The sequence below is a fragment of the Aythya marila genome (genome assembly GCF_965140915.1).
Source record: "Aythya marila genome assembly, chromosome: 5".
In the NCBI taxonomy this organism is placed as follows: Eukaryota; Metazoa; Chordata; class Aves; order Anseriformes; family Anatidae; genus Aythya; species Aythya marila.
The window spans coordinates 35,481,369-35,687,228 of NC_139046.1; the positions used below are offsets into that span (position 1 = coordinate 35,481,369).

A 205,860-nucleotide genomic window follows, 5' to 3' on the forward strand; every position below is an offset into this window, starting at 1 on the left:
GGCACTTCTGGAAATCCCACCTGGGCACAATCAGCCTCTGTGAAACCTGGCCTCAAGCTCGTGCTCCTCTGAAGGGCAGGAGCTCGACACGGCCCCGAAAGGAGCAGCAACTTCCCCCAGCCCCTGGAGGTTGGGTGCACCTGGGGTTAACCCTCAGAGGCTGCTGACAACCAAAGCGGTGAGGTGTTATTTCTCTGGTGTGTGTCCGTCACTTGGCTTCACCTTTCTCCTTCTCACCCATGACAGATCAATGGCAGATGTTTTCATCCAGCCCAAGGTAGCCGAGTGAACAGCAAAATGTCCTTTGTCCCAGCAAGAAAAACATTTAAAAGGTGGCATCAAATGGACATTAGACCAATTGATATAATCCAGAAAAACACCAAGCATGTGCACGCATTGCTCCATCTTTTTCCACGTCTCTGTAGTCCCCCCGAAAGGACTCAAGCTTGAAAAAAACATACCCTTAAAAAAAAGGGAGCTGCAAAGAATGTTAGAAACAACCACGTGTGTATTCATGTTATCCCACTGTTCTGATCCAGTGCAACGGGTCAGGGAGGAAACAAGCACTGAGATGTCCCCAGACTGTCACAGTTGCTGTGCTTGTCGCAGTGTTGGCAGGGCAGAGCCCTGGGATGAGGACACCACTCTGAGCAGGGCTTTCACAAAACCAGGCGAGCCGTCCAGGCCCTGTGCACAGTGCAGCACATCAGGCGCAGCTGGTGCTGCTGCCAGGAGAGGAGCAGCAGAACAAATGACCTCAGCTGGAGGAGAAGCACAGGAGCAGGTGGGAAGAAGCAAAAGGAAGAGCTGGTGAGAAGTTCAGAGCAGCAGCAGGATGGGTCCCTGGTTTCCTACCCCTCCACCATGAAACCTCGTTTTATTCACTAGCTGGTGACACTTGCTGCTGTCACAGCATGGGGTTAGGAAACCACATCCAGTCCTGGTCCTTCACCACACGCCAGTTTTGGTCTCTGACTTCTCTGTGTGCCAGAAGCTGCCGGGGCTCCTTCGGCTGCCGAGAGCATCTTCTGCCCGGCAGCTGCGCATCCCTCCCACAGGCGCAGCACGAAGCAGTGTCAGGGGCTCCATCCGGGCTTTTGCAGAGCTCTGAAGCAAATATTTCTATTTCTACCTCTTTTCTCCTCCAGCTTCACCCTTCAAACAGCACAGCAAGGATCTCCTCACAACTGAGAGGCGAGGGGACCTTCACAAACCTCCTCATCTTGCTCCTGCCCGTTAGCAACCACTGCTTTAAAGGAGGCAGTGGAGGGACAGCGTCGTCTCTCCCCCGTGGAAGCCAATTTTGGATGCCCCGGGAGCTGGCAAGCAGCACCCGCCCCGGCCCCTGCTGCCTTGCAGCAAAGCGAGCTGCTCGCACGCAGGGCTGACGCCACACAGGGCGTCTGCTAGGAGACAGCACAGCACTGCCAGGAGGGTTGGTTAACCACCTACCCGAAAAGAAGGCACCAGGAGATGAGACAAGGATTACGTAAAGGTTTTTGTAAAACAGACAAACCAACCCCACGTTGTGCCTGGTTCATGGGGAATATTTGCTGGTCCCTTTCCCACAAAGGGAAAGGCTGGGGGAAGAAAGGCTTTCTCACAATACCTATTCATCAGGCCTGGAACACCTCACAGCGCTCTGCAGCAACACCAGGCTGCACTACAGCAACCGCACTTGCAGAGGAGCGAAACCTGGATGTGCAGCACCTCATCCCCACAGCGCATCTCCCCCAAGCCTGAGGCTCCCCTGCCTCCTTCCCCCCAGCCCCATCTCCTCCTGCTCCCCTCAGCTCCCCTTCCTGCAGCCCCTCGCCCCCCGACCTGTTGCCCACAGCCTCGTCCATCCTGCAGGGGTGAGGTGAAGCCAGCCCCAGGCAGGCAGCAGCTCCCCCAGCTGCAGGGACGCTGCCTGCAAGCCACATCTTGCCCGTGTCTGGGCCGAGCTACTGGCATGCATGGGGAAGCGTGGGAACCTCCAGCGTGAATTAATTACGGTTGTGGGCAGGGCAGCTCCTTGACCTGCAGGAAACTTTCTGCTTCAGCCCAATTACCAGCATCCAATTACACGTGGTAAGGCGGCAGCTTGGTTTTCTTTCCAAGGCTCAACCCCTGTTTTTCAGTCAGGTGCTTGTATTGGCTCTTGCTGCTTCCCAGCTCTCTTGGTCAGGAGTCTCACTGCTAGGAAGAGATGGATTTTCCTTCCTCATGAGCCTTTTAAGGATCCATTCAGTGAACTGGGAAGACGCTCTGCTGCAGAGCTCGCTCATTTTTTTTGTACTTTTTGTGTAGAACGTCGATCCACTGGGCCAAAAAAGGTCTGTTCAAAACACATTCAAGATCAGTTCCTGGGTCAAAGCAGATCTGTAAAACAAAACAAATGGAATATCTGACACCCCCCCACACCCTGCAAAGCCTAGCACCTAATATTGAATGCTTACAGGTTTGTTTCCAGGATGCTGAAAGCTGTGTGCATCCTTGGGCAGATGTGCCAGGCAAGTTTGGTTTGACCCAAACAGGCTTTAATTTCCATGTGTGTTCTAGAATCCTGAAAGAACTACATGTATAAATGATTAAAAGAAATGCTGCCCACCCTGCACCTCCTCCTTCCTGGGTCAGCCTGGTGAAGCTCAGAGAGTTACTGCTACAGGTGACAAGAACTTGGCCATATAGGAAAAGGCATACTGCAGATGGGGGAAAGAAAAGAGATTTGTGCAGTAATCTATGTAAAAAGTCAATGGATAAAGCGTGTGTGTACATGCTAAGTAAAGGCCTTCAGAGGGATAAAAAGTAGAAATCAGAATGAAACTTTTCTATCCCCTAGCACTTAGGTAAGTGGTACAAGAAGAAAGCGTGAAGAAAAGGATGTTCTGGAAAGTTTCAAACAACAAACCCAACAAAATCAGAAGAAAATGGTTTAGAAGAGCCTTTAAAATGAGTTTTATTGTCAGAATTTTACAAGTAGCCTTCAGAGGCATCATACAAGAAGAACTCTGTTGCAAAACTCTAATAAATAGTCTGCCCCAAGTCCCAAAATATTTTTTGAAATAAAATAAAAACCAAACTTAAAAATAAAAGAGAATAAAAGCAAGACTTCAGGATGCTCAGAGATGTTAGCAATATTTCCCATTTACAAATAATATCAGGCATTATATAAATCTCCTTCATACAAGTCATTAAAAAACCCAAAACATTCTAAACCTTTACAAAAGCACTTCAGAAATAGTTCCAAAGAGATCCATTTCCATGACAAAACATTAGAGAAGAACTCCATGGGGATTAGCATCACAAATGAAGTTTGAGGTTGAAGTGTAGTGTGTACTTGTGTGGAGCAAGATTAAAGAGCATGAAAAAGGGATTTGAAAAGAGCGGGGAAGTTTTTGTGACAAGCCTATGCCTGATGATTTTACTCTGTTTATCTGAGAATGCGGTGAAGGGCCGGGAAGGACGGTGCTCCTGGGGCTAACCCCAAGCACACCGCACCTCACGCGAGGCAGTACTCAGTCAGGTAGTGACTGCAGACTGCAGTGCCTACCCTGAAAAGGTATTTTCTGGAGAGGTAATACGTTGCGGCAAGTTAGCTGTTCCTTCAGAGAACATGGAATTAACTTTCCTGACACGAGGCAGTTTGGGAAACCTCATGCTAGATAGCTTCACTGGGAATTGGGGATTTCAGAGCTCCAGTCCTAGCCCAGTACTTTGAAAAAAATACACTTCTTAATTTCACCTCTACATATTCCTCTGCCTGTGGTTATGAAGGATTTTGAGAGACCTCCCATTTAAGAGAACACGCTTAAAAATGTTCTCCAACATTTCTCCAATCTGTTGCGATTTGAGAAGTCCGGAGGAACGGAACGGAACAGGAGGGTGGGTGCACTGAAATGGCTTATGGGGATTTTCATGGAAACCGTTCAGAGGGGGGAAAAAAAAACAACAACTTAATCTCTTTACAACTTCAGCCTAAGTCTTATGCTCATATGCAAGTGACAGCTTCCCCTGGAAGGGAAGGGGACTACACTGAAGCAGCACAGCGACAGTACTGGGTCTCTCTCAGCCTGCCTGATGCGGTACGAAGTGCAGCATGCCTTGTTTTGCCCTTCGTCAAGTTACTTGCAGCCCTCGCTTCCACAGGAAACAAAGGCTACCAGAAATGCTAATGCAATAGATGTGTGATAATGTGCCTCGCCCATGGCTCAAGTCTCTAGCCTCTCTCCAAATGCTGTGACGCTGGTTGTACTGTACCATACACTATGGGGACACGTTCTCTGGAACGTATGGGAAGGTAGCACTAGCAATCAAGCGCAAATTGCTAAGGAGACACCTAAAACATTGCATTACATCCCTGTGTCTGTGGCATACTTCAGAAAACAATGTAAGAAAAGCAGTAAAATAACCATTTCTTTCTAATTTTCTAGATGTCATAATATTTGCCAAAGCTGCAAGGAAAAGCAGATTACCTGAAACAGAGAGAAAGGAGTTAATGGAAACAGAGGCAGACGGAGCAGCAAGCCTGATCCAGCCTCCAAATTATTTTGTACATAACAGATAAAGAAACAATGTGCAAAAAATAGACATTCACATTTTAGCAGTTAAACTTTTATTTTACCTTTTTAAAATTATTTACTTTGTTTTTCTACAAAAGGCAGACATTGATTGTTGATCTGCAATTATTCTGAGTGCGCGCAGAGATGCAAAAAAGGGTTATTGGAGGATGAAGGACAGGGAAGTGCTCTGACTATACTTTCACATGTCATGATTAAGGTGGCATTAAAGCTTAAGTCCCAGGAATAATATTCATAACAGATAGTTTCCTTCCCCGTACGCTGTTTTCAGTTCATATCAATTGTGTTGAAAACCCACTCGGTGAACTTCTTCAGCTTCTCAGTTGCATTCTGGGATTCCTCCTGTAACCTCAGGTTGTCTTCCCGCAAATGCTGCACTTCAGCCTGAAGACTGGCTTTGTCCTCTTTTTCCTTGGGTACAAGGAAAAGTACAAATCTTAGTGGCAATTCTTGATCATGCTTCCTACTTACATCAAGTGGCAAGAACCTCTGAGCGAGCACAAGCCTCACACTTCATAAGGATTTTATGTGCACTAACACACGGTTTTCTATCTAAGCTACATCTGTGACAATTCATTGCTTACTTTTTGCTTGAACTATCAGCGTTTCTCTATATTAAATTCTAATAGACAAGGCTGGCTCCTCAAGCAGTGAAATAAAATTGGTCATGTGCTGTTCTGTATGAGCCAAACGTGCAACTACTGATGGTTAATTAAACAAGGGATAGGAAACATTTCCGCAAATACTACCCTAGCTAACAGACTTTTCATCTGACCACAGTGTATCTTCCTTGGACCAAGCAGACAGTAACAATACTGGAATTTTTCACCGTAAAACTGTATGGTTAGGTGAAACTCTCCCTTTTCAGCATCAGCAGGATATATTTATGTGGACTGACTCCAGGCTTCTCACACAGTCACCTGAATTAGGAGTGCAGGTACTCAGAGTCAACTTCCTGATTTAAGCAGAGGAGTCCCATGCCTACATTTCTGGCACTGCACCCTAGCTTTGAATAACTGGAAGCACATCCTGAGAAAAATGGTAAAGAAATGTCTTTTTCACACAAAAGGATGAGACCGTCACAGGACTCGGGCATGGGAAAGCAGAACTACGCAGTAATTAGAATCACCTATCAGCACTAAACATACGCATTGCAGATTTTCTGTAGCTCAAACGTTTACCTTCCTCAAATCCTCTTGCAGCATCTTCAGCAAACCTTCCAGCTGGTCGACTTTAGAGGCGAGAGTTGGAGGAGATTCTTTACTGTTAAAAGTAGGAAACAAGAACAGGCATTGACAGATTTTACTGTATTCACACGGGGTATCCGACACACCAAATGGCTTTGTGTAAGCATGCACTCAGGAACACTAGGAATTCTCAAAACAAACAAAAAGTGCGTGGAACACATGCAGTGCATTACAAGAACAGATTTAACCCATAATAAACTGCTGTCATCCTGTCACATGGTTTCTCTCTCCTTCTGCTCACTATATGTGCCTTGAATTACCATAGCCTTGGACAACTTCGTAAATGTCTCAGACAAGAAGGAACCTGCACCAAGGTTCAGCTGTGGTTATGATCCTTTTGTTTTACTTTCCATAATCATGAAAACTTTGTTCTGTGAAGGCTAGAGACAGCTTCCAAATATGACTATTTCTACGTTTTTCCCGGATTTGTAACTGAGGAAACCTGTACATGTGAGGTATTTACTTACCCTGTATAAGGCTTTATCTGTGCAGAAAGCTGGTCCTCAGCCTGATCACTACTGGAGGCAGCACTCACAGGCCTGTGGTTTTCATCGGCAGCAGCAAAGAATGAAGCTCGCTGAACTGAAAAGACACGTGCAGAGAAAAACAATGGCAGCAGTGCAATAGTGCAGCACAATGCAACAGCTACACTGCGAGATCTCAAGGCAATCCAAGAAGCCTGTGTCAAGATTAGGTGTAATATACCAATACCCATTGGACAGAAGCAGTCTGGCATGGCTAGTCTTTGTACCAGCTTCTCCACTCTGCAGGATTCAACAAGCATGCACTAGCACTGGCAGAGTTCTGCATGCTCAGGCAGATCGTGCATCACCCTCAGGCTAACAATTACTCCTGGGAGGGAGATGCTACAGAGTGCAGAGCACAGATACCCCAGGGGCACTCCATCCATGGCCACTTCCAATACAGGCAAGAAGCTAAACTGGAACAGCCAGCACTGCACAGAACTTCCTGGGTACAACTGCATGACGCTACCCAGCAACTCAACGCCTACAGGTAGCTCCCTGCACTAGTTCCTTCTGTAAAGGGATCCTCTCATCTTGAAAAAAGAAAAGCTCAGAGTGCAAAACTTACTTGTGGAAAATAAACAGACCAGTGCCATTTTTCAGAAATTTTTTCTTTATGCCTTCTTATGAAGTATTGTCAGATTGAAATATGAAATCTCTTTCCTGCCTTCTTTCTACACTTCTTTTGTCTTATAACTGCTCATTTACAATATTTTAGCACACCTATAAATCACTATCACGTGTGGTGTTGACTAAACTGCCAAGTGTCCCTACCTCTGGCGTTTCCTAGCACAAACAGCAACGTAAACACTTCTTAACTTAATTTATTAACACCTCTCTCCCTCAGCAGCTGCTGGTCTCTCACTGGAAATAGAAAAGTATTTTCTTTTTCTGCTTGGCAATTTTTTTATTCTGTGCTTTCAACAAGGTTAATATTAACACGCCTTAGTATTTGATGGGATTATTCCTGCTCCTCTCTTTTTTCCTTTGAAAATACTGAAGGTTGGCATACCTCAGGAATCCAAGCAGCTTTGTTTCAGCTGGCTGCAGATACCACTACCTACAACTCCTGAGGCTTGTGCTGAAGACACCATGCAGAAGAGAGGCGTCCAGGATCACGGATCAGAATTTAGCCTGGTTAGTACTTGTCAGTCCCTGCTGGCACCTAGCAGAGACTACAGGCTGGGATTATATTGACAACAGATAGCTGCTCCAGGTCTGTTCTGTCAAAGCTGAATGTATTTTTGCAGTGGTGAGATCAAGTTGCCAGCCAACACATTACCCCAGCTTTTCTTGATCTGAGCTGTCAGTTTGTTACCTTCACCACACCGAATTCGTTCATGCTGCTAATTGGAAATGCAAGTGAGTCTGGGGCCTAGAGAAGTGAGGGATTCAGGTTGATGAGGACAGTGAAAGCTAAGGGGGGGAAAAAAAGAAGGGATCTTTTGAACAGAAACTGCTGACCACAGTGAAATGCATTAAGAGCTGGGTTTCAGCCCTGCGTGGTGGCGAACAACTCCTGTGGCAACAGAGCAGAGCACAAATGTATGTCACGAGTGCTGCCTTCCGCACGCATTGTCTGAATGATGTGTATGAGTAGCACCAGAGAAAAGCCAAGAAGCAAGTTACTTCACAGCCTTCTCTAACCATGCAGAATGATGTTCAAAACCTTCAAGATCAGTGAAAACACCTTCAACAAAGGTGGGTCAGCATTCATGCTGAGATTAGCAAAAGACATTTCTGTTTAAAGCACTTGGAAGAATTTTCCAGCAGATTATAACAACGGTAAGATAAACTCCCTTTGGGCCGAGGAGTATTTCATTTCAAATTCAAACGCACGTAGGCAGCTTACAGTTCTCTTCAGTTTACTAAGTGTCAGGGAGATGGAAAGTGCTGTAGGATAAAATGACACTTATGTCCATGTATTCAGAGGACACAGAGGGGAGAATGGCAACGGACTGTATGCCAACAAGGCACATTTCCCAAATTACCTTGGCAGTGCACTTCAGCTGCACTATAGAAGCTCCATGCTCAGGCAATAAGCAGCCAATCATTAATGTGTTCGTGTACTTTTTCCCTATTTGACTCGACTTTGCACTTTTGTGCCAGATGTTTTTCCACCCTAGCTGTTATGTCTGCAGCTGCTTTACGTGAAATGAAAAATAGTCAGTTTCACAGATATTTGGCCAAACTGTAGCACAGAGGGAATACAGCATGAAGAAACGGCATCCATTACACGCAAAGCTCTGGGCTGTTAAGTCTTGAGTTGCTCTTTTAATAGAGTTTAAGCTTCAGACTAAGTAGAAACAATAAAAACAACAAAAGCAAGAGCCTAATTACAAAAATAGTCCTTCATAAAGCATGCAGAAGGATCGGCCTTCTAAGTATTATATTCTGAAAATTTACCTTCAAAGGCTTTGGCAGCATCTACCAGGTTTGACCAGTCCAGATCAGAGGCAGAATCAGGCAATGGCATAAGACCAGGGTCTGGCATGGGCTGCCGTCTTTGCTCCTGGATATCTGTGAGGGAGCTGTCTGAGGCAGAAAACTCTCCTAGAGTAAGGCAGAACAAAAGAGAAGTTACAAAGAAAAAAAAAAGTTCCTTTCCTAATACTGAAGTATCCCTCCTTTTAGTTTTTTGGGGATAGCATTTCTGGAACCAGACACCACAGCAGAACGTTTGACCAAATGCAGCTGACCAGTTCCAGCACGTTACATACCAGTTTTCTGAGACAGTGCCTCTCACCAGGACATACAATTCCTTCTTAATCTGCATAAATCTTTGCAGCTACCTCTTCAAAAGCCAACCTCTGCCTCCTCCCCAGTACTGGGGTGGGGGCAGCACTCTTCTACTCAGTGATGCCTGCCTTTGCACAAGCTGAAGGTACTTTGAGGGCTCTGCAGCTTGCTGGGGCTTCTACACTCCCTGGTATTTATCTGTTAAAAATAAAAGATTTTTTCCCCCCTCTCTTTACAATCTTGTAAACCAATGGAAGCAGATTAGGCCAACCAAGATAAACCAGAAGAAGAAAACCCTAAGAATGATTTGAACGCATTGCACGTATCTCAGCAGGTCAGTGACACAATCTTTACTGAAAAATACCCGTGCCCACCCATAGTTGATATACGGCCTGCTATGGAAAACACATTGGCATGCAAAGGATATATAGAAATGAAGTTCTTGTAATTTTTGTGCGATTTGTCGCCTAGCAAAATAAAGCATTTAAATTATTGTCACTAATGAGGGAAAGAGCAAAATGTGAACCAGCAGTTACCTATTTTATTTCAGTTTACTGGCTGGCCAATCGACAAACACGGGATACGCGGTCAGTCAGCACACCTGTAGGCTCAGAAGCAGCAACAACCTGCTTCCTTGCGCCCTCTGCTTGGTAAGGCATAAGGTTGAGAAAAAATTGTAGGTGGTGGTAGGAGAACTAGGGGTGTAAGGGTGAGAAGATTGACTGGGCACATGGGAGGCAGCTTCAGAAAGGAAGGGTGTACTGAAGAACCCATTTGGACCAAGGCAAAGGAAATTTGGGCACTGCGAACAGGAAAAGAGCACAGCGGGAAGGACACAGATCCACTGGAGGACAAACACCACTAACTGCATTGCTTATTTTCACTCTCTTTAAAATATATATATCTTCTAATAACTATATAACTTAAAGAACAATAATAACTTCATAAAAAAAGTGAAAAAAGTGGTATTACTGCCTGGAAAACAATGACCAGAAGAGCAACATTTCATTTGCTTCATTGCTCATAGATGTTGGATATTGAGTGTGTGTGTGTGCGCGCGTTCACTTTTTCATAAACTTAAGGTTAGCTCAGTAGTAATACTGAGGATTCTTGCATTAACTTCCCAAAAGAGGAGAAGTTCTTACCGTGAAAATATTTACCGTTTTTGAAAAGATACGCAGAATCAGGAGAAAAAGAACTAACCATTTGATAAATGACTTGATTTAAAAGGGTAAGGTGGATTGCTAATTAAGACAGATAAGTAAATAGAAGTATTTTTAGTTCACTGTTCTCCCCTCTTTAAACCAACTGGAGGTGCTCTGGAGTGACAGATCTTTGTTATTAAGATCTTGGAATTAAAAGAACTCTGAATAGCAGGAAGCCAACAAATACTAGAGGTATTAAATATCCAGTTCTGCTAAATCCTTCTCCCAGCAAAGGCGAGCAGGATGGGGGAAGGGAAGACAATTCACATGTCACTCAAGCGGCTGGTCCTTTTATCACGCAGACCTACATTTCACAGAAAATGGAAAGTCTTCTTTTGTTGACAAACGTATAAAGCTTATGTGCTAGAAGGAGTAATCGGTTTTGTGTGGAAGAGAACATGACAGTGAAAGAAGGTTTGGGTTTTTCTTTTTGGAAAATACAGGCACCCGAATGAAAAGTGCTGCCTTCCCTTACTACTCCCATGGCATCATTCATCTTCTGACCTCAAACCCTCAGAAGCCAAACCCATCAGTCAGTTATACATGTAACCAAGTCTGCAAAGTTATTTTAGTCCATATAAAAAGAACTGAAGAGAGCTTCGTTTCCTAACTCTTATGCAAGAAACATGTTATATGGAAACAACAGCTCATTATGATCAAACCATGCTCAGCCAAGCTCATTTAAATCAAACCAAGCTCATTTAAATCAAACCATGTCAGGTTCAACACTGAAAACTGATGCCTAGTGATCACAGACAGATTAAAAGAATTTAAAATAGCTTTCTACAGCAGCCTTCACTGTAAAATGCATCCTATGTATCTCAGTACAGACAGTGCACAGTACCCACTCTAACGAGTTGAACCTATTGGTAGTGTTGCATTTTCCTCTTGAAACATTAAAACATGAATGAAGCAGAACATATATGTACTTCTTCAGAATACGCTGCAGAATCCCACGCTGAGATCTAGCTCTTTTTGGAAAACACACTTCGTGCACATATAGTTATGAGATACAGAGGGAGCCTGCAAATGTCCCTTTCTCACCAACTCAGAAATTCACATACAGTAACAAAACCTATCAGATAATCTTGCTGACACTTTTCAGTAGACTAATGGAGGAAACTGAGTGCATTCCTGACAACAGTTTACCAAGTAACTCTCCTTGTTGAGCTGCTGATGTGTGACCAAAATTAAGTAACTCAAGTCCTGTAAAAGGAATAGGCGAGTGAGTGAATTGAAAACTAGCTGGAGTAATAAAAACTATTTCTAGCATAGCCAGTCATATAAAAGTGAATAATTGCTGATGGACATGCCATTATTATACCATACACCATTATAACCAGGCATACATTATTTGCCCATTGGTCCAACTGGTCCTGATGACTCCTGGAGAAAATGATGCAAGCTTACAGCTGATGAGGCAAATTTCTGTGCTCCTTCTGCACGGTGCAGTTGCATGACCAGTCATGCAATCTCATACTCACTGAAGCAAGGAAAAATTCCATTCTATTTTATGTTTTCTGGTAGTCAACTCCCCTCATTTTGGGGAAATCCAGATGGAAGTACTAATTTGCTGTAACAAATCGTTTTCCCTTAACATAATCATGATGGATTCCTTTGAAAGCAGCAAACACGGAAACACCCTTACCATGTAGCGATTTCATTCCCAAAGTATACGATGGTCTCCGTAGTGGCAGTGACTTTGGGAGAGAAGGGTACGTGCTGGTGAACAGGACATCGTTTGGCATGGCTTGGTCCAAGAGTGAGGCCCGCGAGGCGAAGAAGTGGTCCCTTTGGCCACTGTAAATACTCTCATCTGACAAAGTCCTTTGCAAGGCACGCCTTGTGGTAGGAGTGCTGGGAAAGGGAGACTGACAGGACAGAGTGTGTGACTATACATTCATAAAAGAAAAGAAATAAAGAAGAAATTAAAAAATCAATACAAACTTTTGAAATGTATGATGGTTTATTTAAACTTTTTTTTTCTTTTTAAATAAGAAAGCAAGTGTTAACATAGTATTTTTTTTCCCCAGAGTGGATGAGGAAAGGAAACTAAAGGAACATGCTTTGAAAGGAATTATAACCAGATAACACATCAGATCTCTTCCAGTCAGTCTTACACTCTGTTTTTAAATATTCTTCAAACTTTTACTAAGGTATAAATGTTAGCCATCCCTCACGGATTATAGAGCTTACACACAGCAGCGATGATGTTTACAAAAAACAAACTGAATGCTGCATAAAACAGAGCTCTCCTCGTGCCAGGGGAGGCTGCATTCCTGCACGCAGAGCACCAACAAATGCCAACTAATTAATAGTCCCATATTTCTGAGCAACTAGGAATACCCACCACTTCAGTTCTTCAGAATGATTTGTATGAAAATTAAATTAGTTGTCTCATGAGTGTGAGAACTTGTGTCTTACCCCCAGCGCAATCTAAGCTCTGCACACAAGGAAGCAATGCTGTGGTTAGTCTGGAGCTACTACTTCTCTGGCCAGTGCCAGTGAGCTGCTTTCAAACACCACATACCATTCCCACCAGCAGAGACACCAATTTTGTACTCTACCAGCCACAAATTTTCTTAAAACCTGTGGCAACACAACCATCCCAGACACAACAGTTTTTAGGGTTTGGTTGAAATTTGGTCCAAGGATTTCATGGAGAAACAGTAAACAGAGGAAGACCTCATCACCCTCATTTGCTCCATAAGCAAGTTTAAACAAGAAAGGAAATAAATTGATTTCTGGAAACTGTGATTAAGCATTACAGAGTGTTGCTCATTTGCATAGAAAAAACAGTTCTCTCATCTCAGGAAAAAAAGGAAAAGAAAAAACTGTTTAAACAGACAGTACTCTGTTCCTGTGATCAAAAACCCACACTCCAAGGTGGGAGAAGGATATGGAAGAATGACAATTGATACTGCACAGTGAAAGACAATCTGCCAGATTCTTTTTTTTTTTTTTTTCCCCCCAAATACAACAAATCCTAATATTGCAAGTTTGCTGCAGGTTTTGCTTTTCTAGATTATCGATCAGAAATAATTAAGATTACTTTCAAAATCTGCTGTCATGAAAAGACAAGGAAGGAAAGAGAAGCAATGTCCCATGTTAACTTTGTTACGTCACCTTCTCCCTTTTGCTCTGCCTCCCTCAGAACAGGATTCACGCCCATCACACTAGAAACCTTGCACATATACTTAACACTACAAAAGAAGACAACTTCTGGCACACAGTTGTCGTTATGTTATGCTGAGGATCAAGCTGTTTCTTTTTCTTCTGAAGGGTAAAAGCTTAATCAGCAGGTTCATGTTACGATCAGCTAAAAACTCACAGCATTTGCCCTGAAGCAGCAAAGAAAGAGCCAATATGTCAAACAGTCTTTCCTTGAGGGTCCCATGGTTCACCTTGTGCTAAAGAATTCAAAATCTACCAGAGAATTAGGAGCTGGAACCACCAATTAATGCCAGACTAGTAAGACTAAAAGATTGCACAGATATAAACATGTGATGGAGTCGGAAAACAGAGGCAATATGGTTAGGAGTTGTCTTCTGATAGTGCAGCAGAGGGAAGAGGAAAGGTAAGGTCTGAGAAGGTAAAGATCATTACAAGTGGGTAAGGAGATGAGGAAGACTAGGAAGATATTTGTATATGTTCAAATATATTTATTATATATAAGTGTATGTATATATATTTATATATAAAAATATCAAAGCCTAGAACAAATTCTACTAGAAAACAAAGCCTTTGGCAGCCATCAGAAAGGAGGGTGGAGGTTTTTTGGTCTTTGTGCAGTGAACTGATGAGAGGCATTATTTTTATTTTTTTTTTAAACTGTCAATTTTTATGTAGTCAGAGCAATAACTTTTTTCTAAGATGAAATATAAATCATGCAGTGGGCACAAATGACAGTTACTTTTCAAATGTAGACGATTTAATTTATTGGTGTGATGGTGTTGGTGACTTGCTGAAATTTATCAAAAGCATTGCCTGAGTTAATGTACTTGTTACAGGCATCAGAAAATTAAGATTAGGGTAAGACTGGATTCACTTACCCCAACACAGAAAAATAACAAGCTTTGGAACATACACACTTCTCATGATCTTCAGGTGACCTCTTTAAACAGAACAGAATTTCTTGGAGTGAGATTAATCTCCTTGCTCAAAAATAACCAACAGGAGATGTTCTCATTTGCCCACATCTCACTCGCCTTGTAGAACTACCACAAACCTAAGAAAAAGTTATCTTACCAGTGGCAAGATTTTCTTTATCCAGCCTCAAAGGTAACATCTGAAATAATCTGTGCATGGAACCTAGCTCTTACAAGTTTTAATAAGCCACTTTGGGCTTTTGCAAGCAAAGAAAGAAGTTGCTCTCTCTTCTGCATAGTTGCTGTGGAAACCATCTGGGCTTTAGGTGGTGAGCCTGAGCTGTTAGGCACTGACTGTATATGGAGACTGCAGAAATCAAGGCACTGTTCAAAATGACAGACTTCTAAAATTAATATGGATGCTTTATAGTTATTATACACACATTACAAAACACCTCAGGAAATGTTTTTAACTACTTATTCTGTATAAATGTTTGCTTCAGTTTAGGGAGCATTCTTGGTCCTTGTAACAGGATTAGAGAGGCATGAAAGCGTGATTACTGTGATACTGTCAGCAAGTCACACTCTAGTTCTGCAGTCAGAGAAGAACAATTCAAACGCGTAAGACAACATTACTGGATTTCTCACAAGCCACTGGTCCTAAACATGCTTTGCAATTAGGCATACTAGCCTCTGTACATTTGCACACACAGTTGTAATACTACTGCAGTGACCGGAATAACAAAACTGTTCCCAAATGTTTTCCTCTAGTAGATAAGTCTGTGACAAACAGATGACTTTCTGCCGATGATGAGCATTCAGAGAATGCCTTACATTTCATTTTCCTGTTACAGGTGAGAATGGAAGAGATCCTGTCTGAGAAACTCTGAGCCCAACAATGCAAAGTACTGAGTAAGCTCTGTAAGAATGAACACTTCATCTTCGGCTACTCTGGAAGCACGCAGCATTTTCTACACAGAAATCTTAGAGCTTCGCAGCCTTCATCAGTTTCCAAACTATGACACCCTTTTGCTGTATTAGTGATACGCCTGGGCAGCAATGAACTCGATCATCAAATACTTATGAAATGTAACTTTACACATTTCTGGTTTGTGTCAACAGAAGCATGTCTCGGATCAGAAGAGGACCTGTGCATTGCTCTTAAGGCATCTCAGATTTTATTCATCTGTGACAAGAAATAGACAGATGACAGACTCTCTAACATACCTTAAAGTTCTTCTGGGATTCAGGTGTTGGACTATCAAGATCTATCAATTTCTTCAGGTCTTCTTCAACGGTGGACTTGGATGCTCGTTTTGGTGATGCTCGGAGGTCTCTTGCTGATGCACGCAGCCGAGGGTGGGCCATTTCATTGCCATCACTCTGGTGACGTCTTAAATGAAATGGAACAGACACATTCAGGTCTCAAAGCCCTGGGGCAGGAGGCATGAATGAAACAAAAATTATAGCATCCTCAAAATTTTAAAAGACAAAAAATAGGTAGGGGGCACGAAAAAGGAGAGGAGTTTCACTAATACAGCAGAGCCTCATCTTAATGAATACCTGTTGAAGCAATCAATTAGCAATACACGCTAAGGTTGTCATCCATTTTCTCAGTAAGGGACTGAATCCATTAAAATAATACATATTCTGCACTAAATTAAAAATAATGTCTTAAGTGAGCCAAAAGCAACAAAACACCAAATTCCTTTAATCTGTCAACTGGCTTTTTTTTTTTACTGCAGATTTTACAAAGTTTCCCCATCTCATTTTGACAGTCAGTGATTGGCATCACCTTGGAATTCTGTGTTGACCCAATAAAAGCCAAGAGGAGATGAACAAATTGTTCTGGAAGGGGCATTCCAAACCACCTGCTTTCGAAGCCATGCTAGACTGAAGAGTATTTTCACTGGAAAATTGTTTCTTTATTTCTACTCCAAAAGAGATGGCTTTGTATTGTAACACAGATGCCTTGCCTTGCCTTCAGTCACTTAGACTGGATACTGGCAGCAACCTAGGCTAGGTACAAGGAGTGCCACAGAGCTCATACACAGCACGCACCGTACTACTACATGGGTGAGAGGCTTAAGAAAGAGCTCAGCCTCTATATTAAGAAGATTTTTAATATTTGCTGAAATAACATTGACCTTTAAGAGGTCCCAAGGAAAGATAAGCTTTAATAGGACTGAAATCCGTACAGCACTCTAGAAATGGTAATTATTATTTTTGTAAGTATGTTAACAGGGAATGAGATTAGCCAACTATTAAATATTTAAACCCAGCTGCAGAACTCTAAATTAGAGATTAAGTTGTACTGCAGAATACGCATTCTATTAAACAGTCTTGTGCTTTTCTGTACAGAGAAATGTCACAGATGTCAATGCTTCTTTACAATTAAAGCTAATAACCAAAAAAGAAAACCAAAAAAACATTCTTACTTTCTTGTATCCATAAACCCCACTGAGTTTATTGTCCCTTCTGGCTTTTTCCATCCGATCAGATACTTGCTAGTAGCACCCTGGCGAGGGTAGAAAGTCCTAGGACCAGATGAGGAGGAAGAGGAGGAGGAGAAAGAAGGTGCGAGCTGGGGAGAAGTAGCAGGATGAAGCTCTTCTTTAGGTGAGCTTCTGGCACTGGTGAAAACAACCGGGCTGGCAGAGTGTCGTGAACTCATGGTACTGGGAGAGAAACAAAGACAAATTTGCTTCTAATGAGCGTTTATGCATCTTGTTCAATTATTTTTACAGCAAAACTTCGGAGCACATGATGTTACTCTTACTGGAGCAGACAGAGTAGCAAAACCAGCTCAGTCATTTTAAGGCCCTTCTATGAATGTTTTATTAGAAACATTTCACACAGTCATGAAAAATTTTGTAAGCAAGTTCTACGGATGCAATATACCACCCTCCCCTCATCCTCCTTTACAAATGGGAAACATAGTGCTCATGGTGATTAGCAGCTTAAAAGTAATACATGAGGTTGTAACTAATTAGCAAAAAGAACCCAAGTCCAACTTCTTGCTGGAAAGTGGAACAAAATGTATTGTGAAGGAAGTTGAGCAACAAGGAACATCTCTTTGAGACTCCACAACAAACCACAGAAGAAACCCACACATCTTTCAAAAGAGAGTTTCCTGGATTTCGCCTGAAAAGAAGTTACCATTTGCTGCTAAAAAAGACACTTACAGAAATGGTTAAGTTCAAGCACGTCCCTAACATAATGCCACAGTTTGTTTAGCCAGAGGAAAATATCGGATCAACTAACTGCAACTTATTGCTGGAAGAAGTGGGGGGAGGCTTCAGATAAGAGCTACTCTTTAGCTATGATGATATTAAAATTTCATGCAACTTGCATAATGTCAGGAGAGCTAGTGCTCAAGACAATATTTACTTTAGCAACCTTAAAAGGTCAGGCATTTCTAGCTACGGTTAGAGCAAAGCTTTGTGTACAGCCTTAGCATGGAAATAGCATTATGTATATAGAGACCAATTTTCCATCAGCTCTCTCCACAACTTAGCCACATTTTCTTCCCAGTATCCAATACTACAAGGAAGGAATATGAAACAGATGGACCTGTGGGAAAGAACAGTTTCTGACTGAGAAATAAAAATTAGCTGGAAGGCTGAACAGTCACTGAACAATCTTTTCATTCTTAGCTTCACAGGAAATTCTTTACCACTTTTTATATCTTGATGAAATAAGGCATTTTTGATGTCCATTTTCAATGTCTCTCAACAAAATGGATAAAGTATTTGAGGCTAAATTTATGTTGCCACCTGGAAAAATAATCTCACCTACATTTAGCCTTACAGAAGGCAGGCATCTAATCTGTGCCACTTGTCTGGCTCCTGCAGTAGCCAATGCGGAGAGAAATACCCTTGGAAATGATTCTCCTCATCTTAAATTAGGTGTCAGACAGGGAGAATTATGCTTTCAAGTTTCTCCTCTCTCTCTACTGACAACAGATGGCTTCTAAAGAGTCACCTTCAACTACATGTTCCACTTCCAAACGGCTGGAGTGAAGTCCCAACAGCTAAGTGCTGTGGATGCAAGGAGTCGGGGCGGATGGCAGTCTTCCCACCTCAAACAGCGCCAGCTGCTGCCGGCCATGCTTCCCCTGAACGTACGTGGGGATGGTGGGGCAGTCCCCCGGGTTAGGGATCTAACATGCATCTCCCCATGTGTACACAAATCAGGCAACAATAATACAGACTTGGCGTTACAGATCCCCCCTATCTGTACATTTGTAAAGCCTGTACAAAAGATGGGAGATCGGAAAAATATAGGAAGATATTTCTGTCCATGAAGCCCGTGTATTTGGTACTGCACATCACAGCCTTTATTTATAATAGATGCAAGTAAACATAATTTATAGCTAGAAAGCAGAGAAAAATAAGATCTAGAGGTAGAGGCAATACATTTCTCTTCATTCCTCCTTCTCTGTTCTTTTAAATACTGAAAACTCCTACACATGCTGAGCAAGCCAGCCCATCTGCAAGGCATCACCCCTGCAAAATTAAAATACCAAGATCTGTGGAAGATATACATCTTTAAAGAAAACATATGAGGCTTTTGTTTTATTGTGGGTTTTGTTTTTGAATGTTTATCCCCTTCTAAATACAATCAAGAATTGGAGAAGACTTTTGTTTCAGCGTAGAAAACAGAAGCTCTGAACACACTTCAGAATTGTTTAATCCCACCAGGTAGCTCTCAAGGAAGTGCTGCATGTAAGAAAAATACCCTTAAAATTAATTACAACTCCTAGCTAGGTTGCTAGTGTTGACCTTTAATATTTACTATGCACAGAGGACAAAAAATGATGTTCAATATGTTCTACGTTAAATGTGTATCTAAAATGTACATAATGTATAACTTAGTAATTATATTTTATTATATATCATACAGTATATAAATATTGTATACTGTAAGTGCTACTATTTTAACATTTATTATTTTATATATATATATATATATATACACATAAAATATATATAATACATGCTAAGAGCAACCTGGCAGATGAATGAGAAAATTAGCATACAGTTTTTAATATACTTTTCTTTTAAGTGTATTGAATGTTTTGAGCTGTGGTTTTACAATATATTATTTTTGGGAGACTATTCTGCTTCAGGAACTACACACAGAACTGTGGAAAGGCCCGGAGTTTTGAGGTTTTTCATCCTACATGTAAACACAGGAAAGTCAATAGCATACTGATGGAAAACTGTAACAGACACCTGGACCAGCCTGATTATATCTGGAAGGAATTCAGTCCTCTGTCTCAGGACTGAGAGAGAACCTTTTGCCACTGGTGGTACCCTACTTCCCAACTGGAATATTGTGACAGGAAGGGTTAAATTAAGGAAAAATTCTGATACTACGTAACAGTCTGCAAGAAGTCCTGATGAGTCATTCATGAAAGTAAACTGTTAGACATAATCTACAACAGTTAAATATTAAAAATATTCTAAGTAATTAAAATAGATTAGAAGTATTCATACTTTTTCTAAACCACACAGGTTAGGTGGAAATGAAAGTCTGATTTATTTATTTTTTTCCTAGGGAATTCATGCCATCAGCGCATATGGCTTCATTTAATGACATTCAGCTATAATGATTCTGTATAATTACTGGCCTACATAATGCAATTCTCCAGGGATGCTATGAGAAATATGCACAATCATCAGGAAGGACTTTGGAATGGGGGTGGAGAAGAAAAGTAAAAACACAGCCAGAAGCTCTGCTGTAAAAGTTAATCACTATAATTTACATTTTGCCACCAATTCTCAGGTACAAGTTCTTTTATGCACAATCAAATGATCTGAACACTAATTGTTGCTCCTGTCTTCTACAGACACAAACACTCTAATTTGTGGCTATTTTCTTTTCTTTTGTCACTGAGTTCTTTTCAGGGCCAAATTCCTTTTCTTCTTGCTCAGAAACCCGACTCCAAAGATGTTGCAGGCATTCTGGCATCCACAAGGAAAAGGTAAAAAAGGAAGAAGCAGCAAAGGATAACAATTTAGAAACTTAAAGAAACGCAACAATTAAGCTGTTCATTTCTCACAAGAAATTGCTTGTTCAGAACCATCCTTTACTCTCCCCTCCTTCAAGCAGGCAGCTGTGGTTACGTTCTGGAAGTGCCAGGCTAACAAGCCCCTGCCTCCAGTCCCTATCTACTCCTTCCCATGCCCCTCGTGCCCCTCCTATTGGGTCAGCCTCACTATTTGGGAAGCCGTGTAGTCAATGGGACAAGCGGACAGATCAACTGGAGGAAAAAAAATATATATATTTATTTATTTATTATTATTTTTTTAAGCTTTGTTACATTTTGACTTCACCTCCTAGAACAAGGTGTTGTGCCTGCATAGGAAGAGTTATGGGAGCGTTGGGAGCAAACAGCTGGACTGAGGGTCTCCTCAGCTCAGCATTGCTGTTCAGTGTGTAACCATCAACCCAGGACACCATGAGAAACAAAATGACAGCTTTTTGCCCACACCATGCCTTTGCTATATTGCAAGGCATCAAACACATTTTCTAGTCTTCAAAAATGTAAAATAAGGAGGGAGTACAAATAAGTCTGCCTTCTTCTCCGCCAGAATAAAGTATGTGGGTGCAAGGATTGTAGCGTTTCTCAAGTATCTTGTCCCATGTGTTCTACAAATTGCTACTATCCCTCTCCTTTGCAAAGAGCTGCATCTAAATCTGACTTTTAAATGAAACAACATAAAACCTTGGGAACTTTTATCTGGAAATTTCAACAGCCTGAAAAAAATATGTAGAAAAGCATTTCAGTATCATTAGAGAAACATCAATTAGATTAAAACAAATCAACCAGAGAACAATCACATTCTGAGACAGTGTTCATATAATAAACAATGAGACAAAATCTTAGTCCAAGTTTGCAATCAAGTTGCAAAGTATATCCAAGAAAGATAAAAGGTAAGAGCTGTCAGGGTGAAGATACATTTCTATTATATTTTCTTGGCTTTTTTTACTGAACTAACCTTGTATGATGCTCAGAGGAGAGGAAACCAGAGCGTAGGTGTACAAAGATGAGGTATGTATTAGACACAGCTTTACAATAAAGCTTCAAAGTTATAGACATTTTCCATTTTTTTTTGAATTGCTTCTGAAAAAACACTTCCAAATGGAAATCCTCCTTACAACTTTGCTGTTATCAGCATTTTGTATAAAAATCTCACATGCAACGCTGCTAAAAGTTATGTTCACAGAAATACCACAGGGCACTTGGCAAATTCTAATGAACATCAAGCAGAAATGCATGTCTTCAAATAAAAGGTATAACACTGTAGATAAGCACCACTTAGATTTCTACCTCCAAAAAAGGGGTAAATGCTAAGGCTGCCTAAATTCTAAGTAAATCCCTCTACAGCGTTTTATACAGATTTCTTCAAGCCCTTCATACATATACAGCTACTGGAAACACCGGTCTCAAAGACTTTGATGGAATTTATACCAACTGAATATGAGCTTTAGTGCCAAAAATGGTCAACCATAAAGAGGCAGAAAATCATACTGGGACCACCATTAATAGATTATTTAGTCAGAATTACCATGACAAATTACATGGAGACAGTTTATTGCACTACAGTCTCTATGACAACCTCTGTTAGCAGCTACGATACGAGGAACTGTTAAAGTGTCTGATAAACATCTACCCTTGCCTAAATGTAGTTTTGCTCAAAATGAATAGCAAAAAATGCTTCAGGATTCCGGCCTACTGGTATTTTAGCTGTACACTGAAAAAGAGGTGCCTTAAGAAGAAAAATGCAACAGTCAGGCTCCACAAGACCAACAAATTTTGATGATCACATAGCTTCCTGAAAAAGAGCTGATTTTTCTTTTTGTTAGTATGACTGAGTATTTTTCTAAAAGCACATTGAATACGTCTTCAAAAATGAGTTAAGAAAAGGTTCTAAAATATTTTATGCCTCTAGCAGCTCCACTGAACTTGTGAAGTGGGTATCTTCCATCTGAGGTGTTCAAGCACTTTACGCACGTACTTGATATCTCCAGTTTTACAAATTGCAAAACTGAGGGAAAGAAGGAACGTGACTGTAATGTGTCATACCTACGGCTTGCAGCAGAATGAGATTAAAAGCTATATGCCAGCACTCCCAAGCAACTTGCTCTCAGTCCTGATCATAATGACTAAAAGAAGACTTTTAAACAAAAAGACTTGTGGGGAAAAAAAAGTAAAAGACATCTGAAACATGTACTTGCAAGACTAAAAAGGAAACCCATATTAAACTGTGCATTACTAAAGGGAGTGACTTCCTTTCTAATTTGTATATAAAATATTTAAGATATTCATCTACGTTAATGTACATAAATTTGCAAGATATTCCTTACAGACACATCAGGCATGTGTCTGTCTTGTTTAACAGCAACAGTATAGAACATGTTGTCAAATGCATTCCGTAGTGTTGGATGCACCAGCAAATGCAAAGATTAAAGTTGGTCTGGATTTACAAGTGTTCTGCATAGTAAGATCTCTCAAAACACTGATCAATAGCCCGGTCACCGGTCAAACAGAAGCCTCAGCTTAACATCCACTTCTCGCTTTTGATAAGCTAGAGAGTGAGAATGGGAAAATGAGCGTGGAAGGTGTCAATCTCATAAGAGGTGAAAGTTACCTTGTATGCGAGACGGCATCACTAAGACTATAAGCACTGTTCTCCCTTGTTAGAGGATTGGAGGCTGGTTGACTCTTGCTGTGAAGATCCAGACTCAGCGAAGACTCGGCCTTTCGGTCTATGTGGCTCTCTTTTTCTAATGTCCTGTCTGCAATGGAGACCACTTCACTGGAGCTGTGCCACAGTGGCGTCACTTTCTCCTTTGTTAGCCCTGTCCGGGGAGATGTCGCTGCTCCCAGAGAGGCAGTGCTGCCATGGCTAGGTCCGTAGGAAGTGGTATCTATGCCACTATCAGCTGAAGTCCCTTGAAGGTAGTTGTAGCTGTTCAGCTCTGATTCAGTGCGCTCTCCACTGTCATACCATTTCTCATCACTGTGAGCACTGGAGGCATTGCTGGAGAGAGTATTGCTGCTGGAATGGCTGGAGTAGTGGCTGTCAGACTACAGAAGAAACAACAACCCAAAAAAAAAAAAAATCACACTTGCAGATTTATTTCAAAATTATAGCAACAGAAAAGGAGGAATAAAGGGTTATGGAAGTCCCCACTGCACAGCAGGAACTCTTCTACCTTCAAGTATTGGACAGGTATGTTTGGGAACCTAACTTGACAAATTTCATTCCAACACAATGGGCGTGCTCTGCTCTTGGTGCATATAAGCAGCTTTCACAAGGATGTGGAAGCCATGCCTTAACAATGCAGGGAAAACCTGAGATTTTGTCCCAAAATACTTTAAATTGTTTCCTTTCAGATACAATTTACTCAGCCTGGACAAATGACACTGGCTGAGCCATGTAGACTTTGACCTGTTTCATAGCTACTGTAATTAAAATATTCCAATTTTAAGAGTCCAGTGTTTCAGAAAATAATACATAACCAATCCACAGAAAGTGCATGTTAATTTCAACAATGCAATTGCCTATCAAAAGGCTAACCTAGGAAAAATAACAGCTGCTCCTCCTAACCCTTGGTATTTTTCCTCCTCAACAGTACTGTCCTTTGCAAATGGTCACTGAAATGCCATTTAACTATTCTGAAATTGTTTTTCCAAATGGCAGAATTGCAAGAAAAGAAGCTTTCATGCAATGCTTTGAAATTATCCCATCAGGGCATGACAGAGGCTGGTTGGTTTCTGGGTTCTGCCCTTGGTTACAGCCAGCTGTTGGGAAGAAGCAGAATGCCTTCAGCTCTGCAGTGAGCATCCATTACAGAAAGAATTTCTTGCCATACACTCATCACTACTTAGTAGCTCATCTTTGAAGTATCTGTATTCCTCTCAATTTCTTAATTTTAGTTTCCATCTAAAGACTGCATCTAAATTCTGATCATCTACATAACTGGAACTGAAAAAATGCGTTTTCATTATGCAACAGACTTGTTTGGCAGGAAGATGGCCTAGGAATAGGAGAAGGGCCAGAAAGGACAGTTAGAAACACCTTCCCTCTTTGCCTACCCAGAGTTTTACCAAACAGACATAGGCAGATCAAATGTCAAAGATTAGATACTGTTTCTGCTCTCACTGGAGAAGAGGGGAAATAGAGAATGGATTGATACTCAGAGCAAGAAATCTCAGCATCCACATTTCTTATTATACTAAAATAAGAACTGACAAAAAAAAAAGCAGGAGGAATATTAAGTTGATATGGACTCCTAGTTATCTCCAGTTTAATTTACTGCTTTTCATTAGGAACAGTATCACTGTCCCTCATCCATTTGTCTACGTAAGAAAGATTTACAACAACCAAGACTAAAGGAGAAGAACGTAGGCATTAGTAATTCCACTGTTGCATTGTGCACACAAGCTAATGAGGCGCATATGACATCATTATATGGTCTAATGCATCACATGGAAAACAGGCCAATCTAAATATGAAAACTAGTTTGTGCTCCTAAGAATATGAGGACAGGTGTTTTGTTTGTTTTAAAATAATGAAGGCGTGTCGTTCTGAATTAATAACCTAAAACAAACACTGCAAACCGTACTCAAGGAAGAATGCTGGTAAGCAAGAGCAAATAACAGGAACCAACAGAAGACTTTCTCACACCTAAATAAATGCAACTGACTCTTTTAGCATAATCATGCAACACAAGTCTACGTATTAGCTGATTGTACAGGTAAAAAGTGGTCCAGCACAATGGACAACAGTTTAAAGTTTTCTTCTTCTTTTGATGTAGTAACAAATGATTTTCAAGACATTTCAAATTTATGAACGTTACTGCAAGTTAATCTCTCTGTATATAAATCAAGAAGAGACAGTCTCCAAAACAGAGCACGTACCTAACTGTGTAGAGACAGAAAGGCAGAATTTACCATTTAGAAATTAAAACAAAAAAAAAAATAAGAAAGACACTTAAGCTGTATTCCAGTGGACCTTTCAAAAGTAGTCTACTAACAGTGTGCAAGATAGGTTATGGAAAGGAATTAATAGCTAGAGTAGATGAGGAAAGTGGGTAAAATAACAAAACAAAAGCAAGATCACTTGTCTGTTTCAAAGAAGCAGCCTTCATAGTCTTGCCGTGCACAATGTATTAGTCAACTTCAACTCTCACATGTAAGCACTAGAAATAGCTTTGTAAACTCCCACAAATCCTCTCCTTATCACAAGATAACAGACCAGAAAGTGCTTATCATCTGTCAGTAAAACTTTATTAACTAACAAATATTTTAGCAGGCCTTCCATTGCTTCTCTAAGGTTCGGGAAGTAATAGATCTGCTCTACTGCCTGCTCCATAGTTTAATAGGGAACAGGGCTTGACTACTTTTTCCCTTTTCTGTCTGCGTCTTTAACTGACACTTTAAACATAATTTTCAACAACACTTTTGGTATCAAGAGCTTTTGAAGCAAGAGCAATATATTAAATAATTCCTTTTTTAGGATAACTTACATGACCCTGCTTATTTGGAGACAAGTGAACCACAGGATCCTGTCTCATCAGTCTTCCACTGGGGCTTTCTCTGAAGGATGGCAGTACTTTTGATACTGCTGGGAGATGGCATGTTGGTTCTGCAATACAGCATACAATGATGTACTGAAGAGAGCATGCAGCACAACAAACTAAGAAAATGTGCAACTCATTTTATACTGCAACTTTTCCCACTGCTACCAGTAGCCAAAAACTTTGAATATCTAACAAGAAAATCATTCCAAATGAAAAAAAAAAAATACACTGAAACAAAACACAGGTGAGTAAGTGAGGGCTCATTCCTGCCTGGCGTAAATCAGAAAGACTTCACGAAAAATTTGCAGCCACCATCCTGGCTTTAACAGGATAACCTGAGCAGTGCCATGCCCCCATTGTCCAATAGCACTGCATCAGAACATTAACACAGAGGAATATACATTTTTACAAGGTATTGACATTGTATGTCTAGATGTATATTACCTGTGGACAAAAGATTTAAAAACCTCTGAAAATCTGCGTTTCCTTATATTGTATTCTACGCAAGGCAGGACAATAACAAAAGTCTACAGTGATGGCTTAAATCCACGTTTTTTTCCAGTACCACTACTACACGTATTTCCTGTCAAAGTTAAGGTGAGCTAAGTAAGTGTTTTCTAATTGCAGAAATAACAATCTGTTGAAATCACAACATTCCTGTAGAAACTAATGACTGTGAATGAGGAAACTGCATAGATTACAAAAGAAAGGAATGCTTTTTAAATTAAACCAGGTAAAAGTGGACTGATTTAATTACTCATCTTACATGGGCAGTTAAGAAGTGCTCTTTGCCAATTTTGCCAAAAAAAGCTTTTCTGTAGTTTAGAGTGGGCAGGAAGGTGTGAGTGTGAATTCACTGCACCTAATGCCTTATTTACCTTGATAAAGATTATCCCAAGTGGAAATGTGCTTATTTGGCACAGAGCCCCACTTTCACCTAGATTCACCAGACTGGCAATAAAGTCTCCAGTCAGAGATGCAGCTTCCAACTGGCACTCTATGAATGCAGGACAATACACAAGAGATAAAATACAGGGATTATATATAAGTACACATTTTTCAGCCTCTGCCAAATGCTGGAGCCACATTATCTACCACACATTTTTTCCTGTACTTTTTGGCTTGATTTATTTATTTTGCTAATACGGTGACTCCTGACATTTTAGAACAGAACTCACTGGCAGCTCTGCTTAGTGCCAGCATCAACACAGAACCATTGGTCTGCAAAAGTAATGCTGAGGAAAGGATCGGTTTTACATGTGTCGTTACCATCACAACAGTATCAAAACATATGTGATTAAAAATCATTCTGTCAAAATGAGAACTGCAGATCAGTATAATCACAGCTCTTGAGCAAGAAGAAGTATGGGGGGGAGTTGTGAGGGAGGGACTGACAGATGGTTTCAATAATAAGGCACAGCTCACTGAGGTTGTGAAGGTATGTGAACAAAGTACGTCTCCAGAACCTGACGACCACATTTCCCTCACAAAACTCCTGCTAAATTCACTGAACTTTATTCTGTTTTCAACACTAGTCAATTTATAAAGAACAAGTAAAGAGCTGCGATGCGGCAAAATGATCTGCATATATGCAAGGATGGAAAAAGTATGGAATTGTTTAATCTATGTTAACAAAGTAAGAAACATCAATCTATCAATTTTGACCACGCTCATCACGTTGGATCAACGTTGTTTGTAGGTAGTACAACCCTTCCATTGGTGTCAATCTCAGCGGTATCCACGCAAATCAAGCCATAGCTGTAGGGAAAAGGTCTATGTGCAGAAACTCCAAATGAAGGCTTAACAATGCAAATCCTCAGTACCCAGCTGTTTTATGTAGTTAATATGTTCCCTTGGCTGACAGCTTAATTGCCAAGTGCAATGAAAATGTATACACTGGTGGAAGGCGATTACCAAGCTATAGATTTACTCCACTATTTAAACTTTAATAGCATTTTTTACCCATTTTGTACATGGTATTTTTATAGCTTCAATGATCAAACAATCAATTTGCATTTATATAGCACCATTTGAAAGGGAGCATCACAAGTCCTTTACACAAACTAAGCAAAAATTAAACTAAGTTAAGTCACTTGGGAGAGCAGGTGAGGTCAAACAAGTTCTCAACAGCAAGGCAAATTAGTAAGTGTGTCCACCCAATTGCTTCTAAAAGGACAGTATTTCAGGGTAACAGTATTAAAGTAGATTTAGTCCCATAGTCAAATGGGAAACTGGAATGAGTCCTTTCTCAGGTGATATTCATAGGTCTCAAGGACACAGACTGCCGAAGCTAATATATGTTCAAGATCTAATTATTCATCCTGATGAACAAGGTTAACTTTCAAAGACACTGAAAATACAGCGCTTAAGAGAGTTCTCCCTCTGCACAGAGACAGGTATTGCCAAAGTCACCTTGTGGTTAGCACCACTTGCTCATTGTAAAGAATTAATTACCTACCCATCTGGTCAGCGATACTATCCTCACTCCTTTGCCAGCTGGGTGTGGATTTGCCGCTACCACCCGTATCTGATTGCGTGTTCTGCCTGTCAATGGAAGCAGGGGATCTACGGCTAATTCCAAACCTGTTGTAACACCCCAAAAAACAAAGCAGATAGTGATTTTAAATATGAATGAAGGGGAAAGAGCACTTTTAAGAAGCCAGTGTAAAGCAATAGGGCAGAGTAATGCGTAGTATGACTGATTTTCCATTTCACTTTTGTGGCACCTCTCAGGACACATTTAGGACCTTTAATGCATAAGATGTACAATACACATTAATTTATTAATCATTTTTGAACAAGAAAATATGTTACAGTACATACAATTCAAAAACAGACCCAAACCATCCAGGAATAACATTACGGGCTTTCATTTACACAGACATTTACAAGGAAAGGTGACCAGACAGTTAAATAGTTACAGAAGCACAATGAGTAGAACACAAAAGTTTGGATAGAAGTCACATAGGAGAATGAGGTGTATTTATTGGGAGCAGATTTTAAGGACGAGTCCTTTTAGATGGGAAAGTGCTACCTTGGATCTAGTCTAAGTGAGTATCTGGAGGTTCGTTTTGGAATCCCACAGATCTCAGTGTGTCACACTTTAGTGACGCACACATACATGCAAACAACACAGATTTAATTGGGGCAATATTACACTGCCAAATATTTTAATTACGATTTTATGAAGTTGACTACTGTTTCAGGACCCCAAAAACCTGAGAGGTATGAGTTCTGTGAACTATCTAGTTTCAATCATAAAATAACTTGAGTTGATTAGTGAGAACTAAATACAGTAGTAGGAAAGCTGAGAGGAATTATAACTACTGCTGTAGAAGAAAGCACATGGAACAAAAGAAAACTGGGTTCAATGGACTTTGTAAATCCTGTCAGATTAGTCAGATGGATTTTGGAAAACTCAATAAAAGTAAAAGTAAACTTAAGCAGAACAATCTAATTTCAAAGGAGAGACCAAAATATACATGCATTATATGCCAACGTCTGTAAGAATTACAACTATAGTTCTGTGTTACACATAAATCACATGAAGGTACAGATGGGTTCAGAATTACTAGACCTATCATTAAGAATTCTTTAAGAATAATGCTTTTATGTTTGTTTTTTTAATCAGACATACCCTGAAGGAAAAAGAAATCCAAAACTTCTCAAAAGAATTCCAACCACCTGATATATTCTCTCTCTATGTATATATATCAAAGAGTTTCTCCAGCTCTCAGTGCCTAATATAACAAGAGAAAATAAAATACCCCAAATGATGCTTTCTACTCACACTACTTGCTACAAGACTGCCCATGACCTATAATGCGAAACTTAGATCTGCCAAACCATCAAAACTAGCTTAATATGGTGACCCTATTTGAATGTTATTTTACTTACTAACTCAAGTGAACCCACCAAAGACAGTATGACTCAGAACAACAAAATCACACTCCCACCTTTAAAAACAAGTCTCCAGAATCTGTGTACACCTCCAGCACAGCTCTAGAATGTCAAAATATGAACTTGGGCCTTCCAAACATGACCCTACTTCATTTTTTCATCTCTCCCTGGCATTACAAACATATGATCTGATGAATAAAAAGGTGAAGAACATCTGGATACACCTGCCCTATGAATGCAAACACCTTAAATTGAAATTGCATTATGTGGGTAAGGCTTTTCCTTTTCCATCCACGGACTGCAACTAGAAGTTCACTTAAATGCCTAAATTAAACATGATAAATTTAATACTGATTGAATACATGCACAAAATAACAACACACAGTATTGACATTCTTTAAACACTGTTCTAATTTCCAAACTTTCTAGATTTGAGAAGTATTTTGGGAAGAATATATTTTCATGATAAAATAATTAGAAATTGGTATGCAGATGAAAAAAAACAGAAATCCAAGAAGTCTTAGTTTGATTAAGTTGGGTTGCATCCATATTTTACCTTCTATACATTTATACTGTCCTCTTAACCTAAAGCCCATACGTTTATATCTATGAAAACAGTTAATTTTTTCTCACATTCTATGGTGTGCCTTTTTTTTAATTAGAGATGAACAAAAATATCATATTGCTAATCTTATTTTATTAAAACCGCTGCTTTACTAATTGAAAAGGCAAGAAATATCTTTTTTTTTTTTGTTTATCATGAAGTGGGCTATTTAAAAATGGGAATAGTAAGTGCAGGTGGTGCTATATTCCATGCTGCTTAAATTTATGGCCCATCAGGGTATGCAGGGAGGAATCCAAAAACTAAGTACAAGTCAAACTGGATTAAAAGAACAGGCAAAGAATTAAAAGAACAGGAATATTACTTAAAAATATATTTTCAAATATACAATCTTAAGAAGAAACTAATTATTTCAGTATTTTCTTCACATCTTACTATCATTTATTCCATATACATACCTTCAAGTAATCTTGGGATGAGTACATGAAATACACATACATACATCAAAACCAATTTGGATACTCTTGAAAGCAATGAAGTGTGGCCTATACCCAAAGTCAGGTTATGGACCAATAATCTAGAAGAGGCAGTAGTTACTGCTTTTACCGATACCTGGTAAAGGTTGGACTCACATCCATGCTTCCAGTCATTAAGTTTCACAAACCGTTCAGACTGGTCATACCATGCAGCAGGAAAGAAACGTACACGTAAGTGATGCAGTTGAGATTCCCTGCACTGGGAGGTCTCAGGGACTGGCATACCCAGAGCACGCCGGAGCCCCACTGCAGTACGATTACCTTCAGGCCACAGCACCTCTTCGGACAGGCACCTACACCACTCTCAGCAATTGAATGTTACTATCTCTCCCCTACTTTAACAACATACAAGTTAATCTCTGCCACCTCTACACGGTGTTCCAGACACCTCTACAAAGCTGCCCAGAATCTCGCCTCTCAGATGAATCTCAACAGAAGATGCCAAAGGAACCGTAATGAACACTGCTTTGCTTACTGAGGCAATGGAATGTTTCTCACTTAATGACATTTTTTGCACTTCCTCTTTAGCCTGATAGATAATGTTTGGGATGTCCTGGGTAAATTATAAGCCACGTGTGAAAGGACAGTATGAGATACAAAGTGCTTCTCCTTTAAGAATAGAATTTAACAGTCACATCACTGGAGTTTGATAAGGATTTATGTTTTGTTTGTTTGTTTTAGGTATCTCATAAGTAAAAGCAAAGTTCATGTATTAATTACTTCCTTCATTATTCCATTAAAATATTGTTCGTTGGACTGATTAAATTTCAGAAGCAAACAGAAGTGTATAAAAGGTTTCTAGGACACATCTTTGCTGAACTTGCCAAATTCTCAAACAACGCAGCAGTGAACATATGTGTATAACCCACCTGAAAGATGGAAAAGGACTGGGGAAGGGTGGTGGTGTGCTATGAGGCCAATTCAAAACAAAAACCCCATGTGTGAAAACTCCTTCCTACTCAAGCAGTTATGGTTGCAATGGTCTATGGACATATGGCAGCATCACTTTTTTTTTTTTTTTTTTAGAGCAAATGACGTAGTTGGAAAAGAGCAGACAAATATTGGGAGCACAAGCTGTTCTTCAGAATTCTAGACAACACAAGAGCTGCTGGCATGAATGAGACAAAAGTATACAGTGTATAAAGAAGTTAAAGTCTTCTCTCCAGCTGCAGAGCTCTGGACATGCTTCCATTTAGTTTCTGTACAATGAAGTTTAATGGATTTAGAGCAAGTCTCCTAGCATCAGTCGGACTTTACTACAAACTCAAATAACGGCCTGGACAGTGATAGTCTCACAAATCAAGGCTTTCATGAAGGTGTGCAACAGAAAAGAGATGGCTTCCTCTGAAAACCTCAAACTGAGCTACAAGGAGAATACAGGGAGACAAATCTTCAGTCACCTGGAGCAAGAAGCTGCACTTGTTTAAACACATGCTCAAGACAGCATTCTTTGTACCTAAACAGGCAAAAGACTGTGGCCTGTGCTTAAAAAAGTGGCTTGCGCTAAGCAGTTCTTGACAATGATATTTATTCTTACTAATGATGTATTTTTTCCTATAATAGAGAGAAAGATATTCTACTTTATATGAGACCCAAAATAGAATGAATTACACACAATGACAAGCAACATATTCAAGACTTCACAGGAAAGCTTTGCAGTATGAACAGTTCTGCTTTCCTCTACAGGAAGTAATTTGGAATGTGGTAGATAGCTCTCTTACTGCCAATTATTTTTTTTCCCTTCTTAGAGACACTTGATTTATTGCTTCATTCAGTGTTCTCTGAAAATGATACAAATTTAATTTCTTCCTCTGCAAGCTGCCCCTTACGTTGACATTGGATCATTTCAGAGTTTGAAGATTTCTGGAAAGCTGGATTACAGAGCCTTAAAACAGAGTGATTATGAATACATAGAAAAAAAATGCTAATTGTGGATTATTTAGCACCTTTGTGCCCACATATTTCAAGTCTTAGCTGCAGTCACCACACTTTGCTTCTACCATTAGTATAGACTGCAAAGGCCTAAACCTATTAGTTTTAGAATCTAAACCTGTGAAATGAAACAATTTGCAACATTAAACTAATACTGTTAATTTAGAATTAATTTACTGCTCATTTATTTTTTAATACATAAGGGTTCCTTTATGAGCTCTCAGCCTCAGCTCTGTTGTAGACTGGGATCAGAGAGATAAGTTAGGGTGCAAATGGAAGAAGTAGAAGCAAAGGATTTAAAAATCTGACTTCCAAAAAGCATGACAGTGATACTTGAAAACAAACATGTTTTAATGCGCGTAAAGAACAGTTGGCAGGAGGCTATGTAAACACTCCTGTGTTTAACATACATTACAACAAATGGAACAGAGAACAAAAAACTGCCTAAAAAGAATATGAAAAAACTCTAGTGCCTACCCTTCTGGCATAGATTTTTGTCTGTATGTGCCCCCACCAGAGCCAGTTTCACTTGAGGTTGATAAGTTGCTTGGAGAATTGCGGCACTGCTGCGACCTTGCTAAGGCAATGGATGAAACCGTGACGTAGACATCAGAACCAGGAGACAACCTGTGTAGAGCAAGGGAACCAGTCAAATCAGCAATTCCGAACTGCAGTGACACAGTGCAAAGCATGACGGACTACCCAGCGCAAAATGTCACATCAGCAAAGAACATGTCATCATTGAGACAGTAGTAATAGTGCCAGTCAAAAGATTAGACATGTTCCCCCTATTAATCCATTCCCTGTGGAGTAAATGAAGAAAGGCAGGTGGGGATGGGGGAGGAAATCCCAGCACAAACTAGGAAAGCATCAGAGTTTCTAAAGTCCCGATTTGTTTTTCGGGATTGAATGTAAGGAATAATGAAGCATGAAATTCCATGCCCAAATACCAAACAGAGCCATCTGTTTCTACCTCTCAAAACAAACTCTTGCCTGGAATTTGAAGTTGTCCATGCAAACTCTTCCAAGGCTGTTAAGCTTATCCCTAAGCCACCAAACTTGCCCACATTAAAGCATAAGGTCTAAAAATGTAACATTACTCATAAATATCCTGAAATCCAACCAAAAACTTAATATTCTCATATAAAACATATGGGAATGCTGAAAATACAGACCTGAATCACATGAAGCCTTCTCCTGTTGGAATAACCGTACGGCAAATAAACAGGCTAGAATTTCGACACATGCATCTGAGCAGAATGCTTACACTGTTCAACTTGTATATCCTGTTCTACAGTTGAAGTTTTTTCTAGATCCTTTTCTGCTTTGAGCATTTTGTTTTTGAAACCCCAACCGAATTCAGTGCTGCTAGTTATTGTTCAACTCAGTAGTGACTGAAGCCATTTAGTACTTCTGCAGTGATCTAAGACTTCGAATTACACCATCCAAGAATAAATTATATTGTGAAAGTAAATCTTTACAGTATTTTTCTGAGTTAAAATGCATAATTACACACTAAAAAATACTGACTTTAAAAAAAACAGATAGTTGTCTCAGCACAAAAATTTAGTCCAGAGATTTATCTTAACCTAGACACTTAACCTTTATCTGCAAACAAGCAGATTTTAATCTGCTCTCACCATAGTAACTGTAAGGAAGTTCAAAAACTCTTCTGAAAATACAAAAAAGCACAGCACTGACTAATACACGTAAATAAATAAATATAGACAGGTAGATTAAAAAAAAAAAGTGCATTTGGTCTCCTCAGTACTTCACCAAAAAAAGCAGTAAACTAAAGCTTAAAAGGGTAAAAAAAAAAAAAAAAAAAAAAAAAAAAGGCAGCAGGGCTGAACCAAACATGCTGATCATCTGGAATTTCATAAAGTACACATCATTAGTAGCAACTCTTTTTCCCCAGACAAGAAAGGAATGATCCAACTACTCCTGGCCATCGAAGTATCACAGCAAACTCAGTAATCCCTTTCTAGTCTACTGAACTGAATTTATCTTCTCACATTTATCAAGCAACAACTATGAAATATTTAATTGCAAAGCAAACAGTTCAAAATTTGGAAACTTGGGGATCAGTGAGCCAAGCAGTTCATTTTCCCATTGGCACTCTTATAAAGGAAAGAACAGTTTGGCCAACAGAAATGTGTGTTTTCAATAGCATTCACACATCTAATATAATCATATACATTTAAGTTATGCTGGCAGAGCAACACACTTCGAAAATGAGCTTTTTTCACAAATTTTCATTTACTATTAATGGCATGGAAACCCTTTACTTCAATAATTTCTGTAAAACGATTTCCTGTTGGAAAATGCTTACATATTCACTTTGGATTCAGCTATGCCTTTTCTCTGTTTCCTGTGCCTTACCAAAAAGTGACAGCACTATACAGAAGGAACATCAAATTTTCAGAACTGTGTCATGGAGTTATAGCTCATTTACCAAGATAAAAAGCCCCGAGGGCAAAAAAAAAAACAATCGTTAGAAATGTGGCCTTAACAGCAGCAAGGAACAAGGAGTCAGGCAGGACACCCTATTATTTAAAGCAGCAACACACTTTACTGGTACAGTTCACAATAGAACATAAATAGGGAAAGACATTTCATTTTATGTGAAACATACAACTAAGACGAAAGAACTTGAAATTAGTTTGAATTGACTTTTCAATCTGATTTGAAATCTATTGATGAAAGGAACTTTCCAAGACAAAAGGAGTATTCAAAAGGAGTATTGTTAGCAGTATGTCCCTGTAGTTAAGTTATTCTGTGCTTGTCTTTTATTTATAATTTTTAAAAATAAACTAAAACAGGCTATTATCTATTTCAAAAGACAGCTTTGAGAAGAAATTCCAAAATGGTTAAGCGCATGAGTTCCATAATTGAACTTAAAAATAGGCCAAGCGTCCATTGCATTAAAGAGATACAATTACATTGCAGTCAATTGAATTGGGATTATACTACGCATGATTTAGCTCTAACAGATCTAGTTCATCCTGAAAGGACTGGTCGAGTCTTGCCAAGTATGGGAAGAAAATCATCTTTTGTGAAGACAGTGAGTGGGATGGGCGTATGTTTATTTGCTTAGTATGACAAAGACATCAAAAGCATCCATCTTGCTCTTAATAATTCATTTCTATGTCATTTGCTGTAACTTTCCCCAGATCTTCAGCTTGCATATGCACATAATATATACATCACAGGAAAAAATGTCAGTCTAGCATGCTTTGAGCCTATGGCCTACGACAGTCTTTAATTAGACAATCATACTCTGGTCCTTTCTGCACAGCTGTGACACGCAGGAAGTGCAGCTGACAGAAGAAAAGGGATGGCCTTAGAATCAAGGTATTTCCTTGCTGTCTTAGCAAACTGAAATCTCATCTTGCACTTGCTGCAGTATTCCACTACGATCATTGGTGTATTTGTTAAAGATGATTTTTCATTCATTGTCACTAATTGCAAGCTTCTCAAAGGCCTGACTTGATGCCGAGGCCTGATTTACTTCTGTGCTGAAAACTTACCAAAGCAGCTGAAGCTTTAATTTGAAGCTGTAATTAGAATATATAAAATATTAACAATGCTGGGCACACTTCCAAATGTGAGATGCCCAAAATAAGACATAGCAATTGATTAGAACATAATTTCTCTACCTTTGTTCTTAATCTGAAGAGGTCTAAAGACATCTCTTTTCACACAAGAGTCTTGAAAATTAAGTTTAATTAATACCCATGAAGCATTCAGAAACTATAGTAATGGGTGCCACTGTAAAGCTTAGAGGGGAATTAATAATTGCATCTTTACAGTGGGATTTGAACACCATCCAGTAAATAAGGGATGGAGTAATGAAGAGGAAAATAAAATATTAAATAGCTGTTCTTTAATGAGCTGCATCCACCGTGTGAACTGAACGAGGCAGATGTCCCTCTGTTGAAAGAAATTCTCATAGTTTAACCCAAGGAAGTATCAAAAAATACATTTACACAAGGATCCTGAATAAAATCACACAGCAAATCAAAGTCTGGAAGCCAACTATATGAAACAAAATAGTGAGAGGGAAAAATAAATAAGTCAAGCTCCAAAATTACATCTTCTCCAGTAACATTAACTCTGGCATGCTTCACTTATATGTATGGTTTATCACTGTCTTCTTCCCCTACTGTCTTCCTCTGGTATTTATTCTGGGCTATAGATTACATAGCGTCCCATGTGAACTAATTAACGTGAAGGGAATTTATTGCATTTGTATTTTAGATCCTTTAGTCTTAATACTGCAGTAGCATTAGAGATTTATATTAAGATGTATAAAGTTTTTGATTGTTTTTCCTGCTACTACAAACATGCACATCAATCATGAATACATTAAAGGAGCCAAGATAAAATACCATGAGGAATAGGGAGATTTTAAGTATAAGCTCGTGAATTGGATGCATGAAGACAATTCAATACAGGCAGATTTAAGTACTCTGCAGGTCAGGCATTTGTCTGCTTTCAGTCAGGGACTGTCAAGCAAGCAACTCTCTCACAACAACAGTTCTTTAGGGAAGCTAAGAGGTTTTTATGTATATCATACAAAAATGAAATCCGCTAGTTCTCAGGACTGATAACTCAACTTTCATTTAACATAATTAACAAGCTAAAGCAAAAATAAGAAGTGCAAAAACCTAAATTTGTTTCACTCGTTACCTCTTTTTAGAGACTATAGGTATATAAAATGATCTTCAGCCAAATATCACTTTCAGGTAATTCCAAAAAAGGTGCACTTCAGTCATGAAAGGCCTGATATATTGGAACTACTGTAACATCTCTATTTTACTCTGAGAAATTCTACTTGCTTGAGCTATGGCTGATGACAGGATTCCCCTCTTGCAATTCTGTGCTTTCTCCAAAATCCATCTGAGACTCAAAGCTCGAAGAGTCACACAGATCAATTCATCATGTGCTTCCCAGCTGCCATGTCCCTTAGGACAGCTCACAAATTCTGCCCCTGTCTGCTGTTCTGTGGAGGGTTATCTGTCACCACCGTCACTGCACTGTGCTCAGTGAACAGAGAGTGTGCAGCCAACAGCAAGAGGGAACAAGGAGCGATAAATGTCACCTTCAGCCTCAAACAGCTAAATATTAACATCGGCCAAACATCAGCATGTGTTAACTAGGGCTCAGCGCTGGAGAAACACAACCGATAGCTGGCCACAGCTAACACCACGGCTGAACATGAAAATGGAGGTATAGCTATAATTTAATTCTGAAATTGCTGACTGATGCTCATTCTCATAGGTAAATTTCCAGCCCCACTGACAATTAGCAGCCCCTTCATTTGGAAAGTGCAGCCCTGATGGTAGTAAGGAAATACAGGCTATCTGCACAGCCTTGCTAATGAGCCATAATTAGGACCTGTAACACTTCTGTGACTCTCTCATGGGTTCTCTTGACAGATGGCTGACAAAAGTAAGTCAAAACCAGAAGAATGATCAGGTGTTTTATATGAAAATAAAATTACTGCTTGTAAGGCTGATGACAGTTTGAGCTTCAACTCTCAATAGTAAGGCACCAGTGGCCTGGCTAAGAAGGAAAATGAGCCAGCCCTGGTCTTTGAGCTGCAGATGGGAACACAAGAAGGGGGGTAGGAGAAGGATGCAGAGCGGCTTTCATGTCACAGGTCAGAGCAGAGCCCATGGAGCAGTGCTAATGAAGGGGCTGACAGGGACCCCCAAGTTCTGATGGTTCACAGACCCTGGGCTAAGATAACGTATCAGTTTGAACAACCAAATGTTTTGAAAGCATAATGTAGAAGAGAGCTAGAAAGTTCACAGTGATGCAACGTGAACTGCTACCTTAAAAGCTGAAACAACAACAAAAAAAATGCAGAAATGAACTAGACTAATATCGCTAACAAGAGTATTTCAGTGATCCAAGGAAAACTTGTCTACTTTGAGATGAACAAGTAATCTGAAGTCCCACTTGCTGCTCCAGTGTTATCTGCCACTGCATTCTCACAGTCCCACTCAGGCCACGAAGGGTCTTTGCTCATGACTGAGCTAGAGACCCTCTGGGTATGCTGTTTCCTCCTCTCCTACCCCCATCATCAGGGAAGACTGAAAACAGATCACACTAAAAAAAATCTCCACTAGCAAAATTTTCATCGGTGTTCTTTTCAGTGACAGTTGTTTCTTTCTACAGCTCTTTAAAAATGCTCTATTGAACGTAAATACTGCAAAGAGGGATGGTGAAATAGCCTTTTTATATACAATGGGGCCACATTTATAACTGCATTAATTAAAGGGTTGTTACTGGATCAGATAACATGGACCACCAGCATAGATTCTGGTACCCATTTTACCAGACTACTCTTGGTCATCAGTTTACCCAACCAAAGAGGAACTAAACAAGGAACAAATCACAGGGAGCAAAGCAACACGCAGCACCATCACTGCTGCCCACACCAGAAACATGCAAGCATATGCCAGCATCTGGTGATATGTGATCTTTGCTCTTTGAAAAGTAGAAAAATAAGCAGTGAGAATAAATAAATCAAACGAGACAGCTGTTAACAGGGCTATGAAAATCTCATCTTGGTTCATTTTCGAGATTTTACACAGTAAGAAGGGAAGTATCTGAGCTTCCTAAAATGCAAAGCTTGCTTTTGTCATGCAGAGAAAAGAAAAACAAGAGTCTTGCAGTGAGCTTATTGTTTTTGTGTGTTTTTTTTTTCATCCAATATTCCTTCAAAATGACATAAATGTATTTTTCTTCACTTTAACTGGAAATACGTTAACCTCATGCAGCTGCTGTTATATTTAAACTTGATCCAGCCAAGACTAACATGTTTAGAAGAGCAGACAGATATGAGAAAAGACTTTTCTCAGGCATCCAAAAAAAGACCCCACCAAACTAAAAAGCTACTTTGGTAATATACATTTCAGGATGAAAAAATCCAATAGAACCTTTTCTGCATAAAAAATAATGTCTGTAGGAAAAAAAACCCTGCTACACGCTCTGAAAATGAAGGAAATGGAAAGTTAAAGTTTCACATTTTGAAAACAAATACCGAGTATATGGAAATGTAATTTTCCCTTTGCAAAACTCCGTAACTCCCCACAAGAAGCAATTGGATAAACGTTGGATGCTTTAGGTGTGCTGTATTGCCCACATGGATTTTTGTGCACAAGAAAACCACTGTTAGTAATACCACATCTCTCAGTGCAGTCAAGATCTCATCGTCCTCAGCACAAGGAATGGAATCAACCACTCAAGATTATAGACAAAATTCTTTGGTTAGTACCACAAACAGACAGAGGCTTATGAAAAGAAGAGCAACTCAACGCATCCAATGTCCTGCCACTCCCTGAAACTTTGCCCAGGTATTTCTGTGCCTTCCATAATTACAGGGTGAGGTTCTACAGCACAGGATGGAGGAAAACAGACAAACAAACAAACAAAACACAACACAAAAACAATAACAAAAAAAAAGACCTACTCCTATTCCATCAAACTCGTCATCTACCTGTCTCCAACTATAACCAGCCATCCAATTTTTATCTTCCACTAAATATATAATTACAGACAGAACTAAGTCCAGCATCTCACAGGCTTTTGCATCCTTCCTCACTCACAACCATATCAGTTAAAGAAAAAAGATAAATTGTATATATACATACATATGTATTACCAATGCTTTCAAGGTTGCCAATTTTCCGTTAATGCAAGCCTTACGCATGTATCTGTAGAGCTTACACAGAGCTACAAGGAGATGGAGGGGATGGGACACACCGTCTAACCAGTTTAAGTGCATAAGGATGCCAGCATCTAATGAAAAATAAAATATGAATTTGAAGTCCTACCAACTAGCATCATTTGTTAAGGTGGCTTACACAGAAGCTTCAGTTTTATCTTGGTAATTCTCTGGTCTTGGTTGTACTCTCTTTTGATATATTTTTTATCCCCAGTTCATAACGATCTGAAAAATGTTTTAGCTTCATTCATTAGAACTTCTTTCTCAATTTTCTACACTATGCACCTTATTTCCACTGCTTTATATTTTTCACCAATGTAAAACATTCATGGAATCTGTATGCAACTTTTAAAAATTATTTTTCTTAAGGAATTGTCCAAAACAAGACCTAGAAGGTATGAGTTTATTTCCCTCAAAACATTTTTGTAAATACACAGACAAGCAGAACAATGACAGCTCACTTGAGAATTATAAACCTTTTTCATGAAAGAACAAAAACACCGTGAAAGGTGTTCCTGATACCTTTCTTGATAATAATTGTTTTCTTATTTAAAAAGAAACAGAAAAAAACCCCACATGCTAGATAAATGTGAACTTAAGTATCCAGCCTAAGAAGTCCAAAAGCTTCCCAATCAGATAAATCTGCTTTCTGTGCTGGTCAGAATTCCCTTGCTGAACAATCTTGTTAAATGCTATTCCTGCCTCAAGAGCTTTAGGTTATTTCAACAAGCCTGTAAAACCATATATTTTCATTTACTATGTCAAAATGTAGAGATTCGGGAACATTTAGATCTAAAACTCTGCAACTCATTTAAAAACTAAGTAACAATACAGGAATTTTAGATACTGTCCAACACAGCGAAACATATCCTATCAATCTAATACTACTCATTTTGTGGTTAGTCATGTCAAGCAGAAGCATTTGCTTTTGGCTTGTTTCATTCATATTCATATTGCATTTTGACTAATCAAAAGTGAGATAAAAAGCCGTCTTTAGACACCTAGATAAATTGTGCTTTGTGCTTTTTTCCAGATAAGATGCTGAGCAGCAATAAAAAGCAATTTGTGAAGATACGTACCTCCGGCTCTCCAGTGGGCGCCCATCACTAGAGATGCTTCGGGGGATGTTGGCTGCTCGTTCTGGGGGTGGCATTTTCCCTTCTCCTTTCCCCGAGCCAATCCTAGATGTTACTGGACTTTGAATTTGGGATGGTACCTGAGCCACATGAGGTCCCTGTCCTTTGTTTGCATTTCGCTGCCATTTGTTATTATTTCTGAAGGGAAATTTGAATTCATATGACATTCCTTCATTCACTTTGTATTCCATCACTGGCATACGGTAGTTTTCTGAAGAACTCCTGGAAAGGAATAAAAAAAAACAAAAAATAATCACTATAAAAAGAAAACAAGTACATTCTGTCCACAAATGCAGGAACAGGGCAGCATAAAAACTGGACTAAGGACATGAGCTAACCCAGTTCATTTAAGATGCAAGGAAAACTTCTGCATAGATTTTAATATGGTAGATTGATTTAGAAGGTAAATATGACCTTCAGCTCTGGTTAGGATAATTTTGACAAATATATATGCCTCTATTTGCATTGAATATTTCTTGTGGTTACTTTGTTTACCTACACACATCATTTTCCCATGGGGAAGAAAAGAATGTCAAAACTCTGTAAACAATCAGTGCAAAATTCTCTATTTTTTTTGTAGCTCTTCCTGTAAGGTATTATGACTTTGATGTGGACAACTCTCAGAATCTCCTTCCAGTTAAAATATTAAACAAAGTGGTAACCTGTTTCCTGTGTATGCTGATACTAGCAAGTTCTGCAGTCTAATAGGAATAGATGGAGTGCAACAATTGGTGCTGAGGTCTTGCTGTTCACAAGATACACATTTTAGAGTTTCATTTTGGTCTAACTCTAGCCTTAACCTGTAAATTAACTTAGCAGTTGGAAGACATGAGGAGTGCTTCTGAAGCACGTGTAGCAGCTTTGCCTGAGAAGAAGCCAGTCTGTGTGATGTGAAACACTGCAAGGGAAATGGGGATGACCAAGAAATTAGTTTTCGAAGTCCACCCGCTATCCAACTAAAACGCTGGCACCTTCCCCTCCTCCCCCCCTCCATATTTTAAGTATCTGCCGTTGTTTTCCTACTGATTATATATTTCAGCTGTTTGAGTTTCTCTTTATTTGTAGGCATAGTTATAGCTGGAGAAGCAAAAATACAAAATTCCCTCTAGTTGTTGTGTCCTTAACTTCAAGGTCAGCAACCAGTCCTCTAAATGAGTTCAGCGGCAATGTTTTAATGACTATGTTTTAGCAGAGACATAAGCTTAACAAGGCTTGCCTATGTGCAGGGCATTAGCTTGTGAATCAGGGTATTTGGATATATTTTTCTATCTGCTACTGACCTTGTGTACGTGACTGCTGGCACGTCACCCCACCTAACGGCACATGAGCTCCTCCTCCAACTTTATTTCAATCAATTTATTAGGATAGAAACTGCTTCTCATGTGAATGTATTATACCAAGCAGAATAGATCTTCATTTCAGTTACAGTTTGTACAATTTACTGGAGTAGAAATGCTAAATGACCTCCAGAGGACACAATGAAAGGACTCAAGTTTTGGAAAACTGATTGCCAGAGGAGATACTGCTTTGTGCTATGATTTAAGTCAAATCTTCAGCAATATTTGTAGGATAGCCTCAAATTCAAGACACCATTTCTAAACCTTAATGATTTTGGATAAAGCAAACAGGATAAACAGTTGCTTTACAAAATTTTGTAACTGGGTAATAACCTACTATGAATGTATTTGCCCTCTATAAGACAACAAAACCCACTGCTGCTGAGAACTGTATTTCTACAAGTGCAGTAATTTCTCTTCCTGCTGTGAGTACGGATACACTAACAGTAAGCTTGCTTTTGGCTCTACTTAATTTAGTTCAAAAATAATAGGATCTTTGCTTTCCACACAGATTTTTCTGCTCTAATCCTTTTGCTATGATTGCAGCCGAACGTTCCATTTGCTTGGGCTGCTAAATACTGTACAAAAGCTTTCCAAATACCTCATGGGTGACCTTATGCCACTGCTCATTTTAATCCCTGACGTATTCAATTTTCCATTGACAACTAGCGGACAAATAAAACGCCTTTCCTCTCTGCTACCCATTACAACAAGAGTTATTAAGACTCACAGTAAAAACAAATATGGATTCTCTAGGTTTTATGCAAGTACATAATGCTATGAGGCTGAACAATGCAGACATCTGCAGAGTTCAGAAGGGAAGAGTAAGAATTACAGAAAGCTTTGGGTGGTATGAGTTCAGGAAAAATGCAGATACTCTGTGTCCAATTTAGAAAAAGAATATATGTATTGATGTTTATTTCTGATCAAGCTACATTTAAAACCTGTATGAGCAATAAAACAGTAGACACAAGCCTCCTCAAGCTTAACAAGGATTGGAAGCAAGAGACAGGCAGCAAGATCTACTACTAAGTAAAGAAGGATTACAATTTGCAGCATTTTCTCTGGACAGATCCATAGATTTGATAGACCTTAGTAACTTACAGCCTTATTTATTTGTGAAAGAAGAAAAGTACATGTATACATCCATTCTTGTCTTTCAAATACTACATGCATAGACACTACAAACTATCAACAAGTAGGAAAGCAGAAAGAAAGGTACAATTATTTTGAACACAACAGAAACAGAGAATTCCCAATTAAAAGTTGTTCGATTTCCATGTGTAGTTTAAAGGATGCAGACTGTTCTTTAGACATCTTATTAAACTGCAGTATTCAATGAACATTTAGTGGGGCCCAGAACGTGAGTACTGACAGTTTTCCCTGCACCTTCTCTTATATATTAAAACTGCACCATAGTTTCTGGAGCTAATGCTTATTTGGCGGCATCCCTCCCCTCCCTCAAATAATTTCTGACCAAAAGAAACTATTACACCATACCTGCGTGGTGTGCAGTCCTCATATGGAGGGACGATGACGACCTTCACTGTTACAGATGTTCTCAGAAGATCAATCATTTGCTCGTGGCTCAGAGTGGCTACAGCCACCTTACAGATTTCCACCAGCCGGCTCCCCTGTCGCAGTCCTGCCTGCCACGCGTAGCCATAGGGCTCGACGTCTGCCACAATGCCTTCGTAGTTCACATGGAAACCAAGCTGGCCCAGTCCATTCCTACGCAGAGTCATCTCCACTGTTTCACAGCCCTTAGTCACAAGCTGTGAATTGAAACAAAGAGAAAATGTAGCGATCACTCACATGTTTTCAGTGTTCATACAGGTCTAAGGACTACATTTTTGTACAATCAACTCCCAAGACAGTGATGGGACACAACCGGGGAAAATACATCACAGTCCTTGGTATTCAACCAACTGAAACAATCTTGTCACTCAAACTGTATTTTCAGTAGAGTCTTGTCACCCAAGTTTTGCCTTGAAGTTTTTACTGAAACCACATGAATTTTAGAAGAAGCATGGCAGCACACAACAAACACATGGAGTTACACAAATATCTCTATTTTACTTTTTACACTTTAGTAACCAGACAACCAAGCTACATGTTTCTAGCTGTTTCAGTAAACTGCAAGATAACTTAAAATCAGAATAGTAACGCAGAGGCATGCAGCTGCTATATGCAGTAAACTGTAGTCCATGCCACCTCTTCTATCTAATATGAACATGAAAACAGTAAAGAACAATTTAATAGGGCATGTTTTTTCCTTTTTCCTGGTCATTATACACCTACAGCGGTAAAATTAAATAAAAGACAGAGAAAGAAAACAAATTCTTTCATGATTTAATTTGATAAAAAATGAGAACACAGATGTTTTATATACAGATACCATTACTGACTACATTTTCATTTCATCATATGCATTAGGAGAATACATGAAGATTCTAATAGGGATTGGGACTGCACCCTGCTGGTGACATAGTAAGACATCTCAAAGATATTGCAGTTTCATTTGAAAGAAGATACAAGAAATCTATAAAACAAAGAAATGAAGGGAAAACAAGCAAAAGAAAAAGGTAACACGTCAGTATCTATTGTGCAGGAGTAATTTATATATGTGAAAGCCCTGGTTTTTTTTGTTTTAAATACTGAGGCTTTTGACACAACCTGCTACGGCTGGCTGATATCTGATTAAATGTCAGGACAATATTGGATTTTGAGAAGTAAAGGCAGAAAAGTCCTAACAGATTTATTGATTGGCAACCAGAACAGCTTCAGGCATCCCAAACATCGAAGGAATTGAAGCCTTACATGGTGGTAGGGTCAGAAGAGCAAGCGAAGAAGAGGAACCAAACAAGAGAATAAATTCTAACCTCCAGCCTTTTGACGATCTCTTTGATGTCATCAATGTTGCTGATGAAGCTCTCCAAAGAAACACATTCACCTCTCTCATAGAATATTTTGATATTTGTGTCCGTTGAAGTCCATCCTATTACATCCCGACAGGAGCAATTAAACACCACGCTTTTTGTGTCCTGTTCAATGAGGACTACAAACTCATTAGAGATGCCTAGGAGACAGTCTATTTCCATACCCTTGCTGTAATCTTTTGCATGGACACTCCAAACAATAGCACCAGAACTATAGATTTCTGCTCCTGGATAAGGCTTGGACTTCTCTTTCTTTTTTGAAGCGAGCGAGATGAAGGGGAACTTGCCAGAAGGGTCGATAGGTGTATTGGTGACATTCTTCTCTGCCAAGTCTTTCAAGTATTCCTGACGGGTCCTGGTGGCCATCGCACGAAACTTTTCTGATTTATGAGCAGCATTCTCTGCATTAATGACTTTGGCTAGTAAGAAGTCCCTGAACACATTTGATTTAGGAAACGTGACACCTTTTGGAATAGGTGGTCCAAAGGATGGTACATCTCTGGATCTTGTCACAGCAACACTAAAAGAAACACAGGAATAAGGAAGAAGCAGAGTGTTTCAGCGTATGCAAATTCAGCATTTTTTGAATAAATAAAACGCATTCCCTTTTTTCCTTGACCCCTCAATGTTTTTCTCCTTTTCCCAGCAATATGCCTATATTTACATTTTAACCTTGTCAATGCAGAGACCATGTCCCTCACTGTATGAATAGAGGACCAATTATTTCTTCCTCTAAGAACTTTCTGAGTCATTCTCAGTACCACAGCTTAAAGAGAACTTGAAATGTAAAAACCTGCTTTTGTCATAACATAATCAGTCAGGTACTGTACTTCTGATTTTTGTTTCTTTTTGTTATAACCAGCATATTTCTGACACACTCTATTATTCTAGCTTATAATTTAGGCACCTAAATTACTGACAGACTCATCTGAAAGGCTTATTCATTCAGCAGTCTCTCCTAAGTAGAGATCACCAACTGCGCTGCAAGAGCTTTGTAAAAAGAAGTACGCCAACCATTCACACCTGATTTACCACATCTAGAACTCAACATAAAGCCGTAATAACTAATTTTGGCCAAAATATCATGGTAATGGAGTTTAATACAGAAAAAACCATGAAAGTACACTAAAAGCGTATGTGGTTGTTAACTTGGAAGGCTGGCTAGTATTAGCTTTACACCTTATTCTAATCTGAGTCTTTCAACATAATTAAGAAAATTCCCCCAAATCAACAACTGAGATTGCAGAAACACTAGCAAAGCGTTTGAGGGGAGGGGAATGGATGGGGATCATCTAAATCTTGGTTTTGATTTTAATTTATTGGGTTTTAATTTTTGTTTTTTCTGGCAACAGATACTCAAAGATGCCATAGACCACTAAATTTCCTTCAAACGTATGCCTATATATATATATATATACACACACACACATATATATATATATACACACACACACATATATATATATATAGTTGCAACATGGAGTGCCCATGATGCGACTATCTGGCTCTTGATGATCTTCAAGAGATACAAGCCTAACCATTAAACACAATTAATTGAATTTAATGGAAAACTAACAGTGACATTTTCTTTGATTAGGTTTTCAATATCATGAACCACAGGGATAAGACTTTAATCTTTAACATATGCTAGAGAAGTTTTAAAATGTGAATGATGTTGACGGAGAAGCCAGACTTTTGAAATATTGTTTATCTTAGCTTGGAAGGAGAATCACTGGCCAAGACAGTGCTTAATTTTATTCCTTTTATGTAGTTTTTAATATGAATTCCACTACAATTTTATGCTATATGGCTTCCTGTTTTGTCTAGAACTATGAATCTATGAAACTTTTCCAAATAATCCGCTGAAAAGAGGTCAAACTTGCTTTGAAAAGTTTCCTAGAAAAGCTTTTCATAATGGAATTCTATAAATTTAAATCAAGTGTTCACACTGAGGGGGGGGGAGTGGAGAAAAGGAGAAAGGATTTTAGTCCTAAAAGACAGTACACAAAACATTCAATGCAGTGGCAGACTCCAGCATCAATCTGGTCTGCACACAAGCCTGAAGACCAATGTGCATAAATAAAATTGCAGGATTGGCACTTAGCACCTAGCCAATTTTTAAATGAACACAGACACACTTAGAGCTTTTTTTTCCAGCTCCCACCCCTTAAAATTTATATCTGTAGCGTCACTGCATCACTAAAGCTGAAGTTTTCACATAATTTTCTTCACTATATATTATTATTCACTAATAGTAATTGATCAGGTTCTAGCCCTTACAGTTGTGAATACTTGAAAAACAAAAACAAGAGATTCAAAAGCCTGAAGGCTCGAAGTATAACCCATGAGATATTTAGATTTATTACAGTATAAAGAGTATAAAACTTTAGCATGCTTTTATAATGAAAAAAATAAAATGAGTCATACTATCTAAAGCAGTAACTGAAAACAGATCTGTAAATACACAAGTTCAGATTGAAAATATATTTGTAGTGGAGGGATTTCCTACTTTCCCTTTCCTTCAAGATCATTTTGTTTTGTTTTTCTCCTGAAACGTCTGAAAGTTTAAGAACAGCCTACGTCCACATAAACAAAACAGCATTTTGTCTTCAGAAGTACAACACAAAATGACAGTTTTGAGGGAACTTAAAACTCTAGTACCCCAACTTCCATGGGTCACCATTTGTGGATTTTTAGTAGAAAGGGTCAGGAAACAACATGAAGATTAAAAAACATCTATCTAGTTACGTACAGTCAACAAACTGCCTTAAAATGAGTATCAACATAAACATGCCTAACTCCAGGAAAGTTAAATATATGTACAAAGTACAGCACTGATTCCAGTACTGCTGCATGAGGGTATTACCAAAAACTGTTGGGAACAAAAAACCTTCAAACCCTACTGTATCTATTTGAGATGGTACGTTCATGTTTTTCAAAGACACTAGTCAACTGCTTTAGCTCTTCCTTTACATAAAAGCTTGCCTGAATTTAACACTTAGCTTTGGAATTAATCCGTGTTTACTGAAATACAGATGTTCACCTATCTCATTTCAAGGTAACTGGTCTAAACCCATTACTGTGACGCATCAAATATAATAATAATAATAATAATAATAATAATAATAATAATAATAATAATAATAATAGTTTTCTGAGATTAATTAGTATTTTAAAATAAAAATTTTACTTTTTACCTTTGCTACTGGATGTAGCAAAGGTAAAAAGTTCCAATTATGTTAAAAGAGCATTATTTCTATGCTTAGTTTAGTTAAAAAAATTTACACCAGGTAGGAGTCTTATCTTGCAATACTTCATTGTATGTTGCTATTAATTAGCATTTTCTAGTTTAATCTTAAGAACTTGAAGGTTACAATAAGACTTTTTGCTGCATAATGCTCTGGAATAGTTTATTTTATTTTTGGACAGAAGTAAAGTAAGTAATAGGTATTTCAGACAAAATGTTACCAATAAACTAGCTTCTTATCGAAGGGTTAGTCATACTTTTTCCCCACTGTCTTCATTTCAAAAAAGGCACAAACTCAGATGTCTAAGTTACCTGAACAAAAAGTGAATTCATAAAAATAAAAAAGGAAAATCTCAAATGCTGTTAATGAAGAGAATCAAAACGAGAACAGACATTTCAAATAATTCCTGAATGCTTGACTAGAGACGAAGCAAGAGCACACAAGAGTTTTCTCATTTAGATACTCATGTGTCTATCTACCTTTTAAGAAACAATGATATAAATTCCCATATCCCCAAATCTCTTCAACCTCAATCTTTCATCATGTTTCTCTACTGAAAATTTTTAAAAAAAAAAAAAAAGGAACTACACCTCCATTTACACTCAATTCCATGTTTTCAGTGAAACTAGTGACAGCTACCTGTAACACACACTGTCAGTACAGGGACTGTGTACTCTCACAATGACAAAGACGTGCTGGAAGTGGGATCGGATGTTCTTTGGGCTGAATGGCTGTGCTCCAGGTTCCTGGAAAACTATTGTCACAATATCGTTTCCAATGTGTCGTTTTCTCAGAAGCTTAAAAAAAAAACAACAAACACAGGTTAAATAAGTCTTCTCACATTTTTTCAATTATTTCTCATTATTTTCAATTACTATTGTTCAATTTTATATTTCAAGCTGAAAACCAAAACAGATAAGGATTTACATGCTAAGTAACAGAATGTTAGTTATTTATCTAACAAACTTCAGGCATGGGCATTTATTTCCATACCAATTTCATTTCTACATCTAATACACGTATACAGGAAGAGGAAAGTTTAATATAAATAAAAACAAGAAAAACAATAAACACCTGCGAGTATGTAATCAGTCATCAGTGACAGACAGAAGCTGGAAAACATTCCCTGCTTCACACAATTCCACAAGCCAGAAGTTAGGTTCTAAATCAAGTTGAAAAAAGTTGTCATTGTCCTTAAAACAGCCTATAAAAATTTTCTGATAGGCTTCTTTCAGTAAGTGCAAGACTACAGTAAAGATAAATAAAATAGTATAATATTTAGTATACAAAAGGAAGCTAAAAAGAATAATGTGTAAAAGAATAAAACTAACAATTTCTAGATTAAAATGGAAAAACACCTTACGCAACAACATGGCCTAATATTTAAAAAGGAAAATATAATTAACTTCATTCAAATGTATCAGAAGGAGAATTTATATAAGTACAATGTAATTATTTAACTTGTAAATTGGTCAGGACACTTGGATTAACATCTGTTCTTATAAAAGGTATCATGGGATCCTTATTGGCCTTTGTTTTTTTTTTCTCTGAAAGGAAAACGTCTCTATTTCTCTCCATTAATTTGAAACTGTAATATTACTTAACTGCAGTAGTCCAAGTAAAGCACAGAAGAAATGTCATTTTTTATTGTTTTTAAGCAGTCACCTGTTTAGTTTGTCTCTCTCTTTTTACAAGTGCTTCAGAGTAACAAAGCATGTCAGCCTATATAGCTTTTCATATGCTAAAAATAAAATAAAAAATTAAAGGATTTTGTCTCGTCTTCTTTCAAATGGCTATGCAGTGTGCTGTACCACCCACTCATCACCTCTGATTCCACACACATTACAGTTTGCTGAATGCAATACTTGAAGTATAATTGACATTGTTGCAGAAGTTAGAAAACTACTTTGTGTACACTATGGCCCTTTGGACTTAAGGTATGACCTCATATATGAAATACGAATGTGCTACCGATGTAATTAAAGTTTTAGTAAATAATCCAAAGAGAAATAGAAAATGGTCCTCTGTAGTAAAATATAGCTATGGTGTACCTACAATGACCTGATTTGCTCATCTTTTGACACAGAGATGGCCAGTTTTACTTTTGATCTTTAAGTGCTTCATTTGCTGGTAACAAATAAAAGTTAACATAATTATTCATTAGTTCAACTACTTTTCAGACAGAGGAAAAATTAATTGTTAGACATGGTCCACCTTACCTGTTGTTTGTTGTTTGGAGTGTATGGCAACATAGTAGATACATGGAACATGATTTCATAGTCCTTGTAGGTTGTATACAGAGAGTGAGTACCCGTTGAATCAGCTTCAATTAAAGAAAAAAAAAAAAAAGCATTATTAAAAGGAGTTAAAAAATCAAGTTTCATTACTATCAACAAAATCATCAGGCAAGATGAGAACTCCTATTCATCCTCAATCCTAGCTTACATGAAGGCAAATAAAAACTCACCCAGAGTTTATTCACCTGCCAAAGCAAAATGACACACAGATGAATTTGCTAGGAATAGCAAGAATATCAGAATATCCTGAAAAAAGCCCATTTAAGCATGAAAAATGACCAACATATGGAGAAGAAGCACAAACTGTATTTATAAAATGTAGGTGGGTATTAACCTCCACAAACACACGATTTACATGTGTATAAAAGTGCTAAGATACAGAGTAATGTAATATAATAAAAAAGCATTCCTCAAAGTAAATGTATTAATTTACATATGATGCAGTTAAATAGAAATTTCCTAGTTTGTGTTAAAACAATGGGGCAATCTGGCTTCATTTGGTAGGCTAGTCTGGATCTGCGCAGTTAGGAAGTCACTCGCCCATTAGTTCATCTCTACTTTTACACCCTTTGCTGCGTTTCTAAAAATGGTATGTGTGGGGGGGGATTTTTTGGGGAGGCATAAGGATAGAAACCCAACTCTGACAGTATCTCAGAGACAGCAGAGTTCAGAAAAGTCACCCAGAAATGGCGAAGTGCTTTTGTAGAGCAGTAAGCCAACAGAACAAACCAACAGCCAACTTTCAACTCAGTTCAAAAATACAGTGCATTGCAATACTTGGAGAGATTCTTCGGAAATTGTGTGACATAAGCTTATTGATATGCTGGAAAAAACATGTGAGTAGCAAGATGTCACGGTTTTCAGACACCATCCAGCATCTCAGGCTAATCAGAATGAAACTGAACTGCACAGAATGCAAAAAGGACTTGAAAAGGAAGGCAGACAGATACTGGGAACGCATACCATGATCTCATGCGTAACTGGAAACTGATGGACATATAATGCACAATATGGGAAAGAACAGAGAAGGTTCTTTTAAACATAAATACCAGGACTCTGAATTAACTGTAATAACTCAAAAAAATAGCCTTCACTAAAAGCAGTGCTTAATGGAAAGCAGTAGTCAAAAATGGGGTGTTTGCATGCTTACAGATGATGGTGGAAAAAGCTGACAATTACACTATAATGCTGGTATATTAATCAAAGGTACTCTCACCTGGTTTGGGCTCTGGCCACCCTATTTTAAAAGTTATAGAAGAAATAGAAGGGATCCAGAAACAGGCCACAAAAATAATTATACGTGGATGGAGAGACTTCCATGTGGAGAGAAAATGATAAAAACTGGGATTATGAAGTTTAGGAAGAAAAAAAAAGAAGGGGATAATTAAAGTTTACGAAGTGTTGGTTGAAGACAACACTTGGTTACAGACAAATTGGGAACTTTCATTTTTACTTTTTCTATCTTAAAAAAATAAAATAAAATAAACACACCCTGAAAAGCGTTCCATTGATTTAACAAATAATACGTTTAAAGCCAAAACAGTAAACACACTCTATTAAACATAATTGCTATCTACAATGCAAAAAGCCAGTTTTCAAATAAAATTTTAAAAATAACTAATTTACATATAGAAAAAAAGCATCCTGGTTATCTGAAGTTATATAAACATGCCACTACTTTACATAATGTCAGCTATTTATAACAAAAAAAAAAGTTAAGCTGTTAAACACTACACCTTGGAATATTTTACTGGCAGATCATGTTACTAAGGAAATGATAGCTCTGAGGTTTGTGAAGTATTTAGAATACAGTAAAGTGCACTGATTGTTTACCTAGATTTTGAGTATTAAGCTTTAACAAAAATTTCTATTTTCCTGTTAAATTTGGAAAAATAAAGGAAGCATTTGTATCAGTTAAAAACTGCAACATCATCCATAAAATTAAATGCAAAAATTTCTACGTTAGAGCTGCAGAGAGATTTTGCGTTTCTAAATCATCTATATTTAGTAAAAGGTGAAGAGAAAAAAAGCTTTCCTAGAATCTTATCAAAAAACTCAGAAAATGTTTCAAAGGCTGTCTTTTCCAACACTCAACATTGCAACTACAAAAAAAAACTAGCTATCTGCTGAATATTTTCTTTTTAATGCTAATTACAACAGCATGACAGCTGAAGTGGAATCATTTCTTCTTGCACTCAGTTCGCAGCAGCTTGCATCATCTGCCTGATCATTACGGCGCATGCTGAAGGAGACAGATGCACTTGAAAGTCACCCAAACATCAGCGTAACTCCTTACTGCCCCCCCCCAACCCATATGCAAATTTGTACAGTTGTACATAAACTTTGATAAATAACACACGTAAAAATATTAAGGGGGGAGCATATCAGGACACAACACCGAATAAAGCAGTTCTGACTCATTATTGAAAATGCTACACTAGAACAATACCCATGCGTGTAAGCCAAACTATCAACTTTCATGAATGGAGCCCTGCAGAGGGCTCTTTCTTCATTGTCCTTCCTCCCTCGAGATGCACAGAAATCCCACAACAGCATTGGTTCTGCAAATTCAATAAGAAGGCTACGCTCATAGTGATATATTCAATTACTCCAATTATTAAGCAGAACCTTACTGAAGCCACTTGATTTGGCCAGCATGCTCCTAAGCAGCTTTTTAAAACTGTGTGCTAGGAAACTGTATAAAAATCAATAAGAGTAGAAAATCCATCTCAGTGTTTAGAAGGAAAATGTTTGTGAAGGATTGTAGGGAAACAAAAAAAAATTATACCAACTGGGCAGAAGAAAGAACAGCCATTACTACAAATTGCAGCAGTGCTCACAATTAAGCAGCACAAGAACAAAAGCTTCAGAGCTTTATGTTCCTCCAATTCACATTTGCTGTTTAAAAGCCCTGGCTTATTTCCTAGTTTCTCCTGATTATTGGCCCATCTTCAGCCAGCACCTGTCAAACCTGCCTCCCTTTCCATTACATACAAGGACTACACCGAGCATTCATTCATGTCTGACTGCTGTAAGAGCCAAGTCACTTTCAGACACCTTTTCTGAGTAGTCCTTTATTTTGTAACATACAAACATTTGTGTAATACAAACACACAGAAATTCAGATGCCCTCTTCCCTCCACCCTCCATGTCAGTTTTTTAAGCACTCCCAGGAACTTCTGATCTTTCTTCGTCATTAGCCTCCCAGTGAATGTCTCTGACCCAATAATAAATCTATGCTTTCTTACACATGGTTAAAAATATGTAAAATAGCACAAGTTAAGAAGTGCAAGGTAATTATTTAATTTGAAACACTGTAGTTTACTAACAGCCTCTAAACTGAACATCAGTTTGTAGTCCATACATTCCTTAAATTCTTAATCTGTTTAATATATTCTATCCTGTTTTAATACTGTGATGTCTTAACCGAGAAGTCATACAATATGAACACCTAATCCAGAAACTTAGCATTTGTAGCTAAACTGCTCATCTCATCAAACGGATTTTAAACTAATATAAGTTGTAAGAGAGTTTATGACCTCCATTTCCTGCACCAACCACTCTGTGGCTCTGCTGAACACACAGGTCAGGTTACCAGGCCCTGCATTACCCGATTTCATTTACTAATTTAAAGTATTGAGAAATATTACTGAGTGAGGGGGAAGGGAAATAAAGCATGTATGACAAGTGAAAAAACAAAGTCAAATGACTGAAGTTATAATTCCAAAGATTGCTGTGGTATTTATTACTTTAAAGTGATGCCCAAAAACTTCCTAGCAACCGTGGGAGAGCTGACTTTTTCAAGCTCTATTTCCTATCCAAAGTCTGCAGGCTGCCAGGAGATAGACTGCTTCCCCTCTGGTAATGCTCAAAACACACAAACAAAACTTTAAAAGTAGCAGTTCTTTTCCACTGTTGCACTGGCAAAGCTCCAAAGCTAAAGCCCTTGACGGATCCAGTATACTTAAATAGGCTTTCCGTTAATAGGATGCATGAGATTCCTTCTTTTAAAAATTAGCTCAGTTACGGATACTTACCAATTAGGCCCCTAATTCTAAAAATTTCTAAGAACAACTGTTCTGAAATTGCCTTTTGCTATAGTGAAATTACCAAATTTGCATAAAATACAGAAGTCTTGTATTTCCACAGTAGATATACAAGTCAGCTTCTCTCCACACTGAGAAAGTCTTCCATCCCGTCTCACATCATGCATCTGCTTTTTCCTATTTTGTGAAGTATTGCCAAAGGTACAGAAACTAGCAAAGTAGCCTTCATTGCTCTGACCTTTCTTGCACGCTAATGAACAGACATCTGTTTTTAAGAGCATCTCTGCAACCAGCTGTGCCGGCACAGCACAATTTTCATTCAGGAAAACTTCCTGAATAATGAGAACAGAAGAACTATTTCACAATGGCGGTCTCTAGCAACACAAGAGCACAGAGCTGGAAAAGGGAGAAGGTGTGGGCCTCTATATATCATAGCATTTAAAATAAAACCCTATAAACCGAAGTCACAGCAAAACCACAGCCTCTTCCTGAACAGGCTTTGTGTCTCAGGGCCAGGGCAGAAAAGACAGGTTACATACTCAGAGTAACTATTAAATACGTCCTGCCTGTATGCAGTCTGCTGTTTACATATTCCCCATGTGTAGATTCAGCTCTTAGGGCCATCTCTGGACATTAGCATTTTGCCTACCACAACCTTTCAGGATTAAGAAGCAGAGGCAAAAGAATCAGCCCTCAGTCTTTTCCCCAGAAGAGAATGCAGATGTTTGGTGAGGCAGCAGGAGAAAAGGTCTGCAGTAACATGGGTTGCCCACACCTCAACACACAGCTGCTCTTGAGCAGGAGGAAACTCACAGCTCCTCAGCCACCTGCGAGTCCTAGGAGCTGCGTACAGCGCCTGCCAAGGCTCGAGCAGCCTCACGATGAGCAGCAGGATGCATGGCGTCAGGACTGCAGGGCAGCAAAGCCCTGACCTACGTTAGAGAGAACCAACAGCTCCCAAAACAGCTACTTCTACTTTTACTGTCAACTTCAGCTCCTCATCAAGGAATTGAACTCCCAGTGGAGCAACACCCCAGCATTAACCTGATTTTAATATTTAATATTTTAATAAAAAGATTTAATAAGAATATTTAATATTTTTATATTTAATATTTTAATATTTAATATTTTCATATAGGTGTCCTTACACTGTTTGGAATGTCTCACAAGGCTTTTTGTACTGTTCTCAAGGAGACAGGTTTCTGAGACTGTCACTGAAATACTCCAGCCAAAGAAAGCTTTGCTTTTGTTCCACTATTGGGCAGCTATTCTAAATCTTGTGCTTCCTTCCTCCCTACGCTGCTGCTTCTTAATGCTATGTCAAATTAAATATTCATTCAATTATGGAAACCTCAAAATCACTTTACTAAATATGTAGTAGAGGCTGGACACCTTCAGCCAAGCAGATGTTTCTTAATAATCTATGTCTGCGTAAAAAATGCATTAACGGTTCCTGGATGTAGCTATGCAAAGAGCTTAGTGTTGCGCCCACAAAACACCTATCTTTTCTTCCACCACTTCCAATCCGTGCTTTGAATGTTGGCACAAAGGAAAACCCAGCTCCATTAAGATGAATTACAAAAATCTGTTTCCATTGTTCGCATTTGCTGGTATTGAAACATGTTTGTTAAGAACTCATGCTTGCTATGTAGTCCTCATGTTTCCTCAGTGATCCTGCGGACAACTTAACCCTAAAGATTTCAGAAAACTGAGGAGTTCATGCAGTTCCAGCTGCTGAGTTCCTGCACATGAGAACTTGCAAATCTTGCCTGAAATAAAACTTATGAAACACTTCATGAAAGCAGCAGTTCCCACTTACTTATCATCCCCCTTCCTTTCTGATCACAGCAAATTGTTTGTGTTTTTAGAACAGGTAGTCCATTGGGTGCATAACCTGCTCAGAAGTGGGAAAAAAACTTAAGCTCTCAGCATGGAGTAGGAACGTTTTACCACAAGAGAATACGTCTTAAAACTAGGAGAGATTCTCTTAACTCAAAGTGTGTATATATATGTCCACCCAACAGGTTGTATATTGTAGTACATAAAATCAGAACTTGACAAGGTTCCTTCCCCAAGTCAGAAGCAACAAGAAGGAACTAAAATATTACTGGGATATTCCACTGTTTGGGAGAGAATTTCAAGTACCTAGGGCAGTTGCAGCTTTAATGGGTATATCTCATCAGATGAGTGAACCCTGAATCATACAGCATTTACATGTACTAGAAAACAATTTGTGGACTGTCACCAAAGAAGCTGGGAACAGTCCACAGTCTTTTTGTTTTCTTTTCATATGTCTTACACTAACTAAACTAAAAGAAAGAGGAAATAATATTTTACTGCACCTACTGAAAGTAAGAAGGAGGTCACAATGTAAAACCAGAAGTGATGAAATAATAAATAATACTTTGGGTTTTCTATACACATTTGATTTTTGACTTGGCTTATTTTTTATAACTGGCAAACTAACACTTTTGGAACAAAAAAGGAAAACCCAACCCTAGAATATACTGTATTACATATCCAGTATAGGCAAGAAACTGTCTGACTCTCATCTGGAATAGCATATGTAATCGTAGCCACTAAGAGAATGAATTCAAACTGGGACAAGTGCAGAGGAAGGTTACCAGGTAATACTGCACATGTGGGGGGAAGTAGGGAAATCCACACCTCCCAAATCAATAAAAGTAACTTGGCTAATTAAGGTTAACATCAGAAAAGCAAAGAGGAGAACTGCAATGTGTAAATGCACTCAAGAGAGTAGAAGTAACAAAGGGTATCATGAGCATTGCAACAAAAAGAGGTGGCTTAATGGCAAATGTGTGAAGCACATGTATTAATCTAGGTTTAAAACCATAGGAAATTTTCTAACTCTCAGAGTAGTAATGCTTTGGCTGATCAAGAACAACATGAGGAGATGGCAACATGATCCCTGCAAGAACCACGCACACAAGGTAGAATGTTGGAGCACTAAAGCAGAGCAAGTTACTGAATTTGTCATAGGAGAACCATGCCAAAAGCAATTTTTGCTGCACTGAAGTTGATGAATGTTTTTTGCTGTCATGTCTCAACTCCTTATTTAAATTCCTATGCTGCAAGTAAGCAAAATAGCAAGAGATCTCCACAGAAGTTGGTTAGTTCCAATACCCATAGAAAGACAGGTCAAAGTTGTCCTTGGAGTATTTTTAAATAGATTTACAAATTCAATAAACTAGCACTAGCTGATAAACAGGTATTTCACAAACTCGATTCCAAAACACGAGCATTTCTTTCACAGTTACTGTCACCTCAAATCATCTTTCCAGTGCGTTTCTATCGCAATGTTTTATGATTAAAACTGTCAAATACAGTTTTATTTCCATAAATCAGAAGAAGTATCACAGAGGGAAGAATACATTTGATAGCAGGAAAAACTGCTTAGAGGAGAAAGTACATGCAACAGACATTGCATAAAAACAACAGATCAACTCATCAAGGTGCAATTACAAAGACGGGTTCTCAAAACTTTTTTTTTTTTTTTTTGACTCAGTCTATTAGCACATTATTCAAAAATTAATTGCATACCAACTGTTTTGATTACTCTTTACAAAATACTGATAATGGGTTTCAGATGCTGATAACAGCTCCACAGTCTACTGGTTTCATGTTGCAGCTTTAGTGACAATTTCATATGAAATTAGTATAAAAATCCAATAATTATCAGAGTTGAAAAACCACATGGATATGGGTCAAATTAAGTGTTTGCTCTGCTTTCGCTTCCAATATTGAGCAACTGTCTTCCCATAGCGAAGAGGCTATTTTTAGCAATTATGTGCAAAAATTCAATTTGCAACCATATTATGTATTTTGTTCACTTAAGAGAAAAATACAAAATCTCTTACTCTTTGTATCCAGCTGAGCACGATACTTTTCAAATCCCTTGAGCCGAACTCGTTCACCCAATAGCTGAAGAAACTCTTCAAAGGCTGGTCCTGCTGATTCATTGTTATACATCTCCTCTTCTGTGCTTTGCCCAGTTTTGCAGTACATGATACCCACCTTAAGTTGGTAACTTAACTGCAAAGGGAAAAATACAAAAATCTTGTATGTATGCCAAGTGATATAGCAGCTTTCTTACTGAATTCACTTGAGAATTTTTTATTAAACCCTTAATTCACAAAGAAAAAAATACCCAACCATCAGTCTAATTTGAAATGTTACTCTAGTTCCAAAAATTCTCATTGTTTTCCACCATGATTGCCTTGACAATGGCATATTTAATCTGAAGATAGAATTGGTTTCCAAAGTGAAATAAACATTGATGTTCTTTACTTTCTGGAAGAAGAGATTACAGCTTGCATACGGTGAATGTCTTAAATTGAGCTACATTGCAAGTGTTGGCTGAAAAACATCAGGAACTTGACTTAGGCTGATACTGCCATTACTATACTAAACCTTCCACATGGAAAAGCAGGGCATGGCACTCATTCATTTCTATAACTGGTGATAACATTAACGGTCCTTCATTTTGAAGAGAAGAAAAAAATTATTCACATATTAGTGTGCTTAGCTATTAACCATGTTAAAATGGTTCAGTGACATTAGTTGGCCTTCTCTGATTTAAAAAAAATGCAGTAACAAAACGGCTAAATAATAAGGCAGAATCTAACCATGCGAAAGTAAGTAATTTCTTAATCCAACTACAATTGTGAGTCTTCAAAACATACTGTTTCCACTGAAACACACACAAAAAGGGCCACATCTGCATATTTTATGTCTAGACTACAGAAACAGAAGACATAAAAGGGAAAAAAGCAGCACCAACAGCTGTTTACTGACATCTCTGTAAACATTTTCACACACACAAACTCTGACCAGCATAGTGCTAAGGAGTGTTCTGGAGATTGTGCCTAATTTGTCTAGTGCATACCTACTGCACGGTAAATAATCTTTCCTCCTACTTGTCAATTTTTGCAAAGGGTCCATTTAAAAAAAATATCAAGCAGATCAATCCGAATGAAATCCAGAAAAGTCTATGAAAACTAGCAGAGATTTACAAGTCTGGATTACAGGTTACTGTGAAGTCTAGACAGATTTTCCATAAACAGGCACTGAAAACAAAGTCATCTGAATATACCAAGACTTCTCTCAAAAGTAATCTAACAGGTCACAAAACAAGGTCTTGGAACCTTCTGGGATGATGTGGATAGATACAATTCAAGTAAAATTCATTAATTTTAACTAATTATATTTACAGTGGGTTATTTTAAAAGCCCTCAGAATTTGTTCTATTATAAGAAAGAAATAAAACTTCAGAATTTTGAAAAATGCAATTTTATTATTGAATTCTTCTTTTACTACTCAAGATGCATCGTGACAGAGAAAGTATTAGCAGCAGGAAAATAGGGAGGGAGAAAAGACAGGTAAAGACCAATCTGGTTTAGTTATTCCTGCTGAAGTAATTAAGCAAATGTAATGAGTCACAGTTCTAGGATGTTTCTTTTTCCCCCTCTGAAACATTTTTTTTTTTTTTTTTTTTAATTTTCTGACACAAGAACTACCTAACTTTTATCTCCCAAATATGTCCAAATTTCTTATGTAAAAATATGAGTACAGCATGTCAATCCCTTTTGTATGAAAGAAACATTTATAGGTCAATTTCCAAAACTGCAACTGCACTTTGCATATTATCAGTGGGAAATCTTGATGTGGACTACTCAGGCAATACTCAGTCCTCAAATGTGCTCTCTGTCTACTCTGAAGGAAATACGATGGGTCAAAGTGTTTCATGGCTTAGCTGCTCTGCTAATTGCAACAGGTTCTACTAATTTTACTTGAACAAGTTAGGACAAAGAAAACAGTTCTCACCAAGCACACATATTAAGTTTCAATTTTGAGGGAAGGAAAGATTTTTCCAGAGCATAAACATAAATAGGATCCTCAACTCCCAGGAGCAATGAAACAACTGCCCTTTATACCTTTGAAAATGTCAACCTGAGGAACTAAGTAAGGACCACACAAAGAGTATGATACCTTTTTCGATTTGCTGAACTTCCAAAAAAAAAAAAAAGTTTCATAAGACAACAACCTGCTATTTCCAAATCAACAAACAAACAAACAAACAACAACAACAAAAAAAAACAAACAGATCCAGTGGGAGAAAGAAACAGTTCCCATTACATCTCGACGTTCTGCTAAATCTAGCATCCTTAAAGTGTATAACTCAAAGTTAGAATGAAAGAAGGGGTTGAAGGATGATTTATGCTGTGGTAAAACTTTCGAAGTAGCAGCTTCATTTTAATAATCTAGAAGCATTTACTTATTTATATATGAGGGAGAAGTGCACTTCCAGTATTTGTCTAGTACCCTGTGAAAGACAGTGGAAAGCACATCTTGCATTTAAGCAGTCAGCAATTTTTTTTATTATAAATACAGAATTATATTAAAAACCAACTGACATTTCACAGTGTTTTTGTGAATAAGGAATCACCATAAACTTCTACTGGAGTAAAGCTGCCTTGATGTCCAAATTTTTAAGTCATATTTGGACGTAAACCTAAAGTTATCATGGACTCTGCATTCAAGATGAAGATGGTAATTAGCCAAGAAGCTGCCACTAAGAAACAGAATGATTGGATTGCTTTTTACCGTGGAACCATTCAAATGAACACATTTTAATCAAGTCAATAGAAAGAACAGCTAGGTGAGAACAATGTGGGCTGTATGTACAGAACAGCAGATGTTACATTGACTTTAATGATCTAAGGGGAAGTAAGGAACATGCAACTTGACATACAACACCAGTAAAACAATGGGCAAGAAGAGCCACCTGTCTTTGCAGCATATTCCCATTCTGATACTGGACATTGTATGCAGCTCAGATATCTACGTTCTTGAGAAATTGAAAGATTAGAAGAGACAGAGCTCAGACAAAAATAATATGAAATTCAGAGAAAATATGTTGCAGTGAGAGACTTGAAAAGTGCAATCTGTTTAGTTTATCATAAACAAGATCAACAGATGATTTAATGACTGCATACAAAAAACACATGAAAATGACTTTTAAGATGTAGCCGAGAAAGATATCAAGTCTGGAAGCTGAAAGCAAATAAATTGAAATAAGTGCAAATTCATAAATATGAAAGCTACCAACTGCTTTAAAACCACATTTGAATATTAAAACAAAAAGGCAGCCTACCTTAATCAAAACTGATGAATATGTTTTATTAGAAGATACAAATTTGTCTCAATGGAGGAGTTATTGGGTGAAATTTAACAGCTAAGTCAGGCTAAGGTCACTACACAGTCTTAACTCTTAAATTTACAAAACTTCCTAGTTGCTATATCAAACAGGCACCTGTTTAAGCTGTAGTGAAAGTGTGACACACACAGCAAGAAGTAGTGATAAACACTCTGTGTACCTAATTAGTGGAACAGCTGTTACCCAAATTTGTGTGTTAGCTTGGAATTGATAAAAAATGCAGCTTCTAATTAGTACAGAGTGTGCTTATCTTTTTCTGTTAGAAGTGTCAAACTGTTTCATTACCACAAAAACAGAAAAATACTTTGATGTAGAAAGTGCATTTTTAACTATCAATTGCCCTTAATGATTTTCAAAAGTTTAAATAGTAATAAAAAACATACTATATCATACTCCAGATTGCTAATGACAGATAAGACTTGAAGTAAGGATAATTTCATCTTTAATTTTTAAAAAAAAATACATGACTGATTTCTGAACCAAATTATACTAAATTACTTTTCTAATTAGATATCTAATAGAAATAATTTCAGAGTTTATGTATTTACATAGAAGTTTCTGAGAGATTTTTCCCCCCTTGGGAAGACTTTCTAATCAACGTTTTTTAGATTTGAGGTTCTTGAAGGGCATATTTGTAAGGTCCTGACCTTTGAATATTTTAGATCTGACACTTTTTAGAACAGCCATACTCTCCCCCTTGTGGTGCAGATAATGATTAAATCTTTTTCTATTTTATGATGGCCATGTTTCAACATCAGACTGACAGCAAGAAAAAATAGTAACATAGATTTTAATTCTGTGCAGAAAAGGCTGATCATAAGCAACAAAGAAGACCAGAAGAAAAGACACCAACAATCTCAGTACTCAAAACAGAGCTGTTAAATGTCACTGTCAAAGTTTTTAATCATAAAATTCACTTAGCTAAATGAAAGTCCATGAGTAAAGTCTAAGCTATATAGCTAATAAACCTTAATTCCATTTTGAAAGAGAACAGGAGACTACCACCTAATTGAAAATCATCTGCATGAAGAGGATGAGAGTATTTTGACGTTACTTGTTTAAGACAGAAAAAAAAAACTATAGGCAGAACCCTGGTAATGGTTGTGCCAAATAACACATTAGTATTTTACAACAAAACATTAAGTAACTTTGGAGATTTCAATTGGCATTATAATAATATGAAAACCAGAACAAAACAACTCCCTATCCAACAGGCTTTGAAAAACAATCACTGAATCTCTTTTAGAGTAAATTAAAATGGACAATTGCCATAACACTAAACTAAAACTTTAGACTACTTATGGCTGTGAGCTTGATTTCATACAAAGCAAATATACTGCAAAACTTGGGGGAAAGACACAATTTTCTCCCTATAGACGTCAAGCTTTAATTTAAATGGGGGCATTTTAATAGACTGACTGAAGTCAATTAAAATTAAAAAGGATTTTTGCAGTTCAGTGAGTAACCTGACAGTTTAAAACAATTTGTCTCATTCTACAGCTTTGTACTTACCCCTTGTTCATCCAGCTTCATAAGCTGTTCTGTGACTTTAGGAGTGTTGAAGGCCAGCCTTAGGCAATGGATATTCAGCTCAGGAACCACATACTCGAGTACTTCTTTAAGGGGAAGTCCTCTGGCTGTGCAATGCTTTGCAGTTGAAGGGATAGCATCTTCCAGCACAGAGCCTCTTAATGTCATAAGCTAAGCATAGAGAACAAAAATAGCTTATATGTTGAATTATGCATAGAGACAAGATTGATTAGCAACAGTGCTGGAGCAAAATGTACTTTTCTCCAATTCTCAATGGAGTCTAAAGACACCAAGTAATTCATGTTGTGTGAAATGGACACTAACATGCAAAGTGTCACTCATCCTGAGAGCTGAAAGTAATCAGAATTTTTCCAATGATTCAAAATTCTTTACAGATTTATGTTTCATAGAAAACTAATACTTGGGAAAATTAGGAGTACTATTTCTTGTGGAGCATTTCGAAGTCTAACCACTTCCACATATGAAATTGGAGGAAGTAATTTTCTCCTTCTTTGCTTGCTTCTAGCTAATATAGCTCCTGTAAATTTCTCTAGCTTTAACCAAAACGATCTTCACAGTTGCCTTTTGTATTACTGGTTCTGGAATTACTCATTGATATACTCACTTGTATTCTCCGTAATGTAAACACATGGTATACCTTTGTTAGGAGATTGCTGGATTGCATATACAGAGGAAACAAATCTATCCATGTTGAAAAGCCAAAGAACTCCAACCCCCACTGCCCCCCACTCAATTTAGCCTGCTCCCTACCTGTTTCTCTTACTATCAGTCACAAACTGCTTACCTCACTGGTTCTGAATATGATCCGGTAGTTGTACTGTGGCCCATTTTCTTTTATTTCCTCTGGTTTTTCTCTTCTTATGCTCACAGCTACTGGACCGAGGTTCTCATCTGCTCCAAAATAGTTCCAGTGTTCTTGCATATTAAAAAACAAACAAAACAGATAAAACTCCATCTTACTTCTCACATTTCAACTGTATTTTCATGCTTAGTTGTTATACTGGAAATAAACTGCCAATTGCATTAGAATCAATGACTTCAGTCATACTAAGATTTCATTCTCATTGTTCAGTTCTCTGAAGAGCTCCGTGTATTCAAGAAAGTTGAAATTCAACATTGTACTTCCACAAGCAGGACTAAAATAGGATACACCTCTCACACTGGCTTTTAAAGTAAAATCCATTTCATTCACATTCCTTAAAATATAAAAACCAGGAAGCCAAACGCACAGAAGAGAAAAATTCACCACCCCCTGTTAAAAATGTGAACAGCAGGCAATTGTACCAAACAAAGGATGTTAATTATTTATTTTTGTATCAGAACAGTCTCACAAGTTACTCAATGCTAAAAGGTGGAAAAACTGGGGGGACTGTGTAGAGGGGAAGATATAGGCCTGGAGAAACTGCTTGCTAACCAAGTAGTGTATTATTTGAGGTACATTATTGCATTTGCTTAACCACAGGAATAAAGCCAAATTTTATGTCAAAACATGTTAGAAATGTACATTTGCAAAAATTAAAGTTCAACAATTTAAGACATTTGTGTTAAAGGCTCTACTATTGAGCTTTCTGAGCATTATAAGCTATCTTGTCTGATGACAGAGGTACACCACCATGAATTCAGCAACATAACAAAGTTGCACATATCTCAAGTGACAACTGAATTTAAACATACAATACCTGCAAATTTAACAGTGCTAAAAAACTGAAGTAAAGCCATCTTACAAGAAAAAAGTCCTATATCATCCCTTTCCATATGCTACAGGTTTGCATATATGAATGAATTTATACATGCACAAAAATGGAAAGTTAGAGCTATCTGAAATTTCAGCACTTGAAAGAAGAAATGTGAAATTCAGTGGAATGATAACAAGAATGGAAATATAACTGTACCACCTGTACCATCACAGACAGATTCCGTGCTATTCATAAAACAACCAAAATGAATTAGTACTTTAACAGCATTCTGATATGAGGTATTCTGCAGGGATAAAGTGCAAAATATTTGAATGTCACTATCAAGAAATGCATCTGCAAAAATACTAAAAATAGCTATCAAAATACACCCTTCCCAAGTGAATGGCTGTCATTTTTGCAATGCATAATCACTTGCAGCGTTCAAAATTTGAGAGCCTCACTTTTCTGTTTTTTTTTTTTTTTTTTTTTCTTTTTTTTTTCTTTTTTTAAACAAAACAAACTTGCTGATTCCTGGTTTACTTTCCTCCAACATATTCCATGCTTTTCAAGTAGGTGCTTTCTCCTTGCAAAACTACATATGCCCTAAAACTTGTCTTTACACAGATGTTCACCCCTAAGCCCCTAGGGCCCCTGTACTACTCCCCAGTACCTGACATTTTATTACCCTGCCTTTAGTCAGTGTTTTCCATTTAAAGGTTTCAGTGCCTGTGTGACACAGAACAAAGAGACACGCTGCAGGATTGTAATTTCTACTGAATTCCTCTTTAACTCCTCAAAAGTCAATACTCTGCACAGAGGTAATTAACATTCAAAAATTATTGATTTTTGTTTTGTTTTGTTTTTTATATCTTGTACAATATCCTGTAAATATTGGCAGAAGCTTTGGGTGACTGAATTAGTGGTAAATGAAGAAATCATGAATAAATTAAAGGATCTACATAAGCCTAAGGAAATCTTTACAGTTCTCCAACAGTAGATGCCACATAGATCTGATGTTTAAAAATCCAAAACATCTTATTAGCACCTTCGTTTTTCTTCTTCTTCTATCAAGTATAGTACACCCTGTTTTTCTCCAAGATATTTAAAACTCAATGTATAGTTTATGGCAGAGAGAACAAATGCATAAGAAGTGCAATCACTAACGATCTATCTAAGATCAAGTTCCTATCTAGCAGCATACCATATGCAGCTTCCAAAACTTGAGCCACCTTGGCTGTCTCCACCCTAAACTGCTTGCTTGGTGAATTAAAAACATTGTACTGTATACATGTACCTTTACTTACAAAACAGAAAATGTTATGGAAACAAAGGTAAGTTGGTAATACCTACTAGAACGAGTCCAAAAATGACACTGGAGTTTTCTGCACCAACAACTGCATACTTTTTTTTTTCCTAACTAGCCTAGCCTGCATTTCAAGCTCCAACCATTTTCTTTCCTCTAACAAGAAAGCTAGCAGCAAGATTTATGTGCACAAAACTTAATTTACAAACTAAAGATAACAAATTTGGAGTTTTATTGTTAAAAAATAGGACTGTTTCTCAATCTAATTCAAGAATTTTATGCCAAACATGCATAGCACAGAAGACAGGTTTTTCTTCCACCCCAAACAAACTTCACACTGAAAGCAATACTTCAAGCCCAAAAATATGTCATTTAAACTACTGTTGAAAAATTAATTAAAAGATGCTCAGGAGGCAGCTAGCAATAGGCATAAGTTATTCTATAAACTCTAAGTCAAAATGAAATATTTCATTGTTTGCACCTTGCCATTGAAACAGATTATACATACTTTAAGAAGTTAAATATTTATTATGTAATTCAAAAGATGCTTCCAGTCAAAGGCCCTATGTGAAAATGAACATTTTCTGGCAGATATTTTTAAGTTAGTTGCAGAGGAAATCTAAGTAAATACACTTGATTTTGAGGGAAAAGATTGCTCCTCCAGAGCTACACACTGTATTTTCCAACCACAATACAGAGGAGTTGATGGAAACAAGTTTGTTCATCCCTATGGTTTTATTATTGATAAAAGAAGTCTTTAATTTCAAGTTATAGATATAATAAAAAAGCATGCTTCCCCTCCTGTAGGAATATTTTAAGTACGGGAAGTTTATATGGGGTAATAGGCAACAGGCTGAACTGGTAACTACCTGGAAGGTGAGCCCCAAAACTGCTAGATACAAGTGGTATGAGCACCAGCTGAAGACACCCATTAGCTGAAAATTGCTGGGGTCTGGGAAAGTACATCTGGGAGGTATCACTTGCCTTTGCCTTAATCCTATCACTCCTCCTTCAACATCTGTTACCAGCCTTTGCCAGAACACAAGACTAGATGAAGTTTTGTGTTGAGCTAGGACGACTCTACTTTCTCTCCACTGGGTATACGGGCAGTCTGGATAACTAGCTTAGATATAACGTAGAGGAGCTGAAGCCAACCTGGAGGACTACCATTACAAAGTTGTTATCCCCATTATCTGTACCAGATTTCTAACCTCCACTAAGCTGCTACCACCAGTATTAGACCACACTTCATGGTCTGGACACCATACCACATCATTATTTTAGTAATAACTTTTCCACTGCTCTGTAAAGGGTCAGACTTTTTTCCTTTTAGTATTTCCTTTACATAAAGTGTTTAGCCTTCAGCATTCAAAGAAGTTATATAAAATTCATCCATAAATGCCACATGCAAATATTTTATACTACCTAGATTAAGATACCTTAAATAGTTTGGACCATGTTAGCAATACTCCTGCTCACAACACCTCCCAACCCCTGCTCCCTCCTCTGCACACTGTAAAATACAAGATGCATCTAACATCCATGTAACAATACTGTAAAGAATAACCTATTATGCCCATGTAATTAAAGACTCCAGTCAAGTCACCATGAACATCTCACTAAATTACCTGGGAGAAACTGAAATGGACCATACCCATAAAAGCACTTTCATGACCTACTTTTCATGAAATCACGCTGACTGGCATCATTAATGTTTTCAACTGGTTTGTTGATGTGGTCTCAAATGACAGGCTTTATTATTTTAAGTTGGAATGAAAACAAGTTAAAAGAAAATTCTCTGAATCATCACTTCTATTTTTAAACAAACTCTAGGATTACTTCAAGACTTCTCCAGCTCTGTGTAAGCTTCCAGTTTGAGATCTTTACGTTATCACAGCTGAATCAGATTTTTTTGCTTCATACATTTCTATCAAATTACCCAGACCTATTGACCTGACTAGCAGATGCTACCAAAACCATCTTTTTTCATGTCAGCAATATTCATAATAAAGATACGACCTTTCTTCAAATAAAGAAGTTTCTGCATCATTACATCCTTCATGTTATAGAAAACTGTCAGTTAAACTGACTTCCTCGATATTTTTCCTTATACGCTGCTTGAATTTTTATCACAAACCTGTCTCTGAGATGATTTTAAGGTTTGTTTGGGGAAAGATCATATAGTGGGTGATCAACAAAATGTTTTTGGTATTTTTAGAACTGTGGGGATTTGGTCTATCTAATAAGGCTTCTGAAGGATGCCTTTTTCAGAAGCTATCTTAACGAAATCTCTGGTAAGAAAAATTCCCCTGGCTCATGCTCTATGGAACAAACATAAGCACAGTGAATTTAAAATTCATTTAAAAGACAGTTTTATGGCTTGACAAAAATCACAGTTCCTCCTCTTCCCCCGGTCCCACCCCATACACACACTGACAGTATCGTATCTGGTTACCCCTCACAAATAGCCTTAGGATTAGATTATGTTGAGTTTATCTAATTAATCTTAATTACTACTAGAAAGAAATGGAGATATAATGGTGACTGCCATGGTACTAGCATTAGGGTGTGGTTTCCCCCTGGGATAAGCCCAACTAACACACTGCTGCTGCCTAAAGGCTGTAACCCCACTCGCACCTCCCTCCTGTTACACTGCTTGCTCTCACTGCTTACCTGGTGCTGACTTCTGATTGCAAAGAAAGCTGATTTGACTCACTAGAACTGGAGAAAAATAATCAAGCAATACATAAACAACTTTATGGCAAGACTTCTGCTTGGTTAGTAAACTGATCTTCCTTACTGGGTTGGCAGAAAAGGAGAGAACTGGTACAAGGGGGAGGAAATTAAGCCTTCTTTCTCCCTCTCAGTGCTGAAAGGCTGTTAAGTCAGGTCAGCTGGAACATGCAAAGGCACCTTTAGTTGCTGACTCCAGAACTCACCAGGGTGACAAGGAATCAAGTTGTTCCGGGTGGGGGCAGGTGGGATGGTAATCACAGGCAAATCTCTCTAATCTCAGGCTCTCCCCTCCAAACATAACTCATCCTATGTTGTGCATCTGGCTTATAACTAATCAGCATTTTTCCTAAATGTTTTCTCTCCAAAGAACATGAACCAGCACCAAAAAAATATTCAGCAAAGGCTCTAAACACTAAAACACTGCAGTAGGAAGAGACTACGGGACGTGACAAGAGCTACTCAGCCAAAGGACGATGCTGGAAAGAAGAGACAGGAGATGATCATACTCTGAGGCAAGGGAAAAAGGGGAGATGAGATTATTAGCTGTAATCCACAGTTAATGAGCTGAAGTTTCTCTGGGCTGACCATCTACTTATTTTAACTAGGCATCCCTGTTGCTTTAATCTGCAGGAAACAAGCTCTGCTGAGCTGCTTTCACTAAGCAGATGAAACCCAATCCTGGACACTGGTACCTGAGGGACAGGCATTTGTCACATCACTCACTGAACCAGCTCTGTCCATCAGAAGACACAATTAACGAGGCAACAAAGCAGAACTTTTTTTAATTATTATTATTTTTTTTTTTTTCAAATTCATGGGAATTTGCTCTGCAATTGTTTTTGATCTTTTTCAGGAGCAAAACAAACAGATGGCGAGATCTGCAACTCACAGTGCCAGAACCATTTGGCGAGGGGTGTATCTAGATCATGTTTGGGTTTTGCTCATTTCTATAGAGCAAAAACTTTCCTGCATATGTCCAAAGGAAATGATATTCCCTGGTGTCAATAGAATGATGTGACCAGAGAATTGTATTCTGTATTTTCAGGTACATAAATTCAATTAGACACAGCATGTACAGATTAAAGGAGCAAATTGATAAAACACACCATATTTAAGCACTGATGATTAAAAAATATCCTTTATGCAAGTATTACTCTTAAACATCAGCTGAACTTTATATGTTGGTTAACACAACGTTGTCGTTAACATCAGTTTAAACCTCATCATTAACACAACACAAGGAGAGCCATAATTTACTTACCTTTCTGATAGAAGAATTTTCGATAATAATATGCACCAAGGTCTACGTGTTCAACAATGTATCTTTTCACTCTGTCTAGATGTAAAATCAGATTCTCCTTGGGAACTTCTAGAACTGCTACTCCAGCATTCGTGCAATGAGAACTCAGAGTTGACTCAAACGAGGCACTTTCACATCCACTGAAGGAACCTGAATTAGATTTGGAAAGGCTGATCTTCCTCTCCCCTTCCCCACCAATCTCATTACGAAAATAAGGACAGCTCATCACAAGTTCATTGCTTTTATCATCCCCCTGGTCCATATTGAGACTTCCTTTTGAGTTCAGGTCTTCAGTGCTGCCCATTGGAGAATTGAAACTCGCAGAATGGGACAAGGGTCCAGAGACAAGCGATGCTACAGCAGCAGCAGATGCTCCTGTTGTTGTGTTCCTTCTTTTAATAACATTATGCCTGTTGATTGCTGCTTCATTTAAATCAAATAAAATACTCTGTACATCATAATGAGCAAAGCACTTCGGACAAGTCCAAGGCTTGACACTATCTTCTGACCTGTTATCTTCAAGATCTGAAGACTTCCCAAGCTCCCCTTCACCTTTGGCATTACGCAGCTTACGAAAAATGGATGAATCTCCTGTCTCTGATTTTGAGCGTCTCTTGAGTGGTTTCTCTCTTTCCTTAAAGAGTCTCAGGTTCTCCCTTTGAGTAATAGGGCCATCTATCACATCTAGAGAGAAACCCGAACCCTTGCTTCCACTGGCAATCAGAAGTTCACTGAGCTTAGTTGTGCCTGGGCTTCTCTGATCAGACTTTTCATCTTTATAGCCCTTTAGTAAGTCAAAAAAACTTTCCCCTGAAGTTCCCTGCTTATCTATTGAAGACGTGCTGCCATACTCCCTGTGCAGAGATGGTCCAGATTTAAAAGTGGGTGAAATACATTCATCAAAACTATCTACATCAAGCTCACTTATGGTAATGTCGCTGTTGCTGCGCTGCCTTATTCTGCGAAGAGCTTTCCTTGGGGAACTGGGATAGCCATCAGGTGTAAGAAACCTGGAGTCTAGATTCTCAGATTGTCTGGTCTTGCTTTTAAGTGTGTTCTGGATGCTCTTTAACATGACAGAATCGCTAGCATTCAGGTTAACAGAGCTTCCCTGACTCCCAGGACTGCTTTTAGAAGACATGCTGTCAAGACAACTTGCTGTTTCAATATCTTGACTAGATCTGCTCGTTTCCTTGATGTTCTCCTTCCTTGGGGGCCAATCGGCAATCCTTGCCCTGACCCCCATTTTAGGGACTCCAGGAGTAGAGGTAATATGATGGGAACTTTCATTGCGAGGAGGTCCAACTGGAGCCATGACTGCAGATCCTAGGCTGCCGTTCTGCGACCTAAAGCGCCTCATGTAGAAGTCATCCGAGTGGACTTTTGAGGTGCCATCTGTTCCAACTGACACTCCAGTGGCAACAGCCCTTTCGGTCTGGGACCGCTTCAAGCTGGTCATGATCTTTTAGTATGTTCAACTTTAGTAAGTTCCAAAAGAAAATACAGTCATTTCTGCTTTTTAAACGCACAGTTCTCTTTTGGAGAATAGTCTCCAAAATATAAAATGGTTGCATGAGATCTTAACCATGGACATTTAAGGACACAGTTGAATGCAGAGTGTCTAGAAAATGCAGATATTCAGTAGGTTTTGGAAAGCAGTGACTTCCTTTAACGTCTGCATCTTAAGAAATAGCCATGCTCCAAATACATTCGAATTGTTTCAACATCACTTGTGCTCCAAAACGTCAGAGTGGTAATCCAATCGTTTATGCTTCTTTTAAGCCTAGAACAGAGCAAGAGGGAGATAAAAGAATTAATTTATATGTAACTTTTTTCATAACTGAAGATATGAGAGTAATTATTAAACAGAATTAAGACTTATAACAGACATGGTGGTAAAAAGTTATCTAGATACTGCTGGTTTGTCTTCAGAAGCAAACAAAAAACCACCACTCTTGCATTTGGATTCCATGACTAAATACAGACTTTTCCTTATGAACTGATTAGCAGTATTTTAGTTGGGTTAGGAGAGAGTTGTACAAAGCCAAGTAGAGAGCTCATTTCCTCAGCTGAAGAACACGTACAGCATCCATTTCCTGTAGAATCTATAGGTGAGCCAGATGAGGAATCCAGAATCCTTTGAGTTTATACACAAAATTACCATTTGCAAGTCATACATCCTTGGCTGCAATTAGCTAGTAACAAAGCCTATTCATTTTTTTTGTTAATGTAAATAACTATGATATGCTAACAAAAAAAAAGGAAGGAAGCTAATTACCAAGAAGATGACAATAGAAAGAATGGCTGTCAACATTTATTCTGCATTTTGCACAGCCTTATTTGCAGATTATCTGGATAGTCCAGAAAGCATGTATTCTCTGCCCAGATTTCACAATGTATATAATGACTAAAGCTAAATAGAAACACATACTTTCAAATAACTTGATATGAAAAGCTTCTTTTATTTCCCCAGCTAACAAAATAGTGTTTGCCACAGATCCCATATAATCAATCCAGCTTCACAAGGCCATTGAAGTTAAATGCTTTCCCATACCTCATCAGTACGAAAGTGATTACAAAGCATTATACTATCCTTTGAGGAGCTAAAAATAGAAAATAAAAAATCCACAAATATGCCCTTGCCAGTAGAAGACAAAAGCGTGATATTGTCAAGATAAAATCTTGCATCGCTGCACATCCTTTAACACAAGGAAGTTAATAATTTTCAAAGGCTAAACCAATTTCACAAAATGTGGCCTTTCAATATTTGCCAAACATGTAGAGATGCTGCTGAACCAGCAGTGTGCTGACAGTACAGTATTGTCTACAAATCAAGGCTTGCTGATGTTTCTACGGAAACTAGTGTTTTCTGCAGTCTCTTCTCAAAACTACTGTACTGTGCTCCACAGCAATGAAAACTACCAAGCCAGGGCACTTTCTGCCTCCAAAGGCAGCATGTTTTAACTTCACTCGCCTATAAACTGCACTGCTTTGAAATAGCAGCTGCTATTTATATAAAGCTGAACACATAAGAAATACTTAAAATGCAGGCTGACTGCATCACATATAAGAACAAGTGATCTATGGTATTATTGGATTTGTACAGCCATTTACATAAATGCAGTTACTCTCCTTGTAATTCTGCTACAATGACTGCTGAAACAATAGTTCTTTCTTCTACCCAAATAATTTGAATAACTTTAGAAAGGCTGTCTATCCATGTAGCCATTGCAACACTACTGAATTTTAAACTACAGCAATCTTAAACTCCCTACAAATTTCAAACACTATTCAGCCTAAGAAGTAATCAAGCTGATGAAACTTCATGCACAAATCAGATCAAGGACGAAAAAGTGCAAACACTGCACACCTGCACATAACCCAGTGCTCTGCCTATGCCAGATCAAATTATGTTTATACAATAAGCTCTACAATAAGGGAACACTGCATAGTCCTTCCTAAAGGGCCATATAGACTTGCCTATATAGGGAGAATGGAAGGAAACGTGAATGAAAACATAGGGCAGGAAGAAGACAGGCTACAAGAAAGAGTGAAGGAAGAACCAAACTGAGGGCAGAACAGGCAGAACAGAAAAGGCAAAAACTGTCAGCCACCACACGCTCCTCTCCACTGCCTGTGATGAAGTAAGATTTCTGTCCCCCACCATTCCTCTTCAATTATTGGTATCTGTGAAAGCAAGGTATACATCACCCCTCCAATCCTGGTCCTCGCTGAAACTGATAACCTACCACCAGTACAAGTTTCTCATTAACTCAAGGGCAGAAGTTCACACAGTAGCTCTAAAAATTTCTGAGGTTAGTGTTAACCAAAGCAACACCAAAAACGCTACTAGCTTTGGTGTTTCTCCCCTAACCTGATTTTTATTTCTTTAAAAACTTCAGGGACAACTACTCTAAATAATTTTATATATATATATATATATATATATATATATATATATATATATATATATATATATATATATATATATATATATGTATATGTATATATGTATATATGTATGTATATATATATGTATATATGTATATATATATATGTATGTATATATATATATATATATATATACATACACACACACACACACACGCGTGCGCGTTCAGTGAAACTTATTCTTGACCTTTTGCATATACGGTGCAGTCACTAATTACATGACCACAAGCTGCCTTCTCTGGGACCAGCGGCTTCATTTCATAGAATCACAGAATGGTTTGGGTTGGAAGGGACCTTAAAGATCAACTAATTCCAACCCCCCTGCCATGGGCAGGGACACCTCCCACCAGACCAGGTTGCTCCAAATCCCATCCAACCTGGCCTTGATTAGCCCCAACCAAAACAAAATGAGACAATTGTATTTAACGTCAGTGACTCTTAAAATGTATGTTTTAGATACACTGCACAACAGATTAAATGGAAATGAAGAAAAATGGCAATCTGTACTTTGCCACTTTCTCACATTCACTACTAGCAAAACAGAACAGCATCAAAGATTGCATCAATCACACTTGACTTAAATGACCACTAGTTACCAGTAGCTAGATGATATTATGCACTAGAAAACTTGCAGAAAGTTAAATAGTAGAACTGCTAACAAAATACATCGTCTATTAAAATTAGTTACAGCTGCAAGAGAGGCAGTATGACACCTACTTCTACAAACTACAGCAGTAATTGTGGAAAGTAGTAATTCCTATTCTTACTATGTAACATGAAAAAATACTAATTCAAGGTAGAGCTATGAATATCTACTCACACAGGCTATGGTAAGGGCAAGCTAACATAACCATGAAAATACACATGCCTCTCCAATTCATCTGAACTCAGTGAGGGAGCCAACAAAATACTCAGATGAGCAGCTACATATTAAAAGACAAATGAAAACCATATGCAAAAAAATACATAATGCAGTACAGTAAAACGCATTACTGATTATATAAATTAAGAAAAACACTTATGAGAACAAGCTTGGAAAGCCAATAATCTGCTTATCAGATTGCATTTAATAAAGCAGGCCAAGGATCTGTTCAAAATGGATCTCAAATCCTTAGGACAAAATATAGCCAGCACTTCTTAGGAAAAAGAGGATTTTACATCTATTTTCAACTCCCAACGAGCTGCAAAGAAACACATTTTCATTCTTTCCTTTTCTGTTTACACCTCTTTTGTTATTTTGCTCCCTCCTCCAAAACTGAAGTTCTGGCTGTATATACAACAGCAGCCCGTTCTGATCAACTTAGAGTTTGGAGATGAATCCCAGAAGATTTTTTCAATCCTACATCATTTTTAAAAGGCAGGTGATCAAGAGATCATGGTTTGCTTTTCTTCATGACTGCAATTAGTCACCAGGAAAATTAAGATGACGTATCAGGCAAGATTTCATCCAAAGGCCTCTGAATTACAAAGAAACAGATAAAAGCACTTCATTAAAAAGAAACTGAACTTAGCTTGGGATAGTAAAACCACAAACATACACAAATACAGCACTAGTCAGTATCTTGGATTCAGGCAACAAAATACAATAATCCAAAACATACTTGCCAAGATGAATAGAAAAATGGAGATCAAGCCTGATGCATCAATTCAGAGACCTTCTACCACAGTATTTCCTAGATTTAGTTGATGTGGGACCAAGGTCTTTTTCCTTACAAAGCAAGTAGTGATTTTACCCACAACCAAGCCTTACTTGAAGCAATCTCATAGTTACTCTGGTACCTGCTGGGACTTCAGATTGTTGGATCACAGATGCTAATGACTGTAACACTCTGATGCTGACAGTGATTGATTTGCGGGTACCCAATTATTTATGATTCATAATGTTCCAGAGGAAAGACTTCATATTTCACCATCAGCCCTCATTAAGAAGTGTCATTTTATAATTAAAAATTTGGAAATGAGGGCATCAGTTTTCAGACCCTAGAAAAGTCTCGCTTTTGCCAAGGCTCCAATCTCTCTCAACGTACACACACACACCCATCAAAATAGTAAAATGTAATAGATGATGGTAAATGCAGCACTTTCAGGGTTATTCTAAAATACTGAAAACTGTAGGATGAGGAGCTCAGAATAGCATTTTGCAGCAAGCAGCTTTGGAAAATGTAAATGAAATCATCTCTATTCCACAGGGTTTACTGAAATTTAGCCAGCTGAGGAAACTCAGTGCAACGCAGATGAGTTACTGGCAGTAACCCTTGTTAACTTCTACTGGGAAAAGCACTGGCATTGCCATAAAAGATTAAAAGAAGCAGCTCCTTTGAAATCAGAAAAAATAACTGAGAGCAGTGAGAAGTATTTTATATACAAAAGCTTTATCTATTTGTGTCACAAATTCTTAGCTGAATTATAACACAGATCAAATCCTAGGAGGAAAATATTCATTTATCAGCCAATTAAGCTATTATATGTACAAAATAACATCTAATTTCATAAAATGAATTTCTCAGAGGAGAAAAATTCAATTTAATCTTTAAAAACATTTGGCTTTATGTGGTTGGCTATAATTAACCTGGTCCTTTTCTTCCCAGAATTACCTTCATCATTATAACTAAAGCAAAGTTAAAAGGTTCATCTTTCAGAGGCTGTTTTTACTAACTGAAAGGCTATTTGAAGAAAAGTGTTTGCTATTTCATTAACTTACCAGTTTTATTTCTGTTACACTAGGAGAAGCTGTTGGTTTTGTGTTAACTGAATTTGTGACAATTGTCAGATTTGCGCAGAATGGTAGATCTTTCCAGCTTTTCATTCCCCTCCAAAACAAGGTAGCCTCTCCCCAGCCCTGCATTTATGTTATCTACAAAATTTGCCAGTGATCTACATGCAAACAAATCTATATTTCTGCCCTTTTCTCTGAACATGCCATTGTTCCGTGACCCTAGGAAGAACACCTCTATTCTCATGAGACTGAGTGCCATCTGTTGCCGTATACAGAAGGATCACCTGCACTGATACGCCGAGCTTCAGCAGTGCTTCATCCTTAACCCCATTCTCTGCTGAAGTAGCTCACGCTAAAATACATGAACTTCCACAAGGTTACATTGATTTTTAAGACATCACAGTAATTCATCTGAAATTACTGAACATGCACTATTGCCAGTTTCTGCAGCCTTGCAGGATGCCTTCTGCAGGCAAATGCAAGCATGCTCTCCATGCTGTGAAACAGCTGGAGGACACGCTGTGCCAGGGCTGAGCTAAAAATGCTGTGGCACTCAGCAGTGTTTGCTAGCTCAGATTTCAGGCCACATGAACCGTGGTCACAAACCACTGGTCAGCCCAGAGCACACAGAGCCAGCTTGCCTCTCTGCAGGAGAGGAAGCTGCTCTCAATAATCACGCTCACTTTCAGTCAGTGGTAAAGTGCTCATGACATAACAGGATGGTAAATGAGATATAACAAAAGCTATCAAATTGAGACAAGCATAGGAATGCAGGAGATAGTAAACCCCTACCTGCACACTTCAGCCCATTTTGCTCAGTCTCCCACTCATTCTTCCATGATTCTCAATGTAAACACCAGAATATCTCAAGCCAGAATTGTGTCCTCTGTTTTCATTTTGTAACCATTTATCAAGAAGATATCACAAAACTCAAGAGTAGAAATAACCCCTACTTAGGCACACCCTTCAAAACATCCTTTTCATTGAGACAGAGAGAAAGCGCACACGGCATGCGGTCATTCCTCTTGCAACACTCGTGTTCCATTTCAGTACCAGCGTCATGCACGTAGTTAAAGTAAAAGCAGAATCTCTTTACTAGACGGTAATTTATGAGAGATGAAAAAATAGATGCTGACAACTCTTACTGTATTCTATTCCTGGAATGAGATAGTTAACAGCAACAGTTTATTTTTGACACCATTGCTTGCTCTCTAGGAAACAACTCTAAACCAGAGCCAAAACACGATAGCAAAATATTCTAGCTCCCACGTACCAACTTCTTAAGAAGGAGAATTTTTAGCAATGATAAAGGAGGGTTCCACTGACACCCCCACACCTCCCCCACACTTTCTGTTTTAAATAGATGTTTCTCTTCTAGCTTCTTGATGTTGGATATATTGCATCCTTTGGTAGTGGTTCCAAAGAAAAGAAAAAGCAAAGAAGAAAACCCACTCTGGTGTGTGGACTCTTGTAACAAGTTCCTTGTCTGTGAAGTACCCAGGTTAATGACTAACTTGTGACACTACAAGACTGTGACCTATGAATAGTCACAGACCAAAACCGGCAAAAATAGAACAAGAACCAAACCCCAAAAGGAAAGGGGCTGATACTTGCATCAGTGCTGCATTTCGTAAGGCCGGTTCGCTGTGATAGTTACACATTACGGTAAGCGCTGCGGATGCGCTTCCCTGAGGTTTGCGTCCTTGCTCATACAGACACACTACAGAAGCAGCAATGACTTCCCTCCTCCTCCAGCCCGGCCACAAGTTTGTTTCCGGCATAACTTCATTACCAAAATAAAGCTGCAGCTTAGCCTGTGGTCTCTGAGCTGCACCACTGGCTGCATTCCTGCGGGGCAAACTTGGCTTGCTAGTGCTGGAAGCCAGCCGTCTCCCAAGACATCAACCCCGAGACATCCCACAGGCATCAGAGCTGAGCAAAAGACCTCAGCTGGGAATAAGGAGAAAGACGCTGTTAGCCTACTGCCTCAAAGCTTCCCAGCAGCCCTGAGAGCAACCCTTACAGCTGTATTTTTCTATGGCAGGTGCTAGACTGAGTCTATCATTAACTTAGTAATAGCATTTACAAAAACTATATATATATATATATACATATATATATATACACACATATCTATATATATGTGTGTGTATAAAATTTAACTAGTGTTTACACTTTTTTTTTTTTTTCCTTTCACCACTCCTCCTTTATCACTGCAGTTGCTTCTCCCCAGACTCACAGTTTGGCAACAGAACCTCGGGGAACTGTTCTGCTGTCTTCATGAGAAGTTGTCAAGCTCCCAAATCTCCATGGACTGCTGTTTCTCTTTAGGTTGATTGATTTTAGTCATGTTTATAAGGAAGAAACAAAAGCAACTGTTCAGAAGTGAAAGTTAAATTTTACCTGAAATTAACAGACTTTATTTCTGACAACCTCCGTAATAAGCACCTTTAAAGCACCTTGAGAGCATTTCATATTCAGACACATTCCTGAACATCTTCCTGCAACCACTGCTCCTGATTTCGAGGTGCTGCTGCAGAACCCAGGAGCAGAGGAATTAGTCCTGAGCTCCCTGCTATCCCCCCACTAGTGCAGCGGGAGAAGGAAGCAGAGCAATTTGAAAACAGGAGTATAAAAGGCAGGACTGAGATGTGCTGGGATCGGGGCAAGAGAAGGTTATGGGAGTGAAATAAAATTGGATGGCATCTATTTAATATCACCATCTCATTTCCTGACTCATTCAGGGCGAAATTCAACACCACTGAAGGCTTTGGTTTGGGGGCAGAGGGAGAAGGGGGGGGTGGGGAGGGCTGTCTTCCATTCCCTTCTGGGGATCCCAAATGCAGTTATGTGGGCAGGGACCTCCAGAGGCTCTCTGATCTAATTCCCTGTGTGAAGGGAGGGCCAACCTCAACATTTGTCACACAGTGATGAACTACCATGTCTTTTGGACTTGTTTATTATAACATATGCATTCTTGTAGATTTTGTAGAATTTACAAGAAATCCCTGATGTTACGTCCATAATCAAAGAAAATTCCATTTATTGCACAATTTTAGTACCTAAAAAATCATTTTTACCCTGACTTATAAATTTAGTTGCAACATTTAAGTTTTATCAGTGAAATAAGTGTAGCAGAGTCATTTTGTGCTCTAAGCATGTTACAATGCAGGCACGTTACCCTTCTGGATCACGTGAGCCTAGCAAGCATGCTTCAGCTTCTGACCAAAATGTCAAAAAAAAAAAAAAAGCACTGTACATTTCTCACAAACCAAAACCTGAATCACTTTCTCCAGCTATGCTATAAGTTAAATCTATTGTCAAATATTCCACTGTTCACATACTAAATTCACAGTGGTGTTTGATGATTTTATTTATTTACGTTTCTAAAAAACAACTGGCTTTGAGACTGTAACAAAAGAGGAACTCCCAGGGGTTTACTTACTCCTGCAAACTCCTGGCTACACATCCAGGCTGCCACAGTGGCTGACAACCTATTGCCCTTGTACCCTGCAGCTTCCTCAAGACATGACAGGTTGGCTCCTGCACCTGGGCTGCCGTGTCCAAACACATTCATCAGCTTGGGGCTGGCAGCCTCTCAGCTCAAAATTAAAGACCCTTCAACACCAGAAATGAACCTGCTTGCTTCTTTCCGCCACCTGCCTCCACGCTTTTTTCAAGGCTCTGATTTAACTGACCTACCTTGAAGCCTTAAAAACTGCAACTGCAAGCATCAGAACCTCTTTATTTGAACAGCAGCATCAGAGCCTGCAAACATGGGAATTCAATGCTTCTCTGCTCCAGAAGTAGGTAGAACTCTTCTCAAAAAAGGCAGGTTGATGCTGGCTTTGGCATTTTTGCTTGACCTAGACAGAGCTAAAGCTAAACGATTCAGGTGCTGTTCTTGTGAACAAAGCCTTGATACAATACTGTTAGATAATAGGTAATTCCACATTTGGAGTAGTTCATAATATGCAACTTTGAAATAATTCCCAAACTTTAACTAGCATTTATATAGCTCATATGAAGGAAATGTCTCCAAATCCTTATACCCACATGTAATACTTATTTTTGTACGTTTCAACATTAGTTTGTAAACATGCATATTTTTGAGAGCACTTCTTGTAAGCCACTGGTTTAAAAATTTTCTTTTAAAGATAAGTTAGAAAAATGACATAATAATATCAAAATAACCTAAGATGGATATTACATGGAAATGTATTAGATGTTAATATTATTCAAATTTTGGTCAAGTAAAAACAGCTCAAAAATACCAATACCAAAAAATGACAGTCCAAGCTACAAGGTACTACAAGGGTTACAGAGTGGCACACAGACCTTTTTTACAGTGCACATGTTCCAACAGATACGGAAACATGTAATCCTCAATAATCCTCACAAGAAGAACAACAGCTTCTGTTTCAAGAGGTTGCCACATACGGCCAAGTGTGCAACACTGAGAAAGGAAGTCAATTAAAACCCTGTAGGAAGATACAGACTACAGAAACTTTATAATGTTTTGGAAAGGTTTTTTTCTTATTATTTTGGACAACTGGAACATTGCAAATGAGATGTACTCGGCTGAAGCCTCTACAGCCTCCCACTGTATATCCTTTTTGAAAAAAAGGAAACCTTGAAACTCAGTAGCATTCTTTTTTGACAATACGTCAACTTACTTAATGTACTTTTTTTAAAAAAAAGATGGATATTACCGTATTTTTGAACCCTCGCAATAATACTGGTATATCAGAGTAAGGAATTTGATTTTAAACTATAGAATATAAAACAAAAAACCTTTGATAATAAAGTAGGTTTGAAAAATAAGAGCAATCATCATATCCTTATTTAGATACTGAACCTGGAAGAAAAACAAACCATAGTAAGCAATAGATTTTATTTTAAAGCAAGAATAGTCTCCACCAGCTCTTCGCTTTCTCGTTTTCTATTCTTTCCATTCTTCTCTTAGACCTTCAGCTTCATACTTTGCCTGCAATCACTTACTGCGTTGACATGCAATCCTATTTACAAGCTATCCTCTCTTGTCCTTTCACTGGAACACTGCATCAGGCTGCCAAATTAGTTAGGTGTTAATTTGCAAAGGACTCTAAATCACCACCACTAGCAATATGTAACCCAGTAGTTTACTGCTGCTGCTGGATTACTGAGTGCTTTTGTTTTTGTGTTTTTTTTTTTGGTAAGATTTCCTTATTTGGGGTGGAGCCTGCTGGAGAAAGTGAACATTGCACACCATCTTCTTTCTGAAATCATGTTTTGTGCTTTTTGAAGATGAAATAATATCCTCCTACCGACAATTACATTGTTCATGCAGAAGGCAAGGCAAACAATTCAGAAAGTCACTGCTTCATCTTCATCTGTTGCTTACGGCACCTCTCAGTCCTCCAACACAACAGCTACTCCTAAAGCATCAAGCCTGTGATCTTTGTTCCATGAGTACATGTATTCATTCCCCACATTTGGTTCCATTCAGAGCTAACCATGGGGATCACCCCACAGACCGAAAAGGAAAATCATCTCAGGCTACAATTTGACACACATGCTGTACATATCTAAACTTATGAGGTACCATAAATCCTCCAGAGAAAAAAAAAAAAAAGCATTTAGGCTTCTTTTATATAACAGAAACAAGCATGACATCAGAGATCCCTGGGGATAATTCAGTTTCTATGTATTTTCTCAAAAAGAGCAAAGAGCTTTTTGTCCTTTGACAACCACATGTATTGCACATTTATTTTTACAAAATACCATCTTTTGGCTAGAGAGGAGTAAACAACTCAACCTCTACATAGGACTAACTCGATTTTCTTGTCAATTTTCTTGTGAAGGCTTACAGCATCCTTTAAAATTGTCATCAAAATAACATTTTAAACAAACATACACTAAACTGGGGGTTACGCACATCTATTGACAAAACATGGATGGGATCTGCAAACAACTGGAATGAATTTCTGAGTGCTAGGGAGCTGGTAATAAAGTTGAATGTGCTACATTTATTAATGGTATCAACCTAAAAACTGAATGGGATGTTTGAAACTTTTGATGTAAACTGCAAAAGACAGATGGATAAAGCAGTCAATAGCTCTAAAAAGCTAGCAGGGAGCAACCACAGCAGCCTTGCAGTTTGCTAAATGAATGCATATTCCAATTGCACTCTCTTTTCATATGTGGGAACATCCACAGCAACATGCGACAAGTGTAAGAGTGCTTATACGTATCGAATTATTATTCTACATCAAAAAATATTTCAAGTCCTAATAAGGGTGAAAAATGCGAAATTATTAAAAAAATGTTTCAAAATACACAGTTACTCAGCAGAAATCTGCATGCTGCATGACAGCAACATTTATGGCTTAGAAAATAATAAAGCCAGATAAAAATGTTTTGGTTGATTCATTTCTTGTTAGCACTGCGCTAGGAGTGGGCGTTCAGGTTGGATTTCAGAAGACTTAAATAGAGTAAGAACTCCTTACATAAGGAAAACTGAGAAAGAGTTTTCCATTAATTAGAAATACTCCACTGCATGGGTATCTCCACAGTGACCAAGAGGTAGATGCCAGCCTTCCTGTTCCCATAGGTACTTTATCCTGTCTGCAGCTTTTATTATATAGGTGCCTGTCAGAACAACTGAAAACAGCCAAGTAGGCAGCACTTGATTTTCTACAGTACCCACATGAATCATCTGCTGGAGGCACTCAGTTACCTCCCGTAACTACAAAGGGAAAATACTAGCTAGCTGGCCATACAGGAACTGCTAAAGGGCGAGTGTGAGAGTCTGTGCAGAAGCCACTGTGTAAAGCTACCTACAGCAAACTGCAATATCAGGGAGAAGCAGCATAAGCAATTCTGGTCACGAAGCCAGACAGCCAAGCTGGCAAAGCAGGCTACAAACTGAAAAGAGCAAGCAAGGTGGCACTGACACCTAAAAAACACACTTTGCAATTTAAATAAGAATCAGTCTATTACAAGTGCACATATGCCAACAGTACTGGCACTTCACCCAGACATCTTTAAATATAAAAGGCAAATTTGAAGTGGATGGTTGGCAGCTGCTAGTTATCTTGAGGCATAAGCAAGCTCGTGTCTGTTTGACCAGCCCACCTGTGCATGCAGATACACCTGGGGTTTCATACTAGGTTTCTTTTACAAACTGCCCTTCCAGCTCAAGACCAGTGCATTTTTTATTTAGGAGCTTTGTCTCTGTAGCCCCTGTAAAATGGGCTACAGTCTCTGGCAGAAACACGAAAAATCTCTACCACTTTCTAACTGAAACCCAAACATAGTCCAGCATGTCATCTTGAGTTTTCTTGCATTAAAACCTTTGCAAGTACCATGCAAAAGCCTTTTGGTGTTAAGTGATTTTTTCCAGCTATGGTCAGTAGAAGGAAGTACTTACATCTGCTGCTGGTTTACATGCATGCAAAACATTTTATAAAATGAAAACAGATTTGAAATCATTCAGATTCCAGTACTAAACCTTCAAAAGCAAATTACCTACTGAAAGTACATGTGTGGGTGTATTCCTGTTTCACTGCATCAACAGCCTTAATCAGCCTTGCGTACTATTTCTGATTATGGTTCATTATATAAAATCATGCTGATAACAGTTTAGTAGAAATGCTTCTTAAACCCTCCTGAAAAATGGAAACAGAAGTCTTGCACCCAATTTTACCCTCGAGGTGCACACATGGGAGGTGACTTCCACCAGCACATGTGACTTTGCAAAAGGCTCCACAGTCAATTTTAAGCCACAGGCATCGGCATGAACCATGCATCAGCACAAAGGCTGTGGCTCTTCCCTATGCTGACGGTGCTACGCTGCAGCTCACAGCTCCTTGCAGAGCCTCCATGGAAAGACAACTCTGAAGGCTAACACATCTCCTCCGCTCCCACCCGGCTGACATGATTCCCGCTGCACCAGCTGGAAATGTTCTTGATCTGAAGGCCTTGCTAGGATTCTCAGGACTTTGAAGCCAAGCCTGTGTTGTTCAATTCACAAGGCTCTGCTTTCTTAAAAATCCACACTTATGTCAGGTATTTATGTATTCTTGTATCACTTTGAAACTGAAATTTTATCAACACCACATATCATCTGTTCAGCAAATCAATATCTGAAAATTACTTGATAATGTCAGCAGTTGTGTCGCATCACAGGTAATTTCATAGGAGATTTTCTGATAGGAAAGCCATTGTACCATAATCTGCTTGATTTCACCCTTTAAAAGCGGTTTTACATCTCCTTGCATCAAGTACGCTTTGCATCGTGCATCACTGTTGAAATCAGCTCATCTGTCTGCAGGGGAACACGGCTGCGAACAGTTTCTCCTGGTGACAATCTTTAAGAAAAATGCATGTCTATCATAACAATTTTAGTAGCTGACTCAGTACATCATGTGATGTTAGCACTGTTAAGTGTCCATCAAAAAGCAAAATTTTCCCTTGGTTAAGACAGCAGCAGGGTAGAGCTTGTTTTGACAAGCATCCTTTGGCAAAACTTACCCCCAACACAGGGGGGTTTTTGAACACAGCCAAACGCAGGAGCGTCACACATAAATCTGCTTTGCAAGAGCAGAGACGAGGAGAGCACCGGCAGACTTCTGCAATTCTGTTTCTGCACACTTGTGAGAACTCTCTCCTGTTACTGCTATTTCATTAGTGAGCACAGAGCATCAAGCTACAGCCTTTGAATCTAATCAGAAACATGAAAATGCCTCTCATGGCATGAGACCAAATAAATTTATGAATTTCCACAGGCGTGGTGAAAAAAGGAAGATTTCCAACACAGAGAGCCCAAGCAGACAGGGAAATCGGAGCTCTTAAAACACAATTTATCCTGTCGGTGAAGGAAATCCTCTTCAATACCTGAAGAAGTTTAAGTCTCTGGGATTTTATACAAAGATACCAGTGCAACTACTTTGATTTATGTGCACGTATGTGTTCTGCTTTTTTGTCCTTGGGGAAAGAGGGATGGAAATCAGGGCCTGTCAGTTCCCTTTGGGTTGCAACACTCGCTCAACCTCCTCTAATCCTCAAGCCTACTATGAGCACAGCAATGAGATGATAGCAGATGTATCTATTTGCAGAAGGTCATGTGCAGCAAAAAAAAAAAAAAAAAAAAAAGCTGTAACATCTAAAAAAAAGCATTGCTAGCTCTTTTTTAAAAACATTTTGTCTTTCATCCTAACCATTCAGTCATCCTTTACCAAATTCAGTGAGGCAAAAAATTGATTTTTGAGTAGTGAGAGACAGCTCAAAATAAAAACAGCTTTAAAAGTGCCTGGCCAGCGTAGATTTCTAGGATCACAGAAGTCCTTCAAAACACAAATACATAAAATGAAATTATTTGTTTTCTTACAAGCAAAGCTATTACAGAAATTCTTGCTCACCTGTGCTTTAATACAGCCTTGCCAGAAGTGCAATGGAGGCTGAGCTTTAACTCTAGTTGCAAGTTACAAACACTTTACCTATGACGAATGACTAAAGAATCTCTCAGACTGAGCACATTGCTGATACTTGAGAAGTTTGTTACCTCAGAAGAGGAAGCAGAGTCAAATTTAGTATTTTTTCCTTGATATAAGAAAAAAATATAATTACTGGAAGGCAGAAATTCTGCTGTTGTTTTGCTCCTTTTTTGAGTCTTTAGGATTTATGTGTATAATTGTTCTGTTTTATATACATATGTTTATTGCTTGTAAACTGTTGCTGTAAAGAATACTTTGAGAATTCTTTCAGCCAGACGAGGTTTCTGATTAATGTTGCATCTTTAATAAAGATTAAAAACTGCTCAGGACAACTCACCCTACTGTATATGGTTCATAGGCCAACAACTGGAAGTCACCTTTTCTTACTGGCTAATAGGAATGAGTAGGAGTTTAAAAAGAATTTACAGTCCTAAAATAATTCAACTGCTAATAATTATTATTTTTTATTATTATATACTGTGAAGAACAGACTGATCAAGAAAGCAACTGAAAGTATTATAATTTCAAAATATAATAACACAATATAGAATTTCTCACAAGACGTTTTTACCGTCCACTATGTTCTCAACAAGCTTGATATTTTTATTCTAGTCAAAAATTGTTGCAAGTCTGTTATGTGACCACTGATGTAAACATCAGAAAAGTAAATACAATAATTCATTTTGTCAAAATTAGTAGACCAAAATAGGAGAGAAGTCCCACTCTGCAGAGCTACTACAATTCTTTAAAGGAATCATCCAGTATGAGATATCCATTTGATATTATTTCCTAAATCATCTAGTAAGTAACTTGCTAGAGACCATAAAAGAAGAAAGGATCATCAAAAGATGTAAGAAGTGACTGTGAATGCCTACATGAATAAATAAATACAGGATATATAAGAAAGGACTTTCACAGAGGAGAGGGGTTACCAACGCTGGGGAACATGCAGTTCAACACTCTTGTATACAGACTGATATCAAAGTCTGCTGATGATACCAGATTATTTGAGCTGGTAACAGAAGATTCAACAGGGAAGAAATTATACAACAGCTGGAACACAACGAGTTGCAGAGATGTCTCTTGATAATGCGTAAAGTGCATAAATCACTTTGTGCCATGTTAATTAAAACACATAGCAGAAAGAGACAACCTGTACCTATACACAGGGAATGGCAAGTTCTAATCAACTTAAGACTTAAGAAAAAAAACCTGCAATGCTGCAGAGAAATTGCTGAAAACCTCAGTTCAATGCTCCAGTGCACCCAAAAAGCAAGAACCTCCTCGGGGATCTTGCTAGGAAAGGGGCAGGATGGAAGGAAGCTATGTGCTATGAAGTCATGCTGTGTCTTTTTGAATTAACAGTTGTTACCCTGGAAACAGAAGATTTCTACAAAGCAATCAACAAGTATGCATAATTCAACAACGAATCTCATACCCATGACTTTTGGATGCCAAAATTTAGAGAAATGAAAAAGCAGCCAGATAAATTAATGCAAGAAAAACCTCACCAGGGTCTTCAAGTGCAAATAGTTCAAGGTGCAGTTGAAGCTCTTCACTCACAGACTTGTAGAAACTAGGAAAACCTACCATGAGACGTGTAAGGTGTATACATACGCTCACTCCCAGCTTTCTCTTCCATATGAAGAGTTACGAGTTGTCCAATTCAGAACTGCTGTTATGTTCTTATGATGTATTAAACTATCAAGTTTTATTAATATGAGAAATTACCTTAAAGGAACATGTTACTTATATCAGCATCTCAGATAAAAAGCAGTAATAACTAACTTTTCTAAAAGGCTTGATATTTGCAGTATCTGTAAGTTTTAAATAAAAACTTGGCAATTGCTGCTGTCTTATAATCTTCCTAATCAACATGCTACCCTCTTGAAGGGACTTAAGAGGAAAAAAAAAAAAAAAACACTCAAGAAAGAAAACAAGGTAGAGTATATTAGAAAAGGATGCCAACAGCAGGCTTGGGAAGCTACAGACTAATACAATTTCTGGAAATTAATTTACTTTCAGAACTAATCTGATTTCAAAATACTCATTTAAGACCTATTACTGAGATGTCACTATTGGCAAGGCTGTCTGTCAAATCACAAAAACACGGATTTTCATATTTTTGCAATTTGCAAACGTCTGCAATCAGACTAAGAGGAATACATCTAACGGTATTTCAAAAGCTCTTTTGAGGACCTTTCCTATCAGAGCAAGTGTCTAATAATAAGCTCTTTCCCTGAAAACCTTGTCTGTCTTTACCCTACTTAATTTAAAAAAAAAAGAGCATCTGACTTGGATCATCTCTGAATTGCCCGCTAAAGGAGACTCTGAATCTCTCCTCATTTATTATAAACAAAGCCAACAGAAACCACACTCACTAGGGCAACAGCAGCTATTACAAATGGCACCCTTTGCCTGCTGTTCCCCACATGACCACCTTTTGGCAAAGCCATGCAAAATAACGGTAAGATGCAAACCAAACTGAAGAGTGGAAAGGTACAAGATTACTTAGTCTGCGAGGATCTCAGTCATAAAAAAATGAAAAAAGAACAAAAAGGATTTACTTGAGGAAGACAAAAACATAACAGCTGTTTTACTTTAATTATTTAGCCACTCATTTCCCTCATCACAGCTGCAGGTGAAATTACTACAAAATTGCTTTTCTAAAACAAAGTTTGATTTCTAATTGAAAAAAATATGCTGCATAACAAACTGTACGATCAACGATAGCTATCTTAAATCAAAAAATCAGCATAAGCTAGATGTTACTATATCACAGTGCTGTTTAAATTAAAAAACACAGCGATGTCGACATATTATAAATAAACTGTATGAACAGTGCTATAATGAGAGACTGATACTGCCACTTTGCAAACCAGGCTGTTTTAGAATTGGCATAATCTCCCACTCTTCAAAGTCCTTGTGTTAACACACATGCCGCTATTTTACTTAACTTCAAGGAAAAACTTACACGTCACTAAAATTTTCCAGTTCACTAGATTTTATAGACTAAGCGTTAAAATTATTACTCCCATGAGAATTAGGTTTTACTGAGCTTGGTTACATCCAATTTTTTTTGTGAAAACTACTCATGCTTCTGGTAAAGACTTTAAAAAAAAAAAACAAACAAAAAAAAACAACACAGGACTGTAAGAATATTTCAAAAGAGGGAATCGCAGCAGCATACTCTATCTCAGCACAGGACTATTAAAGTGTACAGACAATTATTTACCATACTGGCACATAAATGAGTATCATACTGTATAAATACTGTAAAAAACAAACTCAGAAAAGCAAGTTAACTGCAGTTTCAGTTTGCTGCCTTTTTTTTTTTCTTTTTTTTTTTTCTTTTCCCTATACCATTTCAAAACCTACTGATCAATTCTAGGAGTGTCAATACATCCAGAAAGATTAGGTACCTGTACTGAAATCTGGCACGAAAAGTCCCTAAATAGAAAAGGCTGTGATTTTGGATTTTCTTCTCTTAACTGAGTTATATATCATCTCAGGAACTGGAAAGTATGTTAAAATATAAAAACATACCTTTATCGTAATTCCTGTGTAGGAATTCCTATGTAGATGGGCCAAAAAAAAATTACATTCACATTTGTGAAAAACAGAATCAGTGGGTGATAAAATACTTTTTGAGTTGTTAGTGATATGTAATGGTGTAACAATCTGGTGAGTAGCCTGAACAGATGCTGACTGATAATGAGAAGTGACAGCAGTAAAGTGCTGTATTTTTAGGTTATCGATCCTAACAAATATTATTTTAGATCAACAAACTAACTTCCAGCAGAGAGGCAGTATTAGCACATAATTCCTGCAGCTAATGATCAATAGTTAATAAGCAGAGGAGAAGATATGCGGAGCGAAGGCTTGGGGGCATACAGAGAAGTTCCAGATACTTTGAAATACTTGTGCATAATGAAACATGTTGGCATGACATAAGAGTGGAGGAGAAAAAAACATGTTAGAAAAAAAAAGTGTTTTCCTGCATGAACTAGAGGTGTAAATAATTTATCACCATCATCTACAACATTATTTAAAACAGAACATGTGTCAACAAACAGTATGCTACTACAATATTCTGCAGTTAAAATCAATTCGCATGGAGTGGAAACTTTTGAAAAAACTCCACTGCACTATTAAAAACTTTGAGAAATCATTTAAGACTCATTTCTCCCCAAACGCTCCCATACTTTCAAGTAAAAGGGTTATAACTTCAGAACTGGCCAACACTACATAAATGTGGAGATGGTTTTGAAAGCCTTAATTTGGGTAAGACTAAGTAAAGATGCAAAGAACCATATTTTTTATTATTTTTTTTTTTTTAAATTTCCTTCTGGTTGTAGTCATAACTGCATTATGACTTGGTGATCCTTTTCAGCAACCTTATTTATCACATACTGCCAATAACCCAATAACCAGGAACGTCTTTTCTGAGTACCAATCATCATTAAAGTGTCTAGGAATTAATGGGTTAAGAAGTCCAAAGCAAGCTTTATGCACATAAACACTTGGCTTAAAAAAAAAAAAAAAAAGTGGATTGATTTGCTTTCAACCCATACTAAGCCCATTTTTCTTCATGAAAAAAGCCGCACTGGTAAAATTCGAATGAATATAATTCATCCTCTAAATTGCTAAACCCTTAAGATATAAATGTGGAGATAGGATGAAGAGGACAAGCCTTTTATTGTTTAAGCTATTATTAAGAGCAGGATAACTTTTAAGTCAAGTAGTTACCTGAAATAATCACTCCTACACAAGCAAATTAAAGAGTAAATATTGCTGTGCCATAAAAGAAGAGTGTGAGGGGCTTTTTTTTTTTTTTTTTTTTTTAAACAAACCCAAAACATTCACAACTAAGGAGCTCGTGTTATCAACAGGCTACGTTTTTGGACAGAGAACACACTACTGTGGTATGCAGCACATTACGCATTGCTTCTCTGATGAAATCATTAGGCAAAATAAAAATAGACTTCTTAGCCATATGGATTTCTCTTTAAGATAGGTGTCCCTTCAGTATCTTTTTAGTTTATAAAGAGGAAGAAAGTAAGGCAACCATTAATGCAAAACTGAAAAAATCTAGTGTGAAACAATTTACAAGTTCATTGTTGATCTAAGAAACATACCGGTGCATTCAATATAATTACATACATTTATTTTCAATAGTCCTCCTATTACCTCAAAGCCACAGTGTATTTCCTTTTTCTCCAAAATCACTGGCCAAAGTTGATCTTTCAAATCCATCAATTATTTTATGGAGTGAGTCAGACTCCTTAGTAGAAAAAGCAAGATAACCAAGCCCGAGAAATACAATTAGCATATACAAGTGTGCATACAGCATTAATAAACCAAGAATACCTTGGGGATTTCTAGAGAAGTTGCAATGGGAACTTTAGCCAGTGGCTCTGATGATCTGCTCAGTGACTGCTATTCTTTCTTTTCAAGCTCCTCAAGAATGCACATAGGAATATGCTTTTTGCAATGGTCTGCAGAACTACTGATTCATTTATCAAGTCAAAAATCAAAATAGAAACATGACAACCACGTATTTGATGAAAAATGAAGTAATTAGTTTCAAACATAACCTCCTCTATTACTTCCAAAATAGGAGTTTTTCTTTTTTATTCTACTAAATACAACATTAGAATGCACTAGGAATTAAAACAGGAGACATCATCTTGTCCAGTAACCTCACAATAAACCATTTAAAGAATCTGAAGAATCAGTTATCTGTCTTATGATGCTAAATCGTGCTGTGTTGGTTTTTTTTTTTTTGACATGTGTCAGTAAACACACATTTCCTAATGATTACTCATGTTATTTGACTAACCTGACAAGATTCAAAAAAACAACCTGGAAGTTATTCCAGAAACAAAAATCCCAATGAAACGTAGATTTCCAACCACACTGTGTTATTAAAACTTAATCAAAATTATATAAAAATCCTATTACAGTAATAGGGGCATTACTGCTCCTACATATCAGGCTACCCTCATTTTTAGGTTCACTTTTTAGTACCTCTGTACTATGTTTTCATCAGCGTGTATCTGCTATACATGACAAGAGAGAAGAAAGTTCTTAAACTGTAGTGGTACTTTAAATATTCACAGCTTTGTGGATGAAGAATTTGTATTAAGAGGGGAAAAAAAAGATAATGGAACTGGAGAAGATCAAAATGAAAATTATTTTTCTCTGCCTTTTGAAGTAGCATATTATTTGCCACGGCTTGGTAACCAAGAAATAATTTGCTATAGAGTTTTAAGAGATTCAAGCACATATCCTATGCACTACTGAAATTGCACTCAGGGAACTCATGTAAAATTTAAAGTAATGGACAGAACTTGAGGATGTCATCCAATTAACATCCAAATTAACAATATACAAACAACTTTATCAACCACATTTATATCTAATACCCATACTTCTGACAGACAGAAAAAAGATGCACTAGCATTATTTAGCTATAATTTCAGACTTCTATGAACTGAATTCTGTTTCTATAATCTCTTATAAACTAAAAATTTACAGGATTGCATAATTTGCAAGGTCCCAGAGCTGGCTCTGGAGAACAACTATTTACCAAATGTTTATGGTGTCGTAGCAGCTGCTTTACAGTTAGAGAAGTTGAAACAGCTATGATCTGTAGGAGAGCATTAATCCTAATTACCTCTGATACCATTGCCAGAAAGAGCTGGATCATCACACCGTGGTCTCCAGTCAGATTTCTCAGCTTCGTATCCGATTAAGAGTTCCCCTGCTCAGTACTGAGCTTGGCTTGAGTTGTTGTCTTGTGCTGCTATAAGCTCTCTGAATATCCACGTGTGTGCATCAAGCTTCAAGTAGGCACAGAATACACGAATTGATAAAGTTACAGAAATCTCCTGTCAGATATAATTGGTCATGATTTTAACACCCACAGAAGTAACAGCAGTTTGGGTAAACTATGGGCTAGGCATAGATGTAGGCAAATTAAGGAGCCTGCATTCTGCTTCACATGTTCTTTTTCTCTCCTGATTTTTTTTTTTTAAATTGAATTCTAACAATGAGAGACCAGAGACAATCTAGGAGTTAGAAAAGCACAGGTTTGCTTTAACAGAGCTGTAGATTTCAACTTCCAAAATAGCTTCCAAAATAACAAAGTCCTCAAACACCACTGGCTTCAGAAGAATGAAGTGGGCTGAACAGAAAGATGGACAGAGGAAGCAGGCTTGTTGGTCAGAGGAGAACTTGGCAGGATGGAAATAAACTATCCCTACGGACCCAACTCACATCACCAACAGTTGCCAAGGCCAACAGGGCCTGATTTGTTTGTACAGCCCGAGCACCCTCCTCCCCAGTCAGATATCCATATACCCCCTCTGTAACACCAAACACCACAGCTATTGCCAGCTCTGTAGGTGCACACTGCTCAGTCAAGCAAGGGGCAGCAGCTTGTGTGATCACTCACAATACATAAGGCCTACATTTTACCTAGCTGTATCTTAGTGAGGTTTTTGGACTCGTCTCCCCTACTTAACAACCGGTTTTCACAACAAATATACTCTGTCTAGAAAACTTAATCCTTCTGTCAAAACTGACAAAGCTGAAGGAGGAGAGGTAAATGGAAAGGACTGACGGATGGACAAGTCTGGTCGCAAAAGCCTCAGTTCCTCAGGAAGCCCAGGCTAAACACAGTTTCCAGCAAAGTATTACCTCAGAAATGATCTGGAAGACTACGGAAAGGATTTGCATGGTACACATTCACACGTCGACAAAGAGCAAAATCCTAGAAAGGAATACTTGTTGAAAGACAACCCAACACCACCGAAAGAAAGCCTAGGAAATCTTCTCATGACAGGACAGCTTTTCACATGTCTTTAAAACGTGAGGCCACCAGTTGCTAACTGATAAGAGCAAAGGAGATCCCACCCAACACCTGCTGCAGCAATTCGGTTTAATAGCAGTCCTTTACCAGCTTTGACAATTACTCCCACACTCCCCTGTGAGAGACTAATGGTTTGCTAAAAATAAAACAGAGATTAGCGTCTACAGCGAGCTGCCTGCGAGATGCACTCTGACAGAAAGCGATATTCATCAACCTTGTGGCGTGCCGATGTCCAGGCTTTATTTCAAAGGTTTTCATCCAGAGATTTAGAAGGCCGGATGAAATGGTAGCACGTGGATTTATTTTTTGTTAATTTCATTATTTTCTACAGCCTTTACCCTTGCTTGTAGTAATAATACCCGTACTTATGTAGTGGGGAATAATTCAGTACCAACCAGTGTTGATACTGAAGTTTGGGGGTTTCAAAGGACAAGCAGTATTGAGGGGGATTTGTAATCCCCCTCAACTAAAAATAGAATTTTTACTGCTTATTTCAGTCTGCCAGCACTCTGTTCCATTACACTGGTAACAGAATAGACAGGAAGTTTCCTCAGCAGAAGAAATAATTCAAAACCACATGAAAATTAACGACTTTTAAAACACATCGTATGCATGCAATTAATGCTGAATGATAGTATTGAACTAGTATTGAAATGTGCATTCTAGAATTCGTTATTGTTTTGCTTTTCACACATCTCTATGTATGTTTCTAGCCAGTTAGTGTAAAGAAACATTAAAATACTGCAGAGGCCTACCTGCCTGCTAGAGGCTTCAGAGGAAACTCTCCTGGGCTTGAGCAGCAGCAGACAACCACGCACTGAAGCACACTGCAAACTCACCTCCAGCTCCCCTCAGAGAGCTCTTCCTCACTGCCATGCCCAGATGGAGCCTGCCCCTCACCAGGATGGCAGAGCACCCTGGCACTCAGCATTCAGGGGTAAGCAACAGAGTTCACAGGGCTGCAAGCCCCAGAGCTGCTGCCTTTGGCAGCTCAGGCTGACTTCTGCCCCACATGCACCTCCCACACCTGATGTGTGGGCTAAAGGAGATGTAAAGCATAGCATCCCACAGATCTTCTCCTACCAGCCTTGAGATGTAATGCTCCACATCAAGCAGACTGAAGGAGCTTTCCTCGTGATATGATATCCCTACTTGACTCAAAAATCAATGCCTGTGAAAAAAATCCATCCTTTTTCAAGCTGCATTTTATCTCTGCATTTGTCCCATAGCTATCAAACATTTTAACTATATCTCCAATATTAATATTAAATAGAAAGTTGTTCAAAAACGATCAAACCCAAGATAATTACTATTTAACATTAGTGCATCATGGAGAGAAGTTCTTTCACTATGGGCAAGCCTCAAGGTGAAGATATCACACAGTAGGGATCCTGTGTAGGTTTCAATCCCACAGAAGCTATTAGGTTATTTATTTATAACTGAGGATTTACACTTAGGCAAGAACAACCAAATAAACTGCATTAGTATCATGCTAATGCCTCTTTGCAGAGAACTGTTTATTGATCTCTTCAGCCTTGATTAACACATCATTGAGGGAACTACCATTCAAAATATATGCCACAGATTACACACAATTCTCATGTAAACTACAGTGCTCAAGTGGTAAAATAATCAAATTTTAAAGCTACGTTCTACATTTCATGATTTTCCTCTTCAAATCCTTTCCATTAAAAGGACAGAGGGGAACAGGGGGAAATGAACAAACCAGAACAGGAGAAACATAACTTAAATGATCTGCAAGGCTAATGTTCACATCCCTATAAAAAGATCCACTATAGAATAACCGTGTGATTGCTACTGGGACGAACTACATTGTAGCAGGGAGGAAGAAGTAATTTAAAACCAAACTAGCAAATGTCAGTCTAGGAAAAGGACTAGGAAAGTCCTTAACTGCAGAAAGAAAAACAGTAGGAGGTGGACACACCACCACAGAAGAATTTAGAAACATTGTCCAGGCAGTAGGGAGACTACCAGGAAAGTCAAAGCCCAACAAGACAAAAACTGCAAGAGATGTCAAGAGCAACAAGAGCTTCCTCTACCTGCATCAGCAGTAAGAGGCTGAACAAGCACAATGTAGGCCTGCTGCCGAAGAGGGTGAGCATGCACTGGCAGCAGACACAGATAATGCCAACATACTCCATGTTTTCTTTGCTTCAGTCTTCACCAAAGTCTCCCAAGCCTCTGTACATAATGAAAGGGATCAAGGAAGAAAATGAACAGCAGTGAGCAAGGATCAAGGGATTACTTCAGAGAACTTGACCTTGACCACGAGCCCTGAAGGGCTGCATCAAAGAGTACAGAGAGCTGGCCAGTGCCCTTGCAATGCTGCTATCTATCATTATTGAAGGGCTGCGGAGATGAGGGGAAGTCCTGGACAGCTAAAGAACAGCAAATGTTGCAGTCATCTTCAAAAACGCCAAAAGGTCAACCCAGGCAACTACAGGCCAGTCACCCTCCCCTTGTGCACTGGCAAAATCATCAGACTGGCACAGGTTTCTTAAACAAACACTGGTAGCACATGGTGGTGGTAACACATATGCCTGACCTGTAGAGTTTTAAGATTGCTCGTAGAAGCAGTGATGCATGCAAATTCTACATTTAAGGCATCTAAACACCATGATATGAAAACAATCACATTAGCAAGTGGAATAGCAAGTAAACTAAAATGCTGATAGAGCCAGTCTAATTTAAAGGAATTTAGAAGCAAGCTTCTATCTTTATCTTTATTGCTAGTACTTCCTCCATTGTTGGTTTCCCCCACCACCACCACCATTTTTCCCGGCGTTAAAAGCCAGTGATGAAAACTCAACAAGCAACTCACTAAACTGGAGATTCCAAATCTCAAACCACTGACTTATTTTTTCCTTATTTCCCTCCACCATCCAGATTTTAAGAGTATTCCTGATAGCTCTGCATAATGCTGTAAGTGTTCTTCTAACAGACCCTGATGTACAAAGACACTACACAATTCTCCAAGTGAAGGGAACAGATACTATGCTTTGTAGATTAAGATTCTGATAATCATATTTTCTCCTCCTAAACTGATTAGCAAGTCATTTATCGACATGGGTGGACCTCATTTCAGGCAAAAATTGAGCAAACTAGCATTTCAGTCCGCTTTATGTTACTGACCTGTAATAAAACATGACATGTTGAACAAAGCTTTATTTGCTTTAAAATCTGAGTAAAAGTCCCAGAAGCAAAAGAAAAAAAATACACATTACCCTTTAACCTCAAAGTTACCGTAAGTGAACTACAAAGAGAAAATGTTCATGTGGACTTCGATGAGGTAGATTCAGATATCAATCAAGCTTTCTAATAGGAAAAACGTGATGTTCCTAAAGGACTGGCATAGACAGTAACTTGGAGAGAAGGTGACACTGTGGTTGTTTAGACACAAACTGTTGGCAAATTACTAGAAAAAACTACGTGCACTCAGAGAAAGGGGGAGAGAAACAAAACCCAAACAAAACCAGAAAACCTAGCTGAAATTGTTGCAAATGCACTGGCAAATATGGCATAACTAAGTTTTCAGAGTGGGCTGGCAGCAATGAAAAACTTTATGTACAGCAGATTAATTTTAATTTTTGAAGCTGAAGATTACATGACTCAGCCTGTATTCATCATCTCTATGAAGACATCACTCTGCTGCTGAAATGTCAGCTCCTCAGCCTCAGCACCCCGCATAAATTGAAGTGCAATGTTTGCTTTCTTTCATACAGAAATAACTTAGCATTTTGGCTTGAATTCTAAATAGTTATGTCCTTTCTGGAGTTTGAAGTTAAGCCAATACAGCACTCTATCCACTACAAAGTCACACAAAGAAGAACAGATGCATTTCCTACCATCGTATTCTGCTCCACTCGACTAAGCAGAGGATTGTTTTAACTACTGTTAAATTTGGTAAACGTTTGTACTTCCCTCACTTTCACAAGCCAGTGCCAAAGACAAGAGTTCAGCACATAAACACTAGTGTTTGCTCATCAGCAACAATATGTTTACTGTTGTTCAAGAATTATTTACAGTTTGTGTCTAAACAACTACAGAGTCACCTTCTGAGTCTACGCCAGTCCTTTATGAACTTCAGATAACGTGCACTGGAAGCTAAAATACATTCCATCACTTTCCTTGGGTATGCATTTTAGACCAGTACTTCTCAGTGTTGAAAAGCACACTCAGGAAGCAAAGTATTCGAGCTGCAACATATCACAATTCTATGGTTACATAAATCCCAGTAACATCTCATCTGGCTTACAACTTTACTTTTTAGAAACAGACATGGTATGCCAATGGTTTTTGGCTTCAATACACGTTAGCATATTGATAATGCTGATTAGCACATTGATTATTGCTTCTTCATACTGTGAAGTTAACCAAGGTGCTACTCCTAAGTATTTCACCCTGTTTATTATCAATTCAATATTTTAGTCCCAGAATAAAAGCCATTAACAAAACGATCATATTGCTCCTACATGACTGAGGAGTTTTAGTCTATATATAGATAGATTTTCAAACATGAGCTGCAAAGAAACTAAAAAAAAAACCCTCAGCATGTGTTTAACAATTACCTTGTGTTGTTATGGTAACTAAATATCTCTGAAGAAGCAAGAACAAAAGGGGAAAAAGCAGTGCAAATCCTCACATAAGTTCTGTGGATAATAAACATTTTCCTCCACTGTACATTCAAGTGAACGTAGGGAAATATCGCTCTAAGCATCACAACCCCTCAGAGATAAAGATAAGCATTTTAAAATGCTGATGGAGATACCGAAGCATGAAGCTGCAGCAAAATTTGATTCCTCTGCAAGGACAACGGCTGCTCAAAACAACTGTACTATGACACCCATGAATTCCCAAATCTCACGGTCCTCTGAGAGACTCCCAAGGAATCTCCTCTTCCTCATGCAGCTTCTCTAGAGCCCAAAGCTGGAAAATGACAGAAGAGCTCAGCACAGCTACACTGGGGCATAACTATTCTTTATGCTACTCAGAAGGAAGAGGAAGACAAAGCCAGGAGCTCTCTTCCCACCCTGCATGGCCTGGCTTCCAAAAGTTTTGGGGAAGTTATCCTAATGGTCCAGGCAGAGAAACTAGTGAACAAAATACAAAGCCAAACAAAGCAGAAATTTGTTTTGCAAGAACTGAGGCTAAGAGTCCAGGAGATCTATTTGAATGCGTATTTATCAACAGTTATGGATGTGGACAGGAGCTTACAGAGTTAAATAACAACCACAGACACAAATATTTGTTTTAGCCAACCCAGAATCATTGCCAGACTTTGAAAGGGTTGAGGGGGTGTCCTTTTTGGACATTAGACACCTCAGGTTTTAAGGTTTGTATCTCTAAATTAAGTTTCAGAAAGTTTTTAATTACAGAATAATTAGTAAACATACCCATGTGGCTACGCATGAGGAAAGCTGCTCAGTTTCCTGCAGAGGGGAGATGAGGTTCACAGGGTGGTTTATCGAACAGTAGGAACACACACGGGGAAAAAAAACGGGGAGGTGGGGGGGGGGGTTCATTCATTGAAGTGACCGGATCATTTTTTACTAGAATTTTGCTGTCATACTTGAAGTTTGGTGAAATATTTAAGGTATTGCAATCAAGTACTTACAGCTTAATTAGAATAAGCAACATTAACTAGTCCTGTCAAAAATGCCGAATTAAAGTTTTGTACTGTCTAAGAAGTCCAGTAGTAACTGTTTAACCTGTATGCACTATACAAACCAGCCAAATAATTCAGCAGTATGGAAAAAAGTTTTTTAATATTCCCAGTAATTCTGTCATCCAACCTGCCCAGGATTTCAGGAAGGTTTTGACATATTTGGAACTTGCATTTTTCTTACTGCCACTCAATGAACTGATTACAGAGCCATCACTTGTAATACAACTTCAGACAGCTTCTTCTAAAGCACTTACTATAACATCATACACTGTAGGTTTTGTGTGCCATACAAAGTATATTTAAGAAGGAATTATAATAATTTAAAAAAGATAGCATCCCTAAACGTGACCCTTAAGATATTTTAGCAATTGGAACTCAGACAGAAAAATGATAATGTCAAATATAACCTTGAAACACAAGAGTAAGAGACAACTATTAATAGAAAGCTAATCTAAAATCTCACTTTACATAATACACAAAATTGCAGTAAAGTCAGAGTTCACTAACATCAACAATGTACTTCAGAGCTTCATCTAGGCTGATGATGGTAAGCACAAAAAAAATCTGCATTTTTAAAGCATTTTATATCTAGAAGAGTTTATTCTTCAGGACCTTGAAAGCATTTAATTGGTGATTTGACATTACCAAAGGGAAATTTCTCCTGACCGTTCGTGCTACTGCTACAGTTTGCCCTTTTCTTGTCTCTTCATAGAGATTACAGTGAAAATGTAAAATTTGCATCTTAACAACGGAACAACACCCGTCTCAAATCCTAATCAAAACTTGTGTGTTCTAGGGAACAGCCATTTTGTAAAACTCACTGAGATTACAAATACACTCCCACTTTGCATCCCTTTTGCCACAATTTATTTTGCATGGGGATACCTGAGGAAAAAAGACAACAACTCATAATAGCAGAGGTGCCAAGAGCGTAGTTTACCAATATGTTTACACATTTTCAACTGTGAGGTTAAACTTTTGTCCAAGATACTGTGTTAGTAGACCCAAAACCAAGCAGAGAACATCATATACTTTCCATCACCAGACCTCACAAAATTACAAACACTGCATCAGCTGTAAGGCCAGAGGTATTTTTTGACAATTGATAGATACCTTTTCATTGTCCGCAATTGTATCAAATTGTATTGAAAAAAACACAAATTAGGCAGAGTTCTGGGAAGCCTTACAGATCTGCTAAATAGGCCACTTCATTTTTTATTTATTTATTTTTGTGCCCAGCTGTATTTCAAAATGTGTATTAAGTATAAGATGGAGTTCAGCTTGACACCCACCTGTTTGGTGGTCCAAGCAATTATACGCATGAAATCACACTGAGTAAATTAAGCAAAGCCCACTGACTATTCAAGATTTAACTCAATCTATTAAATTGTTACTCGGTAATTTTAATATTCTCTCACATTACAGCTAACTCATCCAAGCTCCCTAAAGGCACCATCTTAGAAAACAATTATTTTCCAAAGAACTAAAGTGGTTCTCAAAGCTCTGAAGAGGAAAAGTCAATATACAGAAACACAATACCAAGCAATAAAGTGGTTTCTGCCCATCACTCAGACTATGCATGATCCCATCCTGATCACCCGCTCCCCATCAGTTCAGAACCGTATCACAATTACGACATTTCACTGCTGCCCCTACCCTTTGGGAAGTAATAGGATTTTTGATTTTAGCACTTTTCAAGCACAAGAACTTCACTCTGTCCATTTAATCTTTTTCTTTAGCAAAATGTTTATGGTGAAGACCACCTTCCAAAAGATTAGCGATATAACTTATTATAACTGTTATTATATAATATTATTACCTACTTCTTGATACAAACAACCATAAGCAAAATAGGATTAAGCCATTTGAACTGAACCACACCACATAGCTTTCCCCAAACAACTGGAGTGGGTTGAAAACTGGAACACTGGTAGTCTCAGTGAACCTTATTTTGTCCCATTAAGTAAGAAATAAACCAAGACATCTCTAAAAAAAGCAAAAACTCATGAAATGAGAAACAGAACACTCAAAGGTATAGGCGGAATTTGTCCAGGAAAAGCATGCACAATAAAACCACTGCAGGCTCCTGTATCAGATTAGGAGAGTCACTGGAACCAGAACTCACAGCTGACTCCTGAAATTGCTTCATTTGTTGAAATACCTTCATACAAATTTGAAAAGTGCTGTCCAATTGAAGCAATTGAAGCTGAGACAGATCACAACATTCAGACATACTTGCTTGTCAAATATGAGCACTGAATTTGCTAAAATAAATCAGCAAGTATTTTTTGTTCTTCTTTCAAAAATATAAAGCTCAATCAACTCTTTCTTTAAAAATTATTTACTTTAAATCAACTCTTGTAATTTTCCCAGTGATCACAAAAAAAATGCATTTTATTTTAATTCAAACTTATGGAACAGCCTGGCTGATTTACTTCCCTAGCAGAACAGATAAGGAGGGCCTTCTCCAAAGAAAAAGGAAAAAAAAAAAAAAAACACACCTTGGGTATGGAAATGAAGTCACTGCTGAATTACACAACAAGCTGACTTTCTGTTGCAGACAACTCTCATCCAGGCATATCATTTAATTTGTTCATGAATCACTGGGAGGGTTATTACCTATGATGATCAATTAAAGATATGTTTCCAAGAACATTAACGTGTCACATACTGTAAGAAGATCAACAAACAGATCTTCTCATGCCGTATTAATAAAGCCATAGTTGCATAACTGACTTGGCTACATTGAAGCAGAAATGTAGGACTCAACGAGGCTTAGAGCATATCAAATAGATGAGAGAAATCCTGGGGAGATAGAAAGGAAGTGAAATATCCTCTGACTCACTTGAGGGAAAGGAAATTTCTTCAAATGACAAAAAGAAGAGTCAATGAGCCTCTGTAAACTTGAAGTCATCCTTCCAAATTAAGAACAGACAGGCTCCTTAATCCAACAGTCCTGAGGCAAAAGCTTCAGTCCAACCAGAAAGTAAACAGAATTAGATGGATGTTTTAAGCCAGCGCTGTGGAATTATGCTGTCATCCTGTGAGGTATCAGAGAAGTTTATAACAGCTCCTACCCTGCAGAAATAAAGTCCTGAGGAGAAGGGGTAAAGGGAGAGTGGAGCTGAGACTGCCGGCTCCACAGCAATCACAGGAAATTTCTTAAGTCTCATTACTGGAATACCAGATCAAGAAACAAACTTGCAATGAACTCTCAACTCAGAGGACCCTGAAACTCCAGACACAAAAAAATAGTCAGTTTGAGGCATGTAAAAATATTTGTAATGAATCCCTTCCTGAGACATTAAGAGTAGTAACAGTCCTTCCAGAAGACACAGTCCATACTATGCTCTGCACCCTTTTGGATGTCTCGACGATCCAACATTCAGATCACACAGAGTTCCTGCAACAAAATGTTTCCTTTGGGGATATTTTTACCTGATACAGTGTTTGACAGGAATGAGCAATTTCACAGACAGTGAAAGAAAAAGTAACAGATACTACCCAGGTGAATTAAGCAGGCCCTAAAACAGACAGACATTTCCACCAAAAAAAAGGCCTAAGCAATGAAGTTAGATCAGACCTTTCACATGTTCTTTCTTTTCCTAAGCACTTTAGACATTTGGTAGAGGCATTTATAGTGATGTGCTCTATACTTGAGCCTGGTCTTTTTTTCTGATGTTAAATCCCATATCAGTAAACCCAGAAAATGGTGTATACCGGAGACACATTTCCAAGCTTTTAGCGGTTCACCAGATCTACCCGTGCTCTGGTTTAAAGAGCACCATTATCAACAGGGTGCATACATGTGTATATTTAGGCAGGCCACCCTGTTCTGTTAATCACAACAGCAGCACAAAGTGACGATGCTGAGGGTAACTGCATACTCCAGCTGAGAAGGAATTGTAGGCAGCTGGCATCTTCCCTCCCCTCCTCCTTCCTGGCCATACGCACACATACCCTAGACAGCTAAGCACAAAGCCCAGGTCAATTTACCTGTATTAGGCCACTGCTTTCATGGTAGATCCAGGTTCCCAATGGGACCCCAAAAGGTCATTTTTGGGCACCAATTACATATCACAGTTTGGAAATTATATCACAGCTCTAAGCAAGTAACTTTGCTTACTCCAAAGATCAACGACATCATCTTCTTCAGCAAGCAATTATATACAGACAATTGCATAATCTTTAATGTTCAGAAAAGATGATCCATATTTTTAGAACAATGCTCAAGTTTAGCACAGCAAGGCAGGAATAGAAATTGCTTTTAAATCTAGCAGTGCAAATGTTTGTTTTAACAGATGCCAAATTACCGACAGTTTCCATCAACAGAAAAATTAACTCCACTTCAAACAAAACATCTGAACACAAGTGAAAACTACACAACCTTCACCTGAAATATAACAGAGCATGCCATACCATACTAGTTTACCGACTTTCAAAAAAATGTACAGACAAACATAGTACAGAGGAAGCCCTTTTGGAAAACTCATCACACACCAGCTCCAACAGCTGATGGTTCAAGCAAGCAGCTGAATTTGTTTGAACAGTGAGTACATGTCGGGGGGAGTAACTCTACACCCTGCTGAAGTACTGAGCAGTGGCAAGAGATGAAATGCAAAAAGCCGAGAAACAAGCAGGGTGCTTCAAAGAGAAATCCAGAAAGCAATGGTGAAGGGAACACGAGACTGACACAGCAACACAGATCAGGGCAGAACTGCAACCAAGCAGCAGACTTAACCCGGGATGCTTGCTCTGTTCTAGCCAGTACAGCTATCACACAGCAGAAAATAAGTGAGCTGGGTGGCTATTCATCTAGGAGATGCCACATTACTTGCACGCCAATAAGAAATACTTCACCCTGTCCACAGCTGCCTTCCAGGGCTTTTCCATGCAGTAAGAGCTACGCTGAAAAAAAATCCTCATGTCTTAGAATAACAGTAGCAAGAGGAACCTGGAATAGAGGCTTTCCTGCAGTTTACCTTTGGAGTTCCACAAGGGATTAGCATAGCAACAGAAAATTATGTAAATCAAACAAAATATAGTTACATTCAGTAGATGAATCTAAAAAATTAAGAGTTTAATCAAGAAAGCTCACAGTCTGAAGTTACTGAAACTCTTAGGCTCATCTGAACTTCTGACACACTCCACCTTTTGAAGAACTGTAGGCTTAAATTCCAAGAGCATGAAATGTTGGAATGCCCCTCCAGCGTTGTGAACTGCCAAGCATATCAATATTTTCATCAAGGATAAATCCACTTAAGGGTAACTCAGCATGAAAGGCACTCTTAAGAATGCATTTCAGTAGTAAAAGCTAGGATATCAGTATCATCTGTCATTAATGCTGTCAAATACTTGTTATTATAGAATCTCATTTTAGTTGATTACAACTTTCAAATTGAGCAGAAGTATTTGTAAACTCTGGTTCCTTAAAGGAACATGGTAGCAGTTAAAAATTATTCTCTATCTTTTTCTTGGAATTTCCCATCTTCTTGCACACCAATTTCCTGACACTTATTGTAACTGCTGGGAAAATACTGGCTAGTGTGGAGAAGCACCTAATAATTGAAGATGGCAATTTGAGAAGATTCAGAATCATTTTTAAAGGTATTTATATTATACCTTTGAAATACATAATCTGTACAATTATATTTCTGCAGATATATTCATGTAGATACTATGTACACACACACAAGACACTGGAACTATCCACGTGCAGTTTGATATCCTACTTAGCTCGCTGGACACCTACATGAAAACCTTGGCCAAGAAGGACATAGACAAGTAGCACTGGGCAGCAACAGTTCGACAACCATCTCAGTACAGTATTATTGCAAAAACTCCAGGAAAAAAAAAGTAATAAGATATTACAAATGGGGAAGAAAAAATGGTGGCAGATTTTACCAAATACAACATCATATGCATCAAAACAATTTAAGAGCCTCTCTCTCTAAATATCACATAAAAATACACAGCTTTGTAAAGACATTGTATGCATGTATTCAATATCTAAACTAGTATTGTAAAAAGGAGAATCCCAATGATCTGTAAGCAGCTTTAATTTCAGCATTCTGTGAAAGTGTTTCAATTAGAAGGTTATGAGAAAAATCCAGGCATTTAACAAAAATTGAAGTAATTGCTTTCATATTCCCCTTCATTTTGCCAGTATTTCAGGATGATTATTAACACTTATGAATAAAAAGATCAATTAAAAGTTCTGGCATGGATCATAATTTTTTATTAAGCCATTTACAGTGGAACAAGGAACTGTCACTTCTCATTTTTCAACTGTGCTGTGAATTGCACTGTGCGGAAAGACTGCTACAAAAGACCAAATCATAGTACTGGCACTACTGCACTAAATTTCCTTGCAAAAAGACTGCTTATGCAGCATTATCATTAAAGCCATCACTGCATTACTAATCTACATACCTTCAGGGATTCAACTATTTACTCCACCACTCCTCATGACAACAAATGAGGACAGCAGCAACAGAGAATCAGCAGCACACAGGTGTGTATTTTCTCTTTTCAAAGACACCTTCGTACTAAACAAATAGCTCACCAGATATCAAAAAACTGAGGTCAAAGAAAGCACAAACACACCACTTCACAACAGAACTTCAATGACAGCTTTAGAACAGAATATGATAAGCATAAATTTCATTGAACAAAGAAAAAAAAGGGAGATGTTATTTTGCATAAAACTTTTCTGAAGCTCCACGATCTACATGGAAATTGTGCACATATATAGCCCTCAGGACAATACATTCCTTTGTATCCTACAAACAAATGACAAAAGAACCATGTTTTCAAAAAAACACAAACAATAACCTATAAGAAGATATACCAGAAGAAACTCTGTAGTAAATCAAAAAGAAGTAGATGGAGTTTCTGATTATTACTGTTCTCTTTTAATATTATGATTGAATTTCAAAATGGACTCAGAAACCAAACAATTCTAAAGCAATAGAGCCCAACAAGAAACAAAACCTTTTTTTTAGTCCAAGATGCCTAAAATACACCAGAGTCCACCTTTCCTATTACCACAAATACTTTCCAAGCAATCTGGGTGTGAAGCAGCAGCTGGAGGCTAGGAGACAGCTGAGCATCTGGTGGAATCGATCTCCTCAGCACCGTGACCTTACACGTGCCGTCCATTATGGACATTACTCACTCCATAGACAGACATTTCGCTTGCTTCCATCTGCGGTTTCAAACACAGAAAGTTTGTGGATGAAGCATGTTATATCTTTGAAACAGACCTGAAACACGGTCTCAGCAACTTCTTTAAGACACGCTACGAAGTTCATGGGTCTGTTCCACAAACACACTTTTACCAGAGCTATCTGCATAATAACAGTGAGCAATCATTACAGCAGCAGGACACTGAGGTAAAAGCAAAAAATGAAAATGTCATTTCCCTACAGAGAAACAACAGTCTCAGTCAATTTTTCAAAGCCTCATGAAATATACAGATAAATTTTAACACTTCAGGTAAAGAAAGGAATAGATATACAGAAATGGAGAGAAATGGAGATGTCTTTTCCACAGTGTATTCATATTAGTATCCTGGTTTCAGTTAGGACAGAGTTCATCTCAAGTAATTTTAATTAACCAAAAGACATCATATCAAATGGAGGACTGATGTCAAACAGAATGATGGTGTAAGCAAATAGCCAAGGGAAATGTTTTCAGAAAAAAAAAAAAAAAAAGCTTTTTTTGTTCTACAGTATTCATCTGAAAGATTTGTTTTGAGGAATTAGTTAAGATCCAGTTAAATGCTTCCCTAAATCTGCTGAAAAGACAAGAAAAAAGAGTGAGATTAATATGTGGCGTACTTGTTGGTATACCATAATGCAGCTAAAATTAGCTTCTGCAGGTCAAACAGCTGTAAAAAGTCATAAGCATCAGATCAACTTAACGGGAAACAGACTGCTGGAACAAGCGCGCAAGTAGCACCAGGCTCTTGTCTCAGTGCTGATCTGCATACAGTCACCTTCCGGATTTGGCATCACTGATGATTTTCCCTTCGCCTCCCCAGCTGTCAAAGACCTGTGCTGTTAGAACACTTTTGTTTTATTCTCAACACCACTCCATTAAGAAATTGTTAAACGGCTTTCAGCCACAGCAATTTTTTTCTTAAATCTGTGGGTGAGAGCATTAGTAAGAAAATACCTTTTATTTACCAGGCCTCTTAAAAACCCATTAAAGATTAGATGAGTTTTAAAGCTGGATAAAATGTTTATAAAGACACTTGTTAAAGCTTAGAACACACATTTCATTTAGCCTTTTTTAAAAAAGGCAAACAATATTTACTATATGTTAAAAGCAGTACTACACCCTGAGGTTTCTGCTTAGAGCTCGGACATGTAAATGTGAGCAATGAAATGGACACAACTCGCCAAGCCCAAGCAGCAGCTGGGGAAAAGTTTCAGCCTCTCTGGGGCTCGGCACAGTACCGTGCTTCTGTTGTTTCTGCTTACGGAGGGATGGCTCTTGGAAGGAAGGCATCTAATTAGCTCCAAAGACTTCCACGAGGTACTCATTTTACAAACTGAATAATGACTCAAACGCTCCAGGTAATGCGATACACGGAGCACCATAAAGGTGTCTTCTTAACCGCCGGGTAATGAAGAGCCTCAAGGAGAGCAGCAAGGAGAACAGGCAGGCAGAGGTGCTGTGTCACCACAGCCAGGTCCACCTTTACGATCTCCAAAGGACAATGTCCTGTTAACAAAAAGCAATGCTGCTTTACCACTATTTTATATACCTCAACTCACACCACTGCATATTCCATTTATTTTGTATGATAGTATACTATTACTTCATACAACACAATTTTGTACAGGCAGGTATGTTTCCCTCCTCTTTCCCCATAATCCACTGGCATTTGCTTTTTAAAGCTGGCATCTAGTAAAGTCCAGCCTTAAAGATCTTACTCTAAGCAGGAAAACTTAAGTTCCCTAACTATTTCTCTTCCCCTCTGACTTGTTCATGACAACAGGGATCCTTTCAAAATGGACTTCTCCAAGAACAAAACCGATTTGCTCTGAGACACGTCAGCCAGGCCTCAAGATGCACATGGCTCAGAGCCGTCAGACCAGGGCTACATCTGTGCTGGTGGGACTTTTGTGTTCACAACACATCGGGATCACAAAAAAGGACCGATGTGTTGTCTGTAGTCTGTCCTTGGACTTCTCTCATAGCTCTTGCTCCTTCAAATAACACAAGTAAGTATAAACAAGTGGATTCACATGGAAAGCTCAGCAGCAGAGAAGAACTGGCAGAAAGGAGGAAGAAACCAACTGCACAACACCGCATAGCATTTTTCATAAAAAAAAACATTATTCTGTCATGTTTCTACAGCTGGTGAGAATTCGGACCGAGCCACTGATCTGAAGCAAAGAGCAGGACACTGCAGCAGTAAATTTACAGCAGCTAGGAAGGAAAAGGAGGATTTCACTGACAGAGAGAATGATATCCACATGCAGAACTGTAATGCCCAATTTCATTAAATGGAGATGAAACAAAAGAAAGCAATTTTTTCCTCAAATCCTTATAAAAAAGAACTTTCTCGTCCTTTTTATTTATTTATTTTTTTTTAAAGTTGTGTCTACAAAGGCTTTGCAAGTTAACCAAATATTGACAAATTCAGAACAGCTCTACGTTTTCCAGTGCCTAGGCTAGACTTCAGTGCCAGTGATCCCACCTGGCCAAACCAAATTCCTGCTGCAGGAGGGCAGCCGGACTGAAGAACTGATCTGGATTCAAAGCATGCATTTAACTGATGGCTTCACTAGGACGAATGGAAGCTCACTTCTGATCTAACTCAACACTGGCAGCAGCTGAGAGAAGAGAGAAAAGGGGGGTGAACACAAATGGGTGCATGAGAGTGAGGGCCCCCTGAAGGGCTGCTGGAAGTGCGACCTGAAGAGAACGTCACCGCGCAAACTGTAACATGCAGTTATTTAAAAGCCATGGCAACTACAAAGAGATGGGAAAAGAGTTAAGCCTACACAGTTTGAAAGCTTTTACAGTTGCCACACAAACTATCACATCACTAGCACCTCCGTCCCACTCTGTTTCGTGGGGGGAGAGCATAATAACCCTCCTGAGCTGAGAGCTTTTTATTTTCAGTATTTTGTTGCGTTTCCCTGAACTTTCAAAGATGCTCCACTGTCACCAGAGGGCATGCGTGCGCACAGGCGTGCAGCTTTGAGACACTGCAAGCTGCGGGGATTGGCAAATTGGGGCACAAGCAGCACCCACAGCTCACTGTACCCACTTCGACTCCCCAGGGGAGGCAGGAAGAGCAGAGGTGGCTCAGATCTCCCACGGCAGAACAGCATCACACGGTTTGCTGGCACCTGCCCGCTGTAGAGAACAGTGCACTGTGCTGTCACCTAGAGATTAAAACTTTAAACATATTTTCTCTACAGCAAATGACAAAGTAAAACTTCTAAACATCGCAAGCAAAAGACAAATCCAGAAAAGCTGATGCACTGTGAGACAACTTTTGTCTACATAATTACTATATGAATCCTCAATTCTTTAGATGGCCATTTCTTCATACAGAATCTCTGCCTAGTTCACCACGCTGATTTCTACAGCAAATAAAACATTTCTCAGACTTGTATTTACTATTTTCATTGCTAAATCTAATGCAGACAGTAGTCTCTCTGACTTTACATCCAAACACACACCACAAACAAGACCCTTCCTTGAGCAAGATGTGTGCAGTTCAGGATACCCTACTCATTGGTCCTCAAGGATAAAATTACTAAAGAAAAGCTATATTTAGGAAGGGCTATTCCCATGTGCTTTAACAACTAAATGTTCACAGCAGCAAACCCTATTTCTAATGAAACCTGTTGTCAGTTCTATATGGGAGCTAACTGAATGGACAACTCACCAGCGATATAAAAGCTTCACAAAAAGTTCGTAAGTCCTTCAGCATAAAATTGATTTAAACCAAACAAATGTATTTTCTTCCAGGAAAGTTTTAAATAACCAAGTGGTCATTAACCATTAACCAACTATGATCTGCCTAACCCATTTTGATTCAGGCATATTCTGTTATGCATGCAAAAGGGGTGGAAAAATGTAACACATTCATATTCATTTAGCTGGCCACAAGCATTTTGCACAGTTTTCTGTTCTGAATAGCAGCCAATGAATTTCTCATGACAGATGATCATTTTAGTTTCCTTTTGAAATTCCTCTCATCTTTGAGGTTTCACTGGAACCTCCTTCACCAAAAATCTTCACTTTGCTGTCTTCAGGGAAGTCCTGAATGCATGCCTACATGACTGAAGCGCTGACTGTGACATTAGAGCTCACTCTGCCCCAAGTAACCCAGGTACCAAAACCAGCAAGAAAAAATAATAATAATCAAAAATATATATGTACATATATATATTTTCTTCTCACCAGTTGGCCCCTATATAGTTTCCACTGCTTTCACTACTTATACACATCACTAAGCTAAAATCATGAACTCATTTATGGGCAGAAATGGGAAGTGCAGTTGTGAGCAACTGCCCCTACAGACTAGGCAATTTAAGCCTCCCTAATATTTAATTGCATTATTCAATACAATTTTATTTAATTGTATTATTTAATACAATATTTAATTGTATTATTTCCTAAAATTTTTGCATTTTCGGTCCTTTTTTTTCCACCTTATTCAAGCTATATCTCCTAAATCACTCCTCTCACATTTTTCTATTACTTTAGTATCAAACACATCCTGTTTTTCAAGCAAAGGTAAAGCTTGCATCATTCTTGCAGTTCAGAGGCCCAATACTTCAAAAAGCAGTATGCATAAGCAAGGAATGCAGTCATATACAGCTGGTCAAGATGTCTTTTTTGTATCAGCAACATATCTTTTAACTATTTCATGATCTTCAAAACTTCTGCAATTTTACTATTTTGTAAGTTTTACTATTTTGTGGACCTCTGTATTATTTTCCCAAAACAGCAGTGTTCAAAAACAACATTACAAATACATTCACTAATACAAACAAAATACTTCTTCACTTTGTTTGCTTGTTTGTATCTATGTACAGAGATTTTAGTGGGTGCTAGAATGAAATTAAGCTTTGACATATTACAAAGTAAATACAGCTGAACGCTTCATCCTGGAATATTCAGTTAAACAAATCCTAAGTCTCAAAACCAAAACCAGTATGAAGCTATCCTGAAAATGTATGTCAGCAAAATGTTGTTTTATAGAGCAGAAATTTTAAGCATATAAAAATATAGGATACAACATTTTGCTTTTACCAGAAAGCTTAATACTGTGCTTTACATTTTGTTTTTTTTTTTTTTTCTTATATAATGACATTCTAAAATTACAAACAAAAAAGTTTTTAACAAATTATGCATCTCTGTCTTTAAAAGTCACATTGTTACCTGCTTGAGAAGAATACTTTTGTTAATTTATGGAATAAACAGGAAGCAAAACTATGAACAGCTGGGGAGCCAGTAATGCCAATGCTGGCTCCCTCCAGACAAAGAATATTGAGGGAGACCAATTCCCAGCAGACAGTTCACTGCTGAATGATTTTACCATCTCAGTTACTCCCACATTGCAGCCAAAGTTTTACCTATGTTCATTAAACCCCTGGCCTTTTCCCACCAATACTAACTAGAGTCCCTCCTGCAATCCCACCTTGGCTTTCAGCTCAAACCGAGAACAGTATTGTTTCTACCTACCCTTCTCCTACTGAGTTTTCACAGGGATTCACAGAGCCCCTCCCTGTGATTTCCTGCTACGTGCCCTACCTATCTGCTCCACCTGCCAGCCATGCCTGAGGTACAGAAACAGTATCACAACCAGAGTGATAAAGATGCTGACCAGCCTCTTAGTGATAGCAGAGATGCAGAAACAAAGCCATGATTAAAATCAGATGAAACAAATACGGGCAAGTAGAACCATGACATATCTACAGTAATGTATGGCTAGAAGAAAGCTTAAGATTATACATGCTATATAGCAGAGTACACACTTTGTACCACGTAAGCTCAGATGCCACTCTTTGTGCCAGAGAGTGTGCTGCAGACCCACAGGTCCCAGCAATGCTACACACCAAGATATTCTAGGATGTGAAAATTGTCATACCACTACAGAGAAGTCCATCTCTTGATTATTAATTTACATGTTCTTTCAAGAAGCACGGCACATGTCCACAATTAGCAAAATTAGTCCACTCTTCCGGCTTCACAGGGTGTCCTGCAGCTACCCAGTACTCCAAAGCATAAGCTGGCATCTAAGCAGGCTTTACACATTGTGCCTTAACTCTTACATGCAAAAAAAGTTGGATGCTACACATATGCTGTCATCAACTGAAAATTTCCAGTTTCCTCAAGAAGTTGACAAATACTTCATATAATCTTAAGCAGCTTTTAACATCCTAGACACAGAACATTCCCGGGCTGCTCCATCTGTAATACCTATTCATTCAACACTCTCAAGCCAACCAGTATTTCAAGAGCTGGATCTCTAGCATTTTCAAACCATCTTAATTTTTTAGGAACACTTTAGGATTTTTAATTCTGGATAAACAATTCTTGCAGACTTGGTGATAAATAGCATCTATTTATCTGGGCACTTAGTCTTCTCTCCAAGCAGTTGAAAATGAAAAGAATGTTGTTTATCATCCTAAAATAGCTCTCAGATAAATGCTAATCATTACCATCGGTGAGAAAGGATTTCAGCTGTACAGCATTTAAGTTCTACCCTTAAAATACTTTGTATTACAAATCTTCCGTGCCACTGCATTTTGTGGTTTGACATGCAATTTAAAATTCCTCTTTCCATGATTTCTCAATTTCTCAGTTTTGCAAAAATATCTCCCATCTCCTTGGAAACCCGAGCACAACACAACAGAGGCTTCTGGCTCTGATGCTTAGAAGCAGGTTAGAAAAAACTGCATTCCTTTGCTGGTAAGGACAGTGTTCAACACCTCATTTGTCTATTCATGTATCTAACCAAAACCTGTCTCTCCTCCCCATAATTTTACCTCCCTTCACTCAAACCCTATTGGTTCCTTCAACTACTAACTTACACTCACCTCGAGGTTTAATGAGTTTTCTAAGAATGCATATAGAAAAATGTAAGGGATAGAGGGAGGCTAGCACTTCATGAGTAATACTCCACCAAGAAATAAGGCCCAACAGAAATAAAAAGAGGCAAGTACAAAGAAAACTGAGATCCCTTTTGCACAGATATTTAAAATTACAGGCATAATCTATATCAAATGGCTTCTCTATCAATTGCTCTTAAATTTATTTCAGATCAGCACAGTATAACAACCCACCCCCCCCAAACAGTAACTAGTATCTTGTGTCCATGCCCATTTGTGCTGCCACAGCCCCTGGTTTGGGAGCTGCTGTTTAGCTAGTGGCATCGCTGTTGTTATCAGCAAGCCATGTTTGTCCCCCAGTTGAGCACTTCTTTAAGCACCACTCCAGCTGCAGTAAGAAAAGAAGTGCAGTTTCTCATTTCAGATCGAGGGCTGCCAAGGGAAACGCAGGCACACCCATGGCCCTGAGAAGGAACTCTCCCCACCTTTTAGTCCTGTGCCATGCTCTGCTCAAAGCAGCTTGGAGAACAGCTGCAAACACCCGTCGCCTTGCTGCAGAACTGTAGCATGCCCATTGCAAAGGCACCTTCACTATTACAACAAAGCTCATCTTCCTCAAATAAAAACTAAAACACTGAAGGTACTTTGTATAAATGATACTTCTTCAGTAGCGTAAGGAAACATTTTCTCTTATAGGCATCAGTGGTGTTTTCTCAACTGAAGCACGGTGGGAAATTTGAATCAGCCAGTGGCCACAGCTATGTTTTTCTCTCCTTCCGGACACAGGAATCAAGAATAACGAAAAGCATGAGGAAGAATCAGAAAGAATACAATTTTTTTCCCAAGAAAAAGATTTTTTAAATGGCAGAAGAAAGGTAGACCAAGGATTTCTTTCCCTGAATAACACAAGAGACAAGAAAGGAAGGATTCAACTAAATTGAAAGTTGACAAGTTCCCCACCCAAAGAGACCTCGTTTGTCTACCCAGGGAACTCACTGTGAGGGATGCAGGACTGCCAAGCCAAAAGCTTAGCAATGTTAAAGGGGAGAACAAAAGATAAAATGGCATCACAGTAGAAAATATTTAAAAATAAATAGCTTTACAACACAAGCTGAACTAACAGGATCCCAGAGAGATTCCCTGGAGCATATTATTATCATAACTGCCTATTGTAGATTTTTGTGCATCATCATCCCAAGCATCTGCTACTAATCCTAATTAAAGAACAGATGGTCTGACCCTACGTGGCGATTCCTATGACCCTATATTTATCAGCAGGTGGGGAAATTAAGTTTTGAGGTCTCAAGCAAGCAGAGCAAGATTAACAAAAACAGATAGCTAAATAGGTTGCAAAGCCATCTGGTACGTGACACTTGCTGAAAATAATATTCCTGAGGATTTTGCATGATGCATTTTCCACAATCCCTCTACTGAGAAAACAGCCTTCTATAAACTCTAACAAATGCAAATATGACTTGACTCCAGAAGCACAGACATTATCCAGCTAATAAATGCATCTCTGTTTTGTGTTAAACTAGTGAAGCACGGCTATTCCAGCTGCACAGTGAAATTTATAGAAGCAGAAGAAATCAGCATGTTCAGATGAAAGTTAGAGGCCATTTTCAGTGAGAACTCCTGAAGGGGTCATCATACTGGTAAACCACATTAAAACAGCACAGACGGGGAAAGGAAATAAAAAGCATAAGAAGATTGCAAAACTTATCCGACTTTGAATAAAGAATTCATCTCTCCCCCCTTCCCTGGTTTCCTAAACAAGTCAGACTTCTGCAGTAACCATTGCTATCCTTCCTTTCTTAATAAATTACCCCAATTATACGTACATGAATTTTTACTAAGTCTTTACTAAGCCAGGCCTGCAAAAAAATAGAAATACATGGCCAAATAGTCAACTTTGGGGAAAATGAAGCTACTCATGCTCTGTGCTGGAGCCATTAAAGATGGTAAAGAAGTTCAGGTAAATGGAGGGATGCGGTGAGGGAGCAGGTAGGAACCAGAAGGTTCGAATGGATGATGATCCCATTGCCAACTCGTAAACTACTCGTGTTCCTGGACACAGTGCTGCTTCTAGTACAGTGTTTCTTCTACTGATCGAAGTATGAAAGCACAATGCCGGGGTGCATGGCTGACTGACCACACGAGACCACAGGTACCTCCCAAAGGTAATTCCCATCAACTTCTCACAGCCAAGTTTGTCAGCATGAAGTCTGTCAGGCCATTGACAGCTGGGATGTAGGTGTTTGGGGTTTTTAAGTCAAACCCCACTTGAACAAAAAGCAGCAACATTTGTATATCCCTCAAATACCAGTGCTCAAATTCCTCCCTCTCACTCCTGTATCCTCCAAACACTGCCTTTACAGCATGCCTCCCTCCCCACCTCCACAAGACTGTCTCTCCTGTCTTCTCATCCTACCAGCTCTGCTCTAGAAGCTGCAGCACAGAGACCCGCCTCGGGAGCTGGGCCAGAGCTGGCCACTGGCCCAGATCCACGCACACGTCGCCGTCAGACCAGCTGCAGAGGCGGCGGAGGCCCACGCACACAGCACAGACGGCTGGGGAGCCGGCACGCAGGGACTCGCTGGCAGTGCGTTCACTCCTCCCCTGGAAGGCTTAGGCAGTGGGTTCGCCATCACTCATTTACTTCTGGATGCTAAGAGTTACCTGCACACTTGGACATTAACCGCCCCAGAATAAAAAGCTCTCAAGTCTCTGGTTTGAAAGCATTTCTTTGTATGCGTGTACGTAGAGCACATCCAGAGATAAAGCAACAGATTTCCATTTAACACCAGGTAAGAAGCGTTCACAGAGCAGAGAGTTGACGCCCACACACCTGAGAAGGTGTCCATCTGCTTATTACTGTTCCTGCCATCTTATGGCCATGCATCCACGAAGAGTTGAACTGTTCAAAGTATCTAGGGATGTGGAAGAGTAAATTTTTAGGCGGATCGGTCCTTTGCTCTGTGTCTGTGTGTGACTATAGGAACATTTATGCCAGCAACAGAAGCAGGAACATGCAAGCAGGAAGTTCTTTCAGTGGCTGCCTGGGTTTATGAGCCCTTCATTCTGGAACAGACAGTTGAGAGGAAACAGAAGGTCTATAAAATCATGGAAAACACGGAAAAGAGGAAAAGGAAAACCATCATTTGATTTTTCTCCAAATATTATAATTAGGCAGCAAATGACATGAAAAACCCTATTTAGAATAATGACAGTACCTTACAAATCACATAAACAATGGATCTCTGTCAGAAGATACTACTAGACTCCACAAAGCTTACTTCACACTTCAATGAAAGAAATATCCATGAAAGCATACTTTGCACATGATGTCTCCCCTGATGCAAGAGTCAAAAACTACTAAATGCTAGAGGAAATAAAGTGTGTAAAGATCATTGTATGCCTGCTCTCATATTCTTCTCTAAACTTCCGATCTGAGCAAGCATGATGTCAAGAAGATTGCTAAGGTAGTGGGACAGGCCATGCATCCATCTACGTTTGTTGTTATGGCCTTCTTAACCAAATACCTTACAGAAAGTTAGCTAACTCAGACACATTCACTGGTATTTTGGAAATAGTTCTATTCAGAGTATTTTAATGGAAGTCCATAGAATTTAAGTCACGTAGGAAAATACATGGAGTATTGATGCATAGCCATGCTTTGTGAAAAAACATGACCATGTTACTGGTAATTACTACTCCTTTGTTGATAAGGAAGGGATTCTTGCAACAATATTCTGTACTGGAAGAAAAATCAAGGATTTAAAGGCTTTATTAAATTAATACGATTTCATGAGCTGATTTTTCCCCATTAACAGATGTAAAACACTGACTTTACCCAAAATGAAGTGCAAAATCTGAAAGAAGTCTCCCACTTCTCTTCCCTCCCTTCCCATACAGACACAGAAAAATGGACTTGTGATCTGTTTACTCTCTGTGCACCACCCAGCTCTCTTGCCTCAGCGATAGCATACATCATGTCACATTTTATCATCACATGGGAGGTAAGAGAGCATCACTTCTCTTAGGTATAGCTTTTGCTTGTATATTTTAAATGCAAGTCAAAGAAGTGCAGGTGCACTGCAGAAAACTGCATTCCCAAATCTGATTATGGATGGAGAACACAGCTTGAAACACATTAATCTGTCCAAGAAGTACCCTTCTTTTCTTTAGATGAATAATGTGTCTCCTCCTTCAAGAATTTGTTTTCAAAATTTACCGGTAAAAAGAGCATTTCTGATAGTTTGTACCTGAATGGAAGTTTGCAAATACTCTGTTGGAAAAAATATATTAAATTCAATAACTTTTAATGGGCACATATGAAGAGAGCTATGGTGACACCTTGAGAGGCATCTGAAAAGCAATGATAACCAAGAGATTGCTATAAAGAAAATATTTTACAGTGACAAAAGAATGAGAATGCCCTCAGAACAAGAGTAGTTGGTTATACCTCCTTACACTTGGATTAAGATAAGCCTGACTGTCACAATTTTTTTGCAGATTCTTAGACACAGCAATTTCAAGTATCCTTAACATATATTTGATGTCTCAGCTAACTGACAGAATTACTAATATCTACGGATTCATACTGATATTTAAAATACCTCTCCTGTATCTTCCTGTGCAAAACACCTTCCATTAACATGTGCATGAGCTTACCAAAAAGAAAGGTCTTTTCAGGGTACTTAAAGATTCCCAACTCAGCCACTCAGCTTATGAAAAACTCTTACTGTCTGATTTCAGAAGGTGACGCACCTCTTCCCCAAGAAAATTCTGGGAGAAAACAGGTAGTGAGCAGCAGCTCATGAAAGATTACCTGCCTTCTTTCAAGACAATTTTTCCACAAAGCCCCAGTGCAACTTCCCTTCATTAAATTATACACAAACATCTAAGGGCAGAATAGTGAAAAGCATCACAGATATGGAAGTGGTTGTAGAGGGAGGGGAACTTGCACAACCCCACTCACCTCCAGCAACAACACCATGAGCACAGGCAACACTAGTTCTGTGCAGTGTGGTGCAACTGCATAGACAAGGATGGTGACCGAAATTAAACGGGCAGCCCCACTGATGAAAAGCTGAGGAAATCAATTGTCATGCTGCCTAAGTCTGGGGGACCACCAGGAAGATGCTTCTGCACTGACAGCCAAGTTTTCTTTTGTCTTTCTTTCTAATTATTTTTTTCAGCTTTTTGTGAAACACATTGAATCATTCATCTTCTATTGCTCAATTGCACGGTTATCAAAAATACTTTTGTTTACACATGATGGACAGGCACATTTGTAAGACACATTGAATTATTCATTTTCTATTGCTCAATTGCACGGTTATCAAAAATACTTTTGTTTGCAGATGATGGACAGGCTCTGAATTCCACTGGTGGTTCACAGGCTAGAAGCTGAGAACAGACACATTGGTAAAAGCATATGAAAGCAATAAATTTTCTTGAGTGATTTCTTTTTAAATAAACTTTGGGGTCAATCCATCAAATTGACAAGCTGTTGGCTGTCCTTGCTTCTCTTAAAACTGCTGCAGCTAAGTTCATTGCTAACTCATCAAATAATTTGCTTATTTCCTTATGTCCCCAGCTATTTTAAACTGAAATGTGACAGAACAGGCTCTTAGCCTCTCTCTCATTATTCCATGTTTTACACTGTGTATGGCTTTCCCCAGTTACTGGCCTTCTCCTTTGATGTCTTCCCATTCATAAGAATCCGAACTTTAAAAATTAAATTTAGTGCTTCTTTTAAAAAAGCAAACAGTGGATGATTAAATGAAATTGCTGGTAAGACTATCATACTCACAAAAACAAAATACAGTTTTGGTACAAGCACAGTATGTTTATGTAAAGCAGGTGCAAGAAAAAGCAAACTCTGCAATTTTTGCTGGATTCACTGAAATTGAACCTGTTGCCAAAGCCTCTTCTAGGTCACATTACTTCACATAAAACGTACTCTACAATTTTACATTTAAAACCAGAACACTTAGCTGTTCTAATACTATGAAATCCTTTTGTGTTAAATATGACCAATTAAGCCAACACAATAACTGAAACTTGAACTTTGACACTAATGACAAATAAAAAAATATTTAGGTATAAATTAGAAGAAATTATTAGTGTGGGGGTTGTTTTGTTTTTTGTTTGGTTGTTTTTTTCTGTTTGAGACAAAAAAGGTCAATGGTTTGTGCTGCAGATTCAGTCATCTCATTATTTGTGGCTTTTGTCATTTGTTTTGTTTTTTTTTTTTTTTTTACCATTGAGAGATTTATGTGGTAAGCCATCTATATTTGATGTTCATTCTGTATAAAAACAGCTGATGATAATTTGAAAATTATCATTATGTAAAAGGCAATAGCTTTCACAACTGTTATTTTCACAGTACAACTAATCCGGCTACTGAATTCCTACACTTGCTTTCATAACCACAGCCCAGAGTAGCTAGTACAGACAGTCCATTTTTTTTTTTCCTGTTTTGAGTAGTCTGCAGAATGACTGTAATTTTTAGAGAGAGGAGACAACACGTGCGCGCTAAAGGAAATAACTGTGGTACTATATGCACTCTTAACTTTAAATAGCTATGATGATCCCAGAGGATTCAATGTTTCAATCTCAACCATCTCCTAAAACGCCATGCTGCATGATACTTCTGTGAATTATTTTACCATGGCCAAATATTCAGCTGTATTTCTCCTAGACTTCTGTATTCTTCTGCGCTGCAGAACAGTGCAGACTGTATGCGCATACTCCGTGCTCCAGGGCTGCCTGTGCCACCATGACGATCTATCCAGTCCACATTTGGGACAAACCAGGTATTGCCATCCAGGAGGCCCACAGGGATCATGCTGAGACTCCTCATGGAGCCTGAAGCTGCAGCTTGAGCCAAGCTTGATAGCCTGCCCCTGCCAGGGAAGGGAGGCCGGATCCTCCGTTCCCCTGCTCCACTCCTCCCTTCCCCAGGCTATGTTCACCTCCTCATGTGGCAAACACATTCAGTTTCCAAACCAGTAGAGAACCACCTACTAACAAAAAAAGCACTATTTCTAGAGAACAGCAGCTTTGAAGGCTGATCTCCATGGTGCTCACATCTGAAGAAACGAATACACAGTTCTTCAGCAATCCCACTAAAACCTTAATTTCACAATCTGATGGTAACAATGGATGTAGGTATAAATGAAGATCTCACAGGGTACCCATCTTCATCTTCAAACACCTACATACATGCACAGGTCTGATGAGCTGTGCTCCCATGACTAAACTAGTTCTAAGACTGCTGGCAAACCAAGCTAAGTCGGCAGCTCAGCAGCCTCCCTCTTCCTCCTGATCAACATTGCTAAAAAAAAAAAAAACAAAAAAACAAACAAAAAAAAAAAAAAAAAAAAAAAAAAAAAACACTCAACTCTTCTACAATATGACTTGCAATCCAGAGGGGAGCTTTTGGCTTTCATTCCAATACGTATTCCCAAAACACAGCTGTAAAGTATAAAAATCAATTAATAATGTTTTGATATAAGACAGCTCACTCAGACACCACACAGGACAGATTTACTGTTCTCATCATTAAATAAAACATTCAGAAATCCCCAGAGACTTATTTTTCACAAATGTTGACAGAGATGTGTACTGCTTTTATTATCACTGTCTAAGCTAGAGAATAGAAGTTTACTATTCATTTCAAATGCCCAAAGCCAAAAAAGAAGCTTCCACTGAATATCTATCATTATTCTCAATTACAAAGCAAGAAAAATCTTATTTAATTTGTGGCTAAGACAATGGGAATATCAAGCAAATGATTTTGTGTACTAAAAAATTCATTTTAAAAACTGTTTAGACTTCTCTGCATACACACTTTCCTGTTAATGTGTTCAACCAATTCAGATTGTGAATTTGATAATCACAGAAGAGTTCCACTTACAGAAAGACAGTTCCTCTTGGAAATATCACAGACATCTGAGGAAGGGCACAGGAAATCTCTCTTCAAAGATGTACCAGCTGGTAAAATAGAGAAAAAAATAAACAAAATATATAGATAAAATATTCTTGATCAGAGTTAACTAATTTAAGAGCTAAGTAGCCAAATAGTTGGAGAATGAAATTCTCCAAAAAGGAGTCTTCTACTGAGAGCACCTGCCACAAAATTTCAGATTTTTGCATCTGCACTGATATCAAACAGCAGTACAGTACAAACTTCCAAGACTTTAAAGAGTCAGTGATCTGCATCCCACCCCCGCCCTTGTCCCCAGAACCTCCTTCTGCTGCTTGTTCCTGCCTGGCGCTCATGAATCCTTCCCTCACATTTTTTGTTCACTCCACTCTCTCACTCCCTCTTTTTTCCCCCCCTCCTTTCCCCCTTTTTTTTTGCCAACAGTTTCCTGCTCTTACATCCTTCTCTTTCTTCCCTCCCAGTGCCTGGTCCTCCATCTCCCAGCCTAGCATCTTTTCCCTTCTTTCTGTTCTTCAGCCCTTCAGCATTTGAATCACAATCATTTCCTCCCTCCACTCCATACTGATGCCAACAGAGAAAGCACCACAAGTACAGAACAGATTGTCTCTGCACGCTCATTTCTGAGACATGCCACTAAAGGAGCCCGCTATTTCCCAGAACAGCAATCAGAGGAGAAAACCCACCCAGACACCGCAGCCCCACACCAGGGCAGGCTCAGCTGCCCCCCCGAACCCCTGCCAAGTCTGGCCAAGCTTGCAAACCGCGAGGCAGTGAAGCAAAATTAGCATTATTCAGCAAACTTAGCAGCCAGGGCAGTATACCTAAACCACATGTGTGACATCTGCCCAAGCTAAATGTATTTGACAAAACCAGCTTAAATTGGGACAGGTTTTCTCACACCACAAGAGTCACCTTTACATTACTGCTGGAGCTACTTACCTAAGCAGCTGTGTATTAAGCCTAACAAAATAGCATTTTTTCCTCCACTGCAAGTCCTAGAGCTCTGGCTGCTGAATCAAGATAACTCTAACATTCCCAGAACTGTGTGTTTAAGGAAAATCACCACCACCATGGACTTGCCTCACAATGCAAGGCCATGAACCTTGGCAGATGAAGGGCTGACTGATGAGTAGCTCCGACTCCCCCTCAGCAAGGGAGGCCAGGGCACAGCTACAGTCAGCTACCCAGAGATAGGTTACCCTCATTCATCTCAGAGATGCTCAGAAAATGATCATTTTAAGTAGTATACAAAACTGGAGTGAAAGTGCCCATTCTCTCTCCCTCCTGTTGCAAGACCTCTCAAACAACTCGAATCAGCAGATGGGGGCACCCGGCCACCCCTCTCAAAGGCAGCACCAGCTTAAACATGCTCAGCAAAACCCTGCGTACACCCACCTCCAGGATGCTGCATTCAGCTGAATGAGTTTCTCCATTTACGACTTCTGTCATGCAGGCTTCCTGCCTTATCCTGTGATGGCTTTACCAGCTGAGCTTTTTGGTTTTGCTTTTCAAATCTGTTTGGGGCTCTCAAGAAATCAGAATACCTGTAACTACCATTTAAGCAGCAGCAGCGTTTATTATTTCAACAGCTGCTCACAATTGAGATTAATTCACTAACAACTGGGAGAAGAGCAGAGATGGAAAAGAAAACCAATCTTTGCTCAGCAGTGTATCATATTCCTCCTGTCAGTAACATAATTCAATTGGTTTAGGCCTTGCAATTTTTACTTTTAGCAAGTAGCCCTGAATTCTCCTTCAGGTCACAAAAGGCAAGCTAATATTAAACTCTGCTATGCAACTACATGTTCAGACCTTCAGCTATTTGAAATTATTTTCTACTTGTTTTGCACTTAAAATGCTTTCCCAGACCTGACAGATTAAACAGAAGCCCATTCTTGAAGTAGACGTTAGCAGAAAACGTACACGGAAAAAAATCTACTAAACCAGACTGAATCTGCATCTGTTTATTTTGTCTCGCGTTGCTCTTCAATGCCTTGATCTTATTGTTTAGGCAGATTTAGATCTATTTCACAGAACCAAATAAAGTAAGAAAGAAATGGTATCTTCATGGAGTGGGGGTTTTCATCCTGAGTCATGTAATTGGAGGACCAGTAATGGGCGTTGGATGCTAGTTCAGTACTTCACAGGAAACTCGTCAAACAGCAAACATTTAGGAGAAGAGGCATTAGAGGTTTGTGGACAGTTTCCAGTCGCAATGGTTTCAGCTTTCAGCACGTGTTGCTGTGCCATGGTACTTGAATTGCATTTTTGACCTGTGGTGCTTTCCTGGGTTCCAGTAACCACATGGAGACCCGTCAAGCAGACGGTCCCAAGGTGGGTATTGCATCAGGCATTTGTAAGGTATCCATCAATACTGCATGCTGCTGAAGTACCAGCGAGTCTGCTGAAATGACAGATGTAATACAACAAAAATATTCACACAGGCCACCCATTTGTCTGGCATTTTACATCTTCGCAAGCCAAGAACCTCCTTCTCCACGTTTTTATATTGTTCTGACTCAGGCAAGAAGACCTTTAAGTCAGTCCTAGTCTTGCCCAGATAGGAACAGCACAAAAACAGCACACATGCACGTAGGTGGTTAGCAATACCAACACAGAATACATTATCAAGAATTCCCTCCAAGTCTTCCTGGGTGAAATTACAGCACCTGCAGAGATATTCCAAATTGTTGGTGGGCTACAAATCACATCCACATTCAAGAAAAAATGAGGAGCATTGCCTTTTTAATTTTAAGAAATACCGACGCCGGTCTCAAATTCGTTAAGGGTAAGTCAGCTCTATTGGTAGCTTTTCTATAGCGTGCCGGCTCAGGCAGCTCACACTGAGTCTGGATCTCACCCAGGCCACCAAAGCCTACCAGAAGATTAAACTTGTCATATGCCATGTTTATACCTTTAATATTACAGGATTAGACTTTACGTACAGATGTGCATGGACACATTTTAGCCCTGCACACACAAGTATTTTAGCTCCCATTTTATCTTTCAACTTCCCTATGAAACAGCAATAATAAATATTACAACTCATACTTTGCCAAATCCGGCGTATTTACACCAGTACAGAGACACCCAGAGCACGTATCAGAGCTGAAGTGTTAACAGCACATACCAAAGTCTGACGCCATCGTTCAGTCCTTCAAAGAATTCAGACTTTCAGCAACTTTTGTTTAGGTTTTACCTCCAATTCATTCATTAAATTTCCACCAGCAAGGCATGTGGATAATTGTAAGTTATTCACATAAACAAGTTAGCTTCTGTGATCTGATGGATGGAAACAGTGGCAAACACACACTTGCAAAGGCCAAAAACACATAATCAGACACTGTTCCCCCCTTTCCTTTTCAGAATATGCATGCATTTTCACTAGTTCAGAGATCTAAAAGCTGGAATAACACGCAAAGCAGTTTGAAAATCCAAGACTTTTTATATATCATGTGAAAATATTTGCTGAAGGACAGAAAAAGAGTTTGATTACATCTCCAGGACTACACTAAATTATCTGTGAACTAGAACACGACTTCTGGGTCCAACAGGCACGCACCTGAAGGAATGCAAAAGTAGCCCACTTCCAGGAAAAGTACTTGCAGTGCTGCCAGGGGAGAGAAAGTAACCACTGACATATGGATGGAAAAGCACTCTTTTCTCTGACGCTGAGGACAGAACGCAGTGTTTTCAGTTACACACTAGCATCCATTTTCAGAAACAGCATTCAGAACGCCCCAGTTACCTATTTTGAATGTAGAATAGGTGTGAAGTTTTAAGAGGATTTGTTTTTAACATCTCTTTTTCCTTACATCTGCATTATCAGAAGCAAAATGTCAGGAATCTGGCAAATAAGTTGGAGACAAACTTAAAACAGCACAGTAAAAGAAAACAAGTTACCAATATTGACCTGAACAGGGCAAAACCATTACACCTGAGGAGAGCAAAGTGCTATGTAAACCAGGGAATAGCGATAATGTTATCATCATCCTAAAGGAGATTGAGCTCTCCTAATATACTGTTTTCCATCTGAAAATATTTCTCAAAGTATTTCTCTCCTACATTTTGGAAACTTAAAAGCCTGCACAAACAGTGGTGAGCTCTGAAGTACTGCAACACCAATCTCACTCACCAACAGGACTTTGCAACCATCAGCTTCCAAATTGCACAGTGTTGTGTGAAAAATTCATTGAGGACTCAATGCCTTTAAAAGGCTAGAAAGCAGTTTATATGGAGAGACTGATGATCAAAAGAGACAGTAGTGTTATTAATCTGTGGCAGTCTGCAATATAATTTTAAGCTCATTGCTCCTGGTCCAGCATTTCCATTTTTAGTCAAAGATTTTGTTTAAATATCGAGTAAATCTATAAGAATCCACCCTCTTATCCACTGAGCGCCAAAATAAAATGAAAAAATGGCACTAGAGAATTAACAGCTGTCTAAACATCTACTGAAGTCCAGAAAAGAAATCCTACATCACTGTGAGGGATTTCAGTCTTGAATAGGTTAGCCAGAGGTGTCTCAGTATCATCAGTAAAACTCCCTGGGATCAGGGTTTGCTTTTGGTTTTGGGGGTAGGGAGGACAGATAGTTACATTATTTTTTCATATTTTTTGTGTATGTGTTTTTTTTCCTTTTATCAGAATAAAGATGCTTATACATCCAGCCTCATTCTGACAGACAAATGCTAGTTTTTAAATGGATTTGTAAGTCAGTATCCATCAAAATACAAGAAAGCACCATCTGGTTTACATAAAAACCACAACATACTGGTCTGAAATGTGTTATGTTTTATATTGATCCTATTGTTATGATAAAGGGAAACTATGCTGAGGTACCTCCTGTTCTATCATTACATTATATACAGTTAGCAATATAATTCATGCACTAAAACACACACTGTAAGAATTCTCAAGACTAAAGGACTCAATGAAATAGTTACTAAATCTAGTTGATAACACAAAAATATTTTCTCTGACTAGCAGAGAATTTACAGTGCTATCTCACACTCAGGGTCATCTTTGATTCATGTGAATTCCCAACATATCGTGTTACAGCAAAAGAGGACAAGTAAAACCGTTGCCTTTGTTTAAAATGCATCAGATATCAGGAGCACAGATCCACACAACATGGCAAGATGGTTGAGGAATAAATCTTTCTATATACGCTCTAAATATTTCCATTACTTGACAAATCTGTAAATTCTGCATCTTCATCACAATTGGCATTTTCTTTGTATTTTTTCCCTCAAATGAACATAAAAACTGACTCTTGTCCCCAGAATTCCTGTGGAATGTTATTTCCAATAACATTTACAATATCCTATATGACCAGAACAAGATCATCCAGATGCACATTTGCCAATAATAAAAATAATGGCTGCACAGCTATCCTAGAGCAATACTAGATTACAAGCAGAGACACATTATTTGGTGAACATGGAGTAAAAACAAAACTAGGGTAATAAAGACGAGTATATAATGACTAACAAAAACTGGCTAAACTCAAGTTCATTCTGATTTGTGCCCTATGCTGCAAAGCATCTTCCAACTCCTCAAGTAACACACACTGAACATACACCATGTACATGTATATACCTCCTAAATATACACCAAATTCAGATACATTTTTTATTTTTTATTTTTTTTTTTTTTTTTTTTTTTACAGCAGAAACATTTTACAGGATTATTTTCTCAAATCCTTAATTAGCTGTAATAGTTGAATTAGATACACATAAAAGGTAGTAACATGGTAAGATGAATACTTTCTTGACGAAGACCCACACGGAAAAATGCAATACAAGTTTGCTGTTTTCCTTAACATACATGTATTTCCTGAACACTTAAAAGACATCACCACCACCAAGCATTACACCTGCCACACTGCTTTCTAAACAGCACCTCATAAAACAGGTTGCCTCCAATTGTTTTCTCCCGTTACAGTAGATGCTCTTTTCTCCCCTTTCAGAAAGGCTGCTTTGTCAAAAGAAATTCTTCACTACTAAAAAAAAAAAAGTTGTTTCGGAACAAAAATGAACCACAGGAATAAAAGTTCCAGGCTCTAAATCTACAATAAATACTTTTAACTAAACAAACTTAAACTTACCTAAGAGCACATTGTCTGCAATAATTTCATCATCATTTCATAAAGGCAGATTCCCCTATTTCTTACCACAGAGAAGTTTAAAAGGGGGGTGAGGGGGTTGGAAACGAGTGTTAGGGGGTGCGCTTATCAGCTGCTCAATCCAGGAACAAGATTTCTCCAAACACCTCCTTCCTCTCTAATACAAAGGAACAAAGTATAACACTATACAAGATAACATCTCTGAGCCCTCTATGCTTTAATAGACTTTGCAGTTTGGTACTATAAAAATAAGAAGGAACTTCATGTACCACGTACTCTCCTCTACCACAAAGTTTTTGATAATGTTCATTACCAAAAAAAACTTCAACTATAGTTCTGCAATTCCTTGTCAGAAGTACTTACTATACTATATACATACTTACTATAAGTTTTCAAACACTAAATCTGAAATTACAGGTCTGATGAACTAAAAATCTTATACGATAAGCCACAAACCCAAACCGTATGAAAGTAACCCAATACAGATTAAATAAGAAAAAGATGAAAATTATGTTTTATGCCAGAATGGACTAACTGGGAGGGGAGGGGAGGCAAGAAGGAAAGATGTTTTAAATCCATACTTGCCAAGATTAGCATGATGTACTGGCAATGTGAATGCCAAGCAGGAGGTACTATTTCAACATCCCATCAGTCAATTCAGAATGGAGTATCATCACTGCATAGGTCCTAAAATAAAGTTGTTTTATTGGCAAATTGTATTTACAGTTGAGACAACAGTACAAGCACCAGTCTCTACAATACTCATAGCTGGATCACCAAAACCAAAACCCTGCCTCAAAAGTTGGTTCTACCTCAAAAAGGGAAAAGAAAGGCATCAGTTCTCTACAGCTTACTAAAAGAAAAGGAAGATGACTTCACAAATTTTTGCCATATAATGGAATCCAAGTCTGACAGGAAACAACCAAACCATTGACACCAGTTCTTTGGTTATAAAAGACTAAGCAGTTTTTGCTGGACCTTACAGTTCTGTTTAATGGTGATGTTTCACTGATGCCTCCAGTAGCAGAATTTCAAAGTATTTACTAACAGCCTCTCAATTTCCCACATGCGTGGTCAAGCTCTGAGGGTCTCCATAACGTTTCTTACAATGTTTTCCTTCAGAATTCACTCATCTAAGGGGAAAAGCTAAATCTCTGTTTTCATTAAATAGGCAAAATGAGAAAACAGCTTATAGATCCCAATTACATAAAACTTTAGGTCAGTCACAATTTATTCAGCTCTAAAGATTCAATAAGAGACCTTACAGACCACTTTTGGTCACTGTCTGAGGACTTCTATGGCCTAGAGGTATGCAACTGCACAGCTATCCTAAAAAAATGCACACGGGAATTATTTTGTCAACACAGTGGGTAACACTAAAAATATGTAATAAAAATGCTGTAGCATTTTTGTAACATAGTAAATGTAAAATTTTGTAATGTAGTAAAAATGACTTCGCACATGCAATTATTCACCTGCAGTAAAACCAGAGAAGTTTAAGCCCTAACCATGAATACAGGGGCCCAAATCCTGGAAAAATGTTACATGCTGCAATGGTTCACAGCTCTGAAGCACCTACCATTAGGTGCCGTACTGGTAACAGATAATCAAGTATGGAAAGCAGACCCATTACCAATACTACCTGGCATTTCTAAATTCCTTGCAGAAATCGTGACACTGAATAGTATGGAGATATCTGTATTCTTTTATTGATGCTCCAACTCTCACCATAGCAAAAACACAAACTACCAAAAACCCACCACTACAACCAATGACAAAGACACCTGTACACAGCGTCGTGAATTATTCTGAGAAGTTCTTTGTCATGCCACTTCATGCAATTCCTACATTGAGTACCAAATGCAACACTGCTCTTCTCAAGGAAAAGAAAAAAAAAAAAAGAGGAGGACAACAAAGAGCAAAAGGTTCTGGACATCCCAATTCAGCAAGTCCCGAGCCAGAGGTCCCCAAGTTAGCCTACAGCTACAAACTTTTCCTACATGTTTCCACATCTGCTGCTTGTCTCTGTCAGAGGCAGCACCACTAGGCTAGAGGGACGTTTAATTTAACCAAATACAGTTAAGCTAACTAGAACATGATTTCTGGATGAAAGACAATAGCTAAGACTTTAATGTATGAGAAAACACATCCTACTCGTCCAAATATCTAACCAGCTCTTTTGAGGTGGTTGCAAGTCTCAACGTTCCTCTCTACAGCGAATTCATCTTAATAAAAACAAAGCTGAAAAACCTGGATTAGCCTTTAGTAATGAAGGCACGATGACTTCTTGGCAGAACAATCCAAGAGGGAGTGCTTGGCCCACAATTTAATTTCACAGCAAAGATATTAAATAGCCACTGGCTTTACCTGTTCTTTTCTCTGAAACCTTATCAAATCTATCCCTGCTTCCCTTTTATAGTCAAGGGCAGAGGCAAAGAGCAAAGATTTGCAAGGAATGCATGTCTGTCCCCCTTCACTCCCTCACAGGCCAGCATGTAAATGTTTAAAGAATGCTATAAACTTGTGATACTAAATTAATCCCAGCTGGAAAGGCACTCAGCCCCCAGTTATTTTGCAGCTCATCCTCTTTCCAAACAACCTCCTCCCAACACCAATTGTTTTCAAGTAGAGAGGCTACAGCAGGAGTTATTCCTTCTGAGAAAAAGGAATGGCGTGCTGGTTCTCAACATCAACTTCTCTTCCCCTCTGTAAAGACCCCTACCAAAGGTGCTAAGAGATAGTAAAAAACATATAAAAAGGGGGAAGCTATGCTGAAATAACATGCCTTAGACAAAATAAAGGGGAAAAAGAACAAGAAAAAGAGCAAAAAGAAAAATCAAAATTAAACTTGAATTGAAACAATGATTATCCAGTACTTTCCTCATACCCTAAAAAATCCTATCTGTCCTACTATACACACTCACTTTTACTGCACCTCTGGGCTGTGGTCTTCACAATTACTGTGATTACACATCTCTGACTGCACAGAAGTGTGAGGAAGTGAGAACAGCAGTGGCTTTTACCCCTCCAACGTATCACTGTCATACTAAGAACACAAGGTCTTTAAGACCCATGCCCACAGACAAGACTGGTTGAAAAAAAAAAAAAAGCAAAAACTGTCATCCTCTCCAGCATTTCTCGTACCACAACTACCCGACCAGAAGCTATATTTTCTAATATACCTGGATGCAAAAGTTCAATGAGATATAATGAGAAATCTTGCTCCCTTCTCCCTCCATTCCTACTGGGGATGCAGAGGCATGGAAGAGCTTGCAGCTCAACCACGTGCTAAGACATTCAGCTTGCTTCTGTAAAAATACCACACACAAAACCAAAGCAGAGTTTTCAGCTATCCCAATTAGCTAGGAAATTGTTTGCAACTTCTGCAAATTATAAGCTTCCTTTGTTAAAAAAATGGTTATTTACACATGCTGAAAAAAAAAAAAAACAGGGAAAAATATTAGCTCTAATGAAGGTCAATACAATAAACAGCATGACTTTGAGGTAACAAAGAACTGTATCCTAGTACTAAGCCTTCAAATATGGAAATAATGGAACGAATTAGTGACTGTCAACTAACAACATATAGGAGCATGAATAAAATACTACGGTGCTAAAAAGCCCATACAAATTAAGAGTAACAGGAAATGCTATTTATTAATTGCATTGCTGCTAACACAAGCTATACAGCATTCACATAACAATGTGTATGTACAGGTATGCTGTGTTATATACATAAAAAGACATGAGTAATGCCTCATGCTGCTGGGATCTGTAAAGCTAACATCACATTGTCTCATTGACTCTGATCTTTATCTTTCATCAAACGGCGCAGAGTTAAGTTGCGGTCCTGCATTATGCATAAGCAGTGAGCGCAATTAGACTGAAAAGCGAGCTCACCTTCTCTGATCTTAAGTGGAAAGTGTGAACTCTGATCTGCACAGGTAACAGCTTTGTGCATTACTCCCGTTTACTAGTTAGCTTCCTTGAATCTGTGTATGCAACAGCAAACTCCAAACACATAGCTGTGGCTAATCTTATGCAATCCACTAATGTTTAAACAAGCAAGAATACCAAGTAAGAGAGCAAAGCAGTTACGTTACTTGTTTGACACAAAGAAACTGCAATTAGTTCTTGCTTTTACAGTTCAAGAGTGATGCTGAAAAACTGGAGAAAAAAATAAAATGCCTACAGAAAGAATATAGTAAGAGACAGAAGGAATTTGACAGAAGGAATTTGATCTTTCATCTAGCAAAGATATATATTATATAAAAAAAAAAAAACACCAATGAATGGAAACTACACCTAAACAAATTCAGGCTAGAAACGATGCTTCTTCTGTTCTCAGAGAGATAGAATCCTTTAAGGATTGCTCATTTCCAAAATCCCAGAAATGTTTTCATTGAAACTGGATGCTTTCCAAATAAACCCTGTATTTCAACTTGGGGTGTCTGTTCTGAAGCATGAATTTAGGAAATCTAATGGTCAATGCAGCTGAAGTAGTAGCAGTTGCATATGTTCTCAAAACACTTCAAAGGAAACAAGCATTTTCCTTTTACAGAAAAAAATGAAGCAGAGAAATAATGCGACTAGTCAAGGGCAACACAGGAATGAAGTTCACAGTTCCCAATTCCAATTATGCTATTTCCTTGGTCCCTTCTGGTTTTAAAAATGTAAAATAAAATTCAGTCCACAAGCTTACTTTTTTCCCTGCCTCACAGATTCCACTTCTGTTCAGTCTCAGATTTAATAGCAGACTTATTACTAACCTGCAAAAGTGAAAAATATTTTAACTGCAGAAATCTGTTGCTATTGAAGCTTAAGCAGCACAGCATATTATAATTTAGCAATATGCAAGCTAAGCCATGCAGAAACTCAAAACACCAGGGTTGCTCATGCTTCCCCAGCCATTCCCACGAAGCATCTATTACAGAAAACACCGTGTTTATTAATCACTGTACAGCTATAATCATACACAGTACTAAGTACAGAGTTAATAATTTGAAGTTATACTGCATTCCACATTTTAAAGAGAAAAACTGGAAAAATTCACATGCAGTATGATACACGCATCTCATCCACCAGCAGCTCTCCACATCTATGCAAACTACAGAATTCAGTAACAGAAGCGTTTTACAAAACCCACTCATTTTCCAGGGCACAGGATTGCAGTGATTAAGCACCCAGACTCCTTGACAGTCTCCATCAGGCTGTACTAAAATCCGCGCTGTTAAATCCTCGCAATCTTTTTTAATCCAGGCTAGCTAGATTAAAGTTAACTTGGGTGTGTCTAACCATTTTGAAATTGGGAAGTTTGCAGACATAGCGTGTGCATCATCATTCCTAGCCTGCCTAGTCAACAGGTGCCCGTAACAGCAACAAAAATTAATTATTACTGTCCACACCACTAAATCTTCGATCATTTAGGCACCAATGTCTATAAATAGCTGAAGGGAGGGTGCCAAGAGGACAGAGGCAGGCTCTTGTCAGTGGTGCCCAACGACAGGACAAGAGGCAATGGGCACAGACTGGAGCACAGGAGGCTCCACCTGAACATCACGAAGCGCTTCTTTACTGCGAGGGTGGCTGAGCACTGGCACAGGCTGCCCAGAGAGGAGCTCCAGGAGTCTGTCTCCTCCTTGGAGATCTTCAAAAGCCACCTGGGTGTGGGCCTGGGCACCCTGCTCAGGGTGGCTCTGCCTGAGCTTGGATCAGGCAGGCTCCAGCCACAGCCACTCGGTGATAGCAGAACAGTGATCAAAGCACAACGACCTTTCCACCTTACAGATAGTCAAAAAATTAAGCGATCCAAGGCTTTTTTCATTCCCTCTTGTGCCTTAAATGAAAGAATATGCAATTCTTTCAGTCTCATACATAGTGAAATAAAGGTGAGACTTTTCTCAAGAACATCCGTTTCCTATTACAAAGGTCATATTTAGCTATTAGGAACATTAACCAGTTTTGTTCAACTGAAGGGTACAACTGCAATTGTTCTCCAGTTCTGGAGTACATTATTTCATCTCACAGCTACAGCACTACCAACTTCTACTAATTCACTGCACTGTTTTTAGACATAAAAGAAGGTAAAAATATACTAAGCACTTCCCATTTCTTTTCAATTTACAGACAGTTATTGTACTTTTCACTGCAGTATTGCATTAGAAAACCAGAATGGAAGGCAATCTCTAACTTGGGAACACTTAAGCCTCAATGAGAGCATCTAATGTCTCTACTCCCTTTTTCAGATACCTGCATGCATGCAGAAAAACACACACTCACTCCCTAAGCAACATCCTTCCTTTATTCATAATGAGGTTACTTCTAAACAGTAATTGTAGGTCTTATTCCTATCTTTGTTTGGACTTGAAGACAAACACAATTTGTACAAACACCAACTAAACCTTCAGGAAGTTTCCGGGGGAAAAAAAAAAAAGAAAAAAAAAGAAAACCTGCAAATCATGAAAATGCTACACAGCTCTGTCTGTCTCCCGTTGGCCATTCTCAGAGAAATGCTTCCCATCCAGCTGCTGTCTCCCATGACAGAACGCACAGCACTACATAGTCTTAAATCGGCCCCTGTGGAAGAGCAATAATCACTGAGGCAAATCCTTTCCCACCTCAAGCCCACCCCATGCACCCACATCTTACTGCCGCAGTGATAAATGCCACAGGGCTTTGACCTGTCAACAGGAATAGCAGAGATAAAGCCAGGAGCTTTAAGAACAGCCTACCAAATATAACTTCAGGTCAGTATTAGCCACTTAGTCACATTGACCATCCCTTCCTCTTCCCTCTCCCAGTCCTTTTGTAATTTTAAGTGCAGGTCAAGGAGAAGGCAGCAGTCTGCCTACTCTGCATGCAGGATGTCTCAACTTTTATTCTGTCGCTACTAATATAAGGACATGGAGAATCTAACAGAACTTGAAATTTATGCTGCTGAGAGCCTTGCCCCTAAATACAGAATCTAAATAGATATGTAAAGGTATCTGAAACAAGCGAAGATTGGCTTTATTGAGCACATCGCTATTTTTAGAAGAGTCACCTGTTCATGTGGTTATGCTTTACAAATAAGCTTAGCTCACAACCGTAAAACCTCCTGATTTCAACGAGGCTGGGTCTACAGAAATATGAGCTTATGAGCTCACAAGCCTTAAGAACAGTTACTAGTTAAAATATATCCAGTTGTAAATGCAAATCTGTATAATTAGAGCCATTTGCTTAATTTTTAAAATAACCCTGGGAAACAGTTTCAACTAGTGAACAAAAGTTGCATGCACCTAATTCTCTCAAATAAGAAACCTATTTGTTTCTTTAAACATCCCACAGGCTGATGAAACCATGTTTCAAGGGAGGATTTTTTCTTTAGTAGCAACGTTTATTACAGTGCTTGTTGTTTCTAAATCTAGACTCCCTTTGCATATCCTATGTCTGTAATTTTCAACATTTGTCAATAAACAGATCATCATAAGGACTTCAGTGGAAGGGGCTGTACCTGCACTTCTGACGAAGAGTGTTAGTGTCTGGCTGCAAATCAGCTTTAGCTGATCCACGTCCAGATGTTCTCCCTGTGGTCCCTAGCAAGTATTCTGGTCTTCTCCCTTCAGGCAGCGCTACACCTTGTGCAACATGTTGTGTTAGATCAGGATGCTGATCCCTCTGAAAGCAAATCCACCCCTGCCTCTTTGTAAAAGCAACACCACCACTCCCCATCCCCCCGGCAAAAACCAAAACCACGCACTGCAATTCTCCAGTCTTCCTGCTATGCCTTCTTGAGCTGGAGTCATTACAAATCTGCAAAGGGCTTGCACTGATACAAGGCAGAGGGCAGGGCTGTATGGACAGAACTGCAGCATCTCGTGCTTGCAACAACCTCTTTATCTTTTCGTAACCTCCCTAAAAGTATATTATAGGGTCAGTGAAAGAATGGACCACACACTAAAAGCCAGTCTTTACCAAGAATCAGTCAGGCACATTCAGAGTAATCATCCCTTTCTCCCTTACAAAACAAGTTTAGTTTCACAAGTAGATTAAAAGAAACCACCTACAAGAACTACTGTGCTTTTGAAAATGTGACAAAACCATGCGTTCTGTAAGAGTCTGAACAGAGTCCAACCTGCTTTTAGGAATGCTTCTACAAATACCTAGCAGGAAGCCGGGGGGAGGGAATAGCCATCTAGCTCCCTCGCATCTGCTTCCTGAAAAAGCTCTCACATGGAGAGGATGCGTTCAGCCACAGACTCAGGTATGGGCTGGCACTCGGGGGACGCCAGCCTAAACCATTCTGCTGGAGAACACCCCTTCTGTATTGCTTGAAACACTACACTTTAGTGGTAGTCCCAAAGCCAACACTGAGTTCAGGGCAACTAGCATTACTACAAAGGATGACCACCAGACAGTACAGAGCAGAGCAGGGACTCTCACCTACCCAAATTCCTGAGGAGGCTGGCAAGAGAAGCTTTAGCAAAAACTGCCGGTGGCTGTCACTAAGAGGTTGAAATGAATCATAGCACAGCAAATCCTGGAAGCAGAAAGACCATAGGTGGGAACAACGTTTGAATGGGAAATCAAAGGGTGAAGTCTTTTTCACAACATAAAGGGATATTGTGGAAATTCTGCTTGTTGTTCCTTCTGGCTTCTTAGAAAGATTTATGAAACCATAAACCTATTAAGTTTCTGCAGCTCAGATGCACTCATCTCAGAGCGCCTAGATGAGAAGTTTCTCACTGTAACAATAACAACCTTCTTTTATCACCATCTCTCTGAATCAAGTGGTTTTCTCCTGGAACACATTCTGCCAGACATTTGGGGGATCAAACAAACATTTGGTTACACCAAAAAAACAAAAAAAAAACAAAAAAAAAACAGGATACTTCTGAGTGCTGTGGCCCAATTTTTCCTCACTATTCAGCATAAACCTAAATCACACATGTCAAGCACAAGGACAGCAGGAGTGAAATTATCTGTCATCAACTGGAGCCTTCTAAGAAGCCTCCAACAGTAGGAAGATAAGTTTCAAAGCTGGTCCTTGCTATATAAAGGGTCCTGCAATAAAATCTGTATCGTTTCAGCCTTACCATCTGATCTCTGACTATTGCTACAAAAGCCTTGCATCCACATACGATGGGAGCCCTCTAAATTAAACTGGGCAAGCAGATCTAACTGTGAAGAGCTACGCTGCAACCCCGGGAACTGCACAGAGGCACAAGCTGGAGCACAAACTGCTGCTCAATTTTTGTCCTCCTCCACCCCCACCAAGCTCATGTGCTAGAGAAGACGCGCGGGGAATCCTGTCAAAGAGGATTCAAATCCAGATCTAAGAAAGGAGAGCTGAGAAGGCTTAGATCATGTCTCCAGCTTGGCCTTCCCCAGTCCAGTTCACTGCCGGGCTACACAAGCACTTGTGCTGATGTAAGACAGCACAGGACAGAATAAGCGGTCAAGGATGGCTGCTTTCAGCTGCAAGGCCAGCTTCAGCTGCACAGAACACAACGGCACAAGTGCTAGTTACTTTATTACAACGATCTCTGAAATTTCATAGATTGCTAAAGCAAATAAATTTAAATCATCCATTTCTACTCTTCCAACAGTATTTCCAGACAGGTCAAGTGAAGTTGGAATACTTGGAGGCAAGAAAATTAGTATTAACCAAACCTCTTTAAAATGAGCCAGACAGCACTATCAGAGCTCGTTGAAGTAATTATAGCCTAAAATCATACTTATAAACTAAACACATTTTAACAATAACATTCCAGGAAGAATTACATTTCAACTTTGACATTACCAACAAACTGAGCCTGTCTCTCAAGTAGAATCACATTTTAATTTGGGGATAGAAAAGCTCATTTCCAACTCAGTCTAACGAAGCGAGTAAAAGGTTTAAATTCTATCAGCCTGCAACTGCACTACTGACATTTTGGCAAGTCATTTGGGCAGCAGGTGAATACATTTCTGCAGGTGGTCTTCTGGTGAGGAAAAATTTTCCTTATTTTCTTTAAGGTGAAATTCTTCACCCCTTCAGCCATTACTGAGATGCATCATAATTCTAAACTAGAGGTCTCCATTTTCTTTGGTGTTAAATTATAGACCTGCTGTGTAAAGACAATTTTTTTCTAAAAAAAAAAAAAAAAAAAAAAAAAAAAAAAAAGATTGCCTGCGAAGCTCAATTGTGATTGGGAAGGCCGCCTACACACCAGAGAGAGTGAGAAAAAACACACTTGCAGAGCTGAAAAAACATTGGTGTAGGCGTACATAAGGGGGGAGGGAAGAAAGAACTTGGTTCTACTGAAAAAGGCTATTTTCTTACATCACCCTTGAAAGAACTAAAACATGTTACTTGCAGAGCATTTGAAAGATTGTTTTCTACTTTCCAGATGTCAATATCCAGCACTACAAGCAATGAGGAATCCTTGCAGACTCATCTCCCTGACTCCAGCATCCTGCATCTCATCCAAGGGCTGCTTCGCTTCCCCCACCTTTCTGCTGCATCCCACGACAGCTATTCTCAGAGCAGCAATTCACCTGCAGAATAACAGTTCAAAGCTCTAGAAGCCTTACGTAATTAATAACATAAGGATGTACTGAAATTACATCCAAAGCCTTTTCAAAAAAAAAAAAAAAAAAAAAAAGGGGGGGGGTGGGGGGAAAGAGGGGGGAGAAGAGAATGCTTCAGCTCATACAAAAAAATTAATTTCTAGAAACACTAAGTAAGTAGCATTTGTTCTCAGCAGAATCAAACAGTATTCAGAACTTCTGAAAAACAGCTGCAAAGAAGTTCAGATATTTCTCAAAGACTTTTTAAAAAATATTTTCCTCCATAGCCTCAGCAGCCTCCAAGTTGATTCATCTCACAAGAAACGTTAAGAGGAGATCCCAAAAGGCCTGTTAGCTAATCCAGTTTTTCAAAGGAAAGAAGGAACAGGCATCAGTGGAAAATATCCTCCCCTTTTTCTTTAGGAAAGCAACATCTATGCATTATAATTTCTAAAACAAAGAACTCTACACACAGCGCTCTTGTGTCATCATAAAGCTATGAAAATATTTAATAGGTCTGTCTTTCTCTTCATAATAAAAACAAAAGGCTGTTGACATTAGCGTGTTAGCTGATTATTACTGTAATTACTATCACCGGAACGAAGACAGCTGGGACAAGTTTCACCAACAGACGTCAATAAAAATAAGATGATGCATTGCATGTTGCTCCCATGGCTTTGGATAGCAGCTTGCAACCCAGCGGGAGGATTCCAGTCAAAGGAGATGGGAGTTGAGCACCCAACTCCCTTGGATGCTCAGGCTGGTATTTTGAAAGCCCTGTAGCTAGCAGATGACTGAATCGCTGCACCCACAGTACCACAAGAGAGAAAAGCCCACACAGCAGTGCTCCTCAAAGGCCACCTCCAACTAAAGCTTTTACAGAGCTCAAAGTTTCATCTCCAGCCAAACATACGCTGCAACTAAATATGCTGAATGTCAAGAGCTGGTAAATAACGTTACTACAAAGTGAATTCCACTTGTATACATCTTTTCAACTATGTGATTGCTAAGCACTAATGGCTATTACTCATATATACCAGACAGGTAAATTCAGCATCTTAGAAAGCACAAAGCCAGTTGACTTGCACAAACATACTCTGCAAGCAAAAGCTTAGAAGTCATAGCTAAACCCTTAAAATTACTCTTAAAACACAGGACAGTTGCTCCTGGAGGTCACTGAAGCACAAGTTCTTGGAAGGAAGGTAGACGGGGACAAAGAACCAAAGGGCAGTGTAAAATTTGTCAGTGTTTCAAGCTCAGGAAAGCAGGATCTGAAACTATGACCGTGAAACAGCAAGGAGAATAAATAAGGCAATATAGGAATGAAGACAAAAATAAAGGGATGTACAAAGCAGCAAGAAGCAAAACTCCTTGTTTTAGGAAAACGGGAATCATCTAATGTAAAAGGAGGTATATAGATTCCTATTGGAAGTTCGAAATTACAGCCATCTTGACTTTCATCCTCATAAATAGTGAAATACTATTTCTGAGACTTCAGTAAAGCCTATTTATATAGTAATACATGTACATTTCTGATAAACCAAATAATGCATGAAAATATTACACAACAAATCAATCACATACACAGAATTTGCATCCTAATAAAGCGTATCCCTTCATGCTTAGCTTGTCAAGCTAAAGAACATTTGCTTTGAGAGCTACTGCCAGAATAATCTGATCTCCTGTATTCTTCCATAAATGTCATTTTTAGGTAAAATCATGTTTTAGTTCCTCTTAGCATTCTACAGAACAGCTCGAGGTAATGTGGAAGGCTGCGTTTTACCTTCGGGTGCTAAAATCTCCAATGAGACCAAGCCTATTAAGAAAGAAAAAAGCCCTAAGAGCATGGAGGGCTGTCAGAGGATTCACTGCTGCCAATAATATCAAAATTCAGAGAAGATATTTACCTCTCACTTCTCAGACACAAAGAACTTAAGGAATTTTTCAGTGCAATACTGCCAAAGAGGAAAGCTGAACCAGTGAAACCTTTTTACCATCTCAATTACTTTTTGAGAAATGGCAGTACAGAAAAAAGATTTGAAATTGAATCATGCTTCAATTTTTAAATGATTCATCTCAGGTGTACATGGGGGTTAGTTTTAGGTTCTCATTATGTGTTTTTTTTTTTTTTTTCCTTTCACCACGGGAAGAACGAAGTCCAATACAGATTTACAGCCTAATATAAATTCAAATACCTTTGACATCATAATTATACAGTATCAATCAAAATTAGTAACATTGCATTTAATCCATTAACTACTTTGCTGCCCTGTCAACATAAGTCAATTACTGTAATTCTTAGCATTTTTTCCTCAAAAGGGGTCACAGAATAAGTTTCCTTTAATTTCATTGTATTTGAAAAGGATTCTTCTCATGTTCACAACCTCATTTTGGTGCTGTAAGCCATAACCTCTCCTGATTATGCACCATCACCGTGCCTTACACACTTTGAGAGGTCAGTTTTTCTAGCCACACAGCACAACTGTAATAGCGTATAAATGGCACTTCATTTACCTTGAATAAAACTGCACATCCTACAAATAGAATACCTGTCCCGAGAAGATACTGCTGACTTGAAGAGCTTCGCATACATGAGCTCATATTTCTGCCCAGGGCTGAACCAACTGAACTAGAACATCAAGGAATTCACAGAACACAATCAGGGAAGTGGCCTCTGGCATTACTAATGACAACAGGAAGCATTCTACAGTAAGGAAAGCAAATAGCTAAGTTTGAAATGATTGAAACGCAAAGAGAGTTAACTCAATTTATTTACTTGTTAAATGAAGTGGTCACCTTTCCTTTTTTGATGTCCAATATTCCCTCTTTAAAAGTTAGCTTATATCTGCAAAAAAATATTGTCCTAGTGTTTGTTTTTCAGCCCGTCACAGCTAAACTATAAGAAAAGCACAGGATTTTCCACTGTATTAGGAGTTACTGCTGTCAAGCAAAGCACCAATAGTATCTGTTGAAGAAAATATTGGAGGAGCAAGGATAAAGAGCAATTTTAGCAAATAATACGCAAGTTCATGACTTGAAAGCTCACTCCTTTTCTATTTTGTTGGGGTTATTTCTGTTCATATGTTTTCTTCTTTCACATGTGATTTGAAGCCATCCAACCGCTGTTAAAAGAAATGGAAACTGAGCTGGCATCTCAACTGACTTCTGTCATTTCACTTTTGGAATTTTAAAACTGTTGGTCAATGAAAACTGAAGAAGCACAATAGCAAATATGTCACTGTTAGGAAGCTTCCTACTGATAAGGATTCAAAGTGCTTTGCAGACAAGGTAAATATCCTTAAACCAAATAAAAAAAAATAAAGAAAAAAAAAGGGAGACCAAGGCAAGAGAAAGAAAGATCTCAAAGTGACTCAGCAGCCAATTGGAAGACTAATGTTTCTGATTGCCAACTTCTAACACCTATGACAAAGGACCAGAATGGCTTCTCTTTTTATGAAGGCTCTTATCAGCACTGTGACAAACTAATGGTATACATACTTTAAGGAGCAATACATTAGCTATGCAAATCAGATACCCAAAACAAGAATGCAGAGAGCTGCCTAACAGCGATCAAAAGCTTTGAAGCATCTTTGCTGAATGGCATCAGCATACCGATAACCGGTGTGCTGCTTCTGCTGAGATGCAGTGGCATCTTTCAACAACCAAAACATAGAATCAGATTTCCCCAGTCCTTCACAATACACCAGCATATTGCAGAAACTCTGTTATTGTACCCTTTACCACAAAAAGGAGGTTAAACCAAGCCTAGTGGAACCTGGTCTAGTGGGAGGTGTTCCTGCCAATGGCAGAGGGCTGGAACTAGATGATCTTTAAGGTCCCTTCCAACCCAAACCATCCTCTGATTCTAATATCATAGAACAGATTTCATTAGATTTTAACTGTATGTATTTGTTCTGTGAGCACCATTCCTATAAGGCTCTAGATCCCTTCAATAGCACTCCGGGAGTGCATATCATATATCTGCTACAAAAGCAAGCTTCACAACAAAAATAAAGTGTCCATAAAATTCAGTGAAACAAACATTAACTACCTTGCTATTACTTCAAAATATCCAAAAGGATATGAAGCAGTCCATTCCATTGAGCAAAATTTATTCAGTCTTCAAAAGCATTGACACATTGCAAACTGAAAATCTTTATCTCTAAGTGTCGCACTCCATAAACCATATCTTTTTCAACCCTTCATTCAAATTTAGGCTATAAAGTCAGTATTTTTTTTAGCTAGAAAGTTTCCTGCATATGTAACCAGACTTCTCTACCCTGTTACAAGCCTTCCATGAAAAGAAACTCATCCATGTCATCTTTGTGATAAAGCAGAAAACAATACGCTATTTCTATCCCATTGAAAGAGACCAAAAGAACACCATCAAAAAAATCAAGATATTCTCTCCTGCCACACCTAAGGTTTCCATTTCCAACTGGGAGCCATCTTTTACACTTATATTTCATGAAAATTGATAAACTTATTTCCTAACTCACCAGTACTGCATGTTTTCATAGCCTTTTGAACTGCTCTGCAGACTTGGTAATTTCAATTAGTGTGGGGTTTTCTCTCTCCAGTTAAGCTCTTCAAGCTCTTTGCGAGGTTAAAATGAAATCAAAAAAAGTTCTTTTCTATCTTGTTTTCCTCAGGAAAATTACAAAGTATTTTGTACTTTTCTCAGCAGATAGTTCTTTTATCTGCATTTCAAGATAAACTGTTCTGTAAACAATATTTCGTAGTTATGCTTTTGGTCATACATGCAGTTCAGAAAACATAAAAGCATTTGTAGGCCTGCTTAGACAGCATTATTATGGCTTACATTAAGTTTTGTAAAGAAGTTACTGAAAACAGACATTCTAGCAATGCAACCACATGTCTCAGAACTCTGCAAAATTCAAATAATTTTACTTGTCAGTTCTGCAGTTTTCCCATTAATGAAAATATTTACTTCACAGGGGTCAATTGATTAATTTCCATGAAGAGCCTGGACCTAAAACACACAGTAATTTGACACATCTGAGGAGAGGGTGAAGGAAAACCAAGCTAGATTTTATATTCATTTCCAAATGAGAAAATATTTGAGTTGCAGCAGAACCAGCTACTTTCACGTTCCTAAGAATATTAGCAAAATTACTCACAATAAAGAAAATGCAATGCTAATAGAATTTCTCTCAAACTGCATGCCAAGCCATGAACAGCAGCAGACTCTTCCATGCTAGATTTTTATCTGAACAGACAACTTTTGGAATCTGTCTCAATTCTTGTCCATCCCAAGGTTGCAGGAGTTTCACTAATAAAATGAGATGTAACATTTTGAGAACTCTGTGCTCATTTATGCGTGGGAAGACAGGGAAGAGAGTTACAGAACACTCTGAACATATTACTTTTAATAAACCCAAACCAAAAGAGAAATGTAAGAAAGTACTTCATGAATCCAGAGACTATTAATGTAGCTAACTATTAAGGATTCATGAAAGTCTATTCCCAGCTTCAACTGTTGAACACAACATGAGAAAAATTACCTAGTTCCCTTCAATGCACTACATAATTATTCAAATACTATTCTTAAGGTGGTCTCACTATTACAGAACCATTTGTCCCCAGACTGACCAGGTATATCTGAAAATCTGGTCCAAATCTGGGGCTAAAATAGTGTATTTATCTATAAATGCTGCTCTTTACAACTAACACTCTTGAATACAAGGAAAGATACACAACTAAACAGTTCATGATTTTTAACAAGGATATCAAGATATAGACGCCCTCGTTTCTAAAGCAACTGCAATTCTAGGAAAGAAATTGAGATGAGGAAATAGTTAATATGGGAAAATAAACTATGAAGAAAAATAAAGTACCAACAAAACAGCAAGGTTATCCCATCTTAATGAAGCATGTGAAATATTCCCATGTTGCCACCAATTGAGATTCTACACTTCAGTAAGTATTCCTTCATTAGTACTGGGGAACTAAAGGAAAAAACAACCTACAAACACAAGAACTAAAAAAAAATGACTGAATATAAATCTGCAGCATATAACAAGATAACTAACAAAAAAAAAAAAGTTTGCTTGTTTGAAGAAAACAGTACTTTACAAAAACACACTCTTCCAAGAAAATGGTCACAAAGTTTAGTAACTGCAAACATGCAGCACCAGGCAAAAATAGCCAACTAGCCATTACAAAAGATGCAGAAGTTACAGAACAGAATACTAAATTGATGTGGGTGCGGGGAGGAATAATACTGACAGAGACGAATCCACCATCTTCTGGCCTCTCCAAGCCATACTCTACAGTTGCTGGACACCCCTGCCTGCAGCAGTGACCCACCAGAAGGGAGCAAAAACCCCCACCACAGTAACAGAAGAATCACTCTGCCTCTGCACCCTATGCATCTCCATTTCTGAATCAAGTGACCTCTGTAAACTGGAGATTTCCTTTAGGTAAAATTCTCTAATCTTATGCCAGGCTAAGAAGTTGAAATGTATAAGGAAAATTAGATGCACAAAACCTGTAGCCATTAAAAAAACAACACTTTAAGCAATTTCACAATCTAAATCGTATCTTTGTCTCTAATCCATTTGAGTTATTTTCTATCAGAGTCAAGAATACACAGGAACAAATCAATTCTTCATCTGCTTCCCCATACCCTTCTGGGGCAGAACATGACTTCTCTTCTAAATAAAAGCCTTGAGAAGAACCTGTTCCAGTGATTCATTTAAATAAACATGTCAGCAAAGGTTTACATTCCCCCAGTTGAATGTAAAAATAAAAAGAATGACTATCAATCTTGAGAAAAAAAATAACACATTGCTATTTGGTTTTTCATAGAAATATTTCTCCGTTCATGTCATGCAGCCAAAATTTTGCATAGCAAGAGCTAGAAAGGAATGCTATTAGGTAGAAGTTATGGACTCCACATGACATGTCATCTTTGAATATCTAGATATAGACATAGGTACATCTTCTTAAAAAATTGGTTATTCTCTTACACTGAACATAAACAATCCTGGTGACAAGTAATTATTCTGAAATACTGTCCATATTATTCCTATCTACAAAAGCTTACCTGTGTACCTGCTGTGAAAACCAGCAAATTTTATTTAAAATTCTTAAATCATTTTAAGATTAGCTTTAAAACACATTGTCTTGAGAACACACAGAGCTTCAACCTGTTTCAGAAACAGGAAAATACTTCACAGAAAAGACATTTTCAGTTTTATTGTGGTCATTTGAATTAACTAACAGCAGATTTTCTTTCCATGTGTTTGGACACCTATTTTGAAAAACTATAGGATTATTATGCGATCCTTTATTTCCATAGACAATGCCCATGAAGAGCCTAAAACAGGTTTTAAAGGATTTTGTCCAATTGTAACAACATGACAGTGCCACTACAACTGCACAATGGTTATCTTCAGCTGGGATTAGGAAAAGCATGGGAAAGAAAACATTAGCAATGAATCACATGGAATTCAAACAATTTAGAGCAGGAACTTGGGGTACAAGCTGAACTACAACAAATTCTGTTTATAAAAAACCAGACATACCATAAGTGGCAGCTAATTTTGGAAACATCCCATTAAGGCTGCACAGGACCACTCAAGCCCATTATAAAGCATGTGCGTGCTGCTGTGGGAGCTCTCGCCCCCCATCTTTGCGTTGCTGGCTTTCAGCAGGATCAACTCCCAGCTCTGCACAAGGCGTCATCTGGAGGTGGAGGAGGTAGGAAGGAGCAGCACGCCAGCGAGGGGGACGACAGAAGCAAACTATGCCCTTCCAGGGGATGCATGGGCTTGTGCCAGGCTGACATGACCACACCACCACACCCTGAGCTTCCCGGGGGAAAATGCTCAATTTTGCTACGAAAATGCAGATCCAGTTTAACATTGCTGAAATGGTAACTGCCAAGACAGAGGGCTGGAGCTGTAAGACACCCAAATGAAAAATCTCATCCCAGGGGCTTTTAGTTACCTCAAACAACTATTCATCATTTCTGAGGTGAAAAAAATAAAAAACTGATTTTATCAGGTACAAATAAGATTGAAATCCATCAATACCCTCTGAAGCTAGGTTCCAGTATAGTTCCACTTATTCCAAGAGATTCATCACAAGCATTTGAAAGAAACACAGCAGATCTAGTTACCACATGTTGCAGTTTCCCTTTTTAGAAAGACTGATGTAACGGGAGTCGAAGACAAGCCTTCACAGTCCTTGTGTCCCAGAGATGGGAAACAAGCACGTCTAGACTGGCGTGCTCTGTTAAGGGATCTTATCCTGACCTGTGGCAAGTTGTCTTATATGCAAAACTGCTGATTAAACTAGTTTTTAGAAAGGTCAGTAACAAAGAATTATCTAGCAATTACATACAAGTATAATTTGCTGCCCAGTTTCAAAACACACTGAGAATTATTGGCGTGTTCCACTGAAGGGTGTTTGAAACCCAGAAGAAAGAAATCCATCATCCCACATATCACTGCAGTCTTCGGGTATGGAATAATTACAAGTTGTAGTTTTAATTCGGTGAACAAACTGAAAGGTCTTTTCTTGCCAAGAGAACAGCTCCAAGTCTAAAGATATACATGTCTATGACATTTCTGAGGGTACCACTTACTTTGAAAGATACTGACCTAAAAGGGTTTCCCCATCAGCAGCAACTCAACCACCACAGTCACACAAAGCAGAAGTGTGAAAAAGTACGATAAAACAGTACTGCCCTGCTTGGGGGAGAACCCATGGAGCAAACCAGCACAAAGAGGCACAAGAAAGGCCTTGTTTCCTCATATCTAAACTCAGCACACAAAAACCCCTCCTATCACCTGAAGCCTACCCCAAAACCCGACTGTTAGCAGCACGCACCTCAGAAGGGCAGCGTTTGCCTGCACCCAACACAGCCCCGCAGGACGCAGCCACAGGCCCGGTGCACTCAGTCACACACATCACTTCAGTCTTGGTTGCATGAGTTATGGAAAATAAACCTCAATGCCTCACAGATCAAATCTTAACTGACCAGGCATGGTCGTTAGAGGAAAACTATTTGTGACTATATGAAATGACCACTTCAGGACGAAGCCATAGCTGTAACTAAGAACATCAGAGGTAAACAATGAAAGTCAGTATCACTAATCCAAAACACCCCTCCAAAATAAAGGTAACTTAACAACAACAAAGCCCTTCAGATGAGCGATGCCAACACCAAACACAATTTCCTGAACACAGCCTATCTTGAAACCTTTCCTTTCTGCTGAAAAGGGAAGGCAGCACTAGAGGCACCCATGAGGCCTAGGCGCCATGACCACCATGAGGACCTGAGCACCCCCCAGGCTGCGCTCAGGTCAGCAAAGCCCAACAAATACTGTGCTAATTTGGCAGTGTAATAGTGAACACAAAATACATACAGGTACTAAGAGAATATTACAAGAATACTGCTTAGAAACTGTCTATAAACATGTGCATGCTGTGTTTACACTTAGTTTTCCACCAATTCAAATTATGATTCATATTCACTAATTTACCAACCGCTGTGTGGAATGACTGGAATCATCTGGAATGAAAGGAGAAGAAGCAAGAGAATGGCAAAACATCTTACTTGAAATTGCTGTCTGAAGCCTACTCTTTTTTTCATTTTTTTTTTTGTGGACTTCAGAAAGTTTGAGTATGATCTTAAATTGGGAAAAAAAAAACTCAAGGTTTTCAAACAGTTTACCTTTAACTATAGTTGTTAACATTTTTAACGTGCTTATATTCACAGCACAAATACCATGCTGCAGAAGTCACAAAGAGATATTTTTTTTTCTGTTATATTTTTTAGGCTGATTTCACAAACCATCTGTTTCTCAATAAAATACATACATAACGGGATATCTGCCTTAAAACAAGCTCTGAAGTAAGAGGTTCTACCTTCCGCCACCTTCCTCTCTGGCCTTAGCTGGCAGATGGTCAAGAGGCCATTTACAATAATACAGGATGTTTATCAACCGATCTTCATAGGTTAGAGATGCTGGTGCCCTAATAAGAACACATGACAATGCCTTTTAGCAATAAAAGTTCAGAACTTGTACTGCATTCAGATAATGCTATCAGAAAACACATACAAAATACTTACTGACCCTGTGCTCACATTTGAGAATTCGCCTTCTTAATTCTGTCTGTGTCTAAGTTCCCAAAATAAAGAGATCAAGTAAATATTGTATTTGTTATTTTGAGTAAATCTCAACAACACTCTGGGAGTAAACGATCTTCAATGATTTGTGGGTTTGAAAAATGAAATATTTACTGATTACTGGTTGTCTTCATATTGTGATTTTGATTATTCTTTTTCCTTTCAAGACAGAAAGTTTGGTACACTCATTAACTGGGTCACAGTCAGACTCACATAAGCTTTACTATTCTAACCACAGGAAGAAGAAGGAAGACATAATAGCATATTGGTTTTGCACAGGTTATGGAAGGCATTGCTCAACATTAAAGCCCAGGGACTAATCTATGTTCTACATATAACTTCCTTTTTGGAGTCTCCAAGCATTCCTCATCATACACTTCTGTGAAACAAGAACAATTGCTGCATTTTAAAGAAAGAATGAGGTTGACAAGTCAAGCGTCAAAGGGCTCACCAGGCATAGCTCAGCCTCTGCAAGCACCCCAACGGCAGCCACCCCACAGCTCAGCACTACGCACTTACATAAATACAAGTTAATAGCCATTGTTTGGGATTCCAACTCTATTTTGTTTCACTGTATTTTAACAAGATCTCATCTAGCTCTCCAATTACTCACTACAGAAACAGGACCATCTTAAAAAAATAAAGAAAAAGACCTGAAAGCCTTAAAAAGATACCCTTTGTCTGAAAAAAGCACTTGGAAACGTACATCCAAGGGACACACAAAACCCTAGCTTTGGCCTTCAGGGTTCAACTGTCTGTTCCAGCGTAATTCCATGCATACTTTACAGTCTGAAGCAAGCACGAGTTGCAGAGGAAAGCAGTCCTGTCTTTTCCCACTCCCTCAACCCTTTCATGTGCTGGCACGAAGAGCCAGTTGGTGATGTGGTGAACCAGATCAAGGGAGCCAAGGAAACTGGAGGCTGAAATTTCTTTGGCAGGTTAGTATCCATGAAAAGCAATTTCCAGCCAGTTCGCTGAATAGCTACTAGAATGCCTCTGCAAGCAGAAAGTTAGATGGGAAAGTGCAGGGGAGTACAACACCACAATTTTCTGCAGTAACTGAGTCAATTCATGCTGGATTAAAATTGCACAGAGAACTACAATGTTAATCACCTACACTTCAAGAGGTCATTTTCCCAAGCCTCTGTTCCTGCTGAGAATTATGTCCACAATACCTAAACAAGGAAATCAAATTTGGGTTTTCAAACAAGATCTTCTTCCATTATACCACCATGTACACCAGGGTCTAATACAAAACATCCAACACAGTCATTAAACCAGCGTCTAATAAAAGTGCATCTAGCACAAATGACAAAGACTAAGACCTACATAAAACAACTAACACAGATACTGCTAGTCAAAACTTCAGGAGGTGAAGGTGGTAGCACTGGTTATGAAGGCTAAGTATACACTTATCAGATTTGAGAGTAAAAATATATTTTTCCTGTGTATTTTTTTCTTTAAAATAGTAAATCCAAGTCCTGTAATATGTGAACTGAGACTTCCTATTCTTTGAGCTGATCATTCACAAAGTATTTGACAGCCTCGTTAGTAGTCAAAGACTCTCCCTTTTGAGAAATGTTAAACTCCCCTTAAAAATCAACATTTTAAAATATTTTTCTTCATTGTTGTATTATTTTATTAGTATACATCCAAGAAGAAACTTTGGAAAAATAATACCTCATAAAGAAAGCCATGAAATAATTACAGAGGTGATACATCCAGCAACTCTCAAAGTGTTTTTCAGTTCCATTTTTATTATGTTTCCAGTTTTAGGAGTCTACTTTAGACATTGTCCCAAAAGGGACTTCATTTGGATTATAAGCATAATTGTCACATGTACAAGGCATGCTAACTGTAAGTATCTGATATACGCTGCTCTAGGGAACAAATTCATGTTTTTAAAACAAGGGAAATCAAACTAGTATTAAGGATTTTTAATTGTCTGTGACCTAGCAAGGATAACTAGCATACTTCTCACTGGGTATCATTCTTACTGATTGAAATACCATTAATTTCCCTGCGGACCAAAGCAGATCTTATCAAATGACAACTATGCCCTGAAGAGGCCATAAATTAATAATGGTATGCAGTGACTTGATACTGTATTAAGGGTGGTGGGGGTGATGGAAAGGAATACATATCATGTCAATGACTTTGCTTCTGAACAATTCAATATGTTACTGATTTCACCAACAGATAGATCAAACAGGTATGTGACATGCAGGCTCCTGTGTGAAGATCCACAGCTCTTGAAAAAAGAGGAAGTTTCCACCTAAGTCAGATTTCAGTGCCACCATATCAAGACATCACTAGGTCGCAAAGTTAACAAAAGCAAGTTACATCTTTAAGAGAGTTACTTAACTTTATAAAGGCAAGCAAATTAATATTAATTTTAGGCTTTATTAATAGCATAGCTGCTGCAATAGCAATAATATGGAAGGCCACCTAAGCCGCAGATGGACTTTATCAGGAAACCAGAACTCCCAAATTTATTCCACATAACATACATACATATTTGTGTCTACAAATACAGTTCAGTCCTCATCTACATACCTAAAGAGAAAGATGTAGAAAATCAGGTATGCAGAAAGCAAAATTGGAAAAAAAAAAAAAAAAAAAGGCAAAAAAATCATTGTTTTGATATTTCAAAGTTAAAGCAATAAAAGGAAGTCCAATGAGCATTTGAAAGCATTTCTGCAGGTGTACTTAAACGAGGGTTTACCTCAGCAAGAAGCATTACTTAAATGGAGAAGTAACATATTTGAAAACACTTGACTGCCATGGGTACCAAAAGAGAATGTGACAGGTTCGGCCAAGTGAATTCTTGATGCTTTGGAAGGACAAGAGACATACCGGAACACCACAAACACTATGCAAATGAATAAAATCTCATATTTCTTAACTAGATGCAATCAAATGGTAAGACATAGCTGACATGGAAAAGAGCTTCCCAAAGAATAAGTTTCATTACAGGTACCAGATCTCAGCAAAAACCCTTCAGACTCCTGCATTCCCTTATTCTAATGTTGGTGTGCAGAGCATCTCATTCCAGCAGATCTGGCTAGATTCCAGGAGACAGGCAGGGACTGTAATTAATTTGGATAGAAAGAGTACTTTGGGGCATATAGAGGACAAAAGCTACTTTAAAGAAGCAATCTACGTAGAAACAAGGCATTAAAGATATTAAAAGCCTCATCACCGTGGTATAAATCTAAAAAAAATCCAGTGGTAAAGAAAAAAATGGTTTCTTTTAGGTGCAAAGACTACAGTTTAAATAAAGTAGATATGTTGCCCATCATATCTTCAAGTTTTTCTTATCTCACTGTTCATGCTTTTAACACCTATTTCCAAATGTTGCATATTCAGTGATGAATGAAATAGCATTTGCTCTGTTTCAATGGTAACAAATTGAGGGAGTTCGCAGTAACGACATGCACAGAGCAGATGAAAACACCAGATAAACTTTGGAAATTCGCTGCAAACTTTGCCAAAGAGATGCATGTGTGATCCTCTGGCATGCTGTTAGGTAAAAAGGAAGTTTGGCCCTCACAATGATACGGAAGCCGCAGCTTCAGCTGTGGTCTCATTCCTTGCTGGAGGTGAAGCACTCAATACACGTTTTAGGGAAGAGAATTATCCAACTTCATGGTTCTGGAACAATGATATTTCTTTCAAATACCTAGCACTTAGGTTCCTAAACCCATGTACAAAAATATTCAAGCACACAATACTGACTTGTCAGTCTGGAAGTGGTGGATGTTAGTTTGCGTTTCAGGTACGCCTGACACCTCATTTGCACTTTGCTATACTTCATATGGTCACTGCTGCTTGAGTCATCTACAGTAGCTAAGCTATTCTCAAAATCTTTCCCTATAGGCATTTAGGGATGAGGACTTCCACTGGAAGATATTTATGCCTGTATAGCAGCAGTTAGGACATGGTTATGTGGTCCTTTTCTTAGCAGAGTCACCATTTGGAGTAAGCAGTATATTATCCATAAATGATGGGCTGTGCTCCTATGTGTTAGGTATTGATTTTACTAGGAAAAGTAATTTCTTCATATGTGGTAGTTTAAACTGCAGTCTGCTGTTTACTATATACATTTCTACATTTATCAATATTTAATAAAAGAGATGGAAGAGAATACAAATGAGGAATACAAAGACTAACTGCTGAAAGCCTGTTTGACAAGAACTTTCTGAATCTCAGAAGACCTCCCTCGAAAGCGGTTGAAAGCTGGCATTTGCAGACTTAACACAACCATCTGAAACATTAAATTCTCAAAGACAGCAGCAGCTAAATCTAAGCAGTATTTTTTATAGTATTTCCACGGGTGTCCCAAAGACTCTTCTCCTTGTGACTCCCACCACAACGAGTCTGACTAATCCAGAGCACTGGGCACAACCGCAGTATCAAAGGGCCTCAGCCATTCTTGCAGACCTTTGATTATGGGAGGAAAACACCTCCCAACTTGGGTCACCTATCAGTTCACCACTTACAAAAGCAAGATTTTTCTGCATTATTCTAGCTTCTCATATCCAAAGAAATTATTTATAAGTAAAGGATCTTTTTTCACTTATTTTTCTTATAATCATATCTACATTACGTTAACGTTAATCCATACTAGTATCACAAAGTTCCTTAAAATACAAATAAGAAGCACAATACTTCCTTCTTTTTTTTTTTCCCCTACAGAATAAAACAAACATTCAATAATAAATGACTAGGCTTCAGAAGGCACTGCAGGACACTGCAGTAGCTCACTTGTATTGACTCTTTCCTCTTTTGCAGAGTGGAAAGAAGGGGAATGCAATTATCTGATTTCTCACGCAATCTGATCAATTTCACTTAAATATGTTCATTAATACAGGCATTACTGTCACCATAGGGGAAAAGGCTAGATACCAATAGAAAGTGAAATCACACAAGATGCTTTCAGCATCAGGCCAATTATGTCACTAGTGTTTAATCGGGAATCTAAAGATTATGTCTATTCAAAATGCACCCTTTTGCTGTGCAGAGAACAACGCATGGATAATTTCACTAATCCCAAACTCTAAACAAAAAGGCTTTACATTAGCTGATCGTGGTTTTCCACATCTCTTTTACTCCACAAGCTAAGCAGAAAAATTGTAGACCTAAAACAAAATAAAGTCAGAGCAGCAAATGCTGGATTTGGTTGACTTAGCAAACAGCATAGGTTAATGCCAGGTCTAGAAAGATTACAATAACTGACAATATAAGGTAAGAATATATCAAAGCTTGTTTGTACAGACAAAACAAACCAATGTTTGCCAATAATGCTGAGATACTTAGGGAGCTCCTGTAGCAGCAGTAGTTAAAAAATAAAGTTATCCGCAACTTTACATATACTTTACTCAGTGTAAGGAGAATCCTATGTTACACAGCATGACACCTCCACCTGGCTACGCACACCTGCAGCACGGCAGAGGTGTTTACCAAAATTACCTACAGTTGTACAAGTCAGACATCAATGCCTACCACACACTGATCCTCCCACTATCAGCTAATCCACTGCTGGGAATAATGCACAGAACACCAAGCAAGACTTCAGCAACACTTCAACTTATACATATAATAGAAAAAAAGAGGAAAAAAAAACTTTAAAACCAAGCTCAAGAAAATAATTTGATGCAGTCTAAAGGTGAGTGGTACAGATTAGAGAGGAAATATTTGTACACTGCAATATTTTTACTATCTTCTTTTCAACAAGGTGTCTATTTTTTCTTTTCCTCCAACTCATAGCATGCTACATGCTGTCACCTTAGGAGATGCTTGTAGGTCAAAAAAAAAAAAAAAAACAGAAAAAAAGCAGGTTAAATTAGAGCAAGTTGTGAAACAGTATATAGTGGCAGATACTTGTTACACATGTGAAGACTAAATCATAGATAAGCCCTCTGGCTTTTAAGAAAGCATTCATAAAAGGTACAAGCAAAGGAGCAATCATAGCTTAAGACATGACCTTCATAAAAGGTTGGATTTGCAGATCTCATCAGAAAAGGATAAGGCAGGAAGCTTTGAATCAAATTTCTGACGCAGGCAAACAAAAACAAGAATTTCACAGCTTTCACATGTGAACATACCTTGAAGGCTGTTTCAGGATTTTGGCTTTTGTGGCTGGAAGAACTGCTCGCTCAGCTTACGTCAGATTAAAATTAAATATAAACTTCAGGTACAAGTATCTCTCTCCTTCACAATTAGGAAAGCCAGTGGCCCAAAGAGGCTTGCCACTTAATCTTTATGGTACTACTAATGTCCCAAATACAGAACAGAACACAGAAAGTGTTAACAGGTCTCAAACTTTGGCTTCCAGTAACAAAACTAATTCAGTTTACTTCCTACCTATGATAAGTAATAATGCTACTTAACCTTTGACAAACTACTACTCAAGTATCCAATTGAAAAATAGACCTTTAATGCTCATGAAAAATTTTATTTATGGGAATATTACTTCTGAAGTTAGCAGCACTGTTTACAAATCTAGAATACACACCCTGGTGTTGTTAATTTCAGGAACTAACATTTTGAAACAGAACAATTTATTTTTCCTGTTTGATCAAAGGAAAGCACTTCTGTTTTGGGTCAGCCCTAGATAATTTGCAGTAATATATACCAAAAAACTAATAAAATACTAGTAATTGGTAACAACATCCAGGTACTCTGCTCGTGGAATTTTCCCTCATACTCAAAAAAAAAAAAACTAGGTTATTTTATAGCCATTTTATATACCATTTCATAAGGGGAGACCAAAAGGTATTTTTCTCTTTTGTCCAATATTGCTTACATTGTATTAACACAATTTACAAAAGTTACTGGCAGGTGAGGGAAAGTCATGCTTACAAAGTTAGCTATTTCACATAAACAGCAATACCTGAACAGGGGCATACAAGGAATAAAAAAGGATGCTTATCAGCAACTGTATTGCAATGGTGTTTCTGCATTACCACTATCATTGAATACACAATCACTCATTCCTCAGTAGCAATGTACTACATATAATACAGAAAAAATATTCCCAGGAAGTCTCAACTCTGTATTCAGTAGTATTCAAATCGGGGAATTTACCAGAAGTCATTATCTTTAAGACAAGATGAAGAGCATAAAGCCTACCTTTCAGGGTTTTTTTTATACAGTTCGTTTCACTAAACCCAGACAAGGAATGCAAATCTGTTTTGACTGAAGGTTTATCTTCAGCACAATCTGCCTCCAAATTTGCAATACTAAAGAAGAAATGCAGTACACTCAGTACACAGTTCTCGGTTACTTTGGTTAAAGCATTGGTGGAGAATCCTGTCCCAAATATCCCACTGTGTAATTTTCAGAGTATAGAAATCTCTTGCAAACAATCAGCAGAAGATTGTTATTTACTTGTTGGACAGTAAAGTGGGTAGTTACACCTCAAAGAGTTAAGGGAGAATTCAAAGGGCATGTTTGGTGTTAAGAAGCTACAGATTCACTTAAATCTGTTGCTTTCATGTGGAAGAGATTTGAATTTTTGCAGCTCACGAGCTCTGTATGCTGTTTTATAAACCAGAAAAATTTTGAAGCATGTTCAGTTGTTCTTTATACTAACCTGGGCATCTAGGTTAGATAAACAAGGTATCGGGTCACAAGTACAAAGCTTTGTAAAAGCATATGTCAATCCTTTGCAACTTCTATAAAGCATTCAAGTATGATACCTTACGCATGTTCCAACTGATGTATAGAAATGCTGTAAAGACAGACCAAATCCAAACTAGGTTTTGATTTGGGTGCAGGGTCAGGGACAGGACACACAAAAAAGAACCTTGAAGTTTCTCAGGCTCATGTTGTTCAACTGTCCTAACTGTAAAATAGGCTGACAGACAAGCTTTTTGGTTGTACATGGGGGGTTGTTTTGTTTTTTTAAGTCATCTCAGGCATGCTGCCTAGCTTTTCGTTTATAAGCATGAGGCTCAGGGAGAAAAGATAAGTAAACAAATTGAAAATTAAAAACTTACAGTGAAGCCGAAGGAAAATACCACCCTGTAAAAAAAAAAAAAACATTAGTGAAAGGTAGGTTTTTCACAAGAGGCTGAAACCTTCTAACTCATTTTTCTAATTGAGTCCTTTTATAGCAACTGTTAACTGACGAACAAAGCAAGGAACATCCCTTCACTTACCCATCCAGACCTCTTCTGGTATAGCTCAGAGAAGTTTTTAGTGGATCTGTCTGTGAGCCGTACCAGACCTAATGAGCAAAATATTTTGTTGCTTTAAGAAAAAAAAATAAAAATGTCTTGCATGCCTCTTAAGTATGCACCTCTATCAACAAAAAGCTCATTTTCAGTGATACCGTGCTGCTACCAGTCCCAGGTGTACACTCAGAGGTAAGCAGAGGCCCACTAGCATGGTGTAAGAAGGGCTAATGCAGCCCTCCTGGGATCACCAGGTCAACTCTATGCTTTGTCTCACCTAAGCACAACTATATCCCTCTCCCTTACCCCATCTTCTCTCCAAGATGCCCTGTACAAATAAGATTCAGCTAAGTGCCACTGCAGTTAATACTTCTAGTATTTTTTTCATTGATAATTCCAGGTTTTGCATTTCTAGATGATTTTTTGCAGTTTCCTTTTCAGGCAGCTAAGGGTAAAAACAGATGAGCTAGAAGATATTCCTCTATTCTAAGATAAACCAACCAAGTTTCCTGAGTAGGAGTTAAAAACTCCTGATACTCCCTTAGCATACGCCCTGGGTGTGTTCATCACTCAAGCCTGGCACTCCCTACGGTTGCAGTTCTGATCTGAAATTCAAGAGCAAAATTGTTGTGGTTGGACAGAAACGAGGCAACATTTCCTCATATTCCTCATTGCCATGTTCCTTTTTATAGCCTCACCCTGAGAAAATCTTGGAGCAATGGGAGGGAGATGCAGAAGTGGTGCACGAGTGCTCCTAGCAGCATGGGGTAGTTACCTCTGGTGCATTCCACAGGTGGAACACACAATGCAAACTGAGAAACAGACCTCATATTAATTATTTTTGGCCTTGATTTTCAAATAGCCAGAACTTCATTGAAGTCATACCCTGTCAGTCAGCGTGGAACCTATTCACAGTAGAGTTTTAGATTAAACAAATGAGTCACTGAAATCATCATGTTCCTTGAGATTGGCTTGCATTTCCAATTCCCTTCCTGTTCATGAGAAAAAAGCAAACAGGTCAGACAGACAAATAAATACAAGCGTTTGACCACAAATGCACCCAAGTGCTAGATATCAAGTGCCTGTGTACTAGTATTTCAATATCACTTCAAAAGCAAAACAGGTACCTTTCAAAATGGAGACGCAAATACAAGTCAGAAGATGACTGCTGTGGCTCTTCTAGTATCTTTTAGATCAAAAATAAATAAATCTGCATAAGAAGTCTAATGATCAAACTACAAAAACACATGTAATGGGAATAATGCAACAGATTACATTGTGGTGTCCCGAGGAGTAGACTAGTTAGTATGGAAAACTGGCTTAAAGCCTCTACCAACTTCAGATCCTTTCTATTAATACTACAGATGAATTTTAATACTGATATCACTCTGGATTTCAGCCCCAGTTTTGAGAAATCCTGCTCTTCTCTACTCAGTAAGAATACCTAAAACATGACCTAACTTTGCTCATACCCATATTGCTATGACTGTTCTACTGCACCATTGCAGATACCCTTCTATGTGCATTTCTGTACCCCTCTAAATAAACCCTACAAAGCATTATTCTCACCTATATTACTGCACTGTTATATTCCTTATAACAAATGGTAAATAAGAACACAAACATGGAGGAAAGAAAGCTAACAGACTGCAGACTAAATAGCAATAAGGTATGCTTTTCACCAAAAAGAATTTTAAAAAATGCATAGAAGTGACTGAACCAATTTACAAAAGGATCTCCAGTAAGACCAACTCCTAAGGCATACAGATGAAATGGGTTCAAAGATACTAAAAGAAAGGAAGTTGTTTTGTGTTTTGATCTTGATGAACTTAAACACGATATGGCTTTAGCTGTTTGAAGCAGACAGCTCACTAAATTGTCAGCTAGCCAACAGGACAGTCAGACAGCTTAGAGCCCAACCCTAGGTCCAAATTTTGGGGTGTTTAGATGACATTACCAAACTTTAGCCCTAAACAAATAATCTGCAGACCAAATATAGAACCTGCTCCTTAACAAAAACAGGCCAAAATAATTGGAAATGCGAAAGTCTACAAAGATAGGCTTTTATGAGCCACAGGGACACGTTGTATTATGGGACAGCACCTCACATGAGGCCTAAACTTTTGATTTGCAGTTGTTTTCATTTTCATTTCAGAACCTGAAGATTTCTGAATGTTTCCAAGCCACCCCCATCCCCCTCCCCCTCCAGGAAAAAGCCAACGTAGGAAATTCAATGCAGTGCCTTTATTGCAAGGTGCATTTTAATCTAAAAACTAAACCACCCTGGAACTAGGGCATATTTTCATAATGAGAAAAAAATTACACACTGTGGTTTCAATGGCATATCTGCCGCTAACAAGGCAGCCTGCAAGAAGCCTGACAGCAAGAACCCCACTGAAAAAAAGGCAGAATTGGCTATTTAAGAGTTGCCACATTTAGACAGTGACAGAAAGCACCTGGGGGTGGCGGGGGTGGGGGATCATGAGGACTATTTTTAAGTAACAGACATCCTGTTTTTATGGAAAAAAAGCATATCAATCATTTTATTACTGCATGATGAATTAACATTTAAACATTTAATTACAAGCCAAAACTCTTTTAAAATTGTCTACATCTCCAGTTTATGGAATTACCCCACCAGATGGGAACGCAATGCCCAGTATTGCAAGTTTAACATGTATCTGCAAACCTATAAAATCTAGATTAGTGATACATTTTGGCAATACTTGTTTTAAACAGAACCCTTCAGAGCTTTTAGCTCAGTCAACTGTTACAGACAGGCTCCAGAAGCAATTTACAGGAATGATTAAACCTTCTCAGTCACTAGCAGGCAGTTCCTTTCATCTTGTAACTAGGCTTTAAACCTGGGCCTGGACACCCACCTCTGGTCACAGGGGTGATCTGTTCTTCCTTATTACCTGAGCCTTAAAGCTCCACGTGTTTCCAGGACTGTGAGTTCCTCCCCCCATAATACTGGCTAATAGCTCCCCAGGAATGCCAACATAAAATTTACTGCCAAATTAAATATTGTTCTCCAGCTTAGCAGCCTCCTTTCCCTTGGAACTCACCTCGGCAGTTAGAGTTGACACCGCGACATTTAGACATCCCTGGAAGCTGGGCAGACTTCACTACTCCCCTCTGCTGCAAGCAGTAACAGGAGCAAGAGCTGCAGCGTATGTACTGATGTGGCACCTTGAACAGATTCAGATGTGAAGCTCACCATAAGGTCACAAAGCTTTTTGGTGGGGCAGTCTCAACCTGAGTTTTGGACAAGTCACACAGTTGGATGCATGTTGAGTACTAGAAGGATTCCTCAATTCATTCTAACCAGCAAACAATCCGAAATGGGGAGGACCCATTCCACCACAAAGCACCCCTCAATGAAAGAAGCACATCACACTGAAATTGGTCTCAGTGGAGCACCTTTGCTGGGACACAAAGAAGAAAGCCAGTTACTGGGAGTTCACAGCCAGACTGTGGATGGTTTTCCACATCTATGGTCTGATGCTTTTCACAAGCATGGTCAGAGGAAAAACCTGGAACACAAACTTAGCAACTCACTGTTGCTATCCAGATACTTTTATTTTTTTTTTATGTAAATGAAAGCATACCACCACTAAATAAAGACAGAAATAAATTTTCTTCTTTACATTTACTACATGAAATAATAGGCACTCCTGCCCTCCAGGAGTATCTAGATCACCAAACGCTGGGAGTAGCTGTGTATTAGGATGCTGCTGCTTTCCAGATAAGTAGGTTTAGATCAAAGTTGAGGAATGCTTACTTAGTGAATAATTAGACATGATTTTTTGACACAACTCTTGGTTTTTACTCGTAATAAGAGGAGAGCCAAGCACGCAGGAAAGTTTCTAGATATAGTCAAGTGTTAATTGTCAAGGTAACAAAAGGAAGAAGGATAGTAAACTGTATAACTATAATACAAAACAAGTAGCCTACATTTTCATATCATAAGCATTGCATATATCTCACCTTATCAAAAGCAAGGACAATATGAGATCATAAGAAAGGTGTGGTTCAGAGGAAGTGGGAAAAGTGCTCAGCACAAATAATCCTTAACCTTGATAAGTCATTCCACAGGTGATCAAAAGTCAATTAAGCTTCTCTCAGTTCTCCATCAGGTCTTTCCATCTTTGCATTGCTTCATAGATAAAATATTTGCTGCAACTTTCTTTCCAGTGCTGAATAAAACAATGAACTTTGATGTTGTGTCCCAGCTACTTTCTCAGCAACTACAGCAGATCCCAAGATCTTCCAAACCCAGGTTCCAACAACAAACACCTCAGAGACCCCTGCCAGACAGCTCATCCATACCTAAGACTTCAGAAGCCTCTGTTACTCACACAGAGAACAAGGTCCAGAATGAATACAGAGCAGCTTGTTCACTGGGCAGCACAGAAACACCTGGCACACACTGCGACAGGCTGCCAAGAGAGCCAGCTCCATCCTAAAAATACTCAGTGGTCATCTGGAAAGGGTCCTGAGCAACTTGGTCTAACCTAAAAGTTCTTCCTGCTTCAAGTATGGTACTGACTACGTGACCTCTAGTGGTCCCTTCAAACCATTTAACATTCCCTGCACTGAATGTGCACAATAGACACTTCCAACCACCCACGTGTTTCTTTGTATTAGCCAGACTGATAGTAAACTCCCATGTACCTGCACTTCATCTACTAGATTTTGCCACTCAACACTTTAAAAATGAATTGAATTAGACTACTAATACCAAAACAGTCCTAAGCTTATCACTGCAATAATTAGCTAGGAGTCTCAGTGTTCACAATGGATTTTCCTAGCTTACACTTAACGAACAGACACTTTCTTCATTAGATAGCACCAGTACACATCAGAAATTTCAGGGCAACTTTAGTTCTGATTTAATTAATATAAAATGTTGGACAAGAAATAAACAGACAAGAAGAAAATCTAGATACAAGATCTCTCAACTTTGATGCTCAAGTCTTCATTTTTATCATGGCTAATCAGAAAAGCAACTATTTCTAATTGAATTTCTTCATGTTCACAGCATTGTTTTTTTGCCATCAATAAAGCATGAATTTTCTAACATGCAAAAAAAAGAGACCAAGGCAACTGTAGAAATATGAATTATGCAATTACGTTATATGCTAAATTTGTGTACTTTCCTTCAGTGTCAAATCACAATACTATTTCAAGATGCAACTATGAATAAAATTTGAAGTGTCACATTTACTATGAACATACGCTTCAGCTTTAAGCCATACGAAGTTACATTCAAATTGCAAATCCATGGGAACAGTCCATTCCTAAGGGAAAAGGTGTTCTGCAAGTACTTCCTCTTCCTCTTAGATTGGATCAATTTAGCTGCTGTCAAACGTCAGTCTTAGAGCAGAGGAGAACTGACCAGTTTGTTTCCTTACTCCAGCAACAGGAAGAAACAGCGTGCACATTCCAGCTTGCCTGAGTCTCTTCCAAGCAATTAAAACTTGAATTCTGTTGTACTACAGAGAAGGTCCATGCATTGCTGCAGAAGAGCTGCATCACTACCTTAAGTTTTATACTTAAAAGAAAGCACAGATGCTCATAAAACAAGAAGTACCTAGCCTTTTGAACAATCATTGCACTAATGAAACCTGTACTAATGTAACATCTCTATCTAGGTAGCCGCATGCTTTATGGAAAGTTTTGATTTCTGATTTTTAAATATATACACACACATCAAATATATATACACTGGGTTTACACATCCAAATATATAAAATATATACCTGGAATATGTATTCATATATATGAATATACACACACACACACACTTATGTCATTTTCCACTCCTACCCTCGGAATCACAGCTATAACACTAGAACAGCAAACACACCCAGGGATGGTTATACAGGGCTTTTAAAGTAGGCAGAATTATCTTAAACCTCTAAAAAGAGGGCAACAAAGAAGTCACGTGAGATTTTGAAGAGTATCAGCTCAGACTCCTGACAGGACAGCTATGATGTTCATTCTCTTAAGAAGGAAGGAAAGACCAGAAGTGAGTCAGGATTGACAAAATAAAGATTCAGAAATAACAATGGTGTCAGTAGTGCAAATGCACATGGGGGGTTCTGGAGATTCTCTGAAAAGCAATGCTCCCCAGCTGTGATTCCCAACACATTAGCTTGTGGCATGCCTTTTTGTTTCTAGTGTCTCTTCACAACAGATAGCCTGGAGAGCCGGGTTCTTTAGAAAAAGAGAAATAAAGAGCACTCTACTAGGGGTCCTCCTGAATTGCCAGAGACCAGCATAGCCATCCTAAAGCACAAAATTCATAGCATAATTGATGCAGCCATCAGGTGCTGCAATAAATTTCACCTTCCATTTCATGTATCATCAGTTTCCAGTGCCTAATAATTACCTCTCCCCCTTTCCCCAGCATAACCATTTCTGGTCTGAAAGATGGGCACGTACTTACTTAAAAGGCACTTGTGGTGAAGGCTCACGGGAAAAAGTTTATACTATGCCTTGAAGTGTGATATTGCTTCCTTTGAGCACTGAATTAATATGACTGGTTCCCCTTTTTAAACTTTTATATATGTATTTTCCTACTCCAAATGAATTAGTGAAACCAATGAATATCTTATTTGAAAAAAGTGAAATTAATTTTACTATATAAATCCTTGTTCCCCTAGGTATAGGGGAAAAATGCGTTACATGACTGTTTCATTCAGCATTTCTACCTTCACATTGACCATTAATGCACAGAACAGAAAGAGCAAGGATAATGTGTTATTTGAGAAGAACCTTTTTATGTAGCTGTGGTTCAAGGAGGGATTTCCTTCATTCATTCTATTTTTAAAATCCATGAAACGAGGCTGAAGTTCCAGCTAATCTTATTTCTTTCAGATGTCAGCTCAGAAAGAAGAGGAAAGATTTGCTTTCAACTTTGAGCCGCTTAGATTGCAGGTCCCTCCACAAGCTATTATTCAGATCCATCCAGTTGCAATGAAGTGCCCAACTCCCCCTCAATGTGCAGCTGAAACTAAAGGATTTTTTTTTTTTATATATAATCATACTGGCAAATACTAAAAGCAGGATGTGGGCATGCACAAGTGCGGCACCTTGCAGCTCTCTCCCCTAGTGAGCTACAAAATCCCATGTAGATGAGATTTTTGCCACCTGGCTGTCTAAAGGCAGTCTGTTAGACTGTCAGATGATAAATTAATGCTTTGGCATGGCATGCCATATAGATTTACAAAAAAAAAAAAATCAGTTATATCTGAATAGTAACAGAACAATTATGGACCACAAACACCATACTCAGTAACAACAGCTACATGAAATATGGGGTGTAGGGTAAAATTGTTGTGATTTTATTATGAAACAGTTCTTAAATTTCAAGAATAAGAGCACTAAAATTTTCCTTAAGGGGAAAAAGTTACCCTTGATTGCGATTTTAAAGCATATTCTAAGAATTAAACACTTTTAAATATTTGTATTACCATAGTAATAGTGCATAACAAATTAAACCACGAATAGGGCCTAGTTCATTAGGTGCAGCAAAACAAAGCCAGCTCCTGCGATAATTGCTTGAGCTACTTGTTGTACTGTGAGCATTAGGCAATTAATATTGAAACTGCGTTGTCTCAGCCCGAGGGAAAGATGTCATATAGTTAAGGAACTACATTTTCTATTGTGCAATGCCTTGTTTGGATTGCTCGTCTCTATCTGATCTGCATGAACTCTGGAAAGTTATCATTTAAGCACGCATTGTTCAAATCCCTGTGCTTCAGCTAGTTCCAGCTGCTGCAGCAAGAGCACCAGATTCAGTGTCTCCCTAGTAACATGCACCTGGGCTAGAAAAGACTCTGGCTCAGGCAAGGTATCGCAGGGATATGACAGGAATTTCTGAAAGTGACTAAAAATGACCATTCCCACCAGTGAAGGAAATCTGCTCCGAACAACTGAACTCATGCCCACTGGCTTTTAAGCACCCTCTGCTCCAGCAATGACCAGAAGTGTTTTCTGCCAGCCTGAGCCAGTCAAGCTAACAACACCCATCTTTGCCTGATGATGGTAAAAAAAAACAAGCCAAAGCTATTTTCAAATCACACCAGGATCAGATTATTACTATATAAACATATATACACACATGCGTGCAATACAAACACAGTTTATATACATATGTAGTTTTAAAAAAGAATGGGGGAAAAAAAAACAAAGCTTAGAAGATTCTGCCTTGTTGGGAAACATCACACTCAAGTACTGCAAATCCTTCTAAACTCCCCAGCATAATAGATGTCACTAATTTTTTTTATGCAAATATCTTATCTTTAATGGGTTACAACAGATCTTCTAATTAAGATGTGTTCTAATATTCAAAATTTGAGACCTTTTTCAGGAACAAACGAAGCTGTTCTTTCAACATCCAGCCAAATAATAGGACTATACCTCTTCCCTAGAAAGGTAAAGAAATTAGATTATTTCCCAACAACTAATGTACAATTTCTCTGCAAGGCCTCCTCAGTTCAACTCTATTATTCAGACTTGTTTTTTCCTCTCCCCCAAAATCAGTGCAGCAAAGTAGATCTAAAAAGCAAGATATCGATTATGACCACCATTCACTATGAGAGAAATTAACTGTCAGGAGAACATTTAATGAATTAGCTCTGCAAACGCATAAAAAATGTTCTTACAACTCAAAGACTTTGAGTATTTACAACCCCCTAAAATTATCCCAAGGGCCAAATTACTTTGCAGTATCAATTAGTGAAAAATCCCAGTGAACCAATTTTTAAATATATGCAAGAATTATAAAGCACATTTTTTCCCTCTGCTATAAGTAGCAGCTGTCCTATTTATCTTTCAGGCTTTTTACTCCACACTGTGACTGTTTGTATATAAACTTTGACAGAAGTAGCAGAATATTTTTAAGAGCTCTCCCTGCTCCCTCTACCCCCCCCCCAAAAAAAAAAAAAAAAAAAAAAAAAAGACTGTGCTTCAATACTTCAAGATAAGCATCAGAAAACAACCTTTAAGAGGAACCATGTAACTCATTATTGTTTTAAGCCTATCCCTATAAACACTGTTGGCTAATTCCATTTAACTAGAGAAAGCCAGGTTACCCTCTGGGAAAATCACAGATTAGCCTACGCTTACAAAAAGTAATTCTTTGAACTTCTAACTACGTATTTCACCTCTGCAAAGACTTCCCCGTCACCATCTCACACACACACCCCTCTGTAAGGCTTCATTGCCTGACAAATAAGACACAAAATAATGCACAGATGGCAGTCATTTGGCCAAGTGATATCATATGAAACAACAGGCAGAGCAGTAGTGAAATGGTTTAATAGTTACACTGCTGCAATGCAGTTTTCACACCCAATCTCAGAGTTATGCAAAATACTCTTCTGGCCCTGGTGCCACAAAGGCAGGTGGCATTTCCTTGAAATTATGGAACTAGCAAGATACAGCAATATTCAGAGGTTTGTGGTATCGAATCGTAACAGTTCATGCAAATAAGGGTAACACCACACTTCTGAGTTTTCAAACGCTTGTAATGACAGAGTGCAATTCCCTCCCCTAGCAATGGCTTCAGCACTCAATTTTACCACCCTCTTCTCTTGCAGTAGACTTTAAAAAAAAAAAAACACTTTGAATGAAATTTAATTAGGTAAATCCATTAACCCTCCTAAATGGATGAAGTTAGATTAATTCAAGCCACATTACCTATTAGTTCACTAGCACCACAAGCTGTAACTTGGTAACCTGACAGCTTATTTTCCCTCCCCATTCCCTCTTTCTGGGTTACATTTGTATTAGTTTAGCCAATAACCCCTGCAGTGTAGTCAGATACATGCTGAAGCCATGAGAAGGGAGGAGTGAGGAAAGATTAAGTATTGGAGAGGCAGTTCGAGAGGGGTTTTCAAATTCTTTCCTAAGAATCGTTGCTTTCTAGTACTGGAAACTCCTGGATCTTTTTCCCAGAAAATGCTTTATAGATATTGGCCTCCCTGGTATCACTTACAGGTTAAACCTGACAGACTACACAAAGTGCATAACCTGTAAATTAAAAGGGAACCAACAGATATGGTGCTGATATGCATAAGATTCTAAAAAATAATTTTAAAAAAGCTTTATACGAGAGAAAGCTGCAAAGGTTTTCAAAGCAGAAAGTTAAAATTGCAAAAGCCCAACTATCATGGTTCTTTGTTGCTTTCAGTTTTTTTAGTAGGTCACCTTTAAAATTGGAAAATTTGTTACTTACTTTTGAAGGACACAAAGGCCGTGTTTCCAAGTCTCCATTACACTACGGGTGTTTGTTTTGACACATGCTTCAACAGAGTAGCATTCGGGAGTCTAAGTAAAAAAAAATAAATAAATAAACTTTTAAAAAGATGACAACATAGGACAATATTAGTATTACCTTTCAACTACAAGACATGTCAAAAAGTAATTTATTCTCCAAGTGGGCCCAAGAAATTTTCTAGCATCAAACAGAAAAATTGGCGTGTAAGACTATACCACCACCCAGGTTTCTTGTGAGGAGAAGCAGCCAATCTTTCTCACATGTAACAAGTGCTTTATTTTTATAAAACTTGCTTGGTATGACATGGCCCCACCACATTACCAGTGGCCAAACCAACGTTTCTCATGTTCGTGAATAACTGGTGCGCACAGTTCAGTTTCTACTACCGTTTTATCACATACATTGCTTATATTGAACTCCAGTAAGGGAAGAGAGTGTGAATGTCCCAAAGCTGATTCTACCTTAAGACTCCTACAACTGTGGATGTTTTTTGTGTGATATTGCATTTTCTGTCCATTGTCTTACTTCTGTGTAACCTGCAGTTATCCCTTCAGAAAACACCTGTGACTTGTATTTAGTGTGGTACACAATCGCTCTATTACATTAACATCAGCTAGACTTGAGCATGAACAACTCTGTAATTAATGAAACTCAACACTAAAGTCACAGCATTATATCTCAGTTAATTAAATATGGCTCATCTGAAAACTTTTTCTTGGTTTTATTTGTTTTTAAGAAAAGAAAATAAGCATGGAGCAAAAGAAGCCAAAAATTACAATGCAAATGAACAGCTTGAAAAAGTATTTTAATTGCACAGAGCTTAATAGTGGTATAGTTTAACAAATAATAAGAGTCAGGAAGTAAGTAGAAAGCTAACCCATTAAAATAGTTAGCGATAAACTTCTAATTGCCTTTTGGCCACCAGCCTCTAAACTTTGGCATCACCGAAACTGTACAATGACTTGAAATAAGAGTGGGTAATTACCATTGGTCTCTGTACACAACAATTCCAATCCATCACCAAATCTTTCACTGAGAATGGATGCCTTTCATTTTCTGTAATTACTATAAACATTGTCCTGTCACAACCAAAATTTCCTTACTATAGAAAACCCTATATATTTTCACAACAGAGTATTTTCTGCTCTTCTATTCTGCCATGAATAGACCGAATCCATTACAGCTGAATGTATTGATTGTTAAGAAAAAGCAGTCAACCTCCTACTGCAACTACAGATAAATGTTAAATGAGTTCAAATGTGCATCTGGGATCTTTTCTCACCTACATTCAAAGAAGTGTACAACCAACCCTCTTTCAGTCTGTTAACCATGCAAGCAATAAGAATGACAGAGGAGCAGAAACTCAGTCTCAGCACTCTTACAAATAAAATGGACAGGTTTTGAGGGAGGCTTGGAGTTCATTCAAGAGAAAAAAAATCCCTGTTGTTGTTGCCATGAAAGGTTTCACAGATTTCAGGTTTCACAACCTGAAAGAAGATGGTTGTGAACATAAAGCTTCCTTTATGTTGATATAAAAGCAGTTCAAGCCATACCTTTACACTCTGGCTTACCTCTCCTTTCAGCCTCCCCTCCTTTGTTACATTTGCCATTTATTTTTTTGATTTTGAAAATTTTTGATTTGCTGTTCATATTCTTCTTAAGTGAAATATTTATTCCACTTCCTATGTTTGAGACTTCATATATACCTAACAAGTGGAAAAATGTCTCTCTTTCCTTACTATAAAGCCCTGCAGAAGTATTGCCAGATATGTAAAATGGAGCTGTAACCTCTGAAAAAAATGTACTGGTATTACCTGCAGTTTAATTTCTCTTACATGCTGAATTATTTTTGTTATACAATTTTAAGCACTATTAGCCATCTGAAGAAAGGAGCATGGGCAAACCTAAAAGGCCTGAAATAAAGGGTTTTCACACAGGCCCATAAGATTGATCCTATAATTTAGATTTTTTTGAAGCAAGTCATGTGCCCAAAATATAGTTTACAACTGCCTACTGGCCTCCTCTTCAACCACAGCACATCCGTTGATTACAGGATTTCGGCTCATACCCAAACCCCTCGGCAAATCGGTCTGTGAACCTGTGCCGCTGTGCTGAAGCTGAACGGTTGGAGACAAAACCAGAAGGCACTGCTCTTCTGGCAGAGCAGGTCTTCACGTGCTCAGGAAAAAGATGGGGGGTGCTGTTTTGGGGTCAGTTCACGTTTGTTTTGTTAAAAGTTCATGTACTTATGCCGCTTCTCTTCCCCCACTAAATGTGCACAGAAATATCACTTTTCATACCGTGTTTCTCAAAATAAAGGCAAATTACTAGGCCACAGGCCTAGTCCTGCCGGTGTCTGAGGCTTGAAACCAACACCCAATCCATCTCAGGCTTAGTGGGGTTGAGCGTGGCTCTACATCTATATGAAGTTAAACAACCAGGACTGAAAGTCTGAAAGCAATTTCACCAGCTACTGGTACCAACTCAAAAAATAAAAAAATACAAATAACAATAAAAACCCACCAAGTTTTCATGGGCTGAGTTGTTATCCACCAACTGGAAAGGCTGGTAAAAGCAGAGCAGCACACATAATTTAAGTATCATAAAACCAAGCTGGCCAAAACTACATAGATGCCCTATACTTCATCTTCCCCCTCTTTTTCTTTTTTTTTTTTTTTTTTTTCTTTAAAAGGCAGATATGCTTCTTTCTAGTTGTGTTATTGATTTGGAGGCTCTAAAGATTAGGGGGAAGTGGCAAGGAAAAATCATGTTTAAATGTAAAGACGGCATTTGAAAAAGAACAAAGCCTTAAGTTTCCACAATGCTGTGAGAATTACATTGCCAGTTTTTCTCCTCCTACCCTCTATTATTCTGCATGATATAATCACATATTACACACAGGCATTAATCAAAAGCGTCTCAAAGCTTTTCACAAACATCTCGTTAGGCCTTATAAAAAAAAAAAAAAAAATGGTCGTTTTCCATCCTTGCAGACAAAGCTGACTGGCAGACAGGCACCTGACCCAGACAACCCTCCTGTCTCTACCAGAACCCAAATATCTGCCTCGTTGCTCTGCCACACACCTGGACCAGACTGGACGCTCCTTCTGGCCTCCCTCAGCCAGCTCCAAAACCCTCACTGTATAAACACGGTGCTAGGTGCAGTTATACCACTTGAAAACTATTTAGCTGAGCAATTTGACTGGAGAGAAACTGCTCTTAAAATAAGCTGCAGGGCTTTCTTTGTATTAGGACCAAAGCACAGTAATACACAGAGCACTCGAACTACAGGCGAAGAGCAGTGCTGAAAACCAGCCGGGCTAAAACAAGCTCTTCAGCCCAGTAACACAAGGTTTGTAGGAGCTGAACGTGCTAAAAAGCATATTAACTCCACTTGAAAAAGTTAACATTTCATTCCCATTCTTCCCTTGAAAGCACACAACAATGCAAATATGCCTCCAAAAACATAAAACCAGGCTTCATCTCAGCAATATTCTGATGAATATTTATCAATTAACACTACATAAAATGAATAATTGGAAGTATCAAATCCCTCCCTGCATGCGAAACCAGTGGAAGACAAATGGTGTATCTTGAGAACAAGGCACTTTGCAGCCTTCCTGAGAAAAGCTCTTGTCACCTCTGCATTGGTAAGATGGTGTGACCGGGGCTGTCCTGCTGTGCCCTACAGAGCTAGGGCAGGAATTTATGGGAGATCCTACTTAAGGCAGAAGAGGAGAGGAAAAATCTAACCAAATCTCACTACACAAATTCAGATCACAGGCAAGACTTGTTTTGGACATGCTGAGCTTAGCTGGAGGTATTAATATCCCAAACCACTTGCTCACAACTGACGATCCCTCAAGTGAGATCTTATTTAATGTACAGGGGCAAAAGCAGCCAGATGGGCCAGGCACGAGCTAACCCAGCATCTTAGACACACAGCACTCGTGCTCCCCTTCCTCCCAAAATTGGGAAAATGAGGAGGGGAAAACCATCTGGCAGTGGGGAAAGCATGGGGCTATTTCCAATGACACCTCTGTACACACAAGTGCTTTTTCCTGAGGGTCTGAGGAACGCTGCGCTGGCATGCACCAACAGGTACGGGCATCTTCCTCACCCGCACAAACACCTCAGATGAAGAACTGCAGCACAGAGCTAATGAAAGTATCCAGCACCATAAACCACTTCACATCATCCTTCCCAGCTTCATAAAAACTTCTCAAGACAGGCAGAAAGTAGTCTCTAATAAAGTTTTGTACAGACAAACTCTCATTTTTGCCATTTTTAATGTTTTATGCTTTAAGAAGAACCACATGCCTAGAATTAATTTACCAGATATTAAACTTAAAATTAAAAGGTAACACCCTTTTCTTTACGGTGACCTGACAAAGAGGTGAGTGCATTAATAAAACTTCAAAACACACATAATAAAGTTTACAACATTTGTTATACTGTAGTCAAGCCCGAGTTATTAAATGTTAGCTCCGCAGCTGAAGATGCAATACACCAAACTGAGAGTTTAGAAATATTTTACAACAAACCAAACTGCAGTTAAAACCTGAGAAGCACCCAAGGGAACAAGAAATGCTTATGCATACAAGCATCTCAGAACAAGCCTGAGCATCGTATCCCTGTTTCATTCCTCACTGCTCCGTATCTGCTCCCAGGTAGAGAGTGACCCTACCATACAAGCCCCAAACACTCAGCTATGAGCGGGCTCCTACACTGAGGGAAACCTCTTGCTTCCAGTTCCCAAACACACTGTTATGAATATTTGGGGATAAAGTAAGGCGGCCACTGCCCCTCCCCACTAACACAGAGGCCACATTCCCCTGGATAAATCCTCTGCAGCTGTATGCCATGCCAAAACCTAATCTGAGACACCAAACTGTGAACTCCTAACACAACGCTGCATTCCACACTGGTGGCAGAGCACGTTTCACCGTTGGTGGCTTTTTTTAAACAGAGTAAAAATACATCATGTTCAAAAAACTGATGATGAACATCTGCACGATCTCTGCAGTAGCACTGATGTCCACACCCTGGAAAATGATTTTTGTCATTTTTATCTAGAAGCCATCCTTATCTTGTCTGTTCCACAGCCTGTGAACGTGCTATTCCGTATCAGCCACAGGGTTTGGTTATCTGAAGGGCTGGACAAACAAACTTTGGCAGTTTGAGAAATATAATTAAAAAAAAAAAAAAAAGAACACTGAGGGAGACTAAGTCAAGTTCCACTTCATAATTAGTCATTTCTATGAACATGTGCTGACATTTTCCAGCATATGGCCATTTCTTCTAAAGCAGAAACTGAAATTTCACGTAAGTTACTTTAGTGAGCTGTTTCCCAGTGCTCGTGCTTTCCTCTCCTCCCAGACAGGACTGCGAGACTTCTTGCTAGCCACCCACTTCCACGCGCGGGATAGAGAAACTGGCACAAGACCCAGGACAGTCTCTCGTTCTTACTTGCCAAACTGGCACCCTCGCTGCCTAAAAGAAACCCTCCCGAGCAGCCTGATCACCCAACTTCAAATTAAAGAACAAAGTTTGGAACAGGGAAGAAGGATGCAGACATAGCACTGCCGTACCACTGCTGCACCTCCTCGCCCAGGGCCCCTGGGCAGCAGGCTCCCTCCCTGAGCAATACTTGCAAGATCTCAGAAATATTTGCTAACTTCACCTCATGCTTGCTTCTGGTTTTAGGCCGGTTCTTCTTCCAAACCAGGTGCAATAAGGAGCTGCCTGGTAACTCACCAACCATCATCAAATCTTTCTAGCTGGTGTCCATGCATAAGCATATTAAGTGCAATGGCATTCACAAAAATTATAAGACAATCCACAAATGTAAACAAACACAGGACATCCTTTCCATAAGGAAGCCCGGGAACAAACAAGTTACACAATGCATTTTATAAAAAGCAACGTTTAGCATTTAGTGAATGCGTAATACAGTCACCTTTTATGAAGGAGTAACAAGCAAAACAGAATACCATGCAGGAATATAAAGGAAATAAAGAATTGAATATGCAGAAAGAGCTGTCTGCCTTTCAAAGGGTGTTATGACTTGGATACATTCCTTTACATGACTTCTACTCGAACGTACTTACTCAAAAATACACTGTCATCAGCACAAAATTACAGCTCTCCTTCATGCTGACATGCTACTGTACTTGTCACTAGTACAAGATGAAAAACTTTTAACTTTTTTACTTTATTCATGCAGGCCCTATCAGCCAATACAGGACTTCAGGTCTTACAATTTTTGTTGTTGTTTTTAAATAATAAATGCACTGACCTATCGTAGCTCCGCGCTTTCTGGCAATAACGATCAGGCACTGAACGGAAATTCATTCAACAGAGCTGCAGAAAACTGTGAAGTTTTTTGTTTTGTTTTTCAAGGAGAAAAGGGAAGGAAGGAAGGGAGTTATTCACAGTTTAGAAGCTTTTCTACAAAGATTTCAGAACAATTAAACTAATTAGGCTTAATTTTCATATAGTTAGATTATTATACTAACAATATATTCAAAAGTGATGTTCTCTGACACCGTGTGCAGTAAAATAATGAAATTTCACAATTAGTTTAGGACCATCCAGCCCTACAGCACATCCGTGCCACACGATTGCTGTACCTCAACCACACAATCCCAGTCCTCCCCTGGGCCCACACTAATAAGTGGCAAGTGGCAAAACTGGATCACTCTGCTGCTCTGGTTGAAAAACCAAAAAAGTCCTACATGTCAAAAAAAAAATTGTGCAGATGCACAAGCTGATCCATTGAACTATGAGATAAATCTTTTAATAATACTTGTGCAAAAAAAAAAAAAAAAAAAGGTAAATCAAATAATCCAGTAGAAAGAGTGCAATGTTAGGTTGCCTCCAACATGAAGCCTCACCTCGTGAGTGGGAGGATCCTGTTCTTTACCCTCAGCTGAAACCAGAGAGAAACGACACCAATTGCACATGCTGCCGTAGCTGTCTCTTGGACACGTGCATGTTTGGAGAAGGTCTGGAATGTGTCAGTTCTGCAACCTACCACAGAGATCAAAATCTCATTTTCAATACTGGTTTTGAACTTAATTTTAGGACATGCTGCCAAATACGTTTTTTTGCTTCGTTTCAGAACCATGTATTTCCACTAGGAAAATGAGAATTTACATTAAAAACTATGTAGTAGGAAATAGGGTATTTAATAAAATATCAGTCTCAGATCTCACAAATCCTACTGCATTAGTGCAGGAACTGACTCAATTGGCTTTTCTCTCCACATTTTGCGCTCACAAGCCATGAGTGCCTGACACAACCACCACAAAGCTTTGAGTGAAGAACAGAAGAATTTTAGTATTATTCCCTCTTGAGGCAGCAGATCAAACACTGAACTGTAAACTCTCTGGTAACTAAAATTCCACTTAAAGACAGTAGCCAAAGAACTTAACAGAAATTCACCAGACAATATTCACTTCCAAAAATCTATTGCTCCTTGCACATACTACTGAAATGCCTAAGCTTTTTTTTTTTTTCTTTTCTTTTTTTGGAGAAGAGATTACCTACAAATTTTGAAATGTTTTGAAAAAGGCTGAATTGCTTAAATGTGGAAAAAAAAAAAAAAAAATCAAGCCATCTCTGTTACTTTTTATAATATTTCAGCATTTCTATACTGCATGTTTAAATTACTGATTTATTCATTTTAAGTCACAGGCTCAGTATAGTTTTTCCTTCCACTTTTTGTGGCTAAATCCCGGCATCAAAAAATTTCATCCAAACGGGGGCATTCATGCCGCCAACCCACATACAATTTTTGGCAGCCTGTGAGGAGATCGGTGCTCTTCACAAGGCAGCTCTGTGCTGCGCAGTGACTGATGCCAGTAAAATATTACCCCAAAGCGAAGCCCAGGACAGAAAATGTCTGCAAGCATCAGAACCCCCACTATGAAAATTCATTTTATTTGATGAGTAACTGAAGTCTTTGAAGAGCTTGCAACCCAAAAGAAATGTACAGAGTTTGTATAGCCTCACACTTCCATTTTAACTGGAAAATAACACTAAAGAATGAAGAAAATACAAAAACCACTCATGGAGAGCAAAAGTAGACCAAAGATTCCAACACCAGATATTTCTCTCAGATGCCTTTAAGTAATTACTGCTTTCAGAGCTCTTTGTCTATCCTTTGACATTGGAAACAGATGAGGAATTGTTTCTATGTCTGAAAGAGAGATTGGTCCCTAAGAAAGGAAAAAACAGCACTGGAGGTCTGTGCGTTGACCTTGTATGCATTGCCCTTACAGAAACATAGCAAGTGATAAAAGTTTTTCAGCTCAGCTCATCTTTAGCAGGCCAAGATGCTTCTGACAGGCCTGCGAGGAGCAGGGCTTAGCACCGTTCAGCTGAAGCACAGTAAGAGATGCAGCATCTTCCTTCCATCCTCTGATTCCTCGAGTCAACTCCCTGAAACCTGGTCCTTCCATGCAGCTCCAAGCCCAACTCACAGCTCAAGCTGTTCAGCCAGGCACCTCGGCTTGGATTTGCATGACCAGATATTATTTTCAGGATCTAATGGACTTGTTTGATTGAGTAGACTCAATAAGCAGAGTAAATTATTTTTATATGTACAGCATGCAGCAACTCCACTCTGGAGCATCAGTACAGCAAGCACTTTGAAATACACACAGACACACACAAAAAAATAAATGGCTGTGCAGTAGTAATGAAGTAGGAGCTGGTCAGTACATGATCCAAGTTCTCGTGCAATTTTGCATTACTTCTTGTTCCTGTTGTCATTTGCCAAAACAAAGGGCACAGCCTTCCTTGATCGAACTGCACCATTTGAAATTCCCACCTGTTTTTACATACCTATCAGCTACATTAATTTGAATCAAAGTGTTCTGTTCCAAAAGATCTTCTACCCCTATTCTGCACTGCAAAGTAAAAATATGTTTGCCACACAAAATACAGGGCTGTGCCCCACTTGTGTCTTCTTCACAAAGAGAAGGCAGGCAGAGGAAAGCAAGGCAATAAATGAAAGCCCTAAGCATGAATTCATAGTCACCACAGTCACCACCAATCCAGCTTGAGCAGCTCCTACTTAGCCGTGGTGTCACAGCATCCCGCCCCGTGCAGGCAAAGCAGCATGCGGTACTCAGCTCTGACCTATAGCCACACGGAAGCAGCTTTAGCTTCATGTTTGTTCCCAGATGCTAAACAAGGTCTTCCACTGGTAGTCATGCAAAAAACAATCCCTTTTAATAAGAATGCTGCCTTCTATTCATTATCCTCACAGAGCGCGTATGAATTTATAACTTCCTTCTGCTGGCATCCGCATCTCTATGCGATTATGCTGCGGCAACAAGTGCACCTAAAAGGTCCTCACAGCTCAGTTTCAGTTATACTAGCATCAGAAAAGAGGGTTTTTTTGAATCATAAGCAGATAGTTATCAGTGCAATGGCAATTGCTCAGACGTAGGCTCTCAGCCTTTCCTTTCCTCCAGAAAGGAAAAATAGAATTTTGTAAGACGCACAAGTGACCTGATGTCTCCTGTACGTGTGCACTGTACAAGAGGTGGGACAGAAATCAGTCCCTTGGGTGTTTGGTTCCCCCCCTCTCCTCCCAACAGCTCAACAAGACTACTGTCATGTACAGGTGCTATCAGAGCATTCCCTTCTGTAGCATCAGCAAAGTATGCACAAGACTAATGAAAGCCAATGTACAATTGAAAATAAAAATCCCTGTAACATCATTCAGCTGTTTGCACACTCAAGATTAAAATGTGTTTGTAAAATTGTTGCAAAGCTGTTACTTGAAACTTTAAAATGGATGTAACAATTACAAAACGCATAAATTCCAGATAAGTCTTAAAACTGAAATAAGTCAGACCAGAATTCTGATTGCCAGTACTGATCTCAACAGTTTCTTAGAGATAACAAAGAACAGATACATTTGGTACTACGTATCACTATTCTACATTAGTTGTTCATGGCAAAATTTTGCTTTTAAATGCATCTGATATTTCTTAAGAAGTCAGGAGACCTTAGTAAAGTACACAGATAACACTTCCAAATATTAAACAGAACTGCTTCTGATTATCAGTGAAGAAGAGTCATGAATGCCTAGCACTCTTTGATTTCTATGACTTTTTTGTAAGTGTTTAGGATTTTTACATGGCAGCTATTTTGAAAATACTTTAGGAAGAAACAGTATTTTTTGTCTTATCATATTCCCAATTTCAGATTCTTACAAGCTATCCCTAAAATGTAATGTACTTTTAGAAAATAAAAATCCTCTGACAAGCCATAAATGTTTGACACTTGATCTTTTGATCTTTCAACCTCACTAGCCAACCACAACTTGCAGAAGAAAGGTCAAAAAGCATGATTCATTTAACTTACAGCTGGTCAAAAAATATAGTGTTCTACACGAGGCAGCCCACAGAAACTCAATTCCAATGTGAAACCCCATATAGTCTCAACTGCCATGTTCATATACCTAGTGAGGATTAATTCCATTCACAGTTAAAAACATCCATACATTAGGTTGATTTATTTCCTGACTATGTCAGGGATGCCTCAGATTACCAGAATCGATTTCAAATTATTTTTATTGCCAGATTCACTAATTAATCTTTTCTTCATCTCCAAAAAGCTTGCTTAAATTTATTTACTGGCATACAACATTTCACGTGCTACAAAAGATCTTTTTGAATATAATTTCAAAAATAGAATTTTACTTTATTACAGCTCATTGCACTCAGTAACATGGTGTACTGAGATAATCCTGCTTCTCTGTTTTTAAAACTCTGCAGAAGCTTAATGGAAATGTAATTACCTACTTACATTAAGCTAATTACAACAAAGAGAAATACTTTCAAGTTGTTCTTTTATCAGGAAAGAGGCACTACAAAACCACAGTTTTAATTATTTTTAATGTAGGTTAGTCATATCAGACTCGTTTGAGTTCCTCCTCCAACACCTAACAAGAAATGAACAGCAGAAAGTAGTGCAGCTTTTTCCTAAAGGTGTAGGTTACACACTAAAATACAACCAGGGCTTTGCTCAAAACCCATTTTGCCTCGAAGCCACTGACAGGTTATGGTAGCTAATTCAGAGATTATTTGCAGTTCCTTATTGTCAGCCTGCAGTTTATTATTATATCACAAATACGTCCTTATGCTATTACCGATCAATAATTACATTTGGGAGCACAACCAGAGAGAACACTTGTCTATTTTGTCCATCAAGCACTCTCTTGTAACTCTATAAACGCACCTAGAAATAAAGACTAGATGCTTTGATAGAAAGCATTGTAGCTATTGACCACGAAAAATGCCATAAACTTTGGTATTAAAAAGCAATAAGTGTTCTTGTTACTCCCATGATTTGATGCCTGAGAACAGGTCAACAAGAGAGGATTTTCTCTGTGGATTCCACTGTGAAGCTCCAGATTTGCTTGGTTTATCTGGCAGTCCTGCAATTTCTCTTCTGCAATACAGAACAGACTTATCTCAGAAGTAAGGATGACCGAGCTTCATGCTGTATTCGCAATTATTGTTCAAAAGCAAAATGAACTTGCACCGAACATTATCATCCATGAAACACTAATTACATTAGGATTACCACGTGATTTTTCAGAATACCATCCTAGAATTAACAGACAGCAATGGGAGACACTATCAGAAGCCACTCTGTTTCTGTACTGCTTCACAAGTATTGTATTTGGCATTTTAAAACCCCAGGGCCCAGTCAACGGAGACTGTTTTTTGATGTAACCTAGAAGCCTCAGAGAAATGCTTCCAGAGGCAAACAGACCAGAATTATCCTGAGCATTTGCAGTATTTATTCCTTTCAAAGCTTGGTTAAATCAACTTATTATGCAGTAACCGTGAGGAACTGTTTACAGTATATTAGAAATGCACCTCCAGAGGTGTAGCCAACACAGGCCAGGGTGTGGTTGCCTCGCAATTGGCAGGGAACATGTGTCTTTCAAATATTTCCAGTTCTACTGTGCCGCAGCCTGGGTTTAAGGCAGCACAATACAACAGGTTAAAACGCATTCAGAGTTATCTCATGCCATTGCCACAACTACAAGGTGTGCCTTTTGGCTCTGCTAGAGATACTCTTTATTATTCATCATGTTTTACTTGCCTCTTCAAAGATGAGCATCATCACTTCTGCACAAGAAGGTATACAGCAAAGCGCTCAGATTTTCATGAGGAGAAGTCCAACCATTCAGGATTCACTAAAGATGATGATGAGCATCCAAAAGTGCTCAATATCACACACCCCAAAAGTTCAAGAATGCACATGGAGCTTTAGAAGGAGCTTTCACAGAATCGCAGGATGGTTAAGGTTGGAAGGGACCTCTGGAGATCTTCCAGTCCAACCCCCTTTCAGCAAGATCCCTCACCAATGGGTCTTAAAGAAACCAAATTATCACAGGATGAGACAGAAAAAATTACTTGTGAATTATAACCAATCAACAAATATTAAGTGGGAAATAAGCAGAAGCAGTAAGATTTCCTAAACAGTGAGCAGGCGAGAAGAAAAGAAGGGAAGAGGATGGTGCACTGATACCAAAGATCTATGCTTGGACCCACACACTGGTAAATGCATGCATCACTGGAGGTAAAGTGTAAAATGGAAGGAATTGACAGATACATAAACATTTAAATTTAGCAAAGCTTTTTTTTTAAAAAAAAAAAAAAAAAAAGAGAGATTCAGATTCTGTATTAGTCAGAAAAAATCTTGTCTGTAGGTCACTGTGGGCAGCTACAGAAGGGTTTCACAGGAATGGACTGATTGGGAAGTACAATGTTATATGAAATCCAGTGTCAATAAACATGCTGAAATGCCACAGAGAGGGAAAACTAATCTGAAGCGTCTCCTTACAATATTAAGGGTATGTTTGTTAACATTCAAGAAAAGGCTCGCGGTCAGTATTCACTGAAATGTACCAATTTTACACCATCAAAAGGGAAGTGAAAGGAATTGGGGTATTTTATAAAGGAAAGCAAATCAGAAATCACCACCACATATGAAGTACCACAGGTTTTCTTCATTACTGCTCGTAACTCTACTCATATTGCCCACGCATGGAGGAACTAGAGAAAAAAAGTGACTAACGATCAGAAGGTATGGTATAGCTTTCACACGGAGAAAAAACGCTGGGAACTCATGGCCTTAGAGGGATAAAGAGAGAGCTAAAATCACAAACAATGTGAAGAACACAAGGGGAAAAAGTTACCCATGGTATCACATAATGAAAGGATTGGAAAAACCTCAGAAAGATAATCAGTGTTAAAGAAATGTAAGAGTATCTTTTCCGCACAATATATAATAGTAATGACCACTGGACAACAGCTAGGCCAAAATGAGTTTGATTCAAGAAGTGATAGCACCAATACAAAGAAGATCAGGCAGTTTTTAATATAACAGATTTGGGGTGTTATCTCCAGCTCCGGCAGTTCTGAAGCTAATAAAATGCTATAAAAAGAACTGCTTGTAATACACCCATTCTTACATTTTCTTCTCAAATAGAAAAAAAAAAAAAAAAAAAAAAAAAAGAGGAGGAGAATTGTTAGTCAGGGTTTTAGCAGCACTTAAGGCTTAAACTGAACAATCCCCAAAACTGATACATGGAAAAACAGTTTTCATTAACAAGAATCTAAACAACTCTCAGATTCTCAAAAGCAGCTCTCTTCTCTCATTTTTCAGTTTATATGCTATTCAGCACATACTGAATGCTACTAGATTTCTCTTATTCATCTTTCTTACAATAAATCAAATCTTTCTAGCCATCACTTGGGGCTGGGGAAGCGTGGAGCATCACAAGGGTCACAAATGAGTCACCTGAAGGTACTGACTAGTGACCAGAGGTGAATCACACACTTCATTAAGGAGCCCCTACAAAATCCGAAACAACTCTCTCACGCTCCTTTATCATCAGGAGATTCATATTAGGTTGAGCTCAATGTGCCCTCAAAAAGAAGTTGTTTTTAGAATAAAGCTTGAGGTACTGACAAGAAGTTAGATTCTTTTTCATGCATCAAATTTTCAACTGCTCAGTGCTTGCATTCAGTCGCTATAATCATCTCTTATTTGTAAAGCAGATAATTTAAGATTATGCAATTGCACTATGACTGCCCCAAAATATTATGTGCTGAAAGCACCGTAGTGTTTACGAATGCAGCCTGCCAAACAACCATTCCATCAAAACCACAACTCAACCACCACTTGAGCTCAACTTGTTCAAACTGGACTGAAATACAGATGTGAAGCATTATGTTCATCCTAAATTGCAAAATAAATGCTAGGAAAACAAAAACAACACACCTGTTGGAATGCACTCACAGAAACGATCTGCCCTGCACAGAGCTGGCAGCAATAGCCATGTCACTGTAACACCGTTTGGAAAGATGAGAGAAAAAAAAAAGCAGAACAGTAAATTTCATTACAACACAGAAAATTCATATATACGTCAGACCACTGATGTTGAGGCTTTTTTTTTCTCTTCTCAGAATTGCACTCAGAAAAAAAAGGTATGATGCATTCCAACAAGAGGGGAAATGAAAAAAAAAAAAGGAAGAGCACCAAAGAGGTCATCAGGTCATCTAGAAATTTCAAATACAGCTTAAAATACAGCTAGGTCATTCTCATCCAACAGCTGCACACTGTGTAAAGAAAGAGGCTGTTTGCCTTATCCCAGTTTCTAGTGTCCAAAGTGACCCACAGCAGCCTCAGTCAACATCCCCATCTGAAGACATGAGGGTAAAAAAATAGAAGAATTACAGAAGAATGATTGTGGCTCCAAATTCTCTCCAAATATGAGACAGCTGCTTCACTATACTTGAAGTGCTGCACTTGCTACAACCTATATTCTGTTTCACAAATAGCAGCTTTCAACTAATTGCCTTCCTTTTCCAGTTTGATTCACTGCTCTTCAAAGGTATGTTTACCAGCTTCGCTGGTCTTTCAGAGAAGACAATGTACAAAGACCCAGAAACACCTAAAGTTGCCACACTATTTTTAGGATGTGGTTTGATGAGCAACCATCTTGCAGCTTCTTGCCTCTCTGCTGCCTTCTCAATTGAGCAAGCCCGTACGAGGGTGGAGGGCAGAGCGCCAGCAAAATGACTCAAGGACTTGTGCCGCGGTGACGTACCTGAGGTCGGCCCAGAAGCAAAAACTAGCAGAGAGTGGAAATCCAGGGCTCCTTCAGCAGTTACCATCAGTGAAAAACAACCATCATAATGCAAATGTAGGTGTAGATCTGACAGATGAGGCACCTTTGTTCCTTATTAAGAGTGCTATGCAAGTTGTGAGCCCCTTTCCAAGGCTGTTCCACAAACTGATTTGGGAGATGTCTCCCCTGATCAAAATCAGGAATAATCTTAGGAACTGATATAAGGTTAAGGCTCACAAAAATGAAAAAAAAGTTTTCTATCTTAACTACACATCTGTTACTTTGAACATATAAAACTTGCTTGCTGCCATTCAAATAAGATGGCCTATCATGCAATATATTAATGCAGATCATCTCTGTATAGTTTAGGTTAGGTGACAATTACTTAGGAAGTATTGAAAATGCACAAAACACATCTATCAATGCCAGCTCAAATTGCAATTAAAGACAAAGTGTGAATTATTTTAGAGAAGAATGACATAATTATGACACAAATCAATGCAATAAAAAGCCTAAGTACTCCTCCAGACAAGGCTCTAAGAAAAAAAGTTATGAAAACTCTGAAATAGTCTTCTAGATTGTAAGCAATGAAAGTAAAGAGGACAAACCCTAGGTAACTTATCTGCAGCTCCACAGTATATCTATAACCGTCTCTTCTCAGCCATCCTTGTTGTAGGAAACACGCAAAACTGCACCTGCACACAGGCAAATGACTTTCCCCTGCTCCATCATATCAAGCACGGAAATTCTTCCTGTTTAAAAGAAATTAAGCCAAATCCATTAGATTTGAGCCAAGGCCAATCCAGAATTCCACTGAAAGAATTACATTTCCCTAAGTAGAAACAGAAGAGTTTTAAAGTCTAAAGTCACTGTACTGAGTCAATTTTGCCACAGGATGGTCCCTCCTGTCCATCAAGACCCTCTGAAATACCTACAATGGATTTTTTTTTTTTTTTTAACAAGTCACTACTTTTTAGTCCATGAACGACATAGAGCTCTCAAGAACAAAAGGTCAGAAACTGTACCAGGAAACACCTACAGCTTTGCAGTAAAAGAAATTATGAGAAATAACACAGAAAATCCAGACACGGTCTAACCATACTCTGCAGAAGTCATCTTCAAAAGCACCAGACGGCTTCTTTCTCAGCCCACTTCTGCCGTTCAAGCTTCTTCACAATGTGAGCTTTTACTGTGTGCCACAAAATTCATCAGCCAAAATTAATACCTGACAGGAAAAAACGCTTTTCAAATTCAAATATACACCTAGTTTCCTTCACCTGACTTTGTATCCTGCCCCCACAGACCTGTAGTGTGGGAAGCACTTCAGAGTGCCCACTAGCACTGCCCAGACCGAAGTGTACAGAACAATGACATTTCACCTTATGCTGGAAGGGAGAAAGACTGGATTTGCCTGCTGGCTTTACCCTTCATCATTTCCTTTGTTCCTTCCACTTGCACACCAGAGGTCGCACATTCAGTATTACAGTGCCAAAATATTCATGCAAGTAAGGTTTATGCAAGTTACATGAATTCTTATCCCGCTCATCAATTCCTCCAGACAGATGCAGGCTCACAGAAATATTCAGTTTCATTCCTGTCAGTCAAAATCTGGTCAAGTCCAGAGAAAAGTTTTTCACCTAAAATAAGTCAAAAGATGGAGAATTGATTTTTTTTTTTTTTTTTTGGGGGGGGGGGGTGTTGCAACAATGGCATGACAAAAATAATCTAAATATGTTCTCTTCTTTTGCAATAAACCTTATCAAGAACCTTTTAGTCACAGCTATACCCATATAAGCAATTCGCTTCGCGCACCACAGAGTGAACTGTGAAACTGAATGTGCCTACATGGCAAGTTCAATTATGTATGCATCGTATGCTTCAATATTCCTTTAGGTATACAAAGGGAATCAATTTGTGCAATTTGCTCTAAACACAAACAGCCCTTTTGGCAAGATCATCCTTTAGCTGAACAATCAGTTTGAACACCTGCCTGCTGAAAACATCACCCATTTGCATCCGCAATGGGAGCGGCACGTTCAACATGCATAGGATAACACGGCTCTGCACTACTTGGCTGTGCTCAAGCAGCAGGTATCTTAAGATGGCTGCAGAAGAACTTGCTGGATCCATATGATTATTACCAGAAATAGCCAGTGGGTTGCATGGAATAGATGTTGCAGTGTCAGTTTTTGCTTCGCCTTCTTGCGGGTTGGAGTTAAGGTTTACCTCTCGGTTGATGTGCTGAGCAATGCAGCCACCCTATAAAACCACATGCCTTCGGTAGCCTTTTGCCTTACTAACAATGGCTCTCAACCCAAAGACTGCCAGGTACAGGTCTGGGTTTCAACAGCAGAGCTTCCCTGCTGCCCATTCATATTTCTCTCCTTCCAGTGGCCACCAGCCGATGGCTCAGTTAATTCTGCTTGATTTACTGCCTTGCTGTGGGCTTACATATGCAACACAGAATTAAGCTTTTACCAGCAGCCTCCTTGTTGCCTACTAAAAAACACAAAAAGACAGACCAATCAGTTTCATACGTGGTATCCAGGGAAGACATTCAGTTCAATCTGGGCTGAGACATCCCTTTTTGGGGGAGAAAAAGCTTTTCCCATGCTCCCACAGCCCTGTGAGTTCACATTTGCTAGATCATAACTCTGTTTCTCCTTAGTCCCTAGCAAATTCAAAGAAATATTCGCCTTGGCTGCAGTTACTTTGCAGCAGCTTTAGTTTCCATAATTAAACCTGAACTGGGTACATACTGAAATGCAAGTACAGCCAGCAAGATCTCCAGATCCAACCTTCGCAGCTAAAGCGAAAACAAGCCAACTTACTAACCCACATATTCCAGTCAAGGCACATACCAAATGTTTATGTAGTGCAGGACACTGTCCTAGAAGAGAGCTGCAGAAAGCTCTTTCACAGTAATTCCTGCACATATGCAAGCCTGCCTCCCAGCCCAGGGTCTGCCTTAGGATACAAATCACAAACATTTCTGTCCATTCTAATATTTTGCCACTAAGAATATCCAGTTTGAACAAAAAAGTTTAATAATGCACTTAGTGGTAAGGAGAGAAAAATTAATTCAAGTTTACCACACTGCAATTTTCTTCAGCTTCTTATCTGTCTTACTAGACATCCCATATGTAAAAGAGTTCACACAGAGGAAACTCTTCAAGTCTGAAATGAGAACATCTTTTTATTTCCTTTCCTCTGATTTTCATCTTCCAATCCCTCAGCCCTCGAAAAACAAATACCATTCTGAAGTCCAGCACACCAGATCTTCACCAAGAAAGAATAATGCCTCAAATAATGCAGCTCCCCACATAAAAGCCTCACATCTCACATAAATTAACACTAAGACTTCCCACTCTAAAATGTTCCATTGCTTTCTCCAGAAATGCTCACAAATTACATACATAAATCAAGAAGTAAGCTGCTGCAAGTTTAGTGAGTTTTAGTTGATCCACATCTATGATAACACTATTTCACCAGTAAGATTAGGAATCTGAACAAAGATGAAACCCATTTAAAAAAGCAGAAAATGCCACCATTTGCCAGACTAATGTCTTAACCGATAGCCTTTGTTTACAAGCAGTGTTCTTTTAGAAGTTTCCTTAAGAAACTCTTAATAGTTTCAAATTTCTTTTAAAGTTTGTAATCGTGAATACACTGATTTTTTTTTTCTTCAAGTGACATGAAAATGGCAAAGGAAAACAAACAGTGCTCACGTGAAGCTGGTATGAAGATGAACTGGGAGAATAAAGCAGACATGCACTGCAGTTTAAAGAACCTGAAACAGCTTTAAGTGCAGTTTTAACACAGCCCAGTCTCATGAACAGTGCACACTTCCACAAGTTTCTCTAAAAGAATAAATCACAGTTTACAAAATCCACATTTATAACTACAGAGAGTAAGCTGCAGGTGCACAGAAAATAATCTTCTTCTGTACAGGTTGTTAGAAAGAACTTCGTGATGGAAATAAAATAAGCGGTCAGAGGCGAATTTCAACAGGAGTTAGTTGAAATTCCACATGACAACCCACTTAATTTCATGACAGACAAAAAAGAATAATTTAAATAATCAAAGAAGCATGAAGCCACTCAGATACACGCTGTTTACATTTTTATCTCCTCTGTGTCTGCTGATGTATTTAGCAGAAAAAGGTAACATTAGCAAGATAGCAAGCGTGGCTCAATGAGCCAAAATTACTCCCAGATAAATCTTTCCCCATGAGGTGAAAGGCAAAATTGCTGTGACAAATAGGGGCTGCATGCTGGTTTGTCCTCACGCCCTGAAACACTGCATGCCATCTTAGCAATCAAGGTCCCGACGGGTCCAACCATGGCACAAGCAACGTTGTGTGGACCCCAGCAAGTTTTTGCAAAAAGAAGTTAGCCTTCAGCATAAAATGCAAAGTTGGATAATTGAAAACCTTACCATAGGAGAGGCCTGAATCAGGTCCTAAGCCCAGGGGCTGCATTCCAGATCAAGCTGTGTCCGCACCAAGACAGCATCCAGCACTTCCAGCTCCTGCTCTGAGGCTCTGAGCTCGTAGCCTGCCAGGCATCACACGCAGTGTGGCAAGAGACACGAGCAGCAAGGACAAAGCGTCTTTTCTCGCTGGCTCACGTGGAAGATCGAGCCACCAGGACAAACATACACTCCCTGTCTCTTCTCCGCTGGCCCCACCACCCCATCACACCCCCATTCACTATTTCTGAGAATGGCCGCTTTCACATTTCTCCCATAAGCATTCATTCTTGTATGAGTTTTATTGATTTATAATGGCAACACATTAAAATATGGATCCTTGCATGCAGCTCAAACAAATGGCAATTTAGAAATTGGAAGCTGATAAGAAGATACTAAGAATAAAGCAGGCAGAAAATCACGTTTTCCACTGAAAGTCAGACAACCACAACAGTTTGTTTCATGGTTGGGTTGAAGAAACAACAACACGAACCAACATAATATGCCACATAAAGCAAAATACATCGGTAGAATAACTAAAATGACGTGCATCTACCCAGTTCAATTTAGAAGGAAAAAAATTCCAAGAGCAGTGAAACATATCGATTAAGTCTGCGGCTGTGTGAAACAAGGCTGGCTACAAATTAGAAAGTCTCCTTCAAGCCAGACAACGTAAATAATCCTTTCTGGAAACAGCAATAAGGTAAAACTGATTCAATCAAAGGTTCCTCATGCATCGAGGAACAAAAATAGAAATTTCTGAAAGCACATCTTAAACTGTAGGCAAGATTAAGTCACAGCATTAGCTTTGCAGCGCTCATCAGTGCCGTCTGAGCCTAAGAAGTGACATTCACCTTTATTCAGCATTCCTGAGACCTCAGCTGAACCAGCACATCCAGTTTTCACCAGACTCGACAGCAGCAGGAAGACACCCTGATGCAATCCAGCAGACACCGGGAAGAGGATGGGGGCTGAAACAGGTGATGAACATGGGCGGGCTGGGGCACGGGGGGCTGTTGCTCTGGAGAAGGCTCGGCTGGACTGCCTTCCTTGCTCCAGAGTTGCCTTCCAACCAAGGCCATTCTGCGATTTTGTGCCATCCACATGACTACAGTGCAAGAGACACAGGTCTGCAAGATCCTTGCTTTGTGTGGAATGAGTGAGGTTTCCAGAACCACCTGCATGCACAGTATCATGCTTGATACAAAGCAAGCATCACATAAAAATAAATAGCAAATTTTGCAGTAATTCTGAGTGCTTAAGCTACCATTAGAAGTGTGGTAAAGAGAGAAATACACAGCAAGGCCCACAAAACATCAGTTTCCCTGAAGAAAGTCCAGTTCAGGTGTGGTACTGAGCTTCTCTGGAGGTGCAGCGATGCAGCAGTATGCTGTCTTCGGTGCATTTCCCCCCTCATTGCCATAGGAAAAGATACTGCATTTCCAGAAAAGAGAAAAAACAGACCTCTAGCAGACTGACTCACACATATACAGGAAAACTAGTTTGTCAAAAGCAAGTTTAACATTTAAGGTGTGAAGTTTCACATGTGTCAGCCTTCTGCAGCGGCGGGACACTTCTGTGCCCACCTGCAGAAGGACAATGCCACCTCTTCCTGCACACCAGCAAAACACCAGTGGTATGAATGATGTTCTCTGAAAGCTTTCAGGAAACGTAACATGGTAGCTAAGCATGGTATCAGACTGCTAGGCCAGAAAGTGAAGTTGTCCTGCTGTTCTTTAGCTATCTAACAGAGATCCAGTGAATAGCTCTAGCTTGCAGTTGTTACATGGCCCACACACAGAACAGAAATCAAACAATGAAACACAATTTCTCAACAGCATCCTGGTGAATCTTTTCCCCTAGCTCCTGGCAGGCACTGTGCTCAGCGTTCCGAAGTACAACTGCTACACGTTAGATATTAGAAACATCTTGTCAACATTAAAAAAGCTGTAAGGGTGACTGAGCACTGAAACAGGTCACCCAGTGAGACTGTGGAGTTTCCATCCTCGGAGATGTTCGAAACCCAACCAGACAGCATCCCGACCCTGCTGGGAGCAGCCAGCTGTGACTGAGGATATCCAGAGGTTCCCGAGAACCAAGAGGACAGAACTGCTGGGCAACCGCATCTGCAGGGTCAGGGGAGGTGAGCCTCCATAGGAACATGAGGGTTTGGATACTCACATCCACCTGCAGAATCTCAGCTGTATCTGCACAGCGTTTCGCTTATTTGTACGATGCCTCCAGACGTGATCGTAGCATAAGCATAAATTAAGGTATTGACATCCAACAATCACACCAAGGTAAGGCTCTTCAGCTTGTAGAAACTCAACAGAAGACACTCCTGTTTCATCAAACATGGAAGGAAAAAAACACTAAAAAACTCTTTCCCTCTTTCCAAACTTTGCTGATAAATGCCATGCAGAAAGAATGAAAATCTAAATGGAATTCCTAAGAAAACATCTGGGAAGTTTAAAAGCCGTGTATTCTTAACAAACATTTGGTCAGAAGTTTGCCAGTGTTGCAACAACAGTTGAAACTCCTCACCAGCACTTCTTGACGCTGTCCTTGGAGCCTTTCTTTAGCACTCATGACACTATCATGAAGCTCAGCATCTCCTATCCTGTTGGAAACCATCCCCGGATGCTGAGAGAAAGTTTTTAGCAGAACAAAACCAAGGAGACAGCATTTAGTCACAGCCCTAGACAAGTACGTTTCTCCCTTTTCCAAATGATTTAAAAGAAAGGTCAAAAGACTTTTAAAGATAAGACCAATTCATGTCTTGAAAAATAAATAGCAGCTTGTGGTAGAATCAGGCCAATTACTGAGAACTTTGAATATGTAAATGGCTTCAGAAGGAGATTCAATTTTTAAACCATGTCTAATAAGACAGATCCAAATAGAACATTTATGATCCCATTAAAATCTTTTCCTCTAATGGCCCCATTACTTTTAAGCATTCTCCAGATTAAAAAAAAAAACACAAGCCTTTTATCTCTATCAAGAAGCTTGAAGAGAATTCAAGAATCTTTTTCACTAGGGCTGAGGTTTTTTTTATTTTTACAAAATTGGGAATAGACTTTGGTTTTGGCATAACATTAAAAATGAATCGTGTCCAAAATTAAGATAAGTGTAATGAACACTAGTGTTTATCAGATCTAAAAGCACCCTCCTGTAACTTTAGACAACCGTGGTTGTACAATGTGTACAACCTTCCCTTTATCATTCAAATGCTGAATAAAGACAAATCGCATTTTAAATCATTTACAAGTTACAGGCAAAATGGAAAAGTAAACTTTTTCAAACATTTGTAAATTTGTCACAGAAAACATTAAAATGATGGTGTCACAGCTAATAGCAGTCTCTGCATTACCACATCACAGACCAAGGTAAGTTAAATTTAAATGAGACTTGGGCACATGATCAAATTCACGTGTGCCAGAACATGACACCAAGTTGCCATCAGTGTCAGGAAAGTGCCTAATACTTAAACGAGTACAGAATTGTAGTGGTCTGAATAAATAATGCCTACTGCAAACAAGGCATGCTGGTACGTGGTTTTTGTTCGTTTTTTTTTTTTTTTTTTTTTTTTCTTAAATTAAAACAGAATAATTTATGGGATCAATACTTTCCATGATGTGACTACTGTACTTTTGACCCAGTACTGGGAATCCTAAAGCCCTGCTTGGAGCATCATCGAACCGGTGTTCTCATCTTGTAACCTTCACACAGGTTTGGATACGTTATGAGGTTCTGCTCCCACCACTAACGCAGCTTCCTCTGCAATTTTTCTCCCCTTTTGTACCCAGAAGAAAGCACTGTGTGTTAGAGCAGGCCTGCAGCCCAGCACTGCAGTGCTGCCTGATGAAGAGCAGCCCACACAAGTTCAGACTTTATGACAGATTACTGCCACACAAACCACAAGGCTGCATTACCATGGCAGCCACAACCCAAATTTCTCACCTGGAGGATTCATGAAGCCTTACAGCCCAGTACCAGGCCTTGCAAACAGTCATATCCTCAACTCTTTAATAGAAAAGTGATCATAGATCCCCATTCTGAGAGGCAATGGGACAGGAGGCAACAGCTTACCGAGCCCAGGCTGCACATCCTATGGTGGCTGCTGAGGCCGAGAGGATGCAGCAGAGCTGGGAGGGGAGGAAGAGGAGGCTGGAGGAAGAGCAGCCCAGTTAGCGCTGCACATGGTGCCTCTGCTGCAAGGGACCTGGGTCAGCATGCAGCTTGTTTGAGACTTTCCCCTGTCATATAACATTTTGATATGTGGATATGAACACTTTGTTTTGCCTCTCTAAAAAGGGACGTATCTTACATTACTAGCCTACCTTGTAATCAATCTCAAGTTTAAAAGTAAATCATTACAATACTGCTTTACCTGAAGCCTTGTTGTCCAACACTTAAAAGCATGACATGCAGAAGACCAAACCTCTTCTCAATGTCAGGATGTCCTCTTCTTTCGGTGTCCCCTACTGCCTGTCCAGTGAGACTCAGAAAAACCAGCTCCTGCACCCCTTGACTAACCAACCACATCTGCTTGGCTTTTCAGGCAGAATAGCAAGAAAATGTGCCAGAAAAAAGCTGAAGTTTTAACCAGTCAGACAAACAAAGGCAAGAACATCTTTCATCCCCATCACACCTCCTCCTTCACCCAAGCACTATGCCACCACACCTGGTAGCAAGCACAGGAGCTCACCCACATGCCTCCTCCAGACCCCACACGACCAGCCTGAAACACACACACATCTCGCTGCTCTGGCACCAGGACAAGACTTTCCATGAGAAAAGTTAGCATGAAAAAGCTCCTGGTAAGCAGCATCCCATCTCTCCACAGTAATGCTGTTAGACCTCATGAGGGAAGACATCTCCCCGGTACATAGGGATGTCTTCCACCAAGAAAACCTGCTGTTTTGTCATGTGAACAATTATGGAGGGAGGGGAAAAAGCAAGCTGACAGGACACTTAAGAGCAGAAACTATTAAGCAACCTAAATACCGATACTGCTACACGCTCCCGTAGTGTTTTGTCTTGTGCATTTTTTTTCCATGAAGGAAGTCTATACAGAACAAGTAGCTGCATGAACTACCAGAGCCTGGTACCTTCAAAGCTCTCCTCGTGCTTGACCAGAGAGATTTATGTACATAAATCTCAGAGAAATCAGAGGGAAGGGGCTACAACAACAGCCCCTTAATTAAAAATGCTTAATTAAAAAAAAATAGAGAAGGATGGGGAGAAAGAAGAAGAGTTAAAACAAAGATGCAGGCACAGAGATCGTGATGACACAAGCTGGTTTCCATCGGAAAACAGAAACTTTGAGGGCAAACTCCCCTCAAACTCATTACCAGATATCTAGGATACAGCTGCGGTGCTGCCCCAGCAGCGGCTGCCATGCAACACAGGCATATGCAAGCCGGCTCTGAGCTAAAGAACATGTAGACCATGTTCCCTGGAACCAGATTAAACTAAAACAGGAAAAAAGCAGGAGTAACGTGAGGCACCTTTGCTGCCTGCAGCAGGACACAGCATCAGTAGAGAGATGCTAGGAGAAGCGGCACACTTGGGCGCAGCCAGGCAACACTTCCCCTGCAGCTCCTGAACACAATCCTTCCCAAACACAACTTCAGACCCCACACAGGATATTAACCCGGATTTAAAGAACACTTTAAAATAGATTTCTAACAGCCTTCGAATTGACACTTTCTACAGATTTTATTTCAGTCACTTGTTAGGCAGTCTGTTTTATTCTTTTTGCAATTTTACAGACAATCTCTCTGATTTTATTGCTACAGATCATAATGTGTAAAAGATCGCTGAGCCAGGGATGTCTAGCGGGGAACTAAAATCAAACCTATTTATGTATTACTTTATTCTGCAGCACACCAGCTATTATGCTGACCTTTGTGCTAAAGCCACTGGACCAGCACCAGAACCACTAGAGCCACATCAGCGCAATGCTGTCCCCAAGCTCAGTAAGTGCTGCTGAGCAGAGAGGCGGGTTAGCTGGTACACAGCACTGCACTACTGCTGCTACATGCCATCCACACCTGAGCTACCAAGCTAAAGCTGTAATAGTGCCTAAAACAAGGCCAGGGCACAGGTTGGAGCACTAACCCCTGCCAGGGAACTGCCAGCACAGCCCCAGCATGGTTTTGCTCAACCACTCCCCTAGCTCTGGCTGGACATGGTAGAGGAGATCCAGGGGCTGGGGACAGTGAGCTGCAGGCATGGGGGACGCAGCCACCAGGGCTGGCACAAGAATGCTGGCACGGCTCTGCAGCTGGCTATGAATAAATCTCTCCACGGTGTGATGAAATCTAAAGCTCGAGACAATTTCTGTTCTGAACGCTATTACAGATTTTTCATGTGCGGTGTTAAAACGACTTGCTCAAGGGCACCTGCACTTCCTTATTTCACAAAGTCACCGAGGTAAACTAATGAATGAATGAATACGAAGCACGGGTATTACAGCAGTGTCACATCAAACTACAATCTCATTAGTTCCCATAAATGAGTGACGCTGAGTGCACTCAACACAGAGCAGCCTAATTATCATGCAACTGCACCACACCAGCTGGGGCTGGGAGGAGAAAAGGAAATCGAGTTCCACCCCAAAAGTAATCAGTTTCTGCCACTGGCAAAAACAATTTACATAACCCCACCTCACCCTGCACACCTTTCCCAGGAGCCTTTCAGATGCAGAAAGGATCAGACCACATCAACTCCAGCAGGAGCAACAGCCCGCTCCTCATCTTTTCCCTCTTCCTGTACAGCCTTAAGACTGGGACAACTGTTTTCTGCTCACAAGACATGAGAAAACCTGGGGGAGAGCATGCTTAAGCTGTAGGCTGCTATTAGAGCAGTCTGTCCTCACGCCTGGTGTCTCAGAGAAGAGGGGCTGCGACCTCACAGGCCCTACCATAAGCCCTCCTCACTCGCTCTGCTTCCAGGGAAGAGTCAAGCAGCTTTTCATCACAGCCATTCAACAGGATAATGACGACAGCTCAACTCCACAAGAAGTTTTATTAATATTGCATACACTCATCTTAATGACATTCAGCACTAATTACCATGGTTATAAACCGAACAGCAGCAGCACTCCAGCAGTATCCTACACCTTTGGTTCTGAGCTTTGAGCACAGGGACAGCAAAATGCACTGCCTGCGTCCAGGGGTGCCAGTTCCCAAATGGCTAACCTACCTGGAGCTTCCGTACATCTCAAGAGCTTTTGGCATCTCAGCTAACTATTAGGAGGCAAACACAGAAAGGTTATGGCAAACAAGATGGATACTGCTATTACTCTTTGAAAACCAGAAACGCTCGCGGTGCAAATAGAGCAGTCACCCAGCGCTAACACAAGATTCAGAAAGAAGAAACCCACCACCTTTACAAAGCTCTTTTTTTTTTTTACCTGGCAAAATTGCTTTGAATCTCAACCACCAAAAGGTTTTTGTACCTCCGTTATCAGCAACAAGAAAATAGTGTAATGCAGAAACCAACCACTATTTAAGGGTATTTTGCATTATACTGCGCACACAATTACTTCATTTTCAGAAGCACTATTAAAAGCCAACATTAAACGACTTTAGCTGCAAGCACATAACACCCACATACTACAGCAGAGCCAAAAGCTTTTATTGCCACCTGTAAAACGTTACTGAAATACTGCAGCACAGTGCCCCAAGTCCTTTTCTTTCTCCGTGTAAAAAACTGACCGTGAAAGACCACACAACCAGGCACACCGCCTATCCTATCCGAGCATTCTTATCGGATAGGAACAGTAAAGACTGAATTCATAGCTCAGTTTTAAGTAAGAATTAATTAAAACTCTTAAGCTGTGCTCAGGTCAATATGCTCGCATGTTTACTAACAGTTTCCACAGGAAACCTCACCTTGCTGCTGCAAGCAAGTAGCTGCACTACAAAGACAGAGCTCTGGCCACGTTTTCCAGCGATGCTGTAAAGGAAGCTAGTCATTCTGGAGAGAGGCATGATTCAAATTTAACAAACTCGACAAATTTAAGCAGTTAGCTTCCTCTATACTGAGATGTGCAGATTCTTCTCCCCCCTCCCTTCAAACAGATCTTCAATTCTTACCTCATTTTAAGCTAGAATCAGACATCTTTGAACCCTTCTTTTTCTGAATTATAACACTCAGGGAAAAAGAGATGGAAAAACAGAAGATACAGTTCACAGATCACACGGCTTCAGCTACAGTATTTAAACACAATTACAAAATTCTCCTTTTTCAGTATTGTTATCTACCAAAGCATACATATCAACCATGCTTATTCTGGATGCTTTGACACCACCTTAAAGGAAGCTCATCCTTCTGCCAGAAGTCTTTTCATTCTCCACATCAGAACAACCAACAACTGTAAGCCAAACAACATTACAACATTTACAGTTCCTCCAACTCTGAAACCAGCTTCTTACATCTAAATAGTCACTGGTCTAACAAGTATCCTCCACCCCAGCTCCCCTAAGGTTCACATCACTACCCTCCAACCTGTTCCAAACAAGTAAATGATCAAAATGTGATTTACCTGAAATCTGTTAGCTCTCCATTTTACCCACTATTTATCCAAGTTTTACCCTTGTTAACTCTAATTACGTCTTCCTATTAAGAGAAAATGAAAGACGAAATAGGGATTTGATCTACAAATTCCTTCTTCATCCTCTCCATAATTTCTCTCCCTACACCCATTTGTGAGGCCAGTCTTTTTTTAGCCCAAAGTCACTTAATCACTTGCCCCAAGACCCTGAAGAAACTTGTCACCTAAAGTAAGACTACATCATAGCTGGGATTATTTGGCAACTACCATATATAGCTCTTTTATATATATATATATATATATATATATATATATATATATATATATATATACAGCACAAGTTTTCAAGAAAAATAAGGAAGAGCAAAAGTCTCCCTCATCCAACACTTCAGGTATTTTCTATCTCTGCACATTTTGTACTTTTACAGGAGGCAGCATTTAACTTGCTTATGATTTTTTTTTCACGTGGCCAGTTTTGCACAACTGCTAAGTAGTTGTTCTCAATAAGACTGACATATTTCCCCCCAATTTCCAGGAGAGATGCATTATCTGTAGTTAAAGAGCACGTTCACAACATTTGCAATCTTGCCCTTGGCAGGCAGAAAGTTGTTGGCAGTTTGAGGTAAGTCATTACTCTTAAAATCCAAGAACAAAAGATACTTCGGCTATGCAAGAATGGAAAGCCTCAGTTCAGCTGCTGAGGTATGTATGTAAGCTCTGACTTACAAACTAAAAAACTAAGATTTAATGAAGCCAGCAATCAGCAGATAATGACTAACTTCTGTTAAAATAACAGTGATGAGCACCCTCTGCAGCATTTAATTACTACTTATTACCATACCTTTGTCTCACTCAAGATGTTCTTTAAATTACTAACAAATTTGAAAGTCTTTACTACATCAACAGTACATATACAAATGATTAAATCTGAAAAATACAGCACTGTTGCACATTCATGCCCAATTTTAATGCTGTTGTTTAGAGTCAGAATAACCTATTCTCTGGTTTCTGAACGTATCTAGCATATTAATCAACCTTGTGTTTTTTTTTCTGGGTGAAAGCAAAAGTAAACTATTATCATAGTTTATTTGAAACAAAAAAGTCCTGACAATTTTAACATATATATATATACACGATATATAGCTCTATAGATCTAGGCTTTGCCTAGATAGGGCAGCAACTGTATAGCAAGGCAAGAATTAACTTACGGCTCCCAAATTATTCCATGGAGCTTCTCATATAGTTATAATTGCAGAATGAAAGTGTCTGTCTTGGGAAGTTCTCCAGAAGATCAGCAGCCATTCATTTCCCTGTACAGACATGCTCTAAAAACCCACAGAACTCAAAATCCCAGAGAGGCCCTTCCAATTCAGCAAGAATGGCACGTTTTGAGATTATACTGCCATTTGCCGTGTTTGTATTTACCAAAGGCATCCTAACGAGGATTCCCCTCACAGTCTTTCTGTATGGCAATGAGATGAACAATACGAAATTCAGGACATGATGGGAATTTCCAGTGTTAAGTCAAGTACACGGCAGCGACTACCCTGTAGGATGCTGCAGAAATCAACCGGGGGGGTGAATGTTAAAACAGCCCAGCTTCCTGTCAGCACGGCCTTCCTCAACAACTGCAAAGGAAGGGAAAGAGTGAAGAAAAACACATCCAAGGGAAGCCCAACTAAGTAAATAGCTTTTACATAAGTATCGCCTTTCTGTTCTCACTTCTAAATATTTGCGTTAGCAAAAGTTGAAGGAAAGCATCAGGTTTCCCTCTTTATTCAGGCTGCTGTCGGATCAATACAGTGGAGTCTATTGAACTGCTTTATTATGATTCATGCAACAAGCTGTTAAATACATTTGCAAAGTAAAAGATCACTGCCAGTGTCACATCATTCATAAAGATAAGATTATTTTTAAAGACACAGGAATGTTCAAGAATAACTTCCTTCTGCAGAGCTGCACATTCCTTCAGCATGGACCGAAGGCACAAAATGCAAATTCACCCTTTCCAACTTGCAAAGGATCGACAGATTGGTGGAAGTCTCAGCTGCATCCAGCAGACACTGGGAAGGCCTTCCAAGGCTCACCTGGTGGGGCCTATTTGGCACATGCAACAGTATTCCCCCCAAAATAGCGTCAAACATTTTGGTTCTTAAAAATAGTATTGGTAATTCAGAAAGCAAAAATAAAAGCATTGACTACAAAGACAACAAGATTTTTAAAGGAGTTCAGAGATAAGAAACTGCAACAGCTTTTGAGTGACAGCCATGTGTTTAAGCCAGCAGTTTCTCATCTTCCATTCTTTTTCTGTACCACCCCCCCACAAAGTGTAGACAAAGCCACGTTAGACTTGAATAATGTGACCAAAAAATCATTTTTGCCAGAAAAATTCACATGCAAGAGTAAGTTTGTGCTACAGTCCTGCCAGAAGACAAATGCTGAAGGTGCATACGTTTCCTCTTACACCACCTTCTTGCAGGGAAATAAATAAATAAATAAGCTCCCTTTCTCAACTGCTCACAGATAAAGGAAATCAGGTTTCCTGCCGCGGGTTTGCAACCTGAGCCTACACCAGCAAAGTGTGATCAACCCACACCAATGCAGTGCTGCGGCCTGAGCAGGAGACACAAAACACGCTGGATACCAAAGTAAAACTGTTTTACATTAGTCAAAAAAAAAAAAAAAAATGTATATATATATGCTGTGAAGATTTTGTCAGTTTTTCAGAACAGTTTAAACTGCATCTACATGAGCACCTCTAAGAGCTGCTGGAGGCCTCGGCCACCACCACTTGGCAGTGCAGAACCACAGCAGGGCCCAAGGTGGGGGCCCAGCTCATGCCCCAGCTCCTGCTTGGACAGGGCTGATCCCACACCACGAGTCGCTCACAGATGTGTCCTGACACAGTTTTGAGTCTCCAAGGATGGAGATTCACCGAGGCCTCTCTAGGACAGTATGGTCATTGTTTAACGATCCCCTGAATTTCTATTTTTTAAATGGTTGTTTTGGTGTGCATGAACTAGATTTCTTCTAGATGATGCCAAACTAGAAATCCCACCCCACCACCCTGAAGATCACCAAATGTGGTGAACTCCACCAAGAACAGGGGAAAAGTTGTAAAACGGAAAATTATAACCTCTTGTAAAAGACCATTCACCATGAACCTGCACCGAACGCTTCACATGGCTGTGTGAGGTACAACAATGATTTGTAGCAAGAAGTAAGACCAGTATCTTATAATAAAGCCAAAAAAGGCAATATGAAAATGTAATTTCCATTATTTCAGAAAGTCTCAAGAGTAACATAAAAATGTTCTGCAGACTATGCAACTTCTGGTTAAGTCAGCAAATGCAGATGTTTGAAAGTCTCTGTTAACTCCTCACAGAGCGCTGCTTGCACTGCCACCAGAACACCTGAGATAAGTATCAGAGCCACCGGCACGCACAAAGTCCTGCTACCACAGCAGTCTCACAGATATTATCTGCCACTATCAAAAGTTCTGCCTTAATGCTGTTCCACATCACCTCAGCATACAGTAAGCCTGTTGTTTGCATCCAAAGCTCATAGGACAATTGTGATGCTCGGAGAGAGGAGAGCAAGCACCTTGGCTGGTGAAATGACACCAGCCAAGCACCTTACAGGTAACCGGTGTCTGTCAAGCAGGCGACAGGGCAGCTTTTCTCTCAGTTGTGCTCAATTTCTGACCCATGCTGTACAGCAGCCTGGAATAAGATGGTTTTCTGCTGCTTTTGGCTAGTTGAAGCTTTTAATCCACTGGGAACACCATCAATTAAGGACAGACAAAATGATTTCACTAAGACAAAGGCAAAAGTTCAACATCAGCACATTTGTCTCACAGCAGCAATAAAAGACAGCTGAAAATTAGCATTTTGAGTTTAGGAGTTGTTACCTCAAAAGATAAACAACAAAACTGAAATGAACACCACCTAGAGGCTTCTCAGCAGTGAAGGTAAACCATAAGGAATCCCCAACAACCTAGCTTCAAAAACAACTGCACCCTATACGCCAGCAGTTTATGTAAATTTTGACAAATTTGTGAACTAAAAATTGGTCTTCAAAAACAGTTCACACATTTTTAACAACATCCACCTGAAGAAAGCGTTCCTCCCCTTCCACAGGATCTGAGGCCAAAGGCAAGGGAGCATTAACAAGACTCAAACCGCCTCTCAGGCCTAAGCATCAACCACAGCTCTCAGTAACTCTTCCTTTCACACTATATTTTCACAAAACTCACATTCAGTGAAGTTGTTCTACGCAGCCACACGTTTTTCAGAAACCTGACGTCTCTCTCCAACACAGACATCCACGTGCTGCACAAGAAACGAGCTGCTATGATTAAGTCAGCAGAGAGATGAAGCCACGACTGGTTTTGATCCCACTAATCAAACACGGGCTTGCAATAGAGGATCCACGTATGGATTCAGAGCTCTGAAAACACTCAATGATCACACAATTCAGCAGCTATCAAGCTCAGGAAAAGTGTTATGTTGCCACGCTGAAATGAAGTGCTCTTTAAAGCATGCTTCCATAAAGAAAACAAAGCCTTGTAAACGCTTAGTCTCACTTCGCACTTCACATAAAAGGCATGCGGTAGAATCTAAATCAAGCAACCCGCCCAGCAAACTGGTGCCACAGGATTTAAAATAAATAGACTGCGGCAGTGCCGTAATTTAAGTTTACATCTAAGAAGATGGACTTCTAAAGCCATTTTATCAGCGGTTTAATGTTCAAAATCAGTAAAATAATTGTGCAGTTTCAGTGCCTCTGCAAGTTCTAGAGTTTCCCGAAGTTCGGGGTGCAGAACTACCACCAGAGCAAACACAAACTGCTGCAGATCATGTTCACCTCGCACTGCCAGCTGCTCGAGGGTCAAGAATCAGAGCTAGTCAAAACCACAACATTATTGTCACTTGTCTCCCCAGTGGCCATACTCTGTAGCTTTACAACCCTGCCCTCAGTTAACCATTGCTGGTAAGGCTCCAATCCCAGACAATGCCGACTGTTTCCCATTAAACGATCTCTCAACTCTCACACAGCCACAAAATCCCACTTAAAAAAACATCCAGCCTGATGGCCCTCATTCAAACATTAAACCAAACTCAGTGAAATATAAAGCTCAGACTATTTAGAAGTTGCTATTTAGAGGAATGCACTTCAAATCATGCCACTGAAGTCGCATCTCCCTGGAAACAGAAAACACAGAATATAACAATTTTTGCCCTAACTCACAGAAAGATACTTAGCACGTGGTTAATTTTATGTGCTAGAACGCTTGAAGGCCTGACCTAGCCCATTTTAGAATATCCTTGTACACACTGATAAATAAGTGACCACACTTACTAGTGCTGCATTTCTGCTGTAACTTATTAACAAGAAGTTAAACCAACAGGTTACGGAATTCTCTCAAAAAAAAAAAAAAAAAAAAAAAGAAATAGTGAAAAAATTTTCTAGAGATGATGTAAACTAATCCCACCTCGATACCAAGGAGTGCAGCAGAAAGCAACCTCACCTCAACCGTGGCACAAGAACAGCGGCAGCTCAGCCCACGCCAGCACAAACCTTACCGCCCCTCTTGGACTGGGAGAAAAGGCATTCCCACAACAGTGAGTGAAACAAAAACCTGAAAGATGAATAACAAACTAAAAGCAGAGATACGAAAGGATATGAAGAGACAGTAAAATCATGCCTTACTGGCTCCTTAATATCTAAATAAAGGAGTTGCCGAGGAATAAAAGCAATCTAAATGAGGCCAAGAAAGCCAAGGAAACAACAGATCCAACCAGTCTGCCAACGAGCCAACTCATAGGGTCAATGAGACTAAGTTTAGAAAACTCTGACAACATCAACATAAGGGAAACCAACGTGTGTGACTGAAACTCGGATGAGGGCAGAAGCTGTGCTGGTTTACCCCATGGGGTATCCAGGATTTCCACCCGGCAGCAGTAAGAACTGCATAGCTCGCAGCTACCCCTGGCTGAAGGGATTAAACTACTGCTATGGAGAAAAGTCTTCCTTTTTCTTCTCCACAATGGACATGCCACAAAATAGACAGAGGAGTAGAAAAGAAACTCAAGTGGGTTTCAGCCCTTTCTCTTACTCGCCTACCTCTCATTCTCCCAACATATTTCCAAACCTGTTTTCCATAACAGAAGGAACGTGATCTTACTAAAAAAGAAAATAACTAATAGGAGTACTTTATGTTCTTAACATTGGCTAATTTCAGTTTTGTTCTCCTTTCTTAGTAAAATAACATGTTCATGGCAGAACTGAAGTTCTGAAATACACGGGAAAAAGTAAGGGATACATTTGAGATGCATTTACAAAATTGAGAGGGCAATAAGAGCTACATCAGAATGATAAGCTCTAAAGGCAGCAGCAGAATGCTATAACCATGATGAAACAACTCTCCTTGAAAACCTGAAGGGGGGGAGGAAACACAAGGGAAGCCACATTTGGACATGTTTTTTAAAACAACAACTATCCAGAAGTTAATCCCAAACCTTAAAATAACATTTCCGAGAAAAAAAAAAAAAAAAAAAAAAAAAAAAACTCTTCAAACCTAGAACCAAGTATGCATGAGCGAAGTGGCAGTCAGACACTTGATTACAGAAAAAGCAGATCGTGGATTACACGTTCCCATGCTGAATTTTTATTCCTCATTGCAGCTCCACCCTCGCCTAGCTGCGTGCCAGTGCCTACCACTACACCTGCCGGCCTTTTTAGTCAGCCCACGTTCTGCAGTCCGACAACACAATTGGAGCTGACGTCCCATTTCGCCTCTGCCTTCATGATCTAAGAGGCTCTCCGAACCACAACTGAGAGCTAAGTATGCCTATCCCAAGCAGTAATTCTGAAACTAAGCATTATATTAGCATCACTAACACCTTCATAATACACTGTTGAGCAACTAAGTGCACAGCTTTTAATCAACTGTCCATAAATAAACCCTGTTAAAAAACCGGGGGGGGACCTTCTGTTCCCAGTTACAATTAAATAAAAATCAATTAAAAGGACAGATCATATTTACATAAGACATTCAATCATGAAACTTCAACTTTACCTGAACCGAGCACACGTGTTTTCATAAGCAAGAAAAAAAAAAACTCAAGTTCCCACAGTGTTTCTGGATTAATAACTGCTGTGACGTCTGATGGCCTAAGGCACGAAACCGTGACAGTGAAGCAACTCATAAATCTCTCCCTGCCATTACAATTGTCACCAAATTCTACCTCGGCCCTTTCACCTTTCTCTCCTACCTCTCCAGCGGCAGGGAAACAGAGGCTAGTTTGGGGATCCCTTCCAAATAAATAACGAATGAAGTCCAGATCATAGAAGATATGGACGCATATCATCCAAAACACAGATGCACATCTTCCAGCTAGTACTTATAGGGACAACGCGGACAACAAAACCTGTTGTTTATGCAGAAATAGGATGTTTTGCCTTGCACAAAACCAGCTTACACCTTAAATTGAAGGCAGGTGATGCTGAATTCCTGTAGTTGCTGACAACGAGAGCCTGGATCGGAGCTCCAGCAGGCCGGCTGTGCTCCCCAAAGCACACACCAGGCTGTGCTCCGGCAGGGTATGCGATGAGCCACCCAGCTCCGCACACCACCCGGCTCGGGGTGCCCAGCTCCGGGGCGCGCTCCAGGCTTCGTGAGCACCGCACCGCTCCAGCACTGCGTGCCGGCCACCTCCCGAGCAGCGCATCGCTGGGAAACCCCGTCTCCCCCCCAAAAAAAAACACCTCCTTGTTTCTCCCCGGGTGCGAGCACGCCTCCCCCCTCCAGGCAGGCTGCTGCTGTAGCCAAGGTTACCCAAGGAGACCCTCGCCGAAGTTGCTGGGTTCCCGTTCCGCGGCGCTGCCCCCCGGCCCCGCACCGCCCCGCGCCGCTCCCGCAGGTGCGCGGCCGCCCCCCCGCACACGGCAGCACCGGCGAGCCGTAAAACGGGGGGGGAGAGCGCACCAAGCCGGCAGGGGACGGCTGCCCCCTTCTCCTCCGCCTCTCCTGCGGCTGCTCTGCCGGCTGCACCCCGCGAGGGGCTCCTGGAGCTTCTCCTGAGCCCCCCCAAAAATCTCCCCCCCCCTTCCCCAAAGCACCCAGCACGCCCCCGCCGCATTACCTAACTGCGAGCGGCACCGGGCGGCTCGGCACCGGCTCCAAGCGACGCCGAGGCGGCTGCACAACCCCCCCTCGCCGGCTATTAAAAAAAAAAAATAATTAAAAAAAAAAAAAGTGGGGAAAAAAAAAAAAATTCAAAGTACAACTCCCCGCGCACAGGCAAGTTACTGGCCAAGTCCTGCGTGCAGCCGGGCGGAGGGGGGGTCCCTCCCTCTGCCCTCCCGTCCCGTCCCGTCGCTCACCCCCGAAGTTGCCGCGGACCAGGCTGGGCTCCGGCTCCGGCTCCGGCTCCGGCTCCGCGCGGCGCTCCCCGCCCGCGCCCGGGATGAGCTCAGCTCAGCCCCGCCGCACGCCGCCCGCCGCCCCGCTCCGCCCGCCCGCCGCAGCTCTCGCGAGAGGCGGGGAGGGAGAGGAGGGAGAGGCAGAGGCAGAGGGGCTGCCCCGCCGCCCGCCCCTGCGCGCTCCGGAGAGGCGGGGCGGGGGCGAGCGGCCCCCGCGCGTTGCTGAGGCAACGGCCCAAGCGCCGGGGCTGTGAGGCGGGGGTGAACCCCCCCCTCCCCGGTCTGCCTTGTGGAAACATAAATACGTACAAAAGTTAAACACCGTGCCCGGTTATTACACACACACACACTGTTCATAGTGACCTGTGTGTGTGTGAGGCTCCTCAGCTCCTGGTGACCAGGCTCCTCAGGGTGAGCCACTCTGGTGCAGGAGCTCTCTTGTCAACTTTCTGCGTTAGAATTGTGGTTTGGGTTTGTGTCGTTACATCAGATTCCAGCCTCCTGGAAACGTGTGGGAAGGAGGGCTGCTGATGCAAAGGAAGAACCTCCCAGCGCGATGCAGATAGCATTACATCAAGCTCTTTTACTGACTAATTAAACTGAATTCCCTCTCTAGATATCCAACAAATTAGTGACATGAAAAAAAAAATGAGCATACATCTCCATCACCCCCTTTTTACATCTCCATCACCCCCTTTTTTCCTACATCACCCCTTTTTCTCCCGCTGCAGTGGCCAAAATTTTAAACAA

The 205,860-nt window shown here is 39.2% G+C and overlaps 1 protein-coding gene across 6 annotated transcripts; it reads right to left on the minus strand.

Moving 5' to 3' along the window:
* Positions 1 to 2,782: 2,782 nt before the first annotated feature.
* Positions 2,783 to 205,181, minus strand: SIPA1L1 (signal induced proliferation associated 1 like 1). 6 transcript variants are annotated; one of them, XM_082760689.1, is made up of 25 exons: positions 205,072 to 205,112; positions 204,831 to 204,908; positions 168,437 to 168,528; positions 158,011 to 158,035; positions 123,160 to 123,236; positions 71,399 to 73,220; positions 65,207 to 65,337; positions 64,384 to 64,572; positions 59,513 to 59,687; positions 51,511 to 51,614; positions 49,931 to 50,088; positions 45,987 to 46,563; positions 44,605 to 44,879; positions 41,711 to 41,989; positions 33,371 to 33,520; positions 28,422 to 28,546; positions 25,910 to 26,028; positions 23,026 to 23,465; positions 16,804 to 17,043; positions 15,593 to 15,758; positions 11,926 to 12,169; positions 8,740 to 8,886; positions 6,277 to 6,391; positions 5,744 to 5,825; positions 2,784 to 4,973 (listed from the first exon to the last, which is right to left on the minus strand). In XM_082760689.1, exons 6-25 carry the CDS (start codon positions 72,894 to 72,896, stop codon positions 4,830 to 4,832), a joined length of 5,358 nt encoding a protein of 1,785 aa, XP_082616815.1. In that variant the 5' UTR covers positions 72,897 to 73,220; positions 123,160 to 123,236; positions 158,011 to 158,035; positions 168,437 to 168,528; positions 204,831 to 204,908; positions 205,072 to 205,112; the 3' UTR covers positions 2,784 to 4,829. The 6 variants fall into 6 exon arrangements, with proteins under 6 accessions (XP_082616819.1, XP_082616815.1, XP_082616814.1 ...); XM_082760693.1 differs by lacking the exon at positions 204,831 to 204,908 and having other exon boundaries at positions 2,783 to 4,973; positions 11,926 to 12,148; positions 205,072 to 205,181; XM_082760688.1 differs by lacking the exon at positions 204,831 to 204,908 and having other exon boundaries at positions 205,072 to 205,181.
* Between the last annotated feature and the right edge of the window lie 679 nt (positions 205,182 to 205,860).

Bases quoted from the DNA above. Each gene is read 5' to 3' on its own strand.
- SIPA1L1 (XM_082760690.1), bottom strand. From the start codon at position 72,896: ATGACCAGCTTGAAGCGGTCCCAGACCGAAAGGGCTGTTGCCACTGGA. The intron at 23,466-25,909 runs GTAAGTTATCCT...TTTCTTCTGTAG, and splicing joins CTCCAAATAAGCAGGGTCAT to TCTGACAGCCACTACTCCAG. The intron at 4,974-5,743 runs GTAAACGTTTGA...CTTGTACCCAAG, and splicing joins TGCAAGAGGATTTGAGGAAG to GAAAAAGAGGACAAAGCCAG.